Below are 255,662 nucleotides of genomic sequence, written 5' to 3' on the forward strand. Positions count from 1 at the left end.
CATGTGTGTGAAGTTGAACATCATATATATCATTTGTCCAGCAACAGAGGGAATTTAAATAACAGCCACAAGCTATTAGCTTCTTTATCATTAAACTTCCAAGTGATCCTCCTGTAGAACGCCTCTTCAAATGTGTGTATGCCTTACATAGTGTTTTGAAACTCACCATAAACAATGCTGGAGGAGAGCCTAAGGCTATGTCTACACTACCCTAGAGTTCAGACTATGGAGGCGAGTAGCAGTGCACACCAAAGTGCTGTGCTGTAACTCCCCATGATGCTGCAGGTGCAAACTTAAAGGGCCTTAGTTCACACTAACATAGTCCCCTTTGAAGAGCATGTTAGTGCAAACTCGGGACCTTTACATTCACACCTTCAGTCTCCACACAGGAGAGTTACAGCATAGCACTTTGGTCTGCACTGCGGGGCTGTGTAGACATGCCCTTAGTCTCCTGATTTAGGCCCCAGACCAGCACCTACTTCTGCAGCAGCAGACCCTTATGTCTGCACAAAGCCCCATTGAACTTCTAACAGTGCTGGCTTTGGTGGGACCCAACTGAGAGTATCAATTCAGGACAAATTGCTTAGAGCAGGGCAGTTACAGCCCAAGGCTGAGGTTCCTTTGCACACCAGGGCAAACCAAACCAGTTTTACCCCACTGGCTAATCATAAGGTAACACAAGCAATTCCCTTAGATACTCCAGTTTCCAGCTATGACCACCAGTGCCACTCGTTATGGGGGGCAGATGGTTCTGAAAACCAATACCCCAGTAAAAGGAAAAAGGTTCTCTCAATCCCAAAGGACCAAGCCCCAGACCCAAGTCAATATACAAATCAGTTCTTACCCACAAATCGCACTGTTGCGAACCCTTTAGAATCTAAAATCTAAAGGTTTATTCATAAAAGGAAAAAGATATAGATGAGAGCTAGAATTGGTTAAACGGAATCAATTACATACAGTAATGGCAAAGTTCTTGGTTCAGGCTTGCACTAGTGATGGAATAAGCTGCAGGTTCAAATCAAGTCTCTGGAGTACATCCACAGCTGGGATGGGTCATTCAGTCCTTTGTTCAGAGCTTCAGTCTGTAGCAAGGTTCCTCCAAAAGTAAGAAGCAGGATTGAAGACAAAATGGAGGAGTTTTCAGGGCCTTTTATATCCTCTGCCCAGTGGAAGATCACAGCAGCAAGATGGAGTTTGACGTCACATAGGCAAGTCACTTGTCCATGCATGACTCAGTCCTTTACAGGCCAATGACATTGTTTACATGCTAGTTTGAACGTTCCGAGGAAAGCTCAGATGTGGATTGGCATCTCCCAAAGTCCATTGTCAGTTAAGTGTTTCTTGATAAGACTATTCTCAGTAAGTGCCCATTCTCAAGAAGCTGACCAAATGCTTCATTGAGGCTTCTTAGGATCAAAACATATTGAGGAACAAGTACATAGCCAATATTCATAACTTCAACTACAAAAATGATACATACATACAGATAGCATAATCATAACCAGCAAATCATAACCTTTCCATAAACACCTTACTGGGACCTCTTTTGTGTAAGATTTGGTGCAACTATAGGACCTTGGTTGCAACAATGATCTATATGGTCACAGTTTAGGTCAGTAACGTCACAGAACTCCATTGGTATCTTAAGCTATGGCTACACTACAGAGCTTACAGCAGCACATTAATTTATTCTGCCTGTAAGGTAGAGAAGTGCTACTACCCCCATTTTACAGATGGAGAACTGAGGCACACTGAGATATTTAGGCTCCTAATGTCTATTGATTTCAAATTAGGAGCCTAAGTACTTCTGTGGATCTGGGCCAGAGAGACTATGTGAGTTGCCCAATGTCAAAAAGGAAGTCTGCGGCAGAGCAAGAGTTAAACCCAGGCCTCCAAAGTCAAAAGCTAGTGCCCTAATCACTGGCCCATCCTTCCGCTCCATCTAGACTGGCAAGTCTTCTATTTCTAGTCTTTTCTTCACTCACCAGAAACCACAAGTCAACACAGGCTAGCCAATATATTTGTTAAAAACATGTGTTTTGTTATAGGCTACCAACAGAACTATGCTGCCATCTTTGTGTTGTACTAAACATTGTTTAGTAAAAGAAGATTCAGACAGTGGTTTAACAGTAGTGCATGTTTGTTCTCGGTTTTAAAGTCATATTCAGAGTTTAAGGCCAGCAAGGACCATGAGATCATCCAGGCTGACCTCCTGTATTTCAACACTTTATGCCATTATCTAGGTACCTCTGTACCTAGCCCAGTCACTTGTGTTTGGCTAAAGCATACCTTCCAGAAAGGCATCTAGCCTGGACCTGAAGACATCCAAACATGGAGAATCCACCATTTCCCTTGATAGTTTGTTCCAATGGTTGATCACCATTACACTTAAGAATTTGTGCTTAATTTCTCATTTTAAATGTATCTGGCTTCAGCTTCCAGACATTGATTCTTGTTCTGCCTTTGTCTGCTAGATTAAAGAGCCCGTGAGAACTCAGTATTCTCTCCCCATGAAGGCACTTGTACACTGTAATCAAGTTCCTCTTGCTCTTTTGGATAAGCTCAACAAATTAAGCTCTTTATGTCCCTTACTAAAAGGCTTTGTCTCCAGCCCCCAAATCATTTTTGTGGCTCCCCAATTTTTCTGCTGTCTTTTTAAAATGTGGACACCAGAACTGTATGTAATATTCCAGTATTGGTGTCACCAGTGCCATATACAGAGATAAAATCACCTCCCTCCTCATACTCACAACTCCCCTGTTTATATACCCAAGGATCATATCGCCTTTTTGCCACAGCATCACACTAGGAGCTCATGTTCGGTTAGTTGTCCATTATGACCCCCAAACCCTTTTCAGTCACTGTTTTCCAGGTTGCAGTCCCCTATTCTATTGGTATGACCTGCATTCCTTGTTCCCAGATGTATAACTTTGCATTTGGTTGTGTTATAAGGCATTTTGTGTGACTAGGCCCAGCTTACCAAGCAATCTAGTTTTGTCTGTCAATATCACTGACCACTCCGCCAATCTTTCTCATCTACAAATTTTATCAGAAGTGATTTTACAGTTACTTCCAGATCTACAGGCCAGTCAGCCTCACCTCAGTCCCTGGAAAAATCATGGAGCAGGTCCTCAAGGAATCAATTCTGAAGCACTTAGAGGAGAGGAAAGTGATCAGGAACAGTCAGCATGGATTCACCAAGGCAAGTCATGCCTGACTAATCTAATTGCCTTCTATGATGAGATAACTGGTTCTGTGGATGAAGAGAAAGCAGTGGATGTGTTGTTCCTTGACTTTAGCAAAGCTTTTGACGCGGTCTCCCACAGTATTCTTGCCAGCAAGTTAAAGAAGTATGGGCTGGATGAATGGACTATAAGGTGGATAGAAAGCTGTCTAGATTGTCGGGCTCAACGGGTAGTGATCAATGGCTCCATGTCTAGTTGGCAGCTGGTATCAAGCGGAGTGCCCCAAGGGTCGGTCCTGGGGCCGGTTTTGTTCAATATCTTCATCAATGATCTGGAGGATGGTGTGGATTGCACCCTCAGCAAGTTTGCAGATGACACTAAACTAGGAGGAGAGGTAGATACGCTGGAGGGTAGGGATAGGATACAGAGGGCCCTAGACAAATTAGAGGATTGGGCCAAAAGAAATCTGATGAGGTTCAATAAGGATAAGTGCAGGGTCCTGCACTTAGGACGGAAGAACCAATGCACCGCTACAGACTAGGGACCGAATGGCTCGGCAGCAGTTCTGCAGAAAAGGACCTAGGGGTTACAGTGGACGAGAAGCTGGATATGAGTCAACAGTGTGCCCTTGTTGCCAAGAAGGCCAATGGCATTTTGGGCTGTATAAGTAGGGGCATTGCCAGCAGATCGAGGGACGTGATCATTCCCCTCTGCAGTAGACTGGTGAGGCCTCATCTGGAGTACTGTGTCCAGTTTTGGGCCCCACACTACAAGAAGGATGTGGAAAAATTGGAAAGAGTCCAGCGGAGGGCAACAAAAATGATTAGGGGTCTGGAACACATGAGTTATGAGGAGAGGCTGAGGGAACTGGGGATGTTTAGTCTACGGAAGAGAAGAATGAGGGGGGATTTGATAGCTGCTTTCAACTACCTGAAAGGGGGTTCCAAAGAGGATGGCTCTAGACTGTTCTCAGTGGTAGCAGGTGACAGAACAAGGAGTAATGGTCTCAAGTTGCAGTGGGGGAGGTTTAAGTTGGATATTAGGAAAAACTTTTTCACTAGGAGGGTGGTGAAGCACTGGAATGCGTTACCTAGGGAGGTGATGGAATCTTCTTCCTTAGAAGTTTTTAAGGTCAGGCTTGACAAAGCCCTGGATGGGATGATTTAATTGGGGATTGGTCCTGCTTTGAGCAGGGAGTTGGACTAGATGACCTCCTGAGGTCCCTTCCAACCCTGATATTCTATGATTCTATGATCATTGATGAAAAGTCTTCACTGTGTTGGGCCTAGTACCAATCCCCGCAGAACCCTCCATTCAATGATGACTCCCCATTGACAACTATTTTTTGGGATCTGTCAATTAGCCATTTCTTAATCCATTTAATGTATGCTTCACTGATATTGTATAGTGCCCATTCTTTAACTGGAATGTTGTGCAGCACTAAATCAAACAAGTTACAAAAGTCTAAGCGTATTACATCTACGCAGTTATTTTTAATCCACCAAACTTGTAATTTCACCAAAGAATGAAATCAGCTTTGCTTGACAAGACCTACTTTCATAAAATCCTGTTGACTGGCATTAGTTATATTCCTATCCTTTAATTCTTTATCAATTGAATCCTCTATCAGCATTTTCATTATTTTGCCCTGGTTCCAAAACATGTCAAAATATGCCACTTTTTAAAATTATAGTCAAAAAAAGGAAGACATCAGGCCAGGAGATCACAGTGTAAATATTTGTACTGTTCCAAAATCTGTACAATAAATATAAAATGTCAGACCAACCACAAGGCAGCTGGAACCTTCTTATCAGGAATCTCATTGTAAACTGGCTTCGCAGGCTGGTTTGATAAAATGCCAGTGAATTTTAGGTCATTTGGTGGTGAAAGTACACACAACATGAATTATTAATGCTGTCTTTTAAAATAATGTATTGTGTGTTTCTTATTTTTAATGTCTGCAGTAGACAGGAGTTTCCCTATAACTTGTAAAAATCATGGCAAGTCATTGAAGATGGCAATATATGCCAGTGTGCCCCCAAAGTTTTTCCCTCACAACTTCAATTTTGGTTATTGTTGCTAAACTATCAAATACAGCTGAGCAGAAAACAGAATTTCTTCCCTGTGAAAAAATGAGGGTTTTGGTTTGTTTGTTTGTTTGTTTGTTTTTGGGGGGGAACTATCCTGATTTGGTATGAAAAGTCTAAAACTCCACCACCACCTCCACCCCTTTTTTCTTTTTTGGAAAGAAAGTAAATCCAGAGAAATTCCATGTCAGGAGAACTGAAACTTGCCTTCTCCCTGCCTGGTATGCAGGTAAGCTGCCTGACCTGGCTGGCAGGCAGGCGAAGGACCAGTTAAACAGAGAAGCTGGCCAGCCCAGGGAAATAGCTAGTCAGGGATCTAGGGATACTGGGAACCCTGAGAGCCCACAAGTAATCCGTCTGGCAAGTGAGCTGGCCATCAGCCTCCATAGTTAATGTTGAGAGTGGAATTAATAAAATCAGCATGTTCCCACAGAATGTTTTGGTTCTGTTGAATCAACATTTTCAGATGGAAAAACTTCTGTCAGAACATTTTTGACCAGCTTCACACCGCCGGCAAACAAATTTCCCAACTGTATGAACATTCCTTTCACCAATCTATAGCTACGTTTGCACTGTTTGTTATTAAGGTCATGAACCAAGTTAGACAACTGACGCAAATTTAACCCTTATTTTTCTGCCTAATCATCTTCAGTGCTCTTTCAACCAACCCTGCCAGCTCCGATTGAACAAAGAATTACAACTGGAGGAATAACAACACTTAAAGTTGTATGAGCATTTCCATTAGAAACCCCCTATTTATTTTTAATCCCTCTTAACTTTCAGAAACTGTCACCTTTCAGGATGAAGTTCTGCATGCTTAGCTTTTCCCTAAGGGCAATATTAGTTTGTAAAATTTGGAATTAGCAGCCAAGAATAATGGACATGGGGAAAATAAAAACAAACACCTTTCTCCATCGTAAAAAACATGGCTTGCAGAGTTTGTTCTGAACAGCTCTGGCACTGTGTCAGAGTAGCACTCTATCGCTGGGTATTTAAAAGTGAATTTGGTATGAAAAAAAGCCCTTAGGGAAGAGAAGTACTGTTTTATTTCCCAGTGAATGCCTGTCTTGAATTGGCTGGAGTTGCCAGTCTTTGAACAGCATACCTGATTTACGTACAATAGGATGTGGTGCACACTGCTAGCAGTTTTTACAATTGACGACAAATTGTACTGTATATGCACTTAGGCCTCAGTGAGTCACGCTCCACTCTACAAGTTCCAAAGCATGTCTGAACTGATTGCTAAATTTTCTCAGAAACTCAAGAAAAGACAAAAGGTATTGTTGTTATTCTCAACAATGCCACAAATTCAAAGTTCACAGAATTCAACTCCAGCCTAGGGCAGGAGGTCAGAAAGTCCTGAGTTCCAGGCTCATCTTTTCCACTGACTGGTCTTCAATCTGGTGTTTTTCTTAGACCTCCAGTTCCTCAAATCCTGGGATCAGGTAGGACTCTCAGTTTTGATTTTAAAACATTTGCTTGAATGGCAAAACTGCCCATGACCTCTATGCAAACAGGGTCCAACCCCTTCCTATTTCATTTACAGACCTTCTATTTTTCTGAGAAAAGCATTTTTTGGCTCCCTGCCCTACCATAAAGAACCAGACACATCAACAGAATAGTTTGTAGTTTACTCTCAAGGAAATGCATATTTGCCCTTTTCTTCTGAGATGCCGAGTGTATGCATGTGGTTGGAATACCATAATGCAGCTGGAGACAATATCTGTGGTCTGAACTTTTACGGAAACAAGATTGTGTTTTCTTATGTAAGTGAACTGAAATTGGTCCTTTGGGGTTTTCCAAGATCAGTTTCTAGTTTCCCAGTGTTGGCCCTGTTTTTCACTCAGGTAAAGTCCATGCACCCCTTACAAATAAAGCATTGTCTTGAATGAGTGCCACCAACTTTTGCAGAATCTAAACTTTCATTTATGTTTGCAAACAAACCCAGATAGAGGCTGAGTTTAACCCAGTACACTGCTGTCCTCCTTAGGCTACACAGAAAGCTTCAGTGCCTCTGCTGATGCTCTGAGCTTTGCCAAGCTGTCGCACAGTGAAGGAGTCTGGTCTGCTCTCGCTGCTGCTACTCAGAGCTCTGTGAAGAATGACAAGAATCAGGCCAGTTTCACCCAAGTGCTGTTTGGGAATGTGATGAGCAGCTTCAAAGGCATGTACCAGAGCTCATTAGTGGAGAGGAAAGGATTCCAGAAATGTAAATGGGGGGTGGAGGGGAGAATCAAGTAGTAGAGACCTTCCCAATCACAGCAGCCAGGAGGCTGAGGGAGGGGTGCAGTACTGAGATCCCCAGCACCCATCCACAGACCAGCCAGGCGTCTCTGGAGTAGGAAGAGCACAGTGAGACAATGTGCCTTCCCCATCCAGCAGTCAAAGAGGGTTCTGAGTTGGGGGGAAAAGACAGAGGAGTAAATCCTCAGCTGGTGTAAATTGTCATAATTCCAAGTCAATGGAGCTGTGACGATTTGCTGCTGAGTCTCTGCCTGCCTCAGTATCCAGAAACAGCACCCTGTTAAGAGTACCAGCAATCACCTCTGTCCCAAGAGCTAGGGAGGCCGGTGTTCACGTCCCATTTATGAGAAGGGGCTGGTGAGGGAGTGTAGGAAAGGGGTGTGTGGATGTAGAAGGGGACTCAGACGGGAGGGATCACAAGAGGGATTGATGGGAGACTTTAGAAAAGAGAAGTACCATGCTGCCTAACGCTGGGGATATAAATGAAAGGAGTGAAAGAAAGCATAGAACACACATGTAGAGGGAAAGGAATCCAGAAGGGGTGACAGAAGAGAGGAAACAGACACTGAAGACACAAACAGAAAGAGATGCACAATGATTCAAGGGAAGAGAGAAGGGGGAAATAAAAGCAAAGCCAGGAATGGTGAGAAGATCTCACACAATCAGTAATACATATTTTTTTTTAAAAAGCATTGGCCATAAAATTGCTTGCTTACTGTACTAAATTATAAAATATTGACAAACAATACGCGGCTGCTCCATTCCTTTCAGTTGCAATAGTGTAGCTTGCAGAGGCCATGGCAGCACAGCTAGTAGGTGCAGGTACAATTTCTTTAAGCCCTAATCTAGGATTTTTCATCAGTCTCTGTTGAAGCCTGTACACCACCAGGGAGGTACTTGGCTGGGAACCGCACACTATGCCTTTATGAAAGCAAGACTTTCCTCCCTTCCCTTCTCTGAGCATCCCTGGCAGCACCGCACCCTGTACCGTCAGGCCCATGTTTTCAAAAGTGGTCTCTGATTTTGCATACCCAATTTAAGACATTTGAGGTACTCATTTACACATTACTGGGCACTCACAGGTCCCATCTATTTCCCAGTCGGGCGTGCTCAGCATCTCTGAACACCAGGCCTCTTGGTGTTGAAAGCTGGGCAGCTGAAAGCTGAATCATCCCAAATTAGGTCCCTTTTGAAAGTTTGGGCCTTATGGAGCTAGAATGTTCCCTGCTTGTTTTGCCAATTTCTTTCCCACGTAATAGCTGAAATACTACTCTTGAGTTCTTGCTATTTTCCCTTACGCCTTTAGGTCAATAAGCCTTAGCCATGTGGATGGGGGTTCCCTCCCAATCAAGTCCCATTGCCAAGTTTCAGCAGTAATTTTCTATTGAGGAAAATGTTGCTGTTGACCATTGCCTCCCTATTTGTGTTGTGTGAAGAAGCTTGCCCTGACTGCCTATACATTGACCTGCATAACAATGGACTTTGTTACTATACAGGTGTGTGATGGTTGCCATCTTCTTGTTGTTTTACACTCTCTAAACCTTTCCCCCTCCTTCTTCTTCTTCTAGTTCAATGGAAAGTGCAACTTGTGCCATCACGGAGGTGAAAGGGGTGAATTGCAATTGGTCATAGTCCCAATATGCTAGAGCAACCTAAGGCTGCGGTGAAAGCTGGGTTCTGATGCAGACAAGTTGGCAGCTATATTAAGTGGAGAAGTGCACATAGTGGTCAACATGCTGAGATAAATAACCTCTCTATCCTTATCCAGACTGAGGCAGAACTAGCTTTAGCAAAAGCAAACCATTTCAGAGAAGTTAAGTATGGCAAGCCAAGTGGTAGACCTATAGATCTGGTAAGGTCATTCCCTCACACAGCCTTATGAAGTAGGATTGTTTCTTTCCCCATATAAAGAACCTGATTGTTTTGGCTCACCTATCTGTAAGTCTTAAAAGGGAGGGGGAGAAAGAGGTGGAATCTATAATAATCCCATGTTCTTTTTAGCAATTTTCACCCTACTCAGCAGTCACAAAGGTACAGTCATATTTCTAGATCTTTATTGGTCATAGTGTGTAATCAAAATTCTAATGAGTTCAGCTGGAAAGCTCTGTCCACATGTTTGATAGAGTGGTTTTCCCAACATATATAAAAGCTACACACTGATTCTGAGGTCACTCTCGTCTTTGGACTGTATCCTTTAAGGACTGGATCTTCTGCCATCCGGGCACTCCCACTAACTCCAAAGGAAGTGTGAGGTGGAAAAGTCTTTGCAGAAGGTTTCTGGGGAGGGCTGCCTTATTTCGTCCTCCACGGTAGGACACTTTACCGTGCCAAGCCAGTAGCAAGTAGTCTAGAATCATTGCAGCACAAAGCATGGCAGTGAATGGTCCTGGGTTTTGGTTGCATTCAAGCAACATTCAGTCTTTATCTTTCTGTGTTAGCCTTAGGAGAGTGATATCATTCATGGTCACCTGGTTGAAACAGGGGAATTTTTGTAAGGGAACAGTAAAAGGACCCTGTTCATGCCTGGCTGTTTGTGCTTGGCTAAAAGGGATCATCCCTGAGAATAGCCACGCGGTGGAGGGAGGGGTGAAGGGATCGTCCCTGAGAATAACCACCCGGTGGAGTGAAGGGAGGGGTGTGCTGCACATCTGTAGAACTGATCGATGAAATTGTTTTTAATTGTTCACTTTATTAATATAACTTCATAAGTAAAGTTTTATGAATGAAACTACATTAATTCATAAAACCAGGTACCCCAATAACTGGCTAATTGAGTTTCACTTTCAATCCAATTGCTGCTTAAATCGCTGAAACTTACACTGTTTCAACATTGTAACTTCTGTTCACTGTTTGCCATTCCCTACACTTGTCCATATTGTAACTCAAACTCCATTTTTACTTGTCCCAAACTCCATTTTAAAATACTCACTTCATTTTGTAAAAGCTTGCTGCAACCTTCATTTTTGCAAAACCCTGCTGTAATCTTATTAGTTTAGTTTAGATGTGTGAATGAGGTATGGATGGATGATGGAATCAACCTCCAGCCCCAGCCTGGAGGTGGGAAAGGGGAAGACAATAGAAGCCACCACCCAAGGCACTGAGCCACATGGGAAGGCCTAAGAAAGCTCAAACTCAGGGATAAGAAAAGGTTTTTTCCCTTGGAATGACTGAAAATGTAGGGGTTGGGGCATTGATGGGTGGAGCTGTTTTTGTCAGAAGCAGAAAGGAACCAGAAAGTGAGCAGACAATGAGAGAGAGAGTGTGTGAATGTGGCTTCGAGAGGAAGCCAAGAGAGTTTCTTTTGGGCAGAGTACTGGCCAGAAAGGCAGGCTTGGAAATGATGACAAAGAAATTGCCTCTTATTTGTTTTTATGAAACAAGACATCGTACATGCTTTGTAAATAAACAGAACTGCCCCAGAGAAATTCCTTCAACATCAATTTCTCCTCCGAACAGATATCACAGACAAGGTCCTGTATATTAGCTAAAACACACAAGCAAAGGGGCAGTAATTCTTTCAGAAATGTTAAAAGTAGTTCATTAATGTTTTCATGCAGTGTATTCATGGGGAAAAGTGCTTCCTATCGGTCAGATGGTAGATCTAACAAAATGGGGTCTGATTTTATTGTAAGAGAGCATGGGTACAGCAGAACCTCAGAGTTACGAACATCAGAGTTACAAACTGACGGGTCAACCATAACACTTCATGTGGAACCAGAAGTACACAATCAGGCAGCAGCAGAGACCAAAAATAAAAGGCAAACACAGTACAGTACTGTGTTAAACAAACTACTAAAAATATAAAGGGAAAGCTTAAAAAAAAAAAAAAAGATTTGACCAGGTAAGAAAACTGTTTCTGTGCTTGTTTTATTTAAATTAAGATGGTTAAAAGCAGCATTTTTCTCTGCATAGTAAAGTTGCAAAGCTGCATTAAGTCAATGTTCAGTTGTAAACCTTTGAAAGAACAACTCTAACGTTTTGTTCAGAGTTACAAACACCCTCCATTCCCGAGGTGTTCAGAACTCTAAGGTTCTACTGTATTCTAATTCTGAAAAGGACTGAGATACCTGAACATTACATGGCAATTGGCAGTTTAAGAAAGTCATTGGGACACATTATTAAATACCCCCCAGTAATAGCTTGTTCCGCTCTTATCCTCATCCATTCGCTTTGTTCCACTTCCTCACTCCAACTCCCATATTTAAAAGCTAATACTGCTAAAAGACCAAAAAAGGCCTGTGCAATAACTAGCCTTTGCAGTTTATAGCTAACCCATGTTTTAAAAATCCTCTAAATATTTTCACATAAATCACTGTAGGATTTTGGATCAATACGTATGCTCTGTGACATTTACAGCATAATGTTTAGCCAAACAGGAAGGTGATAAGATGGAAGATCAAATGTTGCTGAGCATTTATTATTAGGTGGTACTTCACCACTAACTTCCAGTGAAGCAAGCTGTAGTTAGTGTGATTATTCCTGTCATTCCACAAGAGCCACTATGCTACGTATCTTAGAGACTAGCTAATTTATTTGAGCTACAGCTCACGAAAGCTTATGCTCAAATAAATTGGTTAGTCTCTAAAGTGCCACAAGTCCTCCTGTTCTTTTTGCGAATAGAGACTAACACGGCTGCTACTCTGAAACCTATGCTACATATGTGAGTCATTCCCGCAAACATCCTGACTTGTATCAGCACTTCCTCATTTAACGCAGGGAGTTGGTTGCAGTACTGCATTCAATTTTCAGCCCTCTTAAGCAAAGTATCAAGAAATTCCAGAGACGCGTAAGTTGGTTCTTTTCAATATGAGGGGGGAAAAAACTATTAGTGCTGCATGTGAGACAGGAGCTTAGATTGATCTTTTTACACTGGCTTCAGGAGTGGTGTGTGTCTAGAAAACAGGGAGTGAGAAGTGAAAGTTGTTTCTGTTGTAGGTGGCAATGTGCTGGGAGAGATAAAAAAAACCCCAACATTACAATTTCCAATGTCTTGTAAATGCCATTTGCTTTAGTTTTGAATTGGGGGCTGGAGGGAGTGTGAAAAGTGACTGCTTAAAAACTAATTGTAGAAGAGAAAAACAAATCAAGCCACTAAAAGCATACCGGTGAGAACAAAGATAGCTCTCATCTGAAGCTAAATGTTATCTACACTATTTGCTCAATTAACTAAATGGCATGCACTTTGTACCCACTTTTCTTGAGCATTGTATTGAATGAGATTTTGGCATCAACTTTGCTGCAAATGTGAAGCTTAGATTAGTTTGCAGAAAGTGAATGCTGGACTCAAACGTAAATACTCACACTGAACACTTGATGCTGCAAGTTATTTTGCCAGTCTGGGAAGAGAAACTGTAACAAACCAATCTATTAGTCACATCACTAAACACACTTTAAAGGTTCAGATGCAGAGTGTTCCTAATGATCTGCTTGTGTCCAATTCACAGAATAAGAGTCAACTGCTGAAATTATCCAGCAAATATTGAAAAACAAATAAATCCAAGAAAATCTCAAGCTGCTGACAGACAACTGAATTATTATTTATTGTTGCTATTGCAGTAACATCTAAGAACCCCAATGAGAGGTTAGGGTCCCATTATACTAAGCAAGTAATAAAGATGGCCTGTGCCCAAAATAGCTCAGGTGCAGTTGCATAAACTATGTAAGTCACAGAGATCAAAATAGTCAGCGGTGTTTGTTATTTTAGCTAGTGTGAGTGATTTGTACACATCACGACAAAGGCAGGCTTTAGGAGTTATGTAAGACGATAAGTTGTTGGCATTGTAAATTTTCATGGGAGTTTGTATTCAGTACAGTACTTGCAAAAAGAAAAGGAGGACTTGTGGCACCTTAGAGACTAACCAATTTATTTGAGCATGAGCTTTCGTGAGCTACAGCTCACTTCATCGGATGCATACTGTGGAAAGTGTAGAAGACCTTTTTATACACACAAAGCATGAAAAAATACCTCCCCCCACCCCACTCTCCTGTTGGTAATAGCTTATCTAAAGTGATCACTCTCCTTACAATGTGTATGATAATCAAGGTGGGCCATTTCCAGCACAAATCCAGGGTTTAACAAGAACATCTGGGGGGGAGGTAGGAAAAAACAAGGGGAAATTGGTTGCCTTGCCTAATGACTTCACCACTCCCAGTCTCTATTCAAGCCTAAGTTAATTGTATCCAATTTGCAAATGAATTCCAATTCAACAGTCTCTCGCTGGAGTCTGGATTTGAAGTTTTTTTGTTGTAATATCACAACTTTCATGTCTGTAATCGCGTGACCAGAGAGATTGAAGTGTTCTCCGACTGGTTTATGAATGTTATAATTCTTGACATCTGATTTGTGTCCATTTATTCTTTTACGTAGAGACTGTCCAGTTTGACCAATGTACATGGCAGAGGGGCATTGCTGGCACATGATGGCATATATCACATTGATGGATGTGCAGGTGAACGAGCCTCTGATAGTGTGGCTGACGTTATTAGGCCCTGTGATGGTGTCCCCTGAATAGATACGTGGGCACAGCTGGCAACGGGCTTTGTTGCAAGGATAGGTTCCTGGGTTAGTGGTTCTGTTGTGTGGTATGTGGTTGCTGGTGAGTATTTGCTTCAGGTTGGGGGGCTGTCTGTAGGCAAGGACTGGCCTGTCTCCCAAGATTTGTGAGAGTGTTGGGTCATCCTTCAGGATAGGTTGTAGATCCTTAATAATGCGTTGGAGGGGTTTTAGTTGGGGGCTGGAGGTGACGGCTAGTGGCGTTCTGTTATTTTCTTTGTTAGGCCTGTCCTGTAGTAGGTGACTTCTGGGAACTCTTCTGGCTCTGTCAATCTGTTTCTTCACTTCCGCAGGTGGGTATTGTAGTTGTAAGAATGCTTGATAGAGCTCTTGTAAGTGTTTGTCTCTGTCTGAGGGGTTGGAGCAAATGCGGTTGTATCGCAGAGCTTGGCTGTAGACGATGGATCGTGTGGTGTGGTCAGGGTGAAAGCTGGAAGCATGTAGGTAGGAACAGCGGTCAGTAGGTTTCCAGTATAGGGTGGTGTTTATGTAGTGTCCAGGAAGTGGATCTCTTGTGTGGACTGGACCAGGCTGAGGTTGATGGTGGGATGGACAGTACTTGCTACAAATGACTCACTTATGTCTTCACTATCTGCTGGATCGGAGGGCAGCGATCGATCCAGCGGGGATCGATTTATCGTGTCTAGCCTAGATGCGATAAATCGAGCCCCGAGCACTCTCTCCTCAACTCCTGTACTCCAGCGCTGCGAGAGGCGCAGGCGGAGTTGATGGGGGAGCAACAGCAGTCGACTCACTGTAGTGGAGACACTGCGGTAAGTCAAACTAAGTAGGTCGACTTCAGCGACGTTATTCATGTAGCTGAAGTTGCATAACTTAGATCATTCCCTGCCCCCCCAGCGTAGACCAGGGCTTAGTGCTACTCACAGAGGTGGTATATACCAATCATAGGTAATGGAGAAACCTGAAGCACACGTATGAGTGAACTGGCATGACATTAAGAGAGCAGAACGTTTTTAAAATGTAAATATAAATAGTTACCGATCATGTCCAAAACTGTAAATAAATGAACTGTCTGATTTGGGCTAAACTGCCCCCACTATTCCTCAGAGGCAAGCTTAAACCATGATCATAATCAGGCCAAAGCTAGAGAAAGCTTTTCCACCAAAAAGTTCATTTTCCAAAAGCTGGGAGGTTCCCTAAGTCCCATTTTCAAATGAGATTGAGGCTCCCAAGTCTCACTGAAAATCTATAGGACTTAGGCTTCTAAGTCACTTATGAGCTTTTGAAAAATTGACTTGAGATAACTTAAATGATGGAGGACTGAAAGTACAGTGAAACCACATTTAGGTCATAGCATCATAGAATATCAGGGTTGGAAGGGACGTCAGGAGGTCATCTAGTCCAACCCCCTGCTCAAGGTCTGGTCTACACTTGGGAGGGGGGATAGCGATCTAAGTTACGCAACTTCGGCTACATGAATAACGTAGCTGAAGTCGACATACTTCGATCTGCTTACTGCAGTGTCTTCACTGCGATAAGTCGATGGCTGACACTCCCCCGTCGACTCCGTCTGCACGTCACCCTGGTGGAGTACCAGAGTTGACAGGAGGGCACTAAGTGGTCGATTTATCGCGTCTAGACTAGATGTGATAAATCAACCCCCGCTGGATCGATCGCTGCCCGTCAATCCAGCTGGTAATATAGACAAGTCCTAACATACATCTCAGTCAGTCTGAAACCCAAAGGTCTGCTGCAATTTGCAGTCTGCCTCTTAGCCCCAGTCTACACTACAAATTTATGTTGCTATAACTATGCCGCTCCAGGGTGCTGGAAAATCCACACCTCTGAGCAACGGGGTTACACTGACTGAATTCCCTGGGCAGACAGCGCTATGTTGATGGGACGGCTTCTCCCACTGACATAGCTACCGCCTCTTGGGAAGGTGGAGTACCTACGCCGATGGGAGAAGCTCTAGGTAGCATCTTCACTAAGTGCTACAGATGGTGCAGCTGCACCGCTGCAGCGCAGTAAGTGTGGACAAGCTCTTAGTAATATAGTGTATTCAACACAAAAATGCAGGGACTGTTGAAGCTGATCCTCCTCAGGAAGCCAAAGAATATTTTCAAGAAGTAACAGTTGCCTTTTCCACCTAACATTAGGTCATCTAAATGTTTTCAAAATTCAATCAGTCACTTGCAAAGATTTTCCCATCGGTTAGTGATGTTCTAATAGAACATTTCTCAAGTGGATAGTCCTCACCCGGCAATGCAAAGTGTTCCTTCAGTCCTGTGAAAAGTCAAATGCCTTTGCTGAGCTTTCCTCTGATGGCATGAGTGTGCCCCTCTTCAAGGGAGGCCACCCCGAGAAAACTAAGTAACATTCTATTCTTTAAGAGCAGGCCAGCTGGCTCCCACTCTCTCTGTGCTACGTTCACTTCATTTATAGTTGATTTTAAGTCAACAAAAACAAAGCCTTTTAAAAAAAAGATTGTGAAAACTAAAATAAGTTTGATTAGTCACCTCTGAACCTCACTGCGTAACATCCTGCTCTGGTTCCCTCCCCTTCCCTCTTTCGTTGCAGAAATCATACCCAATGTAAGTCGGCTCTAATGACCTGCACAAACTCTCACCAGAAGTAACATTGCTTCCGCACTTGTTTTTTTCCTCCTTAAATATTTGCTCTCCTCTTTTGCTCCATTACCATCTGCCCCTCTCCCTGTTTGATTCCCAGCCCCACATCTGCTTTAGTCCCTAAGGGCTTGGCTACACTTGCAAGTTAGAGCGCATTAAATCAGCCCTGGGCACCCTAACTCCCGACCCGTCCACACTGGCAAGGCACTTAGAGTGCCTGGGCTCTGCAGTTGGAGAGCCCCTGGTACTCCACCTCCACGAGAAGCATAGAGCTTGCTGCGCCCCGGCTGAAATGTCCAGGTGTCAGTGTGGACAACATGTTGCATTACTGCTCTCTGATTGGCCTCTGGAAATGTCCCATAATCCCCTGAAGTCAAGTGGCCACTCTTGCCATTGTTTTGAACTTGGCTGCAGGCATGCAGATATCCCCTTCTGTTTCTGACAGCCAGCATGCTTATCTGCTCCAGGACAAAGCAATCATTACTGTGGAATGCTGCTGCTGAGAGTGTGTGTGTGAGAGAGAGGTGTGGGGGGGGGTCTGCTGCTGTCTGAATTTACAAGACAGCATGCTGACACGCTCTCTGCCCCCCAAAACACACTGTCTCTCCCCCCACATACACACAACACACTCCCTGTCACACTCCACTGCTCACCCCATTTGAAAAGCACGCTGCAGCCACTTGCACACCGGGATAGCTACCACAATGCACTGCTCTTTGTGGCGTTGCAAGAGCTGCTAATGTAGCCACACCAGTGCGTTTGCAGCTGACAGTGTAAACACAGCAACATTTTCCCTGCTACAGTCTCTGAAGGCCGGTTTAACTCCCAGCGCTCTACATCTGCAAGTGTAGCCAAGCCCTAAGGACCAGAATCTAATACCCTTACTCATGCTAATTATCAGCTTATTGCATGAGTAGTCACAGTTAGGTCTATGGGTCTATTTTTGCTTCTCAGGGTGAGTAAGGGTATCAGAATCCGGGCCTCGGGGTTTCATTAGGACTTTAGAAAGAAGCTCTGAAAACATTTTGTTCCTAGTATATAAGATTATTTGAAAAAAAAAAATTAACTGGTTTCTCTCCCTCTCTTTTTTTGCTGAACTTATTTCATGACATTAGCTCCCTGTAAATAGGAAATGCCTTCCCTTCCAGTACAGTGACAGCAATCCGTGTAGGCAGCTTTCGCTGTCATTCATGGGAGTTAAAGAATAATCTTCCTACAAAAGCATGGGAAAAGATATCAGACAGTTGGTGACTAACATACAGATGGCAATGGAGCAATTTTGTTTGGTTGGGCAAGTTTTGGAGGACAATAAAATTAGTACTTGAGTAGACATTTCATGGACATAGTGCAAGTTCAGTGGTAAAGAAGCATAGTGAATTCTGATGTGTATTATTGGATTTTGTGGGAGCGAAGGTCAGCCAGTTATCAGTACATCACTCCCTCCAGATCATTTCAAGGCAGATCAAAATCCCTAGTAGGCAATTACTGGTCAAGTTTTTACACAGTATCTATTAATAATGATGATAGTGCCCCTGCCTGCTTGTCCTTTACTCAATTCTGTTTATTAGTGTGTGTAATAGTCACATAAACTTTTATGTACACACACTATGCATTTATAATATAGTCACACACAGTCCTGCTAACATTTACATACAAGTAATTTTACTCACATAGATAATCCCACTGCTGCAATTAATTACATCTTTGCACGTTCTTCATTTAAATAGGCTAAATTCAAGCTACAGGATTCTAATTTCTTTGTGAACATAAATGTTTGCAGGATCAGGCCCCAGGAAGAGTAAGGTGTATCAGTGTAAAGGAAAAGGAGCCACTGTGATTTACAGATTACCTACATACAATGAAACAAATGTAAATTAATTTAAATCTGACACCTCCAATTTTGCAATTTTTTAAAATCATTGTAAGCACTCAACACATGACAGCCTGAGAAGCAGAGATATCATCTAGCTATTTCAATAAAGGAAGGGCAGAGGCAACTTCACTGCATATATTCTAAAAGAAATTATTCACTGGAGAAAACAGTGGGCCAAACTGTTCTCTGGTACATCCATGTAGGACCATTAACTTCAGTGGCCTGGAGCAGAATTTAGTCCACAGTCAGTATGAAGGGTAAAAATGAAAAAGAACCACTTTTCTAATTGCAAACTCTTAACACAGAGAGAGAAGTTTTCTAGAGAAGCCTAAGTAAAGGCTAAACCAGGAATTGCTCCCACTAGCCCAGTGGTTCTCAACTCTGGTCCACCACTTGTTCAGGGAAAGCCCCTGGCGGCCCAGGCCAGTTTGTTTACCTGCGGCATCTGCAGGTTCGGCCGATCGTGGCTCCCACTGGCCACGGTTTGCTGTTCCAGACCAATAGGGGCTACGGGAGGGGCAGCCAGCACATCCCTCGGCCTGCGCTGCTTTCCACAACCCCCATTGGCCTGAGGCGGTGAACCGTGGCCAGTGGGAGCCACAATCGGCTGAACCTGCGGACGCCACAGGTAAACAAACCAGCCCGGCGCGCCAGGGGCTTTCCCTGAACAAGTGGTGGACCAGAGTTGAGAACCACTACACTAGCCCATTTTCACTCCCTCAAGACCTTGATATATCATCTCTGTTCCACTGAGTCAGTGAGCTGCCCACCCCAATAAGATTAATAGGAGGAAGGAAGTTCATACTTCTAAGTCATTCTTTCAGGCTGCCTGATGATGCAAGGTAAAAACACTGCATCAGTTACACTCATTCATATTTGGAACATTATTTTGCACAACCATGAGGGCTAGAAACTTCCTATTTTTTAAATTAAATCTTAGATACTACAGCCTTATAATATGCCTAGCACACTCCAAATACCATCAAGATGCACAGGCCTTTGACAAACCCGCTCTATAGATTATTATGCCTGGGAGTGTTTTGGCTTCCTCTAGCCCAAAAAGTTTAAAGGCATACTGGCTAGAAGAGGCAGAGTCATCTACAAACAGCTCCAGACATGAAGGATCTGCTTCTGGTTTCATGTCTATTTAACTATGCAAATTCTTATAAGGAATGTGATTCAGTGAAGATTAGTCATAGATTTTCTAAGAGCCTTCTAGCTCAAAATAATTTCAAACCCCCTCCCCCCGAAAAAAACATCTTTTAGAGTACAAACCCTGTACACACCACAATTTTTAACTGAGTTTGTAACAACTTAGCGGCATAGTTGGCGCTAAACATAATTTGTGTCCACACAACAAGGCTGTAACTTGGTTAGTAACCATAGCAGCTAATAGTGCATCCCTCTTGCCACAGCCATAGGTTGGCACATAAGGTATGGCTACACTGCACGCTCCTTTTGGCAGCACGTAGAGCGTATACACTACATGCCTCCCAAGCACGGGTATCAATAGCAACGTCAATGGTGAGGCCTGGCTTAGGTGAGCAGTGTAGACACTCCAGAACCTTAGGGTACTTACCCTACATGGTTCTCTAGATGCCCAAGCAGTGCCTCCCCCCCGCAACACTGTTATTTTTAGCAGTGTAGCGTCCTGACTCGAGCAGAGGAAGACTCCGGTAGCTCCCCGCTTCCGCTCCTTTGCCCGCTGCCAGAGCTTTTCACTGACAAGTGTAACTACACACCGCAGTGTGGACACAGCCTGCTTTTCACTGTGGCGTATAGCTATACTCCCTACATTCTGCCACAAGTGGTATGCAGTATAGATGTACCCAGAGTGGTCTTACTGTCACTGGGTCAGCATGCTCTTGGTTAAGTATACTGTTGGTAGATGGGGGGTTTGCTTTGAGGACAGGTGCTGTGGCCATGCCTCTAACCAATTTGGCTAGTCCTCTGCTTTCCCAGATCTCCATGCAGCTGGAAATCCCACAGTGCTTCACCCCACACACTGCTGGTGTCATTCTACATCTCTGTCCTCTGGACACGCTGCTCCCTGCTGAAGCGCTGTGGGAAAGCTGCCCATGCTTCATATTCATGCACAGTAGGAATTGCAGTTTGGCAGCATAGTAGATTTGCACACAAGCTTGTGACAGCAGAAAAGCTGCTATTTGGACACAAACAGAACCATGTTACTTGTAGTTGGTTAAGATGACCATGCCTCCAATGAGTTATACTTTGTAGTTGCACTTGCAATGTGGATTTATACTGATCCAAAGCAGAGCTGAGCAACACCCACACTGCAGGCATCAGCACCACTCACAAATATGAAAATATGTGTCACCGAGCTGTGTGGAACTCAGTGGTTTCACTTTGCAGGGATTCACTTGGGCATTTTATTCAGTTTCAGTCCATGCGATTTCACACACAGAGTTTCACTTTGGATTGAAACTCACAAGTCATAAGCGTAACTCAGCTGAAGCCACAAACCTATATCTTTAAACAAGTTCAAAGCTAAACTGTAATCTGACCTCCTTTGGTTTGAAACAGAGTTTGTTTGACTGAAAGGCTCATGAATCTTAGCTAATCTTATAATAAATCTCATGTTATTATTCAAGTTTGTAATGAAACCCGAAACAAGGTAAATTGCACACAGGTCTCTATACCAGCGTTGTTAAGTTTGGCTTACTGGGGCCAAAGATCCTCTGTATTGTTTTGTTTATTTTCTCTTCCAATTCCTCATGACCAGCAGCTGGCAAGATTCTGAATAATGGGCTGGAAGAGGAAGGGGGTCTCAATGCACAAACAGGGAAAAGCAAGAAGTTGTTTAGCTGTGGAGTCCAGATCCATTTCCCAGCTAAACCTTTCTCAAAGAGGGATTATAATCTTTTAATCTACCCTGTGTGTTCAGGCTGTGGATTTCTGCAAATTAACAAGGTTTCTGCATTTCCCTCTCAATCCACTGCACCATATGATGGGACTTCTGAACCAATGTACTGCTTCTATAAAAATGAACTTGCTCTCTGGGCACAGTTACTGACTGGATGGAGAAATTAGTTGCTGCTGTTTCTGGGATATGTTTGAGCTGTGGCTGAGGAGCTTCTTGCTAGCATGTCTGACAACACTGAGTCCTTTGTCTGCTATTTTGCTTTAGGAGGAGTAGCCAGTTCTCCTGCTCCACCCTGACCAACTCTTTCTGGAACCTTTCTTTTTTAGGGATAGATTTTAGGGATTTGTTTTGTTTTACCCCCCAAGGCTAAAGATGCTCATACAAACTCTCAAATTCAGTCTAGAGCGGGCAGTTGGACTATTTTTTCATTGTGAGAATTCCACAGGAAAAAAAAAGACAATGTAAAATTGGTATGCTCCCAAGCCACAGGTGCTAATCTGAAAGTTGTTCTGCTTATGTTATTCCAGTTGTGCTGAACTTCATCACCCCAAACAGTGTTGCTCTTTCCTTCTCCCCAATGTACACTACCATCTGAGGTGGACCACATCCATTTGTAGCTAGGAGGGCAGGGCACAGCGCAGCCTTCATCAGAGTAAGAATTAGTTTTGTGATTTTTTTTGTTTTCTAAGACTCAAGGCAGCAGAAGGGACTTCACTGCCCTGCTGTGTAAATTCCTCAGCTTGAACAACAGTTGGAACTGCTCTCAGGATGTTATTCTAGAGTCTTCTTTTGAGAGCAGGTAGCTGCCACTTGGTGACTTCCAAAGAGTAAAACAAGGATGCAGCTTGGTGTGGTGGAGAGGGAGGCAGACAGGGTGGGTTCTATTCCCACCTGTGCTGCCACTGAGCTGCTATAGGACCTAAGGCAAGCCACATTACCTCTCTGTGCTTCCATTTTGGTCATGGCTATTTAAAATGTATGCTCTTTGGGACCCAGATTATCTCCAACTAGGTGTTTGGGGCCCTCTTGGGCTGGACCATTGTATAGTCTCAGCTAGGGACTCTACACTCTACCATACTACAAACACAAAACAATAAAACATTCATTGTTCAGAAGTGTCTTCATGAGCCATGGAGTCATTCCTAGCAGAAAAGCCCTGAGCAGTATCCAGAGTATAGGGTAACGAGGGGACTGTTGTGCTAGAAGCAATGACACCTACCGCTCCAGGTAAAACACAGCTGTGCTTGGTCTCCAGTATGTTCCCACATGCCTGTTGTATACATTTCTATAGAATATATGTGCAAAAGTGCTCACATAACCCAGCTGTCGGTGTCTAACATTAAACAGTGTTGAACAAGGTTTGGTATACAGGGACCTCAGCCTACTTAGCACTATGGCAAACACACTATTAATTTTTTTAGCCCTTTATTAAAGATACAGAAAAGAAGGAAAGACAGGTAAAGCATTTGAAATGTAAAGTGTTAGATACGGCTTCCATTTTAACAACACCCCTGTTCCCCTTCCCTTTAGCTGGAGAGAGTCTTTAGAAAGAACCCTCCCCCATTTGTTTGTCAGTCTTTTAGATGGTACTAAAGATACTAATAACTGTCCACATTGGGAAAAAAGAGAAGAAGTTAGTTAGATGGGCTGGGCTCAGACTGTCAGTGTTGCTATCCAATTCCATTGTTGCAAAATATGCAGTTTTGGGCAGCTAAGCTAGACTCGTGTTAGAGAGATAGGAAAGAAATATGGTGGGAAAGGATAGACGCAGGAAAGAATCAAATGCCAAATGATGTTCGGTATTTAACTGAAGCTGGTGACATCACTGGGTCCCTTTCTGTAGCCTGGTCTGGTCGGGACATCTCTCAGGATCAGGGTCCCAGAAGACAGTTGGTGTGGCAGCCATGACAGTGAAGCTCACTCTAGTAGCCTATTTTTCACCTCAAAATCTCTTTAATGACACAAAAAAGGAGCAGTGGTGGAAAGTCCATCCCCTCATTATTTTGTCCACCAATTAGACCAATTTCTGACACACCACTTTTGGTTCATTGATAGGGCCCTACCAAATTCACGGTCCATTCTGGTCAATTTCATGCTCATAGGATTTAAAAAATCATAAATGTCATGATTTCAGCTATTTAAATGAGAAATTTCACCGTGTTGTAATTGTAGGGGTCCTGACCCAAAAAGGAGTTGCGGGGGTGCTATACCAATAAAATAAAAACCAGCAGGATCTTATTAAAGGGGAAAAGACAAAATGCCACATTCATTGTGAATACAGAAAGAATCATAGCAAGCAGTTAGTTATAGCTATAATATTCCATTCAATCTCATATTTATTCACATATTCATTCATATACACACACACACACACACACACACACAGGTTCTGCAAGGTTGTTATCATAGTTACCAGCCTTAGAGTTGCTCATGCCAAGCCACTGGCCAGGTGCCCTGGACATGAGGAGGGAGCAGGGCCTTGTTAGATGCTTATCTGATGCTCCTGGAAGTTGGTTTGCAGAATCAGACCCCAAAGTTCTCACTTTCTAGAGTCCATTTTTATAGGAATTTCTTCCTATGCCAGTCTGTGGGAATTGCTTCATCATGCTGTTGCTGAATCAATCAGCAGATGGTCTCAAGTTGCAGTGGGGGAGGTTTAGGTTGGACATTAGGAAAAACTTTTTCACTAGGAGGGTGGTGAAACACTGGAATGCATTACCTAGGGAGGTGGTGGAATCTCCTTCCTTAGAAGTTTTTAAGGTCAGGCTTGACAAAGCCCTGGCTGGGATGATTTAATTGGGGATTGGTCCTGCTTTGAGCAGGGGGTTGGACTAGATGGCCTCCTGAGGTCCCTTCCAACCCTGATATTCTATGATTCTATGAAATCCTGACGGCTCCGTGCTGCCAGATGTTATCTTGTTCTTTGGTTCTCCCATCCTGCAGGCTGTTGGGTGGATTCCAGCCTGCCCTCCGGGGGTCGTCTGGTTATTTCCACTTGACGCCTTCTTCAGCTGATGGACACTGGATTCTTAGGCTGGCACCTCCCTGATCATTAAGTTATTATCCACACCAAGCATCCATCCACATACATCCTCTATCTCTATTTTAATCACAATTGTTAATACAACAAAAGGGCGGGGAGTCTCTGGGTGCTGTTTCTGTTGTTACAGAGTATTGCTTTGAGTCTCTCTCTGTGTGAGTGGTTGTTGTTACAAAGAATTGCTTTGAGAACAGACTCTGTCTTAGAAATGTACTAACACAATTAGCAGCTTGCAAGTTTCACACATAGAGGGAGAGAAACAGTACCAAAAACCAAGAGACCTCTTAATTAGTAATACTCCGGAATTTAAACTATGGGGAATCAAACTCATTTGTGATTTCAATACAGAACTTCTTTAATATGATCCAACGGAGGGGCGGGGGAGGAGGGGTTGGAAAGTTATTGTAGTGGGGTGGTTGTGGTACTACTACCACCCTTACTTCTGCACTGGTGGCAATGCTGCCTTCAGAGCTGGGCAGCGGGAGAGCGGCAGCTGTTGGCTGGGAGCCCAGCTCTGAAGGCAGAGCTGCCGCCAGCAGCAGCGCAGAAGTAAGGGTGGCATGGTATGGTAAGGTATGGTATTGCCACCCTTACTTCTGTGCTGCTGCTTGCAGAGCTGGGCCCTCAGTCAGCAGCCACCACCCTCCGGCTGCCCAGCTCTGAAGGCAGCACAGAAATAGCGTTGGCAAGACTGTGATCCCCCACCCCCTAAAATAATCTTGTGACCACCCCTGCAACTCCCTTTTGGGACAGGACCCCCCAGTTTGAGAAATGCTGATCTCCCCTGTGAAATCTATATAGTATAGGGTAAAAGCACATAAGACCAGAGTTCATGGGGGGGGGGAGAGACCAGATTTCACGGTTTGTGATGCGTTTTTCATGGCCGTGAATTTGGTAGGGCCCTATTCATTGATTTCCACTCCCCTTGTTTACCAATAATAATTTTAACACCGTCCTTGAAGTATATCAATAGGCCTTTTGTTTTAGCTTATTCAGTCTGTCTCCCTTTTGCAACTTTTCTCATCAACATTTATTATGATAAGATATCACAATCTATGAACTGACACTCACTTTTTACAGTTGAGCTCACAATTAGAGTACTTTTGTAGACCCAGTTATCACAATATCACGCCTCTGCTCATTTTAAGAAAAAATGAATAGCTCACATGAAGAAGAGGGTTTCTGTGGAAAAGCCATTTACAAAACCATTTGAGAATTTGTTGTGGTAGGATAAAGCAAGCCCAAAGGTCAGAGCCGGCAAACCAACCAAGGCAAGGCATTTTGTCGGTACTTCCAACATGAAACTAAAACATTAGGATTCCTAACATGATCTGATATTTCTACTAATCCTAACAGAAGAAAATCCAGAACAAATAAGAGGTAACATTTACATTCATTACAGAAGAGATTTTTCATCCTCTCAGGAATTATACACTGGGGTCCAAATTCAGCAAAACATTTAAGACCGTCTCTATTCATCAAAGCTTTTAAACCCTTGTTTAACTTTAAACACATGCTTGAGTCCCATTAACATCAGTGGGATAACATATGCTTAAAGCTAAGTGCAGGCTAAAGTGCTTTGCTGAATGGGCATGGACTGCTGAATTAGGGCTTGAATGAGGCTTCCATACTATAAAACAAAATAAAAGTAAAACAAAGGCGTGTTTTAATAAACATATCTATCAGAAAACTACTGCTAGCAAACTGTAGTTGCTTGGACGATGTGGATTTATATCCTCTTTAGTTCAGCCATTTGGCTCCCATCTGTTTCATGTTACCCTGTGGTTAGTTTAAAATCTTTGTGGGTTTTGTGGTGATGACGGCTATGTCAGGGAAGGGAGGCGCTGTTATTCCGTCTTCTACATACTGCTCCTTTAAACAGAGTCTTTCTGACTCATGAAGGGCAGCTGCCATTTTCTGTGTTACATTTCAGATGCGGAACATTACAGAGAGAGTCAGTGGTCTCTCACTCACTCACATACGCACGGAGGGCCAGACCCTCAGCCGATATAAGTCAGTGTAGTTCTGTCCATTGGAAGAGGTCAGTGAAGTGTCACCAATGGATACCAGCTGAGGACCTGATCTGGATGGGTTAGATTGTTCTCTCTTTGTCTTAATCTGAAATAGAAGTAATCTAGATTGGGGAGTAAAAAAACCCACATTATTTGTGCCAATTGTTCCTGCTTCATGCCTCTTTGGTAACTCACAGCAGGAGTAAAGCCAGCTTAACCTGCTACCCAGGAATTCCTCCTGTGAAGGGGAAATCCCTGACTGGTATAGAACCGCTGTATCAGCTCCACCCCTCGTTTGTAGCCTGGGATAAAGGAAGCATGTTGGGGAGCAGCTAGCAGAACTACTACATCAGCTCCACACTTTACTCACATGTGTAGTCTGGGATATAGAAAGCATGCTGGGGAGTGGCTGGCTGAAAAAGGGGGCATGCCTGGAGTGTCGTGGCATGCCAACTATGCTTGGCTTTTAGCAGCCAAGGGTAGGTTAGAGCATCCTGGGGGCTGCTCTAGTTTATACCAGTGATCAGTACAATCCCTGGCTGGCCCCAGAATCTAGGAGGCCCCAGAGATGACACAGAGACATTTACCCTCACCCCAAGATATAGCCCAGAACTGGGGTCAGTATCTTTCAACTCAGGTCCCCACTTCAGCGCTATCTTGAACGGCTCATTTTGTCTCATCTTTCATCCGCCTCCATCATTCTCCCTTGAACAGGTTTTTTTTAATTATTATTATTATTTTATTTAAACACAGCATGGAAGAGGTGAAAGAAAGGGCAGCGTGCAGTAGTATTAGGTTCGATCCTTTAAGTTGTCACGTTTCATGCAAGACCCCAGGCCACTTGTGAATTTGACAGAAAGCCTTGTATCCCAGTATAACAACGTAGTAGGGAAGGATCTAAGGACCACAGCAGTAGCAACCAGACATGATACTGGGAAGAGGAATCCCAATTTGAACTGCATATGTGAGAGCAATACAGTAGTTTTGTTTGTGGTGGAGACTTACACAGTGAGGAGAGGAGCTGGTTGCCTAGTTTTGGAAGCGGCTGTGTTGAGAGGTCTGTACCAGTCAACTGTTTCCTTCAGATTCTACAGCTGTATTTTTCTGTTTTCTATAAATCTTGTCATATTGCACTTCATATAAGTGACATGTTAGCCAGTGCCCAGGACACAGCAGGAATCAAAGCACCAGTGATTAGTGATCTGCAGTATGTGTAGGCAAAGTGTCTTCGGCATTTTTCATGAATCCTCTTAATTTTGTGAACCCTTTGAATTTTGTTATCTTGGGGTGGAAACTGTTTTATTGTGATGCTCAGATCTATATATATTTCCCCGTGACGTCAGTTATGAAATACTTAATCCATGTGAAAACCACCTCCTTTATTACTACTCACAGTCACTTGGAATGTCTATTGATTTCTTTGTTAGAAAGATGCTAAGGGCTCTAACAACTAGACAGACCGCTCAATTCACCCAACAGTGATGCAGCCTGCCCAAAATGACAGATGGCAGCCAGTTAATTCTTGTGTAGACTTGTTCTCTGTTGAGGATGTAAAGTGAAGAATCTTATCCAGATAATATGAGTACTTTGAGATCCTTGGATGGAAAACATTTCATCATAGCAAAATGCTTTTCAAACTTCCACCCCTCTGAAATAGATAGGCATATCCTCATTGTATAGGTAGGGAAACTGAGGCACTGAAAGTTTAAGTGACTTACTCATGATCACAAAGAAGACTGCCGCATCTCTTCCAATTCCCCAAATGAAACTACAAAGCAAGTTTTAAGCAGGCAGAATCTAATTACCCTATAAAATGTTGGTCAAGATCCTGGGTCGAGGCATTCTAAGTCTTGTGAAACTCGACACTGCTTTTAACTGCTGGAGCAAGTCATAAACCAAGGAAACAATTTCCCAAAAACTGTTGTGAAGTTTTTTCAGTCACAATTTTTCATTAAAGTTTCTAATTTTGGTAATGTTCAGTCAGCTCTATTAGGCCTTGATTCAGCCAAGCGCTTGGCATGGCTTTAATTACCACAATAGTCAAGACTTCAGTTTTTCACCCCATCCAAAACAGCTTAGTTTCAGCAGCACCATGCTAGCATCCAGCTGTAGTTTTGAATCAGAGATAAATGTGATTCCTAATGCCATTACCACTTCCTACAGTGCCCTGGGTTCATGTAGGAGGAAAAGGGGGTTCTTTTCACCACCTTGTCCCCGCCTCCAATCCATGCCCTGTGAAGACCTCTCCAATCACTAACAAGACTTTGCTGAGGAATTCTGCCAAGTTCGTGGCCTGGGATGGCATGGTCACATTGATCAATCACCCCTTCTGGTTACAGTGATGCTATTGTCCTGCCACAAGCCCTCTCTATCCCTAAAAACATAGGGCAAGACAAAAAAAGCTGCTTTCCTAGCACACTGCTGCTGCAGGCACAACTGGATATCACACCTTTTAGTGCTATAAGAAGTGGTCTAGGCATCCCCTGAATACTTCTACTAATACAAGTTGAACCTAGTATTATAACAGTGTGTGGGCTTCTCTCAAGTAGAGGCTACTAACAGTGCTAAATACTGTAATGATTCTTTGAGATTACCAAATCTATTTCACCGAGGATTAAAGCCATTCTTGAAGCCCCTACCCCATACCACCTCTTAGTTTATTTGCCTGTTAGTTCACAATGGAGTTAAATCATTAAGTTAGATGCTACTGTAGTAGACGAGTGGCAAAACAAGCAAACAGGGATAATTTTCATGGACTCAGTACAACCTATTTGCAATTATCAGTTATCCAGCTTGATTTTAGCATGTACGCTTACATAGCATTTGTCATCTGAAAGTATCCCAAATTGCTTTACAAGATTCAACTAATACACTGTGCAAACTACAGAGTAGTACTGAAATACAAGTTATGAATGACATATGGGTACTTACTATGAAACCTTCCATATAAAGGGCAGACAGGGTTTTGCCCAAAGAACTTCATAAAAACTGGTTACAGCAATTGCACCTGGACCATTATTTCTATGGGTTTTTATGGGTCTTTTGCCTGGATAGACAATTTCAAAGAAGCTAGCTCTGGAGGACATTGCTTATGGTTGAATCTCTTAGACAAGGTGAATTTAAAAAAAAAAATTAACATAAAAATCAAATTTTAAATCAGATTTTTAAAAATTTAAATATATTTAAAATTAAATTGGAAATTGACAACCTATGTTAAGGTCTAAACTTATTATAATCTATTAAGATCATTACATTAGAAAAATAATTTAAACAGTACATGTTTGCTGCCAAAGTTTTAAACAAAGTCAAACCACTAAATTGGTGCAAGTCATTTGCTAAACTCCTAGAACCAGAGTTTGTTAAAGTGCTAAATCAGCTTTTGACAGTAGTGCCCTCTTCTGCACACACAGAGAGATTATTTCCTTCATTTCAGTTCAATGACTAGTTAATTCAAAGTTTAAAAATAAATTGGGAGTTGAAAAAACAGGAGAGTTTGCTTTTGACTTCCAATCTCTGAATAGAATCATAGAATCATAGAATATCAGGGTTGGAAGGGACCCCTGAAGGTCATCTAGTCCAACCCCCTGCTCGAAGCAGGACCAATTCCCAGTTAAATCATCCCAGCCAGGGCTTTGTCAAGCCTGACCTTAAAAACCTCTAAGGAAGGAGATTCTACCACCTCCCTAGGTAACGCATTCCAGTGTTTCACCACCCTCTTAGTAAAAAAGTTTTTCCTAATATCCAATCTAAACCTCCCCCACTGCAACTTGAGACCATTACTCCTCGTTCTGTCATCTGCTACCATTGAGAACAGTCTAGAGCCATCCTCTTTGGAACCCCCTTTCAGGTAGTTGAAAGCAGCTATCAAATCCCCCCTCATTCTTCTCTTCTGCAGGCTAAACAATCCCAGCTCCCTCAGCCTCTCCTCATAAGTCATGTGTTCTAGACCCCTAATCATTTTTGTTGCCCTTCGCTGGACTCTCTCCAATTTATCCACATCCTTCTTGTGGTGTGGGGCCCAAAACTGGACACAGTACTCCAGATGAGGCCTCACCAATGTCGAATAGAGGGGAACGATCACGTCCCTCGATCTGCTCGCTATGCCCCTACTTATACATCCCAAAATGCCATTGGCCTTCTTGGCAACAAGGGCACACTGCTGACTCATATCCAGCTTCTCGTCCACTTTACCCCTAGGTCCTTTTCCGCAGAACTGCTGCCTAGCCATTCGGTCCCTAGTCTGTAGCGGTGCATTGGATTCTTCCATCCTAAGTGCAGGACCCTGCACTTATCCTTATTGAACCTCATCAGATTTCTTTTGGCCCAATCCTCCAATTTGTCTAGGTCCTTCTGTATCCTATCCCTCCCCTCCAGTGTATCTACCACTCCTCCCAGTTTAGTATCATCCGCAAATTTGCTGAGAGTGCAATCCACACCATCCTCCAGATCATTTATGAAGATATTGAACAAAACCGGCCCCAGGACCGACCCTTGGGGCACTCCACTTGATACCGGCTGCCAACTAGACATGGAGCCATTGATCACTACCCGTTGAGCCTGACAATGGAGCCTTATAGTGCATTCATCCAGCCCATGCTTCCTTAACTTGCTGACAAGAATACTGTGGGAGACCATGTCAAAAGCTTTGCTAAAGTCAAGAAACAATACATCCACTGCTTTCCCTTCATCCACAGAACCAGTAATCTCATCATAAAAGGCGATTAGATTAGTCAGGCATAAAAGGAACCATCAGTTGCATACACACAAAATGGGAAATGACTGCCTAGGAAGGAGTACTGCAGAAAGGGATCTGGGGGTTATAGTGGATCACACGCTAAATATGAGTCAAGAGTGTAACACTGTTGCAAAAAAAGCAAACATCTGTCTGGGATGCATTAGCAGGAGTGTTGTAAGCAAGACATGAGCAGTAATTCTTCCTCTCTACCCTTCATTAATTAGGCCTGGAGTACTGTGTCCAGTTCTGGGCGCCACATTTCAGGAAAGATGTGGACAAATTGGAGACAGTCTAGAGAAGAGCAACACAAATGTTTAAAGGTCTAGAAAACATGACCTATGAGGGAAGATTGAAAAAAATCGGGTTTGTTTAGTCTGGAAAAGAGAAGACTGAGAGGGGACATGATAACAGTTTTCAAGTACATAAAAGGTTGCTCCAAGGAGGAGGGTGAAAAATTGTTCTCCTTAATCTCTGAGTTTAGGACAAGAAGCAAGGGCGGTTTAGGTTGGACATTAGGAAAAACTTCCTAACTGTCAGGGTGGTTAAGCCCTGGAAAAAATTGCCTAGGGAGGTTGTGGAATCTCCATCACTGGAGATTTTTAAGAGCAGGTTGGACAAACACCTGTCAGGGATGATCTAGATAATATTTAGTCGTGTCATGAGTGCAGGGGACTAGACTAGATGACCTTGAGAGGTCCCTTCCAGGCCTATGATTCTATGTGAGAGGGTGAGAACTACTAGTTCTAACATCTTGAAGGACATGGTGATCAGAAACAATTGGTTCCGTTCACTAACTGCAGATAATATCTCCTTTGTTTAATAAATCAGTTAATTTTAAATGGAAAACATGTTTCGATAATCTTTTTTCTCAGGTATCCATGACTTTTAAGTTACTGGTAGGTCATTAAAAAAAAGAAGAAGAAGAAGAAATCCCTAAACTTGAAATGCTGGTTTTGTGCATTTTTAATTGAATTTAAATTTCCATCCGAACAGAACTTGACCAAAATCACAGGTTAAAAATTAATAACCTAGTGAATCAGAAATGCATCATTCATCATTTTCTAACATAATAAAAATATAAAAATTAAGAATTGGAATAAATTTAGCTAAGATACATAATTGCTTAAATAAATGTGTGTATAGTATAGTGTATCCTCTTGGTTATCAAAACTCAAAGTTCATGTAGAGGCTATATTCAGCTGCAGATCAACAAGTTTTAATGGTTACCAATTAGTAAGAATGAACCTTTCTTTAGGAAAATAACTAAATGTACAAATGCAAAATGCAATTGAAATCAAGGTTTCCTGCTAGCTGATTTTAATCATGATTAAAGTAGGTGATTTAAATTGCTCCACCCTGTTCTTGGAGTAGTTCCTTTGTGTTGTACAGCAGCTGGGCAAAAAGGGAATCAAGACCCAGGCTTACCTGAGCTAGGCCTCATTTATTATGAGAGCCATTGAACATTGGTCTGTGGGGTTTCCCAGCCAAGAGTGCCCTGGAGGGTTTTCTAGATTAGGAAAAAGGGTGGAGGTTAGGGTGGCATTAGCTGACCCAGTTTAGCCAACCCAGACCTTTGTGTACCCTCAGGGCTACCTAAGATAGATCTCAACTAGCTAAATTGAAATGAAATGTGTTGACCTGCAACTATGATGGATAAAATGTAAAAGTCAGGTTGCAGTTAGCAGCTAATTACTGTAAAACTAACCCCAGCCTAACGTTGGCCTCTTCTTCTAATGTAGACGCATCCTAATGTGCAGAAAGGCTGTTGTGTCTACTTTAAGATTTTTCAGACCCAATGGCTGCAGCTCCAGCTGTGCCAGTGGAGGGTGCTGTGTACACAGGACTCCGTTGTTGGTTTTGTTTTGTTCTTGAAACCACCATGTTGCCTGTGCTGACTTGGATCTGCTCTAGAGCACACAGTGATTAAACACACCTTGAACTTGGTCTAGCCATCTGCTTCCACTGGTGCTGCCCCGCTGTAGGCAAAGCAAAGGGTCAGAAAGGAAGTGGTTTTCTTGCTACAGGGCTGAATATAGCAGAGTCTTACTAGAGTTTCTCCAAGTTGAATTGCATGTGTACAATTAGGCTATTGTTCATTTTCTGTGCCCAGGGTAACAGGACTTTGTGAATAAAACTAGGCTAGGAGAAAAGACACGGGGAATGTGTGTGACTAATTGCTCCTCAAAAAGGAAACTAGCCCACTGCAAATCCCCCAAATTGCCTACCCTCTTGGCAAAAGGAGCAATAATAATTTGTCTCTGCTTTGTTTTTGCGGAAGGAAGCTCAGGATTTCCCCCTTCTTATGATATTGGAACTTGGTTGCAGTTCAAGGGAGTGAAAATCTCCAGAAGAGCATGGCACACTTCCTCCCAGACATTATGAAACTGAATGGATATCAAAAAAAAAAGAGCTAACAAAACATTCCATTGCCTAGACTTTGGTCAGCTTGAAAGTAGTCTCTCATGACTTTGATAAATAAAGTTTCCCTTCCACTTCCTGGAAAATTCCCAAAGAATTTTCCCTTGTGACCATGTTGTTGTTTTTTTTTAAATAGTAAGATATGGATTTCAGAGTACAAGGGTGGTTTCCCCCTTCCCACCCCCGTCCCCCTTTGTGTGTCTGGACTGGTGACATTTGTTGAGGGGATTTTGTAGTCCAGCAGCTAATTTTAGCATCAGCCTGACTGAAAACTTACATTTGAATGAATTAAATAAATAAACAGTATTTATTAATTAACAGAAAATGTAAAGAGCCAGTCTTCAATCACGGCACCTCAAGAAATCTGCAAGCTAATTACAATAATTAGAAGCTGACAATCTTACATTTTTAAAAAGCTGAAGCTGAATAGAAATGCTCACAATTGGGATTAATTGGTTATACAGGTATTGTGTTTAGAGGCATCTGTTGCACTTGCTTGGGGTTTGATTCTGCTCTGTCACACTCTAACTCTGGAGTAATTCCATTGACTTCAGTGCAGCTACTCCAGACTTACACTGCTGTGACTGAAGATATTTATCCCTAAGTGAATAAAAGATTTAAAATGAACATGATGTGGGCACAAAATTTGACTCCTCCACTTGATTTCTTTACAAGGTTTTGCACTATCCATGTAATTCCCTTTGCAGGATGTGGTGACTTCACCAGAACACCCCCACCCCCTCAAATACTTTGTTTTTCTTCAGTTAATTTCTCTAGGCATCACACACAAATATTAGTGTCAATATAGCTCAACTTTACAACAACAAATCATTGCACACACCAGATAGAGAAAGATATACAAGTGAGGAAAATAACCTAATTCATAAAAAGTTTTAAGAAGCTGTCATCAAATGTGAACAAAAGAGGATTTAAAAAAAATAAAGATACCTCAGCTGTGTGCTTGTCACCTTCAGATGTACAAAATATGGCTCTTATTATGGAAGCACTTAAGCAGATGTGTAACTGGACTCATGCTAGTAGTTCTGTTCACGTCAATGGGGATATTCAGGTCAGGAAAGTATAAGGTATGTGGTGAAATGTTTATAGAATCTGGACCTTCAGTAATTTAGTGGTACAGCACTTAACTAAACCCAAGATCAAAACACTCCTGAGCTCTGGGATCCAGATCTCAGGGCCGGCTCTAGGCACCAGCAAAACAAGCAGGTGCTTGGGGCAGCACGTTTCTAGCGGCGGCATTCCGGCGCCGGCCATACCACCCCTAGAAATGTGCCCCCCCAGCTCGCCTCCACCTGCTCCCCTGAGTGCCCTGCCGCCATTCTGCTTCTCCCCCCTCCCGCCCAGGCTTGCTGCGGGCGAAACAACTGTTTAGCCCGGCAAGCCTGGGAGGGAGGAAGGAGAAGCCGAGCGGCGGCACACTCGGGGGAGGTGGCGGCGGTGGAGCAGAGTGGTTCCTCTACCCCCCCCCCCCACCTCTGCTCCGCCTGCTCCCCTGAACGCGCTGCCTCTCCCTCTCCTGAGAGGGAGGGGGGAAGAAGCGGAGCGGCGGCGTGTTCAGGGGAGCAGGCGGAGCGGAGGTGAGCTGGGGGGGAGGCGCAGGAAGCAATGGAGGGAAGGGGAAAATGTGGCATGCCCGGGGGAAGTGGGGGGGGGGGCCGGGGATTTGGGGAAGGGGTTGGGAAGGGGCGGAGCTGGGGGCAGGGAGGCACGAAAAAAAAGCGGGGGCAGCCGAAAATGGTTTTGCTTGGGGCGGCAAAAATCCTAGAGCCGGCCCTGCCAGATCTAAAACTGACAGCTGGCCTCTATTGCTATAGTAAGCTTTTTGGAGACCCAACCCTTACTCTCATGCGCCTCCCACACCTTACATGTGTGACTGAATTAAATTATTGCACACAGGAGCAGCCAACCTAGGTGACAGAAATACCACTAGGACAAACTATAGTTACTGGAAAAAACTGAGTGTCTCAGGAGATATTCAAGATTACAAGAAAGCATATGGTAACAGACCAGGGTAGAGCTAAGAACCTCCAGTTCAGGCATCCTGATTCAGTTTTCATCTGTGCCAACTTGAAGAGCCAGCTACTGTCAGTCATGTCACTTATTTTAGATAATTAAAAGTGGGTCAAAACCTATGAGAGGCGTTTTTGAAATGCCTTTGGATTACTTTGGATGATCAATCTCTATATGTCTTTAACACAGAAATGCTAGAAGTCAGACACTCGTGAATGAAAAAGATATCAAATGGATTTGAAGCTGAGCTGGTAACTCCCTCCCTACTCCCATATGGCCTACTGTGGTTACCCATTTCTTACAGCAAGAAACTCATGACAGGGGGAAAAGAAATGCTGCAAGTACACACACACTTTGAAAGGAGAAGGCTACACTTCTCCAATATGCCTAATTTTCAGAGGTGTTCAGCTCTCAGTTCCCACTGACATTGATCAGAACTGTGAGAACCCAGCACCTCTTAGAAATCAACCCACTTTTTAACTTTAGTCACCCCGATTTGAAAATCTTGGCCTAAGGGTTAAATCTCCAAGGCCTTGATCCCACAAATATACACGTATGTGCTTAAATTTTATATATGTAAGTATTCCTTTTGAACTCCATGGGGCTCCCAACATCCATTAAGTTAAGTACATGGATAAGTCCATATTATGTAATTGATATTGTTTTAAAGAAATTCCATACTGATTTAGACAGAAGTATCTTCCTAAAACAAAAACAACCTATCCATAACATGAGATAGCCCTTAATTCCACACTAATGCACCCTACACTGGTTACTACATGATGCTGCTAACTGACCAGCAGCTCACTGTATTGTTTTAGAGAACTTCTTAGAACCCTGTAAATACATTTTAAGCTGCAGCTGCTTTTGAAACCAGTCAGTCACACCCATACCAACTCCACCAATCAGCATTTATCCCTGCTCACATTAATACAACTCGCAGTCTAGTCCTGGGAGATTTCTGGTTCAGTTTTCAGAGCCGTGAGCTTTTCAGATAAAAATGAAAACCACTTCAACGATCTTCCTTGCTATTCATTTCATTCCTCCAGTACCCAAAGGAGTTTGGAAATGACAGGGCAGGGACAGCAGAAACTTTCAGGGGAAGAAAAGGGAATCAGAAGAAAAACAAAGTTCCTTTCTGGCTGTCAGAGAGAGACCACAATAAGGAACAAAATCTTCTTCTGACTTCCTTTAAAGTTTCACAAAAGGGCAGGAGACCATCACGTCACTAGCCTCAGGAAATAAGTCTAGTCCTACAGGCACAAAGCAACGCATGGACAGAACGTGTTTCTTGGGATTCTGTTTCATAGAATCATAGAATATCAGGGTTGGAAGGGACCTCAGGAGGTCATCTAGTCCAACCCCCTGCTCAAAGCCGGACCAATCCCCAATTAAATCATCCCAGCCAGGGCTTTGTCAAGCCTGACCTTAAAAACTTCTAAGGAAGGAGATTCTACCACCTCCCTAGGTAACGCATTCCAGTGTTTCACCACCCTCCTAGTGAAAAAGTTTTTCCTAATATCTAACCTAAACCTCCCCCACTGCAACTTGAGACCATTACTCCTTGTCCTGTGATCTTCTACCACTGAGAATAGTCTAGAACCATCCTCTTTGGAATCACCTCTCAGGTAGTTGAAAGCAGCTATCAAATCCCCCCTCATTCTTCTCTTCTGCAGACTAAACAATCCCAGTTCCCTCAACCTCTCCTCATGAGTCATGTGTTCCAGACCCCTAATCATTTTTGTTGCCCTTTGCTGGACTCTCTCCAATTTTTCCACATCCTCCTTGTAGTGTGGGGCCCAAAACTGGACACAGTACTCCAGATGAGGCCTCACCAATGTCGAATAGAGGGGAACGATCACGTCCCTCGATCTGCTGGCTATGCCCCTACTTATACATCCCAAAATTCCATTGGCCTTCTTGGCAACAAGGGCACACTGTTGATTCATATCCAGCTTCTCGTCCACTTTCACTCCTAGGTCCTTTTCCGCAGAACTGCTGCCTAGCCATTCAGTCCCTAGTCTGTAGCGGTGCATTGGATTCTTCAGTCCTAAGTTTGTAGGAAGGGTTTTCAGTACTCTCCATGGGATATTAAGGACTCTGGGCTTTCAGAAACCCCGAATAATTGACTTCAGGAGAAATACACCAATCGTGTTTAATGACACACTAACCTGTCACAGAAAGGCAGTCACCAAGTCACAAGCAGTTTCTCCCTGCAGGTCTGAAGAGAAGGTGGCCCCTGCTCATCTTTCTGCAACGGATTGGAGAAGCAGGGAGTTATTTACTAAAATGTAACTGCTGCATCTGGTGCACATGTGCTATGAACAAATCCCATTTTAAAATATGGGATGTAAACATTCTGTAGAATGGAGGGCTTGTGAGAGGCATGGGATTGATTGTCCTGGAAACTGAAGTCCAGAAGAAGTTCACCACAGGCAGCCGCAGTGCAAGCTTCTTCATGTACTCTTATACCAGTGTGCCTCAAACCTTCCCTAGAGGGACCTTCACAGGAGAAGACAGTAGTTCAGGCTCCATTCCCATTCAGGCATTTGTCTCCGACCCGAGATCAGCCACACTGGTGGCGCTTGAAGTGGATTTCATGGCCCACTGAAAACTGGACTCAAACCAACCATTTCATAAAGACCACTAACCAGCCATAAGATTGTAACAGCTTTTGGTCGCTACAAACCAGGGCTGGCTTCTAACCATTTGTGTAGCAGTGAGAAATAACATCCTTATCAGTTCCCTGAGCCATCAAGAGCCTCTCCATTTTTCAGACACAGCCAGAGACAATGTTACATCTATTAATATGATGAAACTTTATTCAGAAATCAAAGAGCAAGACCAGGAGAGTCCCTGTGAATTTGCTTCCTCCTCTCTTTTGTCTGATGCTCCCAGATTTTGTTACTTTGATGGCAAACTGCGAGGTTCACCTATTTTACCTAGCTTTTTAGAAGCTGTGTGTGGAGAGGTGGAATACAGGTTGTGGGAAGGGAAAAAAATTATTCTGATGGAGGAGGCTTTTTTTTTTTTGAGGGCGGCAAATGTGAGTTCTGCAGAATCCTATCAAAGTCACTCATGTGTAGAACAAAGCAGCTAAGGGCTTTGGAACTTCTGCAGACTATAACTTGTGGCTAGAATTTGTGATTTCACATCATTCCTATATCCTTTTAACGTGATCCCTTTGTCAGTCTTGAACACCAGACTGATATCTGAAATATTCTCCTTTATAGTGACCTTTCAGAGCCAGATTGCAGTCTGTGCTAAGAGAATTTAAAGCTGCCCTAAATGGGCAACTGGGAATTCCTACAGCATGGAGAAATCTCAGCAAGCATAGGGCTACCACCACAACCCCCTTCCTTCCCAGCATAGGGGCACATTACCTGAGGAAAGAAGCAAGCATGCACATAGTATGCTATATTCTGGGGATAACCAGCTGGCATGACAACCTTCTACAAGGCTATCACAAACCACAGCAATTCTGAACAGCCGTGAGATTGTTGTAGATTATGTCAGAGACCAAACAGCCTCCAGGATTGAGGGGAGGGCAGAAAGGTGGCATAAGTCACCTTTACTCCTCCATCCCACAGATGGCCCAAGCTCTGCTACAGTGTATCTGAAGACTGAGCCCACACTCTGTGGCTGGCCTTTCACTTTGCGTGACCTAGTCATGTTTGGCAGCATGCAGCATGAGAAATAGCAGCGCATCACTTTGGAAGCATCAAAGGAAATGCAGCAGATAATCCTACAAGGTTCTCATTTGCTGAGAAGATGAACTATGCAATAGGTAAAATGAATAAGCAGCAGCTGCCAAAGCCCTGTCCAAAGCCTGGAAATCCCCAGAAATTTACCTTCAGATTAGAGTTAATTTCATATGCTTCTGTGACTTTAAAAACAAAAACCAACAAAGTGATTTAAGATTAGGAAGAGCTACATCTTTATGGAGTCTGGCCAGTGTCTTTGTCGACTTGAGACACATTTGGGAAAAATCTCATTGAATGAGCTGCAGTGAATGACCTTTCATTCCATTTACAGGTTTGGTATGCTTAAGAGAAGGCTGGGAGTATTGCCAAGTTTCAGTATGGACTGCTGAATCATCAGCACAATCTGTCAGAGAAGCCAGATCTGGAGTTCTATTTGCACGTTCACCTGCGAGTGCCCTGAAAGCCAGATACCAAGGTAAGAGGATTGTGTTGGTTGAGACAGGTATAACCCACACACCTTCTGGGTGTGGTGTTCTGTCCCATCTTGTGGCACCGAGACCACTTAGAGAGAAAGATTAAGGAGTCTACTCTGCAGCCTTAGCTAACAGTCATTTGGCTTTTAGCTCATGCAATAGAGGTTCATTCACTAAGCTCCCGAGATTGCAGGTTCAATACCGCCCACCAAGAATCCAGGTCTATCAGCGATACACAGGCAAAGGGTGTTTGCCATGAAAACCCATCATTTTTTCAGCTGCTTTTCACTGGAGAGTAGAAGTTTGGCATGTCTCTCCTAACTTTAGTGTCATGGTTTACAGGAGTAGGTCACTATGTAAAAGAGTTTGTCTGTTTGTTTCTTTTAAGTTCAGGCAACAAGCATCAGACAACTCTACTTTCTCTTAAAAGCCAAATAACTCAAGAAAATCCTAAAGGGACTAATTAATAACCCACAAACCCTAAAATGATGCCTGGCAATTCCCTTCTTGGTTCTCTTAGTCCAACTACTAGGGTTTCTGGTTAACCCTTTTGAAAGTGTCAGTGTCTTATAGAGTAGAAGTTTGTTCAGTTTCACCACCACACTGCACTGAAGAATCTCACTGTAAACCAGCAGTGCTCTCATTGCTCGGTGGTGTGGTAGACTTGGGGAGCCGAGAGGAAGAGTTGGCAAAGATATCAGCCCTCTTAAGGGTGGTGTGTGCCCACCGTTCATTATTTGAGTTCAGTTTGGAGGTTCTATTAGATCCACAGCTGACTGTAGATCAGGACTTTGTAACCAGGGAAGCACAACACAAAGATGGCTCATGATATGGCCGCCCTTCCCAGGTCCTCCCATCCCAGCACCCTACCAGTATCCAACAAGCGCCACCAACCGAACCCACCCAGTACTCCCAAGCCAACTCTCATTTCTCACCCAGGCCCTAATCCCCCCGTCCTCTGCAGCCAAAGCATTTGGGTGCATTGCTGCAAAAAGTCACAGCTAGATTTCGGGTTCTGGGTGAAAAACCACTGTTTTAGATAAGGTATCAAAATGTGACTCAAACTCATATCACACTAGGAGCACACTATACCAGCTCTCTATGATCTGCTGACCCACCATCCAATGGCTGCTTATTGATTTCTGGGTCAAACATGGCCTGGAACATATCTACCTAAAGAATTATTTTTCTTCCTGTTACTCTGACAGTTCTATTCAGCAAAAGTTCTCAGGTGGAGTTCCCCTGTGTTAATTGAAGGGAAGGTTGCTGATAGGCTGTTCTTATATCTACTTCAGACTAGGAAAATAGATTGTATGTTTTAAAATAAATGATTTTCCTATGGTCAACATGGGCATGAAGAGCCCACGGCTTTGGAATTCCCCCCCCCCCGTAAGAAATAATCTGAATCTATCGATCTCCAGGCCATAATACAAGGCCCATGTGTTTTTTCAGGCATTTGGGAAAGCTGTGGGTATTTGTTTGCATGTTTAATTGTCAAGCTGGCTGATTCAGTTTTATTGCAGGGTTGGGCTAATTTGATTGGCTTCTAGAATTGCAATTTTTATATGGTGCAATATTTTAATTGCTGTGAAAGTTGCCTGGGGCTGTTGGAAAGTGCTTTTCCATGTTCTAAATCAAAACAAAGTATCTCTTCAGCAGTTTAGGTTGGTAACAAGACCTGACTGGCCTTTATAACTGTTTAGGGAATTACTCTTCACTGAAAACCCCACCACATTTTGGTAGTTTTTCAAACATGGTATTGCAGGGATCCACATGGCTAGCACCTCCTGGTGACCACTTCTTTGGCCACACAATGGCCTAGCCCTGTAGCCAGGTCACATTTAAGTTCAGTCCTCTTCCCGCATAAGGAGAGGCCAACTAACAAACTTGAACAAACAGCAAAACAAATGACCCTCCTGCCCTTCTCAGGCCGTGCTGAAGTTCCCTGCTCCCAGGCACTGCCACATTCTATCTTTGCTCTTTTGGCTGAGCCCTACAGCCCAGGGCTTTTCCCCAGAGGCTCTTCTTAGCAGCTTTCTTCATTAGCTTCCCTCCTTAGGCACTGCCAGCTTCTGCCAAGGATCTCCCTGCTTCGCACAGCTTTCACCTCAGGGTCACCCCCAGGAATCTCACCTGCTCTCTGCGGTTCTGTCCAGCCTGACTTCACCAGGCCCTATGTAGGAAGCCAGGGTGGCTTCCCTCCGAACCAGAGGGTAAAGAGCCAGCCTCTCAGCCTGAGTGGGCGGGGCCAGGCCAAGTTCACGCCAATCCCCGGAAGGGGAGGCGTTGGACAGGAAGTACAAAGGGCGGGGCCCTTAGTCCAGGGAGAGCAGACCAGGGAGGGAGACAGACAGACAGACACAGGCTACTCCCTCCAGACCCTGCTGCTGACCTAGGAGAAACCTGACCTGGAGGAAGGACTGTGGTGACCAGGACTGCCAGCTGCTAAGGGGCCAGGCTGTAACCTGGGCCAGCGTGAACCTGACACAGAGCGGGGAGCTGGAGCTACCAGCAGCTGAATACCCGGACGAGCTGGAGGGACCGGAGTGGCCCGCTTGAGTGACTGGGTAGGAAGTAGCCCGGGGCAGAACTGCACAGCGTAGTGGGTGTATTTGGTCAGCGGGGTGCGGATGGTCCCCCGCTGACCCAGCAGCGGGACCTTCACCTTCTGCCACTGTCAGGGCCCTGGGCTGGAACGCAGTGGAGTTGGGTGGGCCTCCGTTCCCCTACCCCAGCCAATCTGCCTTGGGTAGCAGAATCCTGAATGCCGCAGACTCGGGTCGGCGTGCCCGAGGGTCCGAAAGGTGTGACTAAGGGCTGCCAGTGGGACAGTAGCTCTGCATCGCCCCCTCGGAACCTGTCACACCTTATTTCCTCCCCTGGGGAGTTCTCCTATCTGCTGAGTCATCTTCTCCTGAATGAGCTCTCCTCTCTCTGTAGTGCCCCCTGACACTTTCATAGCTGAGGGCACTAATGTTAATTAAGCCGCCCACTGCAGGATCAGCTGGGGGCTAACTGCTAGCTCACAGGCAAGACTGAGCCTGACTCCCCTTAAAGGGCCAGCAAGCCGGTGATAGTGTCTATAATACTCGCCTCACTTGAGACACTAAAAGATCCAAATAGGGTTGGCCAGGCATCCAGTTCTCGACCGGAATGCCTGGTCAAAAAGGGACCCTGGTGGCTCTGGTCAGCACTGCTGAACGGGCTGTTAAAAGTCCGGTTAACAATGCAGCGGGGGCCCAGGCTCTGTGCAGCTCCCCAGAAGCAGCAGCCAGGTCCGGCCCCTAGGCACAGGGGTGATCAGGGAAGCTCCACATTCTGCCCCCAGCACCGGCTCCGCAGCTCCATTGGCCGGGAACAGCAGCCAATGGGAGTTATGGGGGTGGTGACTGCGGGCGAGGAGCTGCCTGGCTACCCCTGCACCTAGGAGCTGGGCTAGACATGCCGGCTGCTTCTGGGAGCTGCAGGGAGCCTGCCTTACACCACTGCCTGGGAACTGCCTGAGGTAAGCGCCAACCGGCCGGATCCTGCACCCCAAGTCACCCCCTGCCCTAGACTGGAACCCCCTCCTGCACCCAAACTCCCTCCCAGAGCCCACACCCCTTCCTGCACTCCAACCCCCTGCTCCAACACCCCAAGCCCCTCATCCCTGGCCCCACCCCAGAGCCCACACTCCCACCCAGAGCCTGCACTCCCTCCTACACCCCAACCCCCTGCCTCAAGCTCACTCCTGCACTCCAAACCCCTTGGCCCAAGCCTAGAGCACCCTTCTGCACCCCAAACCCCTCATTCCCAGCCGGAGCCCTCACCCCCTCCCTCATCCAACCCAATGCCCCAGCACAGTGAAAATGAGTGAGGGTGGGGGAGAGTGAGTGACAGAGGGAGAGGGGCTGGAGTGAGGTGGAGGCAGGGCCTAAGGAGGGATGGGGCAATGGTGGGGCCTCAGAACGGGCGGGGCAAGGGTCTTCAGTTTTGTGCAATTAGAAAGTTGGCAATCCTACATCCAAGGCTGGCCCTCAAGGGAGTTGTAGACTTTCATCCATCCCACACCCTGCTGAAAATGCAGTCCTTCATTTTACATATGTTTAATGTTATGAACTAATGAACAGATAGAATAGATTGAACCACAGCAATAGTGAGTGGATGGATTAGGAAACTTATTCCCTTCATCCTCCTTTGGATAAATTCCCCTGGACAACAGAAATCATTCACCATTCCCTCTGTGTCCCTGTTCTTTGTACAGGGAAAACCACCCCAGCTAATGGAGTGAAAGGATTCACGGTGACTAGGACACTGCAAAAATGAACAGGTAAACTTTACCGCAGTGCAGCTCATCGGGTGGTGTACATGACTGCCACAAGAGCAGAGAATAATGTCAAGACCAGACTATGTCTATGTACACATTGGCTGGCTAACTTCAATGAACATACCCCAGATGGGCCTGCAAAGGAACACAAGATCCAAAATCACCTCAAACTGTGGGGAAGTTCAGATCCGAAGCCAAAAGTCATGACTGACACCCAACTCTAAAAGATTAATCCAGCTGAGAGTCTAATCTGGGTATCAATTTGAATCTGGATAAAAACATTATAGCATGGGATGATTTATTGGATATAACAAAAATGTAATGTTAGCTATGCTAACTAAGCAACAATCCTGGAGTATCAGAGCCAAGATTATTCCCATATCATAATTCTACTTTTCTCTGTTTTTTTGTACTATATAGAGAATATGTCTTCTGGATACTCTCCTACTCACTGCTGTACTTTTTCCCTGGTGGTAAGTATACTACAATATGCATCCACTAGTTAGTGAAGAGGCTTGCATGTGTTAATCAAACTGCAGATTAGTGTAACAATCTAAAAACCAGAAGATGGAGACTCCTACATTTCATAATATTAAAAATAATTTTTCTCACTCTTTATAATCACTCATTCTACATCTGTTTGCTTATTGAAATTGTTCTCCTTCATTGCACATGCCCTGCCACGGTAGTATAGGGTTGGGTTGCTGATGAGTGCTTGGCATTAAGCTGTTTAGAAAGCAGGCATTACACATGCCAGGGGTATAACACCAAAGAGGTTACCCTAGGAAAACTATATATTATGATCAAGGTAAAATAATGAGTCCTGGGAGTTTTCTGTTAAAGACCTTAAGTTCCAAGTCTTTGCCCAGTTGGAGTCAGGCCTTCTAGAAGTTTGTTACAGTGCTTTTGAACATAATGGAACAGAAGAGCAGGATAGGACTACAGCATATGGCTAAATCTTTGGCTCCTTTGCTAAAAGCACCATTCTCATTAAATTTAGTGGAATTTATGTATATGATTCTCCATGTAGCAAGAAGAAAATATAATTCCTGCCATCCAAATGGGTACCACTTGAATGGAAGAATGTGTTGTTAAACTTGTCAACCTTTGAAGTTTGACAATGAAGTGAGCTGTAGCTCAGGAAAGCTTATGCTCAAATTTGTTAGTGTCTAAGGTGCCACGAGTCCTCCTTTTTCTTTTTGTCAACCTTTAAGACACTTCCATGGTTAATTAAATCTTTGGCTCACCTTTCTTTTTAAGATGGGGAAGTACACATTCAATCCTTCTGACTGTGCCACTGGGACGGCTCTGCCACACATCCTCTTTGGTATTTAAGATTAACATGTGTTTGTAGGGAATTATGAGGTTTATTCCACCACAGCATCAGTTTTCTGCTTATTCTTTATAAATGCCCAGATAGATAAGGGAAGAACTTCCTCATTGCACTATTTCTAATAGAGGAGTGGATTTCTGCTTAGTTCTTTGCTGCAGGCATATTTGTTTAACAATACAAAGGATTAGTCAGACATATACCATCTCAGAACCTATTGAACCAGAAGGGGATGGTCATTTGCTTCACTGTTCTGGAACCTTCTCCCCAGGTGCCTACAACATGTCTGGCTGTCTCCTACTAGGTTTTTTCCAAAATGTTGATAAAACCCATATTTTGAGCCTAAATTCCCTGACAGTCTCTCTTTAAAAGCATTGAGGTTTGTTTAAGTCTCATTTCTAAAACTTCATTATTTTTTATAAACTACATGGTAGTATGTTTTCCCCTATATTATGAAGTAGTCAAACAAATTAATAATTTGTCAAAATAAACAAAGTACATTTTGGGACAAGTTCTTTAATTATTTTTGAAATGTTTGTTTGCTTATTCACTAATTTGCAAAATTAGGGAATACAGCATAGGTCTCCTAGTTGTTAAAGAGCTAGCAAGATTCTGTTCAAAGAGGAAATTATTATATGGGAAATATACTTCAATCTCTGCAATCACTCAATAGCAGACCTAAAAGTGGCAGTTCTTCAACAAAAAAACTTCAGACTACAACAGAACTGGAATTAATTTTCAAACTGGACACCATCAGATTAGGCCTGAATAAAGACTGGGAGTGGTTGGGTCATTACTAAACCTAAACCTAATTTCCCCCCTACTGTTACTCACACCTTCTTGTCAACTGTCTGAAATGGGCCACTCTCATTACCACTTCAAAAGTTAATTTTCCTCCCTTGGTATCCTGCTGTCAATTGAATTGTCTTATCAGACTCACCTCACACTTAGTAAGGCAACTCCCATCTTTTCATGTATTTATACCTGCTCCTGTATTTTCAACTCCATGCATCTGATGAAGTGGGTTCTAATCCACAAAAGCGTATGCCCAAATAAATTTGTTAGGCTCTAAGGTGCCACAGGTACTCCTTGTTGTTTTTGCTGATACAGACTAACATGGCTACCACTCTGAAACATGGGAAATATAGTTCGTCACAAGCTTGTACAGTGAAACACATTTAAGAATATTCTTCACAGGATTCCAGCTAGTAACAGATTACTCCAGTTTACAATGGCAAGAGACATTTATGACAAGTTTTATAAGTGATAAACACAAAATATACCCAGAGATCAACTTTTGCTGTGATTTAGGCACTAGTTTGGAACTTGGGATACCTAGGTCCAACTTACTGCTCCACCACATATTTCCTATCTGACCTTGAGCAAGTGAGTTGGGCCCCGATCCACAATGGTATGTAGGCTCCTAAACTTCCATTGATTTAAATGGAAGTTAGGAGCCTCAATGTCTTTGTGGATCTGGGCCTTAGTCTCTCAATGCCTGACTCTCCATCTAAGAAATGGGTATAACATTTTCCAAACTCACAGGGGTGTTGTGAGGATAAATGCACTAAAGATTGAGGCTCTCAGATACTGTTGGTAATGTGGACCATATAAGTGCCATAGATTAATAGATTTACAGGAGATCCACCAATGCTAGCGGCTATTAATAGCTACTGTTTTCAAGATGTGTATAGGTGTTGGTACATTGATCTCTCCACTACAGTTATTGACAAATTTAGAGCCAAATTCTGAGAGGTGCTGACCAATGGGAGTTGCGGGTGCTCAGCACAATTTATCCCTTGACAATATAAATTTATCTTTTTACACTCAGCATTTTTTTTTTATTTTACAGCTGTTCCCCACACAACCTTGTGCCACGCAGTCAGCGGAGACACCGTTATTTTGCCATGTGCCATTAAGACTTCTGAAAAGTTGAACATTTCCAATTATTCTATATACTGGCAGATAAATACATCAGTGGTAGTGCATTTGTTTTACAATGGGAAGGACTTGCTGAAAGATCAGTCCAGAAGATACCTCAACAGAACTAGGCTGTTTTTGGATCAGCTGGAGCGTGGTAACTTTTCTCTAATGCTCTCTGGAGTTGAGCCTGCTGATGAAGAGGTGTATACCTGCATCTCGAGAAACAAAGTGACCAAAACTAAGGACAAGTATAAAGTTAAACTCAACGTCTCATGTAAGACCTTTAGAAGTTGATTTCAAAGGGAGGGAGTTCAGGTGGGAGATCCTCCACTGAGCTTATTGTACCTGGTGGAGACTCACATTGCTGACACTAGACATGATAAATTTAAAAAACGGTAAAGTTCCACTGATTTTCACCTCTCCACTTCCTCATTTAAGTACAACAAGGAGACGGGCAAAGGGGAGGAATGAGAACCTTTGGGAAGCCTCAAGACTCAAATATCAGCAGAGGATCCAAGACCTGAGAAGCCAAACCCCTCTGATATTCCCCTCTTTAAATGAAACACATCTTAGGGAGAGTGCCTCCCAAGTTTTTATGTTTACATATTCTGCTGGGTGCATCCTTTCCCTACACCTACATTAATAGAAGGTGTGGGAGACTCCAGTCCATTATCCCATGCATCAACAGCTTAACCCATACGAGTTTGTTCCAAAACCCAAGGAATTCAAAGGAAAGACTTTTTGTAATTTTAATAGGCTCAGGAGCAGGCTCTATAGCCTTTCAGAGCAAAGACACAAAATTAACTACCTTTGCACCTGTGACTTGTCCTTGAATGCTGGGATGCAAAGAGAAAATCTGATGTACAAAGGGCTGAACAGAGTCCAATTTACCCTGTAACTCATGGGATTCAGAGACTAGAATATGCAATAAAGGTCTCTCTCTTTTTTTTTTTTTTCCCTCCTATGTGAAAATAAATTATTCAGTCATTATAACAAATGGCTGGATAATTGTGGCTGCTTAATCTGCACAAGGTTTTTAACTATCCAATAGTACATTTTTTTTTCCCTTTTAAATATAAATGAATAATTTTTTGTTTTTTCCAGCTCCAGATAATCAATCTTTGGAAAGAAATGTTTCCCCTTCGGGTAAGTGAAAATCCTGAACTTGCCTTGAATTAGGCTAGATCATTAGCAGGGCTAGTTTGTTTTATTCTCTAATTGGTATGACTTGTTATAAGCACTGGTAAATAGAAGAAAGTCCTATAGATTTTTGGCTTTTGCTGTCACTGGCAACTCTCCTTACTGGTCCCTGCAAACTACAGAAGAAAGGAGTATGTACACTCACTGTCAGAAAGGACTCCCACTTAAATCCTTGATAGGACTATTTTAGATTTTTTTTTGCGTGCCAATATTGATAAAACATTAACCACTATTAAGGGCCAGAGACTGCTCTTTTTAATGTGAGAGAAGAACAAATCTATCAACTTGGCAGCCATAAGTAAGGCTAAGATTTTGTCACGGTTATTTTTAGTAAAAGTCAGGGACAGGTCACGGGCAATAAACAAAAATTCACAGAAGCCTGTGACCTGTCTCTGACTTTTACTAAAAATAACTTACAAAATGGGGAGTGGGGGGGGTCCAACACTCACTGTTGCTGCAGCTCCAGGGTCCATCCCCCCAGTGGCTGGGAGCTGTGGGGATCCCCCACCACCTGTGGCGGTCCCCCACCACCTGTGGCGGCTGGGAGCTCAGGGCCAGTGGTTGGGAGCTGCGGGATCCCCCCATGCCCATGGTGGCTGGGAGCTGCAGGGAGTCCCATCGGAGCTGGGAGCGGCAGGGGACCCCACCACCTATGGCAGCTGAGAGATCTGGGGCCCCTGCTGGTTGACAGCTCCAGCCCTGCAGCCCCGTGGCTGAAGCAGAAAATGTCACAGTGGTCTCTGGAAGTCACAGATTCTGTGACATAATCGTAGCATTAGCCATAAGGCTCTTAGGATTAACAAGAGTTTCTTCTGTAAGTTCTCTTGGTATAGATGAATAGTCAAATCAAAAGATCTGAGAAGGCACTTGAATAACACAGTAATAGGTGACCTAGAAATACATAAGGTAGATGGATTTGCATAAACCCTTACAAGGAAGATTCAAAAGGCTCTTGTCCCAGTGCAGTTCTGCAAGTAAAATACAGCTGTTGAAATCTAAGCATATTCACATCATATAATTAACCCCACCGAGGTCACTTGTAGAGACTTCTGGGCTCAGTGAGTTATGCGCAATGAATATGAGCTATGCAGAGAAATTGTTATTACAAGAGGATAACCCTTTGACTCGTGTGTGTGTCTCTCTCCACTGCCTAAAACCTCAAAGCTAAGGAGGGATCTCAGGCTTTGGAGTTAGGGAGAGGTTGTGGGGTAAATAATATAGTATAATATATTATTTGAATTCAGATGTATTACTATTACCTAAACATTATACCAATCTGATTATTTGCCCCTCATTGGTAAATTCTCTATTTCCAGTCCTGATAGCTTAAATTAGCTTTCCAGAGTTTTAATTTGCATTATCAACGCCCTTACACTTTGTGTATGCTGTAAAACATTCTTAATGACTCATTTTACATACTTTAGATCAAAGACACGGTTGATTCCAGAAGAATTAACCCTGAACAAATTAACCCACCCACAACATGACATTTCTCTAGGGTCTGAAAAAGAGGCAGCACTAAACTCTCTCAAACAACCAAAAGGAAAGAAAAGTATTTTGTGAATTTAAGTTATGGAGTTTGCAGTAGATGATTTTTTCTTTTTAGACGTTCTCAGCATTGTACATTACTTGTAAGAAAGAGCTTTAGAATTACAGGAAATCTCCCCCACCTACTTTTAAAAGTTCCAAATGGTGCAAAATGCAGCAGCCTTCCTCCTTAGCAACTCCAGCCTGACTCATAGGCCTTTCAAAGAACACAGGATTGATTTCAAAACAGTAGTTTTCATCTTTAAGACCATTCATGACAATGGACTAAGTCACCCCACAAAAAGACCTAAGGCAGCCAAGACTTCTCTTGCCAGTTACATTCCAAAGGAATGATCAACTGATCAGGAGTCAACCTTGTGAAAACTAGGGGCAGAGTTTTCATGGCAACAGTGAGGCCTTGTCTACACTACAGACTTTTGTCAACGCAAGTTATGCTGACATACAGCCCTGCTTTAATTAAACTGCTGTTGCATATCCGCACTATACTCCTTGTGTCAGCAGAGCACATCCACACCAGCAGCTCTTGCATTGACAGAGAGCAGTGCATTGTGGGTAGCTATTCCACTGTTCAACTGGCCACAGGGTGCTTTGGGAAGGGTTTGCAATGCCTCATGGGGCAGGTCCTGCATCACATGATGCAGGTATCTCAATCCCATCGTTCAGTGTAGACACTGTTCTACATGGACACTTTGTCACTCTAACTTTCCCACAAAAAGCTTTATGACTCGTCTAGGTGGTCTTATTTTGTTGGCAAAACAGGAAAGTTTTGCTGCCAAAAGTAGCAATGCAGTGCATATACCTCCACTGTTTTGTCAACAAAAGCTTCCTTTTGCTGACGAAACTGGGCAGAGTAAATAGACAAGGCCTAAGATTACAGAAAAGAGGAGAAGAGAGGGAAGAGTTGGCGTTCACCCTCAGTCACCTACGTTTGAAGGAGGAATATATATATTACTCAAATTTTCTGACAACTTTTTAAATTAAAAGTGGTTTTTCAACTGAACAAATTTTGATTAAAAAATTCAAATTTTGTAAAAATTGTGTAGGTTCTTATAAAATACTCACCTTTTGGTTGCAACAAACCTGAAATTTCAACGAAAAAATAGACAAAGGAAAAATATTTGCTTTTGTCATAAATTTTCATGGGGAAACTATTTCCTCAATGGCTCTAACAGTTATATCTCCAGCAACCACCCATGGAAGAGGGAGGAACAATCAATTTGTTGGACGTTGCCTTCTATTAGTTCTCTTGTTGGAACGCGCTGAGAGAGAGAGAGAGAGCACAAGCTCAGTTAAATGTCTACCTTTTGGTTTAGCTATTAAACCGCTTCAGCAGCTATTTGCTGTTCTGTAAATAAACAAATAATTTTTTCACTTTTTTTTCTTTTTTAAAACCTCAGAGATTCTCTTTGTCCTGGGGGTGACTGTACTAGCGCATTGGGGCTCAAAGAGAGAACTCTTCTGGGCCAACAGCAGGGAGCTTCAAGCTGGTCCCGGCCCAGAAAACCCTTGTATCTTATTTTACCTCAAGGATTTATTGAGGACCACCAGAGGTTAAACAGTTGTTTACCTGACAGAACACAGTTCTCCTTCTGAGGAAAGGATGAGAGAAAGAACAAACCACATGGTGACAGCTGTTAATCATGTTGCTTAATACACTGCTGGAAAGCACCCACCTACTACAGTGATCAGGGCAGGAGAACCTACACCAAGTACAATAAAATAGAACCTGGTCTTCACAGAGAAGGACTCTGGCCCATATAATGGTTGTGGAAATGTCTCCATAGGCTGAACTGTTTAATAATTATTGCAGTTTAAGGAATGTAAATAAGAGATCCTGGCCTGGGACCCTAGGAGGTCTCTGGTATATCTTCTTTTGTCACTATTGTGGTTTTGCCAAGGGTCTAAACAATATCATCACCACAGCAGTAGAGAGTATCTCATTATTTGTTTGGTCTCCAGTGTCTCTCTTGTGAAGGGAAATACTTCAGATCTGTTACAATCCCCTATGCTATCTCTTTACTGGGGTGAACTCAGAAACCTGCAAGAAATGTTTCAAATAATTCAAAATGCAAAAGATAAGAGTGTAAGTGATATAAAAAGAAATCCTATAATACATTGATATCAAACATAGCTGTACAACTCAATGGAAATTTGAAGTTCATTCACTGCCACGTTCAACAAAGGTGTTAACATTTGTTTACATTTTAGGGGAGAAGTTACCAGAGGTGAAAGTAAGCCGGTACGCCCCGGTACAGCGTACTGGTAAGAGCCAGCGCGCCATACTGGGACCAACTTTCCCAGAGGGCAATTTAAAGCACTGGGGTAGCGGCGGTGGCAGGGCTGCGGCGAGGATTTAAAGGGCCCCGGAGCTCCAGCTCCCGCTACCCCTGCCTGGGCCCCTTTAAATCCCTGCCTGAGCCCTGAAGTAGGGGTGGAGGGGCTCTGGTGGAGATTTAAAGGGCCCTGGAGCTCCAGCCACCGCTACTGCCCCGGGCCTTTAAATCCCCACTGGAGCCCTACTGCTGAAGCCCTGGGGTAGCAGCGGCGGGGCTCCGGAGTGGATTTAAAGGGCTGAGGTGGTAGCAGCGGATGGAGCCCGGCCGCTGCTACCCCAGAGCTTGGGAAGCAGGGCTCAGGGCTTCGGCAGCCGCTACCACAGCAGAGCCCCAGACCCTTTAAAGCTCTGCCAGAGCCCCAGGGTAGCAGTGGCAGCTGGGAGCTTCCAGGGCTCCTCAGTGATTTAAAGGACCTGGGGCTCTGCTGCAGTAGCAGCAGCTGGAGTCCTTGGCCCTTTAAATTGCCCCCAAGCCCTGGGGCTCCCAGCCGCTGGTAGCTCGGGGATGATTTAAAGGGCCCCGGGCTCCCAGCCGCCACTACCGCAGCTGGAGCCCTGGCCCTTTAAATCTTGATTTAAAGGGCCCAGGGATTTAAGGCCCTGCCTCTTCTGGTTGAGCCCACGCCCCCTGCTCAGGACTCCAGCGTACCAGTAAGTCCTCTAACTTACTTTCACCCCTGGAAGCTACCCTTCATTTTAAAAAATGACTTGTTCTGTCTAGAATGACTGAAGCCATAACTAGTAGACTGCCAGAAGCTGGATAGGAATAGGAAAGTGTAGTTAACTTCATTTCTGAGGTGATACAGAAAACGGAAAGGAAAAGATAGGAAATACGTGTAATGGGCAACATGGGAAGGTGATTGCTAATTGTTTACAGATGTTTTCTCCTCTTTCAGGTCAAGCTCAGGATTTACCAAATTGTCCTGGGGATGCAAAAGCCCCGGATATTCTAGCACTCTGTTCTCACTTCCTGATGGTGTTGGTGGTTTGGACCTTGTAACTGTGAAATCAGGGCTTTAGTTTGCAAACTTCTCCTGGCAAGTGACTCTTGAAGCACAACACCCATCTATAAGGGTTGCACAACGACTATTCCAGAAGCCACAAACAACAAGGCATCACCACTTGAAAACTGGCCTTATATTAGGCACCTATTACCATAGTTTGGTGCTCAAATAAGCAACCTTATTTTTCAGAGGCACTGGCCCTCTGCAGGTCCAAGTGACTTCAGTCAGAGGTAATGAGCCTGCTTTGTCATCCATCTTCAAGAGCCGAGCTTTAGGCCTCCACATTTGAAAATTCTAGCCATACAATTTTCTTGTGCGTTTTTTGACGACAATTTTGAATCCAACTAAGGTTCACAGTGTTATTAGAACTGTCCTTAATATGATCTTTCACATAAGATTGCATGAGCTTTACAAAAAGGAGAAGTAAAAGAAGGAGAAAGCGTAGCTGTATTATACGTCAGAGAAAAACTGGAAGTTGTGGGGGTGGCTGCCTTTGTGAAAATCAAGGGTGGAAACATTGACAGGAAACTGGAGGCTGTGAATTATGATGCCCCTTTTTCACTCTGATGCATCAACTACGTCATCAGTACAAAGAAATGATCCATTCAGTCAGCCCAAGGAGAAGTTGTTGGCAAAGGATGTTAAAAAAAGCAAACAATTCCAGAGGAAGAGTGCTGCCGACTACAAATAAACCAAAGACTCTAAAAGGCTCTAGGCTGTGTTTATCACTGCATTCCATTTTTTGTTTAAAGTGTCCACGGTTTAAGGAACTAAAACTATTATCCATGTCCATGGGGATTGCATTGCCTTACTCCTTAAAATGCAAAATGCAGATATACCTGAAGATGTAGTCTTGCACTTTTTAAAGTTGAAAGTAGCTTCCAACTGATAAGATAAAGAAAGGACAGTATTTCTTTGACAGCCTAGTGCCATTGCAACTGCACTATTGTGTAGCTGTGAACAGGCTAAGGAATCTCTCACCCGGGTTGGAAGGGAGAGCGTGAAAGTGCCAGTCAGGATATGTCTACACAGCAATGTAAGCGTGGGCTCCTGGCTCAAGCCTAAGCCCCCCTTGTGTCCACATACTAATTGTGTTAACCCAGGGCTCGAACCTAGGGTCCCAGAAGCCTGCAGGGCTGGAGGGTCTGAGCAAGTGTTAAGATAGGACCTAAGGTCAGAGCCCTATTGCTTTCCTGTGTGTACGAGACCCCAGCTTGACTTGGGTCCTGGAAGTCCTCTGGATGTGTCCCAGAGTTCCTTGGGGCAACTTCCTTAGTCATCTCTGTGCCGACGATGTGTGGTGCAGTCTATTTCAAACATATGCCACGCTTCCCTTTGTAAAAGGCAGCCAGTCAGATCAGCATTAATCCATCATCATCTGAACACTGGTCTTTGAGCACACTATCAGAGAACCTGCAGCATAGGTGCTGACTGTGAGGGTGCTGTGGGGCTCAAGCACCCCCCCACCCTAATATGGGGTGCTCAGCACCTACAGAGATGGATTAATCTTTTGTGGGCCCTGGCACCTGAACCAAGGCTCTGCCCTGAGGCCACACCACCACTCAGCTTCTCCCTGCGAGGCCCCACGTGGCCTCTTCCACTTGAGGTCCCGCCCATGCTCCACCCCAAGACCCCAGAGAGGGCAGGCAGGAGGTTTGGGAGCAGAGCAGGCACTAAACAGCTGCCCTGCAGGGAGGGGGAGTGGTAGAGCTCCCAGCTCAGCATGGCCTGGGGAGGGATGACCCCTAACACTCTGGCTGCTCCCCCTCCCTGCCGGGCAGCCGTTTAGTCCCTGCTCCGCTTTGTGGTTCCCACTGGCTGGGCAGCGTGCACTGTCAGGGTGGTGAGTAGGAGCCAGCCCCAAAACCTTCCCGCAGCCTCCTGCGATGGTGGCTTCAGCTCTTATGCAATGTTGCGTAGCGCTTGCCCAGAGCAGGAGCAAAGCTGACAGGTGGGAGGTGGCTCCTCGCTGCCAGGATGTTGGGGGTCATCCCTCCCCTGGCCGGGCTGAGCCGGGAGCTCTGCTGTTTCCCCACCCTGCAGGGCAGCCCCACGCTCCCAGACCCCTCCTGCCCTTTGAGCTGCGTGTGCAGGAGTGCCCAGGCAGCATGCACGGGAGAGGGTGGGAGCTTAAAACTTCCCCACAGCCTCCTGGGCATCTCTTATCCCTGCCACCAAGGATGCAGCAGGAGCAGGAATAAAGTATCCCAGGGGGAGGTGCTGGAGCACACTGCACCGCAAGCCCTGGGGAGGCACATCATTGCTCGGCAGCCAGCAGCAGCCAGGTGGGGGTGGGAGGGGGTGTTTTTCTTCTGAAACCTACATTTTATGTCAAACTTCAAAACAGACAAAAATAAATAAAAAATGAACCAAACAAAAACACTTTCACTGAATATCCCAATTTAAAAAATTAAGAATGCCAAAGTTTCATTTCAATAGTTTGACAGTCCTGAAGAATGATGTCCTGATTATCCTCAGAATCAGTGCACATGGGCATTTTCCTGCCCATATGATTCAGCCTAGAGGTGGAGAGCCCCAGTCTCAGATCAATGGTAGTTCAGTATAAAGCCTCCTCAAACTGCAGTCATTCTACTGAGACAGCCAACAGAGAAGCTACTTTTGCAGTTTCTGTACTCGTTATGGGCACCTGAGTCCCATCAATAGCACCCTCACAGTAGGAAACAGGATGGGCAGTAGAGTTTTCCACAGTGCAACACATTCATAGGGCGGGAGGGAGGGGCGCTAGACACTCTGGGATAGGATTACTTTGACTCAGACCTGTGCACTGCAGTGTGGATGCCCGAGCCTAAGTTTGAGCACAGGTCAGAAAATCCTTAACCTAGGGTTAACATGCAGTGTAGATGCTCAAACCCAGGGTTCTCTGACATGGGTCAGATGACTCAAGTCCCACTAACCCTAGGCTTACATTGCTGTGTAGATATACAGTAACTTTTGAGCATCCCTGAAGTAGGGGAAAGTGGCTTATAAGCGGCAGGATGTTTTAAGTATACACAAGTATTTTTTGCTACAGGTGAAGTCACTCCACTCTCCTTCATAAATAAGGCACCCAACTGGTTGTATTTGCTGGGAAGGAAATGGAATAAAATAGGAAGCCTGGAGCTCAATCCTGCATCCACTGAAAGGAATGATACCATTGACTTCAGTGAGTGAAAAATCAGACCCCTGCTGTAGGGAAAAGCAGATGAAACTCCAGGCATTCTGAGTCACTGCATTTATACCCAACTGGTTGAAAAGCAGACAGCTATAGCTGATATATGTATTTAACAACAAAAAGTATTTGTTATGTAAGTGTATGTATTTTGATTGTCTGCCTGTATTCCAGTCTTCTTACGTTGCCTGACATCTAAGATTGTAAACTCTTCAAAACATAGCCTTACACATTGTAGGAAAGGCTGGAATACAAATAAATTATTACTCAATCACATGCCATACCAACACTTCTCTGCTGACCCCATCACCTTCCACAGAATTGAAGCTTTTTGAGAAGTTTCTGGCTGTGAACAAAAACTGGAACTAACATAGGACTATCTTCACAAGTCTGGTTAGCTACACAAGCCATAGCTCTGAGAGGTGTGAGCGGCCTCCCTTCATCACAACAGAGTGTTAATTCTAAAATCCCATGACAATTAAAAGGCCATTTTTTAAAAAAAGCAGTCCATATATGCAAAAATACATACATTTCCAAGTGCAAGTAGCATGATTTTACATATACATGAGTTATCTGGGCAAGCAAATGAGCAGACCAAAATAGCTGTTTACCTATAAAAACTAGCATGCAATCACAATAGCTTCACAAGCAAAAGCAGGCACAAACTACAAGATCATTTTGGATGCTTAAATGGACTCTTTTCTTTATTTAACTTTCCCCAAAATGTCAACACTGTTAATTGCTTATCTAATGGTAATATGCCATTAACAGACAGCTGTTTTGTTGGAGAAGTTTGGGAATATATATAGGTAGAAACTGAATAGAGCACCATCCTTCCTTATCTGGCCCCATGGTGAGCTACTTGTACTCTCAGAACACGTGTAATGACAGAGAACAGACCATTCTGTGCCTCAAGCCTTCCAAACCTTGGGCAAGAACTAGAGAGAGAGAGAAAGCTTTTAAAACTCTAAAATGGACTGAAACAATTTATCCATTTAAAAACTCAGTATCTTAATTTTGCTAACCTGAAGTTCACCAGTGGCACGGACCTCCATCTGATACTGGGAGACCATACTCAGATAAATTAACCTGTCAGATTAAGTAAATCTCCAGGCAACCACTGTGAATTTCTCTTATAAGTAGTTGCATGGAGACAGGAGTGCAGTTTTTATTCTTCCTGCTTATTAATTTTAGTTGCAGTAAGATACAAGTAAACAGAGCAGAAGTTTTATTGAAACAAATTGTTCATTTTTTCAGCTTGTATATTATTAAAGTTTAAAGACCTCCCTTTTGTAACTAACTGATTACATGCTTTCAGAGAGTTCAAGTAGTCTTATCTTGATATGCGAGGAGTGACACTTGCCACCAGCATCAAAGGAATGCCATTATACAGCAATGTGTGGGAATTTCACCAGTTTCAGAGAGCCAGAGCATAGACAGTGTTCCCCCTTTTTCAGTCACCAGTCAAACCAAGCGAGTGGACAACTATTAAAAACAGACAAACAAGATTTTTATAAACAAAATTCAAGAAGCAGAGCAATGTGCAGCGAGCATATTCTCTAAATCTACCCTCATTCCATTTGCTTTTGTTTGGGGGGTGTCCTAAGGCTATCTCCATTTCTTCCTACTTCATACCTTGTCAAATACAAAGGGAAGGGTAAACACCTTTAAAATCCCTCCTGGCCAGAGGAAAAACCCTTTCACCTCTAAAGGGTTAAGAAGCTAGGATAACCTCGCTGGCACCTGACCAAAATGACCAATGAGGAGACAAGATACTTTCAAAGCTGGAGGGGGGGAGAAACAAAGGCTATCTCTGTACGTGTGTTGTTTTGCTGGGAACAGAAAAGGAATGGACTCTTAGAACTTAGTAAGTAATCTAGCTAGATATGCCTTAGATTCTGATTTCCTCAAATGGCTGAGAAAATAAGCTGTGCTGAATGGAATGTATATTCCTGTTTTTGTGTCTTTTTGTAACTTAAGGTTTTGCCTAGAGGGATTCTCTATATTTTGAATCTGATTACCCTGTAAGGTATTTACCATCCTGATTTTACAGAGGTGATTCTTTTACTTTTTTCTTCTATTAAAATTCTTCTTTTAAGAACCTGATTGCTTTTTCATTGTTCTTAAGATCCAAGGGTTTGGGTCTGTGTTCACCTATGCAAATTGGTGAGGATTTTTATCAAGCCTTCCCCAGGAAAGGGGGTGTAGGGCTTGGTAGGATTTTGAGGGGAAAGACGTTTCCAAGCGGGTTCTTTCCCTGTTATATATTTGTTAGATGTTTGGTGGTGGCAGTGATAAAGTACAAGGGCAAAAGGTAAAATAGTTTGTACCTTGGGGAAGTTTTAACCTAAGCGGGTAAAAATAAACTTAAGGGGTCTTTCATGCAGGTCCCCACATCTGTACCCTAGAGTTCAGAGTGGGGAAGGAACCTTGACATACCTCTTCCACACACAGAGGTTCTTTTAACAGACCACACCCTTCTAGAAAAAGACGACTAAATGTAACTTCCTCAGTTCTTCAGAGAATTGACATTGACCTATAAAAGACATGACCTTCTCCTCAGATGCTACAAGCCCGGGAAGAGGGAAAGGCGAGGAATCAAATGTAAGACCCCTCTCCAACCTCATTACAAACAAAACCCTACAACGATACTCAGACTGAGGCTCACGAGCTGCAAGTGGCTCTTGAATGTGTCTCTTGCTGTTCTTTATAGCACATAGTAAAACAATGTGTGATTTAATTATTAATCAAACTAAGTTATTAACCAATCATGATGCTTTCAGTATGTTATTAACCAATTGTAGTTGATAAAATAATAATACTTGGTCAGTCAAAAACTAAATATTTCCCATCATATTGTTTAAATATGAATATATAGTACTATAGTAAATGAAACAATGCAGTCGCACTACTCTGGCTCTTTTGGGTAATGTGGATTCCTAATTTGGCTCCTGAACCACTGAGGGTCTGAGTATCACTGCCCTACAACTAGGCTGCAAATGCATTCTTTAAGGAGGAATCGGGCTTCAATTTGTTTTTTCTTTAACTAAGTGGAAAGCAATGTTTACTATTTTACCTTATTGTTTCAGTGCCCCAAACGTCAATATCCAAATAAAAACATTATAACGGAAAGCAACAGCTAGACTACAAAAAGAAAAGGAGTACTAGTGGCACCTTAGAGACTAACCAATTTATTTGAGCATGAGCTTTTGTGAGCTACAGCTCACTTCATCGGTTGCATCATGATGCATCCGTTGAAGTGAGCTGTAGCTCACAAAAGCTTATGCTCAAATAAATTGGTTAGTCTCTAAGGTGCCACTAGTACTCCTTTTCTTTTTGCGAATACAGACTAACACGGCTGCTACTCTGAAGCTAGACTACAGCAGCTTTTCAGTTGAAGGAAACCTCCGTCCCATAAGACTGTTCAGAAGGTGCCCCCTGCTGGCAGCTAACATGTTTGAAGATTGTCTCATTGTTTCTATACTAGCAGGAAAGCAAAGCTTTCGTCCTTACCCATAATTTCATTCTTAGAAATAAGCACAGTTTCCAGTTGTTGGGAGTGAGACAGGCCAAAGCTTCAAACTGTAGAGAAATTGGTATCACAAGCTCAGGCCACAGTGGATTTTTTTTAACGAGAGAACACAAGACTACATGTTTATATGGAACACTTTGCAACTCAGACCTTGCATATACATGCGTAACAGTGAATAATGTTGCACCTCCTCCCCACCCACTCTCCCAAAAAGTGTAACGGAAGCATGTGGCAAGAGGATCAGTTAACCATAGTCCCTATCCATCAAACATATTTAGATATGTGAGCTGCTGGAGAAGCCATGCTAATACTGGACTAAACTGTTCATTTCAGTGATATAAATCAGCTCTCAAAATATTTTGTCTGCAGACTGAAAACAACATTGTCTATGGACAAATTATTGTGTGTGTAAATGTGTGCCTGCCGGAAGAGGAGCAGGGAGAAGGGGGAAGACTTGATAAACACACCTCTGAGTTCTGATGATAGTCACGTGCTCAAGTGTACTTACCATGCACCTTTGACCACCTCAGCTGCACGGTGCCCACCTCTGGAAGAAAGAATAAGCTTCTAGGCATCTTCAAACAGCCACCATTTTGCAGAGAGAGGGGAAAAAACCAATCCTGCCAGAGAGGCATTTCCTTCTTCCTATTAATCCCCCACCCACAACACATGGACTTTCCCTCCAAAATTACACTTGGGTAAAAGCCAGGGTAATATTAAAGTCCTGCAATAGCAGCAGGTTTAAAATCTCATCTCACAAGAACCAGAAAGGGTTTTGTACTGTACTCATCGCTGTGCAATCTGAGTGCCTCACAAGTAAATAAAAGATTCATTCTTTCGTCTTTGGTTCTTTCTCCCTTACCTCTCCTTGGTGCTGAAGGGATGTTTTAAAATGCATTTCTTGCTGAGGGCAAGCACAGTGACAAGTCTTGTCTTTGTGAAGGCAGTGAAGCTAATATTCCTCCTGATCTCCACACTGAAGGCACTTCCACAACTGTGCGCCAGTCCTGAACAAAGCTCTGTCCCCAGCACTCATGACTCCCTCTCCTTTTGCAGGTGGCTCCCTTATTCATAAGGAGCACAGTTGTCATTAAAAGGTCTTGTTGACTTACAGCTGGGTTCCCAAGTAAGAGTCCCAAGCTCATGAAAACTAAGAAAATTAGGACAGTGACCTTGATCCATTGTTAAATGGGCTCCAGTACAGAAACAAGAACTCCAGGGTGAGGTGTTCTCTTCCACTGCTGCTGCTTACCAGGTACACTGTTGCATTCCACACTAGTTGGAGTTTTAAGGGCTTGTATGTTTATTCCCAGGCATAGGGCATTGCAGCAATCCAACTTGGAGGTCCCAAAGCCATGGATCACCATGACGAGGACTGCAACTGTCCAAAGAGGGCATAGTTGAAAGAAAGGATTTCTGGAAGTCACTCTTATTTGGGTAGCTACATTCAGTGAATTAACCAGGACTGAAGAGCTGTACATTGGCTTGATCTGTGGCCTCGTTCTGCAATGACTGGTGGTGCTATAGGGCTAGCTATTTCTTCAAAATATCTCCCTTTCTCAAAAAGATCACCTCTGTCTAGCCCGGAGAAAAGGAAGCTTTATTCCAACAGAAAGGAAAGAGTCCTGAATCTGCACTACAGCTACCTCCAATGGAGCTGCAGGTATGAAAAACCTTAAGGTACAACAGCCTTCTTGTGGTAAGACAAGAGCTAAAGAGAAACCTCCACCTACATCCCTGGGAGATGTAGTGCCATAGAAGAGGTACACAAACAGTCCTGTAGAAGACAGAGCAACAGCTGTCACTGACTGTAGGAGTTCTCACTAATCCTAGGAGTTCACTGCCCCTTCTACAGGCAAAGTATTGGAAGTTTTGCAGTGCTGTTTATAGACTATTCTTTTTTAATTCCTGCACATGTAAGGAAGGCACACATTTAAGAACATGCTTAAAAAGTTCCTTTTATACAGCCCCTTCTTCTAGAGCTTTCCCACTGACTCAACATTTAAAGATAGTTAGAACATTTCATACCCTCAATAAGGTTCAAACCCTGCCTTCTCCCCACTAAGATAACCCCATATCTGTAAAAATAAGTTGATCCATAAATAAATTTACAAGAGAAACATCTGGAAGCAGCCTTTATTTGTAGTCAGCTACATGAACACAATGTCTTCCACTTCTATTCTTGCTCCTTTGATAACTGACGATTTCCTACATTTTCTACACGCACAAACCCAGCATTGTAACAAATCATGAGCAACATGAAGTTTCCTAACTCCACCCAAGCACACTTAATAATATAATCTGTATGTAGCTCTTGTTTTTAGCTTCCTGAGAATCTCCATAAGAGAGGATACTATTGAAGCTCACAATTTTAACTATTAAGGTGATCAGCGTGAATAGTGCATATGCTTGTGGTGCAATTTCAAAACCTCAGCTCACGCCAGAGATGTACTTGACAAAAATGTTTTGTATTTTTAAAACAATGCTCTAATACAGAAAATTTCTCTTCCATAAAAGTACTTTTCTTTTCACATCTGCATTGATTAAACAAGGTTAAGAACATAGTTTTTCAAACTGAACCGTCTTTTTTACAAAGGAAAAGCATCTTCTTAAATCCCCACTGCTCTCCAGTCAAGGGTACAGATAGTATTTATGATACCTCAATGCAATATCACACAATAAACCTTAAATCAGACCGCATCAGAATCTAAATGAAGCTCATTAGTTTAAATTTACAAGAACCACCTTTAACTGAAACACCCACTACGATACATATATTCCCTGGAGCATACCTCATACATGACATTTTTGTTAACTTTATGTACAGTGTTTTACTGTAGTATTAAAACCACACACAGAAAATTTCTGTAGCCACATCAAAACCAGTTTAGTTTTCTTAACAGGGACAGCAGGCCTAAAGTCTAAATAAGAATAGCACCAAGAAGCAGAACAATGTATATTCATATCATTACATCTCAGAGTAAACAAATTAGCAGAGTATGTGCTGGCAAAAATATCCTCAAAATCCATGTTGTAACCTTTTAGGATCATTGTCATAATAGGACAAAAGAATTGGTACTCTTGAAAAACAACTTCATGTACAGGTCTTAAAATTCCTGTTGATTAAAAAACACAGGGCAAATGTATTTGGAACATGGTTCTTGTCTGTGAAAAGCAGGTGCGCATGGGGCACAAAGTTCTGTTATGTCAGCATCATTTTTCTGTGAATAGAGTGAAAGACAGACAACTTGGAGCTGAAAGAGAATAGAACGCTATGCTGGCCTATAAAGGGAAAAGTTAATGAGGCAGGAAGAAAAAGAAAAATAAGATGTGAACAGACAACATTTAGGAAAGAGATGGAAATGCTGAAGGTTGTTGGACTCTATGAATCAGTAAAGGCTCCTTCAAATGCAAATATTCTATGATTAAAAGAGATGTGGGAAAAAGGTAAAAGAAAATAACTAGACAACATTTAATTAATTTATGCCTCATTCTTCTTCCATTTGATTGTATTTCGATGGAAGTTGTTCTGTTAGTCTGGAAAGAGGAAGGTGGTAACCGCACTGGAGTCAGCCTGTTGCCCATTGCTAGGCAAGTAACTACGTTCATGTGGAAGAGATCTTTAAAACGTACAAGGCACTGTAGCTGATACTTTCCCCTTGTTTCAAGCCCTCTTTAGCTATGAAAGGCCTATTGCGCAGTTAAATAAGGAGAGATTCTTCAAAATGCTAGGGCATTAACAATAAGGTGTGTCCTGCTGTTGACACACAGATTTATTCATATTTGGAAAAAGCCCAACTTTTAAAACAGAAAAAAAGCCATGAAAGGAATATGGAAAGGAGGGCTATGCAACACAGTGTTTTTAATTAATGGTGAGTTAACCACGGGGCATAGAAATGACTGTTTCCACTGGCTACATCAGAGCTGATCCTGACTTTTACCTCACGGACATAGGAAATGACTGTATACGCAGCAAACTATTGCAGCCTTGCTTGAAACACACAGATAAGTGTGTCTCTATTGTTCAGTCCTCTTAAATTTCTCTGTTCCCAGATCCCAGCAATTTCTCAATGCCAAAGTTCAGACTGGCACACCCAGAAAACTAAATACAATAGCTGTTTCAATGCAAGGCAGCTAGACTAGCCAGGAATGCATTTTAACATAGCTTTCCTCTCAAAGAACAGCAGTCAGCAGTAACTTCACTCCCCACATCTGAATGGCAGTCAATCCCATAGCAGCTGTATCTACTCCTCGCAATAGCAATTGAACTGGTGCATTTCAACCACACTATGCAGCCTCTGAAACAGAACTGTGAAATCTACAAAGCAATCCAGCCCTATGCTCAGTCCATTGCTCCAAATATTCTGACTCCACAGTATTCATGTCATTTGGTTTTCATGTGCGTCCCTAGTGTTTTTCAAAGGGATGGAGGGTATTTTTGCTGGAATAGTATGCTGGCTGGTCTCAGAACATTCTCACACAACCCGCACCAATTGTCCAAGTCCAAAAAATTATTTAGGTTACAGGATGCATGACCTTTACTCAAAGAGCCAGTCAACAGACCCTTTTGTTAGGATGTGCTTGGAAATCAATGCATTTATGTACCAAACGTTTTTGCAATCTCTGAACAGAGCTGGGAATCAGACTGTCAACTTTATGTCTGTGGTTTATAAAAGTGCTAATGGGGCAAGCAGGGGAAATATGTTTCTATTGATGCATGATATTTCTGGTATTGTACATTTAATTTCCTAAAGCTTACTATTATTATTATTACAGTATCCACTTCATTTGCCTGTTAATTTCAGCACACCCTTTACCATGGCCCCAATACCATCAAAGATGTGATGTAATTCCGTTTCACACATAAATGCTGGGGTAGTAACCATCTTGTTATTCACGTCTACATGAGCTTCGTGGAAGAGAGTTAAGGAAAACACAGCCAACCTAGTATTTGCAGATGCTGTCTGCAGAATGAAACACCACCACCTACATCTTCAATAAATATCTTCCCCAACCCCCAAGTAATGTAAAGGTGGTCACAGTTGTAGCCTCAGAATGGAGATGTTCTACTTATTTTTTCAGAAATACCAGTATTGTATCAATGGGGAAAAGAGTATTAATGATTACATGAGAAGATGGGAAACTCCTTGCTTAGAAGTTAATGCTTCAGGGTAAAGATGTCTTGGTCACAGCTTTAGACTTTTGGAAAAAGAAAGAAATGAATTTCAAACAAAACTGACTAGTTATGGGGTCCTTTTCCATTGATAGATTGTACTTGTAGGCCATTATATATAGCACTTCTGACTTAACCGCTGCACTGGTTGTGCCAGAGGAATTTTCAGGCAACAACTGAGCACCATGTGTAAGGATTCAGCCACACAATTAACTTGATAAATCAATGGGAATAATGCTGCCTAATCCACATGTATCATACTACAGTATAGTCCTACTAGACTATCAACAGTTAAGCATCAACTCTGTGTATTTTTGCAACTGTGCTGACTTATACATTAAGAATAGCCGTGTCCCTCAACACTTGATCACGGATTATTAATTGGAAAGGATATAGTTACTTCTTTTACACAGTGTTTTCCTCCCAGTGCTTTAATGGCTACTGCAGTTCCGGCATAAGGCCATTTCCCACCTTCCTCTTCTTCATGTCCCACAGTAACTTCAGCACCAGGAAGTACTTTTGCAGCCAACACTGGTGAAATGCAGCACAGGCTGCAAGAAAAATAAGAAAGGTTACTCCAGTGAGACTACTTCTTAAAAGAATGAATTATAATTATGAAACTTCAAATGCACATATATGTAAAGATCATAAAGTCAAACATGAAAAAGTAATTTCTTTCCAGCTACGTCAGGCTTTTCCTGGCAAGCAAGGTAAACTTTTTCTTAGCTTCTCTTTCTTCCTACCATCTTGAAAGAAGATTTTTTTTTTTTTTAAATGAACCACTAATAAACGAAAGGCTGAATACATTTTTTCTAGCTCAAAGACTAACATCCACCCACTTACCTAGCATTTGTTTTATCTCTGCTCTCACAGAAATTATCAACTACACAACAGCACTTTCAATTGCTCCTCTAAATGTACCATACCCAATGCTCCTAGAATGTACATACCCAATGGGTTTCCCAGCTTTGTGGAACTCCTTTAGGACACGTTCAACCTCTCCATTCACTTTGCAATCCTTCCCATCCACAGCAAAGGTGGAACTGCCACGACAAGAAGCTTTTGTTAACACCTCAATATAATGCTATGACTTTATATGTGGACACTCAGAGCAGCTCTCAATGGACATCAATAATGGAAAGCGGATACTAACGCTTCACTGCGTCAAGTAACAAATTATAAACTACAAATCTTAGTTTTAACTAAGTACTAAGTGTTCTAACATTTTGCGGAAACAGTATAGCAATGCTACCAGATTTTCAGATCATTACCAGAACAGAACAAATAATTTCTTATGACGACACAGCAAGGAACATCCTAGAAGAAGCCATTTCATAGAATCATAGAACCACACGGTTAGAAGCAGTGGTGAGCTGGAACCGGTTTGCACCGGTTCGCTAGAACCGGTTGTTAAATTTAGAAGCCCTTTTAGAACCGGTTGTCCCTCGCGGAACAACTGGTTCTAAAAGGGCTTCTAAATTTAACCGGCCAAAAGTGGCGCCTTAGGTGCCAACTCCACGGGTGCTCCAGCCCTGGAGCACCCCAGGGGAAAATTTGGTGGGTGCAGAGCACCCACCAGCCGCTCCCCACCCCAGGCCCCAGCTCACCTCACCTCCACTCCGCCTCCTCCCCTGAACGTGCCGCTCCGCTCTGCTTCTCTGCCCCCCACCCCAGGCTTCCCGCGAATCAGCTGTTCGCGCGGAAAGCCGGGGAAGGCTGAGAAGCAAGCAGCGGCTTCCCGCTCAGGCCCAGGGAGGCAGAGCGGAGATAAGCTCGAGGGAGGGGGGAAGGAACGGACGGACGAGGAGTGCCGCCCGCGGGAACGTGCGTGCGAGCAGGCGAACCGCTCCCCACCCCAGCTCACCTCCGCCACCCTTGGCCTGAGCAGGAAGCCGCGGCCTGCTTCTCAGCCCTCCCCAGCTTCCTGCCGAACAGCTGATTCGCGGGAAGCCAGGGCGGGGGAGAGGGCGGAGAAGCAGAGTGGGGCGGTGGTTTCAGGGGAGGAGGTAGAGGCAGAGTGGAGGTGAGCCTGGGTCGGGAGCGGGGCGCTGCTGGTGGGTGCTCTGCACGCACCAATTTTCCCCGTGGGTGCTCCAGCCCCGGAGCACCCATGGAGTCAGCACCTAACGCACCACTTTTGATGTGATCAGTGGGGGGAGCGGCCGCTCCCCCTGCTCCCCCCCACAGCTCCGCTCTCCCGCCCCTAGGAGCCAGAGGGACCTGCTGGATGCTTCCTGGGAGCTGCCCCAGATAAGCACCACCGGGACCCACCTCACCCCCCAGCAGGTGCCTCTGGCTCTTAGGGGTGGGGTGGGCACCCACTACGGTGGCCCACGAGACTCTCCTGCCCGGTTCTGGGGGCAGTCAGGGGACAGGGGTCCTGGGGGGGTGGGCATCAAGGAACGTGGGGGGGTGGATGGGACAGGAGTCCCGGAGGTTGGACAAGGACCCCCTCGTGGGGTGAGGAGGGAACCCGTTGTTAAGATTTTGGCAGCTCATCACTGGTTAGAAGGGACCACAAGGATCATCTAGTCTAACCCCCTGCCAAGATGCAGGATTTGTTGTGTCTAAACCATCCAAAACAGATGGTTAAAAAAAAACACACTCAAATTTCTCAAAAGAATCAAAGAGAATAAGAAGACTAATTGGTCACAAGACACATGGCGTTTCACTTGGCTAATCCATGAACTTTTTGAAAGGAAATTATTTAGTGATTAGTTTAATACTATCCCAACACTTTCTATATAGACTGAGGCAGAAAGAAGTAAGAGAAAGATACTGAAAATGATCTAAAATTAAAAGTTTTATAAACTTCACTACTTCCCTCTATTATGCCCCCAAAACCACCACCACAGAGAAAGGAAAGGTTTTTTTTTTAATGTGGCGTGTAAGCACTAGAACTGCTGCCTAGTTTTGGTGGGAAATTTTTCAGTGTGGAATTTTCAGATTACAAAATGGCACACTAACAATAATAAGAATCATGTAGGGAAACCCCCGCCCACCCATCCATGTGCAGCACTGAAAATGTTATACTATGGAAATCCCCAAACAATTTGAAAGAAGTCTTCCTTAGCTCCAATGGCTCTCAACCTTTCCCAACCACTGTACCTCTTTCAGGAGTCCGAGTTGTCTTGCGTACTCTCAAGTTTCTCCTCACTTAAAAACTACTTTCTGACAAAATCAGACATAAAAATACAAAAATGTCACAGCACACTAGCACTGAAAAATTGCTTACTTTCTCATTTTTACCATATAATTATAACTAGGGCTGTCAAGTGATTAAAAAATTAAGCGGGATCATTCGCACTGTTAGACAATAATCGAGTACCATTTATTTAAAGATTTTTGGATGTTTTCTACATTTTTAAATATATTGATTTCAATTACAACACAGAATACAAAGTGTACAGTGCTCACTTTATATTAGTATTTTTATTACAAATATTTGCACTGTAAAAAACCAAAATAAATAGAATTTTTCATTTCACCTAATACAAGTACTGTAGTGAAATATCTTTATCATCAAAGTTGAACTTACAAATATAGAATTATGTACAAAAAATTTGTATTCAAAAATAAAAAATTGTAAAATTTTAGAGCCTGCAAAAGTCCACTCAGTCCTACTTCTTGTTCAGCCAATCACTTAGACAAACAAGTTTGTTTACATTTGCAGGAGATAATGCTGCCGGCTTCTTGTTTACAATGTCACCGGAAAGTGAGAACAGGCATTCGCATGGCACTGTTGTAGCTGGCGTTGCAAGGTATTTACATGCCAGATGCGCTAAAAATTCATATGTCCTTTCATGCTTCAACCACCATTCCAGAGGACATGCATCCATGCTGATGACGATTTCTGCTCAATAACAATCCAGAGCAGTGCGGACTGATGCATGTTCATTTTCATTATCTGAGTCAGATGCCACCAGCAGCAGGTTGATTTTCTTTTTTGGTGGTTCGGTTCTGTAGTTTCCGCATCGGAGTGTTGCTCTTTTAAGACTTCTGAAAGCATGCTCCACGCCTCATCATTCTCACATTTTGGAAGGCACTTCAGATTCTTAAACCTTGGGTCGAGTGCTGTAGCTATCTTTAGAAATCTCACATTGGTACCTTCTTTGCATTTTGTCAAATCTGCAGTGAAAGTGTTCTTAAAATGAACAACATGTGCTGGGTCATCATCCGAGACTGCTATAACATGAACTATATGGCAGAATGTGGGTAAAACAGAGCAGGGGACATACAATTCTCCCCCAAAGAGTTCAGTTACAAATTTAATTAATGCATCATTTTTTTAACGAGCTTCATCAGCACGTCCTCTGGAAAGGTGGCCGAAGCATGAAGGGGTATACGTATGTTTAGCATATCTGTCACGTAAATAGCTTGCAATGACAGGGGGACAGTGTGGCACAATAAGTAAGGCATTGGACTGAGAATCCAGAAACCTTGGTTCTGTTCTCAACTCTGCTACTGGCCTGCTGGGTGACCTTAGCTAAGGGCATGGCTACACTTGCAGATGTAGAGCCCTTTGAGTTAAACCAGTCTTCGGAGAGAGCAGTAGGGAAAGCGCTGCAGTCTGTCCACACTGACAGCTTCAAGCGCACTGTTGTGGCGGCACTTGCAGTGGCATTGGGTGTGGTGCATTATGGGCAGCTATCCCAGCATACAAGTGACTGCAACGTGCTTTTCAAATGGGGGGAGTGGAGTGTGACAGGGATTGCGTTGTGGGGGAAGAGAAAGAGGGAGTTTTTGGGAGGCTGAGAGCATGTCAGCATGCTGTCTTGTAAGTTCAGACAGCAGCAGATCCCCCCCTCCCCGCCCCTCTCTCTCTCTCTCTCTCACACACACAGCATTCCACAGTAATGGTTGCTTTGTCTCGGAGCAGATAAGCATGCCGGCTGTCAGAAATGGAGCTTTCAAAGGGCATATCTGCATTCCTACAGTGATTCAAAAACAATGAGAAGAGTGGCCACTTGACTTAAGGGGATTATGGGACATTTCCGGAGCCCAGTCAGAACGCAGTAATGCAACATCTCGTTCACACTGACACCCAGGCGTTGTAGCCAAGGCACAGCAAACGTTATTCCACTCGCCGAGGTGGAGTACCAGGAGCGCTCTACGTACCTTGCCAATGTGGACGGGTAGTAAGCTAGGGGGCCCGGGACTGCTTTAATGCACTCTAACTCACAAATGTAGCCAAGCCCTCAGTCACTTCATTGTGTTGTTTTTGCGGGCTCCAGTGGTGCAAAGGGTTAGCGCACCTTACTTATAGAGCAGTGCTGCATGGAGTGATGCTGAGGTTGTGAGTTCAAGCCTCATCTGGAGCACCAGTTGTTTTTTTCTTGGGAGGGTTGTGAAGCACTGGAATGGGTTACCTAGGGAGGTGGTGGAATCTCCTTCCTTAGAGGTTTTTAAGGTCAGGCTTGACAAAGCCCTGGCTGGGATGATTTAGTTGGGGATTGGTCCTACTTTGAGCAGGAGGTTGGACTAGACCTCCGGAGGTCCCTTCCAACCGTGAAATTCTGTGATTCTATGACACCTACAAAAGTGCCATGCAAATGCCTATTCTCACTTTCTGGTGACATTGTAAATAAGAAGAGGGCAGCATGATCTCCTGTAAATGTAAACAAATGTGTTTGTCTTAGTGATTGGTTGAACAAGAAGTAGGACTGAGTGGACTTGTAGGCTCTGAAGTTTGACACTGTTTAGTTTTTGAGTGCAGTTATGTAACAAAAGAAAATTTACATTTGTAAATTGTACTTTCACAACAAAGAGATTGCACTACAGTACTTGTATGAGGTGAACTGAAAAATACTATTTCTTTTGTTTATCATTTTTACAGTGCAAATATTTATAATCAAAAATAATATACACTTGGATTTCAATTACAACACAGAATAAAATATATATGAAAATGTAGCTAAACATCCAAAATATTTAATAAATTTCAATTGGTATTCTATTTAACAGTGTGATTTAAACTGTGATTAATCGCGATTAATTTTTAAAATTATTATAACATAAATCAATTAGGAACATAAATATCGTACTTTCATTTCAGTGCATAGTACATAGAGCAGTACAAATAAGTTATTGTCTGTATGAAATTTTAGTTTGTACCGACTTTGCTAGTGCTTTTTATGTAGCCTGTTGTAAAACTAGGCAAATTTCTAGATTAGTTGATGTACCCCCTGGAAGACCTACGCATATCCCTGGTTGAGAACCACTGGGGTAGACTATGTAAATTAACATATTTTACAAAAAGGCCACTAACTATTTCCTATTATTACTGTCTGAGTTATGCATAAAGGATTTCTGTATCACTTTACTTAACTTGGCACTCACAGGTTTTTAGCAGCTCCGAATCCACCAGGGAATATCACAGCATCATGGTCCTTTGTACTAAGTTTAGCCAGGTCTGTGATTTTACCACGAGCAACCCTTGCTGATTCCACTAAAACGTTTCTTGAAGAACAAGAAATAAAGCAATAAGAGGAATGAAGCCAGTGCATACAAGTGTGGTGAAACTGTGTAAAAAAAGGGTGTTATTTTTGAAGAGTTGAAAATAATGACCCTGAATAACTACAGCTACAGCTGCTTCTGAAACAGAACTGGAATATACAGTACCCATGAGCCAAGACAAAGTCACAAGACAAAGAATCTAAGTTTTTCTCACATACAAAATATTAGTAGGCATAAAGTTAAACACTTTGGGAAAATTGCTACTAGTAAATATTTAGCACAGGGCATAACTCCTGCAGCACGTCCCTGTGGCACAAGCTCAAGAAGCAGGAGCCATCTTGTGCAAATTAAATGTAGCTCTTACCTTGATTCAGCCTCAGTTGGTTGTCCTTTGCTGTGGTCAATAACATGCATCTGAGGAATATCTGGGGCATACATCTGAACTTCAGCTCCCCCACGACTCAGGTGAACCAAAATACTACAAAATAGGTAAAAATATGATGAAAGCCTTAGAAGAGAGGGAGTCTTAAGGAGCCAGTTAGAGAAGGTTTTTATCTGGCTCTGACTCCTACCAGAAATATATTATGTTTTAGAAAACAGTACTGACAAAGTAGCATAAAAAATGACCGCAAAGTGTCAGTTTTTAGAGAACATATAGGGCAGGGGTCCCCAAACCATGGGGTGCGCCCCCCCTAAGGGGGTGTGGAGGAACATTTGAGGGGGTGACCGCAGCAGGACCTGGGCCAACGCCCACAGGGAGTGGGAGGGAGCACCACCCCAGCCCAGCTCCACCTCTAGCCACAGCTCCTCGCCCATTCCCAGTTCTGTCCCCAGCTCTGCCTTCAGCCCACATGTTCCTCTGCTGACCCAACTGTGGGGGGGGGCGGGGAGGGGGGCACACAGACAGACAGATTCCATTACTGGTAAGGGGAGGGCCGCGACAGGAAAAGTTTGGGCACCAGTGGTATAGGGCATTTATTATAGTCTGTAAAGGGGGGAAGTGAGGTGGAAGACTAGATGAGCTTCAGTTGTTACCTTAAACCCGTTTGATTGCCATGTTATTTACTCTTGTTATAGAAATCAGTACAGTCTTCCTTCAGAACTGTAAGAGGAGTCCAAATGTCTCACGAAAGGGAATTAAGATCAATGTCCCATTATCTGATATACAGTGTGATAGGTTAAACTCAATGTGAATATTAACAATCCTGGCACTGGAACTTGGCCCAGAAAGGTGATTATGAAATAAGTGAAGTCTGTGGTCTTGCTTCCTAAGCTGCAAACGCTAGAGCAGCAGCTAGCGTTGCTTGGGAGAGAAGGATTGTTGACCAATAGCTCGTTGCTCTGGCTTAGCATGTGGTGGTGATGGAGTCTGCCCACTTCTCCTCATCCCGAAGCATCCAGTATGAGAACTTAAGGAGGACCATAAAGCTGAGACAAAATGGTGGATTTTCATGGGGTATGGAAAGAATCAACCCTGGGAGAAAACCACACACCATCAAGGCTCTTCCAGGGTAGTACCGACACCCCTGGGAAACTGGAAATTAATTAAATAGAATAAAATGCTCTAATCATGTGAAGAATACTTTTCTGGACTCTGCAATAATGCAAAGCTGCTTACGCTGAGGCTTCATGGATTTCCGTACCATCATACACACCACATCCAGACAAGACCTGCAAAGAGAAAATCAAACACAATATTTCAGACAAAATATGTATTTTTCTGCATCGGTCTTCACTGCAGAAGATGTGGGGGAGATTCCCACACCCATCCATTCTTTTCAGGTGATAAATCTGAGAAAGTTACCCAAACTGAGATGTCAATACGGGAGATTTCGGAACAAACTGATAAATTAAAGTGTCACTGGGTCCAAATGGTATTCAACGAAGAGTTCTGTAGGAACTCAGATATGAAATTGCGGAACTACTAACTGTGGTAAGTAATCTATAGCTTCAATCTGTACAAGATGACTGGAGGGTAGCTAATGTAAGGCCCATTTTTTAAAAAGGCTCCAGAGGTAATCCTCGCAATTAGAGACTGATAAACCTAACTTCAGCACCAGGCAAATTGCTTGAAATGACAGTAAAGAAAAAAATTATCAGACACATGGATAAACACAATATGTTGGGGAAGAGTCTTTTGTAAAAAGAAGTCATGCATCACCAATCTATTAGAATTCTTTGAGGGTATCAACAAGTATATGGACAAAGGTGTCCCAATCAATACGGTGAGTAAACTTTCAGAAAGCCTTTAACAAGGTCATCACCAAAGGCTCTTAAGCGAACTAAGCAGTCGTGGGATAAGAGGAAAGGTCCTATCATGGAGCAGTAACTGGCTAAAAGATAGGTTTCAGAGTAGCAGCAGTGTTAGTCTGTATCCGCAAAAAGAAAAGGAGTACTTGTGGCACCCTAGAGACTAACCAATTTATTTGAGCATAAGCTTTTGTGAGCTACAGCTCACTTCATCAGATGCATTCAGTGGAAAATACAGTGGGGAGATTTATATACACAGAGAACATGAAACAATGGGTGTTACAATACACACTGTAACGAGAGTGATCAGGAAAGGTGAGCTATCACCAGCAGGAGGGGGGTGGGTAGGGCGGAGGACCTTTTGTAGTGATAATCAGGGTGGGCCATTTCCAGCAATTGATAAGAACATCTGAGGAACGGCGGTGGGGGTGGGGGCTCAGGCAGAGACAAACACCTACAAGATCTCTATCAAGCATTCTTACAACTACAATACCCACCTGCTGAAGTGAAGAAACAGACTGACAGAGCCAGAAGAGTACCCAGAAACTACCTACTAGAGGACAGGCCCAACAAAGAAAATAACAGAACGCCACTAGCCATCCCCTTCAGCCCCCAACTAAAACCTCTCCAATGCATCATCAAGGATCTACAAGCTATCCTGAAGGACGACCCATCACTCTCACAGATCCTGGGAGACAGACCAGTCCTTGCTTACAGACAGCCCCCTCAACCTGAAGCAAATACTCACCAGCAACCACAAGCCACACAACAAAAACACTAACCCAGGAACCTATCCTTGCAACAAAGCCCGTTGCCAACTCTGTCCACGTAGCTATTCGGGGGACACCATCATAGGGCCTAATCACATCAGCCACACTATCAGAGGCTCGTTCACCTGCACATCTACCAATGTGATATATGCCATCATGTGCCAGCAATGCCCCTCTGCCATGTACATTGGCCAAACTGGACAGTCTCTACGTAAAAGAATAAATGGACACAAATCAGACGTCAAGAATTATAACATTCAAAAACCAGTTGGAGAACACTTCAATCTCTTTGGTCACTCAATTACAGACCTAAAAGTGGCAATTCTTCAACAAAAAAAACTTCAAAAACAGACTCCAACGAGAGACTGCTGAATTGGAATTAATTTGCAAACTGGATACAATTAACTTAGGCTTGAATAAAGGCTGGGAGTGGATGGGTCATTACACAAAGTAAAACTATTTTCCCATGTTTATTCCCCCCCCCCCCGCCCCCCGGCTGTTCCTCAGGCGTTCTTGTCAACTGCTGGAAATGGCCTACTTTGATTATCACTAAAAAAGGTTCCCCCCGCCCCACCGGTAATAGCTCACCTTACCTGATCACTCTGGTTACAGTGTGTATGGTAACACCCATTGTTTCATGTTCTCTGTGTATATAAATCTCCCCACTGTATTTTCCACTGAATGCATCCGATGAAGTGAGCTGTAGCTCATGAAAGCTTATGCTCAAATAAATTGGTTAGTCTCTAAGGTGCCACAAGTACTCCTGTTCTTTTGGCTAAAAGATAGAAAACAAAGCGTAGGAATAAATGGTTGGTTTTCACAATGGAGAGAGGGAAGTGGAAGGGACCCCCAGAACCTGTACTGTGACCAGTGTAGTTCAGTATATTCATAAACAATCTAAGAAAAGGGCAAACAGTGTGGTGGCAAAATGTGGAGATGATTCAACATTACCCGAGAATCTTGGGCCAAGATAGTTAAGTTCAAAGCTGACTGTAAAGATTACAAAGAGATCTGACAAAACTGGGTGACCGGGCAACAAAATGGCAGATGAAATTCAGTGTTGAAAAGTGCAAAGTAACACATACTGGGAAAAATAATCACAACTATAGGTACAGAACAATGGGGTCTAAATTAGTTGTTACCATTCAAGAAAGAGATGGATAGTTCTCTGAAAATTTTCACTCAATGTGCAGCGGCAGTTAAATAAACGAACAATGTTAGATATCACTACGAAAGGGGTAGATAATAACATAGAAAATATCATATTGCCACTATATAAATCCATGCTATGCTCACATGCTAAATACCGCATGCAATTCTGGTAACATGATCTCAGAAAAGATGTATTAGAATTGGAAAAGGTGCAGAGAAGGGCAACAAAGATGACTAGAGATATGCAACAGCTTTCATATGAGGAGAGATTAATAAGACTGGGACTGTTCAGCTTAGAAAAGAGACAACTAAAGGGGGCTATGAGAGAGGTCTATAAAACCATGACTGGTGTGGAGAAAGTGAACAGGAAAGTATTACTTACTCCTTCACATAACACAAGAAAAAGGGACCTGATTAAATTAATAAGAAGCAGGTTTAAAAACAAAACAAGGAAGTTCTTTTTAACACAACACACGGTCAACCTGTGCAACTCATTGCCCAGGATGCTGTGAAGGCTAAAAGTACAACTGAATTAAAAAAAGAATTAGATCTATTCATGGAGGATATGTCCAGCAATGGCTACTAGCCAAGGTGGTCCGGGACGCAACCCCATGCTCTCAAGGTCCCTAAATTGCCAAAGACCAGACGCTGGGACTGGATGACGGGATGGATCACTTAAAATTGCCCAGTTCTGTTCATTCCCTCTGGGTCACCTGGCATTGGCCACTGTCAGAAGACAGGATACTGGGCTGGATGGACCTTTGGTCTGACCCACTATGGCCGCTCTTATATTCTTAAGCATTATGCCCTGTGTTAATACAGCAGTACCCGGAGTGGGTATCCTAACAGGGGAGAGGCAGAACATTTCAGCTCCAGGACTCTGCTTGGTGGGCGGCTAGTCTCCTTCAACTAGCATTACCCTCTCCACGCTCTTAAAAGCCAAGTAATCTGTACTAATGGCACAAAGATTCCCGCTGGATCGCCACCCGCTGCAGAGCGGGATCTAACGAGGCAACTAACCCCGCGCACCCGGCACCCGCCCCAGCCCAGGCCAAGCAGAGGACACCGGTACAGAAGCAGGCAGCGAGAGGGTCACCTTGGGCTTATCAGCCACCCTGGGGGGGGGGGAAGGCGGCTCCCCGCCCAGCCCCCCAGCATGGGCTGCGCTGCCCAGCCCGCCCGGAGCCCAGGGCCACCCCGCCGCAGCTGGCGCTAAGCCCTGCTACGGGGCCCAGCTCGACCCCGGCCCGCCCCGCCTCGCCTCCCTGGCTGCCGGGAGCCCCGCCAGAGCCCCCCGCCGTCCTGCCCGCGGCCGGGCCGCACCCACCACGGCCACCCGGGCCCCGCGCAGGCGGCGGGCGGAGCCGTGGAGCGAGGCTCGCCCGCTCGGGGCCGCCCGCAGCAGCAGCCGCGCCGCCAGCATGGCCGGGCTCAGGGGAGGCGCGGGCTGGAGTCGCCGCAGGGGCCCAGGCGCCGGGCGGGTGCAGCAGCGAGCCCCAGGGCGCGGCCGGCCGGGCCTTGCAGCCGCACAGCGCCGGCTAGAGGCGGGAGGTCCCCGCCCGCTGCTGCGGAGCCTGCTGCTCGGCCGGGGCCGGGCTTCGCCCTCTGCCTGCTCCATGCTGGGCGTCTCAGGGCACCCGCAGAGCGCTCTGGCCGGGCGGGCCGGCCACAGGCACTCGTGCCTCGCCCCCATCCTCTCCTCAGCCCGCCCCCGCTGCCCCCTTCTTGGTGTCTCCGCTGGGGCCCGCCGGGAGCCCCACTAGCACCTGCAGGACTGCGAGCTCAGCCCGGGTAGCGTGACCAGGCAGCCAGTGTGAAAAATCGGGACGGGGATGGGGGTTAATAGGAGCCTATACAAGAAAAAGACCCCCAAATCGGGACTGTCCCTATAAAATGGGGACGTCTAGTCACCCCAATCCAGGGTAGCAAGTGCTAGATGCCCAGCAGTAGTTGCAGGATCAGACCCTCAGATCACTGACCATCCCGACCTGCCTTTGCAAAAAGCGCTGTATAAATGTAAATGAATTTTAATAATTATTCACATTGAAACTTGGTGCTAACCATTCAGACCCCTCCTTCAGAAATGCCCACAACCAAGACACATTTTCATGGGATTTACGATTAAGCTCAAATTTGGGGTGCTAGGTCTCATAGTTGCTGTTTTCCTTGAAGCCACAGCTCCTGAAATCATATACCTACAGAACCCCAGCTTTTTGTTTGGTGTTTGTTTTTTTAAAACAGAGGTTTCTTGCCTTCTTGGTTGCAGAGAAAAGCTTGAGAACATTAGCTGACTGTTCCTGCATTGTTCAAAGATTAGAAGACAAATAAAAATCCAAAAATACCTTATTTCTTTTTTAAATCTCACAATTTTTGAATACTCAGGTTTTGGTAAAATTGTTAGTTCACTATTACAGCTAAAATAAACCCAGGCAGCAGAAGCCCAGTAGTAGGGTAAATGTGGCACAGAAGTGATGTGCAGCAAGAGGCAAAGATCAACACACAGACCAGAGATGTTAGGCCAAATATGTTCAACATGCCCCTCATGCAGAGGCTCAGGACCCCCTTCACTGCAGCTTCTCTTGTACAAAATATTCTTTTTTCCCTCTGAAACCAGGAGACCGTCTGTACATTTTGTGGAAAGTCCCTTAAAAATATTCCATGGATATTTTGTTTCTTATGCAGAGAGAGGAAATGCCACAGAGATGCTGCCAAAACCCTTACAGCTCTTCCCCCCCCCCCTCAATTCCTGTTCCTTGAAGTCCAACCTTCTGACTTAAAGATAATAATTCTGTACTTATATCTTCCGTAACACTTCTCATCAAAGCACTTTACAGAGGAGATCAGAAGAGGGAAATAGGAAGAAAAAACACAAACTTGCACCAGCTTAAAGCTATTTTAGACCCTTAAACATTTTATTTCAGTTTAAGTAGATATGGGTTTAGCTTAAATCTGTTTTTTACAGGATTAAGATAAAATATACATTCAAAATTAAATAAGCACAGCTACAAAGATAGTTGCATGGATCTAACTAAATTGGGTTAAAACTACACCTTTAAACTGGTGCAAGTGTGTGTAGACAAAGTCTGATCCTGCAAAATGTAGGCAAGTGGGTAGCCACATTGACTTCAATAGCACTTGTGCATACAGTTGAGCATACACTAGTCTTCACAGGTTCAAGGCCTAAATCCTTTATAGTTGTCTGCCCACATTCAAAATCACATAAACTGGGCTAAACAGGAGGAAATATTAGGCCTAATGTTGAGCTTACCAGACTCATTCTGTTCAGCTTTCAGTATCACTCTTATTACCATGCTATATGAGCACTTCACAAAAAGTTACTGGACAACTTAAGCAGGACAAATATGTTTATTTTGATAGCTCTGTCTTAGCTCAATTGAGGAATAAAGGAATGGATGACTGCACCACCCCCTACGCAAGGAGTGGTTGGTGCAGAAGCTGGCTTTACACCTGATGAAAGTACTCCAGGCACTTCCACAGAGAAATCTGGTTTCATTGTGTTGCCTGTGCTGTATAGTTGCACAAAAATACTGCACTTATAAATGTAAATGTTTTTGGCATGGGTAATACAAAAGCATAGCTCTACCTCCACAGATGTAATCCTTTGTATTACCTTTTCCAAACTTTCAAAACTAGCATCCAAGAACTGCCGGCACACAAATTTAGGGGCAAGATCAAGGTTACCTTAATAACAATGTGGCTAATATTATATACAATTGTGGCTTATAATCCTTACACACACTTAGATACTATTGAGATAATGTTACGAATTACACCTGGTAGGACACGCACACAAGTGCTGCGAATTACACCTGGTAGGACACGCACACAAGTGCTACGAATTACACCTGATAGGACACGCACACCAGTGCTGCGAATTATACCTGATAGGACACGCACAGTTCGAATCTAGGCTGAGGCACAGAAACAAAGTCCACAACTGCAGAGTTCCCAAAAGACACTAAGTTTAGTACGCTCGAGCGTGGTGCCCCCCTGCTAGCCAGGAGGGTACCCTGAATGCAGATTATACAAAGATTATATACCTTTTAGCAAAGCATGTTGCCCTCGTGCATCGGAAACCTTAGCCAATAAACAAACCCTTGTCTTATCTACCACCTATCCCTGCTTGGTGCATTCCTCGTGCTATACCAGTATGTTAATTACACAGCATGGTCCTAAAGCCATGCATCAGTAACTTTTATTATCAGGATGGGAGGCCTCACATCAAGGCCAAGAAACCGGGAGTTAAAGACTGACAGAAACCAAATACTGGGAGACAAGGCAGGCTGGAGACAAGGAGGAGGATTTTCACAGGGATTCAATATCTAAGGATTACTCCTCCTGATGTATGATGTGCTGGCATTTAAACAATGGTGGGCCCCAAACCAAAATGGAGTCACATGTGCTAACTTTTCCTTAACAGTCCTCCCTTTTTTTTTTGTACGTCAGTAAGCTATATTGGGGCTGAGTAACCGCGCTGCAGGGTTAGCAATTGCCGACAGCACATACTGCAGCATTGTAGGCATACAAAAAATAACGCAAAAACAATAACAGTCAAAAAAAGTAAATACAAAATACGCCGTCCCCAAGTCCCCACATCCGGTAGCCATGAGGTGAGCCAGTCCCAGACCTCCTGGAATCCGGTGCTGGTAGTGTCGAGGCTGATGTGGTGGAATAGGGCTGCCTGTTGCTTGAGGATGTGGATGTCAGTTTCCACCCTATGATGCTGATTTACAAATACGCAACAGCTTGAGTTGACCAGAGCACAAACCCCGCCCTGATTTGCAAGGAGATAATCCAGGGCTAGGCGGTTTTGCAATGTAGTTTGGGATAGCTGGGTGACTTCAATTTGAAGGGCAGATAGAGCATCTGCAGTAGCATTTGCCATTAGTTCCAAAGCAGCTGAAATGTTAACTATAGCTTTTTCCAGCTCGCTTACTCCCAACCATGGCAGAAACCAGCACACAAAGGAGTGAAAGCCTTTGGGCCGATAAGAAAGGGGGTTTAAAGGAATACTTCGTTGGTCCCTCCATACTAGATTGCGGATCTCTCCCCGGGTCAGGTTCTGGTGTATTGTCACGGCGGGTACTATAGCCCCTAAGGTACATGTACCACACCATCCTGCTGGGAGAACCTTATAGGCTGTGTGATTGCATAACCAATACCAGCCAGACCCCTCGGGGACTGGCCACGGGGTTCTGGAGTAGGTAGAGGGGCCTCCCGCACCAGAGCTGATTTGGGTGGTGTCCTTGCACCCTACAAAATTCCCTACAAAAACTGTATTTTCTATGCCCTTACGTCGTGACACACATAAAGCATAATTACCCTGGGCCACCATATCAATAGACCATATTTGGATTGTAACATTCCAGTTAAATGTAGTGTTTGCCCATAGCTTGGTTTGGAGCGTTCGATTAAGGGGGATAGGTACCCCTACCAACGGGACGCCCTGACCTAAATATGTGGGGGTATGAATACAAATCCAACACTGCGTTCGATTTACACCCTGTTTGATAGCATGGGTTAAATTTAAAAAGCTATTGCCCTCCCATCCTTGTACTGGACTTGGGAATAGGGAGAGGATCCCCCAGGCAAACCATACCAATGTCGACATCCTCCCCTGTACCATACAAAAAACACTACCCCCAATGTAAGTCCAATAAACAGGAACACAAAATGTCCTGGTGGGCTATGAAGGTCCCAGTAGCTGGAAAGCTCAGTCCATGGGTTGGTTGTAGTGTTCATTCGTGAAGTGGCTCGTCTGCTGGCTCGCCAGGGTCAGGTGGGGGTTCTGTTGCCAACTTGACGTAGCTATGGTGAATCCAGAAACCTTTACCTGCAACTTTTAAAGCAGAATAAGTACATAACAGAACCTGGTACGGCCCCTCCCACCGAGGTTCCAAGGGGTCGGTGTGGGGGATCTTTTTTACCATTACCCAATTCCCTGGCTTAAAGGAATGAACTTGTAACCCTAAGGGTGCGGTTTGAAACAACTGAGCTTCAGACTGGTTTTTAGTCAGCTCCTTTTGCAGTCTAGCAACATATCTGGCCAAAGTTTCATCTCCATCCAAGAGGCTAGCATGTACAGGAACATAAGTTCCCGGGACCAAAGCTGGTCTCCCAAACAGTACCTCAAATGGGGACAGGCCTAGGGGCATGCGTGGCGTTCGTCTTATATGCCATAAAACTATAGGCAAGGCCTCTGGCCACTTAAGTCCAGTTTCCTTACAAAACTTTGCTACCATTGTCTTTATTGTTCGGTTCATGCGCTCCACCTGACCTGCAGACTGGGGGTGGTACGGGGTGTGTAATTGTCGAATAATCCCCAAGCACCGGTACAGTTCCTCCAAAATCTTTGCAGTAAAGTGTGAGCCCCGATCTGAATCAATGACTTCAGGGACACCAAACCTGGGTACAATGTCTTTCATTAAGAACTTGACCACAGATCTTGCATCTGCCTTTCTGGTTGGTATTGCTTCAGGCCATCCGGAAAGTTGGTCCACTATAACAAGGAGGTGGTGAAACCCTGAGCATTTAGGCATTTCTGCGTAGTCCATCTGCAAGCGCTGAAACGGGAAGTTTGCCCAGGGTCTCCCCCCTTTTGAGTTGGCATCGAGCCGAGTCTTAGCAGAGAAGGCCAGGCAAGTAGGGCAGGAGCCAAGAACTCGCTTTACCGCGGGATAAACATGCGGTGCTGCCCAGAACTTTAGTATGGCAGCCACCGTGCCCTGAATACCAGCGTGACCCAGGGAATGAAAATAATGAGCAGCTGCGAGTAGATAACGACGGGGGAGAATAGGTTTGTTTCCGATCCGCCAAACCTTATCGGAGCCCTTAGATCCCTCCCAGCGTTTCCAGTCATGCAGCTCCTCCAAGGATACGTCAGCATACAGCAGTGTCCAGTCAGCAGGTGGGAAGGACACATCCAGGGGGAGGGAAGCCGAAACCAGAAGGGGCTGTAGAGCTGCAGCCTTTGCGGCTGAATCAGCTAATGCATTGCCCTGAGATACAACACTGTTAGACTGCCTGTGCGCATAACAATGAACCACTGCCACCTGACGAGGGGTCTGAATAGCTTCCAAAAGGGCAGAGATTAGAGGGCCATTAGCGATTTTTGTGCCTGAGGAGGTTAAAAATCCTCGTTGCTTCCAGAGCTGGCCTGTAGCATGACAAACCCCAAAAGCATACTTAGAGTCTGTATAAATGGTAACAGTTTTTCCTGAAGACAATAAGCAAGCCCTGGTAAGCGCGTGTAACTCTGCACCCTGGGCGCTGAAGGAAGGTGGTAGGGGGGCAGCTTCGATAACGTCTGCCTGAGAGGTAACCGAATAGCCCGAGACCCGGTGGCCATTTAAATAGTACGAGGACCCATCTGTGAAAAGAAGTAAATCGGGCTCTACTAAAGGGGAGTCCGCTAAATCCGGGCGGGGCTTACCATTCTGCGCGACGACATCCATGCATACATGGTGAGGGGTACCGTTCTCTGGGAGGGGTAGCATTGTGGCTGGATTGAGGATGTTACAGCGGCGTAAAGTAACGTTGTCAGCAGCCAACAGGATTAGTTCATATTTATGAGCCCGCTGTGGAGACAATGCCTGTGTAGAATGCTGTTTTAAAAGAATTTCAACTTCATGAGGGACCCAGACAGTTAAAGGGTGCCCTAAAACAATAGGTCGTGACCGTTCAACCATGACAGCAGCAGCAGCAACAGACCGTACACAGGAGACAGAGCCCTGAATCACAGAGTCCAGTTGTACTGAATAATAGGCTACGGGGCGTGGGCGACCCCCCAGATATTGCAAAAGGACGCCGCTAGCCACTCCCTGCCGTTCATGAGTGAAAAGAGAAAATGGTTTACTGTAATTTGGGAATCCCAAGGCGGGCGCAGAGATCAGAGCCTTTTTGACGGATTTAAAAGCATTTTTTATTTCCGGGGTCCAGGAGACAGGATCGAGGGTCAGTGTTGTAGTAGCTTGAACTAACGGTTTTACCAATTCTTCGAAAGCCACAACCCAGGGTCGACAGAACTTCGCAGCCCCCAGGAAAGCCCGTAACTGCTTTTTTGTAGTCGGACGTGGGTAATCCTGGATTGCCCGCACCCTATCAGGGGAGAGTAAACGCTCCCCAGGTCTAATTACAAAACTCAAATAAATTACCTGATCTAGGCACAGCTGCAACTTGGATGGGGAAGCACGATGACCCTTATTAGCTAATGCAGTAAGCAAAACAACAGAGTCAATTAAACATGCGTTATAATCTGAGGCAGCGATTAGCAAATCATCCACATACGGAACCAGGACAGACGAACTAGGCAAAACAATGTCTTTTAAATCCTCGGTGAGAATCCAGGAAAAAATAGTAGGGGATCCTGAGAACCCCTGGGGAAGACGCGTCCATGTTAGCTGCTGACCCTTCCAGGTAAATGCGAATAAATATTGAGAATCAGGGTGCAAAGGAATACTGAAAAATGCTGCACACAAATCTATGACAGTAAAGCAAGTGGCTGACTGAGGAATTAGCGTTAGAATAGTGCTCGGATCAGGGACAACTGGATGGGGGGCTATAACATAACCATTTATAGCCCGAAGATCCTGAACAAATCGATAGACTGGACGCCCGTCTGGTCCGGGTTTAGGCTTCCTTACTGGAAGAATGGGAGTATTACAGGGCGAACTGCAAGGGACTAAAACCCCGAGTCAAATAACTGTCAATAAGGAGTGAGATGCCTTCTTCCGCCTCCCTCGGCAAGTGGTATTGTTTTACGGACGGAGCCGGTCCGCCCCCTGTTTTCAGACTCACTGGAACTGCTGATTTAAGAAGACCCACATCAGTAGGATTTGTGCTCCACAAAGCGTGGGGAACACTGGACAATTCAGAGGGCACACCAGGAATAGGGGTAACCGATGTCATAAGAGAAGCAACCGCCGAGTCCGGGACGGACATGCGGAGCCCCTCGGGGGCGCAATATATATGTGCCCCCAATTTGCCCAGCACATCCCGCCCGAGGAGGTTTGCGGGGCCCTCCGGCATTACAACAAATCTATGTGATAGCTTTAAAAAACCAAGCTCGATAGGGACAGGGTAGGATAAAGGGGCCGGGCAGGGATTACCTTCTATACCCTGCACCCAAACCTTGGTATCGGACAGAGAGCCCGGAACAAAAGTTAAAGTGGAGAGAGTGGCCCCAGTATCTACTAGAAAAGGCACAAGGTGTTCCCCAACCTTTAAATAAATTTGTGACTGTAATCCCAAGTCCCATTCCAACTCTCCCAAAGTCCCCAAAACCTCCGCCTCTAGTCACTGGGGGTTAACAAGGTTCTGGGGGGCGTTAGGGGGAAAAGAAGGATTAGCCTCTACCTGGTTCTTCCAAGGAGCCCCTCGGGGAAGCAGGGGACACTCCCTCCTCCAGTGCCCTGGTTGTTTACAATAATTACAATTCCCGTCCCTCATTCTATCCCAACCTCCCCCTCCTCCTGTCCCCTGTCCATGCCCCCTTCCCCTCATCTCTCCGCGCCCTCGCCAATGCTGGTTTCCCGAAGGAGCCTGCAAGGCAGCAGCTAACATACTTACTTCCTCCTTCTTCTGTTTACGTTTTTCCCGTGCTTTTTCCTCGTCCCTGCCGTTAAACACAAAGGTGGCCAGGCGGACAACCTCCTGGAGGGGTTTTCCTGGCCAATCGGGCACATGCTTAGAAAAATATTTTTTTATATCTGATGCTGCCTGATCAACATAAAAGGAGACCATCATAGGACGGTTTTCCTCTGCCTCAGGGTTTATACCGCCCCCATATACACGAACTTGCTTGGACAACCGGGCCAAAAAGGCGGAGGGGTGCTCAGTAAGCTCTTGCTGACATTCACAAATTTTAGACCAGTTAGCCGTTTTACTACCAGCTTTACGTACAGCTTCTAAAAGGCCGTTTCTACCTGCCTTTAAAAGGCCCATTTGAGTAGGCACATTAGGATTCCAATTGGGATCAGTCAGGGGCCAAGAAGCCCGGGTACTATCCTCCCCTGCCCAGCGCCTATTAGCATCCAGAATGGAATATTTTTCGTCAGGGGTAAAAAGTGTGTCCAGGATTACCTGGACATCTCCCCATGTAGGATTAAATGCGGTAAATACAGACCGAATGGTTTGCAGAACCTTCTCTGGATCGTCACGCAGGCGAGGCATCTGCTGTTGCCATGTTACTAAATCGCCTGGGCCAAAAGGGCGGTGAACATAGGGAAAAGCAAACCGTTCACTTCCGTCCGTATTATGAGTAACAAGGGGTTGCTGAATGAGGGGAGCTTGCAGAGTAACCGGTGGGTCAATGGTGGGCCCGCACGGGCAGGGGGGTGGCGAGCAAGGAGGTGATAGGCATAAGTCAGAAAGCCGAGGGTAAGCCGGGGGAGGGGCAGAAACAGGCCGGGGAGGAGAAGAAACAGGCATAGCACAGAGTGGGGCTGAAGACCCCTGAGATAGATAGGAAAAGGAGGAGGAAAGAGGACGTCCTTTCGCACGCGCATAAGCCCAGTTGTCCCATACATACCAATAATCCATTTGGGCTGGAGCTTTGTCCTCCAGCCTTCTTCTAAGCGTTGTTAATGTATCCCCAGCAAAGGACCCATCCGGTGGCCATTCAACAGATGTTTGAGTTGTTAGTGCTGGCCACTCAACCTTACATAAAATAACAGCTTTCTTTCTGCCTAACCCATGGGTGCCAGAGATATTCCCCCAATTCTCGAGAATTTCAGCTAAAGGGGTCCCCTTACTTACACTCTGCCCAGAACCCATAATGGGCTACCAAAAGAACACAAAATGTGCCACCTTATCGCCTAAGCGACGGCTCACACACCCCCGCCCTCGGAGTTCTCAAAGGTGAACTCACCCTGTGCCGGCTGGAGCTGTCCGAGAGGAGGAGTGTAGTCTCGCTTGTTGGGGCGAGCCTAGAGTCCCTTCGTGGTCGCCAAAACTGCTGCGAATTACACCTGGTAGGACACGCACACAAGTGCTACGAATTACACCTGGTAGTACACGCACACAAGTGCTACAAATTACACCTGATAGGACACGCACACCAGTGCTGCGAATTATACCTGATAGGACACGCACACCAGTGCTGCGAATTATACCTGATAGGACACGCACACCAGTGCTGCGAATTATACCTGATAGGTCACGCACAGTTCGAATCTAGGCTGAGGCACAGAAACAAAGTCCACAACTGCAGAGTTCCCAAAAGACACTAAGTTTAGTACGCTCGAGCGTGGTGCCCCCCTGCTAGCCAGGAGTGGACCCTGAATGCAGATTATACAAAAATTATATACCTTTTAGCAAAGCATGTTGCCCTCGTGCATCGGAAACCTTAGCCAATAAACAAACCCTTGTTTTATCTACCACCTATCCCTGCTTGGTGCATTCCTCGTGCTATACCAGTATGTTAATTACACAGCATGGTCCTAAAGCCATGCATCAGTAACTTTTATTATCAGGATGGGAGGCCTCACATCAAGGCCAAGAAACCGGGAGTTAAAGACTGACAGAAACCAGATACTAAAAAAACAAGGCAGGCTAGAGACAAGGAGGAAAATTTTCACAAGAATTCAATATCTAAGAATTACTCCTCCTAATGTATGATGTGCTGGCATTTAAACAATGGTGGGCCCCAAACCAAAATGGAGTCACATGTGCTAACTTTTCCTTAACAATAACCGAGGTGGCCTTACAGTGCTAAGATCCATTTCCAGTAGCTGCTGTGCAGACCCATGGTAAACAGTTCCTGTCCTGAAGAGCACACAGTCTAGAGACAAGACACACAAGAAACCGTAAGCAATGGGGCAGCAATTATGGGGTAATGTCAGCCTATGTAACCATATGCTGATACCGCTACCATGTAGAACTTTGTTCTCAATCATGTAAGATTTCATTATTTTAACAGTCCCTATCCACCTATAATCCTTTTAGCTCTCCTATCATTTGCTCTTTCCTCATTTATTTGGTTTCTCCCTTCTATGCAGCCTGTTCTCAACACCAGGGGAGAGGCCCCTAAAACCAGCATTTGATTTGAGAAAATAAGGGTTTTTTTAAAAAAGGAGAAACAATCCAGAGTGCCACGACTGGTATGTGTCCCCAGCTCTTTTGCTCCTTTAATACTTTTTATCTTTTTTGACATCTTGCAACACAGGCAAGACATGGAGACACCAAAATAAACAAATAAAAAGAGGCAATAAAAGCAGCAACAGCGAAAAGATTTTTTGATGCTAAACAATCATGTAGGAAGAATGTAAAACACTACCACCGTGGCCAGTGAAGTGACTAGAAATGACTTATATCCTGGATAATAGTGGAAGGAAGCAGTAATTCGCAAGAATAAGCATGGAAAAACAGTTTTACACTGGTATATTTATTTACTTGGATCACCAGAGTATACAATAATATTTATTTTATACAGTTGAGTCATACAAACTGATTTTTTGTATATCTAAACATTTTTGATGCACATTTTCTCTGTAACAGTTTTCAGTAACTTTTTGCCAAGTGTTGAGAGAAAGAGAGAGGAAAGCAAACCCACCAAAACAGAATTTAATAGAAGATCACTTGTGATTGAAACCAGTCGTAATCTGTGAGATATTCTTCACTAATAGAGATCTTTTAATATATTGCATGGGAGACATGCATGTTTTTTCCATACCCAGAATATCAAAAAAGTAATTCACTGGTGCTCATGTTAACTCACATTTAAAGCATCTGGGAGACCCAAACCTGCAAAATCTGACATCCTAATGAACCCTGGTTGTACTGTTTAAAAAAAACCAACCAACCAAAAAAAAACAGCTGTCATGTTAAAAAGAAAAAAAGAAAAGAGAAACAAACATTCAGATATTTACTGTTCTTCTGATTTGGTTACATAGTGGTATAAGTTGCATTCAACAGGCTGGAAATTTCTGGACATAAATCTTTACTGCAATACCTTGATCATTAACCAATTAAATTCCTTGCAGATGCTGTACTGCACAGAATCTTTGCTCACATATTTGTTCACACTATGGTGAAACATTTATCTCAAATATTTTTCCTTTTTTTGGGTAATATTCAGCTTAAAGTTTGGATAATTTTAAAATTTAGCAAATTATTATTATTGTTTTATTAAATGCAACTGGGATAACATTTTAAAATGAGTTGAGGTCAATATGCAACCCTCCAAATATTTAATGAAAAATGACACACACAAAAATGACTAAAAAAAGAGTTTAATCCAGGGGCACAGAAATATTGTGACAGCAAAGGCTTCAGAGAGTGATTTGCAATGCCTAAAATGCCTGTATATTTATACAAATTTTATCAAAAATAAACACACTAACAATATGTTTACTTGTGCTTTTATCTTTTTTGACAGATGAACACAAGTATCTTGTTTGAGTTCGGATACAAATCTAACTGATCACCTTTGTCCTTGCTCCCTCAGTTACGGGAAGAGGGAGGCCACAAGCCATGTTTTAGGCACTCTATGGACTACACTTTAGCTATCCTAAATCGAACCAGATTCTGTACCTTTGCAGATTACTCCAAGCCTATATCACAACATATACAAAATAAGCCACTATGAGGGCCACTCAGTCTCAGTGAATTCCACTGGTGCAAGTGATTGCTTCTGTAGGTCCCCAAAAAACAAAAAGGAATAGGAAAATTAAGGGAAAATACGTTGTCCTTATGATTGCGTGGTTGCCTCTTCCATAAGATAATCACTGTTAGAGTCCTCCAACTCCTCTTCACTCACTGATGTTTCTGCAGGACGTTTCATGCCCCGTTGTTGTGAAATGGCCAAAGCATATTTAATATTATAGCGATTCCACTCACAGCTGTAAAAACAAGTCACCAGAATACAAAAACGTTAAAAGCTAGGTTCTGCTTCATCTAAGTACATCACACAAATTTTCCCTCTCAACATTCAATAGCCTTAAGCTTTTGTACAAGATTATGGTTTAAGTTTTAAAAATATTTAAAGGACAGCAATACGTACAGTTTAGAAACATCTTCAAAGTGACGTTGGATGCTCTTCTGAAGGAACTGAATCATGGGCAGCAGCTTCCCTGACCTACAAAGGAGAAAGCAAGCAACTAACTGTGTAGCCTGTATTTATACATGGATTTCTAGAATCCTTTTTCAACATTATTCTTCAAATAAAAAAAAAAAAACGGTTATATTGTTAGCTCATTTTTACATATCAATGTTCTAAATCTAAAATGTCACTGAATAAAAGCAAGTGACCTTGTAACTTTGTGCTGTGTCCACCAATAAACCTGTGTACAATTTTAGCTCAGTACAACATATGTATGCAATTTATTACTCATGTTGCTTCAGCTGAGTTAGTCAAATGCTTCTCCCTCCCCAGCACCAATGTAGAAATCAGCCCCAGAAACTGTTCCATTCTGAGGTCAAATGACAACTTTTCAGAGTTGATTCTGTTTGCTATAATGAAGAAGTTGACTCAATGTATAAATTCCAGGAAAGCAAGGCAGGAAGTTGGACTGCACAAACTATCCATTGCTACTTTGTAACAAAACAAAAGAAAGAATCAATCTTCCTTTCCATTTCAGATTCATTAAATGATGGCATGATGTGTGAATAACTACTCATTCTTCACCCCACATCAGCAAGGAAAGGAATACATAATTGCTTCTTCCTCTGGTCTACGGTGACTCCCAAATAGTAGTTGGGAAGAGCTATCAGATTTTTAATTTGCCCAGTGTCCTCATTCCAATTGCCCAAAAACTCTAAAAGAATGCTGAGCTGAAACACTCATATCTTGTCTAATTGCCTGAAAGGAACTAGGCAGGAATGCAGAATACAGAAATCATTACACTGCTTTCCAAAAAACTAGGGCTGTCAAGTGATTAAAAAAATTAATCCCCATTAAGCACGAGATTAAAAAAATGTAACTCGATTAGTCATAGTTTTAATTGCACAATTAAATAATAATAGAATACCATTTTTAAAAATATTTTTGTAGGTTCTCTATATTTTCAAATATAGGCTAGGGCAGGGGTTCTCAAACTGGGGGTTGGGACCCCTCGGGGGTCACGAGGTTATTACATGGGGGGTCATGAGCTGTCAGCCTCCACCCCAAACCTCGCTTTGCCTCCAGCATTTATAATGGTGTTAAATATATTAAAAAGTGTTTAATATATTTAACATTATAAACATTATAACAATGTTTATAATGTTTATAATGTTAAATATAAAATATAAACATAAAATTATAACATTATACGGGGGGTCGCACTCAGAGGCTTGCTATGTGAAAGGGGTCACCAGTACAAAAGTTTGAGAACCACTGAGCTAGGGGCTAAGGGCTTCAGCCCCACCCACCCCCCATGCCTCCCTCCCCACCCAGAGGTATGCGATTAATGTGTTAATTTTGTTTTCAGTTAATCACAGGTGTTAACTGTGATTGACAGCCTACTAAAAACATAAGCAAAGTCTACAAAGTCAGCATAATTAGGTATGAAGCACTGCCCAATTGGATGTCAATTACATGAAATGTAAATAATTGTTTAAGAACAGTGTTCCCACAAGTCTTCTTACAGCTCTTTATAGCTTTATGCATTTAGCACCTAAAGCTAGAAGTTCAAACAAAGTTCTACCTACAATCTAGGAGAGCCTCCTCTGCAACTTTACTGTAGGATTCATGTTGTGTCTCCCAAATACTCACATTTCAACATACATTGGTCATTGGGAAGTCATAATAATCAAGTAACAGGTTTCAGAGTAACAGCCGTGTTAGTCTGTATTCGCAAAAAGAAAAGGAGTACTTGTGGCACCTTAGAGACTAACCAATTTATTTGAGCATAAGCTTTTGTGAGCTACAGCTCACTTCATCGGATGCATACTGTGGAAAATACAGAAGATGTTTTTATACACACAAACTATGAAAAAATGGGTGTTCATCACTACAACAGGTTTTCTCTCCCCCCGCTCCCCGCCCCCCACTCTCCTGCTGGTAATAGCTTATATAGCTTATCTAAAGTGATCACTCTCCTTACAATGTGTATGTTAATCAAGGTGGGCCATTTCCAGCACAAATCCAGGGTTTAACAAGAATGTCGGGGAGGGGGCGCGGGGAATAATAAAAAAGGGGAAATAGGTTACTTTTTATAATGACTCAACCATTCCCAGTCTCTATTCAAGCCTAAGTTAATTGTATCCAATTTGCAAATTAATTCCAATTCAGCAGTCTCTCGTTGGAGTCTGTTTTTGAAGTTGACTATTCTTCAACAAAAAAACTTAGAATAAATTGGTTAGTCTCTAAGGTGCCACAAGTACTCCTTTTCTTTTTGCGAATACAGACTAACACAGCTATTACTCTGAAACCTGTCATTGTAAGGAGAGTGATCACTTTAGATAAGCTATTACCAGCAGGAGAGTAGGGTGGGGGGAGAGAAAACCTTTTGTAGTGATAAACACCCATTTTTTCATGGTTTGTTTGTATAAAAACATCTTCTGCATTTTCCACAGTATGCATCCGATGAAGTGAGCTGTAGCTCACGAAAGCTTATGCTCAAATAAATTGGTTAGTCTCTAAGTTGCCACAAGTACTCCTTTTCTTTTTTTAATAATCAAGTAACTTTAATTGGGCTGTATGTTTCAATACAGAATCTCAAAGATAGTTGCTGGAAGCCTCTTAACTGTCTCTCAAATATTTTAAACTTTAGCCTAAAATGTCAAATTTTCTGTGTTTTGATTTTCAAGTCCACTCACCTTGTTTTTAACTTCTGTCCATGTAGCATCAGCAACCGCTGAGCCCAAGTAAGATAGAATTCCAAGTGACGAGATGTCTCAAAGGCAGAGGCTAGAAACTCCAGCACCTTTTCCACATACAGCTCTGGGAGCGATGAGCAGACAACGTCAACTGTTTTTAAAAAACAAAAGCAACAAAAAAAACCCATCAAGCTTTCAACTGGAATTATGGGGTGTGAGGAAAGGGAAGGAAAATTGAGGAGACGCCCTTTCAGAGACTATCCCAGTTCTACTATTCTGCATCACTGGACAGGAGGTAATCTGCCATATTGTGATTATCACTCGCCAGTCCTTCAGAAAGTAAGTTACTCCCCTCTGAATCTTCCAACCTCCACACCACTTAAAAGCAAGATCCTCCTATCTACCACTAAAACAGGGTCTGCCATGACATTTATTTCCTATTAAAACTTCAACTACCTTCACTCCACCCTTTCCCTCTCTCTGCACATCCAGGCTCTGGCAAAATCTTGCTGCTTCTCACTTTATAGTAACTGCCATAGCAGATCAGACCAGTGCTCCATCTCATTGAGTGTTCCTGTTCCCAACATTGGCCAGTATAGGATGCTTCAGAGGAAGGTACTAGAATAACCCTCCCACAAAAGAAGTTTCTTCGTAACCTCTGTCTGTCAGTAGATGACAATGCCCTGAAGCATGAGGATTTATAACTAAGGCTATGCTTCTGTCATGGAGGTTGCGGCTTCCATGATTTTAAGAGATGTCAGAGTTCTTTGGCTTCAGCCCCGGGTGGCAGGCCTTGGGCTTCGTTACTGGATTACTGTGTGCGCATTTCCATGATTCATTATTTCCTGCATCCTGTCCATGACTTTAATAAAAAGACCCATGCCAAAATTGTAGCCTTATTTATAACCCTTCCAAATAAAAATCCAATCTAATGTAACTCTGAATTTTCTCATCATCCTTATAAATGTCTAATCCCCTTTTTGAATTCCCCACAAGCCCCTGGGCTCTCTGATACGTCACTGCAGTGAGTTCCATGGCTTAAGTATAACAATTCTAAAATCCTACCATTCCTCTCAGTCCCTGTTGCCAAAACCCTGGTTCACAGCATGGTTCTCCCTCACCTAGATTGGATTCTCTCCAGCCTTCCCGACTCTCCCCTCTATCCAACATAAAACAGATACAATAGCCTTCTTCTTCTACCACCACCACATTCCTCCCTACTACCTCCTTCCCTGAATTCCTTTTCTATCTTATAAAAAGAAAAGGAGTACTTGTGGCACCGTAGAGACTAACCAATTTATTTGAGCATAAGCTTTCGTGAGCTACAGCTCAATTCATCGGATACATCTATCTTATGTATCTTATGCACCTTTCTACCTAAAATTCCAACTCCTTATCCTCAGCCCTAAGGCTTTGCCTCCTGCCTACTTTTCTGATCACCACCCACCCCGCCTTGCTCACCCGTGTCGCTTCCTCCCATTCTTGCCTTTCTGTCTTTTTCTATGCTGCTCCTCACACCTGGAACAGTATTATTTTCTGGATGTGCCAAGCATCCACTCTCCTACACCAACGCAAAAAATCTGCATCATTTGACCACTGACTTCTGTACTCTACAGTCTTCTTCCTTCCTTGCCACACCTCATTCTCTACATAAAAATATCAGCACATAAGCTATATTTACTTTATGACATTTTTATTTGACAATGTTCAGTCTCCTGTTCCTATGTTTATGAAGTTACATTTTAAGCTTTTTGGTTCAGGAAAATTATGCCCCCAAATAAGTGATGATTAATTAGCAGTATGTATGCACTGTAATGTATAGTAGTGAAATGTGCCTTTTTTATTATATACAATAAGAACAATGACTTCTATAGCCATTTCTATTCAAATATCTTAAAGTACTTTGTGATCCAGGAATTAAGCCACAAATGAGCCCTGTGAGGTGAACATTATCCCCATTTTACAGATATAAACCTGAGGAAAAGAGAGGACTTACTTGTGCAAGGTCAAAAAGGAGAGTGGCAGAGAGAAAATAGAAACCAGATTTCTTGACTTTCAGTCTTACCTTCAGCTGCAAGACTCTCTCCCCCTTCCTCTTTTGACACATCAGTACTGAGGTAGAAATGACTAGTATCCCAAATTAACACAGCCTTCCATAAACATGCAGTAGGCTTGCTGTATTGTAAAATGTTTGGTAATAAAAGGAAGTTTAAGGGCTACACTCTGCCCTCAGACTTCAGCTCAAAGGGGGTTACACAACTGGATTTCAAATTAGGTTAATTACACTTTATGGAAGCCCTGCTTACCTTCATTACATGGTACAGTCTCTATGACCTCCTGAATTAATTTCTTCTCATTCAGCCGGAAGGCCATGACAATGGCCATGGTGTACTCCTTCTGACTCAGCACTTTGCGCACACTGCTAGGTGTGATGTCAATGTCCAACTCAAATGGATCAAAGATTAGTCCGGAGTCTAGTGAGTAGATGAGAAGGCCTTCTGTGGTGGTCGCTGCCCAGCTTCGCCCTAAAAGAGAAGTGGCAGTTGATATTTAAACACAACGCACTTGTTTTTTTCTGGGGAGCGGTGATGAACATGAAGACTGTTCCCATGCTTGCTTAAAGTGATTTGGGAAAAGGAGGTCTCTCAATACTATAGATGGTTTTACTGATCAAACACCGTCTGTGAAAGGTGCCAGCTTCACAGCACGATGAACTTAAATCTTCCGGTTATCCAGAACACAGGAACAACGAAGGCAACAATAAGCCCAATACACAGCACTGTAATGTGTTCTGGAGGGATCACCACTACGAACAAGAAATCAGCCCCTCTTCAGAGAATGCCAATAAGTGACAATATTAATAACAGTGGTTTCTGCGAGGTGTTTTCTGTGCCTGGACTGAGGCCACCAACTCATTTCACATAAGCCCCTGGAGAGTCACTGAATGACAATGTCTTTATGTCACCCTAAATCTGGGGTGAATTTGAACTAATGACTCAGAAATTAGAGGCTCACATCTACCAGTTCTCACCCACTGCTCAGTCCTTCTGCAGTGTGCGTGTGTGTGTGTGTGTGTGTGTGGAGGGTGTGGGGGGGGGGAGAAACGGGACTCAACATTACTGATAAACTACATTTACAGTTAACACCCACCAGTAGGAGAGAAACGGAGGCATGTCACTCTTATCTCTGGTTTAAAGTGCCGAGAACTCATGTCACCTGAAACAAGAAATGAGAAGCAAGTCATCAACACACCAAACTAAATATTCACACTGGATCTGAACCCTCACCCTGGAGTTACTGTTGGTGAATCAGCAGAAACACATCTGACAAAGGAACACTGAACCATTGTGTGACAGATTCAGGATTGGTGGTATGGCGAGCATGATAGATATTGGTAAGGTGATAGATACCAACAGATCACTTAAAAAAAATCCTGAGGTATCAGATTTCCTTTCAGCTCATAGGTTACTTTGCTATTTTCCTTATCATCCTGTTGTTCTGATCTCAAACATGAGCAATACCAATGTGCCATGTTCCTACTTTGGACATGATGTTCATCACACACTCAAATGTGATCAGTCATCTTGTATTACAATAGCCTCCAGAGGCCTCAGATGAGAATGGGGCCCTGTTGTGCTCCACACACGGAGACAGTCCCTGCCCCGAAGAGCTTCCAGGCACAAGACAGAAAGTGTAAGAGGAGAAACAGACGGAGGAAAATGACTTGCCCGAAGTCATAAAGCAGGTCACTGGCTGAGCCAGGAACTGAACTCCAGTCTGAGTGCCAGCCTTGTGCTCTACTCACTAGGCCACAGTGCGTCTGTTTCCTATAACCTCTATGAGAAAGTATTCAACAACAGGTCACTGATTATTACATCTGCACAATGTTTTCAAACTAGCTTTGTAACAATTTTGGCAGGGTGGTGGATATGTCTAATAGCACCACCCCTTGTCCATCCCACACTGACCCAGGGTTGAAGGGTTTTTTTTATCCCATTGAGCCAAGGGCAAAAAGCAGTGTTACTAACAGTGGGATTAAGAACTGAATTTACCTCTCTTTACACCTGGAAGAGCAATGGCAACACCATCCTCATCCCCAACCCCATCATCAATCAGCGCCATGCTGCCAAATTCAGTCATTTTCCTACGATCCAAGTACTCCTGAAAAATATTCATATTCCATTTGTAAAATTGCTTCTCCTCTCCAACATAACATGTTTCCTTATATCTGAAGAATACACATATAGCAGAGGTCCCCAAACTGTGGGGTGTTCCCCGCTAGGGAGGGAGCAGAGCTAGGCCCCGGAGCAGGGGGCCAACATGGGTACGGAGGGGGGCACGATGTAAAAAGTTTGGGGTCTTCTGATGTATAGAGTTCTGAACAGGATTAACTGAGTAATTCACAAACATTTAATGGGTTAGCCCAGTCGCCTAATGGTTATTGTTTTGTACGTTCATCCAAGAGTCTCCTTTGACTCCTGGAAGAAACTGAAGCTTACAATACTGTGGGGTCCATGCTCAGCCATTGATGAGGGAAGGAGTGCCCCTCAGTTTACCTTACAACAACCTCTACTTGATTTAGGAGTGTTCATAAATGGGTTTCAAAGAAAGTCCAGGTCAGACCTCCTCAGAGAGTGGCCATGACAATTCAAGGTGAGGAGAATGAGAAGTTGAGATCTAAGAGCTCCTAGCAAGATGGGAAGAGTGATGGAAGAGACTGCAATACTGCCGTTACTTTTAAATTAACTGAAAACTTTTGCATTTGGCAATCCTGTCAGATTACATTCATAAGTCGAAGTTTTGTGCCAGGCCCTCCCTCCCATGCTGCATCCATTCTTTGGCACAAATATGTTGTTCGCAAATAAAATTATTCAGTACAAGATTGTCAGTAATTTTAAAATCTCTCCCTCTTGAAATGCAATGTAATTGCAAGTTGACTTTACTATCATTATTGTCAAGAAATTTGCACTTTCAAGACCCAAGCACTTTGGCTCCTTTTGAGTTTCTTGTAGTCCAGTAGTTATGCAATTTTACTCACTCTTTTGGTGGTTTCACCTGTGACTGTCTCCTACTCAGTACCAACAAAATGAACTCTCACTTAAGTAATAAAATATTCCTAATGCAAACCTCATTTATCAGACACTATACCAAAAACAATCACAGTCTTAAAAAAAATAAACAAAAACTGAGATAGTCACTTACTTCCATTGCATCTAAGGAAAGATTACATGAGATTTCAAATTTCTTCATAAGAATCTGTTCCTTCACATGATAAATACAGACAAACTTTGATAATCCTCCTGCCAGAATAGACTGGCCATCAGCTGAATAACACAGAGTAGTGAAAGATCTGAAAAAATATATAATGCATAATTTCACTCCTACTTCTGAGCTTTGAGCAAACATCAATACAATGAACCAAAATTGCTATTGAATAAAAGAAAACCTTTTCTAGTTTAATCTTCCACAGTCATTAATTTAATATGTTTAATGTACAGAATAGTTTTGACATGACTGAGTACTTCTCAAATTCTTTATTGTGAATTATCACAATGTAGATTTCAACAGATTTGTTGGCGTACCTCCCTACCTCACAGGGTGTTGTGAGGATTATTTAATGTTTGTACTACTCCACTTGTAATACAGCCATGTCACGTCAACAGCAAAACAATTCTCGCAGGCTTTTCCATCAAGCACACTTTTCTTTCCTCTCAGACATGCAATTTTGCAATCCCTCTGGGCTTGAACCTCCCTTAGAGGGAAGACAAACCCGCCTCGGCTTAACACCCCATCAGTACCATACACTCCTGCAACTAGGCTTTACGGGATGGATGTGCATTAACATAAGTGAGCAGTAAGCCACATATGAGACAAATATCCACTACAAAAGGTTTACTTTCTTCGCAAAGGTCTTCATACCTGTCTTATCTGCAATTAAAATGATTCAGAAGACCCAGAAAAAAATTACTATTAAATGATAAGCTCTATTTCGAAGACAGCAACTGACTGGTGTTCACAACTGCAAGTTATATAATTTTCAAAGAGTTATTGCCTCAATTTTTTGGGGTGAGGGGATAAAAGGAAAGATTTCTTAACAAAGGCATTCCATACCAGCTGTGCTCATTGTTTGAGAGATTTTTTTTAAAGTTGATTGTTAATAATGCATTTATAAAAATTTATACTGCCTGGATAATAAAACCAGCAGGATATCTCAGATTACATCTTCTGAAATGAATCACCTACATATCAGCTACTCACAAAACTGTGTATGCCTTTTACTGTCACTGATAAATGATGCACAGCATGACATGAAAGACTGAATATGGTATAAATGAATCAAGTTTAGGAGAAAGAACAGATGCTCAGGATTTGATGTATGAGTGACTCTGAGCTGTGATGAAGGTACCAAAAAAAAAAAAAGGTCTAGAATGAATGGACAGCACACTTGAGTCAGAAGATATTCAAGTTATTTAAACAATCTCAGAATCAAGATATTCAGATGTCAGCTAAATTCTGAAACCCTCACAAAAAGGGTTGCATTTCTTGTCATTGCTACATGAACATTTTACATACTTTGACTTAGCAGCTTGTTTGGCTGTTATTTTGTCCAACTCTTTTCTTCCCATCTGAAGGTCATGTCTTCCTTCAATTGATCCAGTCTGCACTGCATTTTCATGATCCCAGAAAGTTATCTGTCCATCCAGGGTAGCAACCGCAAGCTCATTGCCATCAGGGCGGAAAGCAACAACAAGAACTGCAGAGAATTTGGTCGATGAATAAAAATGTACTTCAGTCTTAACACATTTTTTCTGGACTCTACTAAGCAAGATGGAGAATAAGAGGGTACACATTCCCATTTTTATAACAAAACACAATGTTAAGATGACGAAAACCCAGGTAGCTAGCACCAAAGGCTTTTTGAGCTATTGACGGTTTCCAAATACTATGAAACAGCAGCAATGAAAACTACAGGCTGAAACTGGCAAATAAAATGCTTACTCCTGAAGGAATTCTGTACCAAAAAAATTTAAAATTTGTTCACAGTATTTTAAAATGCTGAAAATTGTATTTGTCAATAAATAAGTGTGGAGGCTCCAGCAAGGCAGTGGGGAGCACAGACCACTGGCTGCACAAAGGTGGGAGATCACCTTGCAGGACCCCCCCGCAGACATGCACTCGGCAGTGAGGCTGCACCTGACCCAGCACAAGGGCCAGACCCGCCCCAGAGGTCTGTGTCCGGTGGGGGAGGGGTTGGGCTGCAGGGTGATCTTCCACTTTGTGCAGCCAGTGGTCTGTGCTTCCTACCGCCACACTGGAGTCTCCACATTTATTTATTGACAAATAAAATTTGCAGAATTTTAAAATATTGTGAGCAGAATTTTTAATTTTTTGGTGCAAAATTCCCTCAGGAGTAGCAGGTGAAGCAACTCACCAGGGTTAGCAGCCCCGCACCAGGCACACCAGGTGTGGGCAGGCAGGCTCAACCCAGGCTTCAATGCAATGGATCAAAGTATGGAGAGGCTTAGTGTGGGGGAGATCAAGGTGGGGCAATCTGGGTGCGGGGGATCTGGATGCACAGGGCTCATTGGGGGGTTCCGGGTGCAGGGCCAATGGGACTCTGCAGGTAGGTCCAGGTGAAATTAGCTGGGGCTCGGCGTGGGTCCGGGTGCTAGAGGAAAGGGAGTTTCGGTATAGCTGGTTGAGGTTCAGTGGAGTAGGGATCCAGGTGCAGGGGGGATGGGGCTTATAGGGGTGGGGGTTCGAGTGCATGGAGAAGTCTGGGTGAAGGGTGGTGGGGCTCAACTGGGGGTGGTCTGGATGCAGGGGTGGGGCGAGGTTCCAGATGCACGTGGGTTGGGCAGATTGGGGAGCAGCTCCCCATACAGTGACTCCTTCCCCCCACAGCTGAGGAGAGATGGGGGCAGGAAGCGGGGGGGGAGGGTGTGCAGAGCCAGAGGTTTCTGGGGGTGTCTGACCCAGCCACTCCGTGCAAGGGAAGTGCACTCCTTATCCACCCCAGCCCAGTAAAGACTAGCAGCTGAGCCCAGCTCAGGGTAGGAGCCATGGGCTGGGTGCCAGGGCTCAGCAGGGCGCTCTGGGTGTGGAGGGTGAGGCTCAGCGTGTGTGTGTGTGTGTGTGGGGGGGGGGCAGGTCTGAGCATGGGGGCATCTGGATACACGGGGATTGCCGGATGGACTGACTTGGCACCCGGTGGGGTGTCCCCAGCCTCCACCCCGGCAGTTACCTCTCCGCCGGCTGCTTCAGGTGCCCAAAACAACGCACCCATGCTGCTAGGGAGGGGTGCATGACCGATCTTGCATCTTCCCTTTGCTTCCCCATCAGAAAGTCATTTTTCTGCGGGGAAGCAAAGAAATCTGCACGGGACATGAATTCTGCATGCGCACAGTGGCACAGAATTACCCCAGGAATAAATGTTGACCGACTGACCTCATCAACTACAGATATTCTCAATATATTTTTGATGGAACAATACCTAAGTTCATACATAACTGCCTCTATATGACAGGTTAGACAGAATGAAATGAAATTTACCATCTGAGTTCAGTGTTAGTGTCTCCTTGGTTCTCCAGCTATCAAACATATCCCAGAGTCTGACCGTTTTATCCCAAGAGGCACTAGCTAAGATACTCTTCATTGGGTTAAAACACAGACTACTGATGGGACCTTCATGGCCTGATAAGACCTAATGGAGTAAGAAAAAAATAATATGGAATAATTAAATGAAACTGAGTTCAACATATAAACATGTGGCAAAAACTGTGATTATGTCTACTAGCTGTGGATACCCTTACTACATATATTTAGGAGTATATTATTTTTTCAATGCAAGGGATGTTATGCACGTACATTCCTGTGTACAGAGATGGGAAAGGACTTCCTTTGGATCTTAAAGAACAGGAAATAGAAACTAGGTAACAGAATTCCGTAATACTTGCGATTTTGTTTCCTCTGGTGAAAGACGATCAACTTAGAATTCAGAAATATAATGGATTTTTTTTTTAAATGTATAACTAACTAGCCAGAGGAATTGATAAGTAGATCATCTCTCTGGAGATTAAGGCTGGCCTGCTTCTGAAACCATTTCACCATTTGCTGTTTTCCGAATCAAAGTCCCTGTTGCAATTCTGATTGAAAGGTAAGCAATAAAAATATAAAAAATACTCTACGAGCACATCTGTGGTTTCACATTTACATTCATTCCAATTAGGAAAGGAAATTCATTTCACTTTCTTTTTTTAAACCCACAGCTGCAGAAACAGGTGTCTGAAAAAGAGGCAATACTGGAATACAGGACTTCCATTCACTTCTCTCCCAACAAAATTAATCTGCTATCATTACTGACTTGCGCTCAATAAGCTACTCCGCAGTCAGTCAACTGGGTTTTTTCACCTAGTTTGCTTTCACATTAGTGTGGATGTTTAAGGCGTGGCCATACCTTTGTCCAGTAAGCAAGTGAAAGGCATGGAGGTGGTGACCATGCCCCCTCACAGTCATGTCTTTCCATAAGTAACACACCTCTGAGAAGAATCCAGAATTTTTAAGCCACAGTGGGGAATTTAACCTCAAACTTTTTCATGAAAACCACAAGCTTCTTCACTTCTATTGCTCCCAGCCTGCTGTGAGCAGAGTATGGTCCAGTTCTGCACTGTAGCAAGAATGTCCTCAGGCTGTATTTTAGTCTTGAGATTCTTCCTACAACTTCTACGTCATAATGAAGTGGACAACACAGGCTGAGTTCTTGCCCAAAGAGGTGATGGTGGGCATGGAGAGGAGAGACGTTCTCAAGTGCTAGTGTTGTGTTCAGTCTAACCATTCTGCAAGGTACCACACTTTAATGTAGTCAGTCTATCAGCCCTCTTTCTGGCTGTATACATCTTCCCTCTTTCCCTTCAATAAGAAGTCATTTATGCACTAGCTGTGCTCACTCAACAGCCAGAAAAGTCCAGTAGGCTTTTCCTAGTTTGCTCTTACAGTCAGCCACTCAAGAATGCTGAAAACTAACCCTTTCCCCACAGACACAAATGTAGCATGGTCCAGAGATACCAAGTTATAGATTGCCGGGGGGGGGGGGGAGAGAAAAGGCTAATGTGGGTTTATACATATAGCTGCATCTCCTCCACAACACATAACCCTCAGACAGGGTTAACTAACCTAAAAGATACTTAACATAACCAGAGTGCTTTCTATGTTAATTGTGAGTGTTCTAGAACAATCTCAGTTCCTTACATCTAACAGTCTGCCACTCTGCATTGACCAGACAAATATGTCAAACGAGTCCTGGGAACCAGCTGAAATAATCTCACCGCTGGAGTCCACCGCTAAGCAAGAGAACTGGGCTGGTCGTGGAGAAGTGAAGGTGCGGAAATTGCGGTATCTGTTGTAAACAATATGCAAACATGATTTAAAAATATATATATTTGTATAGGTCTAAACAATTAAAAAGCATTAAGAACATCATAGAATCACAGAATATCAGGGTTGGAAGGGACCTCAGGAGGTCATCTAGTCCAACCCCCTGCTCAAAGCAGGACCAGTCCCCAATTTTTGCCCCAGATCCCTAAATGGCCCCCTCAAGGATTGAACTGACAACCCTGGGTTTAGCAGGCCAATACTCAAACCACTGAGCTATCCCTCCTCCCCTAAATTATGTTACAAAAATTGAAGTATTTCACATTTTAATATTTTATATATTTTTTAAAATAGCATTTTAAATCAAGACGTGTAAGAATTTAAATCTGGAATATACTTTGCAAAGTTACTACATACAGAAATTAAAACAGACATCCAAAAAAAGACATTTTTGCTCAACCAGTGGAGTTACGTATGACTTGTTCACTATGAATGAGTTCAAGACTGGCTCAGGGACTCCTGTCCAGCAAAAGCTGGACAATTTGTGAAGATGCTATTTTTTAATCTCCAAAAAATATTCATGTTCATCTTTGAAGATGCTTGTTCTTTTTTTTTTTAATATACACACATCTATCCTGTGAATGATGGAGTAGCTTGCATGTGTCCCTGTACACATACCTTCTGCTGAATGATAGGCAACAGCTATGCCCATATGTTTTATTAGTTTCCTTTACTGAGTGAACTAGTGGAGATGTTCCTTTAGACACGTCTTTATCAGTTAACTGATTTTTGAAGCCAGAGATTATGGATTCTCTTACTGAACTGTTAGCCTCTAGGTAAAAATTGTGGTGGCCAAATCACTGCACCTAGATCCAGTCTCAGACAGAGTCTCTTATGCACAGAAGGGTGCTTTGAGGCACAAGGATAAAGGAACAACAGCCCATAATTGTGTAGTGTTGGCATAGCCTATGGAAATAATAGTTTTCTTTGTATCCAAAGATGCTTGATGATGCAAAAAATACAGACTAATCAAGTTTTAAAAAACCATCAGAAATGATCCATTCCAGATGCAGAATGAGGATCTAAAACAATTCAATACTGCACCTCTCCATCAACCACCAAGCGTGCTGGCTAGCTAATTCAGACTCCCTACCCTACTGCTTCACAATATCTGTTTTCACTTATTAGTCAAAATCTGATAAACTCACTTTAAACCTATAAAACAGCACTAAGATTTGAAGAGTGAGAAGGTTTTATGACTGCTGGGGACTGTGGTTGGCAGTATATTGTATTTAGAGACTAGGAATGAAAACACAAGATCCTGATAATCTTTGGACAAAACTGAGTGACGCACTGAGGCTTAAAGAGGATTTACCTGTGAAGATCAAAGGCTCGCACTGTTCCATCCAGGGAAGCACTCAGAATGACATAACCGGTGGAGGTAAAAGTTACAGCAGAGATGCTGCTGGTATGCTCCATAAAAGTGACAAAGCAAAAGCTGCTACTGGTGTTCCAAACTTTCACCTGCAAAAGTAGTAAGAAAAGCCCTCTAAGAATTCCTGTATCATAAACTCACACCCCAATGAATCATAGAATATCAGGGTTGGAAGGGACCTCAGGAGGTCATCTAGTCCAACCCCCTGCTCAAAGCAGGACCAATCCCCAATTAAATCATCCCAGCCAGGGCTTTGTCAAGCCTGATCTTAAAAACCTCAAAAGGAAGGAGATTCCACCACCTCCCTAGGTAACGCATTCCAGTGTTTCACCACACTCCTAATGAAAAAGGTTTTCCTAATATCCAACCTACATCCCCCCCACTGCAACTTGACACCATTACTCCTTGTTTTGTCATCTGCTACCACTGAGAACAGTCTAGAGCCATCCTCTTTGGAACCCCCTTTCAGGTAGTTGAAAGCAGCTATCAAATCCCCCCTCATTCTTCTCTTCCGCAGACTAAACAATCCCAGTTCCCTCAGCCTCTCCTCATAAGTCATGTGCTCCAGCCCCCTAATCATTTTTGTTGCCCTCCGCTGGACTCTAATTTTTCCACATCCTTCTTGTAGAATGCTCCAGCATAGCTTCATTATTTCATTCTGAAAGCCCAATTCTGCATGCCTTACTCACTCAGACAGCACTCCCAATTCAGCCAGTGGGAGTTCTGTTTGGGAGGGAACAATGCAGGATCAGGCCTTTTATTTGTAAAATCTCAGTGAAACACATGCAAGGTGAACATCTGATTAAAGCTGGTTGAAAATTTTCCATTGGAATGATTTTCGGACAGAGAATTCACTTTACACAAAAACTAAATTTTCCACAGATTTCAATTTTGCAAGAAAATTTCAATTTTCTGTTGGAAAACTGTTCCCAGCTCCATGGCTTCCCTGTTCCCCAACAGGGTGAGAGTTACCCTGGAGCTGGGGCTCCTAGGCCAGGGAAGCCCAGCTCTGCAGGCAGCGTAAGATACTTTTTGAAAAGATCAAATCGTCGTTTTGACTTTTTCTAAGGAAAATTTCAGAACTTCCATTCTGTGGGAAATTTGATTTTTCATTATGTTTCAGAATTAATTTTCTCATTTTTCAAGTTTTGTAATTTCCCACAGAATATGAATTCCCATTTCCAGTCAGTTCTAAATTTGATTGGCAGCAGTGGGGCTATTTTTCTTTCCCAGCCCCAAATTTCAGAGTGGGAGAAAAATGTCTATATTTCAGATATATAAACTGTTAAGTCTCCAGACCATAATTAGAAAAGACAATGGCCCCTTTCAAAATCCAAAGCCTGGCTCTCTCTCTCTCTAATCTACAGCTTCAGTACAAGTCTCAACTACGAGACACTTTCATTTTTCTTGTAAACAGCAACTATCTGCAGTGGTACATCTGAGAAAATTTTGTTTAGGCATCATATCTTTTTATAAAACTTATTTTGGATTTATTCTGAGACTGGTAAACCCCAACTGTTAGAATGGCATGGTGGATGTTTCACAATTTTGGGTAATTGAGGGTCGTCTGTACTAATACACCATTAATCCACCATCTCTGCTAGCGTGTTAATGTGGACAGGTATTAGGGACACTACTATCAAGCCCACACTTTGGCCTACTTTTTTCTTTATGCTGCATTGCATCTGCAACTGTTCCAAATCAAATTCTTAACTGCTAGAAACTGTAAGTAATGCAAGCACATCCCACAAGAACATCCCTACAATAACAAACCAGAACGTAAAGGCAGTGGGAAAGTAAATTGCTCCTAACTTCCAAAACATATTTACAGGCATTGTGGCCAAAAACATTATTTTTAAAATTATGAAAAAGGATTTGTCAGTTACAGTAACAGTGCTCTCTATAGTGTATTCAGACTTGTACCACTTGCTATACTTTTGTGAGCCAAGAGTTTTTAATAACTGACTGACTTACTTTCCCATCATCCCCTCCAGTAACTAAGTATTGCCCATCTGGAGAATATGCCAATGAGACCATACTGTTGAAATGGCCCTGCTGCTTCAGCACGTAAGACTCACTTTGCCATTCCCACACCAGCAGCTGACCCAGACCTGTAAACACAATAGAGGAGAGGATAGATATGTAATTTCGACTCAGTGATGGGGCCCATCATATACAGGCTACATACCATACTTGCATACAACATCCTTCCCATTTATAAAAAAATCGTGTGCATACAGATAGCCTGTGTTATGTACGCATCCACCCTAAGAGAATGCACAGTGGTTGATTTCAAGATCAAGGTGACAGATTTTCTGCAAACGTCAGCAGTTGTTACTTTGACTTAGCATTCTTATTGCTTTGCCAAGCCAATACTGCTACTGTCACTGGCAGAAGACAGATGTGTCCTGATGAGCAGCCAAAAAAAGATGGAGGAAAACCATTAAAAAAAAATTACTAGAAAGAGAAAAAATAAAATAAAAATAAAAACACACAAGCTTGAAATTGGTCTTTCCTGTGAAATATTTTTTTTTTAATCTTGCCTTTTTTAAGTGAATCAAAACTATATCTCAACATTACTGAAACACAGGAGAGCTAATGTCTACCAAAAGCAGCCAAACTAAGGTTCTTATTGGTCTGGCCAAGGAGTTACTGCATGGAATATCAAATGTCTTTCACTCAATTCCATGGACTCGAGAAGGGTTCTAAGAGAGAGACATCTGTTGAGAGTGGGGAAGGGTTCAGCTTGCATGGCGGTTGGTTATGGACTAGACTTGCAGCTCAGAGTTGGAGGAGGTTAGCTGGTGCATCCATCCAGCCATAACTTATAGCAAAGGAAGACATTTATATCGGTGAAGAGAGATGCACACAGGAAGAAAGGTAACCCAGAATAAAGGTAAAATATAACCTATGCTCAGGCTGGTGCCACAATATACTCCCTTTAGAAGGAGGATAGTCTTAGCAGTCAGGAACTGGACTAGGAATCAAGACATTTAGGTTCTATTCCAAGATCTGCCACAGATTTCATGACTTCGGGCAAACCACTTAATCTACGTGTTTCAGTTTTCTCATTTGTGAAATATTATTTCCCTACATCAGAGGGATTTTATAAGCCCAAAATCATTAATCTATGTGACATACTCTGATAGTATGGTGATGGGCCTATAAAACAACAAATAAAACTTTAAAATGTAGGGGTCCTGCCTGACTCACTCACACCTGCAGACCTGCAACATATTGCCTTAGAAAGGCAACCCTTGAACTACAAACCTGAACATCCAAAAGCAATCCAGTCACCAGTGCAGTTGATAGAAATAGTCGCAATCCTCTGGTCTGAAATACTAAGTGAAAAATGCCAAGAAATACGTAAATTGAGGATTAAAGGAACAATGTAATTTGAGAAACTGGGTTTTGATTTCCTCTATTCAAACAAGTCCTTTGATTTTCACATTCCTATGAAATCAGAAATAATGAACACATATCTTCTAATAAATCTAAAGGAAACCAGCAAAAATACACTGCCTAGTCAGCATTGGAATAAGTTAGGCCAGCCCAGGCTTTTGGATCAAGGACATATGGAGCCACTTTCACAGTAATGCAAAAGATGCAATGAGAGTTTCACATTTAATTTTATGTTAAACTGAAAATGCACCACATATTTTTGATCATGAGAGCCAAAGTTCCCATTAGCACAAGAGGACAAATTCTACTGTAGTCACTGGAGTTGGGTCCACTTATACTAGTGGCAAATTTGATCCTAAGAGTCAAGGAAGCAGTAGCTAGAAGTGTTCTCTGACCCCACTCAATATACAGGACACAGCCAACTATGTCCCAATACATGCCCATCACTGTGCTAATTGAATGGCATCAGAGAGCCATAGGTATTGTAGTCCCAGTAATACAATTCCACAGACTGAGCTAGCAGGAACACACAGTATTTCTTCCTTCACAATATTTGTGCACATCACTCTCATCTCTCAATTCTTTCCCACTTAATGTCTGCACAACATTCTGAAGAAGTAAAATGATGTACAAGTGTTAAGTATTATTTCAAGATTAGAGTGTAAATGTATTTCAATACAAAATGACCTACAATTGAATCAATACACTCTTCCTAATCCCATCCAATTTTTTTTTTTTTTAAAACGAGTGTGGATTTGAAGTGATTTGTACAGAAATTTTTGTGTGGTTTTTAAAATTGTTAAATGTATTTCACCACAGACAAAAACCACTGCCACAGTGCTTAAATGCTGATCAGTTTTACAAATTTCCACCATTTCAATTCAATAAACTTCAATTTATCAAAGGATAGATAGCCTGGAGCTAGCTGTGGAGCTGTAATTTCTTCGGATACTTTTCAGACTTCTTATGGGATAGAAGGAACAAAAAATATAGTTCAGGGTAAAGAGAGTATAAATTTGTATTTTAAAAAAGCAACTATGAACTCGAGCAAGGAGCTACTTTGCGGTACAAGATTAAAATTTGCCATATTCTAGAAAGATCTACTTTGTTATAAATGGACAATGTGCGTTCATTCTTTACACATCCCCTTTTTAAGTTTAACACGCCATGCTACATAGCAACCATCAAAATATAATAATAATATTCATCTGCTATATCTTTTTTGTCTTAAAAGGACTTTAGAAATGCTATTTATTAATACCCTGGTGGGGTAAGTAATATTCTCATTTTATACAAACAAAAACTGACCTAGCTGTTCAGTGACTTGGCCAAAACCATAAAGAGGGTGTGTCAAGGCTTGGATTAGAACTCAGAGGAGTTCCTGGTTCAAATCATGCCCCTCTCTAATAAAGCAATGAAGTGGAATTAAATAGTTTTATTTAATCTGTCAGACATTAATGCTCCTATTCAAATCAGTGTGGCTTCATAATTCCAACTCATGACTGAAATGCCAATTACAACACCCAGTGGACTGTTCAAGACTTTCACACCATGACATTCTTCCTTCAGCATTAGACACAATGACCCACTCTAGGGCTTGTACAATTAAACTAACCTTAAGGAATGGATGAGGTTGAACTCTGGAAGCTCATGTAGGTGAAAAATTCCAGAAGCAAAACCAGTGACTAGAAGGTGCGTTTTCTTGTGATAAGCTGCAGATGTCAGGTTATTAAAATCTCCTTCTTTGTTGAAAAAGTACCTATATGCCAAAGAAAATAAACCAAAAAAGCAATGTGAAGATGACTGACAGGTGTACTTTTGCAATGACAATTCAAGACAAGGCAAGTATGTTGGAGGTGGTACCACAACAAACAAACCAAAACACAGCAGTTCTCCAAGTTGCTTATGATTTACATTTTGCTTTATTCCTCTAGCTGAACCACTCCTCCCACCATGGACACTAATTTACAGCTGTTACACTAACATAATTTAGCAGACATTGCACACGACTATACACAATGAAAGACACTTAAGGTTAACCTCAGAGGAATTAAACTGTGGATTTTCTTTTGGTCACCTAACACCAACATCTGTGGTTTCTATAATATAAGTGGTTACTATCCCTGTATTCTTTAAGATGATTCTAAATGAGTAACTAAAGCACTGGAATCATAAATACTGCACTCTTGGTACTGAGGTTTATATTTTGTAGCTGTAGCTCTTACGGTGTTGTATTTGATGGCATTCTCAGGGTCAAATAAATGTATGTGTGAATGTTATCCAACAATTGCATATTCCATTTAAAGTTTCCTTATACTCTAACATTATGTACTCAATAAATAAAATGTCTCATTTGGAAATGTGGCACTCCTTCAGAAAGGTAACCCAAACTGCTGATGTCATCTTAAAGATACCTATCTTCTATAGAAGTTAACGTCACAGAGCCACAATTCAGTATCTTGATGTCAACCCATCTTTTCTCACAGAAATATAGCTCCACAGTAGCAGAAACTAAGCATCTATCAGTGCCACTGCAGATGGCGTGCCCTGGACCTCATTACATTTCCTACGTTTTTAACTTTTGATAGTAATCTTTTGTGTCATCAAAAAACAAGAACATTGATTTAATCCTTGGCAGATGGAGGAAAATCTTCTATTTACTCACCAACTGCATAAATCACTATTCACATGCTCAGGGTACGACAGAAATGTGTTTTATTGAAGGCAATTATAATAGGGTTTAATGACTGAAAGCTGGGTAGCGTTGTCCACTAGCTTCAAGTAAGACAAGGTATATTAATATAAAGTGAGCAGAGCCCATTGCAATGAATCCCCACTATGGCTGTTATATCTATCTATATATATCCCTGTTATCGTTGAAAGATCACCTACTTTGCAGCACGTGAATATTTCACTTTGTCTCTCCTTTCTTGTTCATTTGTAGTGGCTTTGCCATGAATCTCCTCACCCTTGTGCTGTTCAATAAACTCTTCACCCAGGTCTTTCATTGATTCATTCTTATCTTCAGCTCTGTCCTTGGGAGGCCTGGGCTTCAGACCATCCAGGCCTGTATCACACTGCCACACACACAGAGCCCCGTCCTGGCTAATTGTGTACAGCTGGAGTATAAACACACACACACATCTATCATGACCATCATACAGCCCTATGGTTCCATAATCTGCTGAATTAAACAGCATACCAGCCCTCCAAAAACTGGATTAGGGAGTTGCAATACTTACTCGATAATTAAGGTTGTAACCAGCTTCCACTATAAAGCATTATTTTAGGGCCCCTACACATTTGGCTTAGAAAATTCATTTATCATGAAAATTGTAAGATTTACTCTGAAGACAGAGGAAAACGTTTCAACAAAGTCTAAAGACAATTTGGCAAATCATGTTTGAATTACAGGACATTAAATAGCCTAACAGGTATTTTCCACCAGTAATTTCTATGAACACTTCATTGGAATACCAATGCAATAGAAATTCAGTATGGTTATCTACAGATGGAAAAATGCTGGGCCAATTTTAATGTGAATATTCAAATAAGCAGTGGGCTTGCTTACATACATCTAGACTATTCTCTTCAAAGAAGCAGGCTACGATTGCATCTTTATGCCCTCCCAGAGAGTAATAGATCAGGTTAACCCATCGCTCAGCTCCAAACACCCATGTTGACATGTCCTTGCTACCGACTGCAAAACACCTATAAAGAAAATAAAGGGGAAGTTAGATCAGAGCATGGGTTCACAAATTTTTGCACTGTGTGGACCCCATTTTAACAGAGAGGTACAGATATTCAATAGGTGATTCGTACTGGACAGATGTTCACACTACAACTGATAGTCTTAGCAGGGATGCCAAGCATTGAATAGGCAGAGACAGCCAACTACACTCACTCCGTAAGGATCATTCCCCCTCTGGGGAGATGGAGACCCATTTTAAGGGACAGTTGTACCCTACTGCTGCCCAAAATATAGCTATATTCTATGGATACGTACTCAGGCAGCTTTTAAAAAAAAAAAAAAACCATTAATTGTGAATAAATTTAAGAACATACATTGAGAAATCAAAGGGAGCTTTCAAAGCCAATGAAAGACTTGAGAATTTGGAGACTGGACTACAGTGCACAAACACAAATGAAATTTCTATTGGAGCAAAATTTCAGGATCCAACATATATACTATCCTTAATAATGAACACCAAATTAACAATAAAGTGGGATTTGCAAGAACATCTTGCAATAAAGAGCAATAAAGTGGGATTTGCAAGGGAGCAAGGAGCACAAGTCCCATTGACTTTTGTAACTACTTACTTTGAATCATCAGTCCAGTCAATACATGTTGTTTCATCATAGGGACCATAGTAAGTTTTGTCCAGAACAAAGGCATTAAATTCTCGCTTCTTCCCAGGGGCATGGTACATAAGAGCAACATTGTCCTTTGTAATCACAAATTTCCTATCACACAGAAAATGAAGAGCAAAATTATACAGAAAACCGAAGGAGCAACCAGTCCTTCCATGCCAGAAACAAGAAAAATACAACAAAACAAAATAATATTAGAAAGGGATATTTCTTGTGTGATGAAAGGATAAATATGTACTATTGCTACACTGGTAAAGACAAAGTCCTGTCATGTAAAATACATCACCTGCGTATACAGCACCCCCCACTCCAGTAAATGTGTGTATATGTATAAATAGAGTTTGTGTATTACTTCCAGAAAGAAAATTTTTCATTAAAATCAATTAAGATTGCTCAAGGAAAACAAAGTGTTAAAAGCAAGGAAATGTCCGTAGTTAAGATATCCTTTTTCAACATACCTTTACCCTCAGCTTTTGACCACTTAGAGGGGCAGAGTCTGCCCCTATATAAATAAGTCTCATACATCTCCAACATCACTCAAGATCCTACAATGCAAAACCTTGACTTCAACCTCCGCAGCGTCACTATGTGCATCTCTTAGGTACCTGTGCACCAATGAACTTGAATTTTCCCATGGGGAAGTGCATTATGAAGTCAGAGTAAAGTTTCCTTGACTGGCCTAACTGTTTTTAATTAACTACAGCTTTCATTACCTACACTTTAAAGTTGTTGTTTTTTAAGTTCCTGTTTACCTGCCATCTGGGGAAAAGCAGACACAGTGCACTGGCTTCTGAAAATGGAATTGATGTATTACAGATTTACTGATCAAATTGACAAGCAAGGCAGCTCCCTCTGTAAGGAAGGAAGGAAAAGGATTACTGAAACAGCTCGACACTCTGAAGAAACTAGGTATATAGATTTATTTCTTTTTAAGCCAGACATCTTTTTTTTTTTGGGGGGGGGGGGCGGGGAGGTGTAGTACACGCTTCTCAATATAACACCATTTTAAAATATTAACATAGTAAAACTGAACAAAATTAAAGAAGCCACATTATGGTTCAACAACAACTTTGAAAATTCTGAGGAAGAAATTTATGTTTTCAGAATTAAGTTTTAGTCAAATGTGGCTAGTTATGGGTAAATATTATCATGTTTAATAAAGTGGACTGTCTTCTGCAAACTGTAGTTCTCTGACACACCTTTAGGAATAAAAAAAACCCCAAATACCTTCATCAACTAATATGGCAAGACTTCCATCTGGAGAGAGCCCCACACATGTGATATTGTGCCGTGTTGCCAATGGTAATGTTTCTGACTTATTACTAGAGGAAAAGAAAACCAATAAAACAACATTAACCACAGCAGCGTAACAGTGCTCTAATGACTTCATAATATACTAATGCTTTTCATTTTCAGAGGACTAGGCCTTGATTTCTAGTGCAGGGTCAGCATGGGCTGGGAGTGGTACAGAAACAGGGTGCATAAACCCTGAAATTACTTCACGCTGCTCAACAATAACCCCTGTAGATGAATAAGAAGTGGCACTGAATGGCATGCTGCCAAGTGCTCTGCAGCATGATGGCCACAATGAAGACTTTTAAAGATAGGAAGGTTAAAAGTAGAGATCAGGGACACCAAGACCCCCATTTCCCACAGAGTAAAAAAAAAGCACAACAGAACTGCACAGGGATACCATACCACATCAAATGCACATTGATACTATTGATTGTCTTTACTCATTGTTTTATAATACTTTCATTTGTACAGCTACTCTTCTCATCGATCCACACATATGAATAGAGCCCTGCAAATGTGTGAATATTCACATCCGTGGATCCAAATTTTACAACAGAGCCCTGCAAATCTGCAGATATTTGCTTTATATCCAGACCATGTTTGCAGATCAGACGCAGATACAAATTTTGTATCTGCGTAGGGCTCTACACATGAAATATGCATTCTCTGATATCTCCTGGCAGCCTATTCTATAGGCTTGACTTTTTTTTTTTTAAACTACTCTAAAGGAGTGGTGGTGTTTGAGAATGCTAATCATTCCAGAAACCTCTGTATCAGGCAGATTGTTCCCCCTCCTCTCACCAAGATACTTTTTATTTGAGAAGACTACTATACACACTTTTATTTTGGAAGCCTGGAGTGCCTGTGCACTAAGCAAAATCTTCTACCTCCTTGTCAGTGATTAACTTGCCACACACTAATTCCGTTCTATTCAGGTTCTCATACTATCATCTGCTGAGCTCCTTATACAGCCCTCATCTGTGTGCCTCCCAGTCTTTAATGAATTTTATAACACCACACGGAAATAGAGAAAACTATTTTACAGAGGCACAAGTTGATTTCGTGACTTGCTCAAAGATGCAGATCAGTGGTTGAGCCAAGAACTGAACCCAGGTCCCCCAAATCTTAGTCCAGAACCCTACGCTGTCCACTAGACTAGAACAGCTTTCCTACCATTTATCCCATGCCCATCGCTATAGTCATATCCAAATATTTCACTATCTAGCATCGCCAGCCCCAGTTCTGTGCCAGCCTTTCAGGAGCTAAAATGAAATTATGTGATTTATACATAGTCCAACTGGACTATTGAATCAGTTAGCAGGAGAGGCACTGTGCAAGCCCAGGTCACTTACTTTTTCAGGTCAAAGACGGTGACTCTGTTCCCGATGGGGCTGATGACGCAGTTACCATCTGCGGTGAAATGCAGGTTCCCACGCCGATAAACAGTGCCCAGCAAGTTAGAGAACTTGGGAGAGAAAGGAGAGGGTGCTCTTACTGGGGGCTCAACAGGAAGGCACATTCCAGGGAAGGGATGCTTAAAGATCAGGGTGGGGTGGTTACAATCCCCAAAGGGGGAGCTCAATGTGTTGGAGGAGCAGGCAGGGGTTCAGAGAGGTAAAGAAGGAGCAGTCATTGAGCGCTCAGAGCAAGTGCGTGGGGAGCACTGGGGCAAACCAGGGAAGAATGCATGGGGGGGGAAGCGCACAGTGTAGAGCGATCCTTGCAACAAGGGATGGGCTGTTCCCAGGGACTCCAGGTGTGTGTGTGTGCGGGGGCGGGGGGGAGGGGGTGCTCTGCAGGGAACACGGTAGGAGGTGTATGGGGGGCAGTATAGGGAGAATTCATAGGGAGATGCCACGGATTCAGGGTGTTTGAGGGGGCAGCTTTGGGGCTCTGCAAGGAGCACAGGGTGGGATGTGTATGGGGGGCAGTGAAGGGGGATCCCAGCGACTCAGGATATGTGTATATGTGTGTGTGTGGGGGGTGCTTAGGGCTCTGCAGGGGGCACGGGGGGGTGCGTAGGAGGGGCAGGGCGAGGGATCCAGGGGGGGTTCCCAGGGCAGGATATGGGGGGAGGACTCGGGGCAGGGTCCCAGGCTGCGCGGGGGCGGGGGGGGGAGGTGTGCAGGGCCGGCTCAGGGGCAGGGCCCAGAGAGCACCACCCGGGGGGCGGGGGGGCTCCGACTGGGCCGGTGACACGCGCGCCAGCCCCTTACCCTGTAAGCGAACTTCATCCCCGCAGCGGGGCTCGCGCTGGCGCCAGCGGCTCCGCGTCTCCCTGCAGGCCGAAAGCGCGTGCGGCCCCTCGCGCCGCAGGCTCCCTCACTTCCGGGTCACTCAAGGGAGGCGGCCCACCCCCACAAGCGCCCCCTGGCGTCCGGGAGGGGCAAAAAAGCCACCGCAGCTCCAGGGAGCAGCCCTACGCATGCGCTTCCGGGCGTGCGCGTAGCAGTGGAGGGTGGGGGCTGGTCGCTGCTCCAGCCAGGGTGGCTCCGCCTCTTAGGAAGGGGGAGGCGCTGACCGGCGGAGGGGGGAGCTTGCGCGTGCGTGCGAACGGAGTCTTGCGCTGTAGGGATCGCGCGCTACTGTGCCCTCACCCCCCTCTTAGCGGGGGAGAGAGCCGAAAAGCAGGGTAAAGAGTATTCGGCACCCAGGCCAGGCAGCGGGGCACGAGGAAGGGCCTGCTCCGGCGCTGAAGCGATCTCAGACCCCTTCGCCCTTGCCTTGGAGAACTCCGGGAGGACGGGGGGGAGGAGAGGTTGCAGAGGGCTGGAGAAGGGGAAGAGTAGAGTAGTTACTTTAAAAAGGTAATAAAGAGGATCTGGGCAATTAAATAGACTAGCCAGCTGAACTCTGACAGCCGGAAAAATACCGCAACAAATCAGTTTAACACATAGAGGTTCACAGGGCAATGCGGAGCAGCTGGCACGGATGGATCAACGACAAATCATGCCAACGCATCCTAATGTCTTTTAACATGGCTACTGGTCTAGTAGATGTGTCTGTGCAGTTGTGCTCCCGTCAGTGGCACAGATCGCTACGTGGGGGACACGGGTCAGCCCCACTCTGTTCCCATGAGAGGGGTTTGCTTAGCAGGCTGCAAGACCATATCTAGACTAGGAAATGTCTTAACCTGTTTTCCTAGTCTAGATATGATCAAAGACAAAATTAAGGCCCTGCTCCCACCAGAGTTCAAATTATGCACCAGAAGAGACAATATAGGTCAAAGCACCAAGGAAAAGAGTAAAAATTTCCCTGACAGTCTACTCCCTATGTTCATGGTAAGGAAACCCAGTGTAGAGAGGATCTTGTTTTCCAAACCTTATCTGCCCAAATCCATGACAGAGAACACCAGCACTTTAGTGGAAATGAAGTCCAGTCCAGCCAACACACTAGCCTTCTCAGTACTCTTGCATCCCAGCTGAGCTTTCCAGAACCTTGTGGCACTAATGGCAAGAGACTGCATTCCCCCCTCACCTCATGGTTTAAAGCAGGGGTTCTCAGACTTTTCTTCTGGTGACCCCTTTCACACAGCATGCCCTTGAGTGCGACCTCCCCCCCTTATACAAATATATTTAAAAAGTGTTTTTAATGTAACACCATTATAAAGGCTGGAGGCAAAGCAGGGTTTGGGGTGGAGGCTGACAGCACATGGGGACCCCCCCATGTAATAACCTTGCAACGCCCCTGAGGGGTCCCAACTCCCGGTTTGAGAACTTCTGGTTTAAAGTGATTTGAAGTAAAAGCATGTTCAAAAGTATGGTGGAGACCTTCACCATACTAAAAGCGAGATCCCTTTCTGATAATTGACCATGGTACCCCCAGGCAAAACAGAGATGGACTTATCTCACCATATGAAAACTCTGCTGGCTCAGGAAATCTACAAGTATTCCTAAAGCAGGATTAAATTAAATCAATACAGCAATTGCCTGGTCTCTCCTATATACATCACTGTGCTCGCCTTTGAGTCTGTACCTTATCCACCCCTCCCACAGAGAACAGGTTACCTGGCCACTGGCCGGTTGGGGAGAGAGTCTGTATCTTTTAAAGTCTTCTCTCCTTCCTTAAGTGATGGTGAAGGTCTCATGGAGCAGATGGCATCAGGCCTGTTCTATAGTGACTACACATTGCAGTAAAAGGGGCTCTAAATGAGCACCGAAAGACTAGCAATTCAATACTAGCAGTGGAGTTGCCTGAAACATGAGAAGCAGCAGCCCAGATTCCAGACTTGGGTTTCTGCCTTGCAAAAGCAATAACTGATTGGAGTCCCATGTATGGAGAATCCTATTCTCCAGTGTTGTGTTTCTGTAACAGTTATGCTTCAAATACCTCCCATTTAAATTTAACTAAGACTTCCTTAAAGGAAAAATATTAATCTACTTCAACCCAATCAGAGGAAGGAAAGTATACATTCTGAATAGAAATAGTCATAAATGGATTTATAATTACTTTGCTATTTAAAGTGCAAAAGTGTGAGAAATCACAACAGAGAATCTGGATTTCTTTTTAAAACATGTATATTTTTAGAATTATAATGCTTACATTTTCATTAAACAATCTTAATACAATTTGTGTTTAGTCTAACAATATATATATATTACAGAACAATGTGAAAAATGATTTAATAGTAAACCAAGAAAATGGAATTAATCATAATACCCGCAGTGTCAAAGTCACTAACTTGTCACCTTTTCCAGTCAAAGAATCCCAGCAGCCATCCATACTAAATGATACTTTGGGTTTTATCTGGATTAAAATAGTCTAAGTATAAATTCCACAAAGAAAGGGCATTCCTTCACAGAAAGAAGATGGAATAAAGACAAGGCTTTGTACTAGCACATCTAATTATATTTTAGCAACCTTGGTCTAAGTAAAATATTTAGATTAATACAAGATGTTTACTCATTCTCCAATTTCTTTTCCATTCCCTTTCAAAGAGGATGGTTTTATTTCTTCACTTACTTTCACATAACCTGAGTTTAAAAACAAAAGAAAAAATGAGGAATAGTTTATCAGGAGATCCTATCCTCATTTCTCTTTTATATGTTTATTTTTATTGACAAATATTTAGTATGGGATATTTTCCTGTGTAGAGTGCCTTGACAATGGGACTTTATACAACTGCAGGTAGAAAGTTACAATCTCACGTTAAAGTGTAACAATTTCCATATTAGCAGGAGGAAACGACAAGAGTTATAATCTTTCCAGTCACACAAAACTGTGACATTCACAAAAATTATACCTCTTTTTTACATTTGATAGTATTTACAATGTTTGACAGATAAGTATATATAGCTAATCTGTATCTTCAGTTACACACATTGTCACTTTGCTTCACAATTATTCTACATCTGCAAATTTTCCTAAGTAGAAAACCAACCTACTTCATCCATCCTATACGCAGAAGTCTTGCCTCTAAGTAGTAATAATTAGACTTAGCCTTTGTGGTAGTTTTTGGAATGAAAGTTGATTGTTTAGATGTCACATTTATACTGAAACATTTTCCTGTTTTAAAACAACGGCACACAAAATACCAACCACTTAAATGCAAATAAAGTTTTTACCTGGGAACTCAATTAGAAACCAAGTAGCTTACATTATCTGAATGCATTTTTGAACTCCAACAGTCACTCTTGCTTCAGTAGAGGTCAGTGCAGGATGGCAATTCAGGTTGATTTTGTAGTGTAGGGGAGATCCCAGTGTATACAGACTGTATAACCTGTTTTCCCTCAGTGAGAAGCAAAAATTAGGACAGCTGACTGTTCACTCAGGTTGTTTTTCTTGATCCCTCCTCCACATGTTTTTGATTCTTATATATGCAATAGACTGTAGCTACTCAGAAAACTACAAAAGAAGTTCATGATGCTAAAGAAAGGAAAAATCAGCAGAGCAACTACCACTTTAAGGTTGTAGTTCACGTGGCAAATTGAATGAGTTTTATTAATTTTAAATTCAATTAATTGTAGATCAAATATTTTTGGCAGATTTATGGAAAACCTTTAAGTTACTTACCTTTTCCTAGCTAAAGAACAAAAAACCCCAATAAACTGATGATTGCATCATCCAAGTCTGAGTGAATTTCAAAGCATAAGAAAAGGAGTCATGAACAAGTAAAAAAACCCTGAACACTGCAAGATAAAAAAAATCAGACTGAAGATAGTTTAAATATTTGGATTTTTCTTTGTTCTGTGTTCCTCTATACTTAAATATTAAGAACCTACGGAAACAACTGCAGAGGATTCTTATTATTCCTTTAAGATTCGTATTGTACAGGTTTTTCACCAAGAGGCCACATATCTGCTGGAATCGTGTATCAGTTCACACTGATTTTTTTTCCCCTCCCAAAGACTTTACCAGTGAATTTCCGTGAAATACATATATACAAAAATACAGAGCTTTTGAGAACTGGAAAAGGTTTAAAACACCACACTTATTTACAAGCTGTGACTTTCACACCAATAAAAACACACATTTATTTTTTCCTTGATTTTTGGTGCAACTTATACACAGACATCAGTTAGTTTAGACTTTTGTTTAAATAATCAACCATATATACAATAAAATTTACAACTGAAAAATAATCAGTTGGTAGGGTATGACTGCAGTTTGCTGGACCAGAAGAGGTTCAGTTCTAGGACCTTAATCCTTCCCCGTAATGAGAATGGAAAGAGTAAAGTAATCTTTAAGTGACATTTACTTTCAGAAAACTAGGATTAAGGTGCAAAAATATATATCGCTCCAGAGTCCATAACAGTAAACACTAATTAGGGCCAGGGAGTCAGAAGGAACAGACTTTGGTTTTTAAAAAATGAGCTAGTATTTAATAAAAAAAGTTACTTAGCTGGTCTAATGCTACTTGCTTCTCATTACTTAAATATCTCTGGGGGAAAATGATGATCCCATGAACATTTATTCCAAACTTAACCACTTACATGCCATGCTATTGTTCATATCAAGGGCCACGCCTTTTAAAAGGTCTGACTTAAATGAATGTTTTGGTATGATTCAAAGGGGCTTATATGGGCAAATAATTCATATGTCCCAAGGCACTGAAGAGGTTAAGCAAGTCTTCAGGAAAAATATATATATAATTTTTAAACTCTTCTAGATGCTGTGGGATTCAGAATCACTCACCCTATTCTTTAGAAATCTAGAAAGCTACCCTGGTCCAGGAAACCAGACAGTCGTGTGACTAGAAAGGCACACATTTGAGTCATTAATAGCCACATTGCAAGGCTTACTGTATGTCAACCTGAAACATTTGTGTGAACAGAAATCAGACTACTTTAAAAGAAAACAGCAGATCTGGAGGATACTCCAGTAACATAAATAACAGACCAACTGCAGCAAGCATCTTGACTTTACCAGCAGGATGCGATTGAAGGGAAAAACAGAAAATCATTTTACACAAAACATACTAAAGTAGCAATATAAACTAGTTGACACAACCTCCACTGTATATTTAAATTGATCAAATTGTTTGATGCTTCCATGGCCAATCAGCGTTGAGTTGCCATAGGTCTGATTTAAATCAGAATGTTACAATGGACAATAATCAGGTTATGATCTATTAAAGTGCATTCATATCAAGTCTCTAATGGTTTTTGTTTTCCTTGTTTATTTATATTTAGTCATCATGTGATATTGACTTCCAGAACATGGTCATCCTTGGTGGGAATGACAAGGATTTGCATGCTCATGCTGGAGTTGAAGACCTGACCAGGTGAAAAGGATTGTAGACGGGGCATTGGCAGACCTTTATGTTCCCCGCTGGCTGCCGAATGCAAACTGCCTCTACTCTTTATGCTACTGTTGTCAGCCTGATCATCCATATTCTTGTCCACAGAGAGGTTATCATTTTCAATCCAACTGTCTGTTAAAAAAAACAACCAACCATTCTATGAAATGAATTAATAAAATAACTTAATTAAAATGTTGTGGTTTGACTGCACTGCAGCACTGGCGTTACTACTCATTGGTGAGGACAAAACAAAGACTTGACCATCCTAGCAACAATCATGACCGCTTGTCACCCTCTCTGGCCATACAGGCTATACAGATTTTATTTTAGGTTTTTCACTATTGCCATCACAGGTGCAGCTTCACTATTGTGAAAAAAATGGTGGAAGTGCTAGATTACAGAAGGCTCCAGAAGGCCCTGGTGTTTTAACTAGAAAGTTCTACACCTCCTCAGAGCTGGTCTATATGCCAGGGACTGCCAGTAACTTGTCTACACTAATGCTTCACCCACTGGGAGAAATTTCAGAAAAAGGCTAATTCAGATAAGAGTGAATGTAAGTGTTTTCCATGTGCCTGTAGTCTGCTTGCAAGCCAACATCCTAGGATTTCAACATTCAAGTACCGTTATAGAATCATAGGACTGGAAGGGACCTCGATAAATCATCTAGTTCAGTCCCCTGCACTCATGCCAGGACAAAGTATTATCTAGACAGATAATACCCTAACAGGTGTTTGTCTAACCTGCTCTTAAAAATCTCCATGGATTGCAATCCAACAACCTCACTAGGCAATTTATTCCAGTGCACCCGGACAGTCAGGAAGTTTTCCCTAATGTCCAACCTAAACCACCCTTGCTGCAATTTAAGCCCATTGTTTCTTGTCATATCCTCAGAGATTAAGAACAATTTTTCTCCCTCCTCTTTGTAACAACCTTTTATGCACTTGAAAACTTGTGTCTCCTCTCAGTCTTCTCTTCTCCACACTAAACAAACCTAATTTTCCCTCATAGGTTTTGTTTTCTAGACCTTTAATCGTATTTGTTGCTTTTCTCTGGACTTTCCAATTTGTCCACATTTTTCCTGAAATGTGGCGCCCAGAACTGGACACAATATTACAGTTGAGACCTAATCAGAAGAGCGGAAGAATTACTTCTCATGTCTTGCTTACAACACCCCTGCTAATATATCCCAGAATGAGGTCTGCTTTTTTTGCAATAGTGTTACACTGTTAACTCATATTTAGCTTATGATCTTCTATGACCCATAGTGCCCATTCTGCAGTCCTACATGCTAGGCAGTCATTTACGTATGTACGTGTGTGTAACTTATTGTTCCTTCCTAGAGTAGAGTACTTTGCATTTGTCCTTATTGAATTTCATCCTATTTACTTCAGACTAGGGCTGTCGATTATTCAGTTAACTCATGCAATTAACTCAAAAAAAAATAATCGTGATTTAAAAAATTAATCACATTTCTAGTCATGCTGTTAAACAATAGAATACCAATTGAAATGTATTAAATATTTTAGATGTTTTTCTACATCAATTATATTGATTTCAATTACAACACAGAACACAAAGTGTATGGTGCTCACTTTATATTTTTATTACAAATATTCGCACTGTAAAAATAAAGAAATAGTATTTTTCAATTCACCTCACACAAGTACTGTAGTGCAATCTGTTGTGAAAGTGCAATTTACAAATGTAGATTTTTTTTGTTACATAACTGCACTCAAAAACAAAACAATGTAAAACTTTAGAGCCTACAAGTGCACTCAGAAAAAAGAAAAGGAGTACTTGTGGCACCTTAGAGACTAACCAATTTATTTGAGCATGAGCTTTCGTGAGCTACAGCTCACTTCATCGGATGCATACCGTGGAAACTGCAGCAGACTTTATATACACACAGAGATCATAAAACAATACCTCCTCCCACCCCACTGTCCTGCGGGTAATAGCTTATCTAAAGTGATCATCAAGTTGGGCCATTTCCAGCACAAATCCAGGTTTTCTCACCCTCCACCCCCCCCCCCCCACACACACACAAACTCACTCTCCTGCTGGTAATAGCCCATCCAAAGTGACAACTCTCTACACAATGTGCATGATAATCAAGGTGGGCCATTTCCTGCACAAATCCAGGTTCTCTCACCCCCTCACCCCCCTCCAGAAAACACAGACACAAACTCACTATCCTGCTGGTAATAGCTCATCCAAAGTGACCACTCTCCCTACAAATGTGCATGATAATCAAGTTGGGCCATTTCCAGCACAAATCCAGGTTTTCTCACCCTCCACCCCCCGCCCCCCCCCCCCACACACAAACTCACTCTCCTGCTGGTAATAGCCCATCCAAAGTGACAACTCTCTACACAATGTGCATGATAATCAAGGTGGGCCATTTCCTGCACAAATCCAGGTTCTCTCACCCCCCTCCAGAAAACACACACAAACTCACTCTCCTGCTGGCAATAGCTCATCCAAACTGACCACTCTCCAAGTTTAAATCCAAGTTAAACCAGAACATTGGGGGGGGGGGGGGGGGGGGGTAGGAAAAAACAAGGGGAAATAGGCTACCTTGCATAATGACTTAGCCACTCCCAGTCTCTATTTAAGCCTAAATTAATAGTATCCAATTTGCAAATGAATTCCAATTCAGCAGTTTCTCGCTGGAGTCTGGATTTGAAGTTTTTTTGTTTTAAGATAGCGACCTTCATGTCTGTGATTGCGTGACCGGAGAGATTGAAGTGTTCTCCGACTGGTTTATGAATGTTATAATTCTTGACATCTGATTTGTGTCCATTTATTCTTTTACGTAGAGACTGTCCAGTTTGACCAATGTACATGGCAGAGGGGCATTGCTGGCACATGATGGCATATATCACATTGGTGGATGTGCAGGTGAACGAGCCTCTGATAGTGTGGCTGATGTTATTAGGCCGCCACTAGCCATCGTCACCTTCAGCCCCCAACTAAAACCCCTCCAACGCATTATTAAGGATCTACAACCTATCCTAAAGGATGACCCAACACTCTCACAAATCTTGGGAGACAGGCCAGTCCTTGCCTACAGACAGCCCCGCAACCTGAAGCAAATACTCACCAACAACCACATACCACACAACAGAACCACTAACCCAGGAACTTATCCTTGCAACAAAACCCGTTGCCAACTGTGCCCACATCTATTCAGGGGACACCATCACAGGGCCTAATAACATCAGCCACACTATCAGAGGCTCGTTCACCTGCACATCCACCAATGTGATATATGCCATCATGTGCCAGCAATGCCCCTCTGCCATTTACATTGGTCAAACTGGACAGTCTCTACGTAAAAGAATAAATGGACACAAATCAGATGTCATGAATTATAACATTCATAAACCAGTCGGAGAACACTTCAATCTCTCTGGTCACGCAATCACAGACATGAAGGTCGCTATCTTAAAACAAAAAAACTTCAAATCCAGACTCCAGCGAGAAACTGCTGAATTGGAATTCATTTGCAAATTGGATACTATTAATTTAGGCTTAAATAGAGACTGGGAGTGGCTAAGTCATTATGCAAGGTAGCCTATTTCCCCTTGTTTTTTTCCTACCCCCCCCCCCCCCCCCGATGTTCTGGTTAAACTTGGATTTAAACTTGGAGAGTGGTCAGTTTGGATGAGCTATTGCCAGCAGGAGAGTGAGTTTGTGTGTGTTTTCTGGAGGGGGGTGAGAGAACCTGGATTTGTGCTGGAAATGGCCCACCTTGATTATCATGCACATTGTGTAGAGAGTTGTCACTTTGGATGGGCTATTACCAGCAGGAGAGTGAGTTTGGGAGGGGGAGTGGGGGGTGGAGGGTGAGAAAACCTGGATTTGTGCTGGAAATGGCCCAACTTGATGATCACTTTAGATAAGCTATTACCAGCAGGACAGTGGGGTGGGAGGAGGTATTGTTTTATGATCTCTGTGTGTATATAAAGTCTGCTGCAGTTTCCACGGTATGCATCCGATGAAGTGAGCTGTAGCTCACGAAAGCTCATGCTCAAATAAATTGGTTAGTCTCTAAGGTGCCACAAGTACTCCTTTCCTTTTTGCGAATACAGACTAACACGGCTGTTACTCTGAAACCTGTCAAGTGCACTCAGTTCTACTTCTTGTTCAGCCGATCGCTAAGAAACAAATTTGTTTACATTTACTGGAATTAATGCTGCCTGCTTCTTATTTACTATGTCAACTGAAAGCGAACACAGGCGTTTGCATGGAACTTTTGTAGCTAGCATTCCAAGGTACTTTACATGCCAGATATGCTAAACATTTGTATGCCCCTTCATGCTTCGGCCACCATTTCAGAGGACAAACTTCCCGGCTGATGACGCTCATTAAAAAAGTAATGCGTTTATTAAATTTGTGACTGAACTCCTTGGGAGAAAATTTGTCTCCTGCTCTGTGGTTTTACCCACATTCTGCCACATTTCATGTTACAGCAGTCTCGGATAATGACCCAGTATATGTTGTTCGTTTTAAGAATGCTTTCACTGAAGATGTGACAAAATGCAAAGGTGGTACCAATGTGAGATTTCTAAAGATAGCTACAGCACTCGCCCCAAGGTTTAAGAATCTGAAGTGCCTTCCAAAATCTGAGAGGGATGAGGTGTGGAGCATGCTTTCAGAAGTCTTAAAAGAGCAGCACTCTGATGTGGAAACTACAGAACCCGAAACACCAAAAAAGAAAATCAACTTTCTGCTGGTGGCATCTGACTCAGATGATGAAAATGAACATGCGTCCATCCACACTGCTTTGGATTGTTATTGAGCAGAACCCATCATCAGCATGGACACATGTCCTCTGGAATGGTGGTTGAAGCATGAAGGGACATATGAAACTTTAGCACACCTGACACAAATATCTTGCAACGCTGGCTACAATAGTGCCACTTGAACACCTGTTCTCACTTTCAGGTGAGATTGTAAACAAGAAGTGGGCAGCATTATCTCTGATAAATGTACACAAACTTCTTTGAGCGATTGGCTGAGCAAGAAGGAGGACTGAGTGGACTCGTAGACTAAAATTTTATATTGGTTTTATTTTTGAACGCAGCGTTTTTTGTACATAATTCTATATTTGTAAGTTCAACTTTTACGATAAAGATTGCACTTCAGTACTTGTATTAGGTGAACTGAAAAAATACTATTTCTTTTGTTTTTTAAAGTGCAAATATTTGTAATAAAAATCAATATAAAGTGAGCACTGTACACTTTGTATTCTGTGTTGTAATTTAAATCATATTTGAAAAAGTAGAAAACATCCAAAAATCTTTAAATAAATGGCATTCTATTATTGCTTAACAGCGGAAGTATGATTTTTTTTTTTAATAGCTTGACAGCCCAACTTCAGACCATTTCTCCAGTTTGTCCAGATCATTTTGAATTTAATCCCATCCTCCTAGCTTGTTATTGTCTGCAAACTTTATAAGCATACTCTCTATGCCATTATCTAAATCACTGATGAAGATATTGAACAGAACCAGACCCAGAACTGATCCTTCCAGGCCCCACTCGATATGCCCTTCCAACTTGACTGTCAATCACTGATAACTACTCTCTGGGAACAGTTTTCCAACCAGTTATGAACCCACCTTATAGTAGTTCCATATAGGTTGTATTTCCCTCATTTCTTTATGAGAAGGTCATGCGAGACAGTATCAAAAGCCTTACTAAAGTCAAGATATATTAAGTCTATTGCTTCCCCGCTTTCCACAAGGCTTGTTACCCTGTCAAAAAAAAGCTATTAGGTTTGACACTTTGTTCTTGACAAATCCATGCTGACTGTTACTTATCACCTTATCTTCTAGGTGTTTGCAAATTGATTGCTTAAAGTTATTTGCTCCATTATTTTCCCGGGGACTGAAGTTAAGCTGACTGGTCTGTAATTCCTGCGTTGTCCTTATTTCCTCTTTTATAGATGGGCACTATATTTGCCATTTTCCAGTCCTCTGGAATCTCTCCTGTCTTCCATGACTTTTCAAAGATCATCGCTAATGGCTCAGGTATCTCCTCAGTCAGCTCCTTGAGTATTCTAGGATGTATTTCATCAGACCCTGGTGACTCGAAGACATCTAACTTATCTAAGTAATTCTTGACTTATTCTTTCCCTATTTTAGACTCAGTGAATGCCAGTAAAATGATCAATGTTAGACATAAGAATGGCCATACTCGGTCAGACCAAAGGTCCATTTAGCCCAATACCCTGTCTTCGGACTGTGGCCAATGCCAGGTGCTTCAGAGGGAATGAACAGAACAGGTAATCATCAAGTGATCCATCCTGTCGCCCATTCCCAGCTTCTGGCAAACAGAGGCTAGTAGTGATTGGACGTCCCTAACCTTTTTGGTGAAAACCAAAACAAAAAAAGTCATTTAGCACTTCTGCCATTTCCACATTTTCTGTTATCGTTCCCCCATCCCCCGCACTGAGTAATAGGCCTACCCTGTCTTTGGTCTTCCTCTTGCTTCTAATGTTTTTGTAGAATGTTTTCTTGTTACCCTTTAAGTCTCTAGCTAGTTTGATCTCATTTTGTGCATTGGCCTTTCTAATTTTGTCCCTACATACTTGTGTTTTTTATATTCCTCCTTTGTAATTTGACCTAGTTTCTACTTTTTGTAGGACTCTTGAATTTCAAATCATTAAAAATCTCCTGGTTAATCCAGTGCGGTTTCTTGCCATACTTCCTATCTTTCCTAGGCAGTGAGATAGTTTGCTTGTGTCCTTAATAGTGTCTCTGAAAAACTGCCAACTCTCTTGAACAGTTTTTCTCCCTAGACTTGCTTCCCATGGCATCTTACCTACTAACTCCCTGAGTTTGTTAATTTGTAATGATGATGCATTTTAACTCCATGATAGTCAACGCCTAAAATATTGAACAATCTTAAAGGTTACATAAAATTAAAAAAAAAAACAATATTTTCTGGTTAGTGTTCCTTGTTACAGACTAAAGCTATACTCAGAATTTAAAGTTTGAAGTAATCTCTCACTTTTATTCTCATTAAAGCAGTGCCCTGTTTTGAAAATGACAAACAGCTGTCAATGAAAAGTAACAAAAACAATGAATCTGGAACAGAATTACATCAAGAATGGGTTTCATTACTTTGAGCTTTGTTCTGCTTTAAAAACAGGACAAAGAAATAGAGTGCCATTTCTATAAACCAGGTTTTCTATGTGGTCACATATTCAAGACAGCCTTACCAGCATCAAGTTGCATGGAGTGAGCAGAATGATGAGGGAGGTATTTAAATAGTTTGACATCAGGAAAGGGGAGGTATCCAGCAAAAAGTGGCATCACTTCCATGTGCACTTTGTGAGTTGCTTGAGCTGCTACAGGCATAGATATTACCCCTGAGCTTTTTCCACAGACTGCCCAGTTACTACTGTTGTCAACAACTGAAAAAGAGTAGAGAGAAAATGCTATGAAATGAAAAAATTTCTGAAAAGAAATTAGTTATGTTTCTACATACATTTAAAGTATTTTTGTTTTGTTTTGCAGCAGTGCCCAGGGACCCCATAGCCCTATTGTGCCAATGACCATACTGAGTAAGATAGTCCTATCCCAAACAGCTTGCAATTTAAATAGACACAGGGTAGGGGAAAGGGATCTCTCATAAAAGCAGAGTGATTTTTCAGAGTCATATTAGTTCTACGATATCTGCTTTTGTTTCAGGTTCCCTCTTCCCCCCCCCCACCCCTCCCTAAACAGGGTAGGGATTTTGCTTGGTTTACTTTATTTTTATTTACATTAAATGTATTATAGGTATGGATAAGATTGTGTCGTGGTAAAATTAGGCAAGATTCATGGAACAGTCATGGCAAAAATGAACAAAATCATGGTGTGGTCATAAAAAATGTGTAATATTTAACAAAATATTACTGTGTAACATTTACATGAGACAAGCAACATTGATGCAATAGCTTTCGCTTGTTGACATTGTAAACTATTTCGAGATTCTATATGCATATTGTGAAATCATTTTTCAAACACAAAAACTACAGAACAAAAATAACATTCTTTTTCAAGACCCTATTTCACACTGTTGCAATTCTGACATAACAAGTTATACATAGACAGATTGTTATTCTTTATGCAGTGTCTGTTGTCCCCAAGCACATTTTTTATAAGATGAGATGGCATTTTCGGGGTCTATGCTGTTGACTGGTACTGCTAAGCAGAGCTGGAAATCTGGCCATCATGCTTCTCCAGAACTAGAATCATAGAATCATAGAAGGTTAGGGTTGGAAGGGACCTCAGGAGGTCATCTAGTCCAACCCCCTGCTTGAAGCAGGACCAATCCCCAATTTTTGTCCCAGATCCCTAAATGGCCCCCTCCAGGATTGAACTCACAACCCTGGGTTTAGCAGGCCAATGCTCAAACCACTGAGCTATCCCTCCAAACGTCCTCATTCTTCAATTCTTGCACTGCTCTGCAGTAAGCCCAATATTCTCTCTAGGCTGGAACGTTGTCATCAAACAATGGCATATTTTCAAATACTGTGGTCTCATGAATGTCAACATGTTTTGTTTGATTTGGCTCCAATACACTGCATGTACTGAAGAAAGTGGCAGCAGATTGGCAAAAGCAGGAGGTTGAGTCAGTGTCCAAGTAGGACCATTTTTTTGAGCTTTCCAAGAGTGCCATTTTTGCTGTTGGTGGTCAGCAAGTTTCAGAGCAGCTCTCTGCCCACATCACAAGATCACACACGTCATTTGAGACTTGATGAGCGCAAACTGTGGGCTTTCATAGCTGTAAGCGTGTTTATGATTCGGGGTGCAAACTCTTTTACAGCCTGGAGTTCTTCAATAACTGCTGTGGATAGGCAAAGATCCACAATCTCTTTAACACTTCAACTACTGCTACAACCATTCTCCTCACTAAAAAAATTAAACAATCTTTAGTGTGTTCCATGTGATAAAGGCTACACTGAACCAGCTGTTCCATCTGTTTATTACTGAGGTCGGTGGGATGGAAGGACTTTTCCCTGTTTCCATTAGAAATATACGGAACCAGGCTTTTCTGGCAGGGCAGGTAGTGAAAGCATGTTTTACAGCCACAACTAAATAATTTAGTCTCAAAAGTATCTTCCTCCATAGATCATCCACAAGGTTAAGCAAACATGCCATACACATAAGGTGTACAGAATTTAAAAACAAAGGTTTCAAACCTCGATCCCAAGCTTTCCCCATGTATGTGGCATTATCAGTCACAAATGCAGAGATGCGATCAAATGGTATTGCAAAGTTTTCATTTTCCCATATTGCATTGCTAACTGTTTTAAAATTGACTGCTTCCAAAACTTCACACTAACAAAAATATATCCAGCTTGTGATTAGCTGCATCTGAAGTACTTGCATTTTCACTGCTTGTTGGGATGGGGATGGCAAGAATGTTAAACACATACCTGTCTTCAGCACTGGTAGTTTCATCTGCTCAATGACAATTCCTTTACAGGTGTGCAACTTTTCCTTTAATTCTTCAGTGTAACAGTCAAACTCTTTGGGTAGCTAAAACTTTCTAAGTTGATCTGCACTTGGTAGAACACCTACTTTGCTCTCTAAAAACCATCAGTTTTGGATTGTCAAGGGCAGGCAGGGGGATATTTGCAGCAGAGAAGTCTTCTGTTAATTTGAACATTTCATTTCTCTCAAATCTGCTTCTCACTCTTGGTATTAAGAACAGTAACAGTTTTCTGCTTTTTAAAAATTTCTATCTTCAACCACTTTTAATGCCTCATTTGTGCTGATAAGTTGTACTTTCAAGATGCTTATCACAGCTACCCTCTCAAAATCAACAGGTACATCGAATGATGTATAAAACATCTTGCCTCCATTTTCATGTAAAGTTTTAGGGTACTGCTCTGCTCAGCACTTAGTCTTATTTCAAATAAAGTGGCAAAATTAAGAAAACAGCAGCAAACAAAAATGAACAAAGTGCTGTAACCCCTACTTTTAGGAGATGTGTGACTTTTGTGTTGTCCATGTTACCCAGGGCCCTGGTTAGACTCCCTGGGCCAAGCAGAAATTAAGGAGTGGGCCCGCAGAGAAGGCAGGTGTGGCAGAGTCATCACTAGGCAGGAAGGCCTTGAGACTCATTGACCTACATGTGCTGGATAGAGAGCTGCAGGCCCCCCTGTGGTGGCTGAGAGCTGTGCCCAGGGCCTGCCCACAGCGGCTGAGAGCTCCGGGCCCCACTCCCAGCAGCGGCAGAGAACTGTGTGTGTGTGGGGGGGGGGGAGGGGGGGGGGAGGAGAGGGAGGCGCACTACCCCAGGGCTGAAGTTGAAGAGGATAATGTCACAGAGGTCTCTGAAAGTCATGGAATCTGATCTCAGTGACAAAAATCTTATCCTTAATTACAGTTCAGGGAAGGAAGGAAACTAGAAGTGCATGGGGACAGATGGAGTGAGACTGAAGTGAGAAAATTGCATTAGGGGAGCTTTAAATATCTATTCCCTACGTTGTTGCCTACTCAAGGCTCAAGCAAATATCTGCCCATACTGAAACAATTTTTGAAAAGTAAATTATGCTCTAACCTGTTTTTATGTTAGTTTTTATTTTAAGACAGACAAATGACAAACGTTTTAATATCCAACCTTGTCTACAAGACTGCATTATGATCATTAGAAAGGATGGCGGATATCAGTATCAAGACAGAAGCAAAACCAATAATGAGAATTGCATTAATTTCTCAAAAATTACAGGAGAAAAAAAAGTCATTATTCCTACCTTCATACATAAGTTTCGTCGTGCAGTATCCATCTGATTCTGTTAATGCTTCATCTTTATCCACATCTAAGAGGTCAGAGAGTCGGGTGATTGACACCTCCAAAGAGCAGAGTGAGCCTGTTTTACAATACTCTGCCCCCAACGGTGGAAAAATCTGAGCTCTCACATTATACAATGTCTGGCATGAGGAAAAAATAATGATCTGTAAGTACTGAATCAATTATATAAACATGTTTTTTATATATAAATTCAAACTGACCAGATACTATATAAGTTACAAGCTCATACTTAACTTCCATGCCATACTACAACCCGTATTACAAGACTGAGAGATTGTCTTCACGTATAAACCTACAGCAGCCGCTGTAGCGCTTTAATGAATACACTACGCCGCCAAAGGGACAGCTTCTGTTGGTGTAGTTAATCCACCTTCTCGGGAAGCAGTAGTTAGTAGTAGTGCAGTAGCACTGTCTACACGGGAGGGTGGGGGAGAAGTGGGGATTGAGCAGTATAACTGTCGTTCAGGGGTGTTCTGCTTCAGGATTTTTCACACCCCTGAGCAATGCAGTTATACCGCTATAGGGCCATATTGTAAACCTGCCCTCAATTACAAGTAGTGATCATTTGTTATACTACTAATTTTAGACACAATCTGAAGAAAAAAGGAATTTCACCATTCTTGCTGTCAAGATCTTCTAATAGTCCAAACATATTCAAAGAGGCAAGTATAAGTTAATTACTACAAAACTACTGGTGCCGAACAGTTTAATGGAAATATGCTGTTATGGTCATTACCAATTTTTAGGGAACAAAAATTAACAGAGGAGGGTTGGGCTGATCCAAGAGACCAGTGAAATCTAGTTACATCTGAAAGTGGGTAGGCAAAACACACTCCCCTAAAGCTTTGCTTAAAGCCAGTTTACAGAAGCAGCTAAAGACCTAACGTAACATTCAGACAGAGTCAGCAACGCCTACTTTACTGGTTTAAACCCAAGAAAGGTTCAAATGGGGGACTTTTTGTCAGTTTTGCTCACTGGGCAAGGAGAGGCCAACACATGGATTGCTGCTAATACTATTTAACTTTGAGTTATATCCAGTCAAGCTTTCTAATTGATGAAGAAGGCAATGAATTTGTATTGTGAAGAGAAAGAGGAAGCACTTAAGATAAAGGCCAAAAGAAACCCAAACTATTCCATCAGAAAAGCTCACAAATGAAGTCACAAGAAAAGGTGAGATTTTTCAAACATCTTTCTTTAAATAGCAAGCCAAAAAGAATTTTTGACAATGGTATTTTGATTGATGAAGGCCTCATCAAGCTAGCAGGAAGAAAGCAGCTCAGTACAGTCTTCTCAGTCGAATACCCTTGGTGACATGAAGCCATTGTGCAGGGCAGGAGGGAAGGAGAAAAAGTCAAATTCTTCAGAAAAGATGTTGTTAATGATAGCTAAATGATCTCATTTTTCATCATTGTGGCTCATCATCATCTCTAGTCTTGAGCTGTGAAATGGATGCTGACATCATTTATATGTCTTTTAAAAAGAAGCAACAGAAAAGATGGTTTCTTACCTGTTCTGTAACTGTTGTCCTTTGAGATACGTTGCACACATCCATTCCATTTCAGGTGTGCACACAACCAGTGCACTAAAGCCAGAGATTTTCCCAGCGCTACCCGTTGGGGCAGCACACAACCCACTGCATGCTTGTGCTGACAGCCAATGGTATAAAGGGCAGAGCCACTCTGACCATCCCTTAAGTTCCTTCACACCAGAATCCAGTATGCTGAGACTCCAGCGTAGAGGGGAAGAAGGGTGAGTCGTAGAATGGAAACATGCAACACATCTCAAACAGTTAAGGAACAAGTTAGTAACAATTTTTGTTTCAAGTGATTGCATGTGTCCATTCCTTTTCGGGAGACAGAAATGGTTCAGAATGGAGGAGGGTTTCAGAGTCTATCTGAACAAGGATTGCAACACAACTTTCCCAAACCTATCATGATCTCTTGAGGTTTGGGAGACAGCTTAAAGCTCAGTTAAAGTATGTACCAATGACCAAGCTGAATCCCTCCAAGTGTCACCGATGGGCATCTGACACAGGAATGCAGCTAAGCTAATGCTGCTTGTGCTCTTGGAGCTAAAATTCTCTCAGGTGGAACAACCTTGGTAATGTCATAGCAGTATGCAGGATGAGATCCAGAAGATATTCTCCGCACAGAGAAAGGTTGCCCCTTCATTGTATCAGCAAAGGAAATGAACAGCTATGGGGACATTACTGCTTTAGTCCTGCCCAGGTAACTGGCGAACACCCTGTGGCAGTCCAAAGCATGGAGCTTTTTCTTCATCCTTATGAGACTGAGGCTTCAGAATAAAGGTTAAGTAGATAGGAGATACAAAAAATGAACAAGCAGCCCTAGGTTCAAAAGGTGGACCCATTAATGCTGACAAAACTACATTTAGATCTTATGGAGGCATGGGGTTTCATAGGTGGAAAGAGTATGGGGTTTTTTTTGTTTTTTTTTTAAGAAATTGGAAAGTTATTGAGTTGAAAAACACAGATTTAATCCTCTATAGGAAGAAGGAATGCCACCAAGAGAACTCTCAGGGAGCTGATGGAAGAGCCATTTTTCCTTTAGGTAAAGTAAGTATTTCAGAATAAGCTGACGAGAGGACTTTGTAGAAGTACCATCCTGCTGCTGGGACCACAGAGAAAAACATCTCCACTTCATCACGTAAGCGTATCTGGAGGATGGCTTTCCGCTGTTTAGAGAATATTCTGAACCTCTAGGGAACATGCAGTTTCCTCAAGCATTAGCCATGGAGCATCAACCGGTCATATGAAGGCCGTGAAGACTGGGAAGCAGCATCTGGCTGTGGTCCTGTAAAATATTCATGTCTTGAGGGAGAGTCATGGGATCCCGACTGTAAAGACTCAGTAGGTTGAGAACCAATGTTGTCAAGGCCAGGCTGAAACCATCAGGATTAGAGTAGTGTGATCCTGTCTGAGCTTGATCATCACCTTTGGAATCAGAGGAATAGGGAAGACATGTAAACAGCAGCATGTCCTTACACAACAAAAAAGGCAGAGGGCTACAGCTACACAACGAGCTAGGGGTGAGAGTCCTCTGCTCAGGTACACATAGCAATGCTAACTGTCATCAAGCTAGTGAGGGGTTAAACAGCGATGTGGCCATGGTAGCACAGGTAGTGGCAATGGAGGCAAGACTTAGCTGCATTTTCACTGCTATTTATAGTCAAGCTAGCTTAAGAGAGTTAGCATGACTGTGTACGCAAGCAGGGGAAATCACACACCTACTTTGTACTGTAGACATAGCTTGAGATGGAGCCTGGACTGTCACCTGCTCTAGAATGTAACAGGTAACACTTCCTCTTCAGTTACATAGTGAACAGATCTTTCTCTGACTTTTCCCAAGCTTGAAAAATGGATTTTGCAATGTGTGTTTTGATGGACCATCTGTAATTCCTGTTAACTGTTCTGTTGAGATGATCTGCCACATGGTTCTGAACACCTTGGAAGTGTTAAGCATTGAGTATGACAACATTTCTTATACAAAGATCCCAGATATCTACAGCCTCTTGCAAAGGCAATCTGACTTGGCACCCATTGCCTGTTCAAGTAGAACCTAGCAGCAGCATTTTCCATGAGCTTGCACAGTGTATCCTTTGATTTGTAGAAGGAAAACAACACACCAGGTGAATTGCTTTCATCTCTCAAACATTTATGTGTCAAGAGAATTCCTGATCTGACCAAAGCCCCTCCGGGTCTGGAGGTCCCCCAAGTGAGGGATAAGGCATCCATGACCAGAGTCCTAGAGGGCGGAGTCAGGGGGAAAGAGACCCCTTTGCATACATTGGCAGGGTCCATCCACCAATCTAGCAATGACAAGAGACATTTGCAGGTATCTGAGTCAATATGTCCAGCAGGGGATGAGATGGATGGTATACAGACTTCAAACACCCCCACATGCTTCCGAGTGGAAGTATGGCATGCTGAGCCAAGTACCTGCCAGCTGCCACATGCCCTAGAAGCCCCATCAATTCCTTACTGTTGTACAAGGATGGACCTTGAGGTCCTTGCACAGGTTCAGTATTGCCTGAACTCTGGCTTGGTGACTGGACGACGGAGTAGAGACCTGCTCCTATAAACTCGATCCTCTACACGGAGAGCAATACTAACTTGCCCTCTTTGATCAAGAGGCCTAAGCAATTAAAGGAGGACTGGATCTTTTTGATGCTAACCTCTACCTGTTTGCCTGGATCTTTCCTGAACTAGCCAATCATCCAGGTATGGAAACACTTGGCCACCTGCCCGTCTGAGATGTGTCACCACCACTTCCCTATATGTTGTGAAGACTTGAGAGGCTGAAGACAGACTGAAGGGGATGACAGAATTGATAATGAACTTATCACAACAAACCCTTAAAAACCTCTTGTGGCTCTGGTGAATGGCCACATGAAAGTAAGTGTCCTTTAAGGGCTTGTCTACACAAAGGATAGTTTGCAGTAAACTGGGATGTGGGCACTAGCCTGCTGCAGACTAATTATGCAGATTCTGCTGACATGCAAACATTCGTATAAACAACCTAAATTATGGGCAACACAACAATTGTTGGGATCTAGGTACAGGATAATACAGGCTAGTAACCATGCAAAACCTTCATTATGTATTTGTTTAGGTTCCACAAAACTAGATTAGGTCTGTGGCCTCCCTTGGATTTTGGGATAACAAAGCATTGGGAAGAGAATCTCTTGCCCTGATGTTGAGGGTCTTCTTCTATGGCCGCTGGCTGTAAATAATATTTTATTTTTTGAATGACAAGTCTTGTGCGATTGGTCCCTGAAGAGAGATGAGGGAGGAGGACTGGGAGGACAGAGAAACTGCAGACATATCTCACTTCTATGGTGCTTAGCAACCAGTTATTGGTTGTAACAAACATCCAAGCACCTAGGAAGTTTGAAAGTCTGCAAAAGGGAGGACAGGAGATATTAAGACACTGACAAGGTGGTACTTTGGCCTTGCCTTTGGAGTCAAATAAGACTATTTAGATGTCACAGGTTGTCTCAATGAAGTTGAAGCAAAAGGAGGTCGTCTCCTTCTTTGGAGCCTATGGTGTGTTCATTTGCTCATGCTGCCTTGTTGGGTAGAAAAAGATGTCTGTGCGGAGTCTGAAACTGCTTCCTCTGGGATACAAGTCACCAGAAACCTAAAAGGGTAGAGCCCTATTGTCTTTTAGGGAACACAGCATTTTGTACATCTTCCCAGAAGACAAGTTACAGCCCTCAAAAGGAAGATCCTCAGTCATCTACTGGACTTCTGTTAGTATCCCAGATGACTGTAGCTAAGAAAAGTGATGCACTGTGACTGTAAATGCCATCACTCTTGTCACAGAATCTGCATCTGCCAAGGCCACCTGAAGTGAGGTTCTGGCTACCAGATTCAGTAATCCTTGCCTGATCCTGACTAGGCCAAGTGAAAGTAAGTTTGTACATAAAAATTTAGCCATACCGCCCCACACTAGTCAGATTTATTAGCCAGAGCAGTGCTTAAATCCCAGGGACTTAGGCATACCCTGCTTCTGAGGCAAAGCAAAAGTTCAAAATAGCAATAAAAAAGGAAAAAAACAAGTACCATTAACTATACAAACTATTTACAAAAAGTTTAGAAAAGTTTTTTGTGAGAAAAGGAAAAGTTGTGAGATGAGAGACACACTGGCTACTGACCACAGGTATCAGAGTAACAGCCGTGTTAGTCTGTATTCGCAAAAAGAAAAGGAGTACTTGTGGCACCTTAGAGACTAAATAGTCTAAGGTGCCACAAGTACTCCTTTTCTTTTGACCACAGGTAGTGAGAAGGAACTGACGGAATGGTAGGAGCAGCTCTGCCCTTTATGCCATCAGCTAGTAGCATGTGGAGGTTGCATGCTCCTACCAGTGTGGGTAAAAATTCTCCAGCTCCAGTGCACTGGGCATGCAAACACCTGAAGTGGAATGGACATGTGCAATCAAATAAATTATAGTTAACAGAGACCTATCCCTGGACTTCCCATCACCCAAACAGATTCTTCCTTCCCCCCCGTTAAGTCTAAGGTACACAATATGTAGATAAAAATACTTACAAAATAATTTTCCACTTGGAATTCATAAGTGTACGGCTTCAAGGAGAATGACTGCTCTTCAGAGGTATCTGGAGAGAAACTAACCGAAAACTGGCACTGCAAAGAGGGGGGAAGTTCTTTTGTCCACTTCAATTCCCATACAAAGAATACTGACTGCTTACTGTATATGTGCTGAAAGAAAATTATTCATCCATAGTATGAACTCATGTCTTAATATCAGGAGCTTTCTATACTGCTAGTCTAATGAACACACAGTCTTGTTATATACACTACTACCAGACCTTTTATTATATTTATACATGCATCAATCCATGAAATTATAACCATTTTACAGTTCTCACAATCTAAAATCCCCAGACATGTACTGGCCCAGATTGTTACAATGAGAAGGGAAAAGTTTCATTGCCAGAATCAGTATTTCAGGCATGACACTTTTTTTTTTTGGGAAGAGTAAATATAAAAAAGTTTATTTATTTATTAAGTTTGCTGCTCAGGAAAATACACACAAAAAAGAGTCTCTTAAAACCAGGTAAAAAGCAGGCTGATGCCTATTACAGACCACTGTTTTGTCATCGTATCTCAATCCTAGTTTGCAGCTCCGAGCTACTCCACTTTTTGGCCATTCTTGACCACAGAATGCCAAAACCACCAAACGATGTGGTAGCTTTTTGCAAGAGAAACAAGAAGGGATTTGGAGACCAACAAGAAGGTTATTCACCCTGTGCAGTAACTGTGGTTCTTCAGGTGCTCCACAGTAGGTGCGGCAGTACCCCATGCACCTGGGATCAGGGATCATTAGCAGTGCCCACTGGACTGCACATGTGCACCTCCCTATCTCACACCATGAGCAGCATGTATATATAGCGCTGTGCTGTCCAACCGCCACCTAGTTCCTTCTCTACCCCAGAATTTATCTTTCAGCTCTGAAGCAGAGGGGAGGAGGATGGGTAGTAGAGCACTCAAAGGGACACTCATCTTGAAGAACTTCAGTTACTGCACACTTCTTCGAGTGATGTCCCTATGGGTGCCTCCACTGTAGGTGACTATAAAGTAGTGCCCCTAGTTGGAAGGCTGGGGCTTTGGAGTGGCAATCGATCTGGATGATACGACAGTGTCCTAGTACAGTATCACATGCTGAGTCATACGTAATAGAGGATGCCCATGTGGCTGCTTTGCAAATGTCAGCAATCGGCACACTGAGAAAGGCAATTGAGGGGGAGAGAGAGGGTGGAATGTGCTTGAGTTCCAGGAGGAAGTTGTCAATTGTATAGTTGGTAGGACAGGTGTGTACACTGCAAGATCTAGTTGAAAAGGCGTTGCTTAGACATGTCTGCACCTTTCATTCTTTTGGCTGTTCATAGGAATAAATGTTGCAATTATCTGTAAGGTTTAGTTCTGTCCAGGTCAAAGGCTAATGCTCATCTGACATCCAAGGGTGTGTAATGCCGCCTCCTGCTGGTTGCTGTGTTTAACGTCTTGGCGCTGAGGGAGAGGTGCATTCTCTTGAGCAGCCAGCAGACGGAGTAGAGTTCTTGCTTGGTGCCATGGGTTTGCTCAAAGCCGAAGGTGTAGGTGCCAAGAGCTTGGCCGGTGCCAAAATGGACATCACCAATGCAGATGGCTTCATTGAGGACATGATGCCCGAAGTTGATCTGGTCCGGCAGTTGGCACTGTTATTGATGGTCTCATGTTGCAGTCTCCGGTGCTAAGAGACAGTGCTAATGTCTGAAGGTCTGCCCATTTAGGGTCTTTAGACCTCTGTTTAGCTGTGGTACTGGAGGTACTCTGATGGCCCTGGAGCTATGTCTCATCCCCGAAGATGTTGAGGCTACTAACCTTGCAGGGCATAGAGGTGGCAGTGTTTCAGAGGGTGATGAGGAAGCCCATTCCTTCCCATCAGCATGAGAAAGGGAAGATTTTCTCTTAGGACGTGGAGAATGAGGGTCGGTGGACGACCTAGCTGGGGAAGTGTCCAGGCCAGGGTCTGATGCTGGATGCAATGACCTCGCCATGAGAAGTTGCAGCCAAATGTCCCAGTTTTTTCTGGCCCTGGCAGTCAGGCTGTGGCAATGGATAGACTTCTGTGGGACATGTCCCTCTCCCAGGCAGTGGCTGCTCTGTGGATGACCGTGATTACTGGAAAGGTGTCCCACAGGAAACTCATCTCTTAAACCAGGGAGATCCGGGCCTAAGGGTGAGGGAGAAAACTTCCCCGTCGAGAAAAGCAGGGAGCAGAAAAACTAAGTCCTAAGCTACAAACTAACAGGGAGGATAAGAGGAAGGAATTAATTTTTTTAAGGGAGCTGGCAAGGAAGGAAAGAACTACTACACTAAAACTAACAGGTAAGGCACTATTTAATAGCTCAAAGGATAGGCAGGCATCTCTGCAGATTCCATCCCAGACCAAAGGTCTAAGAAAGAAGTCAGGGGTGGTTGGAGTGCAAAGTGCTATATATACACGCAGCTCATGGCATGAGATGGGAAGGTCTGTGTGTGCAGTTCAATAGGCACTGCTAATGAAGATCTCCGATCCCAGGTGCAGGGGCTGTTGCCGTACCTAGAGTGGAGCACCCTTAGAGACATCATTCAAAGAAAAAACTAATAATTTGTGACCCGCATTAGGAGTTCATCTTGAGTCTGCAGATATGAAAGTCTATTGCAGTGAGTGACCTAGCTCCCAAAATACCCTTTAGTAGAAGGTCACCCTGATCTGTTTTTCAGCGATTGCAAAGACCTGAATATTTGCATTTGGGTGCGTCAGTCTTGTTATATTATCTCTTACGAAAGCCATTCACCCAGATTCTAAGCATTTCAGCAATATAAGTGTCAATTTTTTCAATTTTGTGCCTTGGTACACTCATCTTATTCCGTACATCTAAAAGGTAACGAGCCACCAAGGAGAATCTTACCTGTTGGGATTCTGGCTTCAGAGGTACCAGCTGTAGATCTATGCAGTTACCAAATTTTTTTAGGTTATTGTCTGAAAGCTGGAAACAGAGTTCTGACAAATTCTGTACACAAACCTGTATATATTTCCTGAAAATTAAGCATTGAACATACAATAATATACGTTGTATATTGATATCAGTTTCACTGCAAGCTCATAGAAAACTTTATTAAAAACATTTCATCCTCGCTACAGAGTTTCTCTAATTGTGACTCTCAGGCAAGAACAGTAAAAATGACAGGCATATTATTTCTTTTCCTCTCTGCTTAATTGCTAATCTGAGTCTGTAGAAGTAGGTCTATGGTACAGTTATTTTTTATAAGTAGTTTTGCCTTTACTGAGTTCTAACATGGAGACCAAAAGATGGAGAAAATTAGCCTATGACTATATGATTAAAATATACCACCAATAATGTATTTGTTGTTCTGCTGATGGAGTGTGAAAGGGAGAATGGGTGAATCCAAAAATGAGCATTTCATAAGTGGCAAAACTCACCACCCACTTACAAAAAATAAAAACTTATGTTGAAAGTTTACATACAGAACATCAACTTCTACAAACATTTTCTAAGAGGAAAGAGATTATAAATATTTAAAGACTACATTACCGTTTGCCAGCTGACAGTAAGGAATGCTTGGCATTAAAAGGTACACTGAATGTTAATGCAATAATGGTGGAGTAAATTGACCAGGGACAATCAATGGTTACCTGGAGAAAAGAAAGAAATAGAATTCTTATTCATGCATAATGGCTTTATTTTCCAATTCCAAATACTTAAACATTTCCCAGAAACTTTGTCTTGACCAGTCAAACCTAATGCATCCAACAGGGGGGGAAAATTGATTTATCAAACAACTAAGCTTGTTAAGGTGGGAAGAGGATTTTTCGTGCACACGCACGCTTACAGCTTGGTGTCTCCCTGACGTCAACTCCTAAGCTGACTTATCCAAGGGATCTGCCTCTTCAGAGCACTTTCTTTAATGGCTGGCAAATATTAAGGGAGAACAATGCTGCCACCAGGGGCATCTTACTGCAATAACCACATAGATTTTGTCAGTCTCATAATAAATTACTAATGGAACAAACCTATTAACTTCATAACATAATGTAAGGGATGATTAATCTGCATTCTGAACTTCAGCACAGAGCTTCAAAAAAGTTCCTCCTGAACTGAATGCAGATTTTCCCTTAATGTGTATACACACTAAGTGAAATAACTTTTCATATATGCATATGTTCATAATCTTTATGAACACCAAACGCCCCCCCCACCATTAGTTTCCAAAACCAACCAATCCGCAGTTTCTTTTAACAATAGTTAAGCATGTGAGAAGTAAGAGTGCCAGTACATTGTGCAGACCATTTTAGTTATAAACATAGGGCAATAAAATCAGTAACATGGGACAGAGCGCTCAAATTAAGTCCCAGCTGTATAAGGAAGTGTTGTTACTGGTTTAATCAGAACATTCTTTTCTCTTAATACTGAAGCAGTGTACCAGAATGGTGCAGGAATACTCTGCATACAGAAATTACATCTTTCTGATGGATCAGAAGAGAGGCTTTGATCATTGGAGTCATTAAAGATCCCAGGCACTTAAAACAGAAGTAGGGGTGTTAACTATGGTCTGTTGGCCGAATTCCAACTTGGGTTGTTGGCACAGAATGTCAAACCTCAGAGAAGGCTAGTATTTGGTGAAGGGAGACTCATCCACCTATAAAGTTCTGTGTATTTTTGTACGTACCTTAAAAATTCTGTACACATACATTTGCATCTATTTCATACAGTCTGACGTGCTTTCATATCCTTTAAGCTAGAAGGTGTTCTGTGCAAGTAGGTTATTCTCACTCATATTTTGGTCAATTTAAACACTTGTGGTCAAAAAATTAACTTTTTTTGTCATCTTACTTTTTGGTCAACTGTAGCCATGCAGTTGTCCGTTTTCTGCTTCTCTTTGCTTTTCCTGTGCAGTTCTTTATTTACCAGATTTTCACTTTCCACTGAAGCTGTTGGGGTTGATGGCAAATAGATAACTTCTAGGTCAAATTCAATCACATGATATGCAGGAGCCACTGGCAGGGTGATGCTTGTGATCTTTTCAGAAGACTGGATCAGTAACGATGATTCTGAGACTTTTTCTACAATTGTGTAGAATATGAAGTAATTTTAGAAATATTCCTCCCCTCCACAACCTCCATTTTTCATCTCTAGCTATCAAGTCATGAGATCATATCCTGAAAGGCTAGAAATGTCTTCTTTGATCCAGAAGGAGCCCTAAAAGGCTTGGTACCTATAGTGTCTATAACTCACACCTCCCTGTCGGTGAGGACTGCAGCCATACAACTCATTGTAGAACTCCAAGAACTCCACACTGGCTTCCTTAATGAAGTCTCTGGCTACAAATACATTATGAAGCTTAGGCTGGCATAGAGCCTTCACTTACAGAACTAGCTTTTCTGTCTATGTAGGAACACCACTTTCCCGAATGATGTTAGCTACATCAACAGAATCATTCTTCCATCAACATGGCTGTGTCAATACCTGGTGTTTGTCAGCAGAGCTATGTTGGTCAGGCATGTGGGTTTTTTCACATCCCTGACCAATGCAGCTTTGCCAACATAACTTTCAAGTGTAGATCAAGTCAAAGACCCCACATCATGAAGAACCTTACCCTTCATTATTTCCATTAATTTCCAGTGTTTCCCTAATTCTTCTTGAAGGGCTACTGGCTACCTTCCTTGGTAGTCCATTCCAATATTTAAGAAAATTCTTGACAGAGCAATTTAATGACTAGTCTGAATCTTATCAATGTTCCTTCAGTCCTCACCTGCTCCATTACCCAATCCTTTTTTACCACTAGTCCCCGTGACTCCTCATATCCTATTACTTCATTCCTTTCATTTTACACAAGCTTCATTACTGATAACACAAGACTATGTATAATGAAGATTTAACCAGCATTCGTGACATATCTTAAAAATTTTCACATAGGATGCCTACATTTATCCTGGTTTCAGAGTAACAGCCGTGTTAGTCTGTATTCGCAAAAAGAATTTATCCTATCTTTAATCTCTCCTTATTCAACTATTGAGTCTTTGCTTCTTGCTTTTACATATAAACTGAAGGATAGGATTGAGATGCACTAGCAGAGCTTTGGGAGAAGCTGCGATATGATTAAATGAAACATTGGCTAGAGAGGCAAATAATTCTTCACTTTCCTGCGCACTAACCATTGCTTTATAAAAAAACATATCCTAGCTTCTTAATTATTACATAATTTTCATAGAATCATAGACTTTAAGGTCAGAAGGGACCATTATGATTGTCTAGTCTGACCTCCTGCGCAACGCAGGTCACGGAATCTCACCCACCAACTCCTGTAACAAACCCCTAACTTATGTCTGAGCTATTGAAGTCCTCAGCTTGTGGTTTAAAGACTTCAAGGTGAAGAGAATCCTCCAGCAAGTGACTCGTGCCCCACTCTGCAGAGGATGGCAAAAAACCACCAGGGCCTCTGCCAATCTGCCCTGGGGGAAAATTCCTTCCCAACCCCAAATATGGCAATCAGCTAAACCCTGAGCATGTGGGCAAGACCCACCAGCCAGACACTCAGGAAAGAATTCTCTGCAGTAATTCAGATCCCACCCCATCTAACATCTCATCACAGGTCATTAGGCATATCTACCGCTAATAGTCGAAGATCAATTAATTGCCAAAATTAGGCTATCCCATCATATCATCTCCTCCATAAACTTATCAAGCCTTGTCTTGAAGCCAGATATGTCATTTGCCTCCCCACTGCTTCCCTTGGAAGGCTGTTCCAGAACTTCACTCGTCTGATGGTTAGAAACCTTCGTCTAATTTCTAGTCTAAACTTCCTGATGGCCAGTTTATAGCCATTTGTTCTTGTGTCCACATTGGTACTGAGCTTAAATAATTCTTCTCCCTCTGTGGTATTTATGCTTCTGATATATTTATAGATAGCAATCATATCTCCTCTCAGCCTTCTTTTGGTTAGGCTAAACAAGCCAAGCTCTTTGAGTCTCCTTTCATAAGACAGGTTTTCCATTCCTCAGATCATCCTAGTAGCCCTTCTCTGTACCTGTTCCAGTTTGAATTCATCCTTCTTAAACATGGGACACCAGAACTGCACACAATATTCCAGATGAGGTCTCACCAGTGTCTTGTATAACAGTACTAACACCTCCTTATCTCTACTGGAATTACCTCACCTGATGCATCCCAAAACCGCATTAGCTTTTTTGATAGCCATATCACATTGGTGGCTCATAGTCATTCTGTGATCAACCAATACTCCGAGGTCCTTCTCCTCCTCTGTTACTGCCAAGTGATGCGTCCCCAGTTTATAACAAAAATTCTTGTTATTAATCCCTAAATGCATGACCTTGCACTTTTCACTGTTAAATTTCATCTTATTACTATTACTCCAGTTTACAAGGTCATCCAGAGCTTCCTGTATGATATCCTGGTTCTTCTCTGTATTGGCAATACCTCCCAGCTTTGTGTCATCCACAAACTTTATTAGCACATTCCCACTTTTTGTGCCAAGGTCAATAATAAAAAGCTTAAATGAGATTGGTCCCAAAACCGATCCCTGAGGAACTCCACTCGTAACCTCCTTCTAGTCTGACAGTTCACCTTTCAGTGTGACCCACTGTAGTCTCCCCTTTATCCAGTTCCTTATCCACCTTTCAATTTTCATATTGATCTCCATCTGTGAGATTATGAGTATAATACAATATCTCATTGAAAGGTGACAGGGCCAGAAAGAGTTTAACTCACAAACTGACCTGATCCATGGCTGAACTTTAGAGACTGGTTAGGAAGATATGTAAATGAACAGAGCTTTGAAATGCAAGCCTGCATTGTTAGAGATAGAAGAGTAGACTTTTGTTCAGGTCTTGTGATGTAAGTCTATTGCTATAGCTTTAATTCAAAGATCAAAAAAGGAGTATTAGTATTTAGGAAGATACTTGACTGAAATAGTATTATTGTCTATGTCTCTTTGAAGGTTGTGATAACCTGTGTCTGAACTGTTTAATGGATAAATTATCCTGTGCTAATTGCCATGATGTTTGGAAGAAGGAAAGTCAAGCCTATTGTTTTCTCAGGCCAAAAGGCTGCTGGAAATTTGTAAAAACTTTGGGACACAATCCTTCATCTCAGATCTGCTTTAGGTTTCAAGAGGGGGAACCTAAAGCCATAAGGATTGAGATCCCCAGTCACTGACTGGGGTCACCCTGAATATGGACATTGGACTATAACCTATGGACTATTTCTAACAGGACTTTTGGCAACTACAAGCTCATCTCTGCTATGTATCTGAACCTCAAGAATTGAATTCAAGTCTGTATGTATTTTGATCTTTTAATCAACACTTCTTTTTTAATAAATTTTAGTTTAGTTAATAAGAATTGACTATAGCGTGTATTTGGAGTAAGATCTAAGTTATTATTTGACCTGGGTCTGGGGCTTGGTCCTTTGGGGTCAGGAGAACCTTTTATTTTATATGATGAAATAAGATTTTCAGAATTCATCATCATATGTTCGACATGTGTGTCTGGATGGAGGCCTGAGGTTGGGTACTTTAAGGGAAATGCATTATTTGGACTTCTGAGTAACCAGTGAGGTACTATAGAAGCTGTTTTATGCTGGCTTGGTAAATCTAAGTATTGGAATATCCACCAGCGTTTGGGGTTTGTTTGCCCCATTCTGTTTGCAGTTCACCCTGATGGAGTAACCTCAGCTGGCTCCTACAGACAGCACCATCTTTTCCAATTTAGCTAATAATTCTCCATGTGGAACCGTATCAAATGCCTTACTGAAATCAAGGTAAATTAGATCTACTGCGTTCCCTTTCTCTAAAAAAGGTTAGCTTCTCAAAGAAGGACATCAGGTTGGTTTGACACAATCTACCTTTTACTATGGTACAAAGCCTCTGTACAGGTAATGTCTCACAATGGTAACACAAAAGTAGTCTAATTCACTCTAATCCTCAACCATTCCTTCCTCCCTACACGGACCTTGACCCATAAAAAGCAGTATTTCCAGGACTAATCTGGTTGACTGAAAGTTCATACTTTTCTTGAGGCAATCAAATGCAATGAGAACTCAACCACGGATTCATGTGTGCAGGAGGCTTAAGTAGTCAACTGTCTGTTTATACAAAATATGCGAATTCAAAGCTAGACAGGGTGGTACAGAGAACTCTAACTGGACTTCATTACAGGTCCTGTAAGGTGTTCCCAGGATCTCCTTCCTTGCAATAGGTGAAAGTGTTGCTAAGGTTTCCTCTGTTGCGTGGTGCCACTTGCAAATATACTATACTGATTTAAAAGTTGCTTATGAGACAAGTTAATTTCCTAGTGAAGGGCACACAGACAGTAAATTAATCTTTCCCAGAATATATCTATTCTTTGTTATTGAGATAAGACCTATACCTAAAGTCACTAAATCTAACTGGTCACATGTACAGTTTCCAAAACAGTTGTAGAAAAAGGCCAGGACTTACAGAAGTTTTTGTGCTCTGAAATGCTGAGTTACCAGTTCCCAATTCATGGTTACTGACAACAATGGTGTCAAACGTTCTAACATCTTATAGACCACTCTGCTGCTATACAATATTTACATTATGCTTATACGATTTCTGCATTTTCACAGACTGATGGCAGATAATTGATTTTGGCTATGCTGCTTACCCCTGGTATTGGAATAGATCAATGCTTTGCTCTCTGGATGGTAGAGGAAAGGCATGGCATCAGCATTACTGAGCTGCAGAGTATCTCCACTCTTCATGGTATAATGGCCAGTAGTCACTGTGAACTTCACCCTCTGAGGAATACCAGCCAAAAGGCTGTCTGAAGAAAAAGAAAGCAAACAGTGCCAGTGTATGCCAGCATTCTAGTTATTAAATGGTTACAATTAGCTGCTAATGTTTGCTAGGAGTATACAAATAAACATTCATAGCTCATTTTTCACACAAGTGCATGTTAACATCAACTTGAACATTTTACTTTTTGGTGCTCAATTATGGAGTAGTTTTCTAAGAAATTGTCCAAGAAATAGGGAGAGTTTCAGCCATTCAATTTTGGGAAATTTTCACTGTTGCCTTTCACCTGAAGTCAAAGCATTCTCAATCAATGAGGTGCAGCTGTGGAACAAGCTTCCAGAGGCAGTCGACTAATTCAAAGTCTGACCACCTTTAGGACTCTGAGACAGCTTTCCCATATTAACCAGTATGATACAGAATATGTGAAGATGTATGAAGAAGGGGGAAAATGTGTGTTCTAGAGATACAGCCCAAGCACAGTCTTTTCTACTAAGGAAGGGGGGAACAGTAGAAGACTTCAGGAAGCCTAGAGGACCTCACCAGTAAAATCTAGTTTACCAGGAACATTCTTAAGCATGGTGATGGGTCCCATAGAAAGCTCTTAGATTAGCGATTCTCCTTCCACTGAATTCAAAGGAAAGACTCCTATTCATTTTAAAGGGAGTTAGAGCAGAGCCTCTTTGGTAGGTGAGAGTGCAAGGTAAAGGGATTTTGCTAAATTACCAAAGCCAATACAGTGTCACAAAACTAGTAAGAAATTCACAATGGTGCAGTCAAATCACTATCTATTCTCCCCATCAACGTGTCCAGTGATGCAAGATCAAACCCCACTTGATCCTTCAAAAGGATACAGACACATATATGCACTCCAACTAAGCCAGATTCTGAAATTCGCAATCAAATACTAGTTGTCATGTCACTTGACAAGTGGGATTGATAGCGTTCAGACTCACTAAAGCCTAAAGACTCATATGTTCTCAATAGAAGCAGTTTTAAAAGGAAGCTGCAAAAGACAGAGCAAAGTAACTCGTTTAGATGAAATGAGAAGTAACAAACATGTCATGTATGAGAAAGTAACATGGACAAGCAACACATTCTTAGTGTTACAAGTTTACTTACCAGTCAATGGCTCCACTTTTAGCTGGGGCTCCTGAGAGTACACATCATATTGCACAACTGGGTAAATGTGAGGAAGGACAAAGTGCACTTTACCCACTGACATGCACAGCTGCCTGAGAGTATATGTCCCAGGTTCTTTGGCCTTTGAAAAATAAAAAATGAAACTGAAGAGTGGATTTTCAATCTAGCAATTATTTTTACATTTCTCAAGAAAATCCTTTGTTTTTTCCACTGAACTTCTGACAAATGAGGGACAAATACATCTCAGCCCATTTCTAACTGGTACGCTTTTATCTGTACAACTAGGTGAATAAAAAGAATTAAGAGGGGAAAAAAAATCATGAAATTGCCCAAGCACTCCGAATTCAATTTTCGTAAGTGTCTGGTAAAAATGTTTATCCCAAAGGACCCCACCTAATAATGGCAGGGGGGGTGAGGAGGGGAAGCAGGAATGTTGTCCATTTGATTCAAGAACAAATGGAAGTGCTGTCAATTCAAATACTCTGTTACCCTAAGTACCTAGCATAGCAACCTACTCTGGTGAGGATTTATATTTCATATATATATATACACAGACATACATACACACACACACGTGAACTGAGGGCTACATACATTAAAATATAATGAATATGCTCATCTACGATATTATGGATTTTACCAGGTAGTCACAAACAGCAGAGTGACTTTTTGGCTAGCATTCATAAAACCCCAAACTGTGCAACGAATAACCTTCAAATCAATATAAGCCTATAATGTTTTCACACTTTCTTCCACATTGTGTGGACACCTAGCTATGATAGGATAGCACCATTGTAAAAAAAAAAAATAATAAAATGGTACACCTGTAGGTGTGCTTCTAGAAGATGCATTAGTTCTATCCCTGGTGAAGGACAACGTGTTAGTCACTGCTGATAAACAAGATTTGAAGTTTGGGAGTGGTTCCCCCTCCTCCCCTTTTTGTCACTTCTTACTGCACAGCATTGAAAGTGCTACAAATCTTTGTTAATGACATAGGCTGCTCTCACAGCAGAATTAGAATTTTTTGGGTGCTTGAAATGAACTTTAGTTTTAATCAAACTAGCACAGTTATAGTCCATTGACCAAACAACTGAAATGATACAGCTATTTATCCTGTTAAAAGCATGGAGGGCATTTGAACACCCGAACAGCATCATGCTAACAGAAGGAAAATGCTGACCTTTAAGACATCTAGTATTTTGAATTTTTCACAGGGTAGAGCAGATTTTTTTTAAAAAAATCCTCCTAATTTTCTTAAGCATAATGTACAGATTTGTGTTGTGTGCACCATATCACATCACATCTGATGTGGAATTAACCCATAATACACAAACCCTATGCAGCCTGAAGCATTTGGTTTTTGTCTCACAGCGAATACTCAAATTCAAAATTTTTCAGTTGTAAGTTAGTGGTACTGCACCTGCCCCAAAATTATAACCTTAAAGCCTCACCATCTGAGTGTTTTCTCGCCACTTTTTCCAGCTTGTAACTGGACAAAAGCATTAGTGCACATTATGCGCTAATGTCATGGGAGATTTCATGTAATGTAAACCTAGGAGTCATAGGAGAGGGGATCCAAAGAATGTAGAAAACATTTTCTGACCTGCTATAAAACTTTAGAATGAATACATTTAAAGAGGTTCAGTTTGGAGTATGGCTAAGAGAGACTGCTGCAAATTTAGTATGAAGCAAGTGCTATGCTCAGTTTAAAAACCTGCAAACGAAGCAGAGTGCATATACATCCCATATGGAGGGGGGCATTTTCTTTCCCCTTTATTGTTCCCTCAGTGCCATTGTTAGGCTGGTCTACACTTAAATTTTTGATCGGCACAGGTATGTTGCTTCCCCTGACTAACGTAACTGGGCTGACCTAAGCCCCAGTGTAGACGCAACTCAGCAGACAGAAGAATGTTTCCATCAACCTAGTGACCACAGCTCAGAGAGATGGATTCCCTACAACGATGGAAAAAAAGCCTTCCAGTGCCATAGGGAGTACCTACATTATGGCACTACAGTAGTACAGCTATGCTTAGTGTAGACATGGCCTTCATCATACACAAGTGAGAAAGGTTTCTCTAATCCCTTCATTTAAATCCCTTGTCCTGTTATGTTATTGAACAGGAGTAAGGGATCGAATATGAAGCCATCATCCTACAGCAGCGTGCTCATTTTCTTTTTTTTATAAACATTCCACCTCTAATTAATATATTTTCAAGGAAAATACCACCAAGTGGTATCTAAGTTACTTGATACTGTCAGTTCTAGAAATTTAAATCCTGTTCTTCGGAAAAGAGGATAGGTGCTGGGTGCTACACTCAGCATGAAGGAATCTAACAGCACAATTTTCCCTCTTGCTGTTCTCCTTCACTACAGGAAGAGAATTAGGAAGTTAACTGTCCCTCCTATAACACTGGCCACCAGAAATGTACACAGTATGAGATACAAAGAATAGTTCAAGTAGTAAATTGTATCTTCATTTATATTCCATCTTTCTTCTTCCACAGTTTAGTAGATTGCTTCCTCATCCATGAAGCCAAAAACACTGTGCACACTAATCTCCTCCAGCCTTCTCCCACTCGGGTTCTTCAGACTTGGATCCAATTTTATATGAAACTGCATCTGCAGCCACCTAGCCCTCTGAAATCTCCAAATCGCATTGCACTGCCTTTATTACTAAATATGGGTTGTCTGGTGGTATGTAATAGTCACTTACCCACAAGAGGTATTCAAAAACCTAAAAATTAGATCAGTAGGTAGTGTACGGATCACATGGTTGTCAGCTCTCAGTTCAAGCACCTGCTGCACCAACTTGCATCTCCAGCAGATAAGTGCTAGCTATACAGGCTCACAGTGCCAGCCTGCCCCTGTATGAGCACATCTCTAGTGCTTGCCGTCTCAATGCTGCAGAGACTGAAAAACTAAAGCACAGACTGCCCTTAGCCTGTAGGCTAAATAGAGAAGTTACATGTTAAGATGGTGACAGAATGAGAGAAGGGGATGGAAAAGTGAAAGATTAATTTGAGTCTCAGGAGTAGTGGAGTAACACAGAGATCATTATGAGAACATTGGAAAAAACCTCCATGACCAGCACTGTTAAACCTTCAATTTTTAAAATAATCTATAGTTTTGCTTTTGTTCAGTTCTGTATAAGGTTGCAAAGTTAACTACTTAAAACATTAGGAAATGCCAACATTAATTCGAGGCAGTGTATAATTACAAAAATCATACTGTTTTATTCACAGGACCTTCGCCTCACTCAGTATACAGGACAGGCAGAGCTCAGGAAATGAGGCAAAAATTCAATATTTCTTTTTATACTCAATGCATTGCCCCATGCTTTATTTACTGTACACCATCGAGACACTGCACTGAAGATAGAATTATTCATTTCCTCGTGGTTTATCTACAGTGTGCTCATCACTGTAGTATCCAAGTTTAAGAACACCCCTCTCTGGAGGTCTGAAGATTTTTGTTTTATTTTTTTTTTTTTAAAACATACAGACAGAGAACTGAAGCACAACATGATTAAGGCAAAAATTTTTTTGCAAGAGGCTACATTCTGAAATACGTATTTTTCAGAACATTTTAAATGCTATATAGACATACCAAATTATTCCTCACAACACCCTGTCAGGCAGGTCAGTAACTATTATTCCCATTTTACAGGTGAGGACACTGACTTTCTAAGTGATTTGCTTAAGGCCACACAGTAAGTCAGTGGCAGAGCCAGGATTGAACTCAGGACCTCCTAACTCCCAACCCCATCACTCATTCCTTCAGTCCGTACTACCTTACTACTAGAGGTATGAAGCGTCACAGCTTTCAAGTTATGCCTACATTGCAATTAAAAAATGGTGTCTGGCACATGCTGGCTGACTTGGGCTCAGGCTAAGGGACTGTTTAATTGCAGTGTACATGCAAATAAACAGCCCTGCAAGCCAGAGTCAGCTGGCACTTTTTAATTGCAGTGTAGACATACTCTCAGTGATTTCAGCTGCAACTGAGTTACTTCGCACTTCTGAAAATCAGCCTTAGGGGTTTCAAGTAGGGCATCCAGAAAATAAAGCACACACAACTAGTGACCATCTTTAAGAATTTTGGTTTAAAGTGACTTGCCCAGCATCACATTAAAAAAAAAAATCAATCTGTGGCAGAGACAGAAATACAACCAGTTTTCCTGGCAATATTCAATTGGCTTAACCAGAGCCATCTCTTGTGTAGCACAAATTGGGGTGACCGCTCTGGGCCCTGTGCTTTGGGGGGCCCTGCGCTTTGGGGGGCCCTGCAGGCCAGTGTGATTGGCTGGCGTGGTCAGTCCCGGAAGAGACGAATTCGTCACTTCTGCCCCGGGCCCTGCACTCCCCTAGGGGCAGCCCTGGGCGTACCTGTATATTTTCTCTCTTCTTGCAGCTCTCTCCTTCAATCGCTACATACCTTGATCTTCTGCAATGAAGGAGACGGAGATCCTTTGAGGAAAAGAGTATGTGGTAACATAGCTAAAGAATGTCATACTCACAGGGAAGAATTAAAGTTACACAAGCAACCTTAATTCTGACATTTCTTAAGAGCAAGTGGTTGACTTTGCAATCTTAACCGCTTTTTGTATGCAATGATTACTATAGCTGCTATCACACCACACTCTGGAAGTAAGCGACCACCAACGTGATTATGTGTTGCTACAGCTAAATCTGGCAGATACGGACGCTGGAAAAAAGATTACCTGTAATAGAACACAATAAGAAAAACACCTCCCCACCTGGAACCTTTTATGCATTACTCTGAGCAAGTCTGACTATGAAACAAGAGAATCTTACCTTTTCTAGAACATGATGGACAATGAACATTGCAGTTTGGGACAGATGTAATACTCATCTGAATTCTAGTTGTTAGATAAGGGTTTTATTTTTATGAAAGTGATAACTGGATAAATAAAAAGGACTTAAAATGAGTTTGGTGGGATCACTCTAGTCTCTCACTTCTGCACACCAGAGAACCAACCACACACTTTAGCAGAGTTAGCAGCCTCTCTTCATGATCAGCCAAGGTCTGCAATAACAGGGGTGAGCCAGGAAGAGTTAAGCTGCATTGGCAAAGCTGTGGCAGGGGAGCAACACTGGATAGCACTTGCCATCATTATGCCCTTCTCTAGTCAGTGCTTTTAAATCTTCTCTTTCATGAGTGCTATGCTGACTCAATTGTAAAAAACATACCTGAGTTCTGAATGTTATTGTATTGACCCCTGGTTCCAGTATAATGTTGCTACATTTTAACATGTGAGCCCCATCCTCTAGAGTCACCCCTGAGGGCATTTCCAGAGAAGAGCTGCTCTCCTGCCTTCGCAGTAGCATGTGCACATTTTTGCAGATTATTCCCGTTGTGTTCAAAGAGTTATCCGAAGGGCTCCTTTCGTACATTTCATATAACTCCAGTGCTGGCAAGTTGTTTCTTGACAAAGGGAAACCGGCAACCTCATTCGGGAAGCTGATAATACCGTTGGAAGTTTTGTGTTTAGTGAGCCATTCAGCTGTTTTCCGGTAACTATTTTTCTCAATGCTGAAGTGGACATTGATGGCAACCTGATCCACTTCAACTGGGATAGGCATTTGGCTCAGCAAAGTCAGCTCAATAGACAGTGTTCCACCCACATGGATAACAGCATTTGGAGGGTCAAAATGTAGAGTTTTCAACTGTGCAAAGGAATACATAGACAGTATAACCTTTTGACCTGGAAGTACAGACAAGAACAAGGTATTTTATTCCACTCTGCTTTTGGTAATGCAAGGTTAGCCTTTACAGTAATCCATTTTTTAAAAAGTGTAGACATTTTAAAAACTATGTTCCCCCCCAATACCAAAGAGACAAAACACTATCTTCCTCTTAAACTAAACGGAATAAAAAATTTTAAATTCTTGATGACACCTAAAATCAAATGTTTTTTAAAGTTACAACTTTAGTTCTGCCTCAAATACAGTTGTAGTGAGAAAATCTGACAAAGGAACTGTTCGTGTCAATAGCTTTTAAGCCGTATAGCACACCTACACTGAAGAAAAAAAACAACTCCACACCCCTGACAACGAGTATGAGTCTCAGCTGACTCAGGCTTGCTATATAGGACTAAAAATAGCAGTGTAGACATTCCCACTTGGATTGGAGCCCAGGCTCTGGAACCCAGTGAGGGGAGTGGATCTCAGAGCACTTTTTTTGGACAGTGTAGATGTACCCATAGCAAGATCTGTTATTCATTCAACCTCTTCAGAATCACTTACTCATGTAGCAAACATTTCCCAATCTAAGCAGCACAGTATCATAAGACTAATGCTGGGCGATTATTCTTTATGCTCCTGTACACCTGAACAGTTAATTTAACATGACAGAATATTCCAGAGGACATACCACCGTAGCAAACGTAAACTCATGATAGTCATGATCAGAGTGGTGCCTGGAGCCATTATCTGCACCAGGTCAGGTTCCCCTCACTCTTACATAATTGCTAGATGCCAGAAAACAACCGGTGACAGGCACTTAAAATATATATATATATATATTTTTATATTTCAGCTAGGAAGCAGGCCTAGCATGACACATCTATGGTATTTCCAAGGTGTCTTCACTTTTGTAATCTAAGCAGAACATCAAGAAATATGTACATAAAGATGAGCAAAAAGAAAAGGAGTACTTGTGGCACCTTAGAGACTAACCAATTTGAGCATAAGCTTTTGTGAGCTACAGCTCACTTCATCGGATGCATACTGTGGAAAGTGTAGATCTTTTATACACACAAAGCATGAAAAAATACCTTCCCCCACCCCACTCTCCTGCTGGCAATAGCATATCTAAAGTGATCACTCTCCTTATAATGTGAATGATAATCAAGTTGGGCCATCTCCAGCCCAAATCCAAGTTCTCTCACACACACACCCCCACCCACACACACACAAACCCACTCTCCTGCTGGCCTAACAACATCAGCCACACTATCAGAGGCTCGTTCACCTGCACATCCACCAATGTGATATATGCCATCATGTGCCAACAATGCCCCTCTGCCATGTACATTGGTCAAACTGGACAGTCTCTACGTAAAAGAATAAATGGACACAAATCAGATGTCAAGAATTATAACGTTCATAAACCAGTCGGAGAACACTTCAATCTCTCTGGTCACGTGATTACAGACATGAAAGTTGCAATTCTTCAACAAAAAAAACTTCAAATCCAGACTCCAGCGAGAAACTGTTGAATTGGAATTCATTTGCAAATTGGATACAATTAACTTAGGCTTGAATAGAGACTGGGAGTGGCGAAGTCATTATGCAAGGTAACCTATTTCCCCTTGTTTTTTCCTAAACACCCCCACCCCCAGATGTTCTTGTTAAACCCTGAATTTGTGCTGGAAATGGCCCACCTTGATTATCATACACATTGTAAGGAGAGTGGTCACTTTAGATAAGCTATTGCCAGCAGGAGAGTGGGGTGGGGGGGGGGAGGTATTTTTTCATGCTTTGTGTGTATAAAAGATCTTCTACACTTTCCACAGTATGCATCCGATGAAGTGAGCTGTAGCTCACGAAAGCTTATGCTCAAATAAATTGGTTAGTCTCTAAGGTGCCACAAGTCCTCCTTTTCTTTTTGCGAATACAGACTAACACGGCTGTTACTCTGAAAGATGAGCAGTATATCTTCAGAAAAAATTTCCCCGAAGTGTGCTCGGAGTTTAAATCATAGTAAATGCTTCTGAGGACAAAGTACAGGCTGGAGTAGAGAGGAGAAAATCAAATATTTATCAAGGCAGTCAGAAGAAAAGCCATTAGCCAGAGGGGAGCACAAGGCTGACACTAGAGAAGGCAGGACAACAGTCTGCAGAGCATGATTTCAGAGCTACAGAGAGTGGGCTCCAGAGGCAGAAAGGTAAATCAGGGAGTGTAAGATGGTTGGAGATGAACTGTGAGCTGCCCTGGTAGCGGCAACAGGGAAGTAGAAAGGTGAGGAAAAACTAAAGAACCTTTCTGGTATTCAACTGAACATGTTAATTAGTGCATCATCCATTATTGCCAATAATGCATGAACTAAGAAGTGCTTCCAAAAGTCTCTCAGCCTAATACCATTTACAATACCATTACAAAAAGTGGACAGACCAGAATTTAGATAGTGTTATTATGACTTATAAAACTAAACAGAAACATACATTATAGTAAAGTATCCACTGCCTGACAGTACAACAAGCCTGTAAAAGCCAGGAAATTCAGAGTTACAGATGCTATCAGGCTCTATCCTCTACTCTCAGAGCTGCACCTAATTCCATAGAAGCAGAAACTGAGGGCTCAAAACTTGGCTCTCTTAAAATGGTTATAAAATCCCATAGAATTGGTAATCAACTTGTTTATTACTATATTTTTGTTTACAAGTAACATCCCCAGTGACTCCAGATCACACCACCTTTGGGCTTATCTATACTACAGTTACAACCTGGTTCCAATTTGTGGTATAGACGAAACCCCTCCCTGATGGACCTGCAACCTTGTTGTGGTGGTGAGGCTTGCGTGGGCTAAAGACCCTCAGAGCTATATTATTCAGAGCTTTTATACTCCTGGTAGTGTCCCCCTTAACAAGCAGGTCTGAGGTGAGGCTCCTGACTAACTGTGGTCCAAACATCAAGACCTCAACAGTTGATCGGGTGCATACAGAGGACTTTCTAGTACTCTGCAGCTGTGAAGGTGGATGAGGGCTGCAAGAGGAGAGAGGCCCCTGGCTGTCTTGGATCTCCTTGCCACTGGGTCAGGGTTTTCCTCCTGTAAAGTTTTGTGTGGTTACCGCCTGTGCACCAGTTTCCCCACAGCTTCCCGTGGGGATCAACAAGCGTCTCATGACTCTTTGGCTCAAGCTCAGTAACAATCAATATGCCATGGTCATCAGCGCATACGCCCCAGCACTCGATGAGGAAGACAATAAGCAGCAGTTTTACAGAACTCCTGATGCAGTCCTCACAACCACACCTAAGGCCAACAAACTCATCCTCTTGGGAGATGTCAATGCTAGAGACAGATGGGATTCTCAACTCTAGAGAGGCACAATAGGCAAAGAAGGGGTGGGAAATGTAAACCCCAATGGTATTCTCCTTCTTAGCAAATGTGTGGCGCATGACCTGCTCATCACGAATACCATCTTTAGGCAGAGTAACAAATTTAAGACCACCTGGAAACATCTTCGGTCCAAACACTGGCACCTCCTTGACTATGTTATAGTCAGAGTCTGAGACTATACCGACATCCATACAACATGAACAAGGAGAAATGCCCACCACTGTTGGACAGACCATCAATTAGTCACATACCTGCAACTCGCTCCACCACACCACAAAACACCCAAAGACTAAGCGAAAGCGGTACAACATCAAAGCACTTCAAGACCAAGACAGCTGTGAGATGTTCCAGCAACATCTGTCTGAGAAACTCTCTAACCTGCCCAACATCACTGACATTCAAGAGCACTGGGATCAACTTAAAAACACCATTCACAATACATGTGCTGAAACCAGAGAACATTCCACTCATCGGCACCAAGACTGGTCTGACGAAAACAATGAGGAAATCCTAGCATTAATTCAACAAAAAAGAAATGCATTTTGTAACTGGCAAAATGATTCCTCTAACAAATGAAAACATGAGACCTATCACCTGCTTAAAGCCAAAGTAGGCTATGTGACCTCAAAAACAAGTGGTGGAAAGAGAAGGCCTCAGATCCAGGATTTCGTAGACCAGGATGACAGGAGAAGCTTCTTTCAAGCAACAAAAGCTATATATTTGCCAAGCCCCAAAGGCCCAACCCGCTTACATTCTCAGGATTCCTTCACCTTCCTTAAGGACAATGCAGCTATTACACAACACTGGAAGGAGCACTTTTGAGAGCCTACTAATCCACGGTCTCTGAAGACACAATCGAGTTTATTCCAGAATGCTGAGCAATGGAACACCTTGCAATCGCCCATCTTTTGAGGAAGTCTGGCATGCCATCACTTAGACAAAAAAAATCACAAGGCACCAGGCCCAGACCGCATCCCAGCTGAGGTTTTTAAAGCTGGTGGAACAATGCTCCAGCACAAACTTTGCCAACTCCTCAACAAAATCTTGACCTGCGAAGAAATTCCACCTGACTAAGAATGCCAACATTGTTACAATATTCAAGAAAGGGAAGAAATCTTAGTGCGGGAACTACAGAGGTATTGCTCTCCTCTCCATCACAGGGAAGGTTCTTGCCCAGATCCTACCAAACTGCCTCCTCCCACTTGCTGAGGAACTCCTCCCCAAATCACAGTGTGGCTTCAGGTCACCTGGAGGCACAATAGACATGATCTTCATGGTACGACAGATTCAGGAGAAGTGCAGAGAGCAACACCAGCAATGTTCATGACATTCATCGATATAACCAAGGCCTTTGACTATCAATCGTGATGCCCTACGGAAGATGCTATGTAGGTTTGGCCGTCCACAGAAATTCATTTCCATCATCTGACTGCTCCATGATGGGATGACTGCCACCATTTTGTGCAACAGCTCAGAGACCAAACCATTCACCATTTGCACTGGTGTCAAGCAGGGCTATGTCATTGCTTCAGCACTCTACTCCATTTACCTTACCGTGATCCTGATTCCCATTCGCGACTGCTGTCCTGACGGAATCAGGTTTGAGAAGTTGGCGATCCATACAATACTCAAATCTTCAATGTCTCCAAACAAAATCTAAGGTCATGAGAATTGGCATCACTGACCTACAGTAGGCAGATGATTGCATCATTCTTGCACACACCAAGGCCAACCTGCAAAGTGCCTTAAATCTTTTTTGCAGATGCCTATCACAGTCTGGGTCTCTCTCTCAACATCGGGAAAACCAAGCTACTCTACCAACCCTCACCTGCACAAACTACTCTTCGTACTCCACAAATCCGATCAGCGGAGAACCCCTGGAAAATGTGGACCATTTTCTGTGTCTTGGCAGCCACCTCTCCCAAACAGCCAGCATTGACACAAAAATTGAATACAGAATCCGCTGTGCCAGCGCAACTTTTGGAAGACTACTCAAACAAGTCTTCAATGATAGGGATTTACAGGTACCAAGGTCTTGATTTACAAGGCAGTTGTCATCCGCACCCTTCTCTATGGGTGAGAGACCTGGATAACCTACAGATGTCGTCATCTCAAGCGGCTGGAGTGGTTCCAGCAGCGCTGCTTCAGGCGGATTCTCAGGATTAGCTGGGAAGACCTACATACTAACATCAGCGTTCTCTCTGCAACCAACATCAGCAGCATAGAAGTGCAGGTCATGAAACACCAGCTCCGCTGGGCTGGCCACTGTGTATGTATGCCTGACACTTGCCTCTTGAAGTAAGTACTCTTCTCTCAGTTAAGTCAGGGAAGAAATGCTCGCGGAGGGCAGCAGAAGCGTTTCTAATACATACTGAAAGTACGTCTTAAAAAGGGAGGCATCAACCCAACAAACTGTGAGGACTTGGCACGGAACAGAACAAAGTGACGCCACAACATACACCAAGACACAGCTCACTTTGAGGAGAACAGATGTGCTCATGAGACAGAGAAGCGACAAAGGAGGAAAGAAAGGGCATAACAGTCCAGTCAACAACTATGTCTCCTACAAGATTACACCTGTCACTTCTGTGGGAAAATCTACAGGGCAAGAATTGGGCTCCTCAGCCACTTAAAAACCTCACCAATGAACCCCTTTGACAGACATCATCCTCGTTTCGAGGGATAGCCAAAGATGATGGTAGTTAGGTTCTGTCTATGTTGCAACCAAGCAAAGGCCATTGGGCATTAGCAGACTTAAAGAATACTTAGGTCACATCTACGTGCAACTACCGATTAAAGCAACTGGAACCATGTTACCACCAGACAGTTTCATATTGGTTTCTGCCCTTCTGGGACAAACTTGTGCAGGAGCATGCGTGACTACTGAAACAAGCTGAAACTCAGGGGATGAGAAGGTGAACAACAATATGCAGAAAAAGAAAGGGATATATTAATAGACCACAAAAAGCAGAAAACATCTGAAAAAACAAAGACCTTACCACACTAACAATCTTCATAGCTATACTTCACTACTGGTGGAGCTTCACTAGCTGAAGCAGTGCTGGGAGTTGTAGCGAAGAGAGGGGGACAGACAACACTGATAAAAATGCCCATGCCTGGTCTACATTACATCTTATATCACTAATACCAATGCTCCAGTAGCTAATTTTATAGATACAAGATATGCTAGTGTAGATGCAGCCATAAAAAAAAACGGACTACTATAGCAGAACTGGAGAAAAAAATCACTCAAAAAGTACCCCCAAAAACACACACACACATCCCTAAAAACTTTTGAGGGGCTTGAGGTGAGAGGTGGAAAAAGTTCCCGATTTGTCAGATAAAAGTGAAATTAAATCAAATAAAATAATTGAATACATGGGGGTTGTGGTCCAGAAGTTACACACAGAGCAGTGAGCTCTGATCAGAAAAACTTACTATCTCCTTTTGAAAAGAAAGATTAAAGATCTGATCAGCTGAAATAAGATGGTCAAATATTTAAATCTAGTCTCACCTTTGCCCTCTGTTTCCTGGTTGGCAAAATTTAAAATTTCTTCGCAGAAGTGTTGTCGCTCATCTTCTGTTAAGTGATCATCACCAGCTAAAAGACTGCTTGTTTGAAGATAGCTGACATACCACGTTAAGGAACTGAGAGGAAAGAACTACAATCCATTTCAGAAACACTTTGGTGGGGAAAAAAATTTGATGAATTTTTGAGTTACGGCTTTTCTACCCTCCAGATACTGGATAAGCTGCTTTAGCATCAACAGACATTCCCATTAGAAAATAAAGCAATGGAAGGGTTCACTATCATTAAAGCCCATTACAGAAGCATCTTTTTATTTTACTGCAGATCTAATAAAGTTATCCACCACACGTAGTCTGTTTTTTATGTAGCAAAATGCAGTGTCTCAAACACATAACTGACTGGAGGAAAATTCACTCTCTTTACTAACCACAGAGGAATGAACTCTATGGCCAAAATATTGATGCATTACATTACACTGTGATAAAAATTAAATTTTAAATAAGCTCTAGCATTTGATTAAATTATAATTTATTGGTGTGTACCATACATTTAATGCACAGAACTCTGCTCTGAGAATCCGCCAAATGCGATAGTAGCACTTACCATAACTAATCATAAGAAAGGAATTTATATTCTCTTGGAGTTCTTGCGGTACAGGGACTTGCTGCAGTACAGTAGTCACTAAGACTACATAATCATTAGCTCAACAGCATTTTTTGTAAGAGCACATTTTGAAACATACAGAATAAAAATTTCAAGTGCTCAAGTGACTTGGGAGCCTAGGACCCATTATTAGAGGAGACCTCAGCAGTTAGGACCCTAAATTCTAACTGAGAATCAGTTGGACTTAGCCTCCACTACGTTAATGTGTAGGCAGAAACTGTATAGAGTGTGATGTTTATTGGACCAAAAATAAGTAACATCATATAAACTTTAGGGCTAACATACCCTTTGCTACAAGTGCAAACAGAAAATGTGTACACTAGATTTGTTAGTCTAATATAATGGATCACATTATCTATGCTCTGTCAACTCTGTCTCAAGGACTCAGATGTTGGAATGCAAAACAGGGAAACATAAGAAAAACCTGTATAAAGAGATCAAAGACATTGAATGGATTGTAGAAAAGTCAACAACAGACTAATCTCATTGGCTACTGACTGGACTCTCTCCAGCCTCTCAACAGATTTAGGTCAGAAAATATGCATGTCAACAGAACTCCAATCTGAACTTTCCAGATTTCTTTATTTTAGAAGATACTTTTCAATTTGCCCAAGGTGTTTCTGACATTCTGCTAACTGCTTTCTTGTATGTGTGATAAGCAATGCCCAGCCCTCAGCAAGGTAAGTTTTTAGTGCTCCTTGAAGATAGACCTCTGCCTTCTGTGGATCCCTCTTCCTCCTGGAAAATAAAGAATAAATAGTTCGCACCTGATCTAGGTGAAACAGAATGCCATGGACACATATATCCCAAACTTCTAGCAAGTTAACGACACTGAAAAAGCAGCCACTTTTTTGAGATTTACTCATTGAATATGCACTTGATAAAGTATTGTAATGGATGATCACAATATTGATTTTGCCAACACCGTATACTGGGGGATTGCTTATGCATTTCACCCAAAGCCAAAAATTATTTTTAGTTAGAAATACTATACAGTAACTACACAAAGCATTCAAACACAAATCTGTCTCGAAAAACAAAGGAACCAAAGTCAAGGTTCTCCCCCTGCCAGCCCACTGGGGTTCATTAGTGTGATGCAGATGTCTCATTTTTATAATTAAAAATACGCTTATTCAACAAGTTCTAAGTATACTAAAACTGGGGGGAGGGGGGAGGGAAGAATGGGGGAGATAGGGATCATATAGAACTATTTTGTAATTAAATGGTCTCTCTCGTGTCCTTCAGGCCAAAACCTGAGTGAATTCAGACCTTCCAGCCATAGTATGAGGGTCATGATTAGCTATGATGCATCAACAAGAGAAACACGTTCCAGTATAACAGGGCCAAACACCAAACCAAAATACCGCCCTACTCTGAAACTCCCTGAAATGTAAAACTGGGAAGCATTAATGAAATCTCTTCAGCGGAGCTTAACTGCACATTGGTTTACCTTCCAGTGTGATTTAATGTTGAGCATATTGCAATTAATAAAAACTTACATTAACACATATAGTAAGTGTTGGAAATCACATTAGAAAACATGCCTGAAAGCTTTTTAGCCTAGAGTAGGTGCAAGGGATACAGCTATCATCAGCCAGTTAATAAAAACAAAAGCAAGGAGGGCTCAGAGCCAAAAACTCACTCCTAACTGCTTACTCAGCACATCTGAATATTTATCTTTATTATTCCCCCACTTTCCCCCCTCACCCCCCAAAAAAGGAGGAGGGGGGAGAAATCACCTACTCACTGCTTTCGGGGCCTTTGATATTAAATCCAGCAGCATAAGTTTATTTTAGCCGTCGGATTGCCTGACTATTATTTTGGGTACCGTGGTTTGGCATGACAGATTATTAGTGTATCTTGTTAATTTTCTGTATTATGTATTTTATTGCTGAAAGAAAACCTATTTAGAATACTTGTATTAATAGCACCTGGACCATTAAAAATATTCTGTTAAATGCTTCTTTCAGAATACAGTTAATTTCCCTTACAGACTGTGTCCAAGCTTTTCAACACTATGGTATTTTTAGAAGACATTCTTAAAAAATTCATTTACATATAAAACTCTGCCAAGTCCTTTCCAACGAGTTTAGCCGAGCGGATTCTTCCAATATTTGTGTACATTTCAATGGTGGCATGGGACAGATCCTGTTTAAAGGTAAAGAAACAAGAATTTAACAAGTGCAAAACTTGGAACAGAAAAGAATTCATTCCTAACCAAAAACCCCAATGAACAGTTCAAAGTGAACATAATTATTTGTTGATTTTTGTATAACATTTTGTTTAGTAGTTGTACACATAAGATACTTCACAAGGGAAATGCCACACAATTATGCTAGTTTATTTGAGGGACAATCATCTTAAAATAAAAATGTCTTGAAACGACTTAATTACTACTACAACTGAAAGAAATTGAAGATGGGGGGGCGCCGCGCAGATCTTCAACACCTGGTAACACTTTGTGTCTAAGTAGCCATCACTGTTTCCCCTGTATAATCAGTAACCCTCTACGTCGGTATTACACAGAGCAATAGAGGAAAGAAAAACATCTTTTAAAAATAGGACGAGATTTTAATACCACAAAAAATGACAGGGATTAAAGGCAGATGTAGTTGTACAAGATGTACTTGAAACTACTTTCTAACTCATTTTTAAAGTGACTACATTTCTAGGTGACAGTATTCTGTTACCCTCTAGATCTTTGTGCATCCTGTTCACATTTATAAGATCATTAAAAGTTTGTAAAAGAGCCTTGTCATTTGGGGTTCTAATCATACATATTATGCAGCACTACTTGGAAATGTGTGCATGTACTGCTGGAGTGAGAGAGATCATGTAACTGGTCCTATTCTGAAAGAAGTTTAATCTGAATGAAAGAGGAACCTCAATCAACAGGTGCAATTCCCAAACAAAGAACTAAGAGTTATAGTTGTACATGGATATATTTTAAGACATTTATACAGTTAAATAAATTGTTTGAGGCACTCTGCTGGAAGACAAGCAACCCAGAGTTAAGGTTCCACAACCAACCTTGAGCCCCATTCCCTGCATAGCCAAAACCTGCAGGTCAGTCTCCTTAGCCCCCGTCCCTTTCCCCAGCTAAATTTTCAAAATGGCTAAAGACCCCTCTCCCCCCTAAACACATTAACCAGAAAACCACCACATATATCACATGTTGGCAACCCCAACTCCTTCAGGCTCCTCCTCCACTCTGGGCCACAGATACCAACATTTTGTATCATTCTATCCATATACAGGCTAGAAACACAACCCTCCCTTCCAGCTATGTTCAGCAACATTTCACCTCCCACAGAGAGTCTAAAGAGTCTTTCCCATTCAACATTGCACAATTAAGATCTTCCTAGTCAAGTCTCTATATATAGACTAAAACCCCGTCTTTCTCTCAGTAACATCTCAAGATGGTTTTAGCCCACCCTACAGATGGGGTTCTCAAACTTCATTGCACCGTGACCCGCTTCTGACAACAAAAATTACTACACAACCTCAGCAGGGGGCGTCCAATGCCCGAGCCCACCCAAGCCCTGCTGCCCTGGGCAGGGGAGGAGAGGAGCTGAAGCCCAAGCCCAAGCCTGTAACCCCAGATGGTGGGGCTTGGACTTTGGCCCTGGGACCCAGCAAGTCTAATGTCAGCTCTGACGACTCCATTAAAACATTTTGAGAACTGCTGAGACAGACCAAACATATCCCTACATCGTCAACCATAGATATACTGGCTATAGACACCTCAGTTATATACACACAAAAGATAGGAGCCAACGTGTGTGTAGTAGATTTTACACTTGATATGAAGAGTTTCTAAAATTGTTGTGACTTGTTAATCTCTGTTAATTAGGACACTCTCCAGAATCCGAGAAAGTAGATCATGGAGTTGTAGCTCAGCATTTTCTGACTTTCAAAATTAAAAAACCCATAACATTGCTTAAAATATATGTGACTATTTCAAAATTTTTCAACATCTATAATTCTTAGGTTTAGTCAGAAATTTCCTTATCTATCTAATCAAAATTAGAAAAGTATCTTGATATTTTTGTGTTGTCAGTAAACAGAAATGTCTTGTTATAAAAATATGAATGTGTTTTAATTTCAAATTATTGATGCAACTGAGGTTGGAAGTATATACACTTTTACAGTGTGCACTAATTCCTTATTTGAATTTCTAACGCATACAAGTTCTGTGTAGCCAGAAGAACAAAGGAATTTCACTAATGTAACTTCCAAGCTCTGCAGGCATTTATTTAGCTTACAATTTCTTAAATTCTGCAAGATCTCAGAGCTTAGTAGAGACCTTTACAAAGCTCTCAGAAGTTCAGTTCAAATTTTTGCATTGTCATTCCACAAATTTACTAGTTTACTAATTTGCATTAGTTCTTACTGAGAAATAATGTAAGACATTAAATTTGAAGTGTTTAGACCAAACCTTTTTTGAGATACTTTAAAAATTGTGCCCTTTTTCAATTTTGTAAAAAAGTCACATTTTAAAAGTGACTTGTTCAATTTCCCTCAACCTCGTCCATACCAAATGTCAATGGCCTAACAGAATGTACAAGTTTCAGGCACAAGGGAGCTTTTTCATAAAAAAATTGGGTGATGTGAAGAAGTCAGACTTAATACAAAGTAGCTTACAAATATAACTACAGAATTAGTACTGGTTTCAGAGTAGCAACCGTGTTAGTCTGTATCCGCAAAAAGAAAAGGAGGACTTGTGGCACCTTTGAGACTAACAAATGTATTTGAGCACAAGCTTTCATGAGCTACAGCTCACTTCATCTGATGTCATTGGTGTCAGCTCTGCCTAGCCTGCTTGATGGCCCCGTAAGGACCATCAGCTATACAACTGACCCATTGAGAGAAGGCAGACACGCCTTGGGACTCAGCAAGGTATGCAGGGACATGCCTATGGACAGAACTCTGAGGTGTTTCCATGCCATGTGATGCACAGCTTGTCTTTGGAACAAGAAAGACCGACCACATGGCAAGAGAACATAAAAAGCTGCTGCAGCTCCTCCATCTTGTCTTCAATCCTGCTTCTTACCTCTGGAGGGACTTTGCTACACTGGAGCTTTGAACAAAGGACTGAATGACCCATCCCAACAGTGGATGTACTCCAGAGACTTGATTTGAACCTGCAGTTTATTCTATCACTGCTGCAAGCCTGAACCAAGAACTTTGCCATTACTGTATGTAATTGATTGCATTTAACCAATTCTAGCTTTCATCTATATTTCCTTCCTTTTATGAATAAACCTTTAGATTTCAGATTCTAAAGGATTGGCAACAGCGTGATTTGTGGGTAAGATCTGATTTGTATATTGACCTGGGTCTGGGGCTTGATCCTTTGGGATCGAGAGAACCTTTTTTCTTTTACTGGGGTATTGGTTTTCATAACCATTTATCTCCATAACGAGTGGCACTGGTGGAGATATTGGGAAACTGGAGTGTCCAAGGAAATTGCTTGTGTGACTTGTGGTCAGCCAGTGGGGTGAGACCAAAGTCTGCTCTGTTTGGCTCATTTGGTTTGCCTTAGAGGTGGAAAAACCCCAGGCTTGGGCTGTAACTGCCCTGCTTTAAGTGAGCTACAGCTCACAGAAGAATTATTACTGTGGCTTCATAATAGAGAAAAGGAGATACCACGTTACAAAACAAGTTATGATTCTTTATCATTCAACAAGATATGCTATCTCCAACCCTTACACCTATGCTGAGGGTCATCAGCTTCAATGGGACTAACGTTATACGCAGGAAAAAAAATCCCATTGCAGATCACCACTTAAGAAAATTTCCTGAAAAGCTGGATGCAAACATCAAACTGTTTCCTGAACAGATCTAACTTATCAATCGTATAATCTAAGTTCGGAATAATATATAGTTTCTGAAAGTATGGCCAATTTTTTTTTTTAGAACCTATAAAGTTACAAATCCATTTACATCCCCATAGTAATAGGTAGGCAAGTTAAACCAAAATTTAAAAACCTGGTGCCTAATGTTAGGCTCCCAACTACATACCGTGGCCCTAACTAAATGACAGTGTGCACATTTGAATGTCAGACTGCATAAGTGCCACAATACAGATTTGAGACGTTAACATTAGGTACCCAACGCTTGAAAATGATGGCCTTAACCATTCCATGAATATACATATGTTCATCATTTTCAATATGTATATTTACTACAGTGTAAACACTTATATGTCATACTTACTAAGTAGTGTTTTTCAAAAGCTTCCACAGATGATAAGGCCTCCTTGAGTTTCTTATAAGGGCTTTGTGTGGTGTTAGCTTCAAAATAAAATGAACGAGATACTGACTTACAAACAGATTTTTGTTTTAACACACAATAATCAAATGTAGAGAGAACATTATTTTTATATTATGTGCTATATTTAAAGATAGTCCAGACTATTTAGGTAACGTAATCTTATTTTTACAAATTAGAAATTAAAATATCTAGTTAACAGGATTTGTTTTACTGACCACTACATTTGCTGCTCCAGTCAAAATTCAAATGACATTACAGCAGTTAAGAAAACTTCCCTACACTGTTCTAAAAATAGTGTTCTATATCACATTCACCAAAATCTGTCAGAACATAAAATTATATTTAGATACTCCCCTGTATCTTAGCAAAGTTAAGACTTCTCATACTTACCCATTATAGGATTTATAAAAAAACAGTATGAGAAGCTTCTGTACTTTATATTAGAGAGACAAAATAGGTGATGTAATGTCTTCTATTAGACCAACTTCTGTTGGTGAAAGAGCTAAGTTTTTGATCTTACATAGAGCTCTTCTTCAGGTCTGTACTTTATATGGTATTTTAGTCTCTCAAATGACTTTAAAGTGTTGCATTCTACTAGAAAAGTCTGAAATACTGGAACTTAAAAAAAGTTGTTTGATTTAACCTCTTTATGTCACTCCAAACACTTGGTGAGGAGAAAAAAAGCTACCAACTGCAGCAAGTCAAAAATTATAAGAGGGAAAACTCGCTTTTAATGGAATTGCAGTAGACTGCATATTGCTGGATTCCCTTTCACTCATTATCCCACCTGCAAAAGTAGAATTACATCTCAGCATCTGGCAAACAATACAAATATACTAATTGTACTAGGAGATATTTAACATCTGGAATTTTTTCAATGAATTGTTTAGAGATTCAGCCTGATACAGAAACAGAAAGCCAACTAAATCTATGTGGTTCTGACTAATACAGTACAGTTATGTCACTTTATAGCCCTAGTTACATACAGGGTATACAATATCAGATCAGGATTCGTCTGTTTCATTCTCAAACTGACTTTTAATTTTAAAGCTTGTTGTAGGAGCAGTAATAGAAGTAATGTATAATTCAGAACCAAGAGTGGTCAGAAATGTCTGCTGTGGCACCTCATAATGTTGATAGAGAATATATACTGTGAAAGCCACAATCCACAATAAAGGGTTATAATTACAATTTAAAAAAAAAAAATTGAAAAAACCACACACTATACCACTCTTAAAGAACATATGCTCCCCTTTTTCCCCCCTCTCCCCCAAAGTATCACATGTACATTTATCTACTTACAGAATATAATTTAATTCTCCCCATCTAAAGAGCTAATCTAAGAGGGAAGCCACCACATATTTAAACAGATTGCAAGGTATTACATAAAGTACGTATGAGTTTTGGTAGTACCTGTTTCAGGGCGCTCTGCTCCCAAGCCTGCTAACAGATCAACCGTTCTATTAAGATCTTCAGAATTTGGTCCCTTTTCAGACACAAGTCCACACAGGTAACCAAGGGACTTTAGCTATGGAAATAAATACAAGCAATAAATGTGTTCCAAAAAGTTACGAATATCAGTATAAAAACCTTGCTAACAAATGTCTTCTACATCATGACTCCCAACAGATCAGTACAGGATATTTTGATAAATACTGTTGTCATATTACACCACTTATAAAGCCTTCATTAAAATGGTCTCCTCCTTAAAATGGGACAGACAGGAGAGCCGTCTAAAAGTGGCTGAGCATTTTACTTGAAAAGCTGAAAGGAATCTTATCAAAGACTAAATTATATTTATGAGTCAACAACTTTTGGTATTAAAGACATTAAAAATGTAAACACTTAGCACTTTTATTTTTATACAACACCTGAAATATTGATACTTATTAAACCCAGAGGCTTGGGGAGGGGGGATTGGGTTTTTTTTAATGTATAGAGAACAACTTTGATTGGTCTGGCAGTTACTAACAGTTAGGTGCATTTAAAATACCAGGTTCATAATATTATAATTAGTGTCTTGTGTTTCAGTAAAAAAAAATTAAACCACACAACTGTATGAAGTCCAGAGCCTCCAATGTACAGATTGGGTAGATGTACAGGCTGAAAACTCATAACACATCTAATTATTTATATAATGCTGTATGTGAAGTGAAACATTTCTTCCTGAACAATAGAGATGATCAGCAGGGCTGCCTTTAACCAACACAGTGCTGTTAAAGATGTAGGTGAATAGTTACCAATCATTATGGGACTGAATTGGGGGTAGTTTGCTAAATTCTGTGTCAAAGGATGCTGTCTGACTGAAGGTCAACCCTGGTGATTATTTTCTGATGTGAAGAATTAGATTGTCATTTTAGCATAACAGAGGTTACTGATCAACAAGTTATCCAACCTATTTTACAATAGGGTCTCATTACTTGTCTTGCCTCCCTGAAGTAGTAAATTTCACACTGTATGGACTAATTTTCTTTTAATAGTTCTAAATGGACTTTTCATAATCCCACCTCATTTTCTGTTTTGCCATTGATTCTGGTCCTCTTCACTCCATACCTCTGCCTACACTGCAATCCTTCTACAGACTAACCTCTCCCAGCCCATTGTGTTTCTCAACATTCTCCCTCCCCATTTATCATATCCACTCCACCTGTACTCCAACAATTATCTCCTCAACCCTATTTCAAAGCCAAGTGCATCCCCCAAAAGTTTTAATATAAACAGTTATACATTGTAACAATGATTTGTAAATAGCTTAATGTACCTATCACCTCCTTGACTATTTTGCTTGTATGTTTTTCAATTTTACCATGACTTTAGTCTTGCCTTTTTAGGATATGAGCTCTTTTGGGCATGAACTGTCTTCCTATGTTTATACAGCATGTAGAACAATGGAGCCCTAATCCTGATGGGGGGTTTTAGGAGGTACCACACTATAAACGAAGTAAAAATAGTAATTAATAAAAAGAAAATGTGAGAAAGTTCCCAGCAACTTCGGAAAGTAGCAGATAAGTGGGCTGTTGAAGCTAACACTGTCAACAACGGTGAGGGTCAATTATTTCTACTGTAATTATATAACATCCATGACTTCTATATTGTAACCAGATTTCTACAAAATCCATAATATGCTGGAATAAATAAGAAGTTTGGGGAAAAATCAAAATATAAATAAAAAGTTTGGAGGGGGAAAGGCTCTCATTCAGCTCAGGGTTTGTCTTCTTGCAACACATTCACAGTAACCTCCTCCTTTCAGCTGACAGATTTCTTGGGTTCATTTCAAAGCTAAATCAGCACCACTACAGATCAGCTAGAGCAGTCACTGCTTAGAAACATGAAGCACTTCTCTTTCCCTCTCTACATCAAAGACCTGAGCATGGTGCTTAAGTATTCCCAGCCCTTGCCTCCCAATGAAGAAACAGAAAAAAATGTAAACCTGATTATGCCAAGTAGCACGACACAGTACTACCAGGTTAGTCTACAGATAGGTGTATTAAAGAACTTCTAGATTCACAATAAAACATGTCCCAGTTTGTCACAAAGCCATGGCACATTTCAAGTGATATCTCCATAACTGAAATGTAACAGCTTGATTACCTTTTCAGTGGCGTAGCTCCATAAGCCAACTGTGTGGGAAACATTGGCATCTACTTGTGCTCGGTCACAGCAGCCTTCTATTCTTTGTAGGACCTCTAAACAGCTCAAAAATACCCAACAATCCAAAGCTCCAGGAGGAACAGAGACCTGAAGATGAACAGTAAAGGTAATTGAGAAATGAATAATTGCTTGATCATATTAGGACATAGCTTGAGAGACTGGGGAAGAGGTGCACTGCATGGGAAGTAGCTTCCATTTAAGGAGATTCAGAAGACAGAGGGCTAGTGTACACTACCACAACATTGGTGCCACTGTAGTGTGTCTGAAGACACGCTATGCCAATGGAAGAGTGCTCTCCTGTCAGCATAATTACTCCACCTCAACTATGCCGTCAGGAGAGATCTCTTGCCGATATAGTGCTGTGCAGACACTGCTTTAAGTTGATGAAACTTACGTTGCTCCGGGGGGGGGGGGGTGAGAGGGAGGATGGGGTTCACACCCTGAGTGACATAAGTTACATCAACTTAAATTGTAGTGTAGATGAGGCCTAGGTTTGCTCAATTTGGAAAGGAATAAGAGAAAATCTGAAAAAAGCGTATTAAACAACAAATGGTATGAATACATTGGGAACTTCTACTTATTCTGTGTTAGGATACATGAGCAATATGACTCAAATGCTAAGGCACCAAATTTAAGGTGGAGAAGAGGAAGTGTTTTTTAGTGCAACTAATAATCATCTCATGAAATTTTCACTACCATGGTATCTTAGAAACAATCAGAAGGATTAGTTTTGACTAAGAATAGTATCTGCAGTTACAACAGCAAGGATAAGACTAATAAGAAATGAATCACAAGCTCGAGTCAGGAAGACATTTTCCCATGACGACGTAGTACTGTTCCTGAAAACAGATATATGATGAGTGTACTAATACTTAACTTTGGTCATCTGATATACATTGGGGATGGTCAAAATTTATCCCCCCAGCATATCTGATAAAGCCACGGTACAACATTAAGATACAGTAGTAGATTCTCTCTCTCACACACGCACGCTGTTCTGAAGTGAGCTGCTGGCCCACATATCAAGAAGATAGCCTTCCTGCCCTATTCCCCACACAACTATACATTTGTTACCACATAAGTTAATTATTGGTTATAGATCATGACATTGGTAATGAATTCAGGAAAGAAGCATATGAATGACTATCAGCTTCATAGTAAATTTATATTAGTCTTTCAGATCAGGCCCAGAACATTTTAACAATACAAGACAATCATAATACTACCTCCAAAAAACAAACCTTTATGCAGTCTCCATCTGTATGGCTACTCAGCAAAGAAAAACCCATGACTGCCCCATGCCAGCTGACTTGGGCCCACACGGCTCAGGCTGCAGGACTGTTTCACCGCTGTGAAAATGTTTGGACTCTGGTTCAACTCCCTGCTCTGAGACCCTCCCACCACACAGGTCATGATCCTCACAGGTAGATATTTATTTTAAAACATAGTAATATATATGTAATATTGCTATAATATTACAATTAGAAACATTTTTACACCATTATACTGATCGTACACTAGCAGTGCTAATTGTGTCAGCGGTGACTGACAACTGGACAGAAACCTCTATTATTAAACAAGAGATGTTATTTACATAGTGAATTATATTACACTAACTCACTTCTAGTAGCTTAAGCTCCTGCACACAGTTGTGAAGAAGCTCTAGTGCTCGCTGGGATACCTCCCACGGTCTCTGCAGGAAGATCAGCAACGTGCACTGGCGAGAAAACAAGTAACTGCGCAAGTCTAATAGAGTGGCCTCTTGATTCTGAATTAGCTCTCGTTTCTCCATATCTATTGGTTTACGGAGAATCAATCCATTCCAGCTCCGCACTGGTTGACAGAAAAATGTCAACCAGTTTGCTCCATCTAAGTAAACAAATATACAGTTAACGTCCAAACCCATTATTTTAAAGGCTTTTTTTTTTTTAAACCCCCACAACAACCTTAGTGCCAAACTAACTCAAATACCTATATAAGCAGCCACATCTCCCATTACTTACTCTAGATACTTAAAAGTAGGCAGCCAATTTTCAAAATGTTGACTAAATACCTGACAGCTATAAGCAATAAGACAACTGGTTTACAATGCATTTCTGGATGATTAAAGTAAATCAAGTGAAATTACAGATAGAAAGCTGAGCAACTTTAGCTGCCTGAGCATCCATTAATTACACCTCACCATGATAGGTGTCCCCCTTGTTTTAGTCATATCTGCCTTTATCCCACTAATTCATGATAAGTTATTTGTTAAGTGTTCCATACATCTTTCTATTTTTACATCTACACTCAGTCATATCTGAACATCTTATGTTGTATTATGAAATATAACATCTTTCTTATACAAAATAATTGATTTCACATTACTTGACACTTTTCGAAAGGTATGTATCCCATGTTACTGACAAACTGAAATGAACTCAAGTCTCATGCTGCTTGTAGAAAACAATTTATATTAAATATACAACGAAAGAACTGTATACATATGCATTAACTGCGCATGGCATAATTCTACAGTGTCTAGAATTTCTTACTGTATCTAATTTGAAAACCACATTTTAGCCATGTCTAAAGTAGCCTGTAATCATGCATGTTGTTAAAAAAATAGCGTTAGATTCAACGGGAAGCCTTCAAAATAGCATGCAAGAAGATTTGATTATTAATGACTCAACAACAAGCTTTGGGAAGAAGCAGCAGCACCAGGGCCAAATCAAGACATAGGTACTTTAGACCCATGGCTAGGGCCCCAATTCTTGGAGTCACATGAGACCAGAATCTCAGCTTTCATTATGTTTCTAGACCTCACGGATGCAAAGAAAAGCTTGAACACACGCCCAGAGTATAACTGTTGCCTGTCTGAACCTGGAGAGAGCATGAAACAATAGCTCCAAGTATCATGAAGTGTCTCATGCATCTTAATGGAAATCTGCTGCCACCCCAGGAAAGGGTGTGGCAGAACCATATAGGAAGGTTGAGCCTAGGGCCCCTGTTTTACTTTAATTTGGTCCTGAGCAAAACAGGGAGTGGAACCAACTAATCGGCTGCATGCATTCACTTGTTGATTTAAAGCACTTACCACCAGCACCAAAGTTAACAACATATTGAGAGAACAAGGCATCAAGTTCATCATATTGCACCAAGGCATCTTCAAACTGCTGCAGCATTTCAAAGACAAAGGCCAGCTCTTCCTTTTAACACACAGGCAAAGAAAGGTACAAGTTATCAAAACGTGTTGCAGCCAATATTGTGGATTTTAAAAATTAACTATGAAAAGGACTCACTAGCCCAAAAGGACTTCTCCAAACTTGTCTCTGAGGGTTTGAATACCCAGGACAATGTAATGTTACAATTAATTATACTGCTATAACTCCCACATGGACACCCTCATAAGAGGGTCTTTTTCCAGGTTAACCTGTACTGCTTCCAAAGCTAAACAGGAACAAGCTAAACTACAGTAAGCCTGTCCACATGGGAAGTTATAGTGGTATAATTATACTGGTAATTTTTTCTGTACAGACAAGCCCTGACTCACTATAATAAAATATTCAGAACAAGCCTTAACTCTCAGGAACCTCATAAAAAACTCACCTCTTCCAGAAACCACTGCTGATGTACTTATAATTTATACATTCTATTTGTATAATGGAGACACTAGTTGCAGCTCCACAATTAAAGTTCGGTTTTACACTTAAAGCAGGGATTCAACATCTGTTATGTATGAAAAATTCCACTTATTCTCCCCCAAACAACAGCACTTACTCCACAGAATAAATTTTCTGGGAATTTACAAGTAAATCTGTTAATGAGTTTCAGAGTTAAAATTAGTTAAACAGGTCCTTTAAGAAATTTAGCACTTGGCGTCACCCTTTTTTCCACCCTGAATAGGGTTAATCAAATAATGCAAAAGCTTTGATCAGCAGCTTATGCCCTGAATGACTACAAATAAGGTCTTTAGTATTTGTGGTTTCAGATTAAACTGAATTTTAAGACTTTTTCTTCTCTTCCCCGCTTCTCATCCCCAGTCATCATAAGCAGAGTTAAGGCTTTACCATGTTGAGAATTTTTTTTTTTTTTTAAAACCTTAACTGATAATTTACTGTGTTCAACACACTTGAGTTTGGGATAATTGTAACAGCATCCCCGTAATGTATTTTGCCCTAAATTACTGATATCTACTCTCACCCTTAACTGCACCTTAATGAGACTTCTCCTGTCCAACCATCTAGTTTTGTGTTACATAATGAGCCGGGGGGAGGGAAAGAGAAGTCTCAAGAGGTGGTGGGACCAATCTTACATAATGCAAAAATTCAAAACTATATGGCATCACACGTGGGAAATACGTTCTAGTCTATGTTTTAAGAGAAATATTCTAATCAAATCAATCCCTAATGTTATCATTTGAATGTGCAGTTTTTTCTGTAAGTGTTTAAATGTTTGTTAGAACAAATCAGATACATTTAAGAGTCATCCAGATCTGGAAATTCAAAACATCTGAAAACAGGATTCTCTCCAGAGAATTACATGATTTCATTTTAAAAAATAACTTTAAAGTCATTTATACTCTGATAACATTCTAAGCAAAAGAAAGTTTAGTAATATGTACAGCACATTGATATAATATTTTAACTAGAAGGGTTCATTTGCACAGCCATAATATACTTTAATTTTAAAGACATTTTTACACAAAGGCAATGGAACTAATAAAATGCTTATAAAAAAAATCTGTGCTCACATAGCCTTTCTGCTGTCCAAGGTCCGAAGACACAGATGCCTGAACAGATCTTACAGGTGAACACAGCACCACAAAAACATTGCAGGCAAGAATAGTGACAAGTTGCCATAATACTAGCCTCCGTATCTTTTTAAAAGGAGAGTCTGATCGAAAAAAATACAGCCAAGAAGAATACTTTCAACAAAACAAAGGACTAAAAAGTTGTTTAAAAATGTCGTCTAAGTCTGTACCTGCACCATGAAATACTCGCAAAAACTCCACCCTGGCTCAGTCCTCTTCTCCCTCAAAGTTCTCATGTCATCTTCAAACTTGCCTAGATTTTTGGTAAAAGACATGAGAAGCAGCGTCCTGAGTTTTGTCAGGAAAGCATTCCAGGATTCCTGAGAACGGGAAGAGTCTTTCAAGGGGTCAGACAGTACCACACATCTGTAAAAATATCGGTGGAAATTATTTTGTGGGACTAAAAAGTAACATCCAGACATAAAATAAACTTATAATAGCCCCTACAATTACATACCATAAAAAATGTCAAATGGAAAGAGCAAGGAAACTCAGATTTCCATTCAACATCAATTCAAGACTTCTTATTAAATGGTATGAGCTAAGGACAGAGAGTCAATGGAGGTAACAAATAATAGCCTTAAAATGACAATGTATATCGAATAGCCTTAAGCATACTGTAGATGGAAAGGAAGCATTCATTAGACTGGGGGGGAGGGGTTAGGCGAAAGGGTCCTGATACCTGTCAGGAATAGTCTAGTTATTACGTAGTCCTGCCTTGGCAGGGGAGTGCAATAGACGACGTATCGAGGTCCCTTCCAGTCCTACACTTCTATGATAGGTTTGGAAAGAGAAATTTAAGTCTGGGTTCCACAACACAGGAGAGTTTACACAATGAGTATATTCTATATTTTCAAAATCAATAAAAATAGGTTTTAGAAATCCAAAAACACAAAAAAGCTCTGCTTGGAAGATAGCTAGCAGAGCAATAACTAGACTTATTCCTAGAAAGGACTAGGAAACAGAATCACATCTATCAGGTCACATCTAGACCATCTCTCATGGGCCAAGGCAGAATTATTCCCACAGTAGATTCTGTAGGGCTTCATTTTATTTCAAATGTTCCGCATGGTAGGACTCCCACAGCTTCACTCGTAATTTGTGAAATAGTTATTTGAGAACTCATGATCAGGACAGGCTGATAACCAGCATATTTTTCTTTGTTTAAAATTTCATGCTGTGATTTACTAATATTCAGAAAAGGAATAAACCTTTGTGGAGGCAGGGAAATCCCCTTCCCAATTCAAATAGAGTTCCCAGTTACTGAAAGCTACCAGAAACTATTCTGCTGTAGAATTTTTAATCCAAGCTAGACAATTAGAAATTGAACACCCTCAGCTACATTTAATTCAGATTTGCCAAAAAAAAAAAAAAAATAAGCTGATATCATCCAAATACAAACAAGATGCTGACAACATGCAGCATGTTCACATTGTCATCTTAGATTAACATATGAGGAGTGCTCGGATTCACACCTTTAGTTTCAAAGGATCACCTCGTCATTCACTCTTTACACAAGGTGATGACTCTTACAATTAGTCAAAAAGTAAATTATTCAGAAGCGACCCAGTGCAGTGTTTTGGGGAGGGGTAAAAAAAAAAAAAAACCACAATAAAGGTCTGCATTAAAAATTGATTTGAAACTGATTACTCCATTTCCCCGATCTCTCTTCCCTTCCAAGGCAGGAAACGGTTGTGATAATGCTGTACACACTTTTCACTGTATTTTTCTTAAAGTAACAGCTTCAAAAATTGGATTTAATGTAGTACAACAGAGGAGAAAAGCAGATTATACACTGGTAGAAAAGAACAGTGGTTCAATCTAAGGCCTTGTCTACTCTACACAGTTGTTGACAAAAGTCTGCTTTCGTGAACAAAACAGTGGAGGTGTACACACTGAAATGCTCCTCCCGCCGATGTAACTCCCTTGCTATGCCAACATATTAAAAACACCTTAATGAGCAGCACAGAGCTTTTTGCGATGTAATTAGAGCTACGCAACATCAGTGTAGACACCTCACTTGATAATGTTGCCCTAACTCAGCTCCAGGAGGTGTCCCACAATGCCCATCATGACTACTCTGGTCAGCAGTTTGAACTCTGCTGCCCTGAAGGTACACAGGTATGCGGCCCCTCCCCCCTTCAAAGGCCCAGGAATTTTTGAAATTCCTTTTCCTGTTAGCTTGGCCTACACAGTTCACACAGCATCTTCCCAGCTGACTGTGCCAGCTTTACGCAGCAGACGTGCTCACGGGAGCACACCCGGCAGTGTTTGATCGCACAAGTATATGGGGAGAGGAAACTGTGCAGTCGCAGCTTCGCACCAGCCATAGGAATTTCGATACCTACAGGCTGATTGCTAGTGGCTTGCAGGAGAAGGGGCACGAAAGGGATGCGCAGCAGTGTAGTGCTAAAGTCAAGGAGATGAGGCAGGGGTACCAGAAGGCAAGGGAGGACAACCATAGCTCTGGTGCAGCACTGAAGACATGCCGCTTCTATAAGGAGCTGCACACTATGCTCGGCAGCAACCCCACCTCCATCATCAAGAGCCCCCTGGACACTGTGGGGGACTGGAGACAGCAGCCAGCAGACTCAACCCCAATGAGAAAGTGGCGGACAAGGAGGTGGAGCTAGAGAATGAGGTGGAGCACACAGCACAGTCATCCAGTGGCACAGTGAGTCAGGACTCTTCCACTCCAGAGGGGTCTAGCCAGTCCCAGAACTCCAGCTCTGGCATGCAGGATGCAGGAGAGGGGAGCTCTGGTAAGTGTTCATTTTGATTTGATACTGCACGGTGAGATGAGACTGAGCTCATATATACTTTGTTATACTGTAGAAGAGGGATATGGGGCAGAAATTAACAGAGACTGTCCATCTTTGCAGTGAGGTCATAGCAGAAAAGTTTCTTAATGTACATGGGGATGTCTCTGGAATCCTCCAGAATGATTTCTAGGAAACTTTCCTGTAGGTATTCTGCAATCCTCTGAAGAAGGTTCCTTGGGAGAACTGCCTTGTTTCAACCTCCGCTGTAGGAAACTTTGCAGTGCCCCCTGGCAATTATTTCTGCAGGGACCAGAGTGGCACACAGGCGAGCATCATACAGAGATGGTCTGAAGCCACACACATGCAGGAGATGTACCCGTGCACTCTGGGTTACCTTTTAGGAGTGAGAGATCTGGTTCAATTACCCTAGCTTGTGGAAAAGGGTACCAATATTCAGACCAGGCTCCCTAGTCGCTTAGAGTAACATTGAAACGCACTGGCTATAGGTACGACTATAGGGGTAATTCAGGGAAGCAAGTAAACACTGCCTGGCCGAATGCATCACATACAGACACATTACTGGGAATTATTATTAAAATGTTCCTTCAAAGCCTCCTTGATTCAAATAGCCTCCCACTGCGCCCCTCTAATTGCCGTGGTCTTTGGCTGTTCAAAATCAGCAGTCAGACAATCAGCCTCAGCAGCCCACCCTTGGGGAAACTTTTCCCCCTTCAATCTGCAAATATTATGGAGAGTTCAGCAGGCCACAATGGCCTTTGGAATATTTTCCTCATTAGGGTCTAACCTACCAAAAAGACAGCGCCAGCGACCTTTTAATCAGACAAATGCACATCAACGGTCATTCTGCACCTGCGGAAGCTATTGAAGCGCCCTCTGCTGCTGTCTAGGTTCCTGGTTTAAGGCTTTATGAGCCACAGGAGCAAGGAGTAGGTGGAGTCTCCAAGGATCACTATAGGCATTTACACATTCCCTGGTGGAATGTTCTGGTCTGGAAAGAAAGTTCCAGTGTGCAGCTTTCTACACAGTCTAGTGTTCCAAAAGGTGTGTGCATCATGCACCTTCCCTAACCACCCTGCACTGATAACAGTCAAATGGTCGCAGTGATCCACTAGTGCCTGCAAGACAAGGGAGAAGTAGCCCTTTCAGTTGATATACTCTGTCACGATATGGTCTGTGGCCAAAATTGGGATACGAGTTCCATAGATCATCCCTCTGCAATTAGGGAATCCCATTGCCTCAAAGTCATCACTTATTTGTCGGGGACATTACTGAGAATCAGAGTCCTTCACAGCAAGAGGCGATAATTGGCCCTGCACACTTGCATCACCGCAGCCACCACAGTGAACTTTCCAACTCCAAACTGGTTTGCAACTGACTGGTAGCAGTCTGGAGTTGCCAGCGTCCACACAGCGATCGCCACTCACTTTTCCACAGTGAGGGCAGCTCTCATTCTGGTGTCTTGGCACCGCAGTGTTGGGACACGTTCCGCACACAGTTCCAGGAAGGTGGCTTTATGCATACAAAAGTTCTGCAGCCACTGCTCGTCATCTCATACATTCCCCATGATGTGATCCCACCACTCAGTGCTTGTTTCTCAAGCCCAGTACCGACAGTCCACCATGGCAAGCTGGTCCATGAATGCCTGCAGCAATTTTGAATGGTTTCCATGGCAGACAGCAGGGCAGGCATCACCAGTTCACTTCGTCACAGCTCATGAAATACTGCAAGACCAGCCATTGTGTTCATAATGCTCATCACCAGAGTGGTCAGCAGTTCAGGAATTATGCTGTCGGACAGAGATGGCAGGTGCACAGTTACACTAACTGTTGAAAAACAGTGCAAAACGAAGTAGGAAGCCCATGGAATGATGGGACAAAAGGAAATGCATCATGCAACAGTGAGCATGCCCCCATGGTGCACTGTGATCTGTTCCCAGAGTTCCCAGTGGCAGAGGGTGGAGAGTTGCACAGTGACATAGCTACCCCTGATGCAACACTGTCAATGAAAAAGCAATGACTGGATACGCTGAGCTGACACAAGCAATTTTGTGTGGACATGCTCCACTGATGTTAAAGGAACTAATGATTGTCGACAAAACTTAAGTCAACTTAACTCTCTAGTGTAGACATGGCCTAAGATTTTACTCTTGTACTTTTCCTCTGGTGATGGGTTTCTATAAACCTTGAAAAACAAGGATTTGAAGTTCTAAAAATTGATTTTGGTTACTTCATTCATTCTGAATCAGTGTCTACAAAAATATAGCTTCAGTATGTTTAAAGCCTTTTATCTTTTCTGGAAGAGGTGAACATCCAGAATTTAACTGTAGTCCTACAGAATTTTTTTTTTTTTTTTTTTTTTTTATTCCAAACCACTACTAATTCAGGAAAAGATACAGCAAACTTTTTCCTCCATTGGTTCATATTTTGGGACAGATGGACATACATCTTACCAATGCCATTTGCTTAATGTTAGGCATTAGGAAAGTTACTATTCTTTTAAGTGAGAAATTGGACCTATTAAATGGTTATCCAGAAAACTAGTTTTATAATTATAAACAATATTTTTCAAAAAGTCCTTACCTGTCACTTTGCTTGTTACAGAAGTCATTTCTTATTTTATCTACTATAGATGTTCGGGGAAGGATGTTGGTTTTGTTCTTTTTTTTTGTATCACTCTCAACTACCACAATTAACCAATCCACAGAGCTGTGCACTTTCAGAACATTCTGCCACTTGGTGATGTCATCCTTTACTGTAGCTTTGTATACTTCTGTATCCTGGTATTATAAGTAATGAATTAGCAAATCAAATCGACAATCTGGACAAATTTGAAAGGTTTACTTTGTTAAAACAGGAAAAAAATATTTCAAATGATACCAAACTGAATTAGTGACACAGATTGAGAAGTTAAACAAGGACAATGTCAAGGTAAGGTTTTATTCTTTCGATTGCTTACTTTATTATAACTACTTTAGACTATTGCAAATGAATGATTTTTAAAAATCAAAGTTACCCTGAACAACTCATTGAAATTTGGAACTCGATTAAACTAAGACAATGAAACTAGACTGATTAATTTCATTTTCTGGTTCTAATACACCAACAGTGCTGTGGCATTTGGGTTTTCCAACACTGCTGGAAAGTTTTAAGTTGTCTGTATCTTCAATTACTTTAAATTTAAACAACTGAAGTAACTCATTTTCTGTAACTTTTTTATAGATCAACTATGAACATGTTGCTATGAATATTCACAATGCAAAGTTGTGTTGGTTAGTTGTGATTGGTCAAGTCAGATGGTTAGTGTCTTTTTTTTACTGTATGAATATTTCTCCTACAATGAGGCTAACTCCCCGTGAATGAGATATTGCAGATAAACAAGATTAGGGAGTTTTAAATGTTTGGATCACAAACCTTATCTAAAAGATGATTCTTGTAGCAGATTAATTTCTGATTTACTGGCTGAGTGAATTATCTCCCATTTTCATAATAGGTCAGTGCAAGTATGCATTGTTTTGCTGCCAAGGATGTGATCAGATCCTTGTGTAGTTTAGTTTCCACTGTGCCAAGGCTCTGGGAAAGGGTTTTAGAAACCCTGTACTCCTGCTGTGTCAAGCAGTGTCACTATAAAATATAAGTTACAGTTCAAATGCTCAAGTAGGCAAGTTCAAAATTTACTTTTTATGAGCACTTATGCAAGACAGATTTGATTGCCTTCCATGATCATCTGAACAAACGGAAGACATTGTGTACAGGAACAGCAGAAAAGTCAAAAAGTTCATTTTTAAATTATAGTGAATACTTGCAGGGTTTTCTGGTGTTATTAACCCACCTCTAGTGTTCAATAAACAATGTCAAAGTGTCACCAAGTCATTGGCTACTATCTTCTTCAAACTACTATACTAATACAACTGTTCCCAAAATGGACTTCCAGGGTGCCCCACATTAAACTATGCAGTCATGCATATTGCCATGCACTATGCCTGTTACCTTTTACTTGATTAGTTCTTAATGCATAACATATTGACCATGTTTTATTAGTTTTCTTTAGTATCGTAGCTTTTATTAAAAAAAGCTTTAAATTCTTGTGGTTACCTTTATTTTGCTAACTTTTCAAATAACTCTAGATGGTTAGAGCAGGATTTTTCTTTTTATTTAGTCCACAGTCAATACTTTAAAAAGCATTTATTATACCAGAGGTGGGCAAACTACAGCCCACGGGACCATCCTGCCTGGCCCCTCCCTCGCTGTCCCCCCTCCCCTGCAGCCACACCACCGCACGAGCAGCGCTGCTTGTGCCCGCCCACCTCCCAGGCTTTCCAACAAGACTATCCTGCCGCTCTGAGCGGCATGGTAAGAGGGCAGTTGGATGGGGCAGAGGTTCGGGGAGGGGGGTGGTCAGGAGACAGGGAGCAGGGATTGTTGGATAGATGGAGTTCTGGGGGGGGCAGTTAGGGATGGGGGTCCCAGGAGGGGGCAGTCAGGGGACAAGAAGGGAGTGTGTGGATGGGTCAGGGGTCCCGGGGGGCTTGTCAGGGGGCAGGGGTGTGGACAGGGGTCAGGGTGGTCAGGGGATAAGGAGCAGGGGGGCTTAGGGACAGGGGACCCCAGGAGGGGGTGGTCAGGGCACAAGGAGCAGTGGGAGTTGGATGGGTGGGGAGGGTTCTGAGGGGGGCAGGCAGGGAGTGGGAAGTGGGAGAGGGCAGGGGCCAGGCTGTTTGGGGAGGCATAGCCTTCCCTACCTGGCCCTCCATACCGTTTCGCAACCCCGATGTGGCCCTTGGGCCAAAATGTTTGCCCACCCCTGTATTATACTATCCTTACATTCCAGTTTCCCCACTATGAGGAGGTGTAATTCCCAGATCTCCTGTAACGTCTTATTTATGAAAAACAGATTTTCACATTAGTGATTTCCTAACCTGCTAGATTTAGTATATTGCATACCATTTCACACCTCACCTTCCATCTGAAACCACAACTGATTACCTTGGTGATTTAATGCACTTGAGAAATTCAAGTTCCCCAAAGCTTCATCCTTCTGAAGTGCCATCTAGTAACATCAAACTTGTTTCATATTAGGACAATGCAACTCCCCCAACCATTAGTGACCCTGGTAGTAACAAATGTAACCAATAGGAATAAGGGGACAGGGTGTAGAACCAGCACATCCCATTTACCAAACCGGGACAGAACAGAGCTTATTTTACCTTCAGGCCCACTCTCATACCTTATTATGTGCATGGTTCACGCTTAATATTTTCCTAATACTTACACAACATTCCGTCCAATAAATATGAAGGAAGGGAAAAGTCAGGAGAGCCTTGTTTCCTTCTTTGGGTAACAGCTCTTCTTTAAATTGAACAAAATTAGATTCAAGATGAATCATCTTAGGAGCACGTCCGTAAGACCTATACAGAATATTAAAAGAATTACAATTCATAATTGAGAAATAAGCAGCAAAACTAAAAGCAGAACAAATGACAGGGCAAACATTTATTACAAATTTAGCTTTTTTTAAAAAAAACCTCACAAAACTTAACTGCTCTCTAGGGTTTGATTTGTGTAGCGTCAACTCAAAAATTCATTTGTTTTCTCATAAAATAAGACACTGTCTTTGCAAGGAAAAGGGCTGGAAACTTCAAGCTTTCATTTTAAAAAGGATTCTCCTTTACATGTTCTTGTGTTCCTCCAAAATTAGAGGCAGTCTTTGGCTGTGGACGTGACAGCGTCCAAAGCACAATTCTGTTTTTAACTCTTTCCCATATGTCCATCTAAACAGGAACCAGACTTACCTTCAAAGCATGGTTGCCCAAAGTGCAACCTAGAGATACCAGTAAAACTAATCTTTAGTGCAGCTAATCTCTATGATTTTAAATTCAGCCTGGGCTAAATGTGGGAACATCCATCTCAAAGGGCTCAACATTCAGAATTCAGGGAAAACTGGCTCTGAAAACCAGAAATCTTTCCTCCTGTTCAGCTTCTAAACCCAACTCACTGCACAGTGCCACATTAGTAGTCACATTTTCCTAAATCCAACAACATGCATTGAAATAGAGCAATGGCGGGGGGAGGGAGGGGGAGGGGGAGAGAGAAACACTACCTTCTCCATTCCATGGGTTCTTTTGGAAGCTGCTGAGAAAGCATGGGATATACAGAAGTGAATAAATTCTGATCTCCAGCACCTAAAATTAAAGAGACCCATATTTTAAAAAATGTTCCCTTTTAAAAACATATACGGACAAGATTTAAGAGTAAACTATACCACACAGTTACATTTTAAGAAACTCATTTTCATATTGGATACATGGATAATACTTCTGTATAGAAAAATGCTTTAAAATAGCATCTTGTTACTGAATCTCTCTACGAAAAAACCATTCATATAGCTGTCCCAAAATTCCATAGAAGGTGTGAGAAAGGAACTCAACTACAGCCAAAGGTCCAATGTCATACATCATCACAAAAACAGAACAACCTCCAAAAACTTCAACCAGCTTATTTACACAAGACAGACTAGGTCGGGGTGGGCAAACTACAGCCCGCGGGATAACCACCCCCATGGCGCCGCGGACCCCGCACTGCTTCAGGAAGCGGCCAGCACTAACATCCCTTCAGCCCCTGGGGGGCGGCGGGGCAGAGAGCTCCGTGCACTGCACTTGCCTGGGAGCACCTCCCCCGAAGCTCCCATTGCCCAGGAATGGGGAACCACGGCCAATGGGACCTTCGGGGGAGGTACCCACAGGCAAGTGCAGTGCACAGAGCTCTCTGCTCCCCCTCCCCCAGGTACTGCAGGAACATGGTGTTGGCCGCTTCCCGGAGCGGCACGTGGGCCAGGGCAGGCAGGTAGGGAGCCCACCCTGGGCCTGGTGCATGCTGCTGCCACCCCAGAGCCGCTCCAGGTAAGTGACGCCAGGCTGGAGCCCGAACCCCTGCTAAACCCCTCCTGCACCCCAACCCCCTGCCCTGAGCCTCCTGCACCTCACCCCTGAGCTCCTGCAGCACCCCTCCCTGCACCACGGCCCTAAGCCCCCTCCTGCAATCCAATCCCCTTCCCCGAGACCCCTCATACACCTCTCCTCTGCCCCAATCCCTTGCCATGAGCCCCCTCCCACACCCCGCACCCAACCCCCTGCCCCACCCCTACATTCGTGGCCCTACAAGCAATTTCCCCACCCAGATGTGGCCCAAGGGCCACAAAGTTTGCCCACCCCTGGGCTATGTACTAATACCACTGTACTATGAAGCAAGATAAATATAACAAAATGTACAATCCAGCACAGAAAACAGTAACTGATTTTCAGCAATATAACATTATCCAGCTGACATTTACACCCTTGGCAACAAGAGGTAATATGATATTGACCAAACCATTTAGTCTCTTCCCAACCCCCAACTCCAAAAAAAAAAAAGATCAAGTAGATCAAGAGAAAATCTTAGTTTTAGAATGGTTATGTTTTATTATGTATTATGTAAAATTACAAAACAGTGAAGACTACATCCCTCATTTCAATACTCATTAAGTTTAACTTTAAAAAAAAATGTCTTTTCATAACGTAAACTTAGAACCTCAAGACCTTTTTACTTTCAAGGGATTTTATCATCTAAATTCCTACACATCAATTTTTGCCTGTTTTTTAAACAAGAGCATGAGTCAGCCATTGATTTTTTTCATTCAGTACATTGTTCTTCCTATCATTTGAGTACCACCTCTCCATTAAAATGACATCAGTAACTAGTGTTGCAGCTCAGAATAGATTCAAATTGTATATCTGATATAATAAACCATTTGGAGAATAGTGCGCATCAGATTAAAATTTTAAGTGTCAAATTTTAGACCTATAAAAAACAAACAAGATTACCCAAAACTTAAACACAATGAATTCACACAATCAAAAAAATTCCTGATGTAGTTAAGATTGGGGGTAATGTCATCCCAAGGCATAAGGTAAATTAACAGAGAAATGGACTTGTAAGAAGTGTGAAAGGTTTTTTGCCTCTCAACTTGAACTGTCACCACCGAGCATACAGAACAACCTCATCCTGTGATTGTGTGAACTGAGAAGAAAGAAAACTCCAATACTTACAGATCCAGCCTTCCCTTAGCTTGCCTTATAACACCTTGGAATGGGAGAACAATTTAGCTTTTACATTTGGTTCATAATCAAGTTTTGGATTGGTAAAATAGCTCAGTACGCTTATTGCATAGTTTAGCATTTAGTAAAAAGGAAGGAATCAATCACCAACACTTAAAGTACCAAAAGGAAAAGTAATTCTAAAGAGGTGATTTGGATATTTTTAGCTCCAAAAAATATGCAACTACAAGTGTGATCTCAAAAAACAGCGACCAAATCATACTAAGGCACTAGATTTTTTCTTTTTTTTCTAAACTGCTGCTTAGCATGAAGATCTCTCAACCAGCATTAACTCATCTTTATAAATGCACTGAGATATATTGGACGTTTAGCTATATTTAGTTTAAATCGTTTAAAATGTTTCAGATTTCACACCAGAAGTTTGGTTTGAGATCCCAGCTACCTTTAATACAAGAACAGGACACAGTTTATATCCTGCTTCTGAGCTCCCTGTTGGCAGTGTCACAGAACAGTAATTTTCAACCTCTTCATTTGCAGACGCCTAAAAATTTCAAATTGAGCTGTGGACGCCTTTGGAAATCTTAGGCAGTCTAAGTATATTAATAAAATTTGCCAATGACAAAGTTGGGAGGTATTGCCAATACGGAAGAAGACCAGAATATCTTACAAGACGATCTGGGATGACTTTGTAAAATGGAGTAATAGAAATAGGATGAAATTTAATAGTGCAAAATACAAGGTCATGCATTTAGGGATTAACAACAAGAATTTTTCCTGGACACTGGGGACTTATCAGTTGTAAGTGACAGAGGAGGAGAAAGACTTGGGTTTATTGGTTGATCACAGGATGACTATGAGCCATCAGTGTGATGTGGTTGAGAAAAAGGCTAATGCAGACCTAGGATACATCAGGTGAGCTATTTCCAGTAGATATAAGGAAGTATTAGTACCATTATACAATGCACTGGTGAGACCTCATCTGGAATACTGCATGCAACTCTGTTCTCCCATATTTAAGAAAGATGAATTCAAACATGAACAAAGTGAAGAAAAGGGCTACTAGGATGATCCAAAGAATGGAAAAACCTACCTTACAAGAAAAGATTTAAATAGCTTGGCTTGTTTAGCCCAAGCTAAAGAAGACTGAGGGGAGATAGGATTTCTCTTTATAAATACATCAGAGGAATAAATATCAGGGAGGAGAAGGGGAGTTAATTTAAGTTAAGCACCAATGTTGACATAAGAACAAATGAATATAAACTGACCAACAACACATTGAGGTTTGAAACTGGATGAAGGTTGCTAACCATCATAGGAGAGAGATTCTGGAACAGCCTTCCGAGGGGAGCAGTGGGGACAAAAAACCCTAACTGGCTTCAAAACTGAGCTTGATAAGTTTATGAAGGGGATGGTATTATGAGACTCCCTACAAGGGCATGCAGCTGATCTGCGATTGCTATCAGCAAACATCTCCTCAGCTGGTGATGGGACACTAGATGGGGAGGGCTCTGAATTACTACTAAGAATTCTTTCCCAGGTGTCTAGCTGGCGGATCTTGCCCACATGCTCAGAGTCTAACTGATCACCATATTTGGTGTCAGGAAGAAATTTTTCCCAGCATCAGATTGGCAGAAACCGGGGCGGGGGGGGGGGGGGGGGGCTCACCTTTCTCTGCAGCATGGGGCACGGGTCACTTGCAGGTTTAAACTAGTGTAAGTGGTGAGTTCTCTGTAGCAAAGTCTTTTAACCACAATTTGAGGACTTCAGTAACTCAGCCAGAGGTTAAGGGTCTATTACAGGAGTAGGTGAGTGAGGTTCTCCTGCAACACGCAGGAGGTCAGATTAGGTGATCACGATGGTCCCTTCTAACATTAAAGTCTTCAAGTCTGCAGACCATAGGCTGAAAACCGTTGTCATAGAATGATTTCAAGTTATCAGAAAAATCTTCCACTGTGTGGCCTTGCAAGTGATATGTATTGAAAGAGCAAAGCATATTTTCCCTCCAACAATCTTTGCAACAAATTAAAAAGGTATTGACAGCAGTAATACCTTGTATTTGGAGGGAACAGATGTTGAACAATAAGGAAGGTACAGTAATTTCTCATCCCTTCATATTTCATTTAGGCCATAGCTCCCCATCAAACTGAGTGTGAAATTCAAAACAGATTGTGCAAGTAGGTAAATATATATATATATATTTTTAATCAAACAACAAGGATCTCACTTTTTCCTCAGATGGGATTTTCTGGCAAGAGCAGCAAGCTTTTCAGCTGATAGCAACATGTGTGATTTTCGCAGTTGATGACAATGGCCAGCATGTCTTTGGTAAAGTTTTAAACAACTCTCCATGCAAGGTGTCTGATAGCCTCCAGCTGCTAAAACAGAGGTCCCCAAACTGTGGGGCATGCCCCCCTAAGGGACATGGAGGAACATTTGGGAGGCATGGCAGGGCCTGGGTAGGATTGCCACCTATTGCTGGTAACTGGACCACTGAGGCCCTGACCCACCACTTCCCCCAAGGCCCCATCCCGCTCTGCCTCTTCCCTTGAAGCCCCTCCCCTATCACATGCTCCTCTCCTACACATCTGTCCATCGCTCGCTCAATCATCTCCACTCCCTTCCCCATGGTTGGGCTCCCTCTGCTATGGGGCTGGGAGAGCCTGAAAAGGAGCCTGCCTGCAGGTAGGAGGTGGCTCAGGCTGAGCAGGGGCTAGCATGGGTTAATGACCGAGCATCTCCCCATGCCCAGCGTTAACTGGACTTTTGGTGTCCGGTCAGTACATCTGACTGGGCATTGCCAGGACCCCCTTTCGACCCAACTTCCCAGTCGAAAGCCAGGCAGCTGGGCCAGTCCCCACAGAGGGCTGGGAGGGAGCGCCACCCAGTTCTGCTCCTAGCTCTCCACTAGCCCTGCCCCCAGGCATGGCCCCTGCCCCCTTACATCTGTCCACATTCCCCAACCCCCTCCCCCCGGAAGCCACAACGGACAGGAGTAAATGGAGGGGGGCATGCAACCCTGAAAAGTTTGAGGACCACTGTGCTAAAGCATCTCATATGCATTCTGGAAGTTTTGAGGTTCTCCTCCTCAAAGGGTGAAGAAAAAAATGGAGAAAAAAAAACTCAAAAGGCTATAGAAGCCAATAAAACAAGATGCTGCTTTCAATCAGCCACAAACCTCATCAGACAGCCATTCCCAGCGCTACTGGGAAGCATGGGAGAGGATGCAAGCACACTGATCAGATCAGGAATGGGGTCAAAAGCACTGAGCCTCACTTCAACTGCTATTTGTGCTGAGGAATTGGCAACAGGCATTCCCCTGTTCCTCTAAAACAGTGCTTCTCAACCAAGAGTACATATACTCCTTAGGTATGCAGGTCTTTCGGGAGTACATCAACTCAGATATTTGTCTAGTTTTACAACCAGCTATGTAAAGAACACTAGTGAAGTCAGTACAAACTAAAATTTCATAGACAATGAATTGTTTATACTGCGCTATATACTGAAATATAAGCACAATATTTATATCCAAATTTTATAGTTATAAGGTTAAAATGAGAAAATAATTTTTCAATAATAGTGTGTTGTGACACTTCTGTATTTTTAGGTCTGATTTTGTAAGCAAGTAGGTTTTAAGTGACATGAAACTTCGGAAGTAAGCTAGACAAATCAGACTTCTGAAAGGGGTACAGTAGTCTGGAAAGATTGAGCACCACTGCTCTAAACCACTGGCAAAAGACCCTTGGCCTATCAAAACTGCTAGAGCAGGAAGAAAGGTGAACAATTCTGGCTGGAAAGAAAGGCCCACAGAAAGCCCCAAAGAACAGCCCCGTCCTCCCCCCCACTCCCCCTTCACCCCACACACACTTCTTCCTTCCAGAGAGACATAAGCATGGTCCCCCAGCATGGCTATTGTACCTTTGGTGTGCCAGTAAGTGGAACTGGCTTTCAGCTTGGGTGATCATATGAGGAACCTTGCATCAAACCCTAAGCAAGAAAAAGGCAGAAAACCTAATGTAGAGACAATGAATATACACACAAGAGAAAAATGTGACCAGAACCACAAAACTTCTGATTTCTAGCACTCAACAGCAATATCACAGTAAAGGAAGAGTACTGTATGCATGCACAAGTCAGTGTATTAAGTCCTGGCACGGGAATCTGAACATGAATGACGTTATAACCTAATCATACTGCTTTGTACTCATCTCTGAGCTGTTTATGACCTTGCAGTTAACTTTGCAAGGGAGGGAAGATTAACATGCTGCAGAATAGCAACATCTGATGTTAAGATATTGCCACTTCTACAACTGTAATTTCAGAATTTAAAGAAAATTATGGGATTGTTAACTTCTGTTTATTATTAGGTTTCAGTGTATTTTTTATTAACAGTATTTCCCTTCCCTCTAATATTCAGCTTTCAGTGATTGCATTAGATTATTAGAAATAGAAAATTATTTTCAAAAGTTTTAAAGCTAAGGTAATGACTATGCAATACAGACAAGCATGAAAACTTCATGAAATTTTACAGGTATCAGTATCTTCTCAAAAGATTTATGCCTCAGCAACAAAAATAGAACTGAATGAAGTTTTTGAAGACTTAACATTTTAACAAATCTGAACAAAATGGTAAAGGATAAATTTGCTAGAAATCACCCTGCTCAAAGTGTAATAAGTAGTTTACACTAATATATGCAACTTTATCACTTTCCAGTAAACATCTTGCATAGTATGTATAAAACATACTGCAAATACAAGATAGTAATACAGAATGAATTAGGGTGGATACAATTGTCATTGGCTCTTTGTGTAACACTGTTCATGAATAATTAGAGTCTCCACAATGGACTATTATCTTCTATTCACCAAAAATGAATTTCCATATCTTACAATAAATTAAAAATTAGTTTTCAGTTCCCCATATGCAGTCTCTCACACAGCAAAAGCCATAAGTAATTGCCAAATTTAGAATTTAAAATCCATTTCCAGGTTTCATTTTTAAAAAGGTCACTCATTGTGCAAGTTACAGATTGTCTACAATTAGGCGTGCAGCAATTTTTCATTTTTGGAGTATAGTGTGCCCAACCTGCTACACATGATCATGTCTCATTTGAAAGCTTATTTTATGTACATATAGATGAGGTTTGATGTGGAGCTGTCAAGTGGTGCATAAGCCTGTAGCTGAGGTAAACCAGTGGTACCCAAAATGAGAACATGTCACTTTTTGCACAGTTCCAAAAACACTGCAACATGATGACGACTACAGTTTTTACTGTTAAAGTTCATTTCAATATCTTAATGTGGTGCTTATTGGTTAAAGCTACCAATGTATTAAAGACATTGGTTTTGCATGGGTGCATTTTTTTAGCAGGTGGCAAAAACAGCAAACAACATTTTACAGTATACAAACATGAAATGTTTTCACATTGCATATTCTTAATTGTCAAAATATCTCAAGTGATAATAGTTTTCTATATTTTCAACTGAAATTTTCTGACCAGATAAGTTTTATACAGAAAGTTGTACATGAGTAGCAGCAGATTGCATGCCCATAGTTTGTACTGCATAGTGGGTTGATATAAATGTATGTGAATTCCTAATGTAATGCTTCTCCTTTTGTAAGCTATTGTACATACAGCAAAGCATAATGTCTGCCTGCTAGAAGGTTTTAATTTGTAACCGCCTATGCATGAAGTACCAGCCTTTGAAATATCCTAGAAACTAGCTTAATTCAGTGACACTTATACACAGTATTAGTGTTAAAGATGAAATATACAGCTTCATATTAGGCTTCAATCAAAGTGCTCATTAAGCAAAAGGGGCAATTACATACATATATAATTTAGCACAAGTCTGTATAGTTGTGAAAAATTGTGATAGTGGTGATGCTAATGCTAACAATATATTTGGGGATTTTACTTCTACAGGAAAGTTACAGTATATGAAGACATGGAGGATACAAGCCCCTTAAATCTTACATCAAAGAGAAAGACTCTCCACAAACTTTGACAAAGCACATTTTTCAATAAAATCAAAAGAATGCAAAAAACTGTCAAAAGCTAACAGTGCTGGACAGAATGCTGTGATGATGGCAGCAGAAGCCAGAATAAATGAATTGGTGGCTACTGGATGAGTTTTATAGTTTTAGATGAGGGCCACCAATATGCTGTCATGGGGATTGCTTACAGAAATACACAAGCAAGTCGACTGGCACAAAAGTCAGAGTCTGTATTGAACACAAGAAAGAAAACAGACTCTGAATCCATTAACAGAGCATCATGTTCACTTGCTTCTGTAGCCACCAGAGCGAGCACATCTTCCAGCAATCAGTCCTGTTGCACGGTTTGCTTGACTTGATTGCTAAAGATGCAGTTTATCCTGCAACATGTCTTTGTTCCTAAGTGAGTAAAATGAATCAAAGCAAAATCTAGCTACATTGCAACAACACAGTCACCTTGTGACACCACATTTTATCAGTTGATTGAAGAGAAAGACACAATGATTTTATGTACAACAAGGCTCCTCTCCCCCATCCAGGCTGTTACAAAGATATAACGCCCTACTTCCCTCAGATGGGGAACTGCAAGCTATTCCAGTAGAAAGTTACAGACAAAATTAGAAAAACAGTATGGTTCTGCGATTTAATTCTATGCACAGCATGGATAAGACAAGTCTACCATTGTTCTATGCAGTGCAACAGTAGCTGATGCTATCTAAGCTACTAGTAATCTGAAGCAGGAACTTAAGTCATTCAATTATTTTGTGGGTGTTCTTCTGAGTGAGCCTGATGAACAGCTTTCAAATGAACAAGGGGTTTGTATCATGTCTCTTCAGTCGCTTAGTCTGAAATAGCTAAAATGAAAGCCTCAGAATATAATCCAAAACCACGTGATTGTAGTTCAGAGGTCAGCTACTTTTGTGCCCCAACTGGTGCAGGAGTTTGTCCTTTGGTTGATAAAGAGGCATATAATTCAGCCAGCAATGAGTATCATCCTTCAGAAGACATGCAAAGAAAGTGCCTCTCAACTGTAGAGTGTACAGTACTTAGCAGTTCCAAATTATCACACAACCACACATAAATCTTACAGCACAACTACACCATGAATTCTGCATCAATTAAGGTGAGCTGAGGGTTCATCAATAAGGCTGCAAAAATTGAAGCAGAAAGATTCCAAGGAGGCGTGTTCATTCCAAATGGAATTGTACCACTTCAGGAGGGTGGAAATCTCATTCATGAAGGAGACAATATAGACACCAACATACAGACCATTGCTGGAAAGAATACGGCCCATTTAATGGCTAGAGTGGGTTTCAAGAACAGTTTGCAGGTAGTGCAGCATCACAGGAAATACCAGTCTCCCTGGGTAATTAGAGTCTCATATACAGTAGGCAGTGTCTGAAAAGAAATCGAGAACAGACCCAGAACCAAATTGCCATGAAAAAGTATGTAAGAAAAATCAATTCTGTCTACAATCAGCATACTCTTCCCTGCACAGAACTGTGTACATGTCAAGGCAGTAAAGACTGGTAACCCAAGCACTCTGAGATCATAATGATGAACATGATGATAAAGAGGTTGACTAGAAATGTCACTAGCGCGAATACATTTACATACCTGTAAAAATTTATTAGATTTTATTTTACACTTTGGATTGTTGTTGTGATGCTCTGAGATCAAAGAAATACAGTCATTAAACTAACCAAAATTAATGCAAATATATTAAAGTGGTGATTTTAATCCATTGATGTCATTGTTTATCCCTGTTTCTATGGTAATGGCACCACTTGACAGTTCTACATCATATCTCATCTTAAGTAGACATAAGCAGCTTTCTGATGATGTATGATGTGTGTGTGTATAGAGAGGGTAAATTAAATTGACCAAATCAGTGGCCGTTCCTGCTCACCTAAATGTGAAAGTTCTAACAGCTTGCCAGTTGTCATACAAATCGAAGTTCCCTGTAAGCTGCACAGCCAAGCAGCAGCCTATTAAGCGCCACGCAGGAGCTCAGGGAACCCAGCCCCCATGGACCTGCCACAGCCAAGTGACAAGCGCCCCAGCCCCAACCCAGCCACAGGACAGGTGCCCCGGGCCCAACCGACGCCAGCCCTGCTGTGGCCGGGGGACAGGCGCAAGCCCGCAGACCTAGTCCTGGAGCTACCACCATGGGGAGAGGCGCCTCTTCCCTCCCCTGCAGCCCAGGTGCTGCTGCGGGAAGAGAGGGGCAGCCCTCTCTCCCCACCATAGCCCGGGGCAGCCTGCACCCCAAACCCCTCATCCGCAGGCCAAGCCAGAGCCTGCACCCCCAGCCGGAGCCCTCCCACCCCTGCACTCCAACCTTCTGCCCCAGCCCTGAGTCCCCTCCCACACTCCGAACCCCTCAGCTCCACCCCCACCACATGAATTTTATTGTGTCACACATCACCTTCATAATGGTGAACATAATAAAATTCATTCTACACATGTTGGGGAAAAATTAGAGGAAACACTGCTGGCAAGTATATCATAATTAGACAAATATTTAAGGGGGTTTTGCTGCAGTCTCTGAAATGTAAGAAATTAAGGAAACCCTTAACCACATGATGATTACTGGCAACATCCCTCTTTCTGAAGACTGCAAAATATTTTTGAACCTGGTGAGGACGACTTCTTAACAATGGAAAGATTTCAGTTTTCCTGTCATTTCTTAGTGCAATGGTATAGTTCATCCAAGGTTCCATGTGCAACTCAGGCCAACTGTTACTGCATCAACAAGATTATATTTTGAATACTACATTTAATTTCTGGAATACTGAAGTGGAAAGCAGAATGGAAAGTGCTCCAGATTTAAGCAGCCACACCATGCAGTGTAGAAAATAGAAGGAGATGGTGATAAAAAGGTGGAAGGCCAAAATTTAGGCAAAAAATGTGGGAGGCCATCTTTTATTCTCAGCAAGGTATCAGATGTTAGTAAGACACTTTTGTATATGACCTTCCTAGGGCAGTACTTCACAGATTTGAAACTGTAGTCAGTTTTATGTACCATTTTCAAGGCCTCTCAAATCTCTCTGTACTTGGCCAAGGTAGAGAGAATTTCAGCTATGCATTTAAGCCAAATTTGGTACCACAGAAGGGAGTGTTACTCCATGTACATAACGCCACAAAGCAATAGCTATCTATTTCTGATTGCTGGGAAAGAGATATAAACCTTCTTCAGTCAGGCCACATGGCTTCCCTGAATTAATTCTTGTTTGACCTAGAGCACAACTTTTAACAAAACATCTAATTGTTCCAATGGTTAATTACCCTCACTGTTAAAAATTTGCTCTTTATTTCTAGTCTGATGGTGATTAACAGTTTAACTCAGATAAATCTCAAAGGAATTTCATGAGAAAGAAAAGGCTAGCCAGAGGACTCCCCCCTGTCAAATTTCAAAGCCCTGCTACAAACAAAGATGTTTGAGCTTCACAAAAAAGTGGCTGCCAGAATATTTTAGAATTGAAAGTGTTAGCCAACCTAAACACAGGGGGTAACAGACAATATCAGTGAACTAAACATGGTCAAAAAATCTTGCTGAAGAATATAAATGCAGAAATGTAGCCAAAGTATTTATATAAAAACACTGTGGAACATAAAACATACCAGTATTCATTTTCCATAAATTCATCAGCATTTAGTTTAAGGTTGCAATATATTAGTCTGTCAAAACACTCTAGTCCATTGACTTTATTATTTCAGGCATATTGTTACATTCAAAATAGTAGATGGAGGTCAGGTGTTTGAGCTGGCCTACAGTATCTATCTCCTTTGGAGCAGAGATGTCAGTTCCTCCCACCGCCATCTTAACTTTAATAAAGAAAAGACAGATATTCTTCGAAAACACAAAGAAGGTTTATTAAGGAAGTGATAAACTGCAATTGTGGTTGCTCCAGAAAGGTAGGTGTGAAGCCTGGTCCCTCACAACCCCTTTAGCAATAACTTCCAACAGAATAAACCCTAAACAAACACACCCCAAAACTATACTGTGTCACAACGGATTACCTTGGTCTGAATTAGGTAGCTGATGGTGATATCTGTCCTTGCAGCTCGGGTTCGTTGGATCCTGGACCTACGACCTACAAAACAAGCCCTTACACAGTACCACTTATTAGTACCATCTATATAATAAACCTTGACCTCAAAAGTTGGATAATTTTCCCCCTCATTCTTTCTTTCTATAGAAAAGCATTCTTTATCTCAAAGTTTTTGGTAGAAGCTCATGGATTCAGCATATTTATTTTTAAATGTTTTGAGATAATGTGTAGGGCTTTATATATTTTGTATTAAATTTAGATTTCATTTTAAACAGTTTATTTTTAAAAAGAAAAACATTAAATAAAATCAAAATAATCCAATTTAAATAATTTGTTTTTAATCATCCATTTTTATCCACTCTGGTTTCTCAAGATTGACTGTACAGTTCTATTTCAGACTATGATCTCCAGATGCCTGTACTGTACTGCAGAAATTTTGTTACTCACTCTTCACCACAGTACTCTTCCTGCATTGCGAGCCAGGAGCAGTACACCAGACCCTACAACTGATTTAAGCTTACAGTTTGTGAAGTTTACTGTAAGCTTAACATTGAAACAAATTTAATCCCCATTATTGCTGATTTTGTCTTAACTGCAATTTATAGTAGCTGGATAAGGTAAGCCAGAGTACAGCTCCTGATTTGTAAGTCACAGCAGTTCGTACAAAATGAAGTATAACTTAATGGTCTAGTAACGGCTTGCCAGCACATAGATGGGAAACAACGGTTCTGATCCAAGGGCTATCAAAGGCTAAAAAGGAAAAATCCCTACATTTATTGTTGGAGAGTGAATGTAATGAAATGGAACACTTCACACTGCACCCCAGAGACCCCACTAGCAGACACTCCCGAAGACTTCAGCATTTAGACTCTTGAGCCAAAAGGATCAACACTATAACAGAATCCCCCAGGGCATGGGCAGTGTGAAAAGAGTCAGAAGAAAGCCTAGATGACCCTTACTCAAAAAAGTAACAACTTTAACAGACCAATCATAACTTTCACATCTGAGGATGTCTGGATAGGAGATTGCTGCAAACTGATAAAGCACTCTACTATATACTGTACACAGAGACTATTATTTTAAGTGATAAAAGAAGTTATTTGGAAAACAACCTAACATGACCCTTAAACGAACAAACTTGGTACACCAATACTTTTCCAAATAGCAAGATCCCAGGATTTTTTAATTATACGTATGTAGCATTTCACATGACCTACAGTTTATACCAGAGTAAACAGCATCCCATGAGCAAAGAACCAAAAGGTATTGAGTTAAACACAGCCATGTATTTGTACACCGATCCCATTCACGCAGAGTAAAAAAGCAATGCTATAGGGATTAGTGTCAGTTTTGTTGGCTCTATACATATTCCTCCACCTCTTAGGTAATTTTATCTTTGTTAGACATGTAATTTACAATAGTTCATCCTTTTAATGCTGAAAACCTGGAATATAATTACGGCCCTACCAAATTCATGGCCATGAAAACTGCATCACCGACTGTGAAATCTGATCTCCCCTGTGAAATCTGGCTAGTGTAGGAGAGAAGCAGGGCTGGGGGCTCTTACTGTGTGCCAGTCTCCAGATGCTAGTCCCAGTTGGTATGGGGAGGGACTGGATTTCCTCTTCCCCTGCAGGGGCCACTCCTGGGGCTGGGTCAGACCCACCTCCAGGAATCTCCCCCAGCTGCAGGTAGCTCTAAGACTCCTGGCTGGGAGCCTCACTCTGACGGCAGCACTGCTATCAATAGCAGCTCAGAAGAGGGGCAATACTGCAACCCCCCAACAATGGCCTTGGGATCCCCCCTACTGCCCCCTTTTGGGTCAGGACCCCCATGGATACAAATTTGTGAAATTTCAGATTTAAATATCTGAAATTTACGATATTTAAAATCCTATGACTGTGAAATTGACCAAAATGGACCATGAATTTGGTAGAGCCCTAAATATAACTGAAGCTACCACACCAAGTTTAAAAAGTCTGGTTCATCTTAACTCAAACGGAGACGCATACCTCTGATTAGTAAAAATGCTTCCACCACTTAAAGAGAAGAGGCAAAGATCTTTACAAGGGAATGACAGCACATATATTGTTCCTTAGGGAAGCATGCAGGAATGCATCTAGAATAGAGCAGCAAACAGAGTCATAAACCACCTTCTAGCCACAAATGGTTTATGTCTGGAACCTACAGTAAGTACTTTTATTTTTTCCTTCAGTTACTCATTGTTGACCCATCAATTTCATCAGGAGTTTGGAAGATGCAAGAAGGGCCATACAACAATGTGAAATAATCTGGCATTTCTACAGTGTCTTTCTTCTGAGGGTCTCAAAGCACTTTGCAAAGAGAGGGTCTGGATGTAGCATTCATGATCCATGATCTTCAATGGGTGCTGAATTAGGCCCTAAACCAAGTAACTCTGTAATATAGGAATTATGTCCCTTTTACAGGAAAGGAACCAGGCACAATTTTTCCAAGAGTAGCTGCGGCAGTCTGTACCCTTATGTTTACCCCTCTTATAAGGCGATGAAATTTTGTACAAAGTATGCCTCGTGAGAGATCGTTTGAAAACTCACAATTTGCTGATCATTATTGTTCTGGTAAAATGTGTGTGGCAACATTGTATGCAAAATTATAAGATTCTACTATATAATACTTCTGAGACATGTTCCAAGTCTGCAAGAATAGCCACAAACTAGTTCCTCAGAAACAAAAGGTAAACCAACGCCTCAGCCAGGTGTCAACAATATCAAACGGACAATCAGCTGGTCAAGTGGCTATTATTTGGCAGGAAAAGGTGTGAGTGAGAAATTTATATCTTGGCAAAAAACAGCTGGAGGTTTCTGTATCCACAGGTGGTATCAATGTTATACCAATAAAATAAAAACCAGCAGGATCTTATTAAAGGGAAAAAGGCAAAATACCATATTTATTGTGAATACAGAAAGAATCATAGTAAGCAGTTAGTTATAGCTATAACATTCCATTCAATCTCATATTTATTCACACATTCATTCATACCAACACACACACAGGTTCTGCAAGGTTGTTATCATAGTTACCAGCCTTAGTTGCTCATGCCAAGCCACTGGCCAGGTGGCCTGGACATGAGGACGGAGCAGGGCCTTGTCAGATGCTCATCTGATGCTCCTGGAAGTTGGTTTGCAGAATCAGACCCCAAAGTTCTCACTTTTTAGAGTCTATTTTTATAGGAATTTCTTCCTATGCCAGTCTATGGAAATTGCTTCATCAGCAGACAGCACATTCCTGACGGCTCCAAGATGTTATCTTGTTCTTTGGTTCTCCCATTCTTGAGGCTGTTGGGTGGATTCCAGTCTGCCCTCCGGGGCGGGGGCGGGGGGGGGTGGTCCTCTGGTTACTTCCACTTGACGCCTTCAGCCGATGGACACTGGATTCTTAGGCTGGCACCTCCCTGATCATTCAGTTATTATCCACACCAAGCATCCATCCACATACATCCTCTATCTCTATTTTAATCACAATTGTTAATACAACAAAAGGGTGGGGAGTCTCTGGGTGCTGTTTCTGTTAGAGTATTGCTTTGAGTCTCTCTCTCTCTGTGAATTGCTTTGAGAATAGACTCTGTCTTAGAATGTACTAACACAATTAGCAGCTTGCAAGTTTCACACAGAGGGAGAGAAACAGTACCAAAAACCAAGAGACCTCTTAATTAGTAATACCCTGGAATTTAAACTCTGGGGAATCAAACTCATTTGTGATTTTAATACAGAATTTCTTTAATATGATCCAACATCAACACCACCTGAAAAACAAGGGAACTAACACTGAACTGGAGAAGGTGTCCTGGTCTAAAGGAATCCAGCCAGTATGACTGCTGAAGCATGTGGTGAGAGACCTCTTCTTTGAATTCATTTAGCTTAAGTTAGATATGAGCTACATTTTACCTTTTTCCTTGTAACCATTTCTTACTTTTATGCCTCATTACTTGTAATCGCTTAAAATCTTTGTCATTAACAAAGTTGGTTTATTGGATGGGATATAGCCATCTGCCCTCACTGTAAGAATACTCAGAGGGCACAAATCAGCTGTGGAGAAGGAAAGGACCTCCAAGCCATACTGTAGCAAAGGATGGGGGAGGGAAGTGAAAGGGTGTGCATAAATAGTAAATAAATAATTTTGGAATCTTCCACAGGATTGAAGCCAGGCTGCCTCCTGGGAAGAGAAAATATTTGTTCTTTTGGAATTGGCTGAGGTAAGCCTTGGATTTCCTTGCAGACGTAAAAATTATGAAAATACACTACTACAAGGAGGCATCCTTTGTTGCTGTATTCCTTAAATTTGACAAACGTAGACCAGCCCTAATCTGGAGGGGGGCAGTGGTAGAATTCTTCTTGTTTGGTCCTTATAATGGCAGGACTGCTAGTCACTGTCCCTGGGTTAGTGGACAAAAACTGTCCTTCCCAGGTTCTTGGAGCACTTACTGTGTATCAACTAGTCTATATCCTACCTCCAAGAAGATTGTTTTAAATATCATAAATATAAATAAACACAGAGCAATCCTAGTCTTCGAATGATGTCACCTGCTCGCTACAAGCAGCAGTAATGCTAATAAACCCAGGTATCCCGAGTCTCAGTTTGTGTCCTAATCACTGAACCATCCTCTCTAGAAGCTTTGTATCTAAAATGTGAGTGCATCCTTTGGAGTCATCTTTGTGTAGTTGGGGCATAAGTCTGCCTTTCAGAGGACAAAGGATTGGGACAAGAAATGTTTGCTAAGTCAGCAACCAGCCCACAATTAGTCTGATCTTTGAGGAAAGGAGTCCCATGAACCTTACTGTTTTTCAGATTCAAAGGCAAAATCCACTTATATGTCCACACTTTTTCCTTCAGTTGTATTTTACTTGCTGAGGGAGCTACCCTTTTGTAACCTGAAACAGGATGGGAGGTACAATCACCTGCCAACAAACCATTATTTTGTAGGCTTCCCACACCCTCTGACTGTTAGTGCCAAAATGGGTTTGGTTTGATTATTTCCGTTCCCAAATTTCACAGTCAAGACCTAACCTCTAATGCATGCCGTGAATTTTAACAGTACTGTATTTAACTGATCAGTACTGCAGATGATTGAAAGCACTTAAACATCCTTTGTCAGGGGTTCAGCTGTCACAAATAGGTGATAGGCAAATTGGTGCTTTAACAAGTGTTTTTTATAGGCATGCTAATTAATGACACTCAGATGTGTGTCTGCTTACAGGTCAGTAAAATTGGAGGCATTCATGCGATGAACACCATAAAAATATTTTTTAGGAAAGGCCAGGTGGTGGAAACATGTAGAAAGCACTTGTTAATGTGAAACAACCATTATTTTATAGGCTATTCTTCTTTGAAATATATGCAGATTATGCAACTTGCATATTGTGAGACTGTTTAAGATCCCTCTTCCACGGATCATTGTATATCTGGAAAATATTTTTTCCATTTAAGACAGGAGGCAACATTTCTAGTATCCTGCTCTGATAACTAGGCAGTCAGAAAACCTGCCTTTAATCCCCACTCTACTATGAGCTTCTTGTATGCCCCCTTAGCTAAATCAATTATTGTGTGGCTCCATTTCCCCACCTGTAAAAATTGGGTATTTATCTCCTACTTTGAGATCATCATAAGATAGGCATGCTTTATAAAGCATGCCTATTTGAATATATAGGTAGAAAGACACTTATGACAAACTATCAAGATAGCTGTAAATTAACAATTCTATAATAGAGCTATGAAGACACTTTTCAGAACTTCTAAATTGAAATTTGAAAAGTTATTATGTAAATGTTATAAATACCACTTTTTGTGGGTGAACACACTTAGTGTGAATTATTGATTTATAAGTGATGCAGTTATCCTAAACTGGTGAATACAAAACACACATAATAAAGCAAAAATCAGTATTTGTAAAGCACAGTGAAGAAGTAAAGTGCAGTCATATTTCCAAGAAAAAACATACTGGAGAGGACAAAGATAAAAATTGATTAGAAGGATTAATGTACATATGCTTGGCTCACCAGAATCCCTCAGAAAAACTGGAAGCCGTTTAGCTTGGAAGTTTGTATTAAAAATATCAATCATTATTAGGATTCCACCAATGTTATACTGTTAGCCCTTTTGACATAGGCAGTTAGCCAATATTCAGATCTTGGGGGTTGTTCCCTCTAAAGGGAGAAATGGATGATGTAGTCAGGTATTTCTTTGATGTAATCCTGATTTACAAAGAATGTACATAAAATCTTTTTTCCCTAACAAAGGAGGAATCAAACAACAGGAGACACTTTATTTGCTTACAGTTCCAAGCCTCTTTCCAGCCAATACTCCACTGAAAAGCACTCATTTCTCTCCCCCACCCCACCCCCCGAAGGTCATGCTACAAGTGGTTCTCTATCTCTGGGACCTCCTTGCTACGTTCTCTATGGACTTCTGTTTTGTTCCTGCCCCTTCTCTCACCAACACCTTCCTCAAACACCACACAGCCCCCTTGTTTGCATTCTGATCCCGGGGGGGAGGGGGGGAAGAAAATCACTCAGACTGCATAAAGACAGGTTTCAGAGTAACAGCCATGTTAGTCTGTATTCGCAAAAAGAAAAGGAGTACTTGTGGCACCTTACAGACTAACCAATTTATTTGAGCATGAGCTTTCGTGGGTGACTACCCACTTCATCAGATTCATGTAGTGGAAATTTCCAGAGGCAGGTATAAATATGCAAGTAAGAATCAGGCTAGGGATAACGAGGTTAGTTCAATCAGGGAGGATGAGGCCCTAATGGATGTCAACACTGATTTGGGAGATAGGGGCAGATCAGGGGTGATACAAAACCCATACTTCAGTTCAGGGCTGGTTACAGAAATAGCAGCACCACCTGGTCTTCACCCACTTCCTACCTTTATGTGAGTGAAGTGAATTTCATCCAGTCAGAGAAAACCCTGCTGGGGGGTATGAATAAAGGGAGAAATGTTCTGTTTCACTTGTTTGTACATGAGGTTATTTAAATCTTTTAATGTCTTCTAGTCTAACATGATAAATGGGAGAAGAACTGATAAATGCCGATAGGCTAAACTAGAGCTTCCTACGCACCACTCCTACTCAAGCCTCACACATGGCCTGTGCTTTGGGTGGTGTCTTCTACTGTTTTAGCTATCAATAAGCAGCTTTATTGCTTTTTACATTTCTCCTCACAGAAGGGTGGCTGTTACACCACCAGTTTCAATGCGATTTCACTCAACATGCAACCTAATGTTAGTATTGACTAGAGCCATTTTTAGAAGAGGCATCACTTTACAGTAGCTTGAAGAGTAGGGTGAAAAAGGAAAGGGATACATAAAGTATGGTGTCCAGAGAGTAGTTATACTTCTGTTTACATTATCACTCTTTCAGCATTCTCATAGAAATGTTTTATATAAGGTTTTTTTACATTTCAAATGTAACAATTGTGCACTTAATGTGGGATTTTATTTTCAAATTCCTGACAAAAATTGTTTCCAGGTGGACTAGAAGACTGCCTAAGGTCATGACAATAAGCAAAACACTTTCGCTGGCTTTAAGCAACTAGTACTATATTTTGATATATTAATCTGGCACACTGACAAGAACCTATATATTTTACATTTGTCATAAGGAGGAGTAATCAAATACATAAGTATAGAATAGCAAAGTGTTGGCTGGAGAGTAATAATGGGCTAGAAAGATTTATATCTAAGAATTACCATTAACAAAAAATTTAGACTATTCACTCCCACACATTTTTCTGATTTGGGTTGCACATTGCACTTGTTTCTGTAGATCTTTCTATTCCCTCCCAGGCAGGGGGACACTTCCTTGTTTTCGTGGGGTGGGAGGGGCACGCGCTGAGATAAGAATTATCTCCTCCCATCCCTCAGTGACCTCTTTAAAACTTCTCTCCCTCAAAGGCTCTGCAATGACAGCATACATTTCTCTGGCAACAACAGGCTGGACTCATCTCCCTCTACATACCACAAATGCTGCTCCTTCAAGGAGACAGTTGCTTAAAAGAACAATGAAAGGCACTCTGCATAGCACTTCTAGACCCTATTGTGCCAAAAATGGGCACTTACTATATGAGCACTTCAGAAACATTAATGAATTTATCCTCACAACCTGCCTGTGAGAAAGTATTTAGTCCTGTCTTACATAAAGTGAACTGAGATGTAGCATAACTAAGTGACTTGTCCAAGTGACTTGTCCAAGGTCACAAAAACCTGACTTCAAGGAGCTGGGAGATGAACAAGAACTCTCCAGCCCATGTCCAGTATCTTATCTACAAGACCATTATTCCTCCCAAACTGCAACAGTTCTCTCTCTATTTTTTCCTGTCTCCTCTTTCTCCATTTGTGTGCATCTCTTCCCTTGATCATCCCTCCCCTAGTTTCTCTTAACCCGTCAGATTTCATCCCCAGAACTGCACCAGTGGTGGTTTTGCTGCTAGCCCTGCATTACAGTGCTTCCTCAACAGCAATGACAGAGAAAGTGCAAATGATGAAACCCTATTTAGGTTTTTCTTTCTTCTGCAGAGAAAGTGTTACGTGCAATTCTCTACTCCTTTAGGACCAATACTCGTTATCTAGTGAGAATATAACAAAATAATGGGCTTAAGCTACAGCAGGGAAAATTTAAGACCAGCATAACTACAAGAACAATTACAAAAGAAGCAGCTGCTGGGGAGACTGCAAAAACACAAGCATCTGACGTATTCTTTTATTAGGGATAGTTCAGCAAAAATGTAGTCAATCTGCAATGATGTAGGAGATGGACTAGACAAGACTCACTGACAGATCCCTGCCAAATGGTATCATTCTATGGATTAAAAATGGAGAATATGGATAGTAACAATTTACTAGCAAGTCAGCTAAAGGAAACCAGACTACATCAGAACAATGGTCTATATATATTTGTAAACATTCCGTCATGCTAGTACATGAATATCTTGGGAATTACTGTTCAGACAGAGCATCTAAAATCCTTTAGATTGTTTTTTCTTCAAAATGCATGGATGATAGCATAAAGCATTTTAGAACAAATGTGAAGTTTCAAACCTCACATTTCAAACCTTTCAAAAAGTAACTTGTTTAAGATACCAAGGAATGCAGTCTGTACTGTTTTAAGGTGTTAGTGAGATCAGTTAATTCAACGGAAAACAAAGACCTGAGTTCAAGACTTGTCAGTTTGCTCCTTCAGTTACCTGACTTTCAATTACTGTGAACAGGCAGTATAAGAACATTGGTTAATTAACAAATTTGCACCAGAGTAATACTTCTGCAGCAGCACTGGCTCCAAAAACTTGAAACTTACTTGAACCACTTAATAGGACTGGTCATCTTCCAGACTCCAGCTGTTGCATGAAGATACTATGGTGGAAAGCTTAAAGCATATTCCTGTTCAGTAATTATCTTCCTATGCTTCCGGAATAAACATGATTGAAAAAGAGAAACTAAAAATCAGGGCTATGCTGGCAATGGAGCAGTAGTGCAACACAGCCATGCACAAACTGTGTTGGATTCCGGCTTAACCCCCTGGTTTGCAACTCAGCAGAAACTGGCAGCAATAAAATAGCTACTCATACCATTATGCAGAGCCCCACTGGCTATTTCAGGAGAAATATCCAGACCTCCATGGCAATGAGGATTTCTTTACTTTGTATGTCCTAGGTTTCTAGTGTGTGTGTGTTTGGTTTTTTTAAAAGTAATTACCACATTCATGTTGAGATTTTTATTGTTTAAGTTACGTGTATTCTCAACCTTAAGGATTTTTTTCCTGGAGATAAGTGAAGGAGAACTATATTAGTCTGTCAAGTTTAAAGTTATTTATATTTTGCCAGTCTACATGCGATGCCAAAAATGGTCAACTACGTTCTTTTACCTAAATTCCTCTTGCAATTTGCTTTTCACAAAGCAGTCTTGAGTTCCTGTCCTAAACTGCTTTGCAGTGATGCTATTGGAAAAGATGTTGCCTTTCAACCCCTCCTTGACAGTCACATTTGTGTTGGGGTGAACAATTTTACAGATATGAAATAGAAGGTGTTCAGACACCTGGACAATTTGTCTAGTATAAGAACCTAAACAGAACAGAAACTATTTACAGGGTTCTGAATAGCAATCGTTAAACTGACTTGTCTATCAGTTTCACTCTGCTGCTACCACCAAAAGGTGTAGCAGCTTCCATTTCAGAAATCCAAGCTTGAATTCTGAAAAAATATTGACCATTTGAGGACTAGTCACCACTGGCAAGTAAAGAAGATTTTAAGCCAAGTATGTTTCCATGTTAAGTAAAGACTACCTTTCGAGGTACACTTATGACAGTCACTGATATGACTTCAAAAAATGGGTTGTATCAAACTAAATTACTACTTTTTTATACTGTATTTAAATATAATAATCCCATCATAAAGCAGCAAACACAGATAAAGCTGGAATTCTTGATCTTGCCATGGATTATTTTGACAGAGCAGAACTACTCACAGGTATGAGGTTCATTTTGCTTTAGAAAAAAAAGTAGCACTTTTTCCAAAGCAATTTCCAGGCTTCCTATGATCTTCTATGGCAACTATTTTTTATTTTAAATACAGCTTGTTGAAGAGGATGGTGTTCAAAATGAGTTTCAGCTCAGAAAGAACTGGGTCTCGCCAACATTTTTTTTTTTTAAATAATTTAGAACAGCTGTATAGGTTTCTTAGATTGGCAGAAGTATTTCTAAAAGGAGGGTTATTTCACAATATAAGTGTTTACCAGATGCTGAACAGCGAAGAAGGATCCAATCGTGGTTGTAACAGAACATATATTTTTAGGGTACAAAAAACAATTTAGTCAACTTTCACCCTTATTTCATATCAACAGAAACTGATTGGCATTATTTCTTTGTATCTCAGTTCCTCAACATCAAATTTTTATACATTTAATCAGACAAACAGCCTACTGATAACCAGGGGCAAATATTACTCCCACTCATAGTTACCTGAAGACTGTACATCACAAAACCTTTTTAAATACAAGAGAACATTCACATTATTTTAAAAAAGAACAGCAGTATACAAAGTAAGCACTATTTGTTGAATTACTTCTATCATAATCTCACTACCAATAAAGTACTGGTACAGTACTTTTTTCCGTACTAGCCACATGGACATTTTGTACCGTGTAAGATTTAAAGCATTTTCTCTCATGTGATATCAAGTACAGAAAAGAAGCAGGAAACTGACAAGGTATAGAAAACAACTCAGAAGTCTGATGAGGTCACAAACTATTCAAGCTTTACTGTCATGATTACCATGAAATCGCCAGATCACCTACATTTAGGTACGCAGTCTTTAAGCCCCTTTGTTTTTAGTTTAAACTTATTTTTACCAAAAAATTCCCATGTTTTATAATAAGTATCATTTTTTTTCCTATTTCTACCCTACTTTTGTATCATTCAAATATATAAATAACTTGTATTATCCGAATAAAACAATACATTGCATGAGATATATGTATTACAATAATACATTAATCTGTACATATGCAAAGCTGCCTGTTGAAGTAAGACTATGTTAGTCTAGAAGATACACACAATAAAGAGGCTCACACAGGCTCTGAAGTGTGTGCATACCTGAACATACTGATGAATCTCACATGCAAGCTGTTAGCAGATAACAGTTTAAAGATCTGACACACTAAAATGGGAAGAGAATGAAAATCCGTATCAGAGTATGTTTCAGAACACAAGGAAGTATTCAAACGTTTTTAAAAAACAAAAACAGGAGAAAAGGATGAAGTTGAGTGTATGCACTCTAAATGGTGTGGCCCAATAATTACATGTAAATATTTATAGATTACTAGTTCTAAGTCTACAACAGAAAACTGTATTCAAACAAAATTTTATTTGGGGATTAGAGATGTATTGTTTTCTTAAACTCAGAGGAGCGTGTTTTGGGTTCTGTTTTAGTTCTGCAGCAAACGACATTGATGAACGGAATTCAAAGCACTAATCTACTGAATACTTTTCCATGCATCTTTCCATCCACCAAAAAAACCAAACAACCCTGAGATTTATCCACAAAAATTATTAATAGTTTTTTGCACTATTTTCACCTGTTTCTGTTGTTGTGGTAATAAACACTGATAAATTCCCAGTAAAAATTAAATAAAATAAAAAATAAAAAAGGGCCCTAGTAGTCTTATAGCTCATATATCTAGATTCACATACAGTATCTGTAGAAGTACTTCCACAGAGCCTGAAAAGTCCTTTAACAGCAAGTTAGTTAAATTTGACACTGTACTGAATGTGACCCTGAGCAACAAAAAACACATCGGAGAATTGTACAGAAAAATAACCAAGCCTTTCCATGGTTTTGGAGGGCTGGTAATGGCCCTTCCCTCAGGTCAGTATTGAACCCTTTGGGATGAGACAAACAAAAACAAAAACTACAAAACCCTGATCACTTATGGTCACAAATGTTTTGCAAGCAAGGCTACTCATAGGTTTTTGCAGTAACCTCTGCAAAACAGTTGTAGAACTCCCTGAAGCTCCTGCCATCAGGTATCCTCAACTATGCACACCTCACCTCCCACAAGCTGGGTCTATCTCTGTTTTTACTTGTTTGAGACTCCATGGTCCCCGGTACCTCTCCCTACCTGGATGGGGAAGCCAGGAAGTAGAACCAAAGTGCATCTCCCACCACTTAAAAAAAATTGGGGAGTCTGGATGGCTTGAGAAGAGTCCCAGTTATAAAGTCTTTGCCCACTAAGTCATATGATCATATCCAGCTCAGAAAGGTACCTGAAGTCACCACCATCCACAGCTGTTCAGCAGTCTATGTAAAATGAGTTAAGCTGTTTAAGTTCAGTTCCTGCTGAACAGGCGTCCACATCACAAAAAGCACTATAACCATCACACTTGTTGGTTGTTTCTGAAATGTCTTTCAATTCAAAACTGAGGTATCCTGGCTGAGATGCATGGTGAATAGATCACTGTTGCAGCTCATGCCACATCTATGTTGTGCATAGATGATTTCAGTCTTCAGGGCTGTCATCCCAACACTTTTCACAAGCACTAAGTTCACTTACAGTTTGTAAAAACACAGATGTATTTTTAATTCCAAAGTGACTGGTGCTAAACGAGAATGGAATTCTAAGTGTGGCACTCTGAAAAGTTTTAAGGGATATGAGTGCAGTTACTCAAATAATTTTTTGTTGTATTCTTTCAATGTAAAAACAACTCAATCAAGTTTCATCAGAATTGACAGATGAACAACAGACCCTGATATGAAGCACAAAATATTTCAGTCTGAAGTCACATTTGGTCAGGGTGAGTAACAGTTAAAAACAGTGAGGCTATGAACGCCCTCCTCCTTAGCCCTATAGTGTTAACATAATACTGTAATAAGGAAAGCATGACAACATTTTTAAAGTTTAATTCATGGGTATTTTTCTTAATGTAAATTTGGAGTGAAACTGATTTGAAAGATTTTTGGAGTAGGTGGAAATAGAAAGAAGGTTCTACATATCATTATATTTAGCTTGCAAGCAGTATCAATGAAGAAACAGGCACAAAGATGTGAAAAACGTCATTCCAGGCTGCATAAGTAAATCCCATTGAGTTTATAGTTAGGAGTCTTTTCCATATACCAAACCAGTCTAGAAAGTCAGACAGATTTTACAGAACTCCGATACAAAAATGTAATATTGCTAAAGTAAGGTGGTGCACTTGCATACCCAATGGGTTTGGGTTTATTTTATAGATAGCTCAGAAGTGAGCACAGCACACAGCACTAAAGTATTCAATGTGCTAAACTGACAGAACTTTTTAATTTTGAATAGGCTATTTCTCATGTTACTTATATGAAAGTGAAAAAACCCTACAACTCTCGCCCAGACACTATGAACAAGAAGTTAACGGTTCCATTTTGTTAAACAGTTGCTAATTTCAATTAAGTTTAACTGTTTCTCTGGACTTCCCATAAAACAATTAAGTGCCTCTGATGTTTTTACAGGGACCACCACTCACAGTTATAACAACTGGACGTGCCTGTAAATCTCTAAATACTTGGACAGATAAAAACTGAAGATTTTTGCTTGATATAATTCCAAATTAACTGCTGCTTTTGGTGTGTACCAAGTCAGTCCATACCAGTATGAAGCTGATCTGATTATGTATTCCAAGACAGCACTACAGTATTAAAACTGTTACACTGTTCTTCACCTAAACTCTAATTTGCTAATTGTGTTTGATCTGATCCCTCCCTATATTTATCCTTCTCCAAGCCTCAGGTTTGCTGCTGCCCGATCACCAACGCCCTCTAAAATTAAACTTCTGTCCTGCCTCCCCCTCTGCTTCTTCCAAAAGCAGTTTATCACAGCATAACTATACATTTGTTCAGGTTTTTTTTATTAGAAGTGTTAACATGCATTCCAAAAATAATTCTTATAAGAACTGTACAACTGCAAGTAGATACCCCATAAAACTGGACAGATGGATTGAGTAGGACTTGCAGAGAAGCACCAATATTTTAAGTGACAGATGAGACAGAGTAGCATTCTCATGCCTTTCCCTTTTCCCACAATCATACCCGAATGGAATTGACTGTGGCAATTTGAAGGATGAAAATATTTGCTAGGATTGGGCCATACTTGAATTAATTCCTTGTTGCCAGCAATTCACATGCCTACAAATGAATCTCAAACTCTGGTGCCAAGAGTTAAAACAAAGCAAGGTTTGAAAACTCTCTCGCATGTTCCACTATGTCAGTCATGAAGCCATGTCCCTATATACTTAAGGGAAAGTTTTTGTTTTTCAATGGGAACTTTTGGCTCTGTAAAAACAGAAATAGTCATAATGGCTCATCCCCAAAATCCATCTAGTCCTACATTCTGTCTTTGACAGTAGCCAGCACCAGACAGTTCAAAAGAAAACGTAAGGATTGTGTAATTTTGGGTATCCACCTTTAGACTTTGAGATTTAGATTTTCAATGGGACCTAATGAAGTTAGGCACCTAACTCCCAGGGAAAATCATAGAATCAGAGAATATCAGGGTTGGAAGGGACCTCAGGAGGTCATCTAGTCCAACCCCCTGCTCAAAGCAGGATTAATCTCCAATTTTTGCCCCAGATCCCTAAATGGTCCCCTCAAGGATTGAACTCACAACCCTGAGTTTAGCAGGCCAATGCTCAAACCACTGACCTATCTCAGGCAGGCATAACAAAGCCTGCGCCAAACATTAGCTCACATCCTAATCTCCAACACTGATTGGTTTACCCAGGGGTCAGCAACCTTTCGTGGTGTGCCTCTTCATTTACTCACTGGTTTCAGAGTAACAGCCGTGTTAGTCTGTATTCGCAAAAAGAAAAGGAGTACTTGTGGCACCTTAGAGACTAACCAATTTATTTGAGCTTAAGCTTTCGTGAGCTACAGCTCACTTCAGCAGATGCATACTGACTCTATTATTCACTCTAATTTAAGGTTGCATATGCCAGTAATACATTTTTTAGAAGATCTCTTTCTATAAGTCTATAATATATGACTAAACTATTGTTGTATGTAAAGTAAATGAGGTTTTTAAAATGTTTAAGAAGTTTCATTTTAAATTAAATTAAAATGGAGTGCCCCCAGACCAGTGGGCAGGACCTAGGCACTGAAAAACAGCTTGGGTACCACCTTGGCACATGTGCCATAGGTTGCCTAGCCCTTGTTTACAGTATAAAGCATGAACATCTCTTCTGAAAGCTGTTAGAATTAACTCCTGTTTCTGTAGAGAAGGATATCCAGAGCAACATCAAAGCCAAGCTTCTTACAAAATCTAAAATCAATAAACTTGTGGACTACTTTTTTTAAAAATCCACATCAACGTTTATAGTGTTCGAGAAACGTAGGTGCCCCTGCACGGGCTGCAAACCAAACAGTGCAGTGTTACAAACCTGAAAAATCAACACTGGCTCCCAATCATCATCACGGGCTCTCCAAAAAAAAAAAAAAAAAAAAAAACTGAAAAAGAACAAGAGTGTAGGGAGCGCCGCCCCGGCTTCCTGGAGCTGCCGCTTTCTCTAGCCGGAGGCGTTAGGAAGAGAGAGATTTGAAACAAGAAATCGCCCCTGACGTGCCCTTCCCAGAGGCCCCCCCCCGCCGGTAGCCGGCAGAACCCCGGGCTCTGAGCGCCCCGGCTCCCCGCTGGCCTCGGGGGTCCGGGCCCGGTCACCCCCCCCCCCGAGGGCGCTTCACCCCGCCCGGGTCACTCACAGGTCACGATGGGCTTGTTCTCCATTGTGTAGATCACCGGGGGCTGCGGCCGCTGCTTCTTCTCCTCCTCCTCGGCGGCAGCCGCCGCGGAGTCCATGGGCGGGTGGGGTCCTCAGCCCCGGCTCCGCGCCATGGAACCAGCGCCGCCGCCGCCTGCCTCTTCCTCCCGCTCCCCGGGGGCCGGGATGGGATCCCCCTCCCCCCCCGGCCGCACGCGCTGGCCCCGCGGCCCTGCTCCAGAGTGAGGAGCGGCTCGCGCTCCTGCACTTCCCGTGTGGCTGGCGGAGCATTACCGCTTCCGGGGGGAGGGGCGGGGTTAAAGGGAAGAGGGCGGTGCGCGGCCGACACAAAATACGCTTTAAGCGGGGGGCGGGGCCCGGAGAACGGTTACGCGGAGGGCGGGACAGACGGACGGGTGAGAGCGCGGCAGGAGCCCTCAGGGAGCCGCGCGCGGAGCCGGGGCGGGGCCTCGGATGAGCCCCGCCCCCGGCTCCCCGCGAGCCGCCCTGGAGACGGGCGCTGTCAGCAGCACGTTGCCTGGGACAGGGTACGGCAGGTGACGAGCTGAGTTCGCGCCTTGGCTCTCCCGGCCCCGGCCCCGGCCCCGGCCGCTCCTCGCGGGGGCATCCCGGCAGCCCCCCCAGTGCCACCTCCCTGAGGGCTTAGCTACCTGGCACCCTCCCCCGTCGGGTTCCTCTCGCCCCAAGGAGCAACCCTGCCGCCCCTTATCAGTTCTCTTTGGGGCACCCTCCAGCCAGGTTGCTGCACCCCAGAGCTGGGGTGGGAGGGGGGAGGAGGAAGCAACAAGGTTAATAGCAAAGTCTCACGTTCAAAGGTGAGCTAGTGCAGAGGAGCAAACGGGTGCAAGTTACACAGACAGAAAAAGATGCAACCTCAGGTTTTACACTTAGGAAGTGAAAAATCCCTTTTCTAACCTAATACAGCTATTGCTGAGCTCCCCAGCATAGCCTCTGGCCTAGCACCCGGCTCCAGTGTTGCAGGCACAGCAGAGCACCTAGATGCTGGCCCTCAGTTTCTGGCTACCTTTCGGTTCAATCCCCTTTTCTTTTAACAGGGATTGCAAATTGCAGGGGAGTTTTCCTTTTTGCCAGCCTATGGTGATTCATGGTAGGGGAAATTCCCTCCTTGTTTGGTTTTGCAAGACTGGCAGTTTTCTTTTTAATATCAAGTTGTTTCCATGTTTTCCCATTAATTTTAATGGGTCACCTCATCTTTTTCTGGGTTGTACGGTGCTAGATGTTTGGAGCTAGGCTCATCTGGGTAGGGAGGCAGACTCTCCCTGCCTGGCTGACCACCTGTGGTGAGACAGCACTGAATGTTGCAGCACAACTACATAAATTCATAACTGTAGTCTGTATACGTATCTCATAAACACCGTCAAGTTCAGCACATTACAAGCTTTTATAAAAGACCTTACTCAACATGTTTTTACATAGTAACATTGTATACAAGCAATTGATTCAATTGCTTTTGGGGGTGGGGGCTTCTGACCCCCTGTTCTCCTGTTGGATGTCTGGACCCTAATTGTCACAGACCCTAGAGCCACTGGTTACAGTGAGGGGCAGGGAGTGGAGTTTTGGTTTTTGCCTCAGTCCGGGAGGGGCTAGCTGGAGCAAGCTGGAGGGGCTCAGGCCAGTTTCCAGCACAGCACACCACTCAAAGCTGCTGGGCCAGGGCATGGTTGGCCAGTCCCTTCCCCTGAGGTGAGAGGTAACTGGTCCTGGGCATCCCAGAGTTCATGCTGCTCACACAGCAGCATGGACGCTGACCCAGCCTGTGCCTGGATTCTTGCAGGCACTGGTGGACCCAGCCCACAATCATGTATCTGACAAAGTTGTAAATAGAGAGACAAGGTAGGTGAGGTCATAACTTTTACTGGACCAACTTTACCTCACTTAACCCTATCTTGTCTCTCTCGTCTCTGGGATCAACACACAGCTACAACAATACTGCAAATAAAACTTGTAAATTGTTCAGCAGCATTTGTTTATGCCCAAATTTAGGGGCGGATAGCGGCAGTGGGTTACAATGGAGCACAGCTTCACTTGAGGCAGAAACTTAGCAAACAGACCATTAGTTTAATTAGTCCCTTGACTCTTCTATAGGAGTGAGAGTAACCGCTAATGTAGAAAGAAAAGGAGTACTTGTGGCACCTTAGAGACTAACAAATTTATTTGAGCATAAGCTTTCGTGAGCTACAGCTCACTTCATCGGATGCATTCAGTAGAGGCAATTCTATGACTTGTGACACTGTGCCTCTGCCCCCTTACACTGGAGACCCCCACCAGGAGCCAGTGATGACTTGTGACATTACTTTTCTCTTGTTCTGCAAAGAACCATGACGTTGTCTCTAGCCAGTGCAAACCAATATAAAAGATTCCCAAACTTTAGGCTGCAAAGAACTGGATAGGCACATAGTGCAGCCTCTCATTTCCAGCAGCTACATTCAAACAGCTAAAAATATACTAAATTCTTTCCTACTATTACTTTTGTATGAAAACAATTGCTGTAGCTGTGTGATTACGTTTAGGAGAAGCCATTGTCTAGGCAGTCACTTGTGAGAGAAAGGGTGTTCAGGAGAAAATCACTCTATTATGATAGAATCATAGAAATGTAGAATTGGAAGGAACCTTGAGAGACCATCTAGTCCAGTCCCCTGCATTCAGGCAGGACTAAGTATTATCTAGACCATTCCTGACAGGTGTTAATCTAACCTGTTTTTTAAAGCCTCCAATAACAGAGGTTCCACAATCTCCCTAGGTAATTTGTTCCAGTTTTTCCTCATGTCTAAACTAAATTTTCCTTGCTGCAATTTAAGCCCATTACTTCTTGTCCTGTCCTCAGTGGTTAAGGAGCACATTTTATCACCTTCGTCTTTACAGCAACCTTTTACGTACTTGTAGACCGTTATGTCCCATTCCCGCAACCCTCCATTCAGTCTTCTCTTCGCCAGAGTAAACAAATCCATTTTTTCAATCTTTCCTCATAGGTCATGTTTTCTAGACCTTTTATCATTTTTGTTGCTCTCCTCTGGACTTTCTCCAATTTGTCCACATCTTTCCCACAGTTTGGTGCCCAGAATTGGACACAATTCATAACTTCAGATACAATGATACATGGATTTAAACAGGATAATTAGACTTAACAGATTATAAGATTTCTATTGATACCTTACATGACATACTTTGTACAATATTTATTCCAATTTTGCAACAGTGGTGACTGTATTAATGTAACCAGTTATCATTCTTTTTTATACAGCACCACAAAAAGCTTTACTGAAGTCAAGATATATCACATCTACTGCTGCCCCCTATCCAGAAGGCTTGTTACACTGTCAAAGAAGGATATTAGGTTGGTTTGACATGATTTATTCTTAACAAATCCATGTTGATTATTACTTGTCACCTTATTTTTTTCTAGGTGCTTACAAATTGTTTGTTTGTTATTTGCTCCATGATCTTTCTGGGGCACCAAAATTAAGCTGACTGGTCAATAATTCCCTGGGTTGTCCTTATTCCCCTTTTTAAATATATTTGCCCTTTTCCAGTCCTCTGGGATCTCTCCCATCCTCCACAAGTTCTCAAAGATAACTGCTAATGGCTCAGAGATCTCTTCAGCCACCTCCTTAAGTATTCTAGGATGTATTTCATCAGGCCCTGAAGATTTTACACATCTGACTTGTCTAAGTAATTTTAACTTGTTCTTTTTGATGTTCACTATGTTAGTCATCTGATTACTGTTAACTTTTTTTGGTGAAAACTAGGGTTACCACCTGGCCAGTATTTGACCAGCTGGCTGTTTATTTGTTTTTGGGGTTTTTTTTATGGATTTGCCAGTCCACCTTCTGTAATAAAAAGTTGTCTCCAATACATTCCAGGACTGTGTTGGATAATCTGCATGCTGCTGTATTGTTTTCCCAACAGATATCTGGGGTAGTTGAAGTCCCCCATCCCCACCAAATCCTCATGTGACCACTTATAAAATGTCTGAGAAATCTGACCTACAAAACCCCCTCAGAAATCATCCCAATTACAGCTTTAAATTGAGAACAGACTACTTTTTTTTTAATTGTCAAATCCTTCACCTATTCAAGACTCACTGCTTATGTGAATAAAGTCATTAAAATGACAGTGACCGGCAGTAAATAAACCTGACAAAAGTGAACTAGTAAGATCTAGTCAGAGTGATATTGTCCAACACATATTAAAGAATGAAGGTGTGGCAGGGGTAGTCTTTTGTTTGTTTTTTGATTAGTTTTGTTCTACTAAAAGTTGTTGGTTTGAGAGTGTGACATAGAATATCAGGGTTGGAAGGGACCTCAGGAGGTTATCTAGTCCAACCTCCTGCTCAAAGCAGGACTGATCCCCAATTTTTGCCCCAGATCCCTAAATGGCCCCCTCAGGGATTGAACTCACAACCCTGGGTTTAACAGGCCAATGCTCAAACCACTGAGCTATGAGGGTACAATCTAGGCCAATGCGTAGCTGTCTCACCCCTGCCCTTTACAATGCTTTGCTGCTGCGGCCTCCAACCTGGACAGTTCACAAACAGCCTCCAGCATATAAGTCACTCCCAACTACATCTGTGTGTGTGCTGCAGCCTGCCAGCCACACCTTGGCTCTTACCAGACTTAAAAATTACCACAGGGTGACCCTAACACACTACCAGTCTCACATTTTCCCCCAGAAACATTTGTCCTGTATTGCCCAGCCCTCTCCCAGATAGTGCCAATATATTCATTTAATTATTCCTTTACGGGAATAATACGCACACAACTTGTTACCCCAAATGGAGCTACCCAGACACTTCAACTTGAACACATTTGATAAAACAATAAAACAAATTTATTAACTACAAAGAGACAGATTTTATGTGAATACAAGTAATGAGGCATAAAAGTCAGAAATGGTTACAAGAAGAATAAAAATAAAATGCTTACTGGTGCCTAACTTAACAAACTACATTAGATTCAAAGCAAAGTTCTTTCACCATATGCTTTCAGTCTTACTGATATACTCTTTAAGTCAAGACCCCTCCCACAGAGTCCAACAGCTGCTTCCTTTGTCTCTTCAGGTACAGGGAATGCAATGGGCAGGAGAGAGATAGGAGCATCTGCCCTTTCCTTTTATAGTCCTTCTCCTGCTTTGAGAAGCATTTCCAGCTAGAAGCAAGGCAACAGGCAGTCTGTGTGGAAAGAAACTGCATACTGTTTCTTTGCTAAGATGTAGATTTTTTTGGCCCTGCCCCCCACTTTCCAACCAAAGAATGGCCACGTAGCATGTAGTAGTCCATCAGCCTTATTTACACCTGGCTTATACATGTTTTGTTATTGTTTGAATGTACTAAATTCTTTATTTAGGCTGTTTAGGTATGTTTAGAGCAATTACATGGATACCATTTTGCCTTTGGATTTAATAAAGGAATTTTTGGTTCAATTACTATTGTGATAATATCCTGCATACATAATAATACTTCCAAGAGTAGAGAATCATTAAACAAGACAAACACAAACTCAAAGTTAGGCAAAATTATGTTTTGGACTATGTTTTGAAAAGTGAGGTAAGGCATTGCTAGTATCCTTCAGGAGGAAATGGGAAGACAAAAGGGTCAAAGTGATTATGGAAAGGGAAGAGCAGGGTAAAGTGAAAAACAAGATATTCTTAATTCTTTGAATGGTTTCTAATTAATTTACTTTCTTTATTTCTTTGTTTTTTTCTCACGGTGCCTAAAGAGCTATCTTGTCTTGAAATTATATATTTTTAAGTGGCCATTAATTTTGTATTTCAGACACACTAACACTGATCATTTTATGGTTGGTTGGCCATTGTGGCTCCACAACTGTCTTCAGTTTATCTCTTTGTGGTCAGCAAGATAAAATCATAGTTTCATACACAAACCACCACGCACTGCTATGGTCTTGAGCCCAGTGAGCAAAGCAGCAATCTTTGCTGTTTAACATTTCAGGCTCTGTTATGTCACACACCTGAAAGTTTTCTCTAGTCACATTTGGAAACATCCATGTCAACAGAACAGGGCTGCAACTGCAGTTTAGATGATGAGGTGATTAGAAAAGAATATATGATTGTGGGGTAGTTTATAGCCAGTTTGAAAGTCTCTGAACAAATATTTTCTCCTAAATCTCATCATCATCATTAGCACCCAGAGATAAAAAGTAGTATTGGGGCCCCATTGTTCTTGGTCAGGGGTGGGGAACTTTTTTTCTATCACAGGCCATTGACCCACAGAAAAAATCAATTGTGAGCCACACACAGCCCTGAGGCGGGGGGGAGGGGACCAAGGCGCTCGGGACTTGCCGCGGGCCGGATGAAATTAAGCAAAGGTCTGGATCCAGCCTGCGGGCTGTAGGTTGCCCACCCCTGTTCTAGGTGCTGACTAGACACAGAAATAGGAGGCATAGTCCTTACTCCAGAGAGTTTACAATCTAGCTGTTGAAGTATGTCACTGAATAATCTGTTTTAGTGTTCTTCTTAACTCAGACCTATGTAATTCTCTTCCCTGTGCTTCTGGGAGAAGCCATGTCCCATAAGAATTCGTTGCAGGGCACTAAATTTTCAAAAATGACTAATAATTTTGAGTGTCCAACTTGAGATGCCTTAAAAAAGGCTAATTTTCAGAAAGTGCTGAACATCGCCTCTCTGAAAAGTCAGGCCCCTTAAGATGCCTTGAAATGGGCACTCCAAAACTGAGACAGCCAAAATCACTATTTACTTTTGAAAATGTAGGCCATGGTCTTCATATCAGCATTAGTTCAGCTACAGCTCATTAACTATATTTCTGCTTGCAGCTGGCACTTTGGCTTTCAGAACTTGTAAACTCACTCTGCTCTGTCAGGCTATATCATTGTCTCCCCCCCCCCCCACCGCTTTCCCCTCTTTTTCCTCTTGAAGTAGTAATATCTGGCTGTCTTTGGGAGACAATTGACTCTCTGCATCCCCCTATCTCAGTGGTTCCCAAACTTGTTCCATCACTTGTGCAGGGAAAGCCCCTGGTGGGCCGGGCCGGTTTGTTTACCTTCCGTGTCCGCAGGTTCAGCTGATCGCAGCTCCCACTGGCTGCAGTTTGCTGCTCCAGGCCAATGGGAGCTGCTGGAAGCGGCGCGGGCTGAGGGACATACTGGCCGCTGCTTCCAGCGGCTCGAAATTGGCCTGGAGCAGCGAACCATGGCCACTAGGACCGCAATCAGCCAAACCTGTGGACGCAGCAGGTAAACAAACCGGCCCAGCCCACTAGGGGCTTTCCCTGCACAAGCGGCGGAACAAGTTTGGGAACCACTGCAGCCTATCTACTTCATTTGCTAGTTTTATGCAACTGTATTTGTTCTGATTGAAGCTGCACTCACCATATTCCCTACATCAACATACAGTTAATTATATATTAGTATAATTTACACTATATGATGTGATCATTTCAGATTTCATAAAACCAATATTTTATAGTCAATACATTTCTGCGCAGTTTGGGAACTTTTGTTCTTAGAAGAGGAGTTAATCACAGCATATTTTAAAGGGGATGGGAAATATGTAAAAAAACAGCTAGCTAATATGGGCCAGGCATATGTATTCTGATTAAAACAAGAGCACATATTAAGGGAGAGGCTACTCTCATTATTCACTTCCATCATACATGCATAAAATATATATTTTTTAAACTAACATGACACATGCTATATCAGCTCAGCAAACCTATTCAATGTATTCCTTCCTCCCTCTATGCCCCTTGCTTTCTATTTCCTTCCTGCCCCCACTTCCTTGTCTGCTGATGGTTTATTTAGGCCAGTGGTTCTCAACCAGGGGTATGTGTACCCCTAGGGGTACACAGAGGTCTTCCAGGGGGTTCATCAAGTTATTTGTCTAGTTTTACAACAGACTGCATAAAAAACAATAGCAGAGTCAGTACAAACTAAAATTTCATACAGAAAATGACTTGTTTATATTGCTCTGTATACGATACACTCAAATGTAAGTAGGATATTTATATTCCAATTGAATTATTTTATAATTATATGGTTAAAAATGAGAAAGTAAGCAATTTGTCAGTACTAGTGTGCTGTGACACTTTTGTATTTTTATGTCTGATTTTGTAAGCAAGTAGTTTTTAAGTGAGGTGAAACTTGGGGGTACGCAAGACGAATCAGACTCCTGAAAGGGGTACAGTAGTCTGGAAAGGTTGAGAGCCACTGAGTTAGACCATAATGCGTTCAGGGCAGGGAACTCTCTCATTTTGTCTGTAAAGGCCGTTTGGGTGACTAAATAGTACGTTCATAGTCCCAGGTTCAAAACATGTAAAGACTGATGAGCCTAGTAACTACTAGAGAAGGCAAGAGCATTTTAATAGGAAATTGGATCCTGTTGTGTCAAGAAGGGAGTATCTCAGGCCCAAGAACAAAAATGTTAACAAAACCCGTGTTCACTATTACAATATTAATCTTCAATATTAAACGATATAATATTAAGTATGGTTCAGGGTTTCATATCAAGTTTTTGCTGGCTTACACCCATTGTAATAACTCCCATTAAAAATATTTTTAACCTTTTATTAAAGACACACAAGAAAAGAAGAAAAAAAACAGTTAAAGCATTTGGAACGTAAAGTATACATTAGGACTTTTATCTTAACAATATCCCTTATTTTCTCTCTTTGGTTGCATAGAGTGTTACATAGGGAACCCACTGTTTGACAACCTTTTAGATCACATTAAAGATGGTATTAACAGTCCTTTTGGGGGGGAGGGAGAGGAAAAGTTAGTTTATATATTGTCTTGAACTATTGCAGCCTGATCCTGCTTCCTTTCAGATAAAACAAATAAAATTCAAACAAAACAGGAGACAAAAAAAATAGCAAAGAGAAACTCAATTTTCTGTCTCTGCTGCTGACTTTCACTTGCCACCTCAGTGCAGGAGAAACGGAGGCCCAGCACACAGTCTGCTAATCCACTGGCAAGCTTTTACCAGTAGTGGGCTGTTTTTAAGGTGTTGCTTATAGCTGGCCTTTGTGGTCACACACTCTCAGCAGTGTGTGACCGCAAGTCAGATGCTTGTTAGACAGAAGACAAAAAGAGAAATAAGATGCGGAAGAAAAACAACAACTATTAAAACAAGACCCTCTACTGTACACACTTCTTTCCCTGGGGACAGCATGAAAGAACAAACAGATGATGACTCAAAGCACTACTGGAAGGTTCTCAGATACCTGTACATTCTAGTACAGCAAGAACCCACAGTTCACATTCCAAGAGTTGTTCAGAAATTTATTCAAAAGCCAGTGGAGATGTGTTGTGATTTGTTTCCTTTCTCTGGCCTGGTCCAGATGCCTTTCAGGATCATGAAAATGATGAAGGCCCAGTGGTGTCATAGGGATACCCAGGGACCAAGAGAAGGAAGAGATGGAAGCTGTGATGGTAGACCTTTCTCCGTCCAGTCCACACATCCCACTGCTTCCATTTAGTGAATGTCAGATATACAATGTCCAAGAAGGCATGGCAATCTCATCCCATTAAAGTTAACCAAGCTACAAATATTTCCTCACAGATCTAGTCTTTCAGCTCATTGTTATGCCTGTCTGTGACTTTATCAAGAGCCTGGATAATCCTTTTTAAACAATCCATTTTTTACCAGTCTATTTATCTCCAACTTCTACTTGCTTTTACAAACAATTTTATGTAACAAGCTAAGTTGGACAGCTAAGAGTACAGGCCTCTGCACAATAATCCCTTTTTTTAGTACCTGTCACTATTTAAAGACAATCAATAAATACATGCAAAGTAAAGGTGTTTGTCATCTAATGGTATTTGATATCTTATGTCTGATGTGTTTCCAGGAACTGAGATCCTGCCCGGCTTTAACACAGTTATGTTATTATAAGACAGAATTCAAGAAGGATTGGATTTTGGAATGGAGAATGAGACCATTCAGAGTTACAATAGTCATGTTTTAATAGAAAACCATGTAAGGGGTATGAACTTTCCTGCTTCAGGGTATAAGCTCTAACTGAGGAAAAGTTTTGGAAGAAACTTTCCCAGTGAGTCGTTTATACCATAAATCTCCACTTCAGGGTTTCTTGTGCCTTCTTCTGAATCATCTGGTACTGGCCACTGTAGAGAAAGGATATTGGATTAGATGGACCCCTGGTCAGATACAGTATGGCAATCTTTCTGTTCAGTTGGAGTAGTGTTTGGGATTTAGATATCTAGCTATTTACTTCAATTACACCCCATACAGTATATTTTTAAAAGAAATGTATCACAAAGTATACCTTATCCAGGTTTCTGACAAAGTAGATTGATTTTAATCACCAAGCAGGAAACCTTGATTTAAATATTTTATTTTAACCTCATTTGCATTTGTACTTTTTAGTTATTTTCCTTAAGAAAGATTAATTCTCATTTGCTGGTATAACCAATAAAACATGTTGTTTTGCAACTAAATATAGCCTTTACACTAAATTAGATACTTCTTTTTGCAAATGAGGAGGATACACTATATCTATACACATTTAATTAAGTAATTTTGTAGCTTACCATACATGTATTCAGATTCTTAATGTTTACATTTTCTTCATTATGTTAGAAAATGGTTAATGATACATTTCTTATAGATAATATCTTTTGATTCAGGATTCATGTCAAGCTACATTTGGATGGAACCTGGAATTCAGTTGAAATGTACAAAACCAGCATTTTAAAATTGCTTTTTATTAGTTAAATAAAACTACCTTAAATGTGCTGGATATGTAAGAAAAAAGTAAGTTTATCAAAATATATTTTGTATTTAAAACTAACTGATCTATTAAAGAAAGGAAGTATTAACTGTAGTGAATTGATTAATTGTTTCTTGTCACCCCGGGCCAGATTTAAGGGTATTTAGGCACCTAAAGATGCAAATCAGTGCCTGGTGAGGCGCTTTTGAATGTCCAACTAGGCACCTATTTGCATCTGTATGTGCCTAAATACCTTTGAAAATCTAGCTCTGTGTTCAAGTTTTTAGAACTAGTAGATCTCTTCCTCTCCCATGGTTTTTATTCAAAGATTGGAAGAGGAAAACAAGCTTTCCTGCTTTCTCAGCTCCCAATCTGTTTCTCAACTTTGAACGAACTACTCTAAATTAAGAAAATATTTTCTCTGCCTCTAGTAGCTAAAATCAAATTCTACCTTCATTACTTTTGGTTTTTCTTCACATTAGAAACTGAAAGTAGTTAAATTTGGAAAAATATAAATCCCAGCATTTGCTCCACTGTAAAGACTGAAAATAATATACTTATTGAGTGCAATACATAACAATGTGATGTTTATAGAACTCGAGTTGACCTCAGAAGTTGAAGATGTTTTCGTTATGATTCTGTATGTGATTTAAAAAGCAGCACCCTTTCTCTCATTAATATTTGAGGAGAACTCGTTGATGCAGTATTTTTTTTTCATTTGTTTAAAATTATTTTAATAGATTCTATTAAAGGTAGTGCTTAATATAGGATGTTTTAAGGTCAAATTTAATTTTAAACAGGTTTATTTTTAAAAAGAAATGTATTTAATTTAATCAAAAGAATCTGATTTAAATAAAAACAATTGCATGTTTTTAAATAAAAAACATTTTTATCCATTCTGGTTTCAGATAAAGCAACAGGTTTATATTTCTATATCAACTTGTAAAAATGCTATCATACAAATATATAGGATAGTGTCACCACCTAGTGGCTTTTGGGTTAATCTTTCTCTAATCTGTCTAATGGATAACCCCTGGTTTCAGAGTAGCAGCCGTGTTAGTCTGCATTCGCAAAAAGAAAAGGAGTACTAGTGGCACCTTAGAGACTAACCAATTTACTTGAGCATAAGCTTTCCTGAGCTAAAGCATATGCTCAAATAAATTGGTTAGTCTCTAAAGTGCCACTAGTACTCCTTTTTATGGATAACCCCTGGAATTGATCACACACCTCGTATATATTTTCAGATAATTTCTGTTTATTGTGATACCTTGCATAATCAAATACAATGCATACGCCAATGTTATACGAAACAAAACAGTTGAATTTCATTGTTACCTGTACTAATTGAGAATCCACAGACCACACGGAAGTTAGTTGCTGTTCCCACCTCCCCAGTCCCCTTTACTCAGACTTTCTGTATTTGGGCTTTTATGGTAACGATAATTGTAGATTTGTCTCCTGTAGATATATGCCACTTAATTTTAGCAGTGGTTTTCCACACTATCCTAGTACTAGATGACAAAAGATTATTCTATGTGCTCCATGAAAAGCATTTTAAGAGTTAACACTGTAGCTCTCATCACACTGAAGGCAGCATTAACTTTGTCTCACTTCTGGGTCATTACAAATACAGCACATATGAGTTCCTCCGCTGTAACCACACATGCATGTCTATGTTGCTGTTCCACAAAATGTTGTGAGAATGGGCTGGATTTCACCATCAGAGAGAAGAGAAAATTAGGGGAAAGAAAGCATGAGTAATTGAAACTCTTTTCTGGAGAGAGGAGGGTTTGTTGTTCTGTCTCCAGTGCTTAATCTGTGCCAGGGCTTGCCAGGGCTGAGCCATGGCACCTCTGGGTTTGGCAGTTCATAGGCCTAGCACCTCTGGGCTTGCCGCGTCAGTTATGAAAGTAAAAAAAAAAAAAAATTGCGAGAACTCCGGCACTTCTTTCATTACAAATTAAACACTGCCTGCCCCCAAGCACTGCAGTGGTTCCCAAAACAAGGTATGGTGCCAGGGCTGAACTGAGAGCAGCTATGTGCTCCGAGAAGGGCTGCTAGGGCAGGAAAAGCTGCAGCCCAAAAAGGCACACAGAAAAGCAGGCAGAGTAGTGAAAACCAAACTCCTTTAAGAGGGTTCTCTGCAGAGAAATAGCCTGTAAGTCAAGAACAGCTGAAGTAAGGAGGCTCAGCTCGTATAGAAACTGACAGAGAGGGACAAATGCCAGTTTCAGCACTAAAAAAATCAGACCCTTCAGAGTGGGCCTTGGAAAATCAGTATGCCAAATGATAGCCTATGGGGATACTACAAGTAGATTTATGCACCCTGCTGAAGAACAGATAATTCAAACAGTACTTGTCAAGGAGGAAGTTCCCAGAATGATGGGGCTAGATGTACTGTCCTACAAATGGCTCAGAACATTTCTATGTGCTGTTCCTGTACCACTCACAGGTTACATGATACAAAAGGCTAAGAGAACAAGTAGAAGTAATAATGGTCATTCTAAGGTGTCCCAGAAGACCACAATACTCAGACCTGATCAAGTCTGCAGTTAAACTACCACTATACTTACCTCCCAGACAGGATCCTCTCAGCTAGGAACCTATTCTGCATCCCTTATCTGAGTCACACAACCATTAGCCTAAAAACCAAAAAAGAAATAATGAAAGGATTCTCAGAGAGTCATCAAAACCCTACTGGAATCAAAACAACCTTCCACTCAACCTCTGAAACAAACCCTCTTACTATTGTACAGACAAGCCCCTCAATCCCAGGAATCTCAGTAATTCTGAAATATCTACAAGACAGAATTGATCTTGACCTCAAACAAGCTATCATAAACACACCTACCTTAGTGGCGAGGAAGAACCAGTATGCAGGATGCACATCAGGCTTAACTGACCAGCCTCAGATGTCCAGATTTCTGAAAAACCCAAGCTAACTCAACTTATTGTTAGATCGTTGTTCCTAAAATGGGGCCTCGTGATTTCAAAGGCCCTTACATAGGATGCATTCAAAGCCTACACAGCTGTCGTCCACTCCTGCTTATCAATGGTAGATTCTTGGTGGCTATCACCTCAGTGGGATGTACATCAGTTGCTCATGTTATCGAGTCTGGAACCATAGGGCATTGTACAAGAATACTGTAACCAACCATGCTATGGGGTGTTGCTGTCCAAGCTGTGCTACACCAGTCAATGTGGGATAGCATGCTCTGTGTGCTGTGAGCTCAGAGGCCAGTTCTGTCCACACTCCAAGCTCTGGACTCTTCAAGTTTCAGCCCTTAGTCTCCATAAACATACACATATTTCCAGGAAGCAGAGAATTCCGTTACTAGGGCTGCCAAAAAATAAAAGGGGCAAACCCTCAAGGCACACAGCTGCTTTAACAGTTACAACAAAAGAGCAAAACTGCAATTCATAACCCATCCCCCCGGGAAGTTCACTAGAGAAGTGTAAGAGTCCAGTTGGGTCCCACAACACCATTCTCCTGGCTGCAGGCTACTGCTGCCCCCTTCCGAGCAACAGGTGTCTCTCTTGTTCTCTGGCTGCCTGGCCTTTCCTCCACAGCAGTCCCCAGGCTGCTGCCTGCAGCCTTCTGCTCCTGCACACTACAGCCTCTGGCTCTCATGAGCCTGATCCCTTCTGACCTCAAGTTGTATTTCTGTTTCCTATACACTGGGGATTATAGAGCCCTCTTCTGGTTGGATGTTGAGCTGGGGTGGGAGAGGCGGAGTGGGAGAGGAATGGGGGTGGAGTGGGGTGGGGCCATGGGCGGGGCCACAAGCCGAAGGGGTGGAATGGGGGAGAGGTTCTGGGCTTGGAGCTCCAGCCAGGGCTGAGAGCTCTGCAGCAGTCCCAGCTGAGGCTGAGAGATCAACCCCAGCCAGGGCCCAGCTCTCACCTCCCCCCCGGGGCCCCGACTGAGCTCTCATCCCCCACCTCCCCTGTCCCGGGCCATAGGGGGGACGGGCTGAGAGCCATGAGTGGGGGTGTGGCCTTGGCTGGAAGAGACAGGACCTCAGCTGGAAGAGGTGGGGCAGGCGGCTAGCCTCCCCAAGGGGAAGCTTCATCCGCTGCCCATGGCTGGAGGGCTAAACTACCCTACTTAATAGAGAAGAAGCTGAGGCGCAGCAAGAGAGAAAAGGAAAGCAATGGCTATACCTGACACTAGATCAGGTAAGCCACTACTAAATGGCAATTCCTTCCAAAGTCTTATGTACCGCACTTTCAACATCACCACTAGCAAAGGTGGCTGAAGTGCGTTATAAACGAAGCTTGCAATTATCTCAAAATAGCAAAGGCCTAAAAGGATTGCAGCTCATTCAATATCAGCATCCTGCTCAGAGCATTCCCACAGCCCACCACAAGAGATGTTTAGAGTTATTGCTATTGTTTATTTGTGGTAGCACATACAAGCCCCAGTCATTGATTAATGTCCCATTGTGCTAGGCCAGTGATTCTCAAACTTTTTTTTTCGCGGACCACTTGAAAATTCCTGCAGGTCTTGGCGAACCACTTAATGATATTTCCAAATGTTGTTTGTACCATTAGCTAACTATTGTAAAGTGCATTGGATAAAAGCGCTATATAAAAAAACTATTTAATAATAATTAAGGTATTTTTGTTCTACAAATAAAAGCACACAACTCATATTTTAATATCAGTAGTCTTACCTTTCTAATGCAATGGATGTGCCCTCTCTCCCCCGCCAAGGCAGCCCCCAAACTGGGGCTCGGAAGCAGGGGGTCTCTCCCTCTGTCCCACACCACAGCAGCCCCTGAGCTGGGGCTGGGAAGGAGGACCCGTTCCTCCCAGGCAGCCACAGCCCTGGAGCTGGGGAAAGTCACCTCTTCCTCTGGCCACCACAGCCCTGCACATCCCAAATTCCCCCCACCCCCTCTTCTCACCACACTGCCCCTGCCCCCTATTCCCCCAAGGCCATCTCCTCACCTTACACATACATCTGCTCCAAGGTCCAGGCACCTAATTAGTGGAGTCACGCCTGCGCAGCTCCACTAATTAGGAGCGTAGCCCTTCATTCTCTTGTGTGCAGCTGCCCAGGAGTGCACCTTTGAAGGGACTATCCGCGGACCACCTGAATGGAGCTTGCGGACCACTGGTGGTCCGCATAACACAGTTTGAGAACCTCTGTGCTAGGCACTATGCAAACAGAATAAAGCAGTGGTCCTCAAACTGTGGGGCATGCCCTCTTAAAGGGGTGGCCAGGAATGTTCAGGGGAGTGAAGCAGGGACAGCCTCCATGGGGGGTGGGGAGGGAGTGCTACCCAGCCCTGCTTTTCCTCCAACTTTGCTCTGGCCCCACCCCCAGCTGCAGCAGTGGCTCAGGGCCAAGGCTCTCCTCCCAGCCCTGCCCCCAGCTGCGGCCCCAGCCCCGCCTCCAGCCTTGGCCCCTGACCATGGCCTGGCCGTGGCTCCAGTCCTGAACCCGCTCCCAGCCCCAGCCCCACCCCCAGCTATGGCCCCATCTTCGGCCCCTGGCTCCCAGCCCGGCCCCCTTACCCTAGTTCGCTCCCCACAAGGGAGGCACAGCCCTGCTCCCGGCCCCGGCTCCCAACCGCAGCTTCAGAGTGTGGAGGATGTGGACAGGGATGTGGGGGGCACAACGTGAAAAGTTTGGGGGCCACTGAAATACAAGATGGTCCCTGCACCAAAGAGTTCACAATCTAAGTAAAGTGGCTGTCTGGTCACCCTTGTTTGCATTCATCAAATGCTACAAAGGAGACATACAATCCTCTATCCTCTACAGAAGTCTCCTTTAGAAGGGTCTCCAAGCAATGATTATAGATAGCTTTTAAAAAATATTTAATGTTCAGGGTTTAGCATACACGGTAACCAATTAGATCTGAGTTGTCATAGCCCTCCCTCTTCTTTGTATTTTTCAATACTCCTCAGTAGATGAGATTAATGAAGTTGGTATAAAGTACAGTGGAAAGTTTCTCAGCTGATGATTTACTTTCTAGGAAATAATGACAAGTTTCAGAGTAGCAGCCGTGTTAGTCTGTATTCACAAAAAGAAAAGGAGTACTTGTGGCACCTTAGAGACAAACAAATTTATTTGAGCATAAGCTTTCGTGAGCTATAGGTCACTTGCCACAAGTACTCTTTTTCTTTCTAGGAAATAGCATCTGTGTTCACCCATCCCACCCATTTAGGGAAGAGCTGAACGCTAAAGTATAACTTATAATTGACATTGGGGGTGGAAGAGAAACAATCTGATATAGAGTTATGCATTTATTTTAATGCTCCATATGGAGTTCGTCAAGTTAAAGTTCATTTCAAAATTAGCATGTCATGAATTCAAAATGCAATATGAATCAGCAATTAAGTTCTGTTATCAGTATAGCTTTGGCAGCCCTCATCTGCATAGTCACACAGATGTGGTGGCTAAGTAACAAGCTTAAATTGCTTCCAGTTGCTGCAGAGGAGATACGCCCAACAATCAGACAGTGGAGATGAAAATAATCAGGGAAAAAAATTTCCATTCCAGGTTTCTAAATGGGTTTTTTCTCTTCAAAAGCTTGCTAGCAGCAGCATATTCTGCAGTTACATGATAGATATGATCAAAACCAGTATTCTCCCTCTAATGGGAAATGGACGCCAGTTTTTAATTTGTATCCAAGTTTAGTTAAGGAGATACCAACTGCAAAAATGGGCATGGAATGAAAATAAGGCCTGGCACTCTAAGTGTTAGAAACTGAGCAGGGAAAACTTCTTGTGTGCTTGGGCTTGGTTTGTGAAAATAATACAAATGAGTTCACTGGTCTTATTTCAAGAACACAGGCAGCTTTTGCTTTTTTAATTCCTGTGGTTTTGAACATTTCCCCCCAAATAGTGTTCCTAGTTGGTAGCAGAAATCACTGTTTCTGGTGCAAAGTAGCCACTTCAATATATATAGCATTATACACAAAATAAGTCTCAGCACATGCCTGCGAAGTATGCAAGAGCTATACAAGGATCACTTCACCCCCAAAATACAGCCATCTCTGGTCATGAAGGAGGTATGTGGCCAGCACCTCTCTAACTACTATTGCTCCCTATTTTCCCCCAGGTTCCCCAGGGTTCACAACTTAAAATAATGCAGATTTAGCACTGTATGTACGTGGGAGATTCCTCATGGGATTAACATGTCGGTGGTGGTGATTATGCTAGAGATAATATCTTACCTGTGGGTACCACCCTTGCACCCCCATCACCACCACCAACAGAGCCTGATCCCAGTAGTGTACCTGGCTTCCATGGAGTAAGTGGATGATGCCACAGGCCTGGCATTAACCGCTCCTCTGTGTTCTCCCAGCTAAATCCACCTGATGTCCCACCCCCCGCCCCCAATACACTTGCAAAAGCAGAGGGAAAAATTGTTGGCCTATATTGGAAACATTTTGATAACACACCTTTCTCACCATATAAGAGGTGTAGGGTATTATTATCTAGACATATATTTTTTGCTCATCAGTGTGATACAGAACATGAGATCATAGAAGGCATTGGTTCTTTCTCCTGACCCAGAATGGATAGTTTTTGTTTTAATCTATTGCTGAGTCAGAAGGATGAGGTGAAGAGTGAGTCTTGCATTGTAATCCGGAGGCAATGGGCTTCTTGTGCATACCAAACTCTTCTGTGAGTGAGTTCCATAGATGTAGGCCAGCTGCTGAGAAAGTTTGGTCTCCTGCACATGGGTTTCACTCTTGGGACCAGATGCTCAGCTGGTGTTAATGAATGTAGTATCTCTATTAACTAAAACTGCACCTATTTACACAAGTGCAGATCTGACCTTTGAGATTTCAGAAGAATGAGATCACATCCTTCTCTCAACTGCACCAGATAGTATCTTCAGCCCTCCCATACCTTTGAAGAAATGACCAATAACTTAAATGTGATCATATCAATATGCCCCAGCCAGTGCTGAACCAAGCCCATAGAATGTATAAATAAATAAGATGTGTGTTGGAGGTGCGAGGAAAACAAGGGCACAATGCAATAAGAAGGACGAAAACCTCCAAAGAGCTTACCTGCAGACCTTCAGGCAGTGAGGGCTTTATCTCACACACATTTCTACTTTAGGGTCTAATCCTGCTTGCACCGAGGTTGATTGATAGCTTCCAGTAATAGATTTCCTAGTCCATTGTAAAACTTCTGTTTACTTCCATTGGCCCTTTGCTGTCCCTGGTCCCACAGCTCCTCTCAGATATTTAGGAGGGAGTGAGTACAACTCCCAAAGAGTCAGTGGGAAAGGAAGGTTGCCTCATTTAGACTTTGCTGTTCAGGATGTTAGTGTAACACACAATCATGATTTGATGAGTACCAATCCCGATACTACTATGGACTGATAGTGTCCTACAAGCCCTCCTTGCAGTACATAGCACAACCTGTTCAGAAATGGGCCTGTCCTACCAAAAAAAAGAATAAGTAGCAACATAACAAGCTTTCTTTAAGCAAACAGCACAATGAAATGCTGACACCCTGCCTGGATTTAGACTGTGTTCCCATTTGGGGCCAACATGAGCTGTTTTAAAATTTAGAAGCAATTCCCTACATTGAGCCCTGTTTGTATTCTGACCTGAATATGCCCATATTAAACGTGCCAATTTTGCTTTCAATAAATAAAGTGTTGTAGCTGTATTGATCTCAGGATATCAGAGAGACAAGGTGGGTGAGATAATACCTTTTATTGGACCAGCTTCTACTGGTGAGCGTTGCTCCAATAGAAAATATTACCTCATCCACCTTGTCTCTCAAACAAAGTTCTTGGCATTTACAATAGTATCTACAATTCCTTACACTAACTTTAGAGAACACCTGGAACACTGCAAATACTGAGGCAGAACACTAGTACTGGAGTGTGATTGCCAAACTGGAAAAGGCCATTTCTAAAGAAAGACACTATATATATTCTGGCTTTGATTAAGGCTTTCCAGACAAGTAAATGTTACTGTTGCTATTACATGTTACATAAGACTACTTAACAGACTCCTCTTTTGTTGTGATGAATACATTGCTTCTGAAGATGAGGCACAAAAGTATTATCCAAAGTCATTGAGCCAACTATAAACTTCTTAACTTAAAATCCCTGGGGCCAACAAGATTGCCCATGGGTTAACAAGGATGGAATTTGGCTCCTTTGCTCTATTTTGGGCTCGTACCAAAAAAAAAAAAAAAAAAAAACACATCTTTTTATTTTTACTAAGCCACTATAAAATTAGAATAGCAAACAATTATTTTATCACACAGAGTTAGGGAAATAGCCATTGGTCACAACATATTACATACAATGCAGATCACTTTACCATTCTCTGGGAAGATCATTTACTTTTCTAACAGGTGTGGTTTTTTAAACCCATCTGTACATATGACATTCCGGGGTACAATCCAGACCAGTGAGGGGCTGTGTCCCCCCTGCTCTGAAGCCTGGGGTGCCTCACAATTCCTTGCTGCTGTAGCTCCCACCTGGACTGCTCACAAATAGCCTGCCAGCATGCAGATCACACCCTCAGTGTCTGTGTATGGGCGCAGCTCTGATCCCAGTAGTCTGTTGGCAAACACCAGCCACACTCAGCGCCCACCAGCCTTGGTTATTACTTGCAGGGTGACTCCAATTCGCTGCCAGTCCTGAAATTCCTCCCTCCCCCGCCCAAATGTATGTTCTGTACTGTCCAGCCCCCTCCTCAATATTTAATTCAGGTAGGGCCTTGTTGTTTGGTTGTTAATAATACGTGGCTTAATCTCATAAAACAATGACATTATTTTTCCCTCCTTCTTGTGCATATACTAAAAAGAGAGAGAGAGAGAGATGGAACTCATCCATTGCTGTAGGCAACTGCTTCTCATCTAAAGTATGAAATAGGCCACATTACATATAATCACAGTATGGACTTTGCCACATCTTGTGGCCAAAAAATATGCATACACTGCTTCTGAGCAATTTTAAAATGGGAACTGGGAAGCCCAGCTATTTTTAAAAAATGAATCATTAATGTTAAACCCTCTAGACTCGGGGGGGAAAGGGTTCCCCCACACTAATTGCTGCGCTGTGCCCCTTTAATTATTCCTCTTCAGGACCCAAAGAGCAGCTGACTGTAAGAGATGGTAATGCATATCCCTCCCCACCCATATATACTTGGTGGGAAGGCATTAGCCCTTTAATGCTAGTGACAAATGCGGAATATGGTGGCTCTTAGGTTTCAAGTATATTATGAAAAAAAGCAGCCTACGCTTTTAAAATATTGGAGATTTGGGAATGTGAATGATGGGGCTTGGAAATTGTGACGGGGGGTTAAAGCAGTGACACTGGAGAGAGGCACAGCAAAGCCAGTGAGAGACAACTTATGCCTCTATAGCATTAATAACATTTTACGTACCACTCATCTCTGCGCAATTGCTTAAAGTAGTGCCTTATGGCAGGAAGGCATCCCAGTTATGCATGAGAAGCAGTTATTGTTTGCTCACACAATACGTTAAAAGAGTCTATATTCACTACATCACACACTCTTTATTTAAAAAGCCACATCTTGTAGCCTCCAAAAGGCCTCAGAAGGAATGGCTCTGTTCTTCAACACACATGGTATTGTGGGCTGCTTCTTCTGTGTGGGTCTCTCCTCCAAACTACAAAGGGATTTGGGGGCAAGAGTTTAGCCAATAGATTTGTAGCTCTGTCTCTCTACTGTCCATCCTTGGCCTTTGAAGAGGAAGGAGTACATGTGCTGTGGTCACTACTGAATAGCAGCCACAAAGCAGCTCCATAGCCTTGTGGCAGAGAATTTCAGGCCCCCCGAATCACCACTTGGACTTAACAGGGTTTGGCTCAAATAAAAGTGGTCAAACATCTTCAAATGTCCCTAGCCAATGCGAACTGCCATGTAGTAGGGATCATAGTCTGTTCAGAAAACTGGGTTGGATAATAGGGTATTAGGTGCAGTGTTGTCATTCATTCTGAAACGCACAGTGCAAATGTTCATACGTATATCCAGTGACTCAACAGTCCCACTTCATTTGTGGCAATACGAAGTGAGAGCTTGGCTTAAGTATGCCCTATCATGAAGATCTAGTTTTCCTTTTACCTAGCCTCCTCATTTCTTCATATGCCTGACTGTTGCACTGACTGTGGACAGTTGTCCACAGGCAAAAGCCTGATCTGTATTCCCTTGGGAATTGTATTAATGCTACTGTTTAATAGCTGGAAGTCCTCAGAGTAATGTTATGTTAACCCTATGCCCAGAATCTGAGTGCTCTGCACTGCCTCCTGCAGCTCCGCCAAAGCTTGGTGTCTCAAAACATGAGAGAGAGATACTGGGGCTTTGATGGATGCTTCGACCACTAAAGTGTAGAAACATGAACTTTGTACTATGCAAAAGGAGGGATTGACAGCAGAGGGACACACAACACTTGCTTCTCACCTTGTAAGGGCATAAGACATCAGACCTTAGCCTTTCAACAATTTTACATCGGGGGAGAAGTACTTTGGGGTGTTCAGGGAAGGGTTTTTTATAGTTCTTTCAGAGGCCTTTATAGTTGGATTCACATAGGCACCTGGCCTTACAGGCAGAGAGAGATGAAAATAAAATCAGTACCTTAAAAAAGAAAAAGAAAAAGAAAAAAAAAAAAAAAGCTAAGAACACTTAAAATTTAGTTTTTTATGTAGCATATACATTGTGTGGCATAAAAGTTGTTAGCATTTGTTTGAGCTGGGCTTCATAATGCATGGATTTGCCTCTCATAATTAACATGGCCATTCCAAACTCATGCTAATAAAACCTTTATGCCACAGCACACAGTTAGTATATCCGTGGGTAAGAGAATTCTAGTCTAATAGAATCTGTGGGTAATTGTCTGCCACCCTTTCTATGCTAGGTCATACCTTACTCAGCAAGTAGTCTCACTGAAACGTACAGGAATATTCATGTGTAAGATCCTAGTCAACCTCAGGGTGGCAAAATCTGGCCTTAAATGAATCTGAGAGAGAAAAGATTAGTTACTAGTTTGTTTTTTTAAATTAACAGCGCTGTGAAGATGCACACAGAACAAAACAGAGAATCCATGTGTTCTTACTACTGTAATGTTTCCCCTTTCTCAGCCCATCCTCATTCATTGCATTACATCTGAAGTAAAACTAATCTTTTCAGTGCAGGACCATGTCTGTTCATGCATCATCATCATCATCTTATCTGAGCACTCTAAAGAGTGCAGGGTACCTACAAAAAATTATAATCATATATATATAATTTTACACTTTGTTCAACAGCCGGTATGTAATATGATAGAAAAAAGAATTATTATTTGAGGAAAAAATTACTATTTAGCTTTCCAACATTAAATTAAACTAATGTACACCTCCACCATCCCAATACACCATTTCTTATAACTATGGATTGATACTGCCATTAACCAAATACAACACTCATAAGTGATTGGTTGAAAGTTTGAGTCAGTTTCATTTCAAATTGAGATAAAATGTCCAGTGCCTACATATCTTTAATAGACTTGGATTAAAATGTTGCAGGACAGCTAAGTGTTGAGGTTGAAATGGCACAGCCAATGGGGTTAAACTGAAGAGAAGCAAAAAAGAAATAGCATTACCCTAAAAATCTTTGTAGAATTTGTACTTCATTGCAATCACACTTTTGATTTGGGAGTGTATTTTTTTAATCCTGTCTAATTTGTTTCTTTTACTGATCTCAGTAGTTCCATAGAGCAAGCACAGGATGGATAAATATCAATGATTAAAAAAACACCACCACAAAACTCAAAGTTTTAACATTTAAAATAAATACATTTATTTTTAAAAATAAAACTAAATTTGAAATTATGGCAATGTATGTTAAGGCTTAAATTAATAATTTATTAATATTTTAAAATAAATTAAAAAATATTCAATAGTACATGTTTGCTGCTAAAGTTTTGAAGAGAGTCAAAACCACCAAACTGGTGGAGGTCACCAGCTAAGCACCTGGAACCAGAGTTTGCTGAAGTAGAGCCTTTTGTAAATGCTGAGAGAATATTTTCTTCAAGTTAGTTTGTTCACCTAGTTCAGCTCATTGACTAGTTCATTCAAAGTTTAGAAACCAGCTGGATGCTGAAAAAAATCAGAAAAGTTTGTTTTCCTCTTCCAATCTACGAATAAAAACTAGGAGCAAAAGGATATCTACTAGTTCTAAAATCTCGAAGGACATGGTGACAAGAAGCAATCAATTCTCATTTCAATTCCCTAATTACACATAATATTTCCTTTGTTTAAAAAGTCAGTTAGTTTTAAATCCAAAACATGTTGCGTTAAACTTATTTTTCCCACCCCTGTGTATCCACGTCATTTAAGGTAGTTTTATTTATAGAGCCCTGCACGTATACAAAATGTAGATCCATTGATATACATCGATATCTGCAGGGCTCTACCAGGAGCTGCCTGGCAAAAGCAGCAGCCTGTCGGGCCACTGCTTCCAGGAGCCAGTATCCGAGGCCGGCAGCTCCTCTGGCATGGCTGTACCACCCCCAGCCCCTCCCTCTGCACTAGCGCAAGCAGGGACAGCTGCCCGTGAGGCGGGTGCCCCACCCCGCTTAGCTTTATACATTTCAGTAGTCCCACTGAACTCAATGTGATTATAATGCTTTGAAGAGGGGACTTATTTATTTTGTATTTGTTGAGTGCCTAGCACAATAGAGATTGCTCTGATCTGGTTGAAGCCTCTAGGCACTACTGCAATATAAATATTAAAAAATAATTAATGCATTTACTGGAGAGGGGCTTACATCTCTGCACAGTCTTATGAAGTCACAAGTGATCAGTAAACAAAGGCTCCAGAGCTCCCTGATTGGGATGTAGTAGTTTGATAAATGAAATTGACCTTCTTGTCTGCGTCCTTGTGATGGGATGGTCACCCCACATCAGCTCTGAAGGGGTTGAGGTGGCTCAGAGGGAGCCAATTAACCTTATAGGCTACACATGGGAGAGAGTATGACTTGACCGAAAAATGCCTAATGGCTGATAAAGTCCAGCTGGGGGAGAAGCTGGCTAAAGTATAACAACTCCAAGAAGCCTTCAGCAGAAAGGGGCTGCAGTGTGGAGGGTGGCAGTCACTCTCTGGGCGGGGGGAAAGAGAAGTGGGAGGAGGAAACCTAGTGGGAGAGAGAAGCCCTAGGATCCTGTCCCTTAGGGGGAAGGGTTTAGCCAGAAAGGTGGAGAAGAAAGCCTGAGGGAGACAGAACCAAGGGAAAAAGCAGTGAGGGTAGAGATTGCTGCTGATTACATGGTCCCTGTGCTGGAATTCGGAGTGGTAGGTGGGCTCGGGTTCCCCTACCAATCACTGGGGAATTGTTACAGACTGGTGAAGGTGGCATCCATACAGTTGGTGTGCTGAGACATCAATATACCAGAAAGGGGGCTGAATCATGAACAGAGAAAGTCCACAGGATCAGCGAATGATGGAGGGGGTGCCAGACCAGATAAGAGCGGTTTCCCTAGACAGTCATAAGGAGGCACCCCAGCGGTGATCGAACCTGGCCATGACAGTCCACATCAGAGTACATTGTCCTGGGATCAAAATAATCCTTTAACTGTGTTACATCACCACTGTTGGTTTCAGAGTAACAGCCGAGTTAGTCTGTATTCGCAAAAAGAAAAGGAGTACTTGGGGCACCTTAGAGACTAACCAATTTATTTGAGCATAAGCTTTCGTGAGCTACAGCTCACTTCATAGGACACACTGTCAGAGGTGTCTATCACCACTGTAGGAGCCAGCATAATAAAAAGCAGCATTTCCAGCACATTAAGATAGTTCCATATAATTTGTTTTTGAAGGGGAGAATTGGTGAATGGGTTTAGGTGTCACATTTTTAAGTGAAGGTAGAGCTTGTGCAAGATGCCAGCTAGACACCTCTGACGGTGTGTCTGGTTCTAGGATCCTACATAAAGTTGCAGGGCTATTCTCCTGCCTCACGCTGGCAGGCAGACTGGATGGGTCCCCTTAGTTCCAGCACAGGAGTATAAAAGGTTTAGTCTTTCCAAGCCAAGAGGTTTCTAGGGGCAGAGACAGAGAAACACATGGAGAAACCCTAAAAACAGCTAAGTTCAGATAGAGATTCATGTTTGTTCTTATTTAACAATGAAGGAAAAACCTCAGGAAGGAGGAAGCTTGGATGACAGTCAGCATATGTGTACTTTGCTGGGATCAGTAGCACACACACACACTCTCCCTGGCCCACCAGTGTAAACAGCCATACTCTGCAGGAAGCACTTCAAGTGGCTAGACAAATACTTGACACAGCTGCTGATGGCAATATTCCCCACCACCAACAGGCAGACACTTGTCCAGTAGGAACTAGACCAAGACCACCAACTAATTTCACCAGCCGTCAGATGGGAATGACTGTTGGTCTCTACTGATTTGCACTGGACGTGGCAATGAAAAGAAAAGTGATTGGCTACATTTGATAAATAAAAGTAAACAGAATATACTCTGCCACAACATGATCTGAGTGAAAATGTGTATCAGATAGTTAAAGTGTGTGTGTGTGTGTATAAATATACATGTATATAATTGAGCTAGATCTTCAGATGGCATAAATTGAAATAGCTCTATAGTCAATGGAGATACACCAGTTTACAGCAGCTGAAGATCTGGACCACTGAATTTAAGTTTAAAATTAAAAATGTAACGTTAAGGTAGCAGAATGATTTGGTAAAGAACTTATTTTTGGTATTGTGCAGCCTTGAATATAATGTTGCTGAAAGGATTTAAATAACAAAACAAAAAGCAAGAATAGTTGCGGAACTAATGTGGCATTTGCTGCTATCACATTGTTTACTCTGCTTGTACATTATATCCCTTTCCCCTGAACTTTGTCTGTTGTTATCTAGACTGTAACTTCTCCAGGGCAGAGGCTGTCTCTTATTCTATGTTTGTACCGTGACTAGCACAATGGGTCCCTGGTCTCGGTTAGCCTTTAGTATGGGTGGGGCAAAAGTTTGAAATAAAGCATCACTAGTGATTGTTGACATTTTAATTGCATTAATAACAGCCAGCTCAGAAAGTACAGTTTGTGTAATTTCATAAAAAGCTCAGGATTAATTTTTTCTTCACAACGAGAACAAGCATTTACATTTAATTGTACCTTTTTTCTTAAAATCCATATTCTTCCATTCTTTCTTGGACTGGATTTCCAAGAGGGTTTTCCTTTCCAGATACTGTTAATCCAGAGCATGTGAAGCACAGAGCACAGTTTTAGATAGTTAGCAAGTTGTAAGGCTGTAAGTGGATTTGCAGGGTTTGTTGCCAGTGTTCCAATTCTGTCCATCACAATCATTTTATTTAACATTGTGGTAGAGTCGAAGAGCTAGGCCCCATTGTTCTGCTTTTACAGTAGATTGCTCTCTGTAATTGGTTGCCACACTGTTATTTTAATCATTATAGTCCATTGACTGTAATTACACACACACACACACACTGTACAAGCAAATACTTAAACATGTAGGACCTGATTTTCAGAAGGCCTGAATGCCCATAACTGTAACTGAAGTCAGATACTCCACATCTCTAAAAACCAGACCCATATAATCAAGGTTTCCAAGTAGACAAAATAAAACTTTGGACTCAGTTTATCTCCCCAAAAGGAAATAACCCACTCCTGTACTTGACATGAAGGAGACAGGATCTCAGTTAAGTTTATTTACAGTAGATACTGATATTTTATAAAATAAATATATCAGATTAGGCACAGCACAGTTTGCAAGATGCCAGACAAAAACTCTGTCCCAATTTCCATCCAGACTATTAGACTGTTTGTTTGCTGTGCACCCCGCTCATACTAATTAAATACTTATGACCAGGTGTTTGAGCTGCTGGTCAAAACCACATGAAGTCCCCAGTCACTTGCTTTAATCACTCAAAGCTTCCTCTGGGTGGCTTTATATTAGTATTCACTACAACAAAGTACTTTCTGCTTCTCAGGGTGTGCTGTGTTACAGTGTGTGGAGCTGAAAATGATTTATGTTTATATACTGCTGGCCTGAGATTCCATGCCAGTAACAAAACAAACAAACAAACAAAAATAGCTCAGAAGACAATGTTCATGACTTTTCCAGGAGACTCTGCCATGTACAACTACAGAATAGAATTTAAAATCACTTGGAGCTAAATCAAGCAGCAAGGAGGCTAGCACAATGGGGTCCTGGTCCAGGACTAGGGCTCCTTGGTGCTATAGTAACACAAAATAAAATGAATAATAAATAAAATAAATAGTAAAAAGGCCTGATGTAAATAAAACTAGCCCGTGTAGCTCCACATCACCAGTATCCAGCTGCACCAAAACCATGAGTGGCAGAAGCTACAAGCACTTCATACCACACCTGCTATACATAATAAAGTAATATGACTAATCATCTGGTCTGCAAAGACGTGTATGTTGCAGGTGTTTCAAGTGAAATTGCCAGGTTTAGTCTGATTGCCTCTGCAATAATTGCTGAGCATTGGGCTGAGAGTTAAGACCCCCAACGCACTAACCTTGCACCTGACACAAATCCCATTCCCTCCAATTTACAGCTTTGGGAAAGTCCCCTAGTCTCATGGCTTCTGCTTCCCCATCTGTAAATAAGGCTCTGATTACCAACCTCACAGCACTGTGAGGATTAATTTGTTAGCATCAGTAAATCTCTTTACAGCTCTTAAACACTTAGCCCTGGTCTACACTAGGACTTTAGGTCGAATTTAGCAGCGTTAAATCGATGTAAACCTGCACCAGTCCACACGATGAAGCCCTTTATTTCGACTTAAAAGGCTCTTAAAATCGATTTCCTTACTCCACCCCTGACAAGTGGATTAGTGCTTAAATCGGCCTTGCCGGGTTGAATTTGAGGTACTGTGGACACAATTCGATGGTATTGAATGGAGCTATCCCAGAGTGCTCCATTGTGACCGCTCTGGACAGCACTCTCAACTCAGATGCACTGGCCAGGTAGTCAGGAAAAGAACTGCGAACTTTTGAATCTCATTTCCTGTTTAGCCAGCGTGGCAAGCTGCAGGTGACCATGCAGAGCTCATCAGCAGAGGTGACCATGATGGAGTCCCAGAATTGCAAAAGAGCTCCAGCATGGACTGAACAGGAGGTACGGGATCTGATCGCTGTATGGGGAGAGGAATCCGTGCTATCAGAACTCCGTTCCAGTTTTCGAAATGCCAAAACCTTTGTCAAAATCTCCCAGGGCATGAAGGACAGAGGCCGTAACAGGGACCCGAACCAGTGCCGCGTGAAACTTAAGGAGCTGAGGCAAGCCTACCAGAAAACCAGAGAGGCGAATGGCCACTCCGGGTCAGAGCCCCAAACTTGCCACTTCTGTGATGAGCTGCATGCCATTTTAGGGGGTTCAGCCACCACTACCCCAGCCGTGTTGTTTGACTCCTTCAATGGAGATGGAAGCAACACGGAAGCAGGTTTTGGGGATGAAGAAGATGATGATGATGATGAGGTTGTAGATAGCTCACAGCAAGCAAGCGGAGAAACCGCTTTTCCCGATAGCCAGGAACTGTTTCTCACCCTGGACCTGGAGCCAGTACCCCCCGAACCCACCCAAGGCTGCCTCCTGGACCCGGCAGGTGAAGAAGGGACCTCTGGTGAGAGTACATTTTAAAATACTATACATGGTTTAAAAGCAAGCATGTGAAAGGATTAATTTGCCCTGGCATTCGCGGCTCTCCTGGATGTACTCCCAAAGCCTTTGCAAAAGGTTTCTGGGGAGGGCAGCCTTATTGTGTCCTTCATGGTAGGACACTTTATCACTCGAGGCCAGTAACACGTACTTGGGAATCATTGTACAACAAAGCATTGCAGTGTATGTTTGCTGGCGTTCAAACAACATCCGTTCTTTATCTCTCTGTGTTATCCTCAGGAGAGTGAGATATCATTCATGGTCACCTGGTTGAAATAGGGTGCTTTTCTTCAGGGGACACTCAGAGGAGCCCGTTCCTGCTGGACTGTTTGCCTGTGGCTGAACAGAAATGTTCCCCGCTGTTAGCCACGGGGAGGGGGGAGGGTTGAGGGGGGTAGCCACACGGTGGGGGGAGGCAAAATGCGACCTTGTAACGAAAGCACATTTGCTATGTATGTAATGTTAACAGCAAGGTTTACCCTGAAAGACTGTAGCCACTGTTTTATAAAATGTGTCTTCTTAAATACCGCTGTCCCTTTTTTTTTCTCCACCAGCTGCATGTGTTTCAATGATCACAGGATCTTCTCCTTCCCAGAGGCTAGTGAAGATGAGAAAGAAAAAAAAACGCACTCGTGATGAAATGTTCTCTGAGCTCATGCTGTCCTCCCACACTAACAGAGCACAGACGAATGCGTGGAGGCAAATAATGTCAGAGTGCAGGAAAGCACAAAATGACCGGGAGGAGAGGTGGCGGGCTGAAGAGAGTAAGTGGCGGGCTGAAGACAGGGCTGAAGCTCAAATGTGGCAGCAGCGTGATGAGAGGAGGCAGGATTCAATGCTGAGGCTGCTGGAGGATCAAACCAGTATGCTCCAGTGTATGGTTGAGCTGCAACAAAGGCAGCTGGAGCACAGACTGCTACTACAGCCCCTGTGTAACCAACCACCCTCCTCCCCAAGTTCCATAGCCTCCACACTCAGATGCCCAAGAACGCGGTGGGGGGGCCACCGGCCAACCAGCCACTCCACCACAGAGGATTGCCCAAAAAAAAGAAGGCTGGCATTCAATAAATTTTAAAGTTGTAAACTTTTAAAGTGCTGTGCTTAAAGTGCTGTGTGGCATTTTCCTTCCCTCCTCCACCACCCCTCCTGGGCTACCTTGGTAGTCATCCCCCTATTTGTGTGATGAATGAATAAAGAATGCATGAATGTGAAGCAACAATGACTTTATTGCCTCTGCAAGCGGTGATCGAAGGGAGGAGGGGAGGGTGGTTAGCTTACAGGGAAGTAGAGTGAACCAAGGGGCGGGGGGTTTCATCAAGGAGAAACAAACAGAACTTTCACACCGTAGCCTGGCCAGTCATGAAACTGGTTTTCAAAGCTTCTCTGATGCGCACCGCGCCCTCCTGTGCTCTTCTAACCTGGTGTCTGGCTGCGCGTAACCAGCAGCCAGGCGATTTGCCTCAACCTCCCACCCCACCATAAACGTCTCCCCCTTACTCTCACAGATATTGTGGAGCGCACAGCAAGCAGTAATAACAGTGGGAATATTGGTTTCGCTGAGGTCTAAGCGAGTCAGTAAACTGCGCCAGCGCGCCTTTAAACGTCCAAATGCACATTCTACCACCATTCTGCACTTGCTCAGCCTGTAGTTGAACAGCTCCTGACTACTGTCCAGGCTGCCTGTGTACGGCTTCATGAGCCATGGCATTAAGGGGTAGGCTGGGTCCCCAAGGATAACTATAGGCATTTCAACGTCCCCAACAGTTATTTTCTGGTCTGGGAATAAAGTCCCTTCCTGCAACTTTTGAAACAGACCAGAGTTCCTGAAGATGTGAGCGTCATGTACCTTACCCGGCCATCCCACGTTGATGTTGGTGAAACGTCCCTTGTGATCCACCAGAGCTTGCAGCACTATTGAAAAGTACCCCTTGCGGTTTACGTACTCGCCGGCTTGGTGCTCCGGTGCCAAGATAGGGATATGGGTTCTGTCTATGGCCCCACCACAGTTAGGGAATCCCATTGCAGCAAAGCCATCCACTATGACCTGCACGTTTCCCAGGGTCACTACCCTTGATATCAGCAGATCTTTGATTGCGTGAGCTACTTGCATCACAGCAGCCCCCGCAGTAGATTTGCCCACTCCAAATTGATTCCCAACTGACCGGTAGCTGTCTGGCATTGCAAGCTTCCACAAGGCTATCGCCACTCACTTCTCAACTGTGAGGGCTGCTCTCATCTTGGTATTCATGCGCTTCAGGGCAAGGGAAATCAAGTCACAAAGTTCCATGAAAGTGCCCTTAAGCATGTGAAAGTTTCGCAGCCACTGGGAATCGTCCCAGACCTGCAACACTATGCGGTTCCACCAGTCTGTGCTTGTTTCCCGAGCCCAGAATTGGCATTCCACAGCATGAACCTGCCGCATTAGCACCATGATGCATGCATTGGCAGGGCCCATGCTTTCAGAGAAATCTGTGTCCATGTTCTGATCACTCACGTGACCGCGCTGACGTCGCCTACTCGCCCGGTATCGCTCTGCCAGGTTCTGGTGCTGCATATACTGCTGGATAATGCATGTGGTGTTTAATGTGCTCCTAATTGCCAAAGTGAGCTGAGCAGCCTCCATGCTTGCCTTGGTATGGCGTCCGCTCAGAAAAAAGGCGCGGAACAATTGTCTGCCACTGCTCTGACGGAGGGAGGGGCGACTGATGACACGGCTTACAGGGTTGGCTTCAGGGAGCTAAAATCAACAAAGGGGGTGGCTTTACATCAAGGAGTATTTCAGGCAGGACTTCACAGAGGGTTCCAATAAGAAATGGTGCACCTAAGTTATTGTTCTTGGAACAAGGAGGTTAGTCTGGCCTCTGATTGATACATGGCTAGATTTACCTCGCTGCACCTTCCCTGTGAGTGACTGCAGTGTGACCTAGAGGAATGAGTCCCCTAGACGGGGGAGGGAGGGAAGCAAATGAGTACAAAACAAATCTGATCTATTTCTTGTTTTGATACACTCCATCTATCTTTTACATCTTTGGCTGGCAGCAGACGGTGCAGAAGGACTGCATGCCATCCACATCTCATGGCTGCCCGGCAGAAGATGATGCAATAGGACTGCTAGCAATCTGTATCGCCTGCCAGCTCACCATAAGATGGTTCAATAGGACTGACTGCAGAACTAAAGAGAATGACCTGGTCAAGTCACTCCAAATTTAGTCCCTGCGCCCATGTCTGCCCAGGCGCTCCCGGCCGACGTGGCCAGGAGCACCTCGGACATGATGATGATGGCTACCAGTCGTATTGTACCATCTGCTGCCACAAGGCAAGGGGTTGCTGCTACTGTGTAGCAATGCAGTACCACGTCTGCCAGTACCCAGGAGACATACGGTGACGGTTACCTGAGCGGGCTCCATGCTTGCCGTGGTATGGCGTCTGCACAGGTAACTCAGGAAAAAAGGCGTGGAATGATTGTCTGCCCTTGCTTTCACGGAGGGAGGGAAGGAACAGGGGCCTGATGATATGTACCCAGAACCACCCGCAACAATGTTTTAGCCCCATCAGGCATTGGGATCTCAACCCAGAACTCCACTGGGCAGCGGAGACTGCGGGAACTGTGGGATAGCTACCCACAGTGCAACGCTCCGGAAGTCGACTCTAGCCTCGGTACTGTGGAAGCACTCCGCCGAGTTAATGCACTTAGAGCATTTCTGTGGGGACACACACACTCGAATATATAAAACTGATTTCTAAAAAACCGACTTCTATAAATTCGACCTAATTTTGTAGTGTAGACATACCCTCAGTATAACACCTGAAAAACAGAAGCGAAATAACATGCAATTATCTTTGCACATGAACTACTAGTCATAGTGTCTTAACCTTTATTTTCTGAAGCATTATCATGAGCAGAGAGAGAGAGAGAGAGAGAGGGTGCATGTGCATGTGACTTACATTCATTGCTTCACTCATAGATTAAGGCTGGAGGGGGTCTCCTGGACCATCTTTTCTGTATTAAGAGAGACACCAGACCCCTATAGTGCAGTTTTCACCAGTGCTCTGTATTGAAAGGAATTTTCTGTGAATGTTCACAGGAAAGAGAATAGAGCAAGTATGCATTCTACATACTGGCTTAGGGTGGGTAGGAGAAGATGCTAAAGGCCTTGTCTACACTACACAGTTTTATCAACACAAGTCAGGTTTCATGGACAAAACCGTGGAGGGGTACACCCAACAATGTTCCTCCCGCCGATTTAACTCTCCTGCTACACCAACATAATAAAACCACTTCGGGGGGACTGGAGGCAGAGGCCAGTGGAGTCAACCCTGAAGATGAAGTGGTGGACTAGGAGGTTGAGTTGGAGGAGGATGTGGGATAGGTGACAGTCTGGTGGTATGGTGAGCCAGGACCTCTTTTTGACTCTGGAGGGGTCTAGTCAGTCCCAGCAGCCTGGCGCTGGCGTGCCTGAAGCAGGAGAGGAGAGCTCTGGTAAGTTCTCATTTTTCATAGTGCACGGTTACATGTGGTAAAGGTGTCCTTTATTTTGTTACCATGTGCACATGAGAGAAGGCATTGAAATTAACAACACTAGGTATTGTTTGCATCTGCTTCCGATTCCCCCATTCAGCTACTCAGTGGGGAAAGGTTTTTCAATGCACACTGAGATCTCCTAGGAATCCTCCCTAGAGATCTCTAGGAAACTTTCCTACAGATACTGTGCAATTCTCTGCCGAAGGTTCCTTGGCCAAGCTGCATTTTTTCATCCCCCATTGTAGGAAGCTTTGCCGCACTAATCAGCAATTACTTCTGCAGGAACCAGAGCAGCACACAGGCGAGCAGCAGATGGACCCAGTCTGAAGCCAACATGCATGCAGGAGATGCATCCTTGCCTCTTTGGTTACCCTTAGTCATGTGAATTCAGTTTCAGTGCCCCCCCCGCCCCCGCCCCGCCTGTGGAAAACAGTGCCAGTATTCAGAATCATGTCCCCAGGCACTTGTACTGATCCCCTTCTGAAACCACCCAGACCTTTTGTTCCATCTTGCCCCCATGCCCTTGCCCCCTCTTCCTCAGGCCAAACTCACCATGTTTAGTGCTCTGGCTGTGCTGTGTGCTTGCCAAGGGAAAGTAAGAAGGAGGTGTATGTAACTTTTATGACTCAAGGCTGTGAGTGCACTCACAATAATACTGACTCTGTGTATTGTTTCTTTGCTTCTGCAGAGAAGGACCAGCTCCTACACACTGGTGCAGCAACTTCATCAGATAAGGCGATGAACGAGGAGGCGTAAGGAGGACATGTTTTGCGGATTGCTGCAATCGTCAGATCAGGTTGATAGCGAGCACAGAGTGTGAAGAAAGACAATACATGGGAAACCAGAAATGGATAGCCAGGAGAGATGGGCTCAGAAGCAGATGATAAGGCTCATGGAGGATGAAACGGAGATGCCGAGGTCCCTGATTGTGCTGCAGGTGGAACACATGCATGCTCGACTCCCCCTGAAGCCCACACAGAACTGAACTCCTTGCCCTTCCCAAACTCCCCCCACACACTCCTCTCATGTTCCCCCTTGCACTCCAGCACAGGGACATTTTCAATAACAGCTGGACTTACACACAGCTGTGAGATCCTCACTTCAGAGAGTGCTGCTCACTGTCATGGTCTTGTATGAAATGTTAATCTGTCTATTGCTGTTTAATAAAAATGTAGTCTTACAAAGACAGTGATTCTTATTTGTGACCAACACAAGGTGGTTGCAACAAAAATTCATACACAGTGGTAACTGCCACATTTGCAGGGTTCAAAAAGAGAACTAGATAAATTCATGGAGGATAGGTCCACCAATGGCTATTAGCTGGGATGGGCAGGGATGGTGTCCCTAGCGTCTGTTTGCCAGAAGCTGGGAATGGGAGGCAGGGGATGGATCGCTGGATGATTACCTGTTCTCTTCATTCCCTCTGGGGCACCCACCTGGCATTGGCCACTTTCGGAAGACAGGATACTGGGCTAAATGGACCTTTGGTCTGACCTAGTATGGCCATTTTTATATTCATATATTCTTAATTACTGCTCAGGCAGGAATAGGCTGACCAGACAGCAAATGTGAAAAATCGGGACGGGGGTCAAGGATAATAGGAGCCTATATAAGAAAAAGACCCAAAAATCGGGACTGTCCCTATAAATTCAGGACATCTGGTCACCCTAGGCAGGAATCATTACAGGGGTCATTCAAAGTAGCAAGTAAACAATGCTTGGCTCAATTTGTTACAGAAAGAACCTTACTGGGGCTCATTGTCAAAATGCTGCTTCAAAGCCTCCCTGATTCAACTAACCCCCTGTTGAGCCCTTCTAATAGCCTTGGTGTCTAGCTGCTCAAAATAAGCCACCAGGCAATCTGCCTCAATGCTCCATCCCTGGGGAAACTTTTCCCCCTTGGCTTCACAAATGTTATGCAGAGCACAGCAGGCTGCTATGACCATGGGAATATTTTCCTCATTGAGGTCTAACCTGCCAAAAAGGCAGAGCCAGCAAGACTTTAATCTGCCAAACGCACATTCAACGGTCATTCTGCACCTGCTAAGCCTGTTGCTGAAGCTCTCCTTGCTGCCGTCAAGGTTTCTGGTGTATGACTTCATGAGCCATGGGAGTAAGGGGTAGGTGAGGTCTCCAAGGATCACTATGGGCATTTCACATCCCCTACTGGAATCTTCTGGTCTGGAAAGAAAGTCCCTGAAGGCAGCTTTCTATACGGGCCAGTGTTCTTGAAGATGAGTGCATCATGCACCTTCCCTGACCACCCCATAGTGATGTCAGTGAAATGACCCTGTTGATCCACCAGCACTTTCAAGACCATGGAGAAGTAGTCATTTTTGTTGATATACTCTGTCGCAAGATGTTCTTGGGCCAAAATTGGGATATGTGTGCAATCTATTGTCCTGCTGTGGTTAGGGAATCCCATTGCCACAAAGCCACCATTTCTCACACATTGTCCAGAGTCACAGTCCTTCGTAGCAGGAGGTGATTAATAGCCCTGCAGGCTTGCATCACCACAACCCTCACAGCAGACTTCCCAACTCCAAACTGATTCACAACTGACCGGTAGCAATTTAATTACAGCGGTTTATGATCATCGACATAACTTAAGTCGACTTACAACACTACGTAGTGTAGACATGGCCTTAATAATGAAAGTTCAGTATCTTGGCCAAGAGAGCATCATGGGCAGTCTTTGAGCAGAGTGAGACATTTGTTTTTACACATGTCCTGGTGCCAGATGATTTTAGAAGCGCATTGCAGCAGCTTGTTTGCCCTCCTGATCAACGTGTGTGAAGTTTATGGAGCGGGTGTAGGAGAAGCAGGGTGACACGGGAAATAAATTGTAACCTCAGATAAGACTTGTTAACCCCCCTAAAACTGTTCTTAGACCAGTGCAAATTCCTTGACTTAGCTATGGGTTTATTTGGAGCCTTCTTTCTATACTACCTGGTGAGGATTATGCGGAACATGGAGAATAGACTATGCTCAGATTTGAGGAGGAGGAGGAAGAGGAGGAGTTGGAGGGATTATATGGGAACAATAATGCTTATCCACCTTTGTAAAGTGCTCTGAGCTCTGTGGCTGAAAAGTGCTATACAAATGCTCTGCATTCTAGGTTTATATTCCCAGTTGTCAAGTACAAAGCCTATAAAATCCCGCTATAGTATTAATCCTTTCACCTGGGCCATCTGCTTAAACAGGGCATGAGAAAAAAATAGAGCAGATCAGAGCTCAAATCTAGTGTAAACATTTATGAAATTAGGAGCCAAAGTGTTGCTGACACTCAACTCTGATTAGTTTGTTGAACGTACTCTGTACGATAACCTGATGAGTAGTGCATCCATGAAAGCTCCAGCAAAACTGGCACTGCTGTAACATCATGTGTGAGTACCTTCAAACACACTAAGTATTTTGGGAATGACATTAAGTGAAGTACAGTAAAATCATGGGATCAGACCATTCCATATTTCAACAATGAAAATAATCGGAAACAAGAAGTGCTCCAGAATATCCCATACCTCAGTGGTTAGGGCACTCTCCTGCCACGTGGGAGAGCTGAGTGCAAATCCTTTCTCCACATGAGGGGTGGGAATTAACCCAGGTCTCCCACATCCCAAGTGAATGCCCTGACCACTGGGCTATAAAGAAGACGCTGCCTGTGGCCCTACCCACAGACCCATCTGGGATTGAACAAAACTTTTTTTTGATCCAAAGTTTTGTGTTTTTTTTAAACACAATTTTTGGATTTGGTTCCACCCAAACAGTTTTTTAAATTTAAACTGCCAGGGAACTGAAAAAATCAGTTATTCGCCAAGTCTAATTATGAGCTTTTGTGCTCAAAACAAGATGGAAAATACTATTTATGGAAGCAAACAAGTGTGCTGTCACTTTAAATGTGAGGTGGGACTCACATTATTTCATTCACGTCATGTGACCAAGTCCCAAACACATTCCATGGGGACAACATTCCTGGAAGGGATCATTATGGCTCTTTATAAAGCTTTATTTTGTTTTGAAAAGGATTTGGGTGGTTTGGGGGGATTTTTTTTTATTTTGGAAAAAACACATGGTAGTTTGGCAATATAGAAGGCACCCATCAAGGCTAGGATGAGGCCAAGAAACTAATTTTCACCTTTTCCAAGGCTCCTGAAGAGAGAAGCCTTTGAATTTTTCAAAGAGATTTGACTTAGCTGTAGGGAGAGGATTTGAGAAGCTGTCTGCTGAAGATGATCATTTTTTTAAAATAAAACACCATATTTTAATAAACTTTCAACTAGAACTTTTGGTTGTTGGTTGCCAACAAAAATATATTTTTGAAGAAAATTAAATTAATTTTAATGGAAAAATTTGACAAAAATGAAAAATTTTCCATAGGAAAAATATTTTCCCAACCAGCTCTCTACATTTTGCATTTTCCAGGGCTTTTTGTTACATGCAGCTTTGATACCAGATAGAGAGACAGGGCTGGATTTTCAAAAGTAACTAATGAGTCTGGGTGGCCAACTTGAGACACTTTGAAAGTGCCTGGTTTTCAGAATGTGCTGAGCATCCACCTTCTTGAAGGTGTCTCACATTGGACATCCAAAATCACTAGTCACTTTTGAAAGTCTTAGCCATAGTTATTAGTGTGGGGAACTCAAGGTAAACTTCTGGTTGAACATAGAAGGATCCATCTCACTTTCACAAGTGCAATACACACAATATTACTCAATAAGGCAGGAACAGCTTTTGAGATTTTTTATTTCCATTCTCACAGCAGCTGCAAAATAGACAGAAGCTGCCAGGCAAAATGCCTTTGGAATCCTTTTCTCTCCAGTGCTCCAGCTTGCACTAACCTTCTTCTGCTCCCTCCCTAACCCCAAGTGTGCTTTGACTCTGCTACTATTTTACTGTGTGTCTCAAAGAAAGTCCTTTGTTTCTACACAGGAATAAAAAAGATGTTACCAAATGACAGAACATCAGAAACAACATGCTTAGAAAAAGACACCTCTCATCCTCCGTTAATGGATATTTTACTACAACCAAGGTTTGAGGAAATACAGAGCAATGTGTTCCATCACCTGGCCTGTGTCACATTCTTTGAGAGACACCAGACACTGGAATACCCTAACGGGTCTCATGTGACTTGTAGAGAAGATGGCTGCCTGACTCTATGTCTCCACAACCCCCAGGAACTAATCCACATCAGTTAAAGGCTCCCCAGTATCTGAAACATAATTTTGCCAGAAATTCACTAGCTGGGTGACGGGGATCCTTTTTTGTTGTATTATTATGGATGCTGCTGGGAAAAACAGAACTGCCAAATGACCAAAGCCTGAGTCTCCAAAGAAAGGCCAGGGCCAGGAAACCCAGCAGTCTCTCACACAGGACTTTGCCGCTATGAAGGACTTTCTAACTACCAAATTTGATCTTTTATCTCAAGATATACAGGAGCTCTCTAAAGCTGTGGGAAAAGTCAAAGCTTGTTTGACCTACTTAGAGAACGAACTACGAAAAGCTGCCACAGAACTGACGGAGGTTAAAAGGGAGAATGTTTCCTAAAGGCAAAGACTAACTCGTCTTGAGGAGAAACAAGAAGAGCTTGAAAATAGATCAAGCAGGAATAATTTGCGGTTACTGGGGGTCCCTGAAGGGCTTGAAGGAAAAATATGATCAGTTTTCTCCAGAACACACTCTCTGAGAGGCACTGGGATTGGATCCCAGTTTGCCTCTTGTGGCAGAGGCAATGCATGTGTGAGGGTGGGCCACGTGGGGTCACCAGCCCCCCTAGATTTCTGTGCATGCCGAGCTGCCCTTCCAGGGCTTGCTCTCCTCAGCCTGCCAGGGAAGGGGGGCTCTGTCTTCCCCTGCTGCGCTCCCCCTGGCATGTTTCTGGCTCACTTGGCCACAGTCCCTGTCAGATGGGCCTGGTGGGGAGTGAAAGGGGCAGGCCGCTGCCACCTCCCCAGCCGGGCTCTCTCACAGGCCGCTGCCGTGCTGCACAGAGGCCGCAACCTGGAGCGGCCACCCTCACCCGGCATGAGAAATGGCTCTGACCCACCCCCTCCGTTCCCTCCCAGGCCCGGCTGCCAGGTACAGGGGCCGAGTGAGCTGGAAATGTGCTGGGAGGGTGGGGAGAGAAGGCACAGCAGGAGAAGGACAGAGCCCCCCATTTTCCCCCTCACCCAAAACTCTGGCAGTGAGAATGGAGCGGCCCAGAGCCCAATGCAGGGCAGGGGTGTTACTGAGGAAGGTGCCAGGATGAAGTTCCCTCTGCTCAGCCCAAGTGAGGGGCATTGCCTGCACCACTCCCCTGCTGAGGTGTCCATGAGGGCCTGGGAGCTCCAGAGTCCAGGGAGAAAGTGTAGTTGTGAGCCCCTTCTCCCCCGCTCACACTGCACTCGGGTGGCAGGATTGGCTGCCCTGGCCCAGGGAGGTGGGGCTGGAAAATTCATCCCAGAGGCGACATGTTGGAGTGGTCACACTTCCCCCCCTTTACTTTGTGCCCCCCCCCGTATCAGCAAGTACAAGTCGTCTCTGTCCCCTGGAGATTGAAAGGACTCATCAAGTGGCAAAGATCAGAAGGAAAGAGAGAACAATAATAACCCCACACCCATCATCTGTAAATTGCTAACATTTAATGACAAAGTTAAGCTGTTGTCTGCTGCTAGGCAAACAGGCAGTCTTAAGTACAAGGGTTTTAATTCTCCAGACTTCTATGTAAATTTAAGCAAGAAGAGAGCAGCATTTAATGAGATCAAATGAGCTTTCAGGGGGATCAAATATTAAACACAGCCTCAAATATCCTGCAATCTTCATAATGAAGTTGACAGACTGAGAAATACTACAGTATCCATTGGATGCATGGCAAGCACTTTACAGGAATTGATCTCACACAGGATAACAGCATGATCCTCTAATAAAGGAAAAGACAACGTAGAGTATATGCCCTGAAGAAAAGGAACTGTGACTGGAAACACCAGGCAACTCAGGTACAGATATCTGACATTTTATATGTTTAATAGTATTAGAGGGTACAATTAGTATGGAGACAAGCTATTTAGTATAGCCTAATAATCAATACTTTCAGTATATTTATAAGCCAACATAAGTATATTTATATGTTCATAAATATATTACTCATCTCCTTATTTCTACTTATATTTATAATCTATATTTGTCTATTTATTTTAATATATACATGATGCTAATATATATTCATAACTATTTATTTGCATGTTATTTGTGACTACCCATATCACTAGATATAGGCACTTGTATATTTTTACATTTCTACCCATGTTTAAAGTTTATATACTTATAATATGTATATGGTTAAGTATTTATGTTTATTTGCATACATTGTCATTTGTCACTTCATGTTTACCATTTTTCATTAGTCTATTGGTATAAATATTTATACACCATGTACATATT

The 255,662-nt window shown here is 42.3% G+C and overlaps 3 protein-coding genes across 7 annotated transcripts; all 3 read right to left on the reverse strand.

Annotated features, from left to right (window-relative positions):
• Positions 1-62,294: 62,294 nt before the first annotated feature.
• On the reverse strand, positions 62,295-77,430 carry GATD3 (glutamine amidotransferase class 1 domain containing 3). Of its 3 annotated transcripts, XM_077817734.1 has the most exons (7): positions 77,303-77,430; positions 73,422-73,474; positions 72,168-72,281; positions 71,687-71,806; positions 66,298-66,390; positions 65,742-65,898; positions 62,295-65,087 (listed from the first exon to the last, which is right to left on the reverse strand). In XM_077817734.1, the coding sequence occupies exons 1-7, from the start codon at positions 77,396-77,398 to the stop codon at positions 64,959-64,961; spliced, it is 762 nt and encodes a 253-aa protein (XP_077673860.1). In that variant the 5' UTR covers positions 77,399-77,430; the 3' UTR covers positions 62,295-64,958. The 3 variants fall into 3 exon arrangements, with proteins under 3 accessions (XP_077673860.1, XP_077673850.1, XP_077673870.1); XM_077817724.1 differs by lacking the exon at positions 77,303-77,430 and having other exon boundaries at positions 73,422-74,206; XM_077817744.1 differs by lacking the exon at positions 77,303-77,430 and having other exon boundaries at positions 72,839-73,560.
• Positions 77,431-88,357: 10,927 nt separating this feature from the next.
• On the reverse strand, positions 88,358-115,956 carry PWP2 (PWP2 small subunit processome component). Its single transcript, XM_077817756.1, has 21 exons — positions 115,825-115,956; positions 114,961-115,073; positions 113,540-113,634; positions 113,065-113,164; positions 112,262-112,405; positions 111,517-111,652; positions 110,834-111,060; positions 109,557-109,700; positions 107,810-107,880; positions 106,514-106,650; positions 104,480-104,628; positions 102,982-103,129; positions 101,287-101,437; positions 99,307-99,487; positions 97,936-98,083; positions 96,786-96,894; positions 95,884-95,949; positions 95,040-95,258; positions 92,734-92,884; positions 89,996-90,070; positions 88,358-89,834 (listed from the first exon to the last, which is right to left on the reverse strand). The coding sequence occupies exons 1-21, from the start codon at positions 115,840-115,842 to the stop codon at positions 89,684-89,686; spliced, it is 2,733 nt and encodes a 910-aa protein (XP_077673882.1). The 5' UTR covers positions 115,843-115,956; the 3' UTR covers positions 88,358-89,683.
• A 2,151-nt stretch (positions 115,957-118,107) lies between these two features.
• Positions 118,108-214,599, reverse strand: TRAPPC10 (trafficking protein particle complex subunit 10). Of its 3 annotated transcripts, none has more exons than XM_077817770.1 (23): positions 214,331-214,599; positions 186,044-186,125; positions 185,216-185,351; positions 182,527-182,723; positions 177,335-177,530; positions 175,449-175,560; positions 173,994-174,241; positions 172,313-172,459; positions 170,135-170,249; positions 168,665-168,741; positions 164,502-164,593; positions 163,043-163,183; positions 161,768-161,880; positions 154,384-154,898; positions 149,153-149,294; positions 147,903-148,061; positions 143,092-143,321; positions 141,793-141,893; positions 141,148-141,274; positions 138,239-138,409; positions 132,109-132,286; positions 128,581-128,775; positions 118,108-121,481 (listed from the first exon to the last, which is right to left on the reverse strand). In XM_077817770.1, the coding sequence occupies exons 1-23, from the start codon at positions 214,425-214,427 to the stop codon at positions 121,243-121,245; spliced, it is 3,810 nt and encodes a 1,269-aa protein (XP_077673896.1). In that variant the 5' UTR covers positions 214,428-214,599; the 3' UTR covers positions 118,108-121,242. The 3 variants fall into 3 exon arrangements, with proteins under 3 accessions (XP_077673896.1, XP_077673906.1, XP_077673915.1); XM_077817780.1 differs by having other exon boundaries at positions 138,239-138,334; positions 214,331-214,597; XM_077817789.1 differs by lacking the exon at positions 214,331-214,599 and adding an exon at positions 191,952-192,019.
• Positions 214,600-255,662: the final 41,063 nt, after the last annotated feature.

Source organism: Eretmochelys imbricata, chromosome 1 (genome assembly GCF_965152235.1).
Source record: "Eretmochelys imbricata isolate rEreImb1 chromosome 1, rEreImb1.hap1, whole genome shotgun sequence".
Lineage (NCBI taxonomy): Eukaryota > Metazoa > Chordata > Testudines > Cheloniidae > Eretmochelys > Eretmochelys imbricata.

Coding starts and splice junctions, on each gene's coding strand:
- GATD3 (XM_077817724.1), bottom strand. CDS start 73,576: ATGGATGGGTGTGGGAATCTCCCCCACATCTTCTGCAGTGAAGACCGA. Junction 72,282..73,421: donor GAAATCCATGAAGCCTCAGC/GTAAGCAGCTTT, acceptor CCTATTTTGTAG/TATTTTGGTTCACCTGAGTC. Junction 66,391..71,686: donor TTCGGAGCTGCTAAAAACCT/GTGAGTGCCAAG, acceptor TTGTCGTGGCAG/TTCCACCTTTGCTGTGGATG.
- PWP2 (XM_077817756.1), bottom strand. Junction 111,061..111,516: donor TTGAAGAGAATAGTCTAGAT/GTATGTAAGCAA, acceptor TTTATACTCCAG/CTGTACACAATTAGCCAGGA. Junction 101,438..102,981: donor AGAGTGGCAGACTGTTAGAT/GTAAGGAACTGA, acceptor TTACTCCATTAG/GTCTTATCAGGCCATGAAGG.
- TRAPPC10 (XM_077817770.1), bottom strand. CDS start 214,427: ATGGACTCCGCGGCGGCTGCCGCCGAGGAGGAGGAGAAGAAGCAGCGG. Junction 148,062..149,152: donor AAAAGTGGAGCCATTGACTG/GTAAGTAAACTT, acceptor CTTTTTCTTCAG/ACAGCCTTTTGGCTGGTATT. Junction 132,287..138,238: donor TCCAAGTGGAAAATTATTTT/GTAAGTATTTTT, acceptor TCCTCATGCCAG/ACATTGTATAATGTGAGAGC.